Below are 223293 nucleotides of genomic sequence, written 5' to 3'. Positions count from 1 at the left end.
AGAATTACATTTGCTGCTATGGGCACGACACAACACAGCTGTAATAGCTATCTTAGTCAAATGATGATGAGGCATCATTTATCTGACAAACTGTGATATTGTCTCATTGCTATATTGGAAACAGATCAAACTCAGAGACTGTTACATATCTATGCTTCTGTTCATAAAGAATAGCAACAGTTTTTAACTGCATGTCTATCATCAGATGGGTTCAGCCAAGGACTATAACATCCATAATAAGTGATGTTTGTGTTATGTACTCAAAGGAACAGGACCACAGCATCATTTCAGTCACTCAAAAATAGGACCACAGTACATCTACATAGAAACTCCGGAAGCAACTGCACAGTGTGTAGTGGAGGGTACTCTGTATCATTACTTGTCATTTCTCCTCCAGTTCCACTCGCAAATAGTGAGCGAAAAACTACTGTCTAGTAGATTTGCTTGGCAGTCAGCTTCAAATGCTGGTTCTCTAAATTTTCTCAATAATGTTTCCCAAAAAGGACATGGCCTTCCCTCCAGGGGTTCCCATTTGAGTTCCTGAAGCATCTCTGTAACACTTATGTGATGTGTCCACAGAAGAAAACATGTGGGCATACTTAGATAATTATGCAATAAAATAGAAGAAATAGAAAACAAAGTCCACAAACTGGGACAATCTAGAATACACAAAAATTGAAGCTAACTTGAGACTAAGTAGACTGGAAAAGAAACAGTTGGAAGACTAGTGGCTGAAAATTACTGAGAGTGATGACTATGTTCCTTAGATTCCCAGCAACGGTGCAGAACGTAACAGTATAAACACCTAAAAAAAGTCTGGTCTTATAAAGTGCATCAATGTCGCTTACTGTTAGCATTGAAACACAGTGAGCTGCACAACTAACTACATTGAATTTTTTTATTTATTTTTATTTTCTTCTTTTGTGTTGAAATTTATTTTGTGTTCAGAAGTTTTTCTTATTTTGAGGCCAATGCTGACCAAAAAAGGAAGAACATTTAAAAGATCTTTTCAAAACTGGACAATTAAGTGCTAAGTTGGACAACTAAATAACACATCAAAAGCAGTTAGGTATGAAAATCATACCTAACACTTGGTTCAAGAATCATGAAAGAAGGTTGTATACATGGAAGAACCCTGGAGATACTCAAAGGTTTCAGATAGATTATATTGATGTCCAGAGTACTGACTTAAATGGTAAGCTCAGTTTGGCCAGTGAGAAAATGGGTCACATCAAGTCTGATTTAAATGTAAAAATAGATGCCCAGGGGGTTGAGGTTGGGCAAGCTATTGCTCAAGCAAATCTCAAGTTAGATGTAACTAATACCATGATAGAGCAACACATTTCTGACTCACATCAGGAAAAACTAGATTTGAATAATAAAATATCTAAATTTATCAGTGACAATAATAACTGTTTGAAGATGTATAATGTTATTGGATTGATAAAAAATCTGCTCACTGAGCTGCAGGAGAACACACATATGAAGGTACTGAAATTTGCAAGCTTTATCCCAAAAAGGCCTCAGGGAAAGGAAGAGGGGTAAATAAAAAGGACTGGTGATGTTTAGGAAATGGGGAGAGTTTGGAAAAGTCACCTATAACCCCCTGTCTGGGGAGGTTTACCAGAAGGAATTCGAGCATTAAAGTCCGCGTTATGTTAGGAGGCGACCCAATTTTCAGGCATTCTGCACATCCCCCCTCCACTAGCCACTGGCAGCCAATAATATTCATTCTCTTTTCAAGCGGCTAGCAGCAAGTTACAGCTAGACAGCGAGAAACTCACTTCTACATGCTGCACTGTTGCTGTACTTTGAGAAGGACGAATTATTCATTCAACTTTCAGATTCTTTTTGTATTCTTTTTTTTGTTTTCTTGTAGCAGTATAGGTGTGAGTGTGTATCTGTAAATGTTTAAGTGCAATTAAAAAAAAAAAAAAAGCCAGGTGATGGCAATAAATGTAAAGTGCTTCACAACCAGGCAAGGGAGATTATTTACCACATTTATAACTTTTTCAAATGTGAATTTGAAAGCCGGTCTCCTATTGTTGACATATGAAGACACAAGAACGGACTTCAGAACCATGTGGTGTCAGCAAGAGAATTATAAATGAAAGTGTCAGAGGTGTAGGAACCATAGAAAAAGTTGGTTTCATATCGCCTGGAAAGCATCAAAATCACAAGGAACCTGTAACACAAATGGGTGAATGGATGGTTTTAACAACGATGTTTTAAAGTGCTCCATGTGAATGATGAATGCCCGACATCACAAAAACGTGTTATGCACGATAAAATTAGCTTCAATGGTAAGCACTTTGTCAATGTAAAGAATTTAAAAAGATGTTGGTTCTTGATATGTTAAGAAGAGAGTTTTTAGTTCAAAGAAGTGACAAAGCAGCAGTGACTACCATTCGGAAATGAACACTGTCAGTTTCATGACGTGATTCACAATTCTTGTCATACCTTGCTTCAATGTTGGTCATTGCCAGTGATCATGCAACTGTTACAGAGAAAACATCAAGTATAAACACCAGAAAAGTGATATTTTTCCCTGGCTTAAAAATAAAAATATTAAGCACAGTATAAACCAGACTCTCGCTGATCTCCTGCAGCTTGTTAATTGATACAAGTCACATGACAGAAGGTACAAACTTGACTTCCTTGCATGTGAATGGGACCACATAATTTTGCGTTTACCCATGTGTCACTGCCAATGTAGCCCTAAGGAATTAATTTGGACAAAGGATAAGGCTATGTGGGAGGTAAAAAAAAAAAAAAAAAAAAATTAAAAAAAAAAAAAAAAAATTTAAGATAACATTCACTGAACTGCTTGTGTATGAGGCAGTAGACAACATCCCACCTGTAGTGTGGGCACAGTCTGTGCAGCATGCTGAAAAGCTTCAGAAAGAATAATTTGATGGGGAAGTGATGATGCAGACTATAACATTCAACATATTGCCCAAGGAGAAGTTAAGCTTCTCGTTGTATGCTCAAATAACAAGCAAGAATACAGCTGGATAAATCTGTCAAAAGTCCAATATTTCCACATGCAAACCCCTGTCATTTTCAATGCATGAACTGGATAAGGCCCAAGACTGACAGTAACTGTTACTTGTCAAGATATTGGTAATAGCACCTAGAATGAGCTATAATATAAATTTGTCATATGTATACACATATATTCCAGTGGATTACACTTATCATCTGCTGCATATATTGTCATAATATTTCATAGAACTCAACTGATGATGATGATAATTTTATATGTAGTACCTACCTTAGAAAGATCAGCCAATAAAATATTTGTGGACATTAATCACTGGTTCCTAGCCAATTCTTTGTCACTAAACTTTGAAAAAACACACTACATGCAGTTCAGAACTTGTAAGGGGTGTCCCACGAGTATATGTCTAACATACGATGACAAGAAGATAGAAGAAGTGGACAGTGTTAAATTCTTCGGATTACAGCTTGATAATAAATTCAACTGGGAGGAGCACACCACAGAACTGCTGAAGCATCTTAACAAATCTCTGTTTGCAATGCGAATTTTGTCAGACATAGGGGATATAAAAATGAAAAGGCTGGCGTACAATGCTTACTTTCATTCCATAATGTCATATGAGATTATTTTTTGGGGTAATTCATCAAGCCAAGCTAAAGTTTTCCGGGCACAAAAACGTGCAGTAAGAGTTATATGTGGTGTGAACTCAAGAACATCCTGCAGAAGCCTGTTTAGGGAACTAGGGATACTAACTACTGCTTCCCAATATATTTATTCCTTAATGAAATTTTTCATTAAAAATATATCACTTTTTCAAACCAACAGCTCAATTCATGGAATCATCCTTGTGAAGAATAATCTTCACAAGGATTTAAAGTCACTTAGTCTTGTACAAAAAGGTGTGCATTATTCAGGAACACACATTTTCAATAACTTGCCAGCATCCATAAAAAGCTTAACAACCAATGAAATTCAGTTTAAGAGAAGCCTAAAGGATTTATTGGTGGCCAACTCCTTCTACTCCATTGATGAGTTTCTCAGTAAAACCAACTGATTTGTATATAAGTACAATATAACTTCTGCACAATTTCAGTGCAGTAATGTGTTCATTGAAAATGTGTGTGTGTGTGTGTGTGTGTGTGTGTGTGTGTGTGTGTGTGTGTGTGTGTGTGTGTGTGTAAGTACAATCTAACTTCTGCACCATTTCAGTGCAGTAATGTGTTCATTGTAAATAAGTATTATGGTAGTTGTATTCCATGTTTGGCCGGCCGCGGTGGTCTCGCGGTTCTAGGCGCGCAGTCCGGAACTCTGCGGCTGCTACGGTCGCAGGTTTGAATCCTGCCTCGGGCGTGGATGTGTGTGATGTCCTTAGGTTTAAGTAGTTCTAAGTTCTAGGGGACTGATGACCACAGCTGTTAAGTCCCATAGTGCTCAGAGCCATTTGAACCATTCCATGTTTATTACCTTATAAATAAATAAAAAACTTTTTTATTTTAAATTCAGTGTATTGGTATTTGTAAAATGACTCTTTCATATAGTGTTCATTAAAAAATGATGATCATTCCACTTGGGACCTGTGGAATGGTACATTAGCTTATTTGTTTTAGTTGTAAATATTTGTCATGTATAGTTGTTCTTCTGACATGTTCCACATCCTGGGGGACCTCCTCACTACGAATCAATTGGAATGAAAGTAAATCTAAACCTAAATCTAAATCTATACCATTTACTATTAGGAATACTGATTAATTCTTATTTCAACCGTTGGCAGCAGCTTTTGTGCCCAACTTTTATATCAGTCTTTGCATTGTCAACAAGCATCATGGTTCTTTAGTTAATGATCTGATGTAAAGGTCTATACTACTCACTATAACGCTAGTTTCGCAACTAGAGCTCCAACAATAAAGTAACGAATATGAATTGTGAGGAACAAACATCTTATATGTACGATTGTTTTATTACATTTCCAAGCAAAACATTGTAACACTTCTTCAGTTGTAATAACTTCTTCTCTCATATGAAGCACTTAACTGTGAGCTATCTTACTCGATGCATCATCACATATATAGCACTTAGATCTTGAGCTATATATGGATTGTAATTATTCTTGGTTGTATATGTCTCCTCGACCTTGGTACTTTTGTTATATTTGATGTTAGGAAATTATAGTAGTAATTTATTTACTTTCACACATGAGCAATTAGTATTTTGTTCTGTACCAAACATATAGTTATAAGACTACTTATGATTGTAATTAACATCTAATTGTTTCCATATGCCACTTACATATTTGTTTTACTATATAGGTTTTAATAGTGAACACATATAAAGCTGTTTTTACTTGGTACCCAGCCATTCACTTATTTTATATGAAGCAACTAAAATTTGAGCAAACTTAGCTGGTATATCATTGTGAACACCTGGACCTTAAACTACATTTGGATTACATTCCTCTCTCTGATTTCAGATGTAGCCACATTTAATACCCATTGACACTTTGTGCTTAGGCTTAAGGCTACATATTAATTATTTAATACACATGGACGTTGCAATACCATTTGACATGCCTCTTATTCATGTTTTGTATGGTTGTATGTTTTGCTACTCACCAATAATAGGGGAGATGTTGGGTTGCAGACATGCATAACTAAAAGACTGCTACACGCGTGAGCTTTCAGCCAAAAGGGCTTCTTCTAAAGGAGATAATACATGAAAGCGCAACTCACACATACATGACCACTCTCTCTGGCCACTACGGCCAGTGTGTTGTTAACTTTAGAAAGAGGGCTTTGGCAAAAGCTTGCCTTCTTCTAATAATTTCCGGGTATGCAGCCGGATCCCGTCGACATTCTGCCACGATATTTCGGCCCAGAGACGTCCGGCCATCATCAGGTGAGTACACAACTACTGAAGAGCCCAGGTGCAGTCGCGGTATTTATGCCGAATCTCGCGACTGCACCTGGGCTCTTCAGTAGTTGTGTACTCACCTGATGATGTCCGGACGTCTCTGGGCCGAAATATCGTGGCAGAATGTCGACGGGATCCGGCTGCATATCCGGAAATTATTAGAAGAAGAAATACGCCGGGAAAATTTCAAAAGCTTGCCTGTTTAGTATTCTTTTTATATTAAAATATTACTGTCTCTGTAAGTATTTTTGTTTCTTACTGAACGGGAAAATTACACCCTTAAAACACTCTTAATGTTAGCTGATGCTTTTTGATTCTGTTGTTAGTTGCTAGATTCATATTATTATAAAATACAGCCGAGAACCACAGGTGGCACAAATACTTGATTTGGGCAATCACTGATCTAATGGCTCAACAGTACCACTTAGATTTTATCTGTCTATTCACTGGTTTGTAACTGAAGCCACATATATTGCTGGTTGTAACTAGCGCCAAGACTTGCTTTATACAATAATTTGTGGTAATGAATTTCATCAGTTCTTAGATTAACACGAATGTGTGAAACAAGTAAAAAGTCATCAAAAAATTGAAAGTGTTGTCCAGGTCCAAGGTAAACAAACTGTTTTCTGACATTCTATGACAAAACATGCATTTCTGAGAGATCGTCCTTTGTGCTCACCTGGAAAAAAGCAAAAATTGATGAACACGTTGAATTAAACCAAAAACGTCACAGCAGATATGTGGTTAAACCATAAGCATAAATGCAAATACCTGCTTAATGACATACTTTGTCACCTTTGCTGTTATTGTTTAATGCTTTTCTTACAAGCCACATTTCATAAGCTCACCACCATTTAAGTGTTATTTTACGCTTGATGTGAGAAACAGAGACTCAAGAAAATGAGTTTACTCCCCCAATCGAAGTTACAAGTTTATTAGAAGTTGACTCAGTGAATTTCTGTACACTGTGTAAAATGTAAATTTGAAAGAAAGTTCAGGTGCTACAGTTTCGTTTCATGCCCTCTATCACTGCTGCTAGTCTTTACAATCTACAATGTGTGATGCAAAGTATATACACGAGTACTGTATGCAATTGTTGGACCTGCATCATGTCAGATTTGAACACAAAAATCTTTAAAATGTGCTATGGCAAAACCCTTTTTCTATTTCTGTGCGACACCTCTGTCATAGCAATTCATCTGCAGGAAAAGTATATTTTAAGCACTTCGCAAAATGCTTCCACCCCTACCTGCAGTCCTGTTGATGATGGGCCACTCTCCTTCTCCACACATCAGTAAGTGAGCTTATTTTATGTGTATTATAGTGTTGTGGTGGTTGTGTGGGCTATTGGATTAACAAGTTGCTAGCCAATAAGAGTTCACTAGCCTGAAATGGATGACGTTTCCTTGATTATGACCGAGCATATTCTTTGAGACTCACTGTTTCAATTTAAACAGTTGACAGTTGATATTGTTGCTGAATACAATACATTGGAAACTCATGCAAAAAGATGAGGCTGAGTTATAAGTGGCACAAGAGAAGTTGGTAGGTGGGCCCCTTTGTCACGTATTGGCACGGTCTGGAACACTTCACGTTGACTCTCTTGGTTTTTCCATTATCACTGCAACCTAGTAGTGGTTGTATCAAACTGCGTGGTGAAGCTAACTATTGCAAGTTGTGCTGCCAACACCAATCATGGATTACGACACCTCCTCTCTCCACAGAGGCCTAAAATATTCCCTAAATTTCACTCCCACCTATAGTGTGAACCACCTGTCTTTTGAACCACTTGTTCAGTCAAATGAAATGTCAATACGAAGAAAATGAGATGAAGTCAAGCAAGACACAGAGTAAGAACTTAGAATCGAGGTAAACCTTACTAGCAAGAAATGTAAAAATCAGGGAATTTTTTGCATTGATCTTATGGATTTTTCACAGGAGCTATGGATTTTTGGTGTTGAATAGCAAAAAACATAAAATCGGAGAATGTAAAATCAAAGTTCTACTGCATTATTATTATTATTATTAGCTATGATTGTATGGTGTAGAATTGGGAAAAACATAAAATCGGAGAATTTAAAATCGAAGTTCCACTCTGTTATTTTATTATTGTATTTTTCTTTATATTACTATAGAGGCACAACTTTGTAAAATTTCATTGGTTAGTAGCACCATGTGGCAGTTAGTTTTTTCACGTAGCAATGAAGCTACATCTGTGGCCAGTTCTCTGACAGACTAATACAGGCACTTCCTTGATCCTGTAGTTGGCACTGCAAGTGATACGCTGTATTTACAGCCATCCATGAACTGTATAATAGTTATCAAGTCAATCACCTTGCATTTCAACAAAAGTGTGGTAGTGTGAGCAACACCTTTGGGATGTTTTGAAATGCCGACTTTGGGCGATGCCTCACCGATTGACGTCGATACCTCTACTCCATGATGAATGGGCTGCCATTCCCCAAGAAATCTTCCAGCTCCTGACTGAACGTACGCCTGCTAGAGTGGAAGCTGTCATCAAGACTAAGGGTGAGCAAACATCATTCTGAATGCCAGCATTACCGATGGAGGCCGCCATGAACTTGTAAGTCATTTCCAGCCAGATGTCTGGATACTTTTGATCATATAGTGTATATCTTTTGTGTACGGAGCATTGTTAACACAGCTTGTCACTCACTAAGCTTTTTGGTGATGTAGTTGAGCTGCAAACATTCTTATGCTATAATTTTGTAGTAACTAGAAATCTGAGATTATAAAATCTTAAAAAATGTTGATCCTTTGTTTATGAAAGTACTGGGATAATAAAAAAATAAATTCACTTGTGGATGGGAGATTTGCTTTAGGCTCTCCTGGATTCAAAAAAGTGTTTTCTTGCAAACTGAGTTGCTCAATATACGTACTGTTGTCACTGAGTTGTTGTTGTTGTTGTTATGGTCTTCAGTCCAAAGACTGGTTTGATGCAGCTCTCCATGTTACTCTATCATGTACAAGCCTCTTCATGTCCAAGTAACTATTGCAACGCGTATCCTTCTGAATCTGCTTAGTGGATTCATCTCTTGGTCTCCCACTGAGATTTCTACCCTCCACACTTCCCTCCAGTACTAAATTGGAGATCTCTTGATGCCTCAGAAAGTGTCCTACACACCGATCCCTTCTTCTAGTCAAGTTATGCCACAAACTCCTGTTCTCCCTAATTCTATTCAGTACCTCCTCATTAGTTACGTGATGTATCCATCTAATCATCAGCATTCTTCTGTAGCACCACATTTCAAAAGCTTCTATCCTCTTCTTGTCTAAACTGTTTATCATCCATGTTTCACAACCACACATGGCTACGCTCCATACAAATACATTCAGAAAAGACTTTCTGAAACTAAATCTATACTCGATATTAACAAAATCCTCTTCTTCAGAAATGCTTTCCTTGCCATAGCAAAACTCATCTACTACTTTAAGTGTCTCATTTCCTAATCTAATTCCCTCAGCATCACCCGATTTAATTCAACTACATTCCATTATCCTCATTTTGATTTTGTTGATGTTCATCTTATAGCCTCCTTTCAAAACACTGCCAATTCTGTTCAACTGCTCTTCCATGTCCTTAGCTGTCTCTGACAGAATTACAAATCCACTGGCGAACCTGAAAGTTTTTATTTCTTCTCCCTGGATTTTAATTCCTACTCCAAATTTTTCTTTGGTTTCCTTCAGTGCTTGTTCAATGTACAGAGTGAATAATATTGTGGATAGGCTACAACACTGTCTCACTCCCTTCTCTTCTATTGCTTCCCTTTCATGCCCCTCAACTCTTATAACTGCCTTCCGGTTTCTGTACAAGTTATACATAGCCTTTCACTCCCTGTATTTTACTCCTGCCACCTTCAGAGTTTGCAAGAGAGTATTCCAGTCAACATACTCAAAAGCTTTCTGTAACTCTACAAATGCTATAAACTTAGGTTTGCTTTTCCGTAACTTAGCTTCCAAGGTAAGTCATAGGGTCAGTACTGCCTTGCATGTTCCAACATTTCTATGGTATCCAAACTGATATTGTCCAAGATCGGCTTCTACCAGTTTTTCTATTCGTCTATAAAGAATTCGTGTTAGTATTTTGCAACCGTGAATTATTAAACTGATAGTTCAGAAGTTTTCACAACTGTCAGCACCTTCTTTCTTTTTTTAGAATTGGAATAAATATATTCTTCTTCAAGTCTGAGGGTATTTCGTCTGTCTCATACATCTTGCCCACTGGATGGAAGAGTTTAGTCATTGCTGGCTCTCCCAAGGCTATCAGTAGTTCTAATGGAATGTCGTCTACTCCTGGGGCCTTGTTTCAAATTAGGTCTTTCAGTGCTCTGTCAAATTCTTCATACAGTATCATATCTCCCATCTCATGTTCATCTACATCCTCCATTTCCATGATATTGCCCTCAAGTACATCACCCTTGTATAGACCCTCTGTATACTCCTTCCACCTTTCAGTTTTCCCTTGTTTGCTTAGGACTGTTTTACCATCTGAGCTCTTGATATTCATGCAGGTGGTTCCCTTTCTCCAAAAGTCTCTTTAATTTTTCTGTAGATGGCTTCTATCTTACCCCTAGTGATATATGCTTCTACATCCTTACATTTGTCCTCTAGTCATTCCCACTTAGCTGTTTTGCACTTCCTGTCAATCTCATTTTTGAGACATTTGTATTCCTTTTTGCCTGCTTCATTTACTGCATTTTTATAGTTTCTCCTTTCATCAATTAAATTCGATATTTGTGTTACCCACGGATTTCTATTAGCCCTCATCTTTTTATCTACTAGAATCCTCTGCTGCCTTCACTATTTCTTCTCTCAAAGCTACCCATTCTTCTTCTCTTCGCTCTTCTACTGTATTCTTTTTCCTTGTCCTTGTCAATTGTTCCCTAATACTCCCCCTGAAACATTCTACAATATCTAGTTCTTTCAGTTGTTCTACTGTATTCCTTTTCCCTGTTCTTGTCAATTGTTCCCTCACGCTTCCTCTGAAATCTCCACAATCTCTACTTCTTTCAGTTTATCCTGGACCCATCTCCTTAAACTCCTACATTTCTGCAGTTTCTTCAGTTGTAATCTACAGTTCATAACCAATAAATTGTGGTCAGAGTCCACATCTGCCCCTGGAAATGTCTTACAATTTAAAACCTGGTTCCAAAATCTCTCTCTTAGCTTTATATAATCAATCTGAAATTTTCCGGTGTCTCCAGGTCTCCTCCATTTATACAACCTTTTTCCATGATTCTTAAACCAAGTGTTAGCAATGATTAAGTTACACTCTGTGCAAAATTCTACCAAGCAGCTTCCTCTTTCATTTCTTGCCCCCAGTCCATATTCACCTACTACTTTTCCTTCTCTTCCTTTTCCTACTATCGAATTCCAGTCCCCCATGACCATTAAATTTTCGTCTCCCTTATCTATTTGAATAATTTCTATCTTATCATACATTTCTTCAATCTTTTCATCATCTGCGCAGCTAGTTGGCATATAAACTTGTACTACTGTGGTAGACATGGGCTTTGTGTCATTCTTGGCTACAGTAATGTGTTCACTATGCTGTTCACAGTAGCTTATCTGCATTCCTATTTTTTTACTCATTAGTAAACCTATTCCTCCATTACCCCTATTTGATTTTGTATTCATAACTCCGTATTCACCTGACCAGAAGTCTTGTTCCTCCTGCCACCGAACTTCACTAATTCCCACTATATCTAACTTAAACCTACCCATTTCCCTTTTTAAATTTTCTAACCTATCTGCCTAGTTAAGGGTATCTGACACTCCACACTGATACATAGAACGCTATGTAAGTATATTAAATTATAGTTTCCTTCAAATCCATGTTCCCTAGTATGTGTTTACAACAAAGATATGACTGTTACGGTTGTTAAATCATGTAAATGTGATAGCCTGTTCTCGGATGAAGGACTCTTTCGCAAATAAATGAGTACTCTGTAGGATCAAAATGACCTGAGATAATTTTCTTTTGCCTTTCTGAAATTTTCTACTGCAGTGAATTTTCTTTTATTGTGCACATGTTTGGAATAGTGTAATTGAACTCACTGATGGTATCATTGTTTCAAGTGAAACTGCCATTATTGTGCATCTGACCTCACGATTGTCAGTATTCTTCTGTTATTGTGAGCACCCTTTATGAGAGAGTGTTTTCTTCCTCAAGGTATAGTCTACAGATCTGATAAAATATCTATTCAATTGCATGAAAGTAAATGAAATTATTTATTGAATAATTTTTGTAAATCAATTTTGTCTTCTCTTAGTCGCAAGGAAGATGGTGAGGGTTTTATTTTTCCTTGATGCAAAATGCCTGAAAATTCTCACAGAACTACTTTTTGGTGATGATGATGAAGATGATGATGAATCTGTGAAATTATTCTCTGAGCTTGAATAATGAACATGATAAGGTTGAAGGAAGTAAATAGGATACTTATTCAGATATTACTGCCACATCCACTGTTGATATGGCCACTGTGAATAGTGGCTCCTTTTTTGTATATACAGTATACCAACAGTAAAACTAAGTGAAACAAGCAGCCATTTAGCCACAGGAGCCCAGCAGAGAAACAAGAAATAAAAAAATTAAAAAAGCTGGTGTCACTTGGTATTTACACATTAAGTATGAGATTATGAGGTGACTCTGTCAAAAGTTTTTTGTCCATGAATTTCTGGTTCTTACAGAAAAAAAAAAAAGATGTAAGCATATACCGCTACAGAATATCTGATGACTGACAAGTAGCTCACTCCATTTCAGGACTGTTAGTCATTTAAGCAGTATTTGCCAAAAAATTTAAGAAAATTTGGAATAAAAGGTGGTTGCCAGAGCAGAATGTAAAAATTTCTATTTGCACACATTTGAGCTGTATGGAGGAATTGTTTTGATGTTTGTGGGTTTGGTGGGGGTCAACTGTGACAAGTCAAAACTCTGCACTGACATCCAAACTGCCCAGCTACTCCATTGCACCCGCAATACTATAAGATGATATTAACTTGGGATAACCTAATAAAAGTTCTATATTCAGTTATTCAATGGCAATAGAAATCAACTACAATAAGATACTGATAAGTCTCTTATAATGATTACTAGGTAACCTAATAAAAGTTCTATATTCAGTTATTCAATGGCAATAGAAATCAACTACAATAAGATACTGATAAGTCTCTTATAATGATTACTAGGTAAGGTTGTACAAAGGAGCACTTAGAACACAGACAAAAGGTCAACCAGGCAACCGTCTATGTGTTTAGGGTAATATAGAAGCAAACTTGCCTCAAAGGAGTGTATAGAGGAGGGAGAAAGAGTGGGGTGAGGGAGGGAGAGAGAAAGGGGGTAGAGGGGGAGGGAGGGAGGGAGGGAGGGAGGGAGGGGGGACAGAGAGAGAGAGAGAGAGAGAGAGAGAGAGAGAGAGAGAGAGAGAGAGAGAGGTGTAAAAAACTGAAAACAGGATGATGTACCTCAGTGTATGTGGTATGGGAAGAATAGGATCAAAGGAACAAATGAGGAGGACCTAGACCTGTAATGAGGAAGTGGATAAGTATGTACAGGGTGTATCAGAAAGGTTGTGACAAAGTTCTAGGGCATGTGTGGCACTATGTAAGAATTGCGTAGCACCCATAACCACAAAATGTTGTCATGTGTCACTGGGTGGTGTTGTACGTGAAAGTACCGAACGATAACATGGGGATTTTCTCATTTGAGTGCTACCCAGCATACAAGGAGCATGGAACAGAACATGAATGGTGAGCTTGACCACGTGCTCTTAATGTATGGCATAGCTGTGTGCAGTGGATGAGATGCTCTATGCCTTTATCAAGAATGCTTCACAGACAGACATCAAGTCCACCACACTTTTCTTGCATGTCTGCTTCAAAAGCAGTGTCCACTCTCCTGCTCACTTTAATCAATTTTATACCTACCAACAACTACTTTACCTTTAAAGGGCAGACACACGAACACATTATGGACATCGCCATGGGAACCAGGGTGGCTTCTTCCTATGCCAATCTTTTGATGAGTCACTTGGAGGGGCATTTCCTAGAATCCATAAGCCTTTAGCCCCTGGTTTGGTTTAGATACACTGCTGACATCTTTGCCATATAGACTCATAGTGAGGCTGACCTCTTAAAATTCTTGGAATCTCTAAATGCGTTCCCCCAATATCATTTCACATGGTCTTATTCCAAATCCCATGCCACTTTCTCTGAAGCTGACTTATCCTCATCGAGGGTTAGGTACACAATTCTGTTCAAATTAAACTTACTAACAAACAACAGTACTTACATTTTGACAGTTGACATCCTTTCCATGTCAAACATTCCCTCCCATACAGCCTTGGCATCTGATGCAAACATATTTGTTCAGATGCACACTCTTTAAAGCAATACACCACCATTATCATCTAAGTCTTGACTGGACGTAATTACCCCAACAGCCTAGTTCAAAAGCAGATTTCCCAGCCATCACATCCAATCCTGATACTGCTGATCCCTACAAAAAATCACTTTGGGGGTACACCTCTTGTCACTTAGTATAATAAAGGTCTTCAATGCAGAAATCTGCTATTTTGATAAGGCTATTACTTCCTAAAATCATGCTCTGAAATGAGGTCCATTCTGTTTGACATTTTGCCCACCACACCTAGAGAGCCTTTTGTTGCCCTCCCAATCCCCATAATATCATTGTCAGGCCCTATGCTCCTTCTACCCTATGGCTCCTAATGCACTATGCATCCTCATCCTCAGACCATCACCTGTACCAGCCCTGTGACTGGAAAAACATATACTGTCAAAGGAAGAGCAACCTGTGAAATGACACAGGTCATGTACCAGCTCTTATGTAAACACTGTTTGGCCTTTTACATTGGCATGACTACCACCAAGTTATCAGTTTGGATGAATGGGCACAGACAGATGATGTATACTGGCAACATAAAATATTCTGTTGCAGAAATGTTCTACAACATGACAGCCATGACCTCAGTCCCTGTTTCACTACTAGTGCCATTCGGATTCTACCCTACACCAGGTGGGAATTGGCATTACAGCATATGCTCAGTTCTCACCACCCACCTGGCCTTAATTTACATTAATTTCTTTCATCTCAGCATTTCATCTCAATAACTAGTCCTTTCTTCATTCCCTTTTAGTTTTATGCATCCTTTATTTTCTGATCTGTCTATTTTTCCCTCCCCTCTCACCACGTTTACCACATATAATGCACTTAGCTTTCCAATCTTATTAACTTGTGCATAATGTTTTTTCAGTAATCCCTATCTTGCATACTACCATGCCTTCCATCTTTAAGCTTTCATGTTCTTAAAGTTCATCAAATGCAATCTCCAACAATTGGTTCTTCCTTCCCATCCTGTTCTATAAATCTTACATGACCTGGAGTTCTGGGTGCCTTTTTCAAACTCTCCCCATTTCCAACACCTCACCAGCCCTTTTCCGTCACTTCCCTTGCTCTCCTTTAACACTTCTGCCAGGAGGAACCATAGGCTCCAAAAGCTTTTAAATTTCAGTATGTTTATACATGTGCTCTCCTGCCACTGCTTGGGGAGTAGATTTTTTTTATCTACCAAATTACATTATATTTTGAAAAATTGATTATTTTGGTGAAACATGAATTTTGTTAGTAAGCTACCTTCCATTGAATTTTGCTAGTAAGCTATCTTCCGTAAACAATAGCTAGATTTTTGCTTTGACGCACAGGTGCCTTGTTAAAGTCAGAATATCCATCTTCCCTGAATACTGCCTGTAGGTGAGTAGGCTGTTTAGGCAAACTATCTGATTTGGAAAGAGTACGCAGTTGATGTACAAGTGTTTTAACCACACCCATGGTTTATAATGAATGACTGTAAATAGTAATGAGAGTGAGCAGGGGTATGATAAACTGAATGCTCTGCTCTAGAGCATCCAGGAGTGACAACCAACCATCCTTTTTCTGTTTCCACAGCAAACTGGATATTGTTATGAATGTAGATGAGATACTGTAAGAACTTCTTGAATTTCTATTCTCCATGGGCCCATACTACAACAGTGTCCTCAAGATCCCTGCAGAACACAGTTGGTGTAAGGACTAACCAAGTTCAGCGCTCTCTCTTCAAAGTCTTGCAGTACTTACAGAATTTCTGTGTAAATTCTAGAACCACTTGGCCTTCCTCCATCTCGAACCCACGATATTTTAAATAGAAGTGTGAGAGAGATGAATCTGACCTACTGTGCATTGCACGTTTGTGTGTGCAGGTCTAAAAACAGTCACGAGCAAATTGTGGACACGGCGGTCAACAAGTACCTGCTGTACTATCCATAGGGTTTCAGTGCATGTGTACAGAAGAACAAGCAGTGTTTATGTAGTATTCTCTGATTTTAGCGACTGTGATGATTGTTAAAGACAAATGAAGAAAGGAGGTTAGACTTTTAAGTAATTCATATGTTGGACTTGCTAGAAGCAAGACATGTTCATAAATTACGAGTGGTTCTTAAACCAACTCATTTATAAATGTAAGTAAACGTGTTTCTAAAGCTCGAAAAGCAAGTGAAATATAAGAACATGAAGATATTTATATGTGGAATGCGATAATGTTATTCTGCATAGTTAACTACACCGTTAATTGGTGAAAACAAAGTTTGTATATGTACTGCACACATTCTATTGTCTAAAGCATTAGAGCATGGCAACCAGTGAAAAGGAGTCGAAAAATAGGAATTTTGAGAAGAAATGAAAGAAAAAGATATGATGCATTGCTATAGCAACCAGATATACAAGACAAGAGAACTGTTTAGTGTAATTGGATTAAGTCCAAAAATCAAATGGAAAAATTTGTGGATGCAACAAAAGGAAAGATGTAAGAAAGCAATAACATTAAAAGACTGGAAAGAAGACCTCGACATATTAGACTAAGAAGAGATACGATGAAAATAATTCAACTAAGAAGCTCCAATGGGGGGGAGTATACAGCTCTCACACACATTGTGGCAATGCCAATGCTGACGTAACGACACCAGTTGTGGTTCACCGGTGCTAACCTGCTTCCACAGCTGCCTACCAATGCTGACGTTGACACCAACGTCTGATGCCGCCGGCTTGCTATTCACCGGTGCTGACTTGCCATCACATCCGCGTATGTACATTGTGAGAATTCTACGCTGGGTGAGCGCAAAATAGAACTTTAGTACCTTAGCAAGAAGTGATACAAACAGTAGAGTGACTTTATTGGTGTAGTTATTATACTCAGAGTTGAATTTTTTTTAAATGATTACTGGGTCTAAATATCATAAAAATATGGATCAGGAACAGTCAATTGAAGAAATATCAGAACCAGGCATGGCTATGAAAATTAGTAAACAAGGGCCAGACTGGTCTGAATTAGTAAACCTAATCAAAGCTTAAAATGCTAAATTAGATGCCCAGAGTGCAGCTTCAATGGCTCAAAATGAAATCTTAAGTAAAGTACTAGACTCAGTAAATTCTCAATTAAATTTGTTGAATGCCAAAGTAGAATCGCAAAGCAAAGAATTTGGTAGTCTATGTGAAAGCATGGGGGCTACGAAGACTGAATTTGACGACTTAAATAATAAAGTAAGGGATTTGAAATTAGATTTAAAGGATGAAGTAACTAACTCTTTAAACCTCCATGTAAATCAACTGTTCACTGACTTTAGTCAGAAACAGAATGATCTATTCCAGGATTTGATAAAAAAGTTAGAATTTTATACTGGAGGTGAATGTAACAATGTGGACTCTGAACTTAGTGGAAGGTTAGGATCATTTGAAAATGTGAGTAATGTTAAGTTTGATGCTGCAAAACAGAGACTGCACACTGTAAAAGGGAGCATCAATAAGAACAGCGAATTAATACCAATAATTCAATCGCAAATTACAGGTGTTAATACACGAGTAGAAAATGTAGAAAGAAGTTTCCACGAGAGAATAGCTAACTCTGATATAGTAAGTATAAGTAGACTGGATGGACAGGTAGAAGAAATTATAGATCAGAAAGTCACTGAGAGAATAACATCCGGGAATGTACCGCCTATGGCTTCTTCTGAACTTACTGATACCAGGAAGAGCATAGACGAACTCTGGAGAGAAGTCAAACTTATCCAGGAACAAGTAGAAAAATTTGCCTAATGTTGTGTTACCTAGTGAAGTGGTGATTGTTTTGCATTGGGAAAAATGTCCAAAGAAATGTAAAGAGAATTGTTCCATTAAGTTTCGGGTGTGCAGCCGCAAGAAATCTCCTTCTTCTTCTAATATTTCGGCTGTATAACGTTCAGCCATCTTCAGAGTAAGCCGCAAGACGTCTTGCGGCTCACTCTGAAGATGGCTGAATGTTATACAGCCGAAATATTAGAAGAAGAAGAAGGAGATTTCTTGCGGCTGCACACCCGAAACTTAATGGAACAGTCTTTGCGCCGCCAAAACCTGAAGATTCACAAACGTAAAGAGAAGTATTGCTCTGCTCTTGCTCAAGTGAAGCTAATATCGTATCCATGGGATCCGGGCAGAGTCACGTATCCCCTAGGGACGTTAACATGGTGTTTCTCCTGTAATAATTTTCATGCACCGAATTCCCCAAACTCTTAAACTATTCTGTCCTCCCACACTTAGAGGTACTGGCAAAAACCTTACCAGCTAGAATTTGTTATTACATCATTCAAAATTGCTCCTGGTAAGAGATTTACTTGTTCCAGTCATTTAGGCTACTAACAACCTCTAACTCCCTATGAATTTTTGATTGTGTCATCCTTGGCTGTGAGAGAAACATACCAGTGAGCATTTGTTACTACGTCGTGCAAAATTGCTCCTGGTAAGAGATTTTCTTCTTCCAGTCAGTTAGATGTCATGGCTTTGCTCGGCTGCAGCATGAGGCACAGAACTGCATACATGTTGTCTCCGATCTCAGTCATTTGGCACAGCCTTGGGACAGGATATATTAGGTGTCTGGTCAGTTCCTATCTCCCTCGGTCATGGGAATACTATTCTCATGCAGAATGTGATATAGTCAAGTCAGCTTTTGCCTTTTTGCTCTACACGAGGTTTCTGTCCTCGCTGAGCTGGCCTTAGGACAGCTACATTATTCTTCGACAGACGTACCGCCATAGTCGGTCCACAGTTCAAATTTATATTTCCTAATGAATATATGTCTTAATAAATGGAAGTGAATATTACGTTAGCAGAACATATAACATTGGATGAATAATTAAATAATGACACTATAGCGTATACTGTTCTATTTTGTATAGAATATTTTATACCTTTCATGAGTGATGTAGACAGGAGGGTTTGTATTGATTTTGGAAGGGGTGGGTAATGTAAATAAGGGCAGGATTTACACCCACATATAAATCACGGCTAACACAGAACACACATCACACCTTTCAAATAACCCTCACAAACAAGTGTGACTGATTCTTCACCATTTGCCATCTCCATAGGGTTGCTAAAATTGTCTTCAGGGACTTCAAGGGTGAAGGTGGGAATGTCTGTTCTGTAGGAGATGATTTAAAACCATACCTCCTATGGCTTCCCACTCAAGTACCACAGAGGTAGGGATCTTGGGGAAGGGGGGTGAGAAGGGTTTCCTGTCTTTGGGGCTGTCTCCTTTCTCTTCTTCGATCTTAGCAACCATTTCTATCTTTTCCTTTCTTACTTATATTTTGAGGACCTAACTATTTTTTCCCTCTTTCCATATTCATATACTTCTATCGCAGGAGTCCTTCCTAGTCTCCGTTGGTTTCCAATAACCTACAGCTTATTTTCGCATAAGAAGGCCAAAGAATCAGAACACACAAACACACTTATGCATACACACAGAGAATATATACAAAAGAACATTGAAGATCCCATATTGCATTCGTACATAAGTAGAGAAAAACTGTGATGATCTTACAACGAGTACACATACGCAGGAAGCATGAGTAATGAAGGAGAACACAAGCCAGATTGGAGTAAATTGTGATGCTTATTTAAGAAAAGTCAGGGTAGCGAATACTCAGATAAATAGTAAGATAGTGGGGCTCGAACAAAATAGATACACGCAGTATCTACCATGAGTTGAGTAATATGTGTAGACATAGTAACTACTAAGATTATAGAAGTTGAAAAGTAGAGGAGGACTCTAGGGTATTAAATGAGTAATAAGAAGTGAGAGAGAAGTGTAAAATAGATTTTTATTTTACCAGGAAATATTTAATTATAGTGTACATAAATATGTATACTAGGGCAATGAACCAGGAGGCCTACTCATAAAGGATAAGGGGGACGTACCTGGCATTTGCTAAAGCCGTCTGAACATGGACCGTGCTCTCAAACGTTAACGCTGAGCGTGCTAAGCTCAACATGCTGCTGAACGCTCATGAACGATGCGATTTGTGCATACGGTACATGGGCCCCAATGTGGTATACACAATCGCAATGCACTCAAACGGCAGTTGTGGGATGTTTCTAGTTCGTAAATCACACTTTTTACTCAACAGGCATGCATAAAATTCCCACATTAGCTCCATTAAAATGCACATTTCCTCCACTGTTCATATCCTAGTCACACTGTTCTATATATAAATATAATGGAAGGAAACATTCCACGTGGGAAAAATTATATATAAAAACAAAGATGAGGTGACTTACCGAACAAAAGCGCTGGCAGGTCGATAGACACACAAACAAACACAAACATACACACAAAATTCAAGCTTTCGCAACAAACTGTTGCCTCATCAGGAAAGAGGGAAGGAGAAGGGAAGACGAAAGGAAGTGGGTTTTAAGGGAGAGGGTAAGGAGTCATTCCAATCCCGGGAGCGGAAAGACTTACCTTAGGGGGAAAAAAGGACAGGTATACACTCGCACACACGCACATATCCATCCACACGTACAGACACAAGCAGACATATTTAAAGACAAAGAGTTTGGGCAGAGATATCAGTCGAGGCAGAAGTGTAGAGGCAAAGAAGTTGTTGAAAGACAGGTGAGGTATGAGTGGCGGCAACTTGAAATTAGCGGAGATTGAGGCCTGGCGGATGACGAGAAGAGAGGATATACTGAAGGGCAAGTTCCCATCTCCGGAGTTCGGATAGGTTGGTGTTGGTGGGAAGTATCCAGATAACCCGGACGGTGTAACACTGTGCCAAGATGTGCTGGCTGTGCACCAAGGCATGTTTAGCCACAGGGTGATCCTCATTACCAACAAACACTGTCTGCCTGTGTCCATTCATGCGAATGGACAGTTTGTTGCTGGTCATTCCCACATAGAATGCATCACAGTGTAGACAGGTCAGTTGGTAAATCACGTGGGTGCTTTCACACGTGGCTCTGCCTCTGATCGTGTACACCTTCCGGGTTACAGGACTGGAGTAGGTGGTGGTGGGAGGGTGCATGGGACAGGTTTTGCATCGGGGGCGGTTACAAGGATAGGAGCCAGAGGGTAGGGAAGGTGGTTTGGGGATTTCATAGGGATGAACTAACAGGTTACGAAGGTTAGGTGGACGGCGGAAAGACACTCTTGGCGGAGTGGGGAGGATTTCATGAAGGATGGATCTCATTTCAGGGCAGGATTTGAGGAAGTCGTATCCCTGCTGGAGAGCCACATTCAGAGTCTGGTCCAGTCCCGGAAAGTATCCTGTCACAAGTGGGGCACTTTTGTGGTTCTTCTGTGGGGGATTCTGGGTTTGAGGGGACGAGGAAGTGGCTCTGGTTATTTGCTTCTGTACCAGGTCGGGAGGGTAGTTGCGGGAGGCGAAAGCTGTTTTCAGGTTGTTGGTGTAATGATTCAGGGATTCCGGACTGGAGCAGATTCGTTTGCCACGAAGACCTAGGCTGTAGGGAAGGGACCGTTTGATGTGGAATGGGTGGCAGCTGTCATAATGGAGGTACTGTTGCTTGTTGGTGGGTTTGATGTGGACGGACGTGTGAAGTTGGCCATTGGACAGGTGGAGGTCAACGTCAAGGAAAGTGGCATGGGATTTGGAGTAGGACCAGGTGAAACTGATGGAACCAAAGGAGTTGAGGTTGGAGAGGAAATTCTGGAGTTGTTCTTCACTGTGAGTCCAGATCATGAAGATGTCATCAATAAATCTGTACCAAACTTTGGGTTGGCAGACTTGGGTAACCAAGAAGGCTTCCTCTAAGCGACCCATGAATAGGTTGGCGTACGAGGGGGCCATCCTGGTGCCCATGGCTGTTCCCGTTAATTGTTGGTATGTCTGGCCCTCAAAAGTGAAGAAGTTGTGGGTCAGGATGAAGCTGGCTAAGGTGATGAGGAAAGAGGTTTTAGGTAGGGTGGCAGGTGATCGGCGTGAAAGGAAATGCTCCATCACAGCGAGGCCCTGGACGTGCGGAATATTTGTGTATAAGGACGTGGCATCAATGGTTACAAGGATGGTTTCCGGGGGTAACAGATTGGGTAAGGATTCCAGGCGTTCAAGGAAGTGGTTGGTGTCCTTGATGAAGGATGGGAGACTGCATGTAATGGGTTGAAGGTGTTGATCTACATAGGCAGAGATACGTTCAGTGGGGGCTTGGTAACCAGCTACAATGGGGCGGCCGGGATGATTGGGTTTGTGGATTTTAGGAAGAAGGTAGAAGGTAGGGGTGCGGGGTGTCGGTGGGGTCAGGAGGTTGATGGAGTCAGGTGAAAGGTTTTGCAGGGGGCCTAAGGTTCTGTAACCTCAACCTCCTCTCATTGCACACAAACCCAGTCTCTCCCATCTACTCAATCTCCCACTTCCAGCTCCACTCCCTCCAAAACCTCAAAATTCCGATCAACACAATCTGGAACCACAACACCCTAATTCAGTAGTTAACCTTTCCTCCAAACCTCTCTCCCAATCCGAAACCTCTGTCCTATCCAAAGGCCTCACCTTCAGCCCCACTCCCAGATTCAACCAAACAGCCCTCGTCAAAGATTTACTGTCCTACACTCGTACTCTCTGCTGGAAGTATCACTTTGCCACGAAGAAAAATGATCCTAATCCTACTCCTAATGATCCGACTCCTCAAGACACCATCCAAATTGAACCCTGCCTGGAACAATTCCGTCCTCCGTCACAGCGGGACCCACCTCCTCTTCCTCAAAATCACCCTCTCCAAACCTTCCAGGAATTTCTGACTTCCAGCCTTGCATCTCAATCCTTCTTAAAAAACCTTAATCCTGCACCCAACATCACCACTGCTGAAGCCCAGGCTATCCGTGATCTGAAGGCTGACCGATCCATCGTCATTCTTCCGGCGGACAAGGGTTCCACGACCGTGGTACTTGATCGTCGGGAGTATGTGGCTGAGGGACTGCGTCAGCTTTCAGACAACACCACATACAAAGTTTGCCAAGGTAACCCCATTCCCGATGTCCAGGCGGAGCTTCCAGAACCTTAGGCCCCCTGCAAAACCTTTCACCTGACTCCATCAACCTCCTGACCCCACCGACACCCCGCACCCCTACCTTCTACCTTCTTCCTAAAATCCACAAACCCAATCATCCCGGCCGCCCCATTGTAGCTGGTTACCAAGCCCCCACTGAACGTATCTCTGCCTACGTAGATCAACACCTTCAACCCATTACATGCAGTCTCCCATCCTTCATCAAGGACACCAACCACTTCCTTGAACGCCTGGAATCCTTACCCAATCTGTTACCCCCGGAAACCATCCTTGTAACCATTGATGCCACGTCCTTATACACAAATATTCCGCACGTCCAGGGCCTCGCTGCGATGGAGCATTTCCTTTCACGCCGATCACCTGCCACCCTACCTAAAACCTCTTTCCTCATCACCTTAGCCAGCTTCATCCTGACCCACAACTTCTTCACTTTTGAGGGCCAGACATACCAACAATTAACGGGAACAGCCATGGGCACCAGGATGGCCCCCTCGTACGCCAACCTATTCATGGGTCGCTTAGAGGAAGCCTTCTTGGTTACCCAAGTCTGCCAACCCAAAGTTTGGTACAGATTTATTGATGACATCTTCATGATCTGGACTCACAGTGAAGAACAACTCCAGAATTTCCTCTCCAACCTCAACTCCTTTGGTTCCATCAGTTTCACCTGGTCCTACTCCAAATCCCATGCCACTTTCCTTGACGTTGACCTCCACCTGTCCAATGGCCAACTTCACACGTCCGTCCACATCAAACCCACCAACAAGCAACAGTACCTCCATTATGACAGCTGCCACCCATTCCACATCAAACGGTCCCTTCCCTACAGCCTAGGTCTTCGTGGCAAACGAATCTGCTCCAGTCCGGAATCCCTGAATCATTACACCAACAACCTGAAAACAGCTTTCGCCTCCCGCAACTACCCTCCCGACCTGGTACAGAAGCAAATAACCAGAGCCACTTCCTCGTCCCCTCAAACCCAGAATCCCCCACAGAAGAACCACAAAAGTGCCCCACTTGTGACAGGATACTTTCCGGGACTGGACCAGACTCTGAATGTGGCTCTCCAGCAGGGATACGACTTCCTCAAATCCTGCCCTGAAATGAGATCCATCCTTCATGAAATCCTCCCCACTCCGCCAAGAGTGTCTTTCCGCCGTCCACCTAACCTTCGTAACCTGTTAGTTCATCCCTATGAAATCCCCAAACCACCTTCCCTACCCTCTGGCTCCTATCCTTGTAACCGCCCCCGATGCAAAACCTGTCCCATGCACCCTCCCACCACCACCTACTCCAGTCCTGTAACCCGGAAGGTGTACACGATCAGAGGCAGAGCCACGTGTGAAAGCACCCACGTGATTTACCAACTGACCTGTCTACACTGTGATGCATTCTATGTGGGAATGACCAGCAACAAACTGTCCATTCGCATGAATGGACACAGGCAGACAGTGTTTGTTGGTAATGAGGATCACCCTGTGGCTAAACATGCCTTGGTGCACAGCCAGCACATCTTGGCACAGTGTTACACCGTCCGGGTTATCTGGATACTTCCCACCAACACCAACCTATCCGAACTCCGGAGATGGGAACTTGCCCTTCAGTATATCCTCTCTTCTCGTCATCCGCCAGGCCTCAATCTCCGCTAATTTCAAGTTGCCGCCACTCATACCTCACCTGTCTTTCAACAACTTCTTTGCCTCTACACTTCTGCCTCGACTGACATCTCTGCCCAAACTCTTTGTCTTTAAATATGTCTGCTTGTGTCTGTACGTGTGGATGGATATGTGCGTGTGTGCGAGTGTATACCTGTCCTTTTTTCCCCCTAAGGTAAGTCTTTCCGCTCCCGGGATTGGAATGACTCCTTACCCTCTCCCTTAAAACCCACTTCCTTTCGTCTTCCCTTCTCCTTCCTTCTTTCCTGATGAGGCAACAGTTTGTTGCGAAAGCTTGAATTTTGTGTGTATGTTTGTGTTTGTTTGTGTGTCTATCGACCTGCCAGCGCTTTTGTTCGGTAAGTCACCTCATCTTTGTTTTTATATATAATGTTCTATATATAATATACACAAATAAAAACTTCAGTATTGATGTACATGTTTTAAGACAAAAAGGGAGTACCAAGTTGAATCAATAAGGACACAGGCTTATAAAAGTTCCATTACAAATAGTGCGACACAAATTTGCAATAGTTCTCCACATCAGATAAACACTATTTTATCTTTCCCACATTTTAGTAAAACGCTAAGGTCATTCTTACTTGATCACTGTTCCTACCCAGTAGCAGAATCTTTACAACATGTAAATTACAAAACTCAAAAGAAAAAGGAACAAAATATCTTTATACAAGTAGCACAAGCTGTCCTGGAGATCAAGCCAATCAAACAAACTCACTCCTCAAAAAAGGTGAACTTATATTTACATAACATCAAACATTGTAGTATATACTTACATTAAACTAATAATAATGCATCAGAACATATTATACATGCAAATGTTAGGAAAATTATATTTAGACTTGGCGAGACGCAAACCATCATCAGATCACGTATCTGGTCATGAATCAACAACACTACTCACTATGATAAAGTGACAACAATTCATTTATGGCCAATTCTAAGATGTTGCCAGTTGCTCAATGATTTAACCGTAGCTATGTTACTAACTGAAATTTAATTATAACAAACTGTACCAAGAACAATGTGTTTTTGGTGGATCCTCAGTGTGTCACTATCTTCAAATGACGTACTCTAATAAAACGCAAGTTACAATAATTCTTTTGCCACGAATATGATGTCTCTCATTATTTTTATTGCAACAAATCATGCAGTTAATAATGGGTTTTCGAATGATTCTCAATTTGCTGGTGCTCAGAAACGATATAATTACATAAAGGCTTGAACTTAATGCCAATATGGCGCCTCACAGCTCAATGCTGAAGGGAGATGGCGTGCATTTGATGTAGGTGGAATAGTGCCATCTGATTGGTCAACACTGAGATGCATGCTCAGAATATCTGACATGCTTGATATTGCTCTGCATGTTCGGAAAGACTCTGGAACGTGCTATTCCACGCTATGACGTCAGAAACTCGGCACGCTCAACGCTCAACATTTGGATGCACGGCTTGTGTGCCGACGGCTTAAGGATATAGGGCACATCTACCTACACAGAGATAGGATGACATGTGGCCTGATGAATAGGAATGTTTTATAAAGGGGCGTACCTACCAGAACGGAAGGAGGAAGTAAACTCATAGGGTCAGCCCACATGTAAGGTATAGGTACTGATCCTAGGGGAAAAGGACAGTATCATGACAGAAGTCACACACTGAATAGGAATTATTCTGTTAAGTTTGAATTCTATATATCACTAGCATTATTATGTTTTATGTGAATGTACGAGTGTCGAAAAGAAAACTTTCAGTTGCCCAGAGTTCCTCCAGACTACAAACTACTATAAATAATACTAGTACGTACTAAGGAAAAAATAGTACAAGTAATTAGAATAAGGAATAAAGTACTCAAGTGTCATGAACACCTGGAGCTTACGATTGGAAACGAAAGGTTTAGTCCTCACGATTTCTAGATATAAGAAAATGAATTCCACCATTGATTGAAATGTTCATGTTTTATAATTAAAGTAAAATGAAAAAATAAGGAATAAGTAATTAATAAGAAAAAAGGTATTAACAGTTATGAAAAGAACAAGGTATACTATTGAAATATGAATTGCTATTATATGTGATATAAATTACATAACGATTGTATATAAAATATCGCATGTTCAACCTGATCGGGGGAATATGTAGTTCTTCGAGAATTTATGCGTAAATTCTAGAACCACTTGGTCTTCCTCTGTCTCGAACACATGATATTTTAAATAGAAGTGTGAGAGAGACGAATCCGACCTACTGTGCATTGCATGTTTGTGTGTGTGTGCAAGTCTAAAAACAGTCACAAGCAAATTGTGGACGCAGCGGCAGACAAGTACCTGCTGTACGATCCATAGAGTTTCAGTGTATGTGTAGAGAAGAACAAGGAGTGTTTATGTATTATTCTGTGATTTTAGTGACTGTGATGATTGTTAAAGACAAATGAAGAAATGAGGTTAGACTTTCAAGTAATTCATGTGTTGCACTTGCTAGAAGCAAGAGTTGTTCATAAACTACGTGGTTGTTAAACCAACACTATTGTAAATGTATTTAATCGAGTCTAATGCGAGACAAATCGGTTGACTTGCAAACTTTCAAACATTTATGTGAGAAATGGTGAATTTGTTCTTTGTGGATGTTGAAATATACCAAGACTAAACTAAAAGTATTCTACGAGTATCCACTTATTTCATGAGCAGAGAAAGGTAGGTAGGTAGGAAGAGGTAGAGGTAGAGAAAGAGAAAGAGAGAGAGAGAGAGAGAGAGAGAGAGTCAGATAAATTCCCTTAACCAGCCTTGTTTTTCGGAGAAGATGGTTTCGGAGGTCGACGTGGCCGACTATCCCGAAAGGAAGATCGGGTGTGCATACCAAGTAAGTCAACTGATGTGAAAGTGGTGTGAAGTTGGCAAATCAGCTCCACATCGATTCTTGTCGTCTAAAGCATTAGAGTCTTCCATAAAAAATTGGTCAAAATTGGATACCAATGGTGGTAAAATGTGTACACCATATGCACAACTTGGGTGGCTTATCAACAGAAATGGAACACTACCTCTAAGCAACTTGGATCACTTAGTTAGTTCTGCATGGTTTCACTTTTCACCAGAGTTCCACTACAAAAATCTCTGGTACTGATTAGCAATAAATCTCACCCAGACATCAATACTTTTTCATTCAACAGCCAACCATTTGACTGGTAGGTACATACTTGTAACATAGTGTTTGAAAGTACACAATGGCTGACTGCAAACCACAAACATGGTCACAATTTTAAAAAAAACGGAGCACAGATTTAACCAATCAGAAAGTTTCAATAATTCACTGATTCTACTGCATACTGAAAGATTTATTTTGGAATGGGTATGCCATTTCTCCATAAAAACCTTTCTTCATGGAGCTTTAAGGTTAGCGAGGTATGCAGAAGGGCTTCTGTGAAATTTGAAAGGTAGGCCATGGTCCTGGTAGAAATGAAACTGAGATAGCAGTTCATGAATCGTCTAGATAGCTTAGTCGAAGAAATCATTTCTTGCCGAAGGCTAAGTTCTAAGTCTGAGCCCTATTTCAGTGCAATGCTTTATTTTACAACAAAGTTTCAAAAGCGCAATTTTCCACTGCACAGTGGAAGACTCACTTTGGAATATGGAAGTTCTTTGTGAGAAAAATGGTATGTGTGGTGAGGTTAAAGAGCCTGTTTGGTGTTCTTGTCACATCCATACTCTCATGTCTCCTGACTGAGCCAGTTATAATTTGGTACCTCCAGCATTATTTCACCAGTTTTTGAGAACAGGACGTAAATAATAGTGACACTCATCAATAGTCGCTACTGTATTATCTTCTTCATATGATTTTTGAGACCTAAGCAACAGCTGCCCTTCATGTAGATTGGCAATGAGTGTGATATTCTATTGAACATATTTTTATCTTTAATGAATGCTGAAAACAGTGTTTGCTTACAGGTTACAGAAGAAGAGATAACTCAGACCATAGTTTTCAGGGTTTGAACCTTTTAAGCACTTTGAGACCAGCATAGCACTGAACTGCATCACACTACACCTTTGTAGTGTAATCTACACTACACATTGATATCATATGGCAGTGAAAAAGTGCAAAGGGCATGTTGTATGTATTTGTTGAGGAAACATACTGCTGAACAACGCTGGTGAAATTAAGAGATAAGTGACACAGTTATTCTGTGACTTTATGCAGAGTTATTCACAAGTTTGAGAAGACGAGTGCTATGGGACATACAGAAAATTGATATAGCATCTCTACATGTTTTGATTTGTAATACACTTGCAAAGTGCACACTACAGGGGAAGTATTTCACATCATGGCATATAATGAAGCGATCTGTGTGTTTCCTGCCCTTGAACTTGCTAAATGTGAGTCAACTGCACCGGTCAGCAATTATTCCACATCAAATATGAGGTAAAAGCTCCAACACACAAAACAATCCATAGGATCATCGGCAGAGAAGATGGAGTGTGTGGGAATCATTTTTCAGGAGCCTGGAGAACAACATGCGTGAGCAGAGAACAGCAGATATTGCAGTCAACTGTCTTGACGTATTCTATGCAAGTGTCTGCATGTAAAATCATACCTGCTGCAGCTGTTACATATGCTGGCTACTCGGGACAATGAGTATAATTCTAACTTTTGTAATGACTTGCAGCAGCTACTGGAAGAACACAGTTTTTTGCAGACCATGTTTATGTGTCAGGAAAGGTGAATCGTCATCACTAATGTGTCTGGGAATAGAAGATCCGGGTAAGATTGTGGAACCTATAAGTGATTCACCGAAAGTTCACAATATCTTTTGCACCATTTTTTCTTCAAAAGTTCATGGATGATGTTTCTTTGTGGAGAAAACTGACTTGTTTCATGTACCTGGATGCGCTGCAAGACAAGACCTATGTCACACTTACAGCAAGACAGTGGAGACTTCATTTTGCAACAAGACAATGTTCCAACAAACTTTCTATCAGTTATCCATGATTATACTAATGCCGAATTCCCCCTCAGCATTGGTTTGGACACACTTTCAATGTTAAATCTCCTCTTGTTCAGTAGCTTCCACGGTCACCTGACCTAACTTGATGTGATTTCTTATTACAGAGTTATGTCAAAGATGGTGTGTTCTTGCCTCCACTGCCACTTAATTTGGAAAAGTTGCCAGGAAGTATAATTGGTGCAGTTGCTGGTATTGACTGTGACTTGTTGGGATCTATATGGCAAGAGTTTGACTACATACTGATGCTTGCAGAGTTACAAACAGTACCCATATTGATCATCTGTAATGAGACTTAAAAACTTGGAGAGATGCTCTAGCCATTGATGTGTGTCTATTTTCCTGTATAGCTTGCAATTTTTGTGCAAGAACCCTGGAAGTAATTATGAATAACCTAGTACTTTTACTTAATAAATTTTTTGATGCGCTTACTTTTGTTATCAAACAAATAATTAACCTCTTATATTTGTGTATAGGATGGGTCACCTCTGGTAACACAATAAATATGCATATGGAAATTATTAATTGCTTTACGAGTTTGCTGTAATGTTTCCCATCCTCATTCAATAATGAAGATATCAAAGAAGGAATGTAGTGCTTTGATGGCAAGGTTTATATTTTATAGATCTATATTGATCACATTCAAAGGCATGAAATTTCATTTTGATTTTGTGGACTTTGGAGCAGGCCCCCAATGCTTGCTTCCTGTAAATGCAGGATTACAGTTTGAGCACCCCACATGTCAAGCAATTTTCATCAAAGGTACTGATATTGATTATCTTAGGCATCCTGTAACTGATTGTTGTGTCAACAATGTCTGATGACATTCTAGTCACATAACATAGTGAACTATTCCATTCATCATGGCCACAGCACTGCTCTACCCACAACTCGATGGCTATCTCTGATTTAATCACTAATGAGCATAAACTGCTACACAAAACTTACAAATTATTTGAAAAACCTCATAAATTTATTACATGGATCAGATAAATTTTTGCGGGACTGGCTGTAACTCCTTGTGTGTGATGTGGATCAGGCCCTGATGGAAGAGCATTTGTAATGACAATGAAATAACACAACCACAATAATAGGGTAATCAACATTTCCACTTCACACCCCTAGTTGGCAGAATCATAACAGACAATCAATGGCTTATCACTAAGCCATCCACATTTTAGAAACAATTCTTATGTAACTGCTGTGGCAACAACTATTGGTAATAAGCCTTGCTCAAGTACTGAGACCCATGAGGGATGTTCTGGTGTGGATATCTGATGCCCTGCGAATGAGGATGAAGGTAAAGTTTCACAAAAGCTTGGGTAATGATATACATTTTAAGTGGCTAATGTACTACAAACACAGTATTAATTGGACTCATGATAAATACACTATGTACTCAAGCAGTTCCTTGTTGGGACGCAGAAATAGGAATCTCTTAGTTTCCAACACAATAGCAGAGTATGGTGATACATTATCTAGTTACAAGTATCCTAACACCCCACGTAATGTAGAATTGAGGACTAGATATTACAAGGGGTGGACTGGTTAGTGTGAAAGCTGTGGAGTATTAGCAGTAACAGCAGAGTGAGTCAGTCAGTTTTCAGTGTCTTTGAATATGGGCTAGTCATTGGATGCAACCTGAGTAACAAATCCATCAGTGACATTCCAGACAGACTTCATTTACTAATGGACAAAAACAACAGTGCATTGAGGAGATCAGACACAGAAAATTGCATGAAATAGCGTTTCCTGATATGAGCAAGAGTACTAATATCAACATCATTTGTAATGAACTGTTTTTAGATGGAGAAAGCAAGACAAATGGTGTGTGTGTTTCATTAAAACCACTGATGTTATTTTATTTCAATAAAATGAAACACATTTTGTGACAAAAAATGTGTGTTTCTTTGGAGTTGCAACACACATTTAAAATACCTTCACTGTTTTCAGAAATAACCTCAGAAAAAGTAAGCCTCTTGAAAGTAGCTTATAAGGTGGGGAAGAATTGTGTAAACCAACACTGTAGGTGACCACCAATAAAGATACAGTTCTACTATGTTCATTATTGTCAGTTATTACCCAATGTGTTATATCTATTATCTTACAGGTAGTGTGTGATTTTTTTTTTCAAGAAATATATGAGTACATGATATACAAACTACCAGAGACTGATACAATTTTCTTCTTCTTACCATCCATACTTTCTAATATATGAAGTGCGAAAATGTACTACAACAAATAAAATGTCTATAAAATGCAACACTTACTTGCGGTGAGACAGTCACAATTCCTGAAATCCATTGTCCATGGCCTCTGGCCTACTGAGGAGCACCACAGTCCTGAGTCCATGGATAAACCGTGAAAATCTGCTGCATTACGCCACGCACAAACAGACCCGACCTATGCACGGATCGGTGAGACTAGATCCGATGGGCAGGGCCTGCACATTGGTGGGAATAGAATGGCTTCAGATCAGCAAGCCTGATCAATTACAGACACCCCCAGAAATGGCCTCCGGTTGTGGCCCATTGAAGAAACCCACTTGTGTGGCCACCAATTCACGAGCCACAGACAGCATGTTGTTGAAATGAGACCACGGTGATCAATCCATGCAACAGATAACTTGTTCAAATACTGTCAGAAACAATAATAATGAAGATAGGTACCAACTCACCATCAAGATGACTGCTAAGCCGCAGACAGGCATGTAGAATACATGATCACATTCTCACAACTAAATTTCCAGCCATAGCTTTTGTCAGAAAACAAGAGCACACACACAACTGCACAATCACTCACATGCAACTCTGGCTCCTGCGTCTACAGTCTCTGAGAATCAGACCAAAACAAACGACTCCTCGTGTCTCCCTGCCTCTCATCGGCTGTTGCTAGGCTAGCAGCAAGAAATGGTGGCAGGACTGACTGCAAGCTGAGGGGATTAGTAGGAAGGAAAGAAGCAGTAGAAATGATGGAGTAGGGAAACAGGGCGCATACTCAGCTGCACCCAACCAGTGACGATGCATGACAACTCAGTAAACAATGCATTTCATCTACTGAGACAAAAATGAGATTTTTCCAGTGTTTTTTTCCAAATTTCCCTGATGTTTTCCTGATTTCCCTGACGTGTTTGAAATTCCCTGATATTCTCTGATTTCCAGAATCTGTGGCAACCTTGCACTATCTTCTCTGGTTTTGGCTTTTGAGGAATAATGGGCTACCATTCCTCCACAGACATTAACATGCATCACTGAAAGTCATCATAAATGTGAAGGGTGGACATGTTGTTGTTGTTGTGGTCTTCAGTCCTGAGACTGGTTTGATGCAGCTCTCCATGCTACTCTATCCTGTGCAAGCTACTTCATCTCCCAGTACCTACTGCAGCCTACATCCTTCTGAATCTGCTTCGTGTATTCATCTCTTGGTCTCCCTCTATGATTTTTACCCTCCACACTGCCCTCCAATACTAAACTGGTGATCCCTCGATGTCTCAGAACATGTCCTACCAACCAATCCCTTCTTCTAGTCAAGTTGTGTCACAAGCTCCTCTTCTCCCCAATTCTATTCAATACCTCCTCATTAGTTATGTGATCTACCCATCTAATCTTCAGCATTCTTCTGTAGCACCACATTTCAAAAGCTTCTATTCTCTTCCTGACTAAACTACTTATCATCCACATTTCACTTCCATACATGGCTACACTCCATACCAATACTTTCAGAAACGACTTCCTGACATTTAAATCTATACTCAATGTTAACAAATTTTTCTTCTTCAGAAACGCTTTCCTTGCCATTACCATTCTACATTTTATATCCTCTCTACTTCGACCATCATCAATTATTTTGTTCCCCAAATAGCAAAACTCCTTTACTACTTTAAGTGTCTCATTTCCTAATCTAATTCCCTCAGCATCACCCAAGTTAATTCGACTACATTCCATTATCCTTGTTTTGCTTTTGTTGATGTTCATCTTATATCCTCCTTTCAAGACACTGTCCATTCCGTTCAGCTGCTCTTCCAAGTCCTTTGCTCTGTCTGACAGAATTACAATGTCATCGGCAAACCTCAAAGTTTTTATTTCTTCTTCATGGATTTTAATACCTACTCCGAACTTTTCTTTTGTTTCCTTTATTGCTAGCTCAATATACAGATTGAATAACATTGGGGGTAGGCTACAACCCTGTCTAACTCCCTTCCCAACCACTGCTTCCCTTTCATACCCCTCGACTCTTATAACTGCCATCTGCTTTCTCTCATATTAATGCCTGCCAATAAGTGTCTGTATACTTTTGATCAGACTGTGTATATGAGGTTGTCCAACTTAAGACCTATCTATATCTGACATTTTGTGTGCAATGAGTATTTTAGTCTGTTTAATATCACTGAAGGAGTGAATACAGAGGATATTATACAAAAACAGAAAACTGAATGGTGTTTTTGTTTCTCCAAAGCAAATATATTTTGGCACATTGTCATAATACACCACTTCAACGCCACACATTTAAACAGCACAGAACACTTATATCCATCCATCTATTTTATGTGTTTCTATTATAAGAAACAAATAAGGTTAACACAAAATGCATTTCTATAAGCGTATCATTAAAAAAATGTAAAATGTCAGTTATTTGACAGAAGCATAATTTCTTCGGTAGTCCTCTCGAGGATAGACATTATTCAGAGTTTACAGTTTTTGTTTCAGAAAATTCTGTACAAGTTTTAAAAAGAAGAAGAAACTAAGATAACTTCTCAATATAATGTAAAATCTCAAAAATTACTTCAATCATGATTAAAGCTATTATCATCCATTCGAGGCGAGTGTGGTGCTGGTCATTCAGATGGGAAGACAGTAGTTCAACCAGCTCAAAACAATGATTCAGCTTTTCATTCATAACCTATAAAAAAAAACACAAAAGTTTTCATCCATACGTAAAATAGCAGGACCTCTGCCGCAACAGTGATAAATTTTGTACCATAAATAAACTAAAAGAAATATCACATACACTGTACATAAAGAAGTAAAATGCTTGATTATTGCAAGAACAGAAAACACTTAAGCTCTGAGTCAGTATACATTACACTGTCAGGCCTAGAAAACTTGTACTAACACAGTGCCTTTTCCTTACAAACAGCCCCCACTACCTTCACTGACCTTCAGAATTCTTATCAGTAAGTGGATTCTCATCTTAAGAAAAATGTATTGTAAGAAAATAAATTTCTGATCATGGGAGTTTATCAACTACAACAGATCTTCCCTCATTTTTTGACGTGTTTAAAATTTACCAATTCAAATAACACAAGCACAGGATGATTGGAATCAAATACCTACGAGTGTTTTTTCCCCAAAATAAAACTGGTGAGAAATAAAGGTAATCAAAGCTGTGTTCAATGAATTCATCTCTTTGTGGCTTATAAGTTAAATAAGCAAATTTGTAATCTGAAAAGATTTTTCATACAGTTATTTCATGTTGCAAATAAAATGGATGACTGATACCAGAAACATATTTTCCACATGACTGATATAATAGATACTACTGTCTGTTTTATTTATTTACTCCATTATAGCCTGTTACCAATAATTTAAACACAGAACCTATTGATTCTTACATAAATTATGCAGTATACATTATTATCTCCTACACAATACTACCTCCCATCACCACAGCTGTTTCTACTATAAATAATAATAATAATAATAATAATAATAATAATAATAATAATCAGAGAACTATTTCTACTATAAATAAAAAACTACACTTACTACCAAATTTAACTATGCATACTACTTTTACAATAATGTCACTTCTTGTTTGTCACATTCCACAATGCACTTCATTGCTCCCTGATTCGTAAGCATGTTTCCTAGCTTATTGGGCACTGTGGGGAGCATTGTGGTTGTGTCTGTCTCTTCCATTGTTTGTTGGTTCCCTGTTTGCATAGGACAATTCCCCTCTTCCATACCACTCTATCATGATGCAATTCTCTACCATTTGTGAGAAGTAGAGATTCACAGTTTTATGAGCCTGTTCTATACATCTACCTTTCCTTCTCATCTACATCTACATTTGTACTCTGCAAGCCACTCAATGGTGTGTGGCGGAGGGCACTTTATGTAGCATTACCTCCCTTTCCTGTTCCAGTCGCATATGGTTCACAGGAAGAACGACTGCCGGAAAGCCTCCGTGCGTCCTCGAATCTCTCTAATTTTACATTCGTGATCTCTTCGGGAGGTATAAGTAGGGGGAAGCAATATATTCTATACCTCATCCAGAAATGCACCCTCTTGAAACTTGGACAGCAAGCTACACCGCGATGCAGAGTGCCTCTGTTGCAGAGTCTGCCACCTGAGTTTGCTAAACATTTCCGTAACACTATTACGCTTACCAAATAACCCTGTGACGAAACGCGCCGCTCTTCTTTGGATCTTCTCTATCTCCTCTGTCAACCCGACCTGGTACGGATACCACACTGATGAGCAATACTCAAGTATAGGTCGAACGAGTGTTTTGTAAGCCACCTCTTTTGTTGATGGATTACATTTTCTAAGGACTCTCCCAATGAATCTCAACCTGGCACCCGCCTTACCAACAATTAATTTTATATGATCATTCCACCTCAAATCGTTCCGTACGCATACTCCCACATATTTTACAGAAGTAACTGCTACCAGTGTTTGTTCTGCTATCATATAATCATACAATAAAGGCTCCTCCTTTCTATGTATTCACAATCCCTACACCAAGTGCCTATCCGCTGCAGATCTTTCTGCATTTTGCTGCAATTTTCTAATGCTGCAACTTCTCTGTATACTACAGCATCATCCATGAAAAGACGCATGGAACTACCGACACTATCTACTGGGTCATTTATATATATTGTGAAAAAGCAATGATCCCATAACACTCCCCTGTGGCAAGTCAAAGGTTACTTTAACGTCTGTAGTCGTCTCTCCATTGAGAACAACATGCTGTAGTTTGTTTGCTAAAAACTCTTCAATCCAGCCACACAGCTGGTCTGATATTCCGTAGGCTCTTATTTTGTTTATCAGGTGACAGTGAGGAACTGTATCGAACGCCTTCCAGAAGTCAAGGAAAATGGCATCTACCTGGGAGCCTGTATCTAATATTTTCTGGGTCTCACGAACAAAAAAAGTGAGTTGGGTCTCAAACGATCGCTGTTTCCGGAATCCATGTTGATTCCTACAGAGTAGATTCTGGGTTTCCAGAAATGACATGATAAGTGAGCAAAAAACATGTTCTAAAATTCCCGCTGGGTAGGTCTCCCATGTTCAATGTTTCTGGGTAATTTTTCCAAAATCTACCTCTTTCCCTAGACCTCTCCTGTCCTTTTCCTTCAGCCCTCTTCCTTCCCATTTTAACCCTTCTGCCTTAACAAGGAGCCAATGGCTCCAAAAGCTTCTCTAATTATAACCTCCTTTTATGTGTGTGTTCTGCCACTGCTTGGCGAGTAGATTTTTTTACCTATCCAATTACATTACATTGTCAAAAATTGATTTGTGTGTGCGTGCGTGTGTGTGTGTGTGTGTGTGTGTGTGTGTGTAATTTGCGAAACAGGCAAAAACGTGTTTCTGTCCCAGACATGTGGGCTGCCTTGCATAGCAGGAATGTTGTGTGGGTAGTATCGATATGCCTTGCAGTGGCTACATGTACAGAGAATGGGAGGGAGGGAGAGAGAGAGGGTGAGAGAGGGAGGGGGGGGGGGGACAGATGAGGGTGATAGAGAAAGGAGGAGGAGGAGGAGGAGGAGGAGGAGACAGACAGAGAGGCAGAAGGAGGTGATGGCCGGAGGCAGGAGGGCGATAGAAGGGATGGATAGTGAGAGGGGGAGGAGGCAATGGACAGAGAGGGAGTGGACTTGGATGAGAGCAACGATTGCGTTAAACCCAACTTGCTCTGCTCATAAACAAGGTCTACAAAGCACTATATACTGGCATCCCGGTAGACACTGTGTTCCTTGCATTCCAAAATGCCCCACAAAGCAGAAGAGACAGGGGCCCAGGTAGATGCCATGTTCCTTGCCTTCTGAAAGGCATTGAATACGGTTCCACTTTGCCACCTAATGAACAAAATATGAATGTACGGAATATCAGACCAGTTATTCGACCAGACTGCAGAGTTTCTAGCAAACAGAGCACAATATGCCATTCTACATGGAGAGAGATCTTCAGATGAAAAGGTACTTCGGGTGTGCTCCAAGAGAGTGTTAAAGGGCCTTCACTTTTCACAATTTATATAAATTAACTACAAGATAACATTGGCACTGCCATGAGGTTTTTCACAGATGATGCTGTTGTATATAGAGAAGTCACAGTGTTAGCAAATTGTAGCGAAATGCAGGAACACCTGCAGAGGACTAATGCTTGGTGTAGGGAGTAGCAAGTGACTGCCAACATAAGCAAAGGTAACATTGTGAAACCATAAACAGAAAGACACCTAACTGTATGATGACACAACTGACCAACATAAAATATTTACGAAGATGCATACAGAGTGATCTGAAGTGGAATGATCACAGAAATTAACCACGAGTAAGGCTGATTCCAGACAGATGCTTTAGAAGCAGTTTTAGGAAATGGAGTTCATCAACAAAGGAAGTTGCTTACAAAACACTTGTTTGACCAATATTTGAATACTGCGCATCAGTCTGGGATCCACATTAGATATGATTGATAGAGGAAATAGACAAGTTCCAAAGAGAAGCAGCACATTTCATTACAGTTTCATTTAGTAAGTGCAGATAAATGGACCAAAGATACATAAACCATGGCAATGATACGCAATAGTAGACACAGCATGACAGAAGTCCTCACAGTTGGGAATGCTTTGGACAGCTTCCAACTATGAAGCACTATCAACTACAAAATCAAACCAATATCCATCAACATAGCACCATCAACACTGAGGTGTTACCATAGAAACGTCACCATAGCACCAGCAAAATCAGTAAACAAATTTGGTTTGCATCCTACTTATTATCAGGGAAGAAGTACGGTGGGGCTAAGAGCCACCTAGCTCCCATAAGGATGGAGATGGCTGTGAAAAGGGTTGGTAACCTCTGATATCTAGGATGCCCTACATGACAGGCATGTTGTGTGGGTAGTCTAGAAATGCATTCCAGGAGGTGTACATGTGGATGGACATGGCTGAGTGGAGAGATAGTGGAGGTGGAGCTGGAAAATGAAAGGAGGGGTGAGGCGGACAGAGAAACGAGCATGGAGTTGGCGGGGGGGGGGGGGGAGGGGCATGGACATACTACGGTGGGAGTAGCACATGGACAGAGAAAGAGGGTAAAGAGGAACTGGATAAAGAGAGAGGGGGAGGAAGAGCTGGATAGACAAGAGTGGAATGACAGTGAGGTGGCAGGAGGAGTTGATGGCCAGACAGAGAGGGTGGAGGGGAGAGATAGAGAGGAGGAGGAGGACATGGTCAGAGAAAGTGGGAGGTGAAGCTGGTCAGTGAGAAGGAGAGGACACGGTGGACGACATGGTCAGAGACAGGTGGGAAGTGGAGGAGGGGTAAGAGGCAGGACAAAGGTGGACAGGGGTCGTGGACACATGGAAAAATTGAGATGGTCAGAAGGGAGTGCAAGATATGTGCTTTCTGCATCCATATTCGTGGACACACTGTGTGCAACATGAAAACCAGCACTATGAGGGTTAGAACCTCCTAGCTCCCATATGATCAGTGATACAGGCAAAAATGAGGGTTTATTGCTGACATGTAGGTTGCCTTGCATGACAAGAGAGTTGTGCAGGTAGTGTGGCATGCCTTACAGGGTCTACACATACGGATGACCACGGCTGAGGAGAGTGGAAGGGGGGCAGATGGATTGTGAAACAGGGTGGGGACAAGATGGACTGAGAAACGGGGAGGAGCAGGCAGATAGCCAGACAGAGAGCTGCAAGTAGGAAATGGAGATATAGGGAGAGGGAGGGAGTGTTGGTATGAGAGGCTGGGGAGAAGAATGGCAAAGAGAGGGAGGAGCACAAGGTCAGAGAGAAGGGGAAAGAGAAATTGGACAGAGAGAGTGGGAGCATAATATAGTGAAGGGGAAGGGGAGATGGATTAACATAAAGGGGAGAAGAGGAAATAGACAAAGAGGAGGAGGGAGGAGATGGATAGTGATGCGGGAGGACGAGTGAGCAGAGAATGCGGGGAGGAGATAGGCAGACAGAGAGGTAAGAATGGGAGATAAACACAGAGGGGGAAGTAGAAATGGACAGAGAGGTGAGGATGAAATGGCTATGGAGAGATGGATCGAGATAGACGAGATGCACACAGAGAGATGGGGAGGAGGACACAAGACAGAAAGACATGGGAGGAAAATGGACACTGAGAGGGTGGAGGAAATGGACAGGGAGAGGGGGAAGGAGGAGATATATGCAATATTTGTGTGTAGATGGACAGACAGAGAGGGAGCAGGAGAAGGTGGACGCAGGGGGAGAGGGGGGGGGGGAGGGAGAGGGAGAGAGAGAGAGAGAGAGAGAGAGAGGGGGGGGTGAGATACACAAACACTTGGTACACATATCACATATTATATGAACCATGGATACACGTACCATTGCAACGATACACCCCAATGGTCAATACAACATGACAAAAGTCTGAAAGCTGGGAATACTTTGGATGACTTTCAACTGTGAAGCACTAGATCTCACATTTTCAGTCTATGATCTCCCATAATCACTTTCTGCACTTTTTTAATAATTTCTGGGATAGTGACACATCTTGGCTGACCACTTCGTGGAGAATCATCTATATCATCCCAAACAAATTTAAACACATTAGTCCACTGGGCAACAGTTGAATACAGGAGCAGAGTCCTTCCCTGTGTTCTCAAAACTGGCATGAATTTTCTTTGCTTTAAAACTTCTCTCTACAAAGTACTCAATCAGTGCTCAAATCTCGATTTTTCCCACCTTCAGAAATCACTACACAGGAAACACAACACAGAGACATCTGCACCACAGATCTCTACCCAGAGCACTGACACATCACCTATTTACTCATAAATGATGACATATTATTAAAAGAGAAGCTCAATACACTAGCACAGGCTCCAATGGGCAATGAATCCACAACCTTCATTGTGGATGCACATTTATGTCCGACCTCTAACACGAATCCAAAATTAGCAAGCATGGAGGACATGGACAAGGACTGTGCATAGATGGTGCTAGGCGGCAATGTGGTTTGGCCAAGAGGCATACATAGACAGTCTGCACAACTGCGATAAGCACTGTGTCTGGGTGCCGCAGAGGTTAACACAACGGCCTAGTAATCAGGAGATCATGGGTTTGGGTATGAGTTTGGCACACATTTTCACTTGGCACCATTGACTCTGCATAAAGGACCAATGCACGTGACCACAGTAGAGCTCTCTTTCTCCCTCCTCCACCTTTTATTAGAACGAATGAGGGCTCAATGGGCATTTCTCTTATGCCTGCCTGACTTACAGATAAAGTTTGTGGGGATAGCAGTGTGTATTGTAGTGGCCCACTGTGATAAATACTGGGTACAAATACATTGCTATAGAGAGGTGAAGATGATGAGGAACCCAGTACATTGAGAGCAACAGAGTGAAACAGAAACACGTTCACCTGTGGCAGTTTCAGTACCAGAGGACAGCTGAAAATTGGCTGAGATGATGTTGTAAGATCACAAAGAAATATTTGTTAGAGAGGATAATATCACAATCTCGGCAATTAAATATGTCTATAACTGTGCATAGGACATGGCCAACAAACATCATACATATTGATACATAAATAACTAAACAAATTATGTAAGTATAGTTACACTTCTGACTACAATGTAATTTTGATACAATATGATTTCTTGTTCACTTGTTAACATACAAATGAATGATAGTCATGACACTGGATGAATCCAATGGTTACCGAAAATGTAATTATAACCTTTGTGCAAATTTTTAGCAATATAAATGGTAAGGGATATACTGAATTATAATCCCAATGCTGAAAAGGTTTTATGTGGGTTTCATAGATGCCACACGATGAACATATGATGGGGAGTTGGTGATACATACAACTCAGAAAAACAATAAGATAAATATTACATACATCATTTCTGCTGATTCGTTTTCCAGAAAATGTAACCTTTAGATGATTTATCACCTGGTGATCAGGGTGTGCACGTGCCAGTCATGTTGGAAAAACATACACAGTCCTTGCAGTCAAAGGACTCTCTAACAGCAATGCTGGAAGCTTGTTTTCAAGGAAGTATATGCAGTGGGACCCTGTAAGGTTATGCAGTAACACAACAGATCCAATCAACCAGCTGTTTATAATACCACACCACATTTTTACAGAGAATCATTCTTGGAACTGTGTCTCCACAAAGGCTTATGGCTTTTCATTGGGCAACCAATGCAAGTTACAAGAGTTATTGATACCAACAAAAGTGAAAGTGGATTTATCAGCGTTAAGGAAATTACTTGGCAAATTGCAATTATCCAACGACAAAATTCCAGTCGTCTAGCTTTCATCTTCTCCTCAAAGGTCTTGCATCCAGTGTAAATGATAAGGCAGAGGCAGTGCTTATTCAACGTTTTCCATATTCTTTTATGTAGAACACAGGTAGAAAATCTGTGTGTACTTGTTGAAGGACTATGTTCTACCCACTGAATAATGTCTTTTACATCATCCACAGTCTGTTCATTTGCACATTCATATGAAATATAACTGTGAGACAATGCACTTGGCTCACACAGTTTAGTGCAAACATGAGTACTCTGCAGTTAGAAAATTATCTACAGTATTCTCTACAAGCAGTAACAGTGTACAAAGATTTGTTAGCATATTTGTTTTTCTTTTTAAATATTTATTAAGTGTTCTTACTTTTCTGACATGTTCTACACCTATCAGGATCCCCTCTCTATGGATCCGTTGGAACAAAAAGTACATCTCATATAATCTGTTACCATGTCAGCATACTCTGCATTTGTAAATAGGTGCAGCACGCTAAAATAATACAGAAAAACTGCCCAACACATCACAATCACAACCACAGTTAACTAATTCAATTATGCAAACTCACGCAAAACTCCGCTTTTTTTTTCTTTTCTTTTTTTTCAGACAACTGATAAATAAATCCATAGGAATTGGAATACTAAGATACGAAATGTAACCAATAAAAACTGAAAACATATTACAGGGAATGTTTTATTTAAATTAGTCTACACTACCACCTCCTAAAATATTTACTATTCCTCCTGGAAAATAACAAAAATAGTTAATGGGGAACACTGTTTTCTTAATTTGGATGTTCAATTATGAAGCAATTTAAATATCAGAAGCCAGGTATGATTTTGTACTTTAAGATCTCAAGTTCAGTTAGCAGTATTACAAAGGGAATGCATCAATGTCTGCAGTTAAATGTTTCTCAAATGCTCAATGATGATCCACTGGCCAGTGAAGTTTTACAGTTAGTGGTCTGTTAGATGCTGTTTTATCTGTGGAAGGTTACGTGTCTAAATCCTTTCTTTTCTTTCTGTATTCATGTTCAACAATACAAAAATTCTAAATTGGGTACACAAGCACTTTCAGCTTCAGAAATCTGGAAATGGCTTACAGCCAACTCTCCATTGAACATAAGAAATAAAATCGAGGTCTACATTTCAATGCAAGTGCTAATTTCTTGCAATTCCTGAAACTAGGCTATAATGGCCTTTCTGTCTATAACTGATATGTACAGACCTGAAAAATTAGCATTAGCAATAAATATGAACACAGATGTGAATTCTGCCTTATAATGCCATTTTATATAATCAATGTTATTTCTACATCTACATCTACATCCATACTCCGAAAGCCACCTGACGGTGTGTGGCGGAGGGTACCCTGAGTACCTCTATCGGTTCTCCCTTCTATTCCAGTCTTGTATTGTTCGTGGAAAGAAGAACTGTCGGTATGCTTCTGTGTGGGCTCTAATCTCTCTGATTTTATCCTCATGGTCTCTTCGCGAGATATATGTAGGAGGAAGCAACATACTGCTTGACACTTCGGTGAAGGTATGTTCTCGAAACTTTAACAAAAGCCCGTACCGAGCTACTGAGCGTCTCTCCTGCAGAGTCTTCCACTGGAGTTTATATACCATCTCCGTAACGCTTTCGCGATTACTAAATGATCCTGTAACGAAGCGCGCTGCTCTCCGTTGGATCTTCTCTATCTCTTCTATCAACCCTATCTGGTATGGATCCCACACTGCTGGGCAGTATTCAAGCAGTGGCCGAACAAGCGTACTGTAACTTACTTCCTTTGTTTTCGGATTGCATTTCCTTAAGATTCTTCCAATGAATCTCAGTCTGGCATCTGCTTTACCGACGATCAACTTTATACGATCATTCCATTTTAAATCACTCCTAATGCGTGCTCCCAGATAATTTATGGAATTAACTGCTTCCAGTTGCTGACCTGCTATTTTGTAGCTAAATGATAAGGGATCTATCTTTCTATGTATTCGCAGCACATTACACTTGTTTACATTGAGATTCAATCGCCATTCGCTGCACCATGCGTCAATTCGCTGCAGATCCTCCTGCATTTCAGTATAATTTTCCATTGTTACAACCTCTCGATACACCACAGCATCATCTGCAAAAAGCCTCAGTGAACTTCTGATGTCATCCACAAGGTCATTTATTTATATTGTGAATAGCAACGGTCCTATGACACTCCCCTGCGGCACACCTGAAATCACTCTTACTTCGGAAGACTTCTTTCCATTGAGAATGACATGCTGCGTTCTGTTATCTAGGAACTCCTCAGTCCAATCACACAATTGGTCTGATAGTCCATATGCTCTTACTTTGTTCATTAAATGACTGTGGGGAACTGTATCGAACGCCTTGCGGAAGTCAAGAAACACAGCATCTACCTGTGAACCCGTGTCTATGGCCCTCTGAGTCTTGTTGACGAATAGCACGAGCTGGGTTTCACATAACCGTCTTTTTCGAAACCCATGCTGATTCCTACAGAGTAGATTTCTAGTCTCCAGAAAAGTCATTATACTCGAACATAATACGTGTTCCAAAATTCTACAACTGATCGGCATTAGAGATATAGGTCTATAGTTTGGCACATCGGTTCAACGTCCCTTCTTGAAAATGGGGATGACCTGTGCCCTTTTCCAATCCTTTGGAACGCTATGCTCTTCTAGAGACCTACGGTACACCGCTGCAAGAAGGGGGGCAAGTTCCTTCGCGTACTCTGTGTAAAATCGAACTGGTATCCAATCAGGTCCAGCGGCCTTTCCTCGTTTGAGCGATTTTAATTGTTTGTCTATCCCTCTGTCGTCTATTTCGATATCTACCATTTTGTCATATGTGCGACAATCTAGAGAAGGAACTACAGTGCAGTCTTCCTCTGTGAAAAAGCTTTGGAAAAAGACATTTAGTATTTCGGCCTTTAGTCTGTCATCCTCTGTTTCAGAACCATTTTGGTCACAGAGTGTCTGGACATTTTGTTTTGATCCACCTACCGCTTTGACATAAGACCAAAATTTCTTAGGATTTTCTGCCAAGTCAGTACATAGAACATTACTTTCGTATTCATTGAACGCCTCTCGCATAGCCCTCCTCACAGTACATTTCGCTTCACGTAATTTTTGTTTGTCTGCAAGGCTTTGGCTATGTTTATGTTTGCTGTGAAGTTCCCTTTGCTTCCGCAGCAGTTTTCTAACTCAGTGGTTGTACCACGGTGGCTCTTTTCCATCTCTTACGATCTTGCTTGGCACATACTCATCTAACGCATATTGTACGATGGTTTTGAACATTGTCCACTGATCCTCAACACATCTGTACTTGAGACAAAACTTTTGTGTTGAGCCGTCAGGTACTCTGTAATCTGCTTTTTGTCACTTTTGCTAATCAGAAAAATCTTCCTACCTTTTTTAATATTTCTATTTACAGCTGAAATCATCGATGCCGTAACCGCTTTATGATCGCTGATTCCCTGTTCTGCGTTAACTGTTTCAAATAGTTCGGGTCTGTTTGTCACCAGAAGGTCTAATATGTTATCGCCACGAGTCGGATCTCTGTTTAACTGCTCAAGGTAGTTATCAGATAAAGCACTTAAAAAAATTTCACTGGATTCTTTGTCCCCGCCACCCGTTGTGAACGTTTGAGTCTCCCAGTCTATATCCGGCAAATTAAAATCTCCACCCAGAACTATAACATGGTGGGGAAATCTACGCGAAATATTTTCCAAATTATCCTTCAGGTGCTCAGCCACAACAGCTGCTGAGCCTGGGGGCCTATAGAGACATCGAATTACCATGTCTGAGCCTGCTTTAACTGTGACCTTCACCCAAATCATTTCACATTTCGGATCTCCGTCAATTTTCTTCGATACTATTGCATTTCTTATCGCTATAAACACGCCTCCCCCTTCACTGTCCAGCCTGTGTCTGCGGTATACATTCCAATCTGAGTTTAGGATTTCATTACTGTTTACGTCTGGTTTCAGCCAACTTTCTGTCCCAAATTTCATAGCAAATTGCATCCTGAGGATCTAATTTATCTGAGCCGGACTAAAATAGCATTATTGAATGTCAAGAAAATGCATCTAAGCACAAATGCAATGACATTTCAGTGCACTCGTAAGTTACACTCTGGTCCCATGTCAAACAGTGGGTGGCTAAATTGTCTCTATAAGATACATGCCATGCATGGCAATGTAGAACTCGGCTGTGGGACTTAACATTTTAGAACAAAGAAACGTACATTTGTCTGCCTGCTGAAGGTGGTATTATGTGAAATTGACGACATCGTAATGTGGCAGTTTTAAGTGCAGGGTGTTCTGTATTATGGTTGTATAAATACCAGTAGAGGTAGGGTCTGAACTACATCGTTTATGATGTTGCTGCCAGCTTTAGCAAGCTATTCCGTGGTAGTCATTACCTGAACACTTTGAAGCACACCATGAACAAAGAGACCCTAATCCCTGTCTATCACGGGATTCAGGTATGAATCTCATGACACCAAAAGGGATCGGCAACCTGTGTGTCAATTCTGTTTTCGTTGAAACACAGAATGTGGGTGCAGGCTGGCTGACCTGTTTGTTCTCTCACTGCCTCTCACCTATTGGGAATATGAAGTTTCCATCTGTTTAGACTTATGGCTGCCTCCTATGTTGCAATGGCCACCCTATAGTGAACACAGAGAGTGTCTTCCTATAATGTGAGAGTAGAGTTACCTTTGGTTCTACTTCCACAGTAACTAAAATGTCAGTTCTACCTGTAGCATTGTCAAGTATGGGTCGCATGGCTGATGAAAGGACTCTGCAAGATGCTTATCATCGCTTATATGCTACACATTCAAAACTGGTATTCTACAGGTTTTGTAATTATCAAATAAGTGGGAAAAGAAAAGTGATGTTGAGAAACATCTCAAATCAGATTACCATTCTGTTCACCAGTGATAATATGCTGCTGCTTCTCAACAGAAACAGCCACTTGCTGAAAGCTTAAAGATAAGAACTAAATAACACTTAAGAAAACTGTTGCAGTTTTAGCAGGCGCAAATATTCTACTCAAAAAACTCTTATTATGGAGAACACAAACTATTTGTTCTCTTTTAGTATTATTATTATTATTATTTGCAAATATTCCAGTCCAGAAGCTCTTATGGAAAACACAAACTATTTATTCTCTTTTATTATTGTTATTATTATTATTTTATTTACAATAACTGCTTTTTTTATCTTTTCTTTTCCTTTTTTTTGACCAGTTTCATCTTAAGGCATATACTGAGACAAACTATAAAATTTATATGTTTAATCATAAAATTGTGCTCCACCAAAATAGATGCTTATTATGTCAAAAACAAATGCTAATTTTACCACAAATATATGCTGCACTTTCAGGTCCTTACAGTCATAGGCAATGATTAGCTCTTAACTTCTTTCAAACATCATCAAATGAAACTTTAAAATAAAAACTGTGTAACAATGAATACTTCCTCCAGTACAAAAATTAACAGGTATCCTCTTTTGACCTTACCCTGGTTCGCCTGCTGATACTGAAATATGAACACATCTGCTGGTAGAGTGCCTCCTGTGTTTCGCGGTCCCAATAAAAGTCAGGAGTGTCAAGTAAATCAGAGCTCAGGTTAATGAGATGGCGAAGTGCAAAAAGCTCTCCTGTCTTTCTCAGAACTTCCTTCCGTGACATTCGTATTTTTCTGCCTTGTTTCATGTCCTACAAAAACATGGCACATGGTAAAGTAGATAACCTGCTGGTAAACAATGAACAAGCCTTTTAAAACTAGGAGACAACCTTTGAAACAAGTTTGAGATAGACAAAAGTGTAACACTAAAGTGACAATTATATAGCTTATACGAATAAAGATTAAAAATTTGTTATTGATCTTCACATGCAATCGTAGTATGGAAAAATACTTCAGCACAATAGCACTTGTGGGAGGGAGGCCAGCAGCTACAAGAAAAATGCAGTTCAGGATACCAGGTCACAGGTCTTTTGAAACAAAGAACCAGCCTTAGCCAGATAATAGAAAATAAATGAAAAATGTGCAGGAAGCAGGGATTGCAGAAACAGGAAACATTATCACATGCTGATATGTGGCGGGGGGTGGGGGGAAGAAACAACCTGGCTAAAAACACAAGCTATAATATTAGTGATCACTTGGAATACAGAGTAGCCACTATGCACCCTGGCTTTTGTGGTCCTGTGACACAAGAGGTGGACAAATTTATTTGAATAATAAATACAGATAAAAATTATTACTCATTATTCACAAATAAAACATTAATTCATCATCTGTGAATAAAAAGCATTATGAATAACAGATAACTCTGAAATCCAGTGACTTTACTGCTCCAGTTCTGTGCCACTTATTTTAACAAATGAACTTTTTGCTTCTTTCACATTTCAGAAAAATTCCGAAACAGCTCATCATTAAGTTAACTTACTTTTTGAAGAACTGTCATTGAACTACACTAAAGAAAATATGTTCTATTCATGAAAAGAGGTTAGCTGTGTGTTATACTTCATGAAATTGTCTTTATTACAATTTCAAATAACAATATTCTTCAGCAAAACTTGAAAAATCAACAACTCTGCTCGTTTTTGGCAGTAATTTCTTTGCAATTTCATTTTTCCTTAACTTTCAAAATTACAATCAAAATAAGTTTTCTTTTTACGACGTAACAACTTCTGGAACTCATCAACTGAATTCTTTGACATTTCTTTGATTATTACATGGAAGTGCCAAAGAAACTGGTATAGGAACGCGTATTCAAATACAGAGATATGTAAACAGAAAGAATACGGCACAGCGGTCAGCAACACCCATATAAGACAACAAGCGTCTGGTGCAGTTGATACATCAGTTATTGCTGCTACGACAGCAGGTTACCAAGATTTAAGTGAGTTTGAATGTGGTGGTACAGCTGGTGCACAGGCGATGGGATACAGCATCTCCAAGGTAGGGATGAAGTCAGGATTTTCCCATACGACCATTTCATGAGTGTACTGGAATCTGACAAAATATCAAATCTCTGACATCGCTGCAGCAAGAAAAGATCCTGTAAGAACGGGACCAACGACGACTGAAGAGAATCATTCAACATTACAGAGGTGCAACCCTTTCCGCAAATTGCTGCAGATTTCAATGCTGAGGCATCAATCAGTATCAATGTGTGAACCACTCACAAAAAAACCACTGATACGGGCTTTTGGAGCCAAAGGCCCACTCATGTACCCTTGATTACTGCACAACACAAAGTTTTACGCCTTGCCTGGGCCTGTTTATACCAACATTGGACTGTTGACAATTGGAAACATGCTGCCTGGTCGCACGAGTCTCGTTTCAAATTGTATCAAGTGGATGGATGCGTATGGGTATGGAGACAACCTGATGAATCCATGGTCCCAGCATGTCAGCAGCTGATGGGGGCTCTGTAATGGTGTGGGACATGTGCAATTGGAATGATATGGGAACCCTGATACATCTAGATACGACTCTGACAGATGACAAGTACGTAAGCATCCTGTCTGATCACCTGCATCCATTCATGTCCATTGCGCATTCCGATGGACGTGGGCAATTCCAGCAGAACAATGCGACACCACACACGTTCAGATTGCTGCAGAGTGGCTCCAGGAACACTCTTCTGAGTTTAAACACTTCCGCTGGTCACCAAACACCCCAGTCATGGCCATTATTGACCACACCTGTGATGCCTTGCAACGTGCTGTTCAGAAGAGATCTCCACCCCCTCATGGTCTCACAGGTTTATGCACAGTCCTGCAGGATTCATGGTGTCAATACCCTCCAGCACTACTTCAGACTTTAGTCGAGGCCATGCCATGCTGTGTTGTGGCACTTCTGCATGCTCGTGGGAGCCCTACACAATATTAGACAGGAGTACCAGTTTCTTTCGCTCTTCAGTGTATATGTCCATAGATTGTTGCAAATCTCCACTGGTTCTGGACAGCAATACATATGGACTATTTGTTTCTAAATCGTGGATAAGACATTGGTGCAACAGTTACAGTTGGTACAGAATGAAGAAAAAAGTACATGGCCTGCTTCCGGGTGGTCTACTAAGTTGTTTTCAGCGTATGCATAATGTTCTGACGACCAACCCATCCATCTTCATTAGGTGCTGCAGCTGTTGCTGTTGCTGTTATGTGAACTCAATGCCTGGACTCCAACCAGTCTGTTGGGCTCACTCTGCTATTTATAGCAGAGTTCAATTTCCCAGTGCCCACTACAACCTTTGACGCTCTTTTGCTTTGCAGAGCTCGCACTGATATTCCCTGAAAAGCAAATCCTCTCAGCATTTTCCAGCTCTTGTGGATGTAATGGCTGGCAAGATCTTCATAAATTGAGTGCCGGTCCCCAAGTCTTGTTCAAATTGAAACCTCTGTCCCCATTTATTAGGTTTTCTGATATCTTTCTATTGACTGACTGTTTAATTATGCTGTCCCAGACAGTTGTCAAGAAATAGTAAACCGTAAATAGAGTAAAAGTCACAATAACCTGTGCACTTAAAATATGGCAACAGTGAAAACACTAGTCTTGAACAAAAGCAGTCTCGCTCATACAACACAGAACAAGTGATTACAGGCAAGTCTATATCCATGTGAGTGGCCTTTCCTGCCTCTTGTAGGCAGAGGCAGCAGCAGTACTGGATAATGAGCTGCAGCTTCTCTGAGTCATTATTGATACCCAATGCAGAAAAGGATACTAAATCCCTCCTAATTGAAATCAGCATGTATGGCTGATAATGGCTAGGTTTGTGCTGTTGCTGGTGTGAAAGGGTGTGAAGCTTGGCTGAGATCCCCACCCAGTAATTAAGCGGCATGGCCTTAACTGTACTCGCCAACTCAGATGGCCTTGCTTGGAACTGTGGGGGTGATGGAGTTGGGAATGGGTTGAAGACAGAATGCTATGCCAGCGCAACAGGGGCTAAAAGAGACTTGGGTAGTTGGAGTGGCTCTGTATCCACGGCTTCCATACAGTGGCCCCCTGTCTACACACTTCTGAGTGGGATAAAGGGGCAGAGGTTGTACCTGGGAGTGGGCAGTGTGGGGTTACAATTGGAGGCATGGTGGATGGTTGCCACGTTGTCAGGTCCTGAGGTGTAGATGACTGGAGGGCTGCTGATTGAAAATGCAGCCGCAGGTGGAGCTGGTTTTGACAACAGGTCTTGAGCTCATGACCAGCCAAAGTGTCAAACAGCTGATGCCTCCTCTGACCCAGAATGACCCCTTGGGTCTACCTGGGGTGAAGGCCAAATGTGTTCTCCCTCAGATCAGGCACCCTGTGTACAGATAGTCCCACACTTCATCTGGGCACACTGCATGGGGCGCGGAAAATCTAGCAGGGTTCAATGCCTATGCCAATGCTCTATTTCGACTGGACAGATATTTAATGCTGGGGTGAAAAAGCCGAACTTGTCTACCTGACAATATAAGCCATTTTACAACAACCACTTGGAAAGAGAGATATGGTTTCTGCGGCGATTTGTGTCATCACTCCTTTTATGGTGATATTGTCTAAATAGTTAACACAGTGTGGAATACCCTGGATCAATTGCTTTAAGTATTTTTTAAAAATATGGCAGGGGCACTAGCAACTGCAAATGGTAAATGATTATAATGGAAGAAGCTGAAGTCATCTAAGCTCGGCCAGTACAACACCTATAAAAGTAAATGGTAGCGGACAAGCACTACAAAATTTTGGTACTGCTGGTAGCTTCATAGAGAGATGAGAAGTAGCATTTTTGTGCAATCTAGCCACGGTTTGAAAATCTCTTTGTGTATATTGCAAAGAGAATCAAGGTCAGAAAATGGCACTGTTTTTGACACTAAATTTACTTGGTCCACAATTACAAAACTGTATCTTGTAATAGCATAGATGTAAGAGCATTAGACGATTTCACTACTAAGAATGTTAGTACACACTTTGTGTTTTTGTACTAAGCTGTAAGTGACAATTCTCTGAGGAGAGAAATTGTCTTTTTGGAGTAAAAAAATTACCCATCACTGAGCCCTTTGCAGAGAATGTGAGCTCAGCCACTAATATGTCTCACTGTTTAATGACATGGCATCTTCAGTGCCCAGCTGAAACTCCACAAACTGGCCAGAAATAGTAAGAGCCAATGTCAGCCTCTATGGCACTGCTGGAATTAACTTTTCGTCTGCCATAGTTACATGGTGTGGTGTACTGTTATTGGGCTGTGATGCTATGGGATGTTGACAAGCAGCTTATTGACACACGTCTGCCAAGTGCTCAAGTTTGCCACACGCCAACAGTGTGTGGTGTATGTGAGTAACAGTTTCTTGAATGCCATTTGCCGCAGTCAGGGTGTGGCTGGAGCATCACTGGCTTGCATGATGATTACTTTAGAATCAAGTGTGGAAGGCATTTTCGACCCATCCATTTATTATTAATAAAGGGGTTTTCTCGATACTGAAGAGGGCCCGTTAAGATTGATGTATGTAAGTCCCTCATGCGATGCTATCAATCAGGATGATTGTGAATCCAGGTGAGAATTAAGGGCATAAAGAGAAGTTGATAAATTGGAATCATCAGCTGACTGCTGCTCGTGACAGTGACTACCAACTTTTGACACTTCAATTTCATTAGTGAAAGTAAGCTGAGCTTGAGAAGCAAGTTGACAAAAGATTTAAGACTTGCACTAAGATTAGGATCAGATGTGGCTAATGCCTTAGCTGTGACTTCCCTGGAGTGGGGGAAAGGGGGAGGGGTGATAGGTGCACAGTCACATTATGAATCAATAATTCAAAAAGTTAACAATTTTGACAACTGATACTACTGTCGCTTGTGAGACCCTGCAAGTCAGTAGCCCATGCTGCCTAAGGCTTTCCACGTTGTTTATGAAACTGATTAAATAGTAGCCTAGCTGGCAAGGTCACACTGATGACCACAGCACACATTGTCCATTTAAAGACAAATCATTATAGTTGGAGAGTTGCAGCAGTTTTTTCACCACTGTTAGAAAACAAGAGTAAAAAACTTTGATGCTTCCCAGAAATGCTATAAGCAAGAGAGTGCAGTTCAATCAACAGTATAGCTCCCTCATCAAGGTAGGTGAACGGCAATGGGGTCACAGCCATGATCACCATTCGACGCTGTTACTGTTGTTGGGCACGGGCTGTAGGATAGCACCTTGTTGTTCTTGGCGCTGTTGATGTAGGTGCAGTGACAGCTGTCGTTACCAAAGTTTAAGAAACTTCAAGTCAATAATACCAGCTCTGGATGCAAATGAGTCACAAACTGCATACGGTAATCCTCGTCGCCACTTTTCTGTTCACTTCTGACAGGAAAGTGTAAACTGTTATCAGAGCAAGAGTCATCATAAGCTGCACACTGAATATATCCAAATAGCAAAAACCAGAGAGTCCAGAATAAAATCATAGTCACTGTAGGCGTATCAATATAATGACATACTGGGCACTGAACAATTACTGGCCAACCAGGTGACCTATATCAATGCAAGAGGCACAGTCCAGGTATGTTCCACATCTTGTGGCTGGAGGCAGTGGCTGTAATAGGGAGATGTAGCATCTCTGAATCATTACTGATACTCCTTGGAGGCAGGGATACTAAATTAGCCATTAGCAACCACTGATTTCTTACTTCGTTCACTCATATTACAACACTACAAACACAAACGGAGTGTGTAATATCAATGAGATGCCCATATCTGATAGCAATCCTGGTGCAATGGAGGAAGGTGGTGCAGATTAATTGGCTACATTCTCATTTTTTATTACTTATGGAAAATACTTCCGCATTTAGGCAGGGCGAAGGAGGAAGTACTGACAAGTGCAAAATCAGTCAAATTGTGCTGCATTGGTAATGTAAGTGCTAAGGCTGCCTGCCTACGAAGCATTTTTATGCTGCATTTATTACATTGTAAAGAAGCAAGTTAAGCTGTGCTCAACTCGAGGTTTGATTTTAACACTGCAGTGCTTTACTAAGCACAGTGGTGTGCCCTTGCATTCCTCCCACCTCTGAATCGATTTTGGGCAGTTACAGGGGGACCTACAGCCCAATATGTACTTGAAACACACCACAGAGACTTAGCATTTTTCTCACTGTTAGAAATGAAAGAAACAATAAGGATCAGAAAAAATCATAGGACTAAACGGGCATAGAAACCCAGACCATTAGCTTTGTGGTCTGGAATGTAACCCATTGAGCCACCAAGACACATTACTAGAAAAAACCTTAATAATATATTTATCAAATGGAAACTGAACTGATCCAAGGGAGCAAACACTAGTTACAGAATACTATACAAGAAGTAAACAAATAAAATATGGTGACATTTTACATTTGCTTATTAAGTTACGAATAAAAAATAGCAACAAATAGCTTATTCATGAGTACTTTTTTTCATGATCTATTTATTCAAATAATTATCTAGATGGAAATTTATTGAATAATGCCCATCTCAGTGTGGTGCCATGACTGGCCTTTGGTTAACTATGCTGTGAAGCTGGGCAGCTACCTGGGAATGGATGTGAAATCTCATGTTGGTGCTGTTCTGATGGGTGCTATTTAAGTAGACAATCTGCTTTTGCACACTACATGGAAAAAAGTCTTTGAACTGCCATTGAACACAATCTGTGTGACGTCAGGCAATGTATCTGAGGGTATATGAGTGTAGATGTAATGTGTAAGTATCATGATGAGTTTTTGTCAGTATGGGTCAAATGAGAGAAATGTGCGATTTCAAATGGGATATAACTGTATGAACAATAAAGTTTGATCAGAGAGTTTAGGCCTCCTATTGAATATGGGATCAGCTGACTGATATTGAGTCTTACACCTTTTTTGCAATATTCTCGAATTTTCAACAATTCTCCTGAATGGCAATATCTCTTAATGCAATGATAGTGCATGAAAGCAATTTTTCAGAGTTACTAACATTAAATATTACCACATATCACTTATATTTATTACGAACAGCAGCAGATTCTGAACTCTTTTGAGCAACCACTGCATTTAAACATATGCAGAATTACTGGTTTCCATAAGAAATTAAATCAGTTCAAGCACATATCTGTGATATCTTGTTATTTAACAACACTGTAGTATCGTATCAAAACTGTTCCAAAACTGTGCATCTCAAAGACAGGCTGACAATCTGTGTCATATTTATTTCAGCATACAACCATGTATTTCCTCTCACAAAGTCATTGCAGTCATCGTTCCACGTTGAAGACATGTATTGTCCCTTGATATAACTCACAACATGGAAAATAAAAATAATACCTCCACACAATATTTATATTTTCACATTTAACATCTTTGTTTATAACTTATAGTTGCAAGTATCATTTGTTGCTAAGAAGGTTTAGGGATACCATCACAATCTGTACTACTCTCATTCCAATTCATTCGTTTTTTCATGACAAATTATTTCAAAGTTATCATGCATTTGTAATACATAAATCTTAATTTCATAAGAAAGGAAAACACACTAAGAACATTAGTAATGAGGAAAGTAAAATAAGAAAACAGAGAGGGAGGGGATGTGATCAAAATACTCTTACCTCAGTTACAAATTCAATTGTGTCTACATAACGGGACAGTGAAGCTTCCCATATCCCTAATTTTACAGACAAAGCCATTGCATTGGAGAAAGTATATTTATCCAGATATGTTGTTTCTTTGGATGTCAGACACAGATTCCCGTTACTTAGTCTGCTGTGGCTGAAATATAAAAGAAGAAAGTAATTTTCCATTCATTGTTGTGGCGATATAATTAGTTCACAAATTCTGTATTAAAATTTTAAAGAATTCTTTTTCACATTTTAGCATACCACAAAACTACCTCACATTTTCAATAGCATGGAGGTTGTTAAAACCTTAGATACATTTCTTCCCCTAGAATGTGTGGTTTCACACATTGATCTGCCTTTTACGTTGTAGGATATTTACAGTGGTGGGCTAGAGTAAGTGTAGTGGGTGAATGGATAGAGCAGGTTTTAAACTGAAAATAATGCAATGGGTAGAAACTTTGGGGCGAGGATAATGTTCTGGAAATGGTATAAAGTTTAAAAAGTATGTTATGGAGCATGTAAAAGCACACAAGTTGTTTGTCAATTTATACGTGTTCATTATACAGCATGTTATATCTGAGTGAGCACAATGAAAACGCATGCATAGACGTAGAACTGTACGTCTTGGGAACACCTAGTAGCAGTTGATGTGGATGCTTTGCAGCATCATTCAAGGAACCCAAGTGCCTCCTACACGACATGGCTATTTAGATCTTCCCACCCGACATTAGTTACCCTAAACTCTGGAAATGGTAACTTCTCTTCAATATATTCTAGTATCTCGCCAACCTCCTATCTCTGTTTGTGTACAATTCCTCATCTAATTTTTTTATTATACATTTTATGTATTAATTTCCTCAGTTACATCCTTCATTACTTTTCATCTATAGCCTGCCCCTGAAACCCTGCCCATCAACCTTTTTTTCCCCCCAGTTTCTAATCGTACCACTTTTTAACTTTTCATTTCACTTTTTCTATTTCTGTCTATTTCTCATTCTGTCCTCAAGTCTTCTTCGGAGTGAACTGTCTCAGTACTTAACACTATACTAGCAGGGAGGATGGTAAAGTAACATGCAATAATTTTTTTCTCCCTTGGCATTGCAGCTGGAATGTTGAAGTTTCATGACAATAGAATCTGAAGTCTGTGCTACAGAAGATGTTTTGGTTTCATGTGCAGCTCTTCCGAGAGATGTGTGAACAGCGAAACTATCATCGACTTATGAAGGGCAGTAAGGCTTAGTTCGATATTTGTGGGCCAAAGGGCATAAACTGAGTGAAATTGACAGGGACGTGCACAAAGTGTATGGGAACGACTGTATGGACAATAGCAATATCTCCAGATGATATGCATTCTTCCGAGAGGGCTGTGTGAACCTTAGTGATTTGGTAGGCTCTGGGTGGCCACTAGCAGCTGCAACCCCATTGATTTCATAGCCATTGAGACAGCAATTTTGAATGAGTGGCATGTGCAACTGCAAGCCTCAGAACAGCAGTTCAACATTTCCTATGGTGTGATGCATGGTATTGTTTACGACATGCTGAAATTTTGTAAAGTTAGTGCTTGTTGGATACCTAAGAAACTGACAGACAACCACAAGGGCCAACAAATATGACAAGCTTGGACCACTTAACAAGTTATGCCATAGAAGGGCATGACTTTCTGAAAGGACCTTGCACCATCGGACTTTCATTTGTCTGATGTCTTGAAGAAATTCATGGCCGGCCAATGTTTTGTGACACATGCAGTAGCGAAATCAGCAGTCCGCAGATGGCTGAACCCCAACCAAATGGACTTCTATGAACAGGTGATATCGAAACTGGTACCATGATAGGAGAAATGTGTTGAGAACATAGGTAGAAAAGTAGATAAAAATGTTAATTCATTAATGATTTTTGTTGTTGTTGTTATCTACTAAACTTTTTGGTGATAAAATTGTTGTGCATTACTTTCCAGTCTTACCTCATATTTTTGACCCAACTAAAAATGGTAGGCTGATGGGATATGTCCTGAGGCATCAAGTAATTGTCAGTTTGGTAACAGAGGGAAGTGCGAGGGTTAAAAATTTTAGAGGGAGAGCGCAGCATGAATGCAGCAAGCAGGTTCAAACGAAAAGAACGAAGAGTAGGGTTTCATGTCCTGTCAACATCAAGGTCATTATGAGAGATGGAGCACAAACTTGGAATCTTTCAATGATAGGGAAGGAAATCGGCTGTGCCCTTTTCGAAGGAACCATCCTGGCGATTTAAGAAAATCGAGGAAAATCTAAATCTGGGTGGCCGGATGAGGATTTGAACTGTTGGTCTCCCAAATGCGCGTCCAGTGTACTAACCACTGTGCCACCTCAATGGTACAAATGGATGTAGGTTGGTGTAGTTATGCATGGGTGAAGAGACTTGGACAGAACAGACTATCATGGAGAGTTGCATCAAATCGATCTTTGAACAGAAGAGGACGACGACGACAACAACAACAACCACCTCTGACACTTTCCCCTTCATCTGTGGTTCTAGGTTTATATCTATACTCCGCAAGCCACCTTGCAGTGTGTGGAAGAGGGTACTTTCTGTACCACTGTCACACATGCCCTTTCCTAATCCAGTTGTGAACAGTTCACAGGAAGAATGACTGCCAGTAAGCCTCTTCATGGGTGCAAATCTCTCTCTAATTTTATCTTCATGATCTTTTTGTGAGATACAGTAGGATGAAGGAACACATTGGTTCACAAATCTAGGTACATACTTTCTCTGAACTTTAACAATAATTCACACCATGATGCAAAATCCCTCTCTCACTGTGTCTGCAACTGGTTGATCATCTCTGTGATGTTTTTGTGCTTACTAAATGATCCTATAATGGACCATTCCACTCTTCCTTGGATCTTTTCCATTTACTGTGTCAGTCTGATCTGCAGAGGATCCCATACTGATGAGCAATATTCATGTATTAATCGAACAAGTGTTTTGTAAGGTATTTCCTTTGTTGATGGACTACACTTCCTGAGGACTCTTCCAATGAACCATAGTCTGGCATCTGGCTTACTCACAGTTAATTTTATGTGGTAATTCCATTTCAAACCACTCCATACTCATACTCCTACATATTATATGGAAGAAACTGCTTCCAGTGATTGTTCTGCAATTGTGTGATCGTACAACAAAAGGTGTGTCTTTCCATCTACGTATTCTCAATATGTTACACTTGTTTATGTTGAGAATCAACTGCCGCACTCTGCACCAAGAATCGATCCTCTACAGGTATTCCCGCATGCTGCTACAATTTTATAGTGTCACAATTTCTCTGAATACAACAGTATCATCCGTAAAAAGCCTCATGGAACTTCTGACATTATCTGCTTGGTCATTCATATACAGGGCACTCTACAATTCCCCTTACAAACTTCTAGGACTTGCAGAATTGGAACGAATGTCCAGAAATGTACAATGTCCACACTACAACCATCTGAAAACAGGGTAACGTGACCACTTTTACAATTAATTTATATTAGGTGTGACCCAGTACTTCACTTGTTTTATAATTCCAGTCATGAATTACTAAAGAAACAAAAAGGAAACTTACTCAGTGTTCACAAACAATTCCAATTCAGCTGTGCAGCATCATCTTGGAACACCACAGTCACACCTGCTGATGGTGAAGGTACCTCTTTTTCAAAGCCATTGCATAATTGTGGTAAAAAGGATATGTGATGGAGTCAGGAGTTGTGGATAATTATCTTGATAAAGGTGATGAGCAGCTCTTTTATTACTGTGAGCTTTGCCACACAGAAGGATCATGTCAGTGAATTCTGCTAACATGTACTCAACCAAGTTGCTCTAACACACTTAGACACTTGAGTGAGGCTTGAATCAGGACAGAGAGGCAGGACAGACATCAAAATGAAATCAGCCAATCCGACATAAGCATCCCTCAACGCCCAACACCCCCCCCCCCCCTCCCCTCCCCGTTTTCAAATGGCTGTATCATGGAAACACCTTCATCTACATACATACTCCGCAAGCCACCATATGGTACGTGGCGGAGGGTACCCTGTACCATAACTAACCATTTCCTTTCCTGTTCCTCTCACAGATGGCGTGAGGGGGAAAAAAGACTATCCATATGCCTCCATATGAGTCCCAATTTCTCGTATCTTACCTTCATGATTCCTACATAAAATGTAAGATGGTGGCAGTGGGATCATTGTGCAGTCAGCTTCAAATGCCTGTTTTCTAAACTTTCTCAGTAGTGTTCTTAAAAACTAATGTCTTCTTCTCTTCACAGATTCCCACTTGAGCTCCTGAAGCATATCCTTAACACTAGTATGTTGATCGAACCCACTGAGTCGGTGACTCACCTCAGAAGATGTTGCCCGCAGTAGGCAACGAAACGTCAGAAAGGAGAAGTAGTTTTATATATGGACCACGGATATTCAGCCCAGAAGTTTTAATTAATGAAGACGCCGGCCGTGAAAGCTTACATGTTATGATTACCATGTTGAACGTTTTTCAGAAATCTAGAAATATGGAACCAGCCTGTTGCACTCCATCCATAGTCCGCAGTATATCATGTGAGAAAAGAGCAAGCTGGGTGTCACACGAGCGATGCTTTCTAAAGCTGTGGTGATTCTTGGACATGAGCTTTTCGGTATCTAGGAAATTTGTTATATTCAAACTCCAACTATGCTCTAGAATTCTGCAGCAAACCGATGTTAAGGATACTGCTCTGTAATTTTGCAAGTCCATTCTTCTACTTTTCTTATATACTGGAGTCACCTGTGCTTTTTTCCACTTGCACTGGTCAAGAGATTCGCGATAATTGCAAACTAAGTAAAGGGCCAATGATCTACATCTACATAGATACTCCGCAAACCACTGTACAGTGCATGGTGGAGGGTACCCTGTAGCACTACTTGTCATTTCCTTTCCTTTTTCACTCATAAATAGAGTGGGAAAAAATGACTGAATGCCTACATATGAGCCCTAATTCCTCGTATCTTATTTTTGTGGTCTTTATGTGCAATTTATGTTGGCAACCGTAGAATCACTTGGCAGTTAGCTTCAAATGGTGGTTCTCTGAATTTTGTAAATAGCGTTTCTTAAAAAGAACATCGCCTTCCCTCCAAGGATTCACATTTGAGTTCCTGAAGCATTTCCGTAACTCTCACGTATTTTTCAAACCTACCGGTAACAAATCTAGCAGCCTGCCTCTAAATTGCTTCACTGTATTCCTTCAATCTGGCCTGGTACGGATCCCAAACACTTGAGCAGTGCTCAAGAATAGGTTGCACCAGCATACTATATGCGGTCTCCTTTACAGGTGGGCCACTCTTTCCTAAAATTCTTCCAACAAACCAAAGTTGACAATCGCCTTCCCTACCACAGTTCTCACATGCTCATTCCACCTCATATCGCTTTGCAACATTATGTCCAGATATTTAAACAACTTCATGGTGCGAAGCAGGGCACTAGTAACTCTGTATCCAAATGTTACAGGTTTGATCTTCGTACTTATTCACATTAACTTACATTTTTCCCCATTTAGGGCTAGCTGCCATTCATCACACCAACTGGAATCTTTGTTTAAGTCGTACATTCCTACAGTGACTAAACTTTGACACCTTACCATACACCACAGCATCATCAGTAAAGAGCTGCAGATTGCTGCCCACCCTCTCAGCCAAATCATTTACGTATGTAGAGAACAGCGGTCCTATCACTCTTCCATGGGGCACTCGTGACTGTACCCTTGTCTCTGATGAACACTCACCGTTGAGGACAACTTACTGGTTTCTATTATTTAAGAAGTCTTCGAGCCACTCACATATCTGTGAACTTATTCCATATGCTCGTACAATCGTTAATAGCCTGCAATGGGGAACTGTGTAAAATCATTTCTGGGAATATGGAATCTGCATGTTGCCCTTCATCCATAGTTCCCAGTATATCATGTGAGAAAAGAGCAAGCTGAGTTTAGTACAAGCGATGTTTTCTAAATGCACATAAGCTTCTCAGTCTCAAGAAAGTTTATTATATTCAAACTGAGATGTATACTTGAACTATGATGTAGAGTACTCTTTCCAAAACCGAATTGGGATTCCGTCTGGGCCTGGCAACTTATTTGTTTTCAACTCTTTCAGTTCTTTCTCTATGCTTGGGATTCTTATTACTATGTCATCCATATGGGACTCTGAGCAATGGTCCAACAATGGTACATTTGTGCGATTTTTCTGCATGAACCATTTCTTAAACATGGGATTTATAATTTTAGCCTTCCTTTTGCTATTTTCTATCGCCAAACGAGACTAGTCAACAACTGAGTGAATGGAAGCCTTGGACTCGCTTAGTGATTTTGCATAGGACCAGAATTTTTTTCGGGTTCTCTGCCAGATCTTTAGCCAAGATATGATTGTGGCACCTGCTATACACCTCACACACAGATCTTTTCACAGGCATGCAAATCTCAAATAATCTTTCACTGTCGTCATTTGCTTGTCCTCTTTTGAACTGAGAGTGCAACAGCTTTTACTTCCTCAGCTTGGGTTCCAATTCAAAATATTGTCTTTTTAGTCCCCTCTACAAGTCCTAGAATTCGTAAGGGGAATTTTAGAGCATCCTGAACACTGTGAAAAGTAACTGTCCTATGACACTCACCTGGAGCACACCCAAAGTTCTTCGTCTCTCCATTCAGAACTTACATGCTGTATTCTGCTTGCTATAAACTCTATAATCCCATCACACAAATTGATATGTCTCTTACTTTGGTTATATCATACAAAACGTTTATCAGGTATACCATAAACAGTTTTATTTGTGACATAAGGAATAATTTCACGAATAATGTATTAACACAACTAACTAACTTCTCAAGAAAAAGATAACACAAAAAAACGTTCTTGACTGAGTGCATGTTCATATAAACTGAGTTACAGAAATAACAGTCACATATTGAAAACCTAAGAGTCTATATGAATGATCTTTATTATAATGGCATTAAGTCTGACACATTTTTCAGTGTGTAAGACATAGCAAAAACTGGATACCAAGTCCTCTCCACTGAGAGACATCGCTTTGACAAAGCTTCACTTCTTGCTGATGGTGAAGTGTAGAGGAGTTGATCATGTAGGCACATCTCCAGTCGAGGTATTCCCAATGCACTTTGCTGCGCTGGAACTGCACCCTTCCATCACAGTGCGGGCCTAAACAGTTGTCTCGACAAGTAACACTTCTGCTTGATTGGCTCAAACTTAGTTTCAGCATAAGTAGAAAATGGTTGGCCTTGTGCACTGTTCGGAGCTGTGTGTGCATCTTGAAGCCACTGCTCACTTGGCCACAGGTGTTGCCCTCTGTTGAGTTTCTAATAAGCTGGCTGGTTTGAATTTCTGCCTCCTACAGACTGGAGGTACCACCACTGTGATGTATGTTGTGTGGGTCGCTGTTGATGCCTGTTGCACTTGTCACTACAGCACATATGCTCACATTGTGTTCATTAAGTGTACTGTGGGAGTGTATTGAATGCCTTCTGGAAAGACATAGGAACACAGAACCTACCTGGTACCTGGACATTGCACCTACTGATTTCTAGGTCTCGTGGATAAACAGAGTGAACTGGGTTTCACAAAATCATTGTTATCAGAACCCAGCAGTAGAATCATTCTGCATTTTGCTACAAATTCAGCTTCCCTAACTTTCCACAACAGTGATTCACAAAAAGAACATTGTCTTTCCTCCAGGGATCCCCATTTGAGTCACGAAGCAACGCTGTAATACTCGCATGTTGATCGAACCTACTGCTAACAAACCTAGCAGCACACCTCTGAATTGATTCAATGTCTTCCTTTAATCCAACCATAGAAATCTCAACCACTCGAGCAGTGCTCCAGAATGAGTCAGACTAGCGTTCTCCATTCTCCATACTTTCCTACAATTCTCCCAATAAACTGAACACAACTGTTTGCCTTCTCTACTACTGTCCTTATGTGCTCATACCATTTCATATTGCTTGTTACGCTAAGATATTTAATCAATGTGACTGTGTAAAGCAGTACAATACTAATGCTGTATTTGAACATTATGGGATTGTTTTTCCTACACGGTCTATACACAGATAAAGAAAAAATTCCTGGATTTCCCAGTTAAAACTACATTTTCTCTTGGGTGAAATTCACTTTTTCTGTATTAAGTGACAGTATACTTTCCATATGAACTGTAACACTTATCAATCCTTTGAATGTTTATGGTTTTATATACCAGTGTACAATTCCCCAGAACTTTAGAAAACAAAACTCAGGGGAAAAAAACGTGTTTTGTAAAGATCTTTGATGTGCAGTAAGATGTGTGCTGCATATTTTTGTATGGCAGAAGTTTAAATTTGAATTCCACTAAACACCGCATGTTACTTTCTGCAGGATGAAATCGAGATCACGATGCACTTTTGTGGAGCTCATGTCATGTGCTCTCACCAGCTGATGACAGTGGATATTCAGAGCATAAGACACGTGGTGTCATCAGCCAATAGCAACATCACTGTTAAATAGCACGAACACACAAATAGGAAAAGTTAAATTAATATACATAGTGTTGCTACAAGAAAAGCAAAGCTTTCACATATAATACAGGTGTCTAAGATTAATAAGCTGCAAGAGAGGGTAACCTTTCACATGTAATTTTGATCTTTTTTTGCACGTGCTACACTATAAGATACATCACACAAATAGGACAGTAAAATTTTTAGTAACGATATAAATGTCTGATCTTCTGGGCTCGAAATTCTTCTAAATGGCTCATCATCAAAGAGTTGACTTTTAAATGAGAGTCAAATGCTCTCTGATTTAAGAAATTCATCGTACATTTTCGCACATAGTTCATCTTCAGCAAAAGGAAATTTACTTTGAAAGTAACACTTTTCAAACCACCATTCGCAATATTTTGCCGCAACCTGTTAGAAAGTGATTTGTTCTAGTGGTTGCCAGAGAGCGCCAGATAACAGGTGTCACAGTGCTTGTACAGGTACGATGACGTAGGAAGCCCATATGTTCGTACGTGTAAAACATTAAAAAATCTTACATTACATCATAAAAGATATAAGACATCAGAGGATACTTCAAGCGTGTCGGAATTTCATGGACCATACTAAAATGCATAATTCGGCTTAAAGTGCACATTCGTATGTTCAGATTCCCCATGAAGTATAGGCTACAACCTGACATTAAGCTTTTTAGTGTGGCTTTCAAGATGTAAATTTTCTTGGTGTACCAGTACTGCACTATGTCATGTTTGGTTCTTTATTATGGCATAATGCCATATGTACTAGACGATGAAAATGTACACTTGAAATGCAGCAAAGAGTTGAAACTGGCCGATAGTGTGGAATTAAACACTTCTTTTCAAATAAATTGACTGTCTCAGTGGACAAGATTAATAAAAGCCAAAATTCTGTAGCAAACTGACACAAGAAACTTCGTTGTTCTGCAAGGTGATTAATACTAATATTACATTTTAGCCTTCCATAATTATGTGACTGTATTTTAATTCACTTGATAGCTCCCGGTCACTCCATTCTGTTTTTATTTGACATGAGAGCAGGAAAGTAAGAGGAAACAGCAAAATCACTAAACGTAAACATGTGTCACGTGAAGACTACCCACCTCCTCACTACAACGCAGACTGGTCTACGCATCAGCCCTGGATTTACGATATTTCCGAACAGAGGCAATACTAGACTGTGCCGACGCCCCATGCTCAAAAATATGTTCATTTTGCAGCACACATCCTTCTGAAGAGTCTGATACATAAAACATATATGTTCGAGGAAATGTAAGACATGTTATTAGGTCATAGGTGTGCCAAAGTGCAGTGCCATGCTTCTTCACACAGCATTCTTCTATTGCACTTTACTGTATTTCGCTCTGTGGAATTCAAATGTGTATATTTTGTAATGGATGCCCTCAAACTATATTCAGGACAGTCGAAATTAAAATGACCTGTGGTGCCCATCCTGTTCCCAGTCGGCCGGTCTGGCATCCTACACTCTAAAAAAAAATTTGCAATTAATTCTGGATGGGATTATTTGTAACCAGAAGAACAAGAACTCTTCCAAAAATTTGCAATCTTTATTGCCTGTTATCTAATAACTTGCTGTATTGTGTGGCATAAAATTAAATATAGAATACATAAAATGATCAAAGGCATGAGGCAAGCAAGACAGTACACATTTCTTCAATCCTTAGGTCCTAGAAATTTTTTCTCTCTTATCTTGCCACAGATTTACATGGTGTGCATTCCTTTCTGCGAAGAACCTCATCAAAGTTTGTCAAACGTTTTGCAACACGAAAAATGAAAATGTCGCTGTCTAATACTGAAAAAGCTGTTAATACAAATAGTACCCAAGACTGGTGTGGTTTCTCAATCTGATTATGAATAGGTTGTTCTAATATTGCAGCAATTGTAGTATACATCAAATAAACAAGACTGTCTTGGCACAAATGGCCATTTTTATAACGCAACAGAATATAATTCACAAAGTACCAACATCAGCTCCTGCCCCAACAAAGCTAATGTAAACAGTTGTGACGTCACGATCATTGGAGGCAATTTGATCTTATGAAGCATTGCGTAGTCTTCCTAAAGCCTTCGACACATTTTGCTGTTGGTAGATACTTGTATGAGTACTGTGTTTTGTTGTTGTAAATGGCGCATTTGCTTTGCTACTTAAGTTTTATTTTTGTTTTTTCTCTCGTTCATGTTTTATTGCTGCAGTATTATTCTGCAGTAATGGGATCCAGTAATAATCCTCTGTTAGAGTACTGGTTCTTATCAGTCAAAATTACAAAACTTTAACTGAAAACTAAAACAATTAAAAATTCCCAGGTTTTTTCCAGCTTTCTCCCAGATAAAAAAATTCCCAGGTTTTTTCCAGTTTTCTCCCAGATAAAAAAATTCCTGGGTTTTTCCTGGATCTCCTGGTTGTCCCGGGTCGTATACACCCTGTCCTACTTATCTGCATTAACTCATATATTTTTACATTTACAGCAATCTGACATTCATTACACCAACTAGAAGTTCTGTCTGGCTATCTTGTATCCTCCTACTATAATTCAGTGATGACACTTTGCAACATTATTCTTCGATTAGTCACCTAATTTATAAAAAAAAAATTTTCCTTTAAAGTTTGTCGTAATACAATTGTGATATGCAAAACCTATGTGGAAAGTGTGGTACACATGATGTTAAGAGTGCTTTGCTAATGTATGTTTGTAACTTATATAAAGAAATTTGTGAAACGTATAATTTACTAGATAACATTTTGTCATGGATTAATGAAATCAAAATGTTCATGTACATAATTTTATATATTTGTGCAAGTTGTCATTTGTATAAAATGGTACATGCTTAGGGACAATGTGTAGGAGATGTATCATGTAAAGGCTGGAGTCCTTCTGTACTGTACAGAAGTTACTGTGGGAAGCATACCTGTAACTACCTGTAGAGCGAGTGGGAACAAGTTGACACATTCTGTAAGCAGCAGTGAAAGAGGCAACACTCGAGCAGGTGATGCCTTGCATGGGAATTCCTGGACAATAGGCTCAGATGATGACTGCTGAATTATTACAGCTTCAGTACAAGTTGTTGGGCTATGTTACAGATGTTAAAATGATGCCAAGAAGAATTAATTAGTCCATTCTTCAAGAAATTTGTATTCCGTACCATGAGTAGTGTAGCCACCATTACTAGCCGCAATCCCCAATGACCACAGCCAGCAGCTTATGAACTGTTAAATTAGAATTGTAGAAGTGTAAACAATTAATTCAAAATTAACTTTTTGAATAATTATTGAGTTAAACATGAAATTTGGTTCACCTTTTATTTTATTTCTAATCATTCACCCACATAGGGTCCTTTGTTGGTTTTTAGTTATTCCAAATAAACCTGTCATAAAAACATTTGAAGTGCTTTATTCAATATCTACAAGCACAATTTTCACCTTTGAATAAATGTCTGAAAATAACTGTTGTGTACTAACTTTTAAACGGCGGGTAAAAGTACTGTATGATTTACATACTAGAAATGAAGTGAAATTTTGCTTAAGTACTGAAGTAGATGTTTTCAGAAAAAAAATGAACAATTTTAATATTCATACTCTCTTTGTGGTAATAAGTAAGGAGAAAGTGAACAAATAAATTTTTCTAAAAGGCCAAACTTGTCATTCATTAATACTGAGGTTTTGCACGATTAAATTTTTAGTAAAGTAAAGATAAAATACTAAACAATGGAAAGTCCAGGATGGAATGTAACTATTACGAAAAGGAAAGTTGCTACTCACCATATAGCATAGATGCTGAGTCATGATAGGAACAACAAAAAGACTGTCACAAATAAAGACCCCCCCCCCCCTCCACACACACACACACACACACACACACACACACACACACACACACACACACACACACACACACACACACACACAGTCTCAGCCAACCAAAACCACACTGCGAGCAAAAGCATCAGTGCATGATGGGAGTGGCGACTGGGTCGGGATAAGGAAGAGGCTGGGGTGGGGAGGGGGAGGGATAGTATGGTGGGGATGGCGGACAGTGAAGTACTGCAGGTTAGATGAAGGGCAGGGGAGAGGTGGGGATGGAGGGAGTGGAGGGGGAGAGGTGGGGATGGAGGGAGTGGAGGGGGAGGGGAGTAGCAGAAAAGGGTAGAAACGAAAAGACTGGATGTGATGGTGGAATGATGGTTGTGGCCAGGAGGGTTACAGGAACGTAGGATGTTTAGCAGGGAAAGTTCCCATCTGTGCAATTCAGAAAAGCTGGTGTTGGTGGGAAGGATACATATGGCATAGGCTGTGAAGCAGTCACTGAAATGAAGGACATCATGTTTGGCAGGTTTGCCTGAACTGGAGTAGGAGGTGGTGGGAGGATGTATGGGACAGGTCTTGCATTTAGGTCTGTTACAGGGTTATGAAGCATGAGGTAAGGGGCTGGGAGCACGGGTTGTGCACGGGTGGACGAGTATATTGTGTAGGTTTGGTGGACGACAGAATACCACTATGGGAAGGATGGGAAGGACAGTGGGCAGGACCTCCTACTTCAGTCCTGTCACTAACATCACCTGTCCCATCAAAGGCAGGGCTACCTGTGAAACCAGTCATGTGATGTACAAGCTAAGCTCCAACCTCTGTGCTCCATTCTATGTGGGCATGACAACCAACAAGCTGTCTGTCCAAGAAACAAGTGGATCATCCTGTTGCTGGCAAGACATCCTTCATTTCAATGACTGCTTCACAGCCTATGCCATATGGATCCTTCTCATGAACATCAGCTTTTCTGAATTGCACAGGTGGGAACTTTCCCTGCAATATGCCCTACATTCCCGTAACCCTCTTGGCCTCAACCTTTGTTAGTCACTGTCATCACCATCCAGCCCCTTCGCTGTTCTCATTCCAGCACTAAGGCGACATTCCACCAAAACACCCAGTCTTTTTACTTCTCTCCTTTTCTGCTACTTCCCCCTCCCCCAACTCTCCAGTGCTCTCCATCTAACCTGCAGCACTTCACTGTCCGCTACCCCCACCATACTATCCCTCCCGACCCCAGCCTCCTCCTTACCCCCACCTAGTAGCCACTCCCATCATGCTTTGGTGCTGCTGCTCGCAGTGTTGTCTCAGTTCCCGGAGACTGCAGTCGTGTATGTGAGTTGTGTGCGTGCGTGCGTGTGTGTGTGTGTGTGTGTGTGTGTGTGTGTGTGTGTGTGTGTGTGAGAGAGAGAGAGAGAGAGAGAGAGAGAGAGAGAGCAGGCGCGCGCGCGCGCGCCATCTACTGTTGACGAAAGCCTCAATGGCCGAAAGCTTTATTTGTGACAGTCTTTTTGTTGTTCCTATCACGATTCAGCATCTCCACTATAAGGTGATTAGCAACTTTCCTTTTCATAATATTGAAAGATCAAATACTTTCAGATATAAATGAAATTCAGTAAAAGTACGAAGAGTTATAAAAAGAAAATTGCTTATGTGGCTCAGTAACAATCAAACAAGGTTGCATAAAAATACTGAATGACAATATAGAGTGACCACACCCTACCTTTGGCTTTTGCAATTAATTTGTTCAGAGAAAGGATCAAGTCTCTTAATAAATTTAAATGTGTGTATTACATTATTACAATATTTAAGTATTTAATTAGTTGGTTATGCAAAATGCAAACATGAAAGTCCCCCTGGGCCAAACTTTTTAGCACATAGTGATGTTTAAAAATGTGTGGCCTTTCTAATCAGAACTATATATGTATATGAAATTAATGGCTAAAAGATTCCTCTCTCTTCCTCAGAACCATATCCTGTGAAGTTATATTTATTTGTGAAATTATGTTAGGGAACAGCAGTAAAGTAGGCCAGATCTACTTCTTCTGCTTTACTGAAACTTAACCGTTCTTTGCCTAGACAGGCTGGCGACCACAAATCCGCCAGACGAACCACATAATGAACTTGCTACAGAAAGGTCCTAGATTCAGTATTGTTCTATTTTTACTGTGTGCCATTCTAACAGTTATAAAACTCTTAGGAAAAGGATCTAACAGACTGATTTCCATACTGATTAGTCATCACAGTTAAATCCTGTAAAAAGGATAATATTATACGACAGTTGTAGAAAGTAGGCACGTTTATAACATATATACTATATGAACAATTCCCCATGTAATAGTGTAATATGTGGCTTTTCCCATGACAGGGCTATTTGTTCTGTGTATAGTACCCATACACTGCAGCATCATCAGCAAACAGACCCAGACTGCTGCGCACCCTGTCCGTCAGATCATTTTTTTATATACAGAGGATAAAAGCGGTCCTATCACACTCTCCTTTGACGATGTGACTTCAGCTGTGTGCATGCTGGGTCCCACACTCTACTAGCGTGAAGCCACTGTCTCTGTTGATCAGGCCCCACACACACACACACACACACACACATCTTAATAGCCTCCATTACAAGACAGTACCAAAATGACAAGGTCTATCTCGGCACTCTGTTTCCTTATATTTCATTGAGTCCCCTGTAGCCAAGCAATGTTCTGGAATTGAAGATTTCATTTGTTGCTTAAATTCGGCGTGTATCCCATGCTCCTTTCACTTTTCTTCAACTGTCTGCACAGCAGTCTGCCCGATGTATGTCTTACCACGTTTGCACGGAATATGGTAGACACGTGTTTTATAGTGCCCCCAAGCCAAAACGTGCAAGATTAGTGCCCAGCATTCAGTGATCATTTCCTTCTGCCACTCCATCTGACATTGCATGCAGCCAGCTAGTGGGGGGAGGAACAGAGAGCGGGGTTTCATGTAGAGAAGGTGCTCATTCTACACGCATCACCTGAACCTGACAGCGAGGTGTGCTGTCAGAGTAGTGTGATACGTAAATGACTGCACCCAGCTGGACACTCAATAGCAATATAAACAGTTGATCCACCGGGAAAGCCTAAGATCACACAATATGTGAATTATTTGCAATAAACATTTATTGGATGTAGATGAGAATAATTTAGTTCCAATAATCCTAAGGGACTCTTCTTTTTCTTTTTGGTAAACTGATCACTTAGGATCAAGCTACAACTTGATTTCGTCACCTTCATCCATAGTTTCCTCAGTTTCCAATACACTTCATATGGTCACTCTGCTGTTGCTTGTGTTCCTCCATCCATTTTTTCCAGTTTTTGTGGTTCTTCTTTCAACTTGAAACACTTTCAAACTTCATATTCTGTTTCAAAATATAGCCTATTCTAACACACAGATTCTTTAATCCATGTTGTCGAGCTTTTCTTGTTCCAATCGTTTGGATAGTCTAGTTTTAACCATTCTTTACAGGCATTCAACAAATACCAGCCCCCTTTTCCTCGTGGTCTCTGGAGTCCTCTCCATATTCAGGTAGACTTATTCTTTGTGATTAAGTTGCCATCCAGTCACACTTAGAACTGCATGCAAGATTTTTCAGAGGAATCTCCTTTCCAGCATCTCAAACTTTCCTAGCTTGTAATACACCAAGAGGAATTCCCTGGTGTACACATCTTCCCTTTTGACCACAATATTATGAAGTCTTAGTTTGGCAGCCAGGAGATGTACCTTTTGTTGCAGAAGTTATTAGTCAGACCATTAGCTATTTTTGAGATTTGATCACCTACCGCAGTGTTTTCTAGTCCATTTTCTTGTATGGTCTCACTGAAGTACATAAATTTGTTTACCATCACATTCTAGCCTGTCTCTATAAGCCACATGGCTAAGCTTCCTTCAAATTTCTGGGTCTGTCTGTCCATTGTTTGTTCACTTCTGAGATGGTCTTGTTCTATTGGAGGCACTCGCCTCACAGCGGCAGCTAGATTTCTAAGAGGTGGCTGTGAGACAGTGCGATCGGTCGTACAGCTGATGGAGCAATCAACGCAAGCCACTCTGGTGGAGTGCCTCTGGCAGGACGAAAGTGGTAGTGTAGGTTAGGATGCAACCACCAGAACAGACAAGAGGTGGCCTCATCTTTTTTCAGAACAAGAAATCGACAGGTGTTGCATTTGGTTGAAGTGGATCATCATCCACCATGGTTTTATTCCACTGCTTAGTGACCTCCTTTAACTTCGGTTATTTGGTGGAGTGGCTGTGTTGCTGTGATCCTGGACACAAATTTTGATTCTAGTTACAAAATCTGACTGATGGCTTAGCTGTTTGTTTAAGTGAATCCCTGAAAGAATGAAATTGGATAGTCGCCTTGATGGCGAACATTTAAGCATCTTTCACCTCGATTGTTTATTTAGTGATGCAACAGTTAAGGTAAATTATTGTTACTTATACATTTGGCATTTTGAGGCCACAGTTCACTATGGAGGTGCACTGTTCCCAGGAGCTCAACTTGTTAAAGAAAGAGCAGATCCCCTACTAAGCTATCATCCGCTCTGAAGTTGCGTGGAAAGTGTTACGGATCTCGTTGCACAGATGAGGGCGGTGTTGGATGAGCCTCATGTTGACACCATGGAAACTGTTGGTGAGGCACTGCCACATTATACCACTGCATTGGCCCGTTTAGGGCAGAATACTGATTTTCTTGATGACACTACTCCTGCTTGTAAGCAACTTGCTCATCTCCAGGCACATCTACTGCATTGGGAAAATCAGGTTAGTGATCTTGGCCATCTCAAGCCTGATGCAGACCAAGTGTATGTTATTCAAGAACTGCAGGGTCAGGTTGCCAAATTGCTAGGTGTTATAAATCAGCTTGCTTTAGAAGATGTAGCAAGTTCAGGTAGGAACCAGGTTTCTGACACCAAGTTGGTTTAAATAATCCTGGTTAGGTGATTACTTCAACACAAGTGTTTTGCTATGAGTAATTTTAGGAAACTACCACACCTTATGGGAATTTTATTGAGGGAAATTGATAAATTGTCTGTTGAGTCTGTGAGTGACATCAAGATGGTTTCATGGCTGTCTGTTAAATTTGATCATCATACAGGGGCACTGAATTTTCCTCACAATCAGGTTCTTCAGTTATTGTACCCATCAACTAGTGGGACATTGAGTCATGTATTTGCTGATATTTTGCGCGAGGGAAAGGGATTGAAGGGATTACAACACCAGGTGATCAGATTCAAAATGTCAGAGTTACACTGTACACATTACTGGGGAGGGAGGGGGGGCAATCAAGTAATGAGCCCTTTAGTAAACATATTGAGTGGATTCAAATCACTGTTTTGGCCACAGAGTTGCAAGTTCCTGAGGGTCAAATTGTCGACAACATACTGAAACGGATGAGGCCTGAGGATCTATCTTGCACCGCCTTGCTAGTAAACCTCCCACCTCTGATCAATTAAGTGCTTTGGTTTTTAGCATAGAGGGACTTAGTTACACTGATAATCAGTGGGTTCAATCATCTTTTGGCGGTCTGGGAGCTAGTGGCTGTTCGGTGCAACCTAAATTTGACAGTCCCCTGTGACAATGATCTGAAGTATGTTTTTGCTGCTGACAGGTGGGACATTTTTGCTTTTGAGTGTCCATTTCAGCAGAAACGGGAGGTAGACAGTTGACAGTGTTGGAAGTCATGAAAGAAGTTTATACATCTCTTTTCTAAGCAATGACATCAAATTGGGGACGTATTGGGTGAGCCCTTACCCTTTGTGTGTGCTCAACTGAATCGTGAACCAGTTTGCACTCTTGATGCTTATGGAAGCTCAGTATCGCTGCTGGACTATCACTGGTACCTGGAGTATTGATCTTTATGTAAGTTTGCTCCCGTACAAACTTCTTCTCTAAAGTGTTGATCTGTCAGCGGCCATCGGCTGATTTTAGTCAGTAAGTTTGCATTTAGTTTGAGTATTGTGAAGTTTTCCTGGCCTGTTAAGTTATTAGTGGTTAAAACTTTGTCCGTTAATTTGATCCTACGCTGTGATTTTATATTCTGTACAGGGTTAATACTGGATGGTCAACAATGTGCTATTTATTTTAAATTTTGTCCTGGGGAGCGAATCTGTTTATGCTCATGTAATATCTCATTGCTGGCATGTTACATTTTGCCTGCTGCTCAGTGTTAAAAACTGAATCACTTGGAGCCACAACAAAGAGAACAACTGATTACAGGTTGGTGAACAAAATGGTTATCTAGGCATCTGTGCATTTACCTGATATTCATCATTGTTTCACATGGCTCTATGGAGCAAAGTATTTCACAGTGTTGGATTTGAGCTAAGCCTAATAGCAAATTTCACTGTCAGAGTTTCCAAGCACATTACTGCCTTCTGCACTGATTGGAATCTCTCTGAATTTAGGAGAGTTCCATCTGGTCTTCTTTATCTAGGTTACTGGATCGGGTGCTCGGCAACTTAAAATTCAGTTGTGTATACAACTATTTGAATGACGATGATTTCTACAGTTCCATGTTTGAGGAACACTTGTGGCATTTGGAACCAGTGTTAGAAAAGTTTAGGGAGGCAGGTTTGACGGCGAAACCTTCTAAGGTCACCTTGGCATGCCAGCAGCTTTTCTTTCTAGGCTATTTAGTCTCTGCTGAAGGGGTTAGGACAAATCAGGAGCATATGAAGGATGTGCGAAAACTCCCCACTCCTGTTAGCAAAAAGGGGGTCATCAGATTCACTGGGATGGCCAACTGTTTCTACAAATATGTGCGTAACTTTGCACAACTGGCCGCCCTCTTAATGAATTACGCAGAAAAGGAGTTAATTTCCGTTGGGACCAAACTCACCAGTCATCCTTCTAAGTTATTAAACAAGCTCTTAGTAGCCCACCCATCTTGGCTATCCCAAACTTTGGGCAGCCCTTTGTGGTTCAAACTGACACCTCTACTTGTGTAATAGTGGCAGTCCTCCTCCAAGAGCAGGAAGGGGAACAAAGACCGGTGGCCTATGCATCTAAAAGGTTATCTCCCATAGAACTTAAGTATTCTGTCTATGAATGGGAGGTGTTAGCGGAGCTTTTCGCTTTAGAAAAGTTTAGGTTCTACCTTGAGCACTGCGAATCCTTGCTTGAAACTGATAATCAAGATCTCAGTTGGGTGTTGGCATGCCCACGTAAGACGGGTCGTATAGCTCGCTGGGCCATCCAAATTTCAGCTTTCCAAGTCAAAGTAAAGCATATCCGTGGCACTGACAACCTGGTGGCTGATGCCTTGAGGTTGGGGTTCAGCAGTCGGAGAAGTACTCAGGTCCGGAGGATTGTGTAAGCAGGATACTATCCTAAGTCCCAGAATGTTTTTGGGTACCTCAGGCGAAGACAGGACAGTGATCCCAGGATTAAGGCCATTATGAATAAGGTATTGAATGGGGATCAGGTGGCTAGTCATTTCGTGCATAAAGGCCTGGTTTGCTGTCGTGGGTTGGACCCAGGTGGTTTCTGGATCTGTCTGCATAGTCAGCTTGTCCAGCCTACGTTCCAATACTTTCATCATACGGTGGTTGGAGGGCATCTAGGTATCCACAAAACTATCACTAATGTTAAACACCATGTGTCTTGCCCTTTCTTATACAAAGATGTGCGGCTGATGTTGATTGAGCGTGAAATCTGCAAAAGAACCAAATCAAATTCTAGCTCTGGTAATGATCTTCTACAATTCACTAGGGAAAATTATCCCACATACAAGTTGTTCATCAATTATACTGGTCCTTTTCCCTGCTTTTTTTGTAGTAACCAGTATGTACTCATGGTTGTGACGGTTCTCATGCTTCTGTTGGTTAATACCTAGTCATGGGGTTACGGCTCTTACTACTATTCAACATCTCTCAGGGATAATTTCCATCTTTGGCCTGCTGGTTTTTGGGTCCCTTTGAGATCGTCCAAGTACTTGATCTGGTCAACTTGTTTGTGTGCAGTCTTAAATCATGTATGCCGTACAGGGTTCATGTCTCTCAGGTTACGGAAAACTAACCTCCTCCCTCAACTCTCGACACGTCAGAAAGGGGAGGAGGTTTCTGTGGGTTTGGTGGAGGGAGTCCGAGCCGTGCAGCTCAGCTTCCTTCGAATTTTTGGCATCTGTCTGTCCTTTGTTTGATTCTGAGATGTACTGGTTCTGGTGGAGGTGATCACCGCACAGCGGCAGCTTGATTTCAGCAATGTTGGCTGCCAGAGATCAGCAGTACAGCCAATGGAATGATTGATACAGTGCAGTCAGGTGGAGTGGCTCTGGGTGGATGGAATTGGAAGCTTGAGTTAGGATCTGACCATCAGAATGGACGAGAGGAGGCCCCATCATTTTCCAGAACACGAGGCCCCCAAGTGTTGCATCCGGATTAAGTGGATCATCATCCACCCTGGTCGTTTTTCTACTGCTTAGTGACCTCCTTTAACTTCCGTTATTTGATGGAGTGGACCTTCTTTAACTTCTGTTATTTGGTGGACTGGATGTGTTGCTGTGATCCTGGACACAAATTTTTATTCTAGTTACAAACTCTGACTAATGACTTAGCTATTTGTTTAAGTGAATTAGTGAAGGAATGAGCCTTGGTGGCAGTTGTTTCATATTTATTCAATCAATCTGAAGGCTCACCTGGTGTTCTATTCTAGATACTTCCTGACATCTTTGGGGTAATAGGTGTGTGTAACTAATCCCACCTTTGAACTATGTAAGTTGCTGACTTCTCCGGAGTTGAGCTAATTTGCGCGGTTGTTTGATTTAACCTTTGCATCTGTCAGCCACCTCTTGAGTTGTTCTGTGTCTCCGTAACATTTCTCTTGTGTTTTGGTTCAATACGAACAAGTGGGTCTTGGTTTCTGCCCTCTGGTGTTTGAGCCCCTGGTAGCTCAGTGCTTCCATATTGACTGTGGGTTCACAAAGGCACTGTGCTATTTTGCACCGACCTATATTCTCCAAAACTGATTCTGGACAAGTGGTATGGACCCAACCATTAACACATGCTTTAGTGTGTTCTAGTTTTGTCGGCGTGGGAGGGCCATGCCTTGCAGAAGACAGCGTCGGTATGGCACGGTGGGATGCCTGGACCCGCAACAACTGAGAGATAATGGCTCTGCAAAAGACTCACAAAATCAAGAGTTATGTAAGGCAATTATGCATAATTGAAAGCTTGCCTTGAAGGTGTATCTTGGGGGTGTCTCTCAAATGGTGTTTTTTACTTAAATTGTTGATACCTTAAGAATTTTCCTAGAACTACTGAGATTTTAAAATTTTAAAACAATTACACATAATTGGCAGCTTTTGCCTTGAAAGTATATGTTGGGGATGTCTCTTAAATTGTTAATACCATTCATTTACGAATCGGGTAATTGTGAACCTTTCTTAAGCACTTGGGTTGGTCTGTAGTTTATGCTATGCGTTTCTTTTATTTATACTATATTTCTTAAAACACTGGCAATGTTCTCTTGCTGAAAATTTAGGCCATGTTTAAATAAGGTGTATAAACTAAAGGGTGAAAGATGTTTTCCCTGAACCTTGCCTAACCGTTCAATGTTCCCCTGGCCTGGTTTCTAAAACTGTTACTGCGTTTTGTTTGGCCATCCACTCTATTTCAAGGAACTTTGGTCCATATTTGTGATTCACATCAATCTGGTCTTTGCAACTGACAGATCCTTAGCCCCATTCTGCTGGGAACCCTTTCTAGGTGGTTGACCAGGATGTTCACTTACTCTGGACTATCCAAGGATATCATATCACGAAGTTCAATGCAACTGACTCTAATTCCTTCTGATTTTTTCCCCTCAGATGGTCATGTTCATTTCTTATTTTCAAGTTCTGATTTCCAAATTTTTACAATGTTTTCTAAAACACAGCTGGATAATAGTGGTGACAGTCCATCACCTTGTTTCACAACTGTCTTGATTTTGTAGGGCTGGGGCAGTTCCCCCATGAACTTCACCTTGAACGTCGTGCCTGTAAAAGGCTATTTTATTACGTTCACCCATTAGGGATTTGGGTTTGACCCCAAATTCCCTAATAATCCCATTCAGTCTCTCTCTGCTCACTGAGTCAAAAAACTTTATGAAGTCTATGAAAGACATCACAATTATCCTGGTACTCAAAATATTTTGTGACAGATAAGTGACTTCAAACCAATAATATTATGAAAAAGGTAAATTGCTACTCACCCTATGGGCGAGATGCTAAATTACAGATGGACACAATGAAAATACCGCTATACATCTTAGCTTTCAGACAAATGGCCTTCCAATATAGTAAACATGCACACATTCACAAAAGCACACCTCACACAGCTGAGGTCTGACTGTGGACAGCAACTGTGCTTGATGGGAACTGTGGTGGGGTAAGGAGGAGGCATGGGGTGGGAAGGGATAAAAAGGTTGAGGTGGGGCAAAACTGAAACACTGCTTCTGGGAGTGTGGACGGTAGTGATTGGTCATTTAGAACTTCAGCTCTGCCCATTTCAGTACTTCTGTTGTTAGCGAATCTTCTCCATTGACCATTTTAAAGTTTTTGATGTTTTCCCTAATGTCTTCCTCTGTTGGCATTATGTTATCCGTTGTACACTGGTGCCAGAAGTTCTAGTTTGGAAGCTGAAAGTGAGTTGTTGAGGTGGTTATGAAAATACGTAGCAGATATCCCACAGTTTTCTTGATTTATTTATTTGTAAATTATTTAACTAACCTGAAAAACCAATTATACTGGTCTAAAGATCAGTTCTTTAGGAAATTCATGGGATTTAAAGCACTGGTGTACAACTGATCCCTATGACTTGGAAGTAATACAAGCTAATTGTCTATGTTGTGCATTGACCGTACCAAGAACAGATTGTGAAACTGCAGATGCAGTAGTAGAGCAATTCTACAATGGCAATTATCAAGTTGCTAAACAGAGAAATTGAACCTCTTTACTCCCTTGAAACAGGAAAAGACAAGGTTCAAAACAGAAAAATCTAGTGTGCAGATGAAAATAGAGGTATAGCGATGAAACATGTGCACAAAATTGGACGTGCACATAATAGAATGGATCTGTCAAATAAGATACAAGTTGGTGTGTTTCGCAAAATCGTAATTGAAAAACAAACCATTACACCAACAGACAAATCTAAATAGACCAACATAAAATATAAAACAGTGCACACAGACTTTAAAAAAGTGCTGAAAATGATATTCTGGTATTTGGCGGTTCCACGCTTAAAAATTGTAGTAGCTACAAGTTACACAATCTATGTCTGCCCAGAGATAAGAACTCCCTGACTAAACAATCACTTGAAAAATGCTCTAGAATCAAAACAAAGCTGACAGATAGTGTTAGTTATAATGCTAAACCACAGTTTCTTTACCACATCAGGGCAAATTCACTTTAAAGCTGCAGTGAAGAAATTAACATTGAAACAAGAAACTTTATCCAAAAATCAGCACAGCCTTTTATATGCTCATGAATACCAATGAACCATCTACCTGAAGGAATGGTCACTGCCATACTATGGCCAAGAGCAGACTTGATTCCCCAGTGGCAGGAGATGCTGCTGAGCACGACATGTTGAACTTCAGTGGCTGCCCATCCCAGCTGGATCCTCCCCCATTTTATAACAGCTATTCTCGATTATATACGAGTACATGAGAACACCTTCCTCAACCCTGCTGTCCTTCTGGCCTCAATCTCTGCTAGCCACTATCCTACATATATCTACATTCCTGTCCCCAAGCCACCCACCTTTCTGATTCTACAATCACCCCCTCAACTCTGAAGTCTTTTTCTTCCTCTGCTGTGTTGTCTCCCCCCCCCCCCCCCACCCCGAAGTACATCCCTATAAGTCACTGTGCATCACAAGCAAATCCCCCTGCCTGTGCAACAGTGGGCTCACCTGTGCTTCATTCCTATGCAGTGGGCTTTCTGCATTTTTCTTCCAGCCACCACGAAATCTTCTCTCTTAAGCCTCCCCTTCATTTCCCACCTCCAGTCTCCCCTCACCCCCTCCACTTCGTACGACTCATCACCTCAGTCTAGCTGCAGCGCCAGTACAATGTAGTCAGCCATATCGATGCAGCAACACAGATGCTCGTGTGTGTATGTACAGGGTGTAAATAAAGTCCGAGAACACTTTCAATTATATATAGCACAAGAACCAAACATTGTACAGATATCAGACATATATCATTTTGAAGAGAAACCCTGGAAGTGGTCTTTTTTTTTCTTTTCTTTTCTTTCTTCACGTATACTGCCACAGTGTAGTTTGGTAATTTGTCGATAGCACTAGTTGTAAACACAGAGATGCCACATCGATGGATCGGTCATGCTACAGAAGGTGACAGCTGTTTCATGAAATGGCCTCCTCGATCACCAGATCTCTCTCTGTGTGGCTTTTTTCTGTGGAGACACATTAAAGATTTGGTGGGAAGTGACTGCCACAGTCAGACGATGCCATGCTGGGATGGCTGTGGCAGGAATTCGATTACTGTATTGGCGTCTGCCGGGTCACTTATGGTTTGCACATCGAATGTTTGTAAAAAAAAACTTTCACAGTTTCTCTTCAAAATGAAATATGTATGACATGTGTACAATGTTTAGTTCTTGTGCAATAAATAGCTGAAAGTGTTCCCGGACTTTATGTACACCCTGTATATTGATACCTGTGGAAAAAGGATGTGTCCAAATGTTTAGCAATACTCTCCATCCTTGTTTACGTGTGTATTGCATACTCAATGGCTAAACCATATGGCATGATGTTATCTTTACTCCTATCATTATTTATATTTCACCAATTACTTTCCAGCACCATATCTCTGTATAAGGTAACAAGTATGCTATTTTGTGCTTGCTCCAGTGACCAGTTTCTTGTCCTGGAGGTTCAATTTTTAATGAGATTACCTAAACTGGAGATGTGAGACTTGTCCTGCAAATATATTGAACACAGTGTTCAAATAGCTTATGGGAATCCAGCCAGTTGATATCATCGACAACTACCTATATTCAACCAGGTGCGCACCCTGTCCTTTTCAAGGCACAGCTACAGCAAGAAGTTAACTTGCCTGCCAAGAATTAGTTACACTTAAATAAGCTAATTTGATACCCTTGCATCTGAGACAGTGAGTGGATCAATTTAACTTAAAATGAACCTTTTCAATCACAGCAAAAAGTATTTTGATTTTTGATGTGTTGGTCAATTAGAAGAAGGCCCATTAAATTTTTTAATTTATTAGAAAGCTTACAATCTAGGGGATTATTTAAGACCAAAATCAGGTTCCCAGCAGGTTGGAGAAATGTTGATATAAGCATTTTTCCACATCATCACTGTTTTTCTGAAATCGAAAATTGACATACATTAATATTTTTTACAAATTTTCTTTGTAACTTTACTGCTTCAGTAATGGGATATCTGTTAACTAAATACCTTACTTAACTTCTGAAAAAAATTCCAAATCAAAAGTTTCATAATCACCTGAGTTACAGGCATTTATGTAGATAAGTACTATTTTGCACTGACATTCTTGCACAGCCCACTTATCAGAATATTACTACATTTGAAATTCGATATTAAATAAAAATGTAGTCTGAGACCAAAAAGATTTTGCACAAGTTCCTATGTTGTAAGTATAAACAAATGTGCAAAGTTGTGTAAAAATCTGAGATACAGGGTTACAAATTCTTGCATTATTGTGCGTTTTGATGCAGAATTTAAGAAAAAATCCATCTCTATTTATAATGTTATTTGCTTATTTAATTTCAACTGCTTCCTTAATAACACTATCCCATGAGCTGGAAGTTCATTCCAGAATCTCTGCGTTGTTACACGCCATAGGATGACCAGTGCCAAGATGAGGCTCTGCAATTACAGATTTGCTCAGCTGTCTTAAGTGTATGTGACATTTATGCTACATGCAATGGTACTCCGCAGTCCTGACAGTCTGACCAATATATGACATGCCATAAATGCAAGGAATACAACAAACACCCACCTAACGCAAATCAAGATCATCCTTTAAGGGGACATTGTATGTGAAATTCGTTGAAATTTGACATTTTCTGTTTTCTACTCCATAATGTACTTTGGACTTTCCTGAACGTTTTGGTATATAATACATTAAAATCAGACAATTGTGAGACCTTCAAGTAATACTTTGAATGATGACGTGTGACTGTCAAATTTCGCGGCTAAGCATATGCTGCCATAGTTGAGCAGTCATATTTTGGGAACTACAGAGTCTAGAAGGCTGTGAATTGTTTTGTTTTGTGCCTACTGCTGTGTCTCAGAAGTTGGGATTATGAATAAACAAATCAGTCCTTTGTTTCTGATACTAGTTTTCGTTGAAAGTAGTGTGATTATCGGCTATTTTTGTAGTAAGCTAACTTCTACTGCTTTTTATACATAAATAAAATGACTAAGCACAAAAGTAACTTCAAGAAATGCAAATTTGCGGGTAACAGATATGTGAGACCTACATTTTCTTCTGAAGTACTTGAAACCACGTGTGCTAGCAGTGAAGGAAACCATGATAACGTTTCTGAAGTGACCATGCCCCTTAGTGCATCGAAAAGGAAAGTGACTTTATAAACGGGTGACAGTGGTAAAAGTAATGACATCATGGACAACACCATTATTGATCTGCTAATCCTTGCACAAGTTCTTTCTGAAACTGTCTCTTGCTGTCTTTGTGGTGGTGAAGTTAAACTTTATGAGGATATTGGAGCTAGAATAGGTGTTGTGCATAAATTAATTATTAAATGTCAGAAGATCAAAAATGGAAAAGCATTTCATACTTCATCAAAGTGTTCAGGTAATGAATTGTATGTAACTAATGTCAGACTGTTCTATGACCTTAGATGCATTGCTAAAGGTCCAAGGGCTGGTAATGTTCTCTGCACTGTGCTGAATTTTCCAAAACCACCTTATAGGTATACAAAATATGTAACAGCAATTGGGGACTCTGTAAATGATGTGACTAAAGAATCAATGGTTGCTGCTACATCAGAAGCTGTTGAACAAAATGAGGGTGACACAGATATCAGCACTGCTGAGGACAGATCTTGGCAAAAGCATGGGTTTAGTTCTAAAAATGGTTTTACATCTGCAATAAGTATTGACACTGGAAAAGTTTTGGATTTTGAAGTTATCAGTAAGTACTGCCAAGGTTGACAGTGAACCAGAAGAACAGATTACTTCATAAACAGCAGTGTATAAAAAATTATGATGGCACAAGTGGAGGAACGGAGGCAAAAGGAGCAGTCAGAATTTTCCAGCATTCGCAGGAGGAGAGAGGTGTCAGATATGTGAATTACTTAGGTGATGGAGACAGCAAGGCTTTCATTGCAATACAAAACAGTAAGACATATGATGTTCCTACACAAAACTTGAGTGTGTAGGACATGTCAAGAAAAGGATGGGAACATGGCTGCGTAACCTAAAAACCAAACTGGTGAACACAATACTGTCTGGTGGCAAGACAATAAAATGTGCTGGAAGACTAACAGACAAAGTAATTGATGACTTACAGGAATACTATGGGAAGGCCATTAGAGATAACTGTGACAATTTAGAGAAGATGAAAACAGCTGTGTGGAGCACTTTCTTTCATCGAGTATCAACCAATGGAAAGCCATGTCATGCTTTGTGTCCACTTCCACCAAACACTTGGTGGAAATATAGGCAACCTGAATTTTCTGGCACCCTGCATGAATTTACACACAAACATTCTTTTACTTTGGCAGTAATGGAGGCAATCAAACCTATTTAAGGAGATGGGGCAAATCCTGAGCTACTAAATAAGTGTTTACATGGGAAGACCGAATGTGAAAGGGTCCTTCAATAATGTTGTGTGGTGCCGTGTGCCTAAAAATGTATTTGTTGGCCTCATGACTCTAAAGTTGGCAGTGTCTGATGCTGTAATAACTTTTAATGGTGGGAACTATGACAGACTTCAGGTTCTGGAGAAGTTAGGGGTAAGATCTGGACAGAACACAGCTAAAGGACTGTGTGAACTGGATGAGCTTCATGTACGTGAAGCAGAGTTAGCTGCTCAGCAAATGACAAAAGAAGCAAGAAAGAACAAGGGGAGACAAGCACTGGGCTGTTGCAGCACTGGAGAAGAGACATACAATGGGCCAGGGCAATTCTAGAGCATAAAAGACGCAGAAATGTAAGTCTGTATAAGAATTTGTAATAAAGTTTTAAACCTCAATATCTCTGAACCACATTTTTTTGCAATAAATGACCCATTCTCTAAAAAAGTACAGATGGTAGAGACATGAAATTTTCACAGCATGCGAAGTGTGAGATTCAACAGATATGGAACTAGAATAATTAAAATATCCGGGGTTGTTTTGTTTTATGTTCATTTATTTACAAAATTCTGTCAAGAAATTGAGTGTTTGAGAAAAGAAGAAGAGGGAAGATAACATGTCCCACAATAAAATTTTAGTAATAATTCTAGTTCAGTGTATCTAGAAAGGTGCATTCAATAATTATGGAAAATTGTAAGTAGGTGTCTTAAAATGTTTCCAAGATAATGGGTCACAAAATTCGATAATTTAACATTGACGGCATAGGACATTCAATGTTCCCTTAAGGAACCTAAAACCTAAAAGAACCCTTATCATAGATATTGGTTGAAAAACACATTTCACATCATATTTCTGCAAAATACGACAAATCCTGTTACAAATGCTTCCTATATAAGGCCAAAGGCGACAGACTTTGGAACCCCCTAGAGAGAGAGAGAGAGAGAGAGAGAGAGAGAGAGAGAGAGAGAGAGAGAGAGAGAGAGTTGTATTTCTGCAATTGCACTGCAAACCATGGTTCTAATTCCCTTGAACAACATTTTCTTGCTGCAGCTTTGCCTTGAAAATTACAAGATGTGCACCTGTCAAAATATCGGTGGTTGTCATCAACATCACCTGGCTGCTGCATTCCTGGTTGTTTGAACACTGGATCCTCTGGGAGGAACTCTGGTCTCACATGGTGAACATATTTTAGATTTCTTTCACTTCAGTGTTAGATTTTCCTTAAAATTTCTAGTATCCACCTAACAGTCCCAATAACTAACAGCCCAGAACCTTTCTGTGACTAACCAGGTATTGCAGAAAGAATCTCATTATTGATGACAATAGTTTTTACTGGTGTTCAGACTTCATACTGGCAACACTGATATGTAGTATGAATGCTAGAGTCCACGTTACCATTGTTCTACATATCAAGGCTTTCTGAAAACACTGATGTTGCTACAATGCTGTTCACCTACATCGTAGAGAGTTTTTATTGAATCCTACTACTATCATTTCAAAAAACCAGTGATGGTACTTCTTAGACTGATTAATCAAGTGCTGAGCATCATTGGCAGTCACATGAAGTAAGCAAGGTGGGTCCTTCTCAAGATGTGTGATTGACATATACGAGGGTTATCCAGAAAGTAACAGATGTACTGGTCTATAGTGTTGGTGAGTGGTACTACAGCTGCTATAACATTCCTACACTCAATACACTTCCAGCAGTGGCAACATGTGGCCTGTGTGTCTGCTACTTTGCTTTCTGTGACCTGTTAAAATGTGTACTACAATAGAAAATCCCACCACTTGTGAGGTGTGTCCTGTGATTGGTTTTCTTTTCGCAAGAAACTACAAACCAACTGAAATTTATCACAACCTTTGTGATGTGCATGGAAAAGGAATAAGGATTAAAAGCAGAATGTAGCACTGATGCATTGATGTTAAAAATGACAGTACCAATATTGTCACAGAAGAATCCGAGTAGCACCGTAGTGTAGTGGCTATGATAATAAACTATTGGGTCGTGAGTTCAAAACTCACCTGGACTGTACAATTTTAATTTCTACATTCGGTTCAAGTACATTCTAGAAGTATCCACAAATGTCAAGAGTCATTGTACTGGAATGTTCTGAAGCTGTACATATACTGTATGTGTTCTGGCCGGAGGCAGTTCACTCCGCTCTCTTGTATGTGCAAGTGCTGAGTGAAGTTAGTGTTCGTCATTCATTTAATTACACCTCCTTCTACGTGACATTATTCTGGTGGATGCACCAGGTATTGGAACTTGTGATAGTGCACATTATCAATGACACAGTGGCTCCCATCAGGCCATGACAAAGCCAACGTTTACTTGGAGAGAAACCCAAGTTTGAGCCATATTCAACAGATCGCAATCTATCAGAGACAGAAGAAGAAGAGGATGTTACGATGACAGCAACTACGTGCCACCACATGAGACATCCTTCCGGGTTCTCTGGTGACGATGGCCTGGATCTCATCAGGTGGCTGAAGGTATATGAGCGCATATCCAAATTTAACAAATGGGATGACGCCGTGTGTTTGGCTAACGTATTTTTCTACTTGAAGGGCACTGCCAAGCAATGGTATGAGTACAACGAGTGGAAGTTCACAAGCTGGGAAGTATTCCAGGTGGAACTGCGCAAGTATTTTGGTGACACACAACGAGAGAATTGCAAGGCTGAAGATAAACTAAAGTGCAAGGCACACTGTTCCGGAGAAACTTCAGCATCCTATATTCAGGACGTCTTAAAACTGTGTAAAATAGTGTATCCTAGAATGAAGGAGGAAGATAAGGTTGCACATCTCATGAAGGGTGTTGATGAGGATATGTATCAAGCCCTAATCCTGAAGGAGGTTTCGACAGCAAACGACTTCATAAAATGGTGCCAGTATATCGAGAAAATTCATCAAAAAAGAATTACACACAAGACGTTTGAACAGCTTCCAAACGTCATATCGATGTCTGTGATGGAGAAAGCAAGTGATTTCACAAGTGTTCTTCATCAGATAGTGAGACAGGAAGTTCAGAAGGCACTTGGATTGCACTACAAGCAAAAAACCAAGACACCTCAAGAGGTCATAAGGGAAGAAGTGGAACGAACATTGAACCCAATCTCTCGTCCTTCATTTCTCTTTAAAACAGTGAAAAATTCGAGACCCAGGTGGAGTTACATTCCTACAATGCTGCATGAGAAACCTGTTTGGGCATCAAAGAAGACTGATGTCTGGAGGACCCAGGATAACCAACCAGTATGTTTCCACTGTGGATGACTGGGACACGTGGTGCGCTATTGTCGAGAAAGGTGGCGGATATTTGATGATGCCCGCTCCAGAAGACAGCAGACCGATCTTAGCCGATGCAAACTCTGGAACAACGAAGATGAACAGGAAGATATGGGTGCAGGACAACGTAGGTCACCATCACCACAAGCTAACCACTGGAGAGGACGCGCCCCAACATGCCAATCAAGGTCTCCATCGCCGTTTAGAAGCTCCAGCCAATCACCTAGCTGCCGCAACCTGGAAAACTAAAGGGTGTGACCTTCCTTGGAGGTGAGGCCGTCGAAGAGAAAAATCCTCTGCCGTTGATCACTACAGAAATGATAGGAAACAACATCAATATCCTCATGGATGGCTGACCAGCCCAAGCTCTTGTGGACTCTAGAGCATCATATTCAGTCATTTTGGAGAAGTACATTGTCAGTTGCAGAAAACTGTATTTGTCGACAACAAAACATCTCTGCTGAAGGTGGCTAATGGGAAATATGTAAAACCTACAGGAAGATGTGTCATTCCTGTGGGTATAAGTGGCCATACACAACCCTTAGAATTCACTGTCTTACAAAAATGTAGTCATGACGTCATTCTCGGATGGGACTTTTTGAAAGCTTCTCAGGCAATTATAGATTGTGGTCGCTCAAAGATTATGCTAGACGAGATGAGACACTGTGGACAGGAAGATACGCATCCGAGTGTGTGGAGACTGTGTGTGCTGGATGAAGTGATCATTCCTGCAGTCAGCACTAGAAAGGTAACTGTCACATGTCATGCCATGCATCAACCCATGGATCTTATAGAGGAATGTAAGAGAAGCATACCACTGAAGAATAACTCGATCGTCCCAACCTCTGTAGTCTCGTTTAAGAATGGATTTGGTGAATTGTGGATAGTTAACTGTTGCTGAGAACCGCAGACCCTTCCAAGATGCATGTGCGTAGCAAACGCTGAGCCGTTAATTGAAGAACAGCTGAGCATCATACAAACCTCCCATGCCGAGTCCGTGGGCGAAATTAGCGCTACCCCTATGAGATGAGATCTTCTAGCTCCACTATCACCAGATCTCACTAAAGAACAACAGAAGAAACTACCTGCTATTCTTCAAGAGTTCTCTGACTGCTTCAATCCACAGGTGAAGAGCAAATTAGACAAATCGACGGTGAAGCACCGGATTAGCACTGGAGGCCATCAACCAATAAGCCAGAGAGCATACCATGTGTCAGCAATGTAACATCGAATAATTCGCGACGAGGTGGAGAAAATGATGAAGAATGACATCATTCAGCCTTTGCCAGAGCCCATGGTCATCACCAGTGGTCCTCGTCAGGAAGAAGGATGGCAGTTGGCGCTTTTGTGTTGATTACAGGAAGCTTAATAAGATAACTAAAAAGGATGTTTACCCTCTTCCACGAATTGACGATACACTAGATTGTCTGAAGGGGGCTAAGTTTTCCTCAACCATGGACATGTACTTGGAATACTGGCAAATCGAAGTAGATGAGGCTGATTGTGAGAAAACTGCATTCATCGCACCTGAAGGCCTGTATGAGTTTAAGGTAAATCCGTTTGGTTTGTGTAACACACCAGCAACTTTTGAACAGATGATGGATAATCTTCTAAGGCACCTGAAGTGGACGATGTGTCTTTGTTATTTAGATGGCTTTATAGTGTTCTCAGAGACATTTGATAAACACATAAAAAGACTGAGGGCCATTCTTAAGTGTCTCCAACAAGGCAGACTGAAACTTAATCCAAGAAAGTGTCTCTTTTGAGCAAATGAAATCAAAATACTTGGACACCTTGTGTCAAACGAAGGTGTGTGGCCAGACCCAGAAAAGATTAGATCTATAACATAATTTCCTATTCCTAAAAGTATTTGAGATGTGAGAAGCTTCCTCGGATTATGTTCTTATTACTGTCGTTTTATCAGAGACTTTTGTATCAAAGGCAGGCCACTCCAAGAGTTGTTAAACTCTGATGCCAAATTTATCTGGGGTGGTGCTCAACAAGATTTTTTCAATGTGCTGCAAAATGCTCTGACAACTGACACTGTACTTGGTCTGTATGATGTGAGAGCATCTACAGAACTACACACAGATGCCAGCGGGTATGGGATTGGTGCTGTTCTGGTGAAAATTTTGGATGGAAAAGAGAAGGTTATAGCCTATGCTTTTAGGACACTTACAAAAGCCGAGAGAAACTACTCAACTACAGAAAGAGAATGTCTTGCTGTGGTCTGGGCCATGTGCAAGTTTTGACAGTATCTCTATGGAAGGTCATTCACAGTTGTTACAGACCAGGTGGGCACTACATCTTCAAGAGTATGACATTACCATAGTTTACAAAAGTGGAAGAAAACGCCAAGATGCCGAATGTCTCTCAAGAAACCCTCTGCAAGACCATCAAGACTTTGATGAAGACAGTGTCTGTCTCGCTTCACTCCAGGATCTCTCTGCTGAGCAGAAGGACGCCAAGATATCTCAAATTATGCTTGCCTTAAATCAGTCAGAGGATGTGAAAGGACAATTTAAGGTAGTTAATGGATTACTTAGCAACAAAAACTTTGATCCATTTGGAAAGAGGTGGCTACGAGCGATTCCTGAACACATGCCCTTAGATGTTCTACACAAATTCGATGACACACCTGAGGCCGGACATTTAGGATTTATTAAGATATACGATAGAATCCACAAGAGATTTTTCTGGCCAGGTTTATTTAGGAGTGTCAATCACTATGTGTCGCACTGTCAAGAGTGCCAGAGGAGAAAGGCAGTTCCTCAGAAACCACCTGGCCGACTCATATCAATTCCACCAGCCAAAACGTCTTTCCAGCGTGTTGGGATTGACCTCCTCGGACGATTTCCAACGTCTGCTAGTGGCAATAGATGGATTATTGTTTGCAATGATTATCTGACACCCTATGCCATTACAAAAGCCATGAAGACAGCTGAAGCATTCGAGGTAGCCAAATTCATTGTGGAAGACATTGTATTAAAACACGGTGCCCCAAGGTCATTAATTACAGATCGAGGGAACGTTTTTCAATTGAACCTTGTGACAGAGATAAACCGTCGGTGCAACATTACTCATCACATGACGACTGCCTACTATCCACAAACTAACAGGCTTACTGAACGCCTTAATAAGACCTTGGCTGACATGCTATCAATGTTTGTCAATGTTGAGCAGAGCAACAGTGATGAGGTGCTACCTTTCGTGACATTTGCCTACAACAGTGCCAAACAAGACACCACAGGATTTACTCCATTTTTCCTGGTGCATGGGTGTGAGGCGAATACGACAATGGACACTGTGTTTCTGTTACATCCTGATGATGTGGATGACGACTAAATCAGCCAGGTGTTAACCATAGCTGAGGAAGCTTGGCAGTTAGCTCGACTCTGCATGCTGCAGGCTCAAGAAAACGATCGCCGAAAGTATGATGCAAGCCACCGCCCTGTTGTCTACCAGCCTGGTGACCTTGTCTGGATCTTCACTCCTGTTCGGAAGGTTGGTCTCTCTGAGATGCTCCTCAGGCACTACTTTGGGTCTTATAAAGTTGTAAGACAGTTGTCTGATGTTACTTATGAAGTTGAAGATTTCAACCCCGACACAAGACGACGAAAGGTCAGAGATACGGTCAACGTCCTTCGAATGAAGCCCTATAAGGATCCTGCAACCCAGAGTAAATTCAAAGCTCCAGCGACAGGCAACAAGTGGAAAGGTGACGAAGAGTGTAGCGGCAAAAGAAGTTCTAAGAAAATCACCGCCAGGGCGAGAATCAGTCACCGGGAGTCGGAGTATGCAGGACCAATGACTCGTTTCCAGACTAGGAGGATGTAACACTGAGATGCTGTTCTCTTAAGGAGGGAGCAATGTAGCAGAAGAATCTGAGTAGCATCATGGTGTAGTGGCTATGATAATAAACTGTTGCATGAAGGGTCATGAGTTCAAAACTCACCTGGACTGTACAATTTTAATTTCTACATTTGCTTTGAGTACATTCTAGAAGTATCCACAATGTCAAGAATCATTGTACTGGAATGTTCTGTAGCTGTATATACACTGTATGTGTTCTGGCTGGAAGCAGTTCGCTCCGCGCGCTTATATGTGCAAGAGCTGAATAAACCTCCATTAAGTGAAGTAATTGTTCGTCATTCATCTAATTACACCTTCTTCTAAGTGACAAAATTAACAATGAGGACCTCAATGGTAGACGTAGCCTTGTGACTGATGAACTGGTGATGAAAATAAACGACAAAAATTATGAACATCGTCGTTTCACAATTATGTAACTTTCAAAAGATTTTCCCCAAATTTTGTAGAATCTGATACATGAAACTGTGGTGGAGAAGTTTGGTTACCACAAATTTTCTGTTAGGTGGATTTCCAAAATCATAAAGAAAAAGCAGACTGACAGCAGTACCAACATTCCTCGAAGATTACAAGAAAAATGGTAACAAAGTTATTGATTGTACCGTAACTGGGAATGAGACTTGGGTGTAGCATGTCAATTATGAAACAAAAAGATAGTCAATGAACTGGGGACACACAAATTCTCCCAAGACACCAACTGTTTGCAAACCCTGCCAGCAAGAAAGATCATGGCTGCTGCGTTTTGGGACTTGGTGACTCTAAGTGAATGATTCTTGCTGATTTCTTTGAGCATGGCACAACAGCTAAATTAGAGAACTATTGTCAAACACTTACAAAGCTAAGATGGATGACGCAAAACAAGCATCTGGGAACACTTAGCGCAAGTTTGGTTTTTTCACGACAATACACTACCACACATGGCCAATTGTACTCAAGAGCTCCTACGTGGTTTGGGGTGAGAGGTGTTTTCTCATCCACCATACAATCTGGATTTGGTGCCAGTGATGCTTTGATACTGACGGCCAATTGTATGCTTGTATAAACCAGTGGTTGCAATCACAGGCGGCAGATATCTACAGAGACAGTACTGAGAAACTTGTGCCGTGGTATGATAAGTGCCTCAATTTGAATGGTGATTATGTAGAAAAATAGTTTAAGTGAACCTTTAAAATCTATATAATAAAATTTGATTTTTCCATATATATTTTTTTTTTTTTAAATTTTAAAACATCTGTTACTTTCTCGAAAGCCCTCATACATGGTGGAAATTATTGTTACTTAAGGCAGAATATCATATGTCTTTCGAAGGGGTGATGCCTTAGTTCATCCTGTTTTTATATTTAGTAGTTACATATCAATTTTCAATTACATAATTAAACATATCATTGCAGTGACGATAAACATGTGTAATTTAAAATATTTACTTTCTCTTCAATTACTCAACTGAAGGTGACATCAGCTTTTGTCACCTGCATCCCCATCTCTATATTACTTGCTACCCATGTGTATAATACAAAATTAGGTGTTTACGTGATACTGCATGTGCGACAATGGAGATAATAGGGCTAGAGCAACATTCCTATTATTCTTGCAACTATAATTTAGTATTATGACAGACTACATACCCTACATCAATGTAAGTGTATTCCATCAGTTCACTTTCCTGATTAACTAATCTTTCATCATAACTGTTCTCTTCATATGGCTTCACAAATGACAAAACATTTGTGCACTCTAATTCTGAAACATTCCAGAATACAGTTGTGCCTTCACGAAAGAAAAATATATCTCTTGGTTCGCTGCCAACTGTGTATCGAGCAGTAACTTGGAGTACATCAGGCTCTGTAACAACATGAATATTAATGATTACAGATGAATTCTACTTTTCTTTTCATTTTACAGTTTCTCTAAGTGATCTGTAGCATGTAAAAGTAAGAATATGAGTAAATAATTTAAACATGGGTTTTTTAGCAAGAACAAACACAATTTATGGTACATAGTACTTTCTGGAGCCAAAGTAGGATACAATGAAGTACACGTTGCACATAGCACTGAACAAATTAAATGAAAAAAAGTAATACAGGTTACTAAATAGGCCAAGCACTGATTGGCAATCACTTGAATAACACTGATTCTATGGTGCCTCACCAGAGCACGGCAGGGGGCCAACCCAGGTGGCCTCTTTAAGCAGGCCTGTGAACTGTGCGGATGCGTGGTCTCTGAAATTGCGCACATCACGAGTGAAGGTACATCATTCCTCCCTTCTAGGGGGTGGGAAAACAACATACATACACATATAAAAACATCAGGCACAGAAAAATGCAGGGTACCAAAAAAATCGAGGGTACTGAGAAAAAGCACTGGTATTGTCAGAAAAAAAAGGAAAATCATTGATCTCACAAGGCACTGAGACTACTAGTCACCGAAAACACCAAAGACAGTGCTGATATCCATTTCATCGCCTGACAATGGCGGCTACTGCAGCATGTGGTGGGCAGGCACCCTCTGATTCGTGAAAGACCATAGGGCAGGGCTGGGTACAGCGTCTTGATAGCAATATCCTCGCCGTGGTCAGCAAGCGGTGCTGCACGTGTCAGTGTGGACGTCGGAGATGGCTGCCACAGAGAACCCATGAAAGGAGGTGGCAGCAGCTGCAGCTTCAAGTGAAGTGGAGCCTGCATTAGAGGCTGCAGTCAACAACTGGGGACACAAGCAAAGACCACAGAGAGCAAGCCACCAGGCAGCGACCCACACTGTGGCGCGAACCAAACCATCGGTGACACAGGAACAGGCACTGGTGGTGGCGGGGGAGGCAGTGGGTCCTCCGGAACAGACCCCACTGTACGTGACTGCAGCTGGCAGCTGTTCGAAGTGACGGGACATCCGCCCATCAGGAATGCAGAATACACACAGGAACCTGTCCCCCCAAATCTTGATGATGGCTGGAACCCAGTTTGGGCAGCGGCCGAAATCACGAGCCCAGACAGGTGCAGCCAGTTGGAACCGTCACTGAGCTGGCAATGCCGGTGTCGGATCCAGCAGGTGAAGGAGAGTCAGTGGTTGGCATCCATGTTGCAGTTCTGCCAGACTCCTGTCGTCCACCAGAGTGAAATGGTACGAACTCAAAAAACGGTCTAAACCAATTTCACAGCACATTTGGATACATGCTTATGCATCTGAGTTTTAAATGACTGAACCAAACTTTCGGCTTCACCATTAGATTGAGGAAGAAATGATGGAACTGTGAGATGGTGAACACCACTAGCCTGATTGAAAGATGTAAATTGTTGAGAAACAAACTGGGGGTCGTTATTGATAACCACGGTATACGGAATTCCCTCAACTGCAAAATTCTTAGACAGGGCTGAAACAGTGGCCACAGCAGATGTGGACAGACAACACACCATGTCGGCAAACTAGGAAAAGGCATTTAGGAAGGACCCTGCAAAATCGACTCGTAGACGCTCCCATGGGTGCTGTAGCACCAGCCAGGGAGAAAGATGCACACAGAGCTGCCTGTTGGTAACACAATGAGTGCAAGTGGCAATAAGCCACTCAATCTGCCCATCTATGCCTGGCCGATACACATGCCGGCAGGCCAAAGCTTTGGTGTGAGAGGTCCCCCAATGACCAACATGCAGAAGCCACAGCACATTATGGCATAAGCAAGGAGGAATCATAACTCAGGGAGCAGCGCCCTCCGCAGCTAACAAAAGAAAACTGTCACACACAGAAAGGTGTTGCTGGAGGAAGAAGTAATTATGCATGGGATCTGAGGCATGGCCCATGGGGTTTTATGGCCATCCGTGCTGCACAAAAGAGAGGACCCAACTAAGTACAGGATCCGTAGCAATGGGCAATGATATCCTGGCACTAGTGATGGGAAAAAAATCGACTGTGTTCTGGTTCTCAATATCTAAACAGAAACAAAGTCTGGCCCGATCAGAAGGTGATATAAGGCTAGCAATGGATATGATAATGGGAGAGGAAGAGAGTCCACTGCTGCAAACAACGGGCTGCCTTGTCCACCACAAAAGTCGAAGGATTGAAAAGAGCAACCAACAGCTGTGATTCATGATTAAATGGAACTTAGAACCACACAATAAGAAGTGATATTTCTTGAGAGTGAACACATTCGCTAAAGCCTCCTTTTCAATTTGAGACTGCTGCTGCTGAGTGGGAGTTAAGTCTTAGAAGCGTAAGCAATGCGTTGTTCAGAGCCATCCACGTATTTGTGCACCAGTACCTCACCAAGACTGTACTGAGAGGCAGCTGTAGCCAACATGAGATGTTGACCTAGCTGAGAAGTTGCCAGACATGTGGCAGATTGAAGCTTCGATTTAAGCAACGCGAACCCTCGGTCACAAGCTGGGGACAAGAAAAAAAAAGCTGCATTTTTATGCAAAAATGCATGCAGGGGCTGAGCAACTGTGGATTCGTCTGGTAAAAACTTATAGTAGTAAACAAATTTACCTAGAAACACCTGCAGTTTCTTAATAAAGGTTGGCCATGGCCAAGCTGCAACAGCGTCAACATTGTGACGCAAAACGGCTTGACCCCCATGAGAAATCCTCAAAACTCAGGTACTCAACCAACAGCTGAAAAAATTGAGATTTGGCAAGATTGCACTTAAGACATGCAGAGTGCAAAACAGACAACAATGATCAGAGATTGCTAAGGTGCTCTTCATTGGAAAAACCTGAAACAATGATATCATTGAGCTAATTGATGCAGCGGGGCGCAGACGCTGCCAGTTGTGTAAAAAATGCCGAAAAATTGTGGACACGACAGTGATCCCAAAAGGCAAGCGTTAATATCGGTATAAGCCGAAACGTGTATTGACAACAAGAAGACACCTAGTAGCCTCATCCAAGGGGAGCTGGAGCTACTCTCCCAACAAGTCAATATTGCAAAAGTAATGGATGCCTGATAATTCAGCAAGCAACTCATCAGGGCAGGGCAAGGGGTCTATCACACACTGTGCAGTAATTGTGACACTGAAGTCACAGCAGACGCGAAGCTTACGCATTGGCTTCTTAATTATGACCAGTGGCATAGCCCATTCACCGGAAAAAATAGGCCAAATGACATCGAGTGACTTTAAATGGTCTAATGTGGCCTTCACATAGTCATGCAATGTGACAGGCACCAGGTGTGTCTGGAAAAAAAGAAAATGAGAGCCAGTGGACACTTTCATAGTAATGTGGGTCTGAAAACCGGTAGTACAACCAAGACCAGGGGAAAACAGCTACAAAAATTCAGAGCAGAGGGGCTCCAGTTGCTGATATGTAACTTGATTTGACATTAAATTTGCTTCATCTGCAATGGGGAAACTGAAAGTGTTAAATGCATCTAACCCGAACAGGTCTGAGGTATGGGAATGATACATACCAAGGAAGGTTGGAGGACAAAAAATACAGGAGCAAAGAACTGACCTAGGATTGGAATCTGCTTTTTACTGTACCTAACCAACTTCCCTTTTTTCCCCCTAAGGTAAGTCTTTCCGCTCCCGAGATTGGAATGACTCCTTACCCTCTACCTTAAAACCCACTTCCTTTCGTCTTTCCCTCTCCTTCCCTCTTTCCTGATGAGGCAACAGTTTGTTGTGAAAGCTTGAATTTTGTGTGTATGTATGTGTCTGTTTGTGTTTCTATCGACCTGCCAGCACTTTCGTATGGTAAGTCACATCATCTGGCTCCCACCCTTGTAACCGCCCCCGGTGTAAAACCTGTCCCATGCACCCTCCCACCACCACCTACTCCAGTCCTGTAACCCGGAAGGTGTACATGATCAAAGGCAGAGCCATGTGTGAAAGCACCCACGTGATTTACCAACTGACCTGCCTACACTGTGACGCATTCTGTGTGGAAATGACCAGCAACAAACTGTCCATTCGCATGAATGGACACAGGCAGACAGTGTTTGTTGGTAATGAGGATCACCCTGTGGCTAAACATGCCTTGGTGCTCGGCCAGCACATCTTGGCACAGTGTTACACCGTCCGGTTTATCTGGATACTTCCCACTAACACCAACCTATCCGAACTCCGGAGATGGGAACTTGCTCTTCAATATATCCTCTCTTCCCGTTATCCACCAGGCCTCAATCTCCGCTAATTTCAAGTTGCCGCCACTCATACCTCACCTGTCATTCAACAACATCTTTGCCTCTGCACTTCCGCCTCGACTGACATCTCTGCCCAAACTCTTTGTCTTTAAATATGTCTGCTTGTGTCTGTATATGTGTGGATAGATATGTAGGGGTGTGCGAGTGTATACCCGTCCTTTTTTCCCCTTACTGTAAGTCTTTCCGCTCCCGGGATTGGAATGACTCCTTACCCTCTCCCTTAAAACCCACATCCTTTCGTCTTTCCCTCTCCTTCCCTCTTTCCTGATGAGGCAACAGTTTGTTGCAAAAGCTTGAATTTTGTGTGTATGTTTGTGTTTGTTTGTGTGTCTATCGACGTGCCAGCGCTTTCGTTTGGTAAGTCACATCATCTTTGTTTTTAGATATACATATATATATATAAAAACAAAGATGATGTGACTTACCATACGAAAGCGCTGGCAGGTCGATAGAAACACAAACAGACACATACATACACACAAAATTCAAGCTTTCGCAACAAACTGTTGCCTCATCAGGAAAGAGGGAAGGAGAGGGAAAGACGAAAGGAACTGGGTTTTAAGGGAGAGGTGGTGGTTTTTTTTTTTTTTTTTTTTTTTTTTTAAGGGCGCACAACTTCAATGGTCATTAGCGCCCTGACTACGTTAAGAATGCACCGCGAGGCACAAGTTTAAAACAACAACTAAAAGGGAAAACACGATAAAAGACAGACTGACAGGCATAGGATTAAAAAATAGCATCATCAAATGTCCTTAGAGAGGTTTGTCAAATTGATAAAACGAAGAACGCGAGCAGCTGCTCGTGGGTCATCCGCTAAAATGGCATCTAGAGTACATGGCAGGCCAAGATCAAGACGCAGTGTGTTAAAATCCGGACAGGACATTAAAATGTGGCGGACCGTCAGCAATTGCCCACATGGGCAAAACGGCGCCGGCGCAGCCGTCAGCAGATGGCTATGGCTGAACCGGCAGTGTCCAATGCGTAACCGGGCCAAAACGACCTCCTCCCGCCGAGAAGGGCGGGAGGAGGACGTCCAAGCCGCGGGAAGAGGTTTCAAGGCCCGAAGCTTGTTGTCTGTAAGTGCAGCCCAATCGGCATGCCACAGCGATAAAATGCGCCGACAAATTACCCTGCTACAATCCGACGAAGGGACACAACAAGAAGCTGTCCGAGGCTGGAGGACCACAGCCTTGGCCGTGGCATCTGCAGCTTTGTTCCCAGGGATACCGACATGGCCAGGAACCCACATAAAGCTAACCGGAGAACCGACGTCCACCAGCTGCTGAAGAGAGCGTTGGATCCGGTGCACGAAAGGGTGAACCGGATACGGATCACTGAGGCTCTGGATGGCGCTCAGGGAATCGGAGCAGATGACATAAGCAGAATGTCGGTGGCGGCAGATGTAAAGAACAGCCTGGTAGAGGGCAAAGAGCTCAGCTGTGAAGACCGAACAATGGCCATGGAGCCGGTATTTGAAACTTTGTGCCCCGACAATAAAGGAACACCCGACCCCGTCATTGGTCTTTGAGCCATCTGTATAAATGAAGGTCATATTAATGAACTTTGAACGAAGTTCAACAAAACGGGAGTGGTAGACCGAACCGGGGGTAACCTCTTTTGGGAGCGAGCTGAGGTCAAGGTGAACGCGGACCTGAGCCTGGAGCCAAGGTGGCATGTGGCTCTCGCCCACTCGAAAGGTTGCAGGGAGTGAAAAATTAAGGTGTTGAAGGAGGCGACGAAAGCGAACTCCAGGGGGTAGCAGGGCAGAGACATACAACCCGTATTGACGGTCGAGAGAGTCGTCAAAAAAGGAACGATAAGACGGGTGGTCGGGCATTGACAGTAGCCGACACGCATACCGACAAAGCAGTATATCGCGCCGGTAGGTGAGTGGCAATTCGCCAGCGTCAGCATGAAGACTCTCTACGGGACTAGTACAAAACGCTCCGATCGCAAGTCGTAAACCCCGATGTTGTATGGAGTTGAGGCGGCGTAAGATGGATGGCCGTGCAGAGGAGTATACGATGCTCCCATAATCCAGCTTGGAGCAGACGATCGACCGATATAGACGAAGTAGGATGGTTCGATCCGCTCCCCACGACATACCACTGAGAAGACGGAGGACATTTAAAGAACAGGTACAACGGGCAGCCAAATATGACACATGTGGAGACCAGCTAAGTTTCCTGTCAAATGTAAGACCTAAAAATTTTGTTGTCTCCATGATTGGGAGAGCAACGGGACCGAGTCGTAAGGACGGTGGGAGAAACTCTTTGTAGCGCCAGAAGTTAATACAGACCGTCTTCTCGGCAGAAAAACGGAAGCCATTGGCGACACTCCAGGAGTAAAGACGGTCAAGAGAACGCTGAAGACAGCGCTCCAGGACACTTGTACACTGCGTGCTGCAATAGATGGTAAAATCGTCCACGAAAAGGGAGCCTGATACATCAGCTGGGAGGCAATCCATTATTGGATTTATCGCGATGGCGAAGAGAGCGACGCTCAAAACTGAGCCCTGTGGCACCCCATTCTCCTGGTGAAAGGTGTCTGACAGAACAGAACCCACACGTACCCTGAACTGTCGATCCATTAAAAAGGAACGAACAAAAAGAGGGAGGCGACCGCGAAGACCCCATGTATGCATGGTGCGGAGAATGCCCGCCCTCCAACAGGTGTCGTAAGCCTTCTCCAAATCAAAGAACACAGCCGCAGTCGGGCGCTTCCGCAAGAAGTTATTCATAATGAAGGTCGACAAGGTAACCAGATGGTCAACAGCAGAGCGGCGCCTACAAAATCCACATTGTACATTGGTAAGTAGGCGTCGAGACTCGAGTAGCCAAACCAAACGAGAGTTAACCATTCGCTCCATCACTTTACAGACACAGCTGGTAAGCGAGATGGGTCGATAACTGGAAGGCAAGTGCCTATCCTTCCCTGGTTTAGGAATCGGGACAACAATAGACTCGCTCCAGCATGCGGGAACATGTCCCTCAGTCCAGATGCGATTGTAAGTACAAAGAAGAAAACCTTTACCCGCAGGAGAAAGGTTCTTCAGCATCTCAATATGAATAGAATCAGGCCCTGGAGTGGAGGACCGTGACCGGGCAAGTGCGTGTTCGAGTTCCCGCATGGTGAATGGGGCATTATAACTTTCACGATTCGAGGAGCGGAAGTTAGGTGGCCTAGCCTCCTCTGCCTGTTTGCGGGGGAGGAAGGCAGGGTGGTAATGAGCGGAGCTCGAAACCTCTGCGAAAAAGCGGCCGAAGGCATTGGAGACACCCTCCGGGGCCACAAGGAAGTCATTCGCGACCATCAAGCCAGAAACTGGTGAGTGGACCTTAGTGCCAGATAGCCGGTGCAGACTACCCCAGACAACAGAAGAAGGAGTAAAACTGTTGAAGGTGCTTGTGAAAGCAGCCCAGCTGGCTTTCTTGCTTTCTTTAATAATACGACGACACTGTGCACGTAATCGTTTATAATTGATACAATTCGCCACTGTAGGGTGGCGTTTAAAGGTGCGTAAAGCACGTCGACGAGCACGTAAAGCGTCTCTACATGCTGTGGTCCACCAGGGGACCGGTACGCGATGTGGAGAAGAAGTAGGGTGAGGGATGGAATATTCAGCAGCAGTGAGAATGACTTCCGTGAGGTGGGCGACCTGACGATCGCAGCTTGTGAAGGTTTGATCCTGAAAGGTCGCCCTGGAAGAGAAGAGCCCCCAGTCTGCTTTGGAGATGTTCCAACTAGATGAGCACGGGGAGGGGGTATGCTGCAGGAGATGGATAACACACGGGAAGTGGTCGCTCGAATATGTATCAGAAAGTCCATACCACTCAAACCGGCGTGCAAGTTGGGTAGTACATATAGAGAGGTCTAAATGGGAATAGGTGTGAGATGTGTCCGAAAGAAAAGTAGGGGCGCCAGTATTGAGGCAGACAAGATTGAGCTGGTTGAAAAGGTCTGCTAACAGGGAGCCCCTCGGGCAGGATGCCGGAGAGCCCCAAAGGGGATGGTGGGCATTGAAGTCTCCAGTTAACAAAAATGGGGCAGGTAGCTGAGCAATAAGCTGCATCATGTCTGCCCTGGTAACGGCAGATGACGATGGAGTGTAGACGGTACAAATGGAAAATGTAAAAGTGGGGAGAGTAATGCGGATGGCAACAGCCTGCAGTCCGGTGTGCAATGTGATGGGATCGTAGTAAATATCATCCCGGACCAGCAACATAACCCCTCCATGAGCCGGAATACCTACCACAGGGGGTAGGTCAAAACGCACAGAGGTGTAGTGTGCCAAGGCAATTTGATCGCATGGGCGTAGCTTCATTTCCTGGAGGGCTACGACGAGCGGACGGTGCAAGCGGAGCAGCAACTTCAAGTCCTCTCGGTTGGAGCGAATGCTGCGAATGTTCCAGTGAATAAGTGCTATCATAAGAAGAAAAGGAAGATGAAAGAAGGGGTCACCTCGAAGGCCGCTGAGGACCTGGCTTCAAGCGAGCACTGCCGCCGCTATCAGTAGGCGGACAGTCATCGTCCATTGGGTCTATAGGTTCATCGGCCATCTTGGTAAGATGGCCGGGAGGGGGAGCTTCCTCCGCCGGTAAACGGCCAGATGTTCGGCTACCAGCGGTGCGGCCAGGCGAAACGGATGACGGCCTGGGGCGGCAACCGCTGGGTGGCGCAAGAGAAGAAATGCGCCGTGGCGGAGAAGGAGAACTGTGCTTCCTATGAGCCTTCTTGGAAGGTCGTTGGTGGAAGTACCGGTCGAAGGCTGGGAGGTCGAGGTACGTAGGAAGTCGGCACGGGACGGTTCCTTCTTGAAGGCCTGTGCATCTGACTTCTGGGTCTTCGTCTTAGCAGAAGCTGATGAAGGGGCTGGTGTCTGTGGGGTGATGGGAGGAAGAGGAGACGTCGACCGCGCGATCTTAGCACTGGCCGAACGGACGACCGTGGTGCTGAAGGTCAGATCGCATGTCTGGGTTGCCACCTCCCTGGTAGTCCGAGGAGAGGCGAGGACAGTACTGTATTTCCCCGCTGGGAGCAGCGTGGGCTTCCTACTAGCCAATAGCTTGCGAGCAGCCGAGGTGGACACTTTCTCTTTGACCCGAATTTCTTGGATACAGCGTTCGTTCTTATAGACAGGACAGTCGCGGGAGGATGCGGCATGGTCACACTGACAGTTCACACAACGAGGAGACGGAGGTGGACAGTCACCCTCATGGGCATCCCTGCCACAAGTGACACATTTAGCCGCATTGGAACAAGACTGTCGTGTGTGATTGAAACGCTGACACTGGTAGCAGCGCGTAGGTGTCGGGACATAGGGGCGAACAGAAATAACCTCGTAGCCCGCCTTGATGCGGATGGCAGCTTAACACTATCAAAGGTCAAGAAAAGTGTCCGGGTCGGTACAAGGTCATTGTTGACCTTTTTCATGACCCTATGGACAGCCGTCACGCCCTGCTCAGCGAGGAAAGATTGAATCTCCTCGTCAGTCAATCCGTCGAGGGATCTAGTATAGACTACACCACGAGACGAATTCAAAGTTCAGTGAGCCTCCACCCGGACAGGAAACGTGTACAGGAGTGTGGCCCGAAGCAGTTTTTGTGCCTGAAAGGCGCTCTCAGTTTCTAGTAATAAGGTACCGTTACACAACCTGGTACAAGATTTGACAGATCCGGCTATGGCATCCACGCCCTTCTGGATTACGAAAGGGTTGACAGAGGAAAAATCCTTTCCGTCCTCAGAGCGAGATACGACGAGGAACTGTGGGGCAGGCGGTAGTACTTTTGTCACTGGTGGCTGGTCAAGTTTCTGTGTTTGGGCAGAAGTCGAGAGAGATGGAGTGAAATCCATTGCGGAGGAATCCCCCATGATTGCCAGCGTCTCCGATGGCGCGCTCCTTCCTTGTGGGGACCCTCTCAGAGGGCACTCCCGCCTTAGGTGAATGTTTACACCTCAGGTCACACCTCCCGTGAAACAGACGGAGGGACCAATCGGCATGGTCAGAAGGTATCAGCTCAGGCAATCACCCCTCCCTGGGCCTGGCCTTTACCAGGGGGTACGTGCGTGCCTTACATGTCTACCCAGGGCGGGGAATTACGCGTTACCCCGTCACCGGCTACGCGTGCGAACGCGTGGGTCGGCCTTCAGGCGCGCACAGGGAGGAAGGAAGAAGAGGAAAAACAAGAGAGAGAGGGAGAGAGAGGACAGACTGTCTCAAACGCTGAGGCGGAGACCAGAGAAGGCAAGGAGAAGAAGGCAATGAGAAGGCAAGGAGAAGAAGACAAGGGAAAGAGTAAGGAAGACAGTGAGGTGGTAATGAGCAAAGAAAGGAACCAACCAAAGGAAGGAAGAAACGAGAAGTGAAAAAGCAAAATGACCGCAAATAGACGTCATGGAACCGTCTGTCTCCGGACGCAGGCGCTAACTACCCCCTTGAAGGGGAGGGACTCCTTTTAGTCGCCTCTTACGACAGGCAGGAATACCTCGGGCCTATTCTAATCCCCGGACCCGCAGGGGGGAAGGGAGAGGGTAAGGAGTTATTCCAATCCCGGGAGCGGAAAGACTTACCTTAGGGGGAAAAAAGGACGGGTATACACTCACACACACACACACACACACACACACACACACACACACACACATATCCATCCACACATATACATATACAGTTTGTGTCTGTATATGTGTGGATGGATATGTGTGTGTGTGTGTGTGTGTGTGTGTGTGTGTGTGTGTGTGTGTGTATACCCGTCCTTTTTTCCCCCTAAGGTAAGTCTTTCCGCTCCCGAGATTGGAATGACTCCTTACCCTCTCCCTTAAAACCCACTTCCTTTCGTCTTTCCCTCTCCTTCCCTCTTTCCTGATGAGGCAACAGTTTGTTGCGAAAGCTGGCATACTTAAAATTCATATTATTAACTGCACAACCGAATGCTAATTATTAAATTTATTTCTGGATTCATTTACAAAATAATGTTATATCTTGGCAATGATTCTTCTTTTGTCAAGAAAGTTCGTAAACTCTTTTGTTTTGTGAACTCTTTGGAATATTGTGAGTACCACAGAATTTAAGGGAGTAGTGGGAATGCCTCTGATGGAAGCAGACATAATCGTGTCAACAACAATGTGAATTTGTGTTCTGAAGTGGAAACTGTAAAGTTGGTATGATACTGAAAAATGTGACAAAAAATAAAATTAAGGTTAAAACAGGCAAATCTTAAAACATTGTTCAGATCAAGAGGAACCTACAAAATCAAAATTTCAGCCTCAAGAATGTACCCCTAGATGAGAGAACTGCAGCAAACAACAAGAGAAAATGAAGATAAGTAAAAAATTTTTCTCTTTTGTACCTTCAGTTCTCGAAGCTTTTGAAGAGACAGAAAAAGTTAATGTTGATGTGTGGGAGGGTTGAGTACAATCTCCTGTGTCCATTTGTATTTTCAACAGTTTACGAAAACACATGTAAGTCAATAAGAAATTTGTTTGGGGAGATGTGCACAGTAGAGATAGACTTTATGTCCATTGGTACTACTGTGTCTGCCACGTTTGAAGAGGAGTTACATACATCTGCAATGTTGCCTTTCTTTTGACACTTGTTGCAAAGGACCCAATGCTTAGAGCACGCAGCGTACTTGTGCTGGAGGAAGCAGTACAGGCAAGATGGAAGGGCGCACGTGGCCAGTGTTGTGACACAGCCTGTTGCTGCTGTGAGTAGCCAACACTGTTCCACAGGACGCTGAGTCAAAGGTTGCTACAACGGCTTTCCCTTCATCCTGAACACTTGCAACATTCCTGACAGGGGTTGACTGAGCAACTCCCGATGTCTCCCAGCATGCAGCAATCTGGTTGCCTGCACCTCGTGACACTTGAAAGAACTACCATATTGAGCACATCTGTAAGTGTCGGATTCTCGCAATGAAGTGCTTTTTTGTGGACTTCCCTATCTGGGACCAAATAAATAACAGCATCACGGACCACAGGATCAGTGTAGGATTTGAGATGGGTACCAGTGACAAATTTATGAGGATGGCTCAACTAATGTAATTCTGCAGCCCAGGCTTTATAATATCAACGGTAAAATTCTACAAGCGTTGCAGTGACATGTGTTCTGTCACAACAACAGGTCAAGAGAACCTTGCACATTTCATCAAAAGCTGGCTAGATCTTGCAAAGGCACAAGCTGCCACAACAACTGATGCAGGCATGGTGAAAGTCAAGAAAGAAAGAAAGTCCTACACAGGTTTGTATCGCCCACATGAAAAACCTGAAAATGTTGGTGTAACTGTGTCTCACTGGAGTCCCAATATAGCAATCTTCAGCTGATTCATCACATGCCGGAAAGGGCGACATTTGCACTGATGGAAGAGTAACCTGCCACAAACACGCAGATGCTACATGACAAGAGCGGTGGTGAGAGCCTGCTGTTGTTACACGAAAGCTTCTGCTGGGCAATGATACATTGGAGTATGTATTCAGGCAAGATGCTTGGTGGTTTTAGAATTGACACTAACAGACAGGGAAAATGTTACTCTCACTCGTTGCCAAGTTTGTTATGCCAAGAACAAACATGATTTTTGGAACATAGTGCTTTATAGAGTCAACGTAAGATACAATGTAGTACAGATTGTGTATAGAACTGAACACACTGAAAGGGCTGAGCACTCGTTTGCAATTACTTAAATAATACTGTTCCTTTGGCGGCTCACCAGAGCATACCATGAGTCCGACTGAGGCGGCCTCCATAATCAGGCCAGTGAGCTGTATGGACACGCAATCTCTGTAATCACATGCATCAGGAGTGAAGGAACATCAATACGATATTATTAAATTAATAATGAAAAGTGGAATGCCTGTAATCAAAAACAAAGCACCAAACGTTTGTCGAGTTACATAAAAGTACAATGATGAAGCATAATGAGGTAAGCAAAGGGACTCTCAATAGCTCAGTAGTAGAGCAACAAGAATATAAGAATTAAAGTTTTATGTCTCAGCATTATAACAATTGCCAGATATAAGACACTACTTATAATTGGGTAGATAGGAATAAGTTGTGCACTTTATGATGGAAACAACCCAGTTTTCACCTGAGATGAATCAGTGAAATCAGAAATTCTTGTTCCACTGAACAAGAATCTACTATCCTATTCATAGATCCAGAATCTCCAACTCTAAGCAGGGGGTATAAAAAATATTGTTAGCACAGTGCAAAGCTACTATAGCAGACACATGCATAGAAACCACAAGTTCAAAATACGGGTGAGAGAGAACTGCCAGTTAAAGCCAATATCGGTATTTTAATTCAGAATAACTGGTTGTTCTACATCTACACCTACATCCATACTCCGCAAGCCACCTGACGGTGTGTGGCAGAGGGTACCTTGAGTACATCTATCGGTTCTCCCTTCTATTCCAGTCTTGTATTGTTTGTGGAAAGAAGGATTGTCGGTATGCTTCTGTGTGGGCTCTAATCTCTCTGAATTTATCCTCAGGGTCTCTTCGCGAGATATACGTAGGAGGGAGCAATATACTGCTTGACTCCTCGGTGAAGGTATGTTCTCGAAACTTTAACAAAAGCTCGTACCGAGCTACTGAGCATCTCTCCTGCAGAGTCTTCCACTGGAGTTTATCTATCATCTCAGTAACACTTTCGCGATTACTAAATGATCCTGTAATGAAGCGCACTGCTCTCCGTTGGATGTTCTCTATCTCTTCTACCAACCCTGTCTGGTACGGATCCCACACTGCTGAGCAGTATTCAAGCAGTGGGCGAACAAGCATACTGTAACCTACTTCCTTTGTTTTCGGATTGCATTTCCTTAGGATTCTTTCAATGAATCTCAGTCTGGCATCTGCTTTACCGACGATCAACTTTATATGATCATTTCATTTTAAATCACTCCTAATGCGTACTCCCAGATAATTTATGGAATTAACTGCTTCCAGTTGCTGACCTGCTATTTTGTAGCTAAATGTTAAGGGATCTATCTTTCTATGTATTCGCAGCACATTACACTTGTCTACATTGAGATTCAATTGGCATTCCCTGCACCATGCGTAAATTCGCTGCAGATCCTCCTGCATTTCAGTACAATTTTCCATTGTTACAACCTCTCGATACACCACAGCATCATCTGCAAAAAGCCTCAGTGAACTTCCGATGTCATCCACAAGGTCATTTATGTATATTGTGAATAGCAACGGTCCTATGAGACTCCCCTGCGGCACACCTGAAATCACTCTTACTTCGGAGGACTTCTCTCCATTGAGAATGACATGATGCTTTCTGTTATCTAGGAACTCTTGTTGTTGTGGTCTTCAGTCCAGAGACTGGTTTGATGCATCTCTCCATGCCACTTTATCCTGTGCAAGCCTTCATCATCTCCAAGTAACTACTGCAACCCACATCTTTCTGAATCTCCTTATTGTATTCATCCTTAGGTCTCCCTATATGATTTTTACCCTCCACGCTTCCCTCTACTACTAAATTAGTGATCCCTTGATGGCTCAGAATGTGTCCTACCAACCAATCCCTTCTTCTAGTCACGTTGTACCACAAATTCCTCTGTTCCCCAATCCTTTCCAGTACCTCCTCATTAGTTACGAGATCTATCCATCTAATCTTCAGCATTCTTCTAAGCACCACATTTCAAAAGATTCTATTCTCTTCTTATCTAAACCATTCAGTGTCCATGTTTCACTTCCATACATGTCTACACTCCATACAAATACTTTCAGAAAATACTTCCTGACACTTAAATCTACACTCAATGTTAACAAATTCTCTTCTTCAGAAACACTTTCCTTTCCATAACCAGTCTACATATTATATCCTCTCTACTTTAACCATCATCAGTTATTTTTCTCACCAAATAGCAAATCTCATCTACTACTTTAAATGTCTCGATTTCTAATCTAATTTCTTCACCACCACCTGATTTAATTCGACTACATTCCATACTTTTGTTTATGTTCATCTTATATACTCCTTTCATGACATTGCCCATTCTGTTCAACTGTTCTTCCAAGTCCTTTGCTATTTCTGACAGAATTACAGTGTCATCTGCAAACCTCAAAGCTTTTATTTCTTCACTGTGTGTTTTAATTCCTGCTCGAAAATTTTCTTTTGTTTCCTTTACTGCTTCCTCAATATACAGACTGAACATCGGGTATAGGCAACAACCCTGTCTTACTTCCTTCCCAACCACTGCTTCTCTTTCACAACCCTGGACTCATGTAACTGCCATCTGGTTTTTGTACAAATTGTAAATAGTCTTTTGCTCCCTATATTTGACCCTTGCACCTTTAGAATTTGGAAGAGAGTATTCCAGTCAACATTGTCAAAAGCTTTCTCTAAGTACACAAATGCTATAAATGTAGGTTTGCCTTTCCTTAATCTATCTTCTAAGATAAGTCTAGGGTCTATTTGATCCAATATTTCTATGAAATCCAAATTTATCATCCCTGAGGTCGACTTCTACCAGTTTTTCCATTCTTGTGTAAAGTATTTGCGTTAGTATTTTGCAGCCGTGACTTATTAAACTGATAGTTTGGTACTTTTCACACATGTCAACACCTGGCCACAGCAGTCAATCATCCTGACTGTTGCCCCCTGCAACAACAGAAAAGGTTGCTGCCCCTCTTCAGGAACCACACATTTCTCTGGCCTCTCAGCAGATGCCCCTACGTTGTGTTCACCTACAGTATGGCTATCTGTATCGTTGAGGCACGCAAGCCTCCCCACCAACAGCAAGAGCCATGGTTTATGGTCCACTTGGTGGTGGTGGTGGTGGTGGTGGTGGGGGTGGTGGTGGTAGGGGTTTACTGCTACTTGTCAGGTCTTAGATATAACAGGTTTCTTTTGTTCTTTTCTAATTACCAGATTAACACTAGAAGAACAGTTCCAGTTGACATGACAGGTGAGCATTGTTTAACATTTAATAAATTGCGTACATTTCAATTAGGGGCCTTATTTTTCATCTTTTAATGTACCTTGGTGTTTTATAATTTCTGTGAAAGACAAACATCTATTACAAAAACTGAACAAATAATAAACATTTTTACCTTAAAGGACAGCAGCCAGTCATTCTGACTAGTGAGATATTTTTTACATTTCATGTCTGTAAAGGTGCAACAATGGATTTTTCCAATCTGTTAAGCTCATTCGCTTGCTCTCTTTACATTTCACTTGATTTAGTGGAAAAGTGGACATACTTTAGTTGCTGTTCTTTGTCAATATGCTGTTGTGTTCTGCAGAAGTTTAGAGTTCCTCCTCATCACCATGGCATACCAGTGTTTATGTCTGAATATAGAATTACTGAATTATGTGAGCAGTATACCAGGAAAAGATTCTGAAGGAGAAGATACTTTTGAATGTGATGAATTGGATGGTAAAGATTATAAAGATGACATGGAGTATCAGCTGCACGAAACAGAACAATGTGGATCACCATAGTCAGAAGATGAATATTCAGAAGCCATACAACAACATGCGAATAACCCAGTGCTTACACATTCGACTCCAGTGGCACCACAAATTCCTACTCGCAGCCGGGGAAAAAACAGGAAAAAATGACATCTATCTCAGCATCCAGATTTTGGAAGTGCAATGACTGCAGTTGACACAACAGTGTGGACTCTAACTGCAAGAGGTCATGGACCTGGAAGATCAGGACATCACAACACATTGTACAAACTTCTGGGCCACTGTGTAAGGCAGTTACTTGAGTGCATGACGAATGTTGATATGCAATAATATTCTACAGAACATAAAAACTTCACAAAAATTAGAGTCCAGGATGACACATGGGTACTTGATATTGCCCGATTACAAGCTGCCATAGCTATAATGTATGTACATGGATTGTATGGGGGAAAGAATTTCCCCTTGAAACTTCTGTGATCTCATGTGTGGGGGCATTTTTTTCTCTCACTATGGGAAGAAATAAGTTCATAGAAATCATGAGATTTTTAAGATTACATGACAAGCACACTCGTGCCAAAAGATGCAAGGCCGATGACTTTGCAGCAGTTACTCCAATCTGAAATTCATTAGTAGCTAACTTTATCCAGAACTATAAACCAGGTGCATTTATAATTGCAGATGAGCAGCTCTATCCAGGCAAAGCTTGGTGCTGCTATATACAATACATGAGTAATAAACCAGAAAAATTTGGTTTGAAGTTTTGGCCCACAGCAGCTGCCAGTAGCGAATATATTGTCAATGGATTTCCTTACTTGGATAAACAAAATGAAAGAACCACTAACATATCTGTTGCAGAGCATGTAATTACATGTTTCATGCAACCTTACAGTTCGAAAGGAAGAAATGTAAAATGTGACAATTTCTTTACAGCCAAACACCTTGCAGAGCAGCTGAAGTGGGAGAACACGACTGTGGTGGGTACACCAAAGAAAACCCACAGAGAAGTTCCTCCATTAGCGAAGTCTACTGCCAGATCTTTGTATGAAACTATTTCATACAAGTCTGGTGACACAAGAATTACTTCCTATCAGGGAACACCAAGAAAAATGTTCTTCTATTGAGTATAAAGCATCTAGTCAGTTGCAGTGGACGAACAAACACAGAAGAAACTCCCTGAAACAGCGAGCTTCTAAAATTCCACCAAATTTGGAGCTGATATCCTGGACCATATGTCTCATCTGTACACTGTCAATTTGGCTGCCGCACATGGCCTGTGCGCGTGTTTTTCAGTATCCTAGACCTTGCTGGAATAAATGCCTGGATCCTTTACAGAGAGAGAACAGGGCAAAAAGTTATTTCTTTTCAAATTAGCAGAAGAACTCTCCTCTGTATATGTACAATCAGGGAAAGGACCTGTTCGTAAATTCATTGCGACCACTGAAATATGTAAGATACTATTACGGAAGACTTGCCAGATAGGACAATGCAAAAGTTCGATTAAAAATCCATGTGAGCACTGCAAGAAATTCACATGTGGTCCATGTGCTGGAAGTGTTCAGTATGTGTGTGCAAAGTGTTTTGACAAATATGGTGGCTTTGAATGAAAAGATGTCACAGAGAGAAAAAAATGTTATTTTCTTGTTATTGCTACAGCAATTGTGTCCATTTTTCTTACTAAATATATGTTTATGAACTGTTTGGTGCTTTGACTGAGTACAAGTCATACAGATAAAAAATGTTACTGTATAATTATATGTTTATTTGCAATTGTAAGTTTAGTTAAAAATGATTTTGTATTTCAGATGATACAAACATTGCAATAAGCAGCAAGTCAAGTACAGATTTAGACTTGACTGATAATCAAATTTTCACTGACACTGATAAATGGTTTAAAGCTATTTCATTGTCATGAAACAATGAAATGACCCACCATATGCAGCTGAGAACCTGTAAGATATTTCCTTCCAGCATGTGTATAACATACGAAGACATGCAGACCGAAGATGTTGACAGTGTTAAATTTCTGGAATTACAACTCGATAATAAATTCAGTTGGGAAGGGCATATCACAGAATTACTGAAGCACCTAAACAAATCTGTAACTGCAGTGAGAATGGTGTCAGATGCAGGAGATATAAATATAAAAAACTTGCACACTTTGCTTACTTTCATTCTATTATGTCATACCTGTATGACATACCTCATCAAACTGAGCAAAAGTTTTTAGAGTGCAAAAGTGTGTAATAAAAATCATTTGTAGTGTAAATTCAAGAACATCGTGTAGAAACTATTAAAGGAACTTTGTAATCTAACCACTGCTTCTCAGTATATTTATTCCTTAATGAAATTTGTTGCAAGTAACACATCTCTATTTCCAACCACTAGCTCAATACCTAGTATCAATACCAGGAATAAGAACAATCTACATAAAGACCTAAAATCACTTATCTTGGTCCAAAAAGGGGTCCAATATTTAGGAATCCACATTTCAATAAATTGCCAGCAACCATTAAAAACTTGGTTTACGATTAAACACAGTTTAAACAGTTTGAAGGACTATTTGATATGCAACTGTACTCTATAGATGAATATCTTAACAGGGACTGTTAGACCAGCTTAAGTAAAAATGTCTGTTAAATTTCACTTTGACAGCACATTGTCACAACAGTTAAGATTAGGTATTTTGTGTATGATAAATTTATTAAAAGTGCATAACTATGTGTCATTCTGACAGTGTATTGAGTATGTAAATATTTGCAGTTCTTGCTTATTGTAATGTATTCATCTATTTTGACAATCTCCTGACAAATGATCAGGATAATGAGTATTATATTCAAATAATTATGTTTTTCATGTTATACTTTCTGACATGTTCCACATCCAAGAATCATCTCATTTTTGGGTCTATGGAACGAAAATTGAAGCTAATCTAATCTTACAATGTATCCTTTACTTCAATAAAGACATCATACCGAAGTAACATAAGAAGTAAAATTGAAAACAAAAAAGACAAACTTCACCGGCCAAAATGACCAGCAGCAGCCCTCTAGGTAGTTCGCTAATGCCGGTCCTCCTAAAGTTAAAAAATCCGGCATATCATATTGTCATAGCAGCAGTGCTACAATATCTGGTTTTTAAATAAACCTTTTTTAATATAAATATGTAATGTTTATTCATTAAATCTCCATTGACTCGAGAAATTGCGTTATTACAGAAAATGGGAAAAGTGATCAGTGATATTTTAACATATACTAACAATTGTAAAAGAGCAACAATGACATAGGAACTGGTACAGCACTACTGAACCAATAATGGACCTGTTGCTGTGGGGCATGGCCTATTAGGTGGTACACTGTACATGTAGTGTTCAAGTTTGCACTGTATGGTAGTTTCTGACGTCGTCAGACACCAATTGTATTTCAGAATGGTGCCATCCCTAGTTTGGAAGTATTGTATGATGTGTGACAGCAATGAAATACAATGCTCCATTTGCTTTAAAAGATTAAAAATGGGAGCAGGAACAACAAACTTGTGGCATCACAATGTTCCTTGGAAGAGAAGGTAAATTTAATTGATAAATCTACAATTAGGGACATAAGATGAACATCAACACAAGAAAAACAAGGATAATGGAATGTAGTTGAATTAAATCAGGTGACGCTGAGGGAATTAGACTAGGAAATGAGACACTTAAATTAGTAGATGAGTTTTGTTAGTTGGGCAGCAAAATAACTGATGATGGTCGAAGCAGAGAGGAAATAAAATGTAGACTCTTGATGGTTAGGAAAGCATTTCTGAAGAAGAGAAATTTGTTAACACTGAGTATAGATTTAAGTGTCAGGAAGTCTTTTCTGAAACTATATGTATGAAGTGTAGTGATGTATGGAAGTGAAACATCAACAAGAAACAGTTTAGACAAGAAGAGAACAGAAGCTTTTGAAATGTAGTGCTACAGAAAAATGCTGAAGATTAGATGGATAGATCAAGTAACTAACGAGGAAGTACTGAATAGACTTGGGGAGAAGAGGAATTTGTGGTACAACTTGACAAGAACAAGGAACTGGTTGTTAGGACACTTTCTGAGGCACCAAAGGATCATTGATTTAGTATTGGAGGGAAGCGTGTGGGGTAAAAATCGTAGAAGTAGACCAAGAGATGAATACAGTAAGCAGCTTCAGAAGGATATAGGTTGCAGTAGATATTCAGAGATGAAGAGGCTCGCACAGGATGGAGCAGCATGGACAGCTGCATCATACTAGTCTTTGGACTGAAGACCACAACAACAAAAACATCTAAAATTTTATTGACATGCTACTAACTTAGGATAATCTGAACTCTTATTATTGTGCATGCTACCATCCAAAATAGATATTGTGTAGGTTCGGTGGACACCAGAATACTGCTGTGGGAGGGATGGGAAGGATAATGTGTAGGATTCCACCACCCACTGAACCTACACAATATCTTCGTCCTTCCCTACTCAACCCTTACTCTCAATCCATTGCCTCATGGCTCGTATCACTGTAATAGACCTAGATGAAAGACCTGTCCCATACACCAACTCCCACCACCACTTATTGCAGTCTGGTCACAAACACCATCTATCCCATCCAAGGCAGAGCTACCTGTGAAATCCGTCATGTGATCTACAAGCTAAGCCGCCAGTGTGCTCCGTTCTACGTGGGCTTGAGAACCAATAAGCTTTCTGTCCACATGAATGGTCACTGACAAACTGTGGCCAACAAACAACCTTACCACCCAGCTGCTGAGCACGCTGCCCAACACAACGTTCTGCATTTCAATGACTGCTTCACAGCCTGTGCCATCTGGGTCCTTGCTACCAACACCACATTTTCTAAATTGTGCAGGTGGAGACTCCCTGCACTTTATCCTAATATCCCGTAACCCTTCTGGCCTCTATCTTTGTTAGTCACTGTCCTTTAGCCACCTATCCCTTTCCCTGTTCCCACTGCAGCACTACACAGCCTTCTATTGAACCAATACAGCCGGCCCCCCTCCCACCACCCCCGCCCCGCCCTGTCCTCCATCCAACTTCCCGAATGCACTTCGTTGCCCTACTATCTCCCCATCTCATCCCTGCATGCTCCCACAAGCAGCACTTTACTGCCCCCCACCCCTATTTTCTATTCCTCGCCCTCCGTGCCTCAGCCTCCTCTTCACCCCCAACCACCCAGACTGCTTCTCCCATCATGCGCTGCTGCTCGCAGTTCGGCCTTGGCAGCCAAAGGCAGTGGTCATGTGAGTATGAGTTGTGTTTGTGTGAATGTGTGTGTGTACATTGTCTAGTTCAGGAGGCGGCCATTTGGCTGAAAGCTAACTTTCAAATCATAGACCACAGCAATCAGTCATATTTTTCTTTCAGGTTTTATTAAGCGAATCTAGAGTTTGGCTAGTGCCTCTATTCTTTCAGGTTTTATTAGGCAGATCTACATTTTGGCTAGTGCCTAGCCATTATCAAAGCTAAAAATTACAATAAGAACATAGTCATCTGATAGTATAAAAAGTTAAAACTTGTGGCATAATGTATATGACTTATACATTATATTACATACCATTATTTCATGGTCTCTATGCATGTCCTTGCATGTCAGTTCCCGGATCTTCAGGCTTCCGTCACAGTTCGTTTGAGACTAGTGTATAACAAAGGTAGGTTTTGTGGAGAAAACATCGGTACCAAGGTGACAGAAGCCCGAACAATGTGGGACTGACATGCTAGGACATGCATTGGTACCATGAAATAGTGGAATGTAATATAATGTATAAGCCATTAAGATTAAGCCACGAGTTGTAACTTTTTATACGATCACCTGACTATGTACTTCTTGCATCTTTTAGCATTGATAATGGCTAGGCACTAGCCAAAATCTAGATTTTCCTATTAATACCTGAAACAAAAGGATGACTGACTGCTGTGCTTTATCATTTGAAAGTCACATCACAGTTGTTGAATGCACCCACATTACTAATGGAAGTTTAGCTTGATAAAAACTAACTGCTTAGTAGCCTTTTTGTTGTGCATCTGCGACTCACCACTTCCACAATATGGTGAGTAGCAGTCTATCCTTTCATAATATCAACATTATCAGATGCCTCAATAAAATGAATACAATTTACATTAAACAGGTTTCCCTAATGTACTCTCTCTGGTTTTTGATTACTTGCTAATCCGTTGTCAACCAGTCATTTTGATACCTCATTTGTTCTACACCTAATAAATTCTCAACCTTTAGTTTATGATTCTCACATAAACCTTGTATGTGGTGTTCAGTAAGCTAATTCCTCTAGTGTTCTTGTAATTATCCAGTCTTCTTTTTGAAATCGTGCTTGTGACCATGCTTTTGAAATAGCTCTATTTCTACATTAAATATTAAATAAATGTAGTAGTCTCTTATGTAGCAGAGTGCTTCCACAGTTTAGCACTTCAACATTTATGTTGGACGTCATTTATCTGAGCAATTTCTTGCTCCACAAGATATTGTTTGCCTCCTGTGAATATAACATTCTGTTATGCTTTTATACAGCTATCACAAGATTCCTGATGAACTAGTTTTGGTGCTCGATTAGCTGCATTTCTCTCATTTGTTAATTTGATGATTCTCTTTATGAGTATTATTTGAATAAAGACAGTAGTGTTGGTGGCAACTTTTATGTTGTAAGAGTGAGAGACAAAAGAAAGTGGGGACAGTACAAAAGATTCAATCAAAACAGAAATACTACAGACAGTGAATTTATAGTTCACTCTGATAGAGTGGCCAAATTAACAGTGTAACCCGTGTGTGTGTGTGTGTGTGTGTGTGCGCGCGTGCGCGCACGTGTGGATGCAGCACAGCACTTCACAAAACAGTGCTATGAATGGGAGCAGGAAATGGCCAACAAAAATCCTGAGTCTGATTGGCTGAAAGATCCAAATGTCAAATAAACTTGTGGAGTTATTTGGAGCCAGTGAAATGGAGGAATCCGGCAATAGTGCTAGCACAATTTGTCTGTCTTGCAGCACAACACCAAGAGTGCACAGATTCTTGCCACAGTCACAAGTGTGATGCAACAGATGCTCTGAGGACAGACAACAACATTTCTGTAGGAACATGTGTCTTGAAGAATGTTTAAAATTTTAGTGGATAAGGTTTTGTGATTTTGAAGATTAGCAATCTGAGATTGTTAGACCTTAAAGCAGGCTCAGTGCTTTATGGCGGAAGATTCATCCTGTTGCTGATGAGGTTAACAGAAACTAAGCACAAATTTGGATAGTGAGGAGGCAGATTGGCCATGCCCCTTTCAAATAACTCATCTTGACATTTCATGTTAATTGATTCACAGAAACTCTGGAAAAACTAAATTAGGTTGGCCAGATAGTGATACCAGGTCCACTTTTCAAGAATGCAAGTGCCTTCTGCTGACTACTGCCCCCTGCCACAATGCTATAAAAATGGCCACTATGATAGCTTTTGTAGGTCACACTGATAGTAAGCTACAGGATAGTTTTTTTATCACATGCTCTTCGTACTCAAGTTGTAAAATAGTTATCTGTATGAAAAAACCAGACAAGCGCGAGAAGTACTCGCCCTCTGCGGGTTCCACACAAACTTAATAATTCATCTACAGGTTTTGGTGAAAGAGTTTGCAAGTATCAAAATATGTGACATGAGTGACCCAATCTTTTGGTTGTGTTGACTTAGACACTTAAAGGGACTTTAGACCTTTATATTTGACATACATTTCAACTTGATATCTCTACCCACTCCTGAGAAAATGGGGTATTAAGAGATGGACATACATGTGGTCAACAAAGTGAACCTATAAGGGTTCTGTTTTTACCTTTTGAGGTACAGAACCCTAAAAAAGGAAGACTAAGATTTAATGTCAAATTGTCATTGCACATAACATGAGCTCTTGATCATACAACGTAAATTAGTAGGAACATTCTGGTAGAATGTAAGTAAATTAGGAGTAAAAGAGATCATTCACCAAAATAGCAGAAGCACTGGGTCAATGACAGGCACACACAAAAGAGAAAGAAAATTTACTAGCTTTTGGAATAAATCCTTTGTCAAGCTAGAGTACCAACTCTCTCTCTCTCTCTCTCTCTCTCTCTCTCTCTCTCTTTCTCTGCTGCAGAAGACAGGAGTCTGGGTGGCTGGAACAATTAACAATCAAGAGCCGTCATTACAAAAGCTTGATAAGAGACCATAACAGAGGAAAAGAGCAAATGTCATTAATCACATCGTTTGTGTAGTGATGTTGTCAGAAATTACTGTGGAATATGAACAGTAACAAGCTATGTGTCAACAGATGGTGTACATAGGTTTACTAAATGAGGGATCAACATATGGCCCATTTGTTTTGTAGCAGGAGTTGAAATAGTTGCACCAAACCCTTATGTGAAAACAACCACAGAAGGTGCTATGCATTTCACAAAATCCCAAGTTTGCAAAAAATTTGACATTACAAGAAAAATAATTTTGTGTGTACGATAGACTGCTGACTACTTTACTGTTCAGTAACTGTTGCAGAACTTTTCCTTGCAACCATAGCCAACCTTTTTGTACCAATATCAGATTTGTAGGCTTCACCAAATCACAACCAAACTATCATCGTCCAACCTAAACTAGATCTCAGGTAATGCTGGGATTAGTACCTAACTATAACTTTAATGCCAAAAAAGAAGAAAAAATATGGAAAAAGTGGCAGTGGAAATTTATGCTTACTTTCTACGACCCAACGTAGCCACTAATAATCTGCAGTGAATATATGGTCACAATTTTGTCCCCCCCCCCTCCGCCCCAAACTTCTCTTGCAGCCAGTAGTGCTCCTGTTCTAGACTTCAGAAATAACAACAACAACAATAAAAACAACAACAACAACAATAAAAATATCATAAAGATGACATATATATATATATATATATAACAAAAACGCTGGCAGGTCGATAGACACACAAACAAACACAAACATACACACAAAATTCAAGCTTTCGCAACAAATTGTTGCCTCATCAGGAAAGAGGGAAGGAGAGGGGAAGACGAAAGGAAGTGGGTTTTAAAGGAGAGGGTAAGGAGTCATTCCAATCCCGGGAGCGGAAAGACTTACCTTAGGGGGAAAAAAGGACAGGTATACACTCGCACACACGCACATATCCATCCACACATACAGACACAAGCAGACATATTTAAAGACAAAGAGTTTGGGCAGAGATGTCAGTCGAGGCAGAAGTGTAGAGGCAAAGAAGTTGTTGAAAGACAGGTGAGGTATGAGTGGCGGCAACTTGAAATTAGCGGAGATTGAGGCCTGGCGGATGACGAGAAGAGAGGATGTACTGAAGGGCAAGTTCCCATCTCCGGAGTTCGGATAGGTTGGTGTTGGTGGGAAGTATCCAGATAACCCGGACGGTGTAACACTGTGCCAAGATGTGCTGGCCGTGCACCAAGGCATGTTTAGCCACAGGGTGATCCTCATTACCAACAAACACTGTCTGCCTGTGTCCATTCATGCGAATGGACAGTTTGTTGCTGGTCATTCCCACATAGAATGCGTCACAGTGTAGGCAGGTCAGTTGGTAAATCACGTGGGTGCTTTCACACGTGGCTCTGCCTTTGATCGTGTACACCTTCCGGGTTACAGGACTGGAGTAGGTGGTGGTGGGAGGGTGCATGGGACAGGTTTTGCATCGGGGGCGGTTACAAGGATAGGAGCCAGAGGGTAGGGAAGGTGGTTTGGGGATTTCATAGGGATGAACTAACAGGTTACGAAGGTTAGGTGGACGGCGGAATGACACTCTTGGCGGAGTGGGGAGGATTTCATGAAGGATGGATCTCATTTCAGGGCAGGATTTGAGGAAGTCCTATCCCTGCTGGAGAGCCACATTCAGAGTCTGGTCCAGTCCCGGAAAGTATCCTGTCACAAGTGGGGCACTTTTGTGGTTCTTCTGTGGGGGATTCTGGGTTTGAGGGGACGAGGAAGTGGCTCTGGTTATTTGCTTCTGTACCAGGTCGGGAGGGTAGTTGCGGGATGCGAAAGCTGTTTTCAGGTTGTTGGTGTAATGATTCAGGGATTCCGGACTGGAGCAGATTCGTTTGCCACAAAGACCTAGGCTGTAGGGAAGGGACCGTTTGATGTGGAATGGGTGGCAGCTGTCATAATGGAGGTACTGTTGCTTGTTGGTGGGTTTGATGTGGACGGACGTGTGAAGTTGGCCATTGGACAGGTGGAGGTCAACGTCAAGGAAAGTGGCATGGGATTTGGAGTAGGACCAGGTGAAACTGATGGAACCAAAGGAGTTGAGGTTGGAGAGGAAATTCTGGAGTTCTTCTTCACTGTGAGTCCAGATCATGAAGATGTCGTCAATAAATCTGTACCAAACTTTGGGTTGGCAGACTTGGGTAACCAAGAAGGCTTCCTCTAAGCGACCCATGAATAGGTTGGCGTACGAGGGGGCCATCCTGGTACCCATGGCTGTTCCCTTTAATTGTTGGTATGTCTGGCCTTCAAAAGTGAAGAAGTTGTGGGTCAGGATGAAGCTGGCTAAGGTGATGAGGAAAGAGGTTTTAGGTAGGGTGGCAGGTGATCGGCGTGAAAGGAAATGCTCCATCGCAGCGAGGCCCTGGACATGCGGAATATTTGTGTATAAGGACGTGGCATCAATGGTTACAAGGATGGTTTCCGGGGGTAACAGATTGGGTAAGGATTCCAGGCGTTCAAGGAAGTGGTTGGTGTCCTTGATGAAGGATGGGAGACTGCATGTAATGGGTTGAAGGTGTTGATCTACGTAGGCAGAGATACGTTCTGTGGGGGCTTGGTAACCAGCTACAATGGGGCGGCCGGGATGATTGGGTTTGTGGATTTTAGGAAGAAGGTAGAAGGTCGGGGTGCGGGGTGTCGGTGGGGTCAGGAGGTTGATGGAGTCAGGTGAAAGGTTTTGCAGGGGGCCTAAGGTTCTGAGGATTCCTTGAAGCTCCGCCTGGACATCGGGAATGGGATTACCTTGGCTGAGGGACTGCGTCAGCTTTCAGACAACACCACATACAAAGTTGCCAAGGTAACCCCATTCCCGATGTCCAGGCGGAGCTTCAAGGAATCCTCAGAACCTTAGGCCCCCTGCAAAACCTTTCACCTGACTCCATCAACCTCCTGACCCCACCGACACCCCGCACCCCTACCTTCTACCTTCTTCCTAAAATCCACAAACCCAATCATCCCGGCCGCCCCATTGTAGCTGGTTACCAAGCCCCCACAGAACGTATCTCTGCCTACGTAGATCAACACCTTCAACCCATTACATGCAGTCTCCCATCCTTCATCAAGGACACCAACCACTTCCTTGAACGCCTGGAATCCTTACCCAATCTGTTACCCCCGGAAACCATCCTTGTAACCATTGATGCCACGTCCTTATACACAAATATTCCGCATGTCCAGGGCCTCGCTGCGATGGAGCATTTCCTTTCACGCCGATCACCTGCCACCCTACCTAAAACCTCTTTCCTCATCACCTTAGCCAGCTTCATCCTGACCCACAACTTCTTCACTTTTGAAGGCCAGACATACCAACAATTAAAGGGAACAGCCATGGGTACCAGGATGGCCCCCTCGTACGCCAACCTATTCATGGGTCGCTTAGAGGAAGCCTTCTTGGTTACCCAAGTCTGCCAACCCAAAGTTTGGTACAGATTTATTGACGACATCTTCATGATCTGGACTCACAGTGAAGAAGAACTCCAGAATTTCCTCTCCAACCTCAACTCCTTTGGTTCCATCAGTTTCACCTGGTCCTACTCCAAATCCCATGCCACTTTCCTTGACGTTGACCTCCACCTGTCCAATGGCCAACTTCACACGTCCGTCCACATCAAACCCACCAACAAGCAACAGTACCTCCATTATGACAGCTGCCACCCATTCCACATCAAACGGTCCCTTCCCTACAGCCTAGGTCTTCGTGGCAAACGAATCTGCTCCAGTCCGGAATCCCTGAATCATTACACCAACAACCTGAAAACAGCTTTCGCATCCCGCAACTACCCTCCCGACCTGGTACAGAAGCAAATAACCAGAGCCACTTCCTCGTCCCCTCAAACCCAGAATCCCCCACAGAAGAACCACAAAAGTGCCCCACTTGTGACAGGATACTTTCCGGGACTGGACCAGACTCTGAATGTGGCTCTCCAGCAGGGATAGGACTTCCTCAAATCCTGCCCTGAAATGAGATCCATCCTTCATGAAATCCTCCCCACTCCGCCAAGAGTGTCATTCCGCCGTCCACCTAACCTTCGTAACCTGTTAGTTCATCCCTATGAAATCCCCAAACCACCTTCCCTACCCTCTGGCTCCTATCCTTGTAACCGCCCCCGATGCAAAACCTGTCCCATGCACCCTCCCACCACCACCTACTCCAGTCCTGTAACCCGGAAGGTGTACACGATCAAAGGCAGAGCCACGTGTGAAAGCACCCACGTGATTTACCAACTGACCTGCCTACACTGTGACGCATTCTATGTGGGAATGACCAGCAACAAACTGTCCATTCGCATGAATGGACACAGGCAGACAGTGTTTGTTGGTAATGAGGATCACCCTGTGGCTAAACATGCCTTGGTGCACGGCCAGCACATCTTGGCACAGTGTTACACCGTCCGGGTTATCTGGATACTTCCCACCAACACCAACCTATCCGAACTCCGGAGATGGGAACTTGCCCTTCAGTACATCCTCTCTTCTCGTCATCCGCCAGGCCTCAATCTCCGCTAATTTCAAGTTGCCGCCACTCATACCTCACCTGTCTTTCAACAACTTCTTTGCCTCTACACTTCTGCCTCGACTGACATCTCTGCCCAAACTCTTTGTCTTTAAATATGTCTGCTTGTGTCTGTATGTGTGGATGGATATGTGCGTGTGTGCGAGTGTATACCTGTCCTTTTTTCCCCCTAAGGTAAGTCTTTCCGCTCCCGGGATTGGAATGACTCCTTACCCTCTCCTTTAAAACCCACTTCCTTTCGTCTTCCCCTCTCCTTCCCTCTTTCCTGATGAGGCAACAATTTGTTGCGAAAGCTTGAATTTTGTGTGTATGTTTGTGTTTGTTTGTGTGTCTATCGACCTGCCAGCGTTTTTGTTCGGTAAGTCACCTCATCTTTGTTTTTATATATAATTTTTCCCACGTGGAATGTTTTTTATATATATATATTGGGTATTCAAACATTAATTAGGAGTTAAATAAGCTGATACTAAAAAAGAGATAGATCGCTACTCACCATATAGCGGAGCTGTTGAGTTGCAGTAAGGCACAACAAAAGGAGTACTAAACAAATGGGCCTTCGGCCACAAGGCTTTCTTCTGAAATAGACAACATACACACCTTGGCAGCCAGGGACAGAGGTCGTGTAGTGTGAGCTGCGTTAGCATGAATGGCGTCTGTTGCCTATTACAGAAGAAGGCCTTCTGGCCGAAATCTCACATAGTAGTCTTTTTGTTGTGCCTGTCTGCTACTCAACAGCTCCACTATACGGTGAGAAGCAATCTATCCTTTTCGTAATATTGTCATTGTTCCATCCTAGATTAACCATTCCTTAGTTAAATAAGTCAGTAAAAATGAATAAAAAGTATGAAAGTGATATTAATAACGAAGCTGTGACTAAATTTAGAAAGGATAAAAGTACTACTTATCAAGCAGCAACACAGACTTAAATGTTCCTTCAAACGGAAAAAAAAGAAATGGATTGATATGAAACTAATGGGCTTAAATTGGAAAGTCACCCATGTTCCAGGTCAATGGAGAGAAAGCAGAACAGGAAAATCATTAATTGCACTGCTTTCCTTCTTTAGCTTGGGAGTTACTGACTTTTTCTGCAATTTCCCCCCATCTCTGCCACAAGAAGCAGTTTCTCCTTTCCAAAGCTAGCATTTACATGACTTTCTGTTAGTGACTAATGTTCATTATCACTGAGTAATCAGACTTTTTCATCTGTATTTTATTGCTTGTACAATGTGAGTTATACATGTAATTAAAGAAAACTACTTTTCTTATTAATTCTAATACATTACCTGCCTGATTAGTATCTGTACCATCCCCTAATGGTCGCACTTCATAGAGATCTTGCTGAATTAATCCCTCCCTGAGCTTCTCCAACTCATACTCCTCAGCTGTAGCATATGCAACAACATTCCAAAACTGAAAAATATTGTATTTCTAGTTAAGTATCATTATAGTACTTTACTATCAAACAATTTATTAGTGTGTGTGTTACTTTCATTCCACAAAACGATTACCTGGGAGCTAAAAACGTGAACTGTGAATAAATATCTGTTTATAACCAAACACTCCTGTGCAGACATGTTGATGTGATGTGTTATAGCTCATGTGTTACGCAAAACAGATTATAATGTAAGAGAAAGAAAGAAGGAACAGTAGAGCCTTACATCCAAAAAATGGAGTGATAATTAGTCACAGCCACAGGTAGCAGGTATGTTTAATAACTATTTCTTAAACGTAGCAAAAAATCCAAGGACACACTGTTCAAGAGAAAGCAGTATACTGAAAAAGCAACTCATGCAAAAATTCAATCACATGAGTGTCTGACCACCTTCTCCTACTGAAAATAAGAAAATTACACATTCTCTCAAGCCAACGGCACTGCCACAGTAGTGCCACCAGTTCCCGCCAGATCACTGAAGTGAAACACTATCAGGCTTGGCTAGCACTTGGATGAGTCACTGTTCAGGTCTGCTGAGTGCTGTTGGCAAGTGGGGTGCACTCAGCTCTTGTCAGGCAAATTAGGGAGCTACTTGATCAAGAAATAGTGGCACCACATACAAAAACTGACAATGGCTGAGAGAGCGGCATGCTGACCACATGCCTCTCCATATCCACATCGGTGACGCCTTAAGCGCTGAGGATGACACGGCAGCTGGTCAGTACTACTGAGTTTTCAAGGCCTGTTCAGAATTCTATCAAAAATAAAAACTTATCTGGGTCTGGTGGTGTTTCCAACTGAGTACTAAAGATTTGTTCCCATATAATAAGTGCTGTCTTTTCTGAGGTATGTAATGCCACAAACTCAGGGCATTTTCCCAGAGATAATGAAATATGGCATTGTTAAAATATCTCTATAAGAAAGGTGACAGGAGAGATAACTACTGCTCCATAACACAACTGCCATCATGAAATACAAAATTTCTGAGGTGATTTATTCTAGAATAGTGTGCCAACCAGAGCAACAACAACATCATCAGTAAATCACAATTTACCCACCCGGTTACCGTGCAGTCTACCACACTGCTTTCCAGGCGAGAGGGCGTGCCGGTCCCCAGCACAAATCTGCCCAGTGGATTAGTGTCGAGGTCCAGTGTGCCAGCCAGTCTGTGGACAGTTTTTAAGGCGTTTTTCCATCTGCCTCAGCATGTGGGCTGATTCCCCTTATTCCGCCTCAGTTACACTATGTCAGCGATTGCTGCGCAAACACTTTCTCCATGTATGCATCCACCATAATTACTCTACCACGCAAACTTTGGGGTTACACTCGTCTGGTGTGAGACGTTCCCTGGCGGGGGGGTTCCATTGGGTGCCGAACTGCACAATAACCCTGGGTCGGTGTGCGGCAAGTGGACCGCTGCACCCTGTTAAAAGGTTGTGAATTACCGAGGGCTCCAGCGGAGACGAGGCCTCTCTGTTGTTTCTAGGGCCCCGATTCCATACAAATCACAGTTTGGATGTCAGAAGAATTGCCCAACTGAGAATGTCATTTACACATTTATTAACCAAGTTTTACAAGAGATAAGTAACAAAATAGCACTGGTTGGTATTGTCTGTGACCTATCTAAGGCACTTATCTGTGTGAATCACAATATTCTCCCAGAATAATTGAGGTTTTATGGAACTAATGGTCACTTTTATAGAGCATTCTACCACAACAACCCACTTTCCAAAAACTGTACAGCTAAAAAACAACTATTGGTAGAGTTCTATTCTCTTTCTGCTTGTGCACATATCATGTTGCATACCATACATTACTTGGCCTACGTTACAGGATGTAGCGATATCCAGTCAGTTGACATGTTTAATTGTTTGAGTGTTCAAATTGTGATATAGGTTATGTTTTTAAAAGTTTTTCATGCATAGTGGTTTTTCTATATTGATCTGACAGTATGTGTTATGTGACTCAATCACATATTGAAACGGCAAGTTTGCTTTTGGGAGCATATCCCACTCTGCTATCATGATGACTATCACCAGGGCATTAATTACATCGACAGGTAGTCTCAACAAACAGCGAGGTTTTCATCTGATAAGGTCACAATTACATGTGGAACTTAATGAAACATGGAATATGGTTTGAAAAATATAGATAGGTGATTTACGACATACTTTTTCTGACTTACCGTAGTAAGCTTGTGGTCACTCGTCTGTGCACTTCTATACTCAACACAGGCATTAGCGAAAATTTTCTTTTTCTTTGGTGGGTATTGTTGAACTCATTTTAGAAGTTAAGGTGTTTTATATTGGTGTTTTTTGGTGCAGGGCTTCATGAAGCTCTCATCTGTGACACACTGATCTTCACAATGACAACAGAACTACGCTTAATTAAATCTTATCTGTAGAACTGACTTTGTTCATTGCTTTTGGTTCACTGTTGTCACCATCTTTTCAACACATAGAAACTATTCTCTGAGCCTTTCATTAAACACAATCACTATTAACGTATGGCCTGCTTTTAAGTATGGCAACTAAAGTGTAAGATGCTATACTTACACCAGAAAAACCACACTCCCTGCAATTTAGTGCATAGGAAGAACAGTAGATGATGATGATGATGATGATGATGATTGGTTTGTGGGATGCTCTACTGCACGGTTATCAGCACCCGGAGAAATACCCAACCTTTGCTCAGTCCAATCTTGCCACTTTCAAGAATGACGATGAAATGATGAGCACAACACAAACACCCAGCCATCTCGAGGCAGGTGAAAATCCCTGACCTTGCTGGTAATCGAACTCAGGACCACATGCTAGGGAAGCGAGAACACGACCGCAAGACCGCAAGCTGCGGACAAGAACAGTAGAGCCAACAATGGGGCATAAAGCTGGTGAAAACAGTTGCAAAAAAGGATACAACAAAGGCGTCTGATCCCACCCATCGGCTTTGACCTATGACGTAAGGGTGTTGTGTTGTGTGATGTCTGATGGCGCGGAGTTTAGTTTATAAGTGTGTTGTGTTTGTAGATTTCGTCTTTTTGCGGTTGGTGGTGTCCTCTGGTGGTGTATTGGGTTCATTTGGGTGTTGGTGCTTGAAGTGTGCATTTATCGGTTGTGACTGTTATAGAAGAACAGAAATTAGTTTCACTGAGATAAGAATTAAGTTTCCAATGTGTTTATGTTATTGCGGTGTCATTTGATGTTATTGGTTTGCTGTTTGTCACACGGTAAGTTGTTTAATTCAATTTGTGGCTTATTTTGTTGGGTGTGGATATGACTTCTAAGTTTAATAGTGTGTGTCTGCGGGCTGAAATGGGGGACGACATTTTGTGTCATTAAGTTTCTGTAACTTTTTGGCTTGTGACGGAGATAGTGAAATGAAGTGTATGAGCATAATATGCGAGTTGGGGATAAGTGTGTAGGGCCGGAACTTTTTTATAGTAAGTACTCGTTTTTTTGGGTCTACTGTTCGCATGTTATGATGTTCGGTGGGTTTTTATGTGTTGTTGGGTCGGTGTTATGTACTGCATGTGTTGGTGGTTGATGTTTTGGTATTGGCACTTGTGGTTGATTTATGTACCTTGGGGGAAATACTGGATTTCAATTTTTTTGGTATCGTCAGTTGTATTTGACCTGCATAGGTCATGGGAAGTGTTCGAGTCCAATGTGTCATAGCTGTGTGTTTTGGTGTCAGGAGTTGCTGTTGACCTATGTAGGTCAAGGGAAGTGTCCGATTCTAATGTGTCGTTGTGGCTGTTTTGGTATCGTGTGTTGCTGTTGACCTATTTAAGTAAAGGGAAGTGTCAGATTATAATTTTTGTTGTTTTAGGTGTTGGTTTTGTGGTATTGATAGTCGCGGTTTGATTATAATTTTTGAAGTAGTTGGTGATGGGAAGTGACCGATTCCTGTTGATATTGTAAGTGTAGTGGAACTTGGGAATTTTGTGGTGTTTTTAAGCCGTCGTTTTGTGTGATTTGGGATCGTGGTGTGTGTGTGTGTGTGTGTGTGTGTGTGTGTGTGTGTGTGTGTGTGTGTGTGATATCCTGAGGCTCAAAGGGGTTTTTCTTTAATTTCATGTAGAATATACTATTTTTGGGGCCAGATATGCCTAAAATACATATTAAAACAGGACTTTTTTTTGCAAGTTTACTTTTGCAGAATGGTTGGTACGGTATGCTGAACTTCGGGTCTTAAGCATTGCTTTTGTGAGTAGTCCAGTATACTGGACCGTGGGCCTCAGGAGGTTATATTTACTTTGTCCCCACCCAAATATCCCCAAAAAAATGGTTCAAATGGCTCTGAGCACTATGGGACTCAACTGCTGTGGTCATCAGTCCCCTAGAACTTAGAACTACTTAAACCTAACTAACCTAAGGACATCACACCCACCCATGCCCGAGGCAGGATTCGAACCTGCGATCGTAGCGGTCGCACGATTCCGGACTGCGCGCCTAGAACCGCGAGACCACCGCGGCCGGCCCAAATATCCCCAATTACTCGCGCTGGTCCCGTTAGTTTGATTATATTTTTGGAGCGAGATGTGTGTGTTGGTTTTATATGAATTTCGTGTTCGTTGTCGTTTATGTAATGACGTCATAGGCGCCATATTGGAAATGTTGAGAATTGAAACTTCCTGGCAGATTAAAACTGTGTGCCCGACCGAGACTCGAACTCGGTCCCGAGTTCGAGACTCGGTCGGGCACACAGTTTTAATCTGCCAGGAAGTTTCATATCAGCGCACACTCCAATGCAGAGTGAAAATCTCATGCTGAATGTTGACAATTGTCGTTTTGGCCAATTGGTGACGTCATGGGTCAAAGCAGACGGGTGAAATCTGACGCTTCTGTATTCCCGTCATTTCAATTGCTGAGTGCACATAGCATTTATTGTACAAAATCATATTTACCGAAGTACTCAAAATAGACTGGTACGTTTCGGCACAACTCAAGGTAATTTCCAAGACGGCTAGGTATCGAAGTTCCACCCTTACCGCCAAGCGATACTGTATACTAGTATAGTTGTATTATCTCATTTTGACCGACGTCTGAACATACACTACTATTCTGTCAGAAGACGGGGGCATTAATCTTTTTCACTGCTGTGCAATTAAAGTTGTCCTCTTACAAGATATCACTAAATCGTTCACCACCATAAGCCCATCACAATGGCAATAAGATCTACATGGGGACAAAGCAGACAATAAAAAAATGGCTCTGAGAACTAAGGGGCTTAACATCTGAGGTCTTCAGTCCCCTAGAACGTCGAACTACTTAAACCTAACTAACCTAAGGACATCACACACATCCAAGCCCGAGGCAGGATTCGAACCTGCGACCGTAGTGCCTAGAACCGCTCGGCCACTCCGGCCGGCAAAGCAGACAATACAGTAACAACAATGCAAACAGGAATTGTAAGAACTATCCACATTTATACTTTACCCCTGGCTTGCTGACACCTTTTTCCTCGACAGCTGTTCGCTTCTTACGCGGGACCAATTTCTTCGTTTGCAGCGCTGAGAAACTTTCGTGAATGCCTTGGGGATCGTGCATGGATTTCGTGGATTCAGATCGCATAAGTATGTCTTTAATTTTTTCCGGTGGCCGACACAACAGACGTAAGTTGCGGGAAAAAATTGCATAATTTTGAAAATTTGTCTGTCCAATGACGGAATGGACAGTAGTATTTTTCTTCGCTTCCGAAAAAAATCTGTTACATCTCAAAACATTACTGTATGGACAAAAAGCTATTCTCCCCCTTAAAACCAAATGCTGCAGCATTACTTTCATACTTCCTCTGATATTTACGTTTTTCAGTAGTTTCTAACCGAAACAAAAAGGGACACCACATGAGCGTCTTCCTAGCAATATACGACACTTCACCTGTGGGACAAACATAAGCATTAAGCAATGAAACTTTGCGGCAACAAAAACAAACACACACATTCTTATGTTCTTAAACATGTTCACCAACTGATGATATGCAAGGACAAGTATGCCAACTGAAGATTTGCAGTTTAAAACAACTATGCACCGGAAGTCGATCCCCCATTGCTACATACTATATGAGTGGAAAAATCCAGAGTCTAAAATTATTTTGTTGAAAATTTGGTACCGTGCCATTCGAGCTCTTTTTAGAATAGTAAGACAGGAACCCACCTTTATCTTGGTCGAGTGAAATATCTTTCCCCTTGTGGATTTTATTCCTCTTCGTTTTCTTTGTGCTCGATCGGCGAAATGTTTTTGTTTTGAAGATGTGTGTTGTGATGTCTAGTGTTACTCATTGACATCAACAGTGTTGTATAAATTATGAATTTCATCTTGTTAATGCATTTAGATATATTTATAAACCACATATCACGGTACCATGTGCTGATTAGAGTTAGATGTCTAGTGCGCACGTAACAAAGAGTACGCAGTTCTCATCAGCACAACGATACGCAATTCTCATCAGCACAACGACCTCATCGTTTCACCAGAATGGAAAACCATTCAGCAAAACCGAAGAAAACGAGTCAAATGACTGACGAGGAGAGGTTACAACTAGCAGAAAAGCTGGATAAAGAACTGGACGAGTATATTGCAGGATTAGAGAGACGTCCATATACCGAAGGATGGCCGGAAGACCGTTGGCGAGAGGTACAGTATACTTGTGTGACTGATGAAGACAGTACTATGTGTACTGTGCTGGTCTTATGGATGTTTTATAGCACTGATCAGTCTGTTTGTGTATATTGCACAAACTAGACAGTAAGTTATCGAAGACCATTGAAAACATCAGTATCCAGTCTGTTCAGCCATGCACTTCTGTGTAATACCCACAACAGATTAAAACTGATTTCGATTCTCGTTTTATTCGTATACTGTCAGTAGGGAATGAACTTCACAAGTAAGCATTACACATTCCGTTTGGGTAATTTCATGTGAAATCACCCAGTAGCCGTTGCCCATATGTCACAGATTTTTTCTGAAAATTTGGTGTAAGAATGTACATAATGAGTTTGGATTAAAATATTTTTTCTCGAATTTTTTTGACCAAAATTGTAATTAGGAGACCATTTTGAAATGTGGGCCCCTTCTACCAACTGGTGTTGAGAAACGAAATGCCTTGTAAGCTTGTAACCACTACAACTTTTTGATTTATGAATCAATTTCATTCAATTTGGTGTCACTGGAAAGCAAAAGAATAGAGCTAGGGCCTATAATATAAAAATTATTAAAGTGCTGTGACTAAGCAACAAAGGTTTGAAAATTTGTGATTAATGTAATTTCTCACAATTTTTTTAACAAATTTCAGGATTTTTTTTCCCAGCAAAATCATTAGTTTCACCATCTGAATTTTTGTTTCAAATAATTCCTACTGCCATACTTTTCAACATAAAAAAATTGGAAGGATGTTTGTCCTCTGTTGTAAGATCTTATACTTTTTCAGTAATGCTGTAATAATTAATTGCTTTAAATAGCTAATCAGGAATACATGAAAAAAAATGAAAAATTCAGTCTAGCAGCAACACTCACATGCAACACAGGCTGTGTGTGTTAGATTTTTGTGTGTCTGTGCACTTATATGTGTGAAGGACGTTTTTGTCTTGATTTTGTGCTTCTTACATAAGCAGCCATTCTGTCTGGTAATTAGAGAACAAGAAAAAGTTTCAAACCATCCAATTCTTTTCTGCAACATACACAGTTGATTAAAAATAACATCATCATCATCATTTAAGACTGATTATGCCTTTCAGCGTTCAGTCTGGAGCATAGTCCCCTTTATAAAATTCCTCCATGATCCCCTATTCCGTGCTAACATTGGTGCCTCTTCTGATGTTAAGTGTATTACTTCAAAATCATTCTTAACCGAAATCAGGTACCTTCTCCTTGGTCTGCCTCGACTCCTCCTACCCTCTACTGCTGAACCCATGAGTCTCTTGGGTAACCTTGCTTCTCCCATGCGTGTAACATGACCCCACCATCTAAGCCTGTTCGCCCTGACTGCTACATCTATAGAGTTCACTCCCAGTTTTTCTTTGATTTCCTCATTGTGGACACCCTCCTGCCATTGTTCCCATCTACTAGCACCTGCAATCATCCTAGCTACTTTCATATCCGTTACCTCAACCTTATTGATAAGGTAACCTGAATCCACCCAGCTTTCGCTCCCATACAACAAAGTTGGTTGAAAGATTGAATGGTGCACAGATAACTTAGTCTTGGTACTGACTTCCTTCTTGCAGAAGAGAGTAGATTGTAGCTGAGCACTCACTGCATTAGCTTTGCTACACCTCGCTTCCAATTCTTTCACTATGTTGCCATCCTGTGAGAATATGCATCCTAAGTACTTGAAACTGTCCACCTGTTTATATCTCTTTCCCACAGACATTACTTTCGTTTTGGAGATGCTAATCTTCATACCATAGTACTTACATTTCTGATCTAACTCTGAAATATTACTTTGCAAACTTTCAATCGAATCTGCCATCACAACTAAGTCATCCGCATATGCAAGACTGCTTATTTTGTGTTCACACATCTTAATCTCACTCAGCCAGTCTATTGTTTTCAACATATGATCCATATACACTCCTGGAAATGGAAAAAAGAACACATTGACACCAGTGTGTCAGACCCACCATACTTGCTCCAGACACTGCGAGAGGGCTGTACAAGCAATGATCACACGCACGGCACAGCGGACACACCAGGAACCGCGGTGTTGGCCATCGAATGGCGCTAGCTGCGCAGCATTTGTGCACCGCTACCGTCAGTGTCAGCCAGTTTGCCGTGGCATACGGAGCTCCATCGCAGTCTTTAACACTGGTAGCATGCCGCGACAGCGTGGACGTGAACCGTATGTGCAGTTGACGGACTTTGAGCGAGGGCGTATAGTGGCCATGCGGGAGGCCGGGTGGACGTACCGCCGAATTGCTCAACACATGGGGCGTGAGGTCTCCACAGTACATCGATGTTGTCGCCAGTGGTCGGCGGAAGGTGCACGTGCCCGTCGACCTGGGACCGGACCGCAGCGACGCACGGATGCACGCCAAGACCGTAGGATCCTACGCAGTGCCGTAGGGGACCGCACCGCCACTTCCCAGCAAATTAGGGACTCTGTTGCTCCTGGTGTATCGGCGAGGACCATTCACAACCGTCTCCATGAAGCTGGGCTACGGTCCCGCACACCGTTAGGCCGTCTTCCGCTCACGCCCCAACATCGTGCAGCCCGCCTCCAGTGGTGTCGCGACAGGCGTGAATGGAGGGACGAATGGAGACGCGTCGTCTTCAGCGATGAGAGTCGCTTCTGCCTTGGTGCCAATGATGGTCGTATGCGTGTTTGGCGCCGTGCAGGTGAGCGCCACAATCAGGACTGCATACGACCGAGGCACACAGGGCCAACACCCGGCAGCATGGTGTGGGGAGCGATCTCCTACACTGGCCGTACACCACTGGTGATCGTCGAGGGGACACTGAATAGTGCACGGTACATCCAAACCGTCATCGAACCCATCGTTCTACCATTCCTAGACCGGCAAGGGAACTTGCTGTTCCAACAGGACAATGCACGTCCGCATGTATCCCGTGCCACCCAACGTGCTCTAGGAGGTGTAAGTCAACTACCCTGGCCAGCAAGATCTCCGGATCTGTCCCCCATTGAGCATGTTTGGGACTGGATGAAGCGTCGTCTCACGCGGTCTGCACGTCCAGCACGAACGCTGGTCCAACTGAGGCGCCAGGTGGAAACGGCATGGCAAGCCGTTCCACAGGACTACATCCAGCATCTCTACGATCGTCTCCATGGGAGAATAGCAGCCTGCATTGCTGCGAAAGGTGGATATACACTGTACTAGTGCCGACATTGTGCATGCTCTGTTGCCTGTGTCTATGTGCCTGTGGTTCTGTCAGTGTGATCATGTGATGTATCTGACCCCAGGAATGTGTCAATAAAGTTTCCCCTTCCTGGGACAATGAATTCACGGTGTTCTTATTTCAATTTCCAGGAGTGTATAATATGAACAACAGTGGAGACAGGTTGCAGCCTTGTCTTACCCCTGAAACTACTCTGAACCATGAACTCAATTTACCGTCAACTCTAACTGCTGCCTGACTATCCATGTAAAGACCTTTAATTGCTTGCAAAAGTTTGCCTCCTATTCCATAATCTCATAGAACAGACAATAACTTCCTCCTAGGAACCCGGTCATATGCCTTTTCTAGATCTATAAAGCATAGATACAATTCCCTGTTCCATTCATAACACTTCTCCATTATTTGCCGTAAGCTAAAGATCTGGTCCTGACAACCTCTAAGAGGCCTAAACCCACACTGATTTTCATCCAATTGGTCCTCAACTAATACTCGCGCTTTCCTTTCAACAATACCTGTGAAGATTTTACCCACAACGCTGATTAAAGAGATACCTCTGTAGTTGTTACAATCTTTTCTGTTTCCATGTTTAAAGATTGGTGTGATTACTGCTTTTGTCCAGTCTGATGGAACCTGTCCCGACTCCCAGGCCATTTCAATTATCCTGTGTAGCCATTTAAGACCTGACATTCCACTGTATTTTATGAGTTCCGACTTAATTTCATCCACCCCAGCTGCTTTATTGCACAGCAATCTATTGACCATTTTCACCACTTCCTCAAATGTGATCCTATTTCCATCCTCATTCCTATCCCATTGTACATTGAAATCTGAAACATTACTGATCGTATTTTCACCTACATTGAGCAACTCTTCAAAATATTCCCTCCATCTGCCCAAGGAATCCACAGGATTCACAAGCAGTTTTCCTGACCTGTCCAAAATACTTGTCATTTCCTTCTTACCTCCCTTTCAAAGACTGCTAATTACACTCCAGAATGGTTTTCCAGCAGCTTGACCCAAAGTCTCCAACCTGTTTCCAAAGTCTTCCCAAGATTTCTTCTTGGATGCTGCAATTATCTGTTTGGCTTTGTTTATTTCTTCAACATAACTTTCACTGTCTACCTGAGTTCTAGTATGTAGCCATTTTTGATACGCCTTCTTTTTCCTTTTACAGGCTGCCTTGACTGTGTCGTTCCACCAAGCTGTTTGCTTCATCCTACCTTTGCACATTACTGTTCCAAGACATTCTTTAGCCACTTCTAGTACTGTGTCCCTGTACCTTGTCCATTCCTTTTCCAATGACTGTAATTGACTACATTCAACTAACTAGTGCCTTTCTGAGATCATTGTTATGTACTTGTACCTGATTTCCTTATCCTGAAGTTTCTCCACTCTTATCCTCCTACATATGGACCTGACCTCCTGCACTTTCGGTCTCACAATACCAATTTCGCTGCAGATTAAATAATGATCAGTATCATCAAAGAGTCCCCTGAATACACGTGTGTCCCTCACAGCCTTCCTGAATTCCTGATCTGTTATTATATAGTCAATGACAGATCTGGTTCCCCTGCCTTCACCGAGCGGGGTGGCGCAGTGGTTAGACACTGGACTCGCATTCGGGAGGACGACGGTTCAATCCCGCGTCCGGCCATCCTGATTTAGGTTTTCCGTGATTTCCCTAAGTCGCTCCAGGCAAATGCCGGGATGGTTCCTCTGAAAGGGCACGGCCGACTTCCTTCCCCATCCTTCCCTAATCCGATGAGACCGATGACCACGCTGTCTGGTCTCCTTCCCCAAAACCAACCATCCCCTGCCTTCCCAAGTATACCGGTGAATGTTCTTATGTTTAAAAAAGGAGTTTGTGATTACTAAGCCCATACTGGCACAGAAATCCAAGAGTTGTTTCCCGTTCCTGTTGGCCTCCATATCCTCTCCAAATTTACCCATAACCTTTTCATACCCTTCTGTTCGATTTCCAGTCCTGGCATTAAAATCACCCATGAGCAGAACACTGTCCTTGTCCTTTACTCTAACAACTACATCACTGAGTGCATCATAAAAACTATCCATCTTATCTTGATCTGTCCCTTCACAATGCGAATATACTGACACAATCCTAATTTTCTTGCTAGACACTGTCAAATCTATCCACATCAGTCGTTCGTTTACATACCTTATTGCAACTACGCTGAGTTCCATCTCTTTCCTGATTTAAAGCCCTACACCCCATTGTGCTATTCCTGCTTTGACTCCTGACAGGTAGACCTTGTATTCTCCCACTTCCTCTTCTTTCTCACACCTTACCCGAATGTCACTAACAGCTAAAACATCCTGCCCCATCTTACTTGCAGCCTCTGCCAGCTCTACCTTCTTCCCAGAGTAGCCCCCATTGATATTAATAGCTCCCCATCTCATTACCATTTGTTTGCCGAGTCGTATCTTAGGAGTCCCTGGTTTGTCAGTTAGAGGTGGGACTCCGTCACCTCCAAAGGTCCGAGGCATTTTGCTCTGATTGTTGCCAACATCGTATTTAAAGTACCGGGGAAGCAGGTTGCTAGCCTTACTTGCCCCGAGTCCCATTGAGTTTTACCCCTAACGGTTGAGGGACTAACTGGTGGATTTGGTAGTCTTTGCCATATGAGCACAAAGGTGACCACAACTCAGAATATGTCCGAGATGCTCAGCCTTATTCCAAAGTAACTGGTATCCCGACTGTCGGGACCACTTACATGGCCACTCATACGTTGCCCGTGGTTCATGAACTAGGACATGACTACAGGAACCCACACCATGAACCACTTGATGGAAAATGAACCACAATGTAAAACAAATATTCTTTAGGTTTTGTGTCATCAGTTGTGTGTTAGGAGAAAAGTAGTAGCAGTGAAGAGCTTGATTTAATAGATATGTCAAGCCTGGATCAAGCTGATATTGAATTATTGAAGCTAAGGAGCACCTGTGAAATATTGAGAGTGTTTGTTTTTCTCACAAAAGGCTCTATTTGGGAACATTTGAAAACAGACAAAGAATTTGCTGTGACCCTTTTAAGAAGCATTGTAAAAAGACTGCTAACAAGGGAACCTGCCCATCGCACCCCACTCAGATTTAGTTATAAGTTGGCACAGTGGATAGGCCTTGAAAAACTGAACACAGATCAATCAAGAAAACAGGAAGAAGTTGTGTGGAAGAATGAAAAAAAAAAAAAAACAAAAAAAAAAAAAATACAAACTGAGTAGTCCATGTGCAAGATAAGCAACGTCAAGGATAGTATGTGTTCAGGAGCGCCGTGGTCCCGTGGTTAGCGTGAGCAGCTGCGGAACGGAAGGTCCTTGGTTCAAGTCTTCCCTTGAGAGAAAAGTTTAATTTTTTATTTTCAGACAATTATTATCTGTCCGTTCGTTCATTGACGTCTCTGTTCACTGTAATAAGTTTAGTGTCTGTGTTTTGCGACCGCACCGCTAAACCGTGCGATTAGTAGACGAAAGGACGTGCCTATCGAATGGGAACTGAAAACGTTTGATCGCAAGGTCGTAGGTCAACCGATTCCTCCACAGGAAAACACGTCTGTTATATTCTATACGACACTGGTGACAGCATATGTTGTCAACCCGCCTAACTTGTACGCTTGGCGAATGGGTAAATAGATTCTTCTACCTTGCCCGATTTAGGTTTTCTTGTGGATGTGATAATCACTCCCAAAAAAGTGATCACATCGGATGGACAGATAATAATTGTCTGAAAATAAAAAATTAAAATTTTCACTCGAGGGAAGATTTGAACCACGGACCTCTCGTACTGCAGCTGCTCACGCTAACCACGGGACTACGGCGCACATGAGCTCATATTTCCTTTGATGTTGCATATCTTATGCATAGACTACTCAGTTTGTATATTTTGCTTATTTTTTTCATACTTCCACACAATTTCTTCCTGTTTTCTCGATTGATCTGTGTTCAGTTTTTCAAGGCTTATCCACTGTGCCAACTTATAACTAAATCTGAGGGGGGCTGCGATGGGGAGGTTCCCTTGTAAGAAATCTTTGAAACCAATTTCTTTAACCATGGAAAAGAAATATAGAACCTGTGGACTTATCCCAGGTATCAAGCTGTGCATAACATGTAGTAAGGACATTTTATCTCCTGTAGGGGATAACTTTCCAGGGATGGATGAATGTGAAGTTGAAGATCAAGAATATACACAAGATCCATCTAAAGCTCTTCAAAAACTTAATGAAAGTTGTGAATTACTTGAAATTTCACCATTTAAGGTTACCAAGAGAGCACAAGACAGGCATCCAGAATACATTCGATTCAAGTCTCGTCGCTTAGCTTTAAAATTCCAGCAAACAGCATCAGAAACGCTACATGTTCCAGTGAAAAATGTATCTGAAGAAACTGACAGTACTGAATGTACAGACTGTAATAGTTTAACGCAAAAACTTAAAAAGAAATTCAGCGAGAAGTTCTGTTAAAGAAAAACTACAAATACTTACCTTAGCACCAGCTTCATGGAGTAAAGAAAAAATTCCGAATGTTTTTTAACACAATACATGGTAAAGAAATCGAGGGGATTGCTAAAAGAAGATGGTATTTTGTCAAAAGGGAGTTATAAAGTGGGAAACAGAATAGGTAAGGATGTGTAAAAACGTGTCCAGAATTTTTACTGTGTAGTTGATATAAGTTGCATTTCTGCTAATAAAAAAGACTGTCTGTCTGCTCCTTCAGAAAATGGCAAAAGAGTGCATAAGACAAAAAGACTAATTTTACATAATCTGAAAGATGTATACTTAGCTTTCAGAGAAAAATAACCTGAAGATAAAATTGGTTTTACTAAATTTTGTGAACTTAGTCCAAAAGAATGCATTACTGTAAACAGTCGTGGAATGCATAACGTATCTGTATGCACATATCACAAAAACGTAAAGCTATTAATGCATGCTGCACATGTGAAAGAACCTTACACTGAAGTTCTACAGAAACTTGTGTGCAATCTGGAAAACGAGGAGTGCATGCTGCGTCACTGTTCTCAATGTTCTGACGAATATGAACTGCACAATTTTTTAATGGAGCTGGAGTCCTTACAAGATTGTGAAAATGTTATATTCAAACAATGGATGCAAACTTATCGATCTACACTGGAGACATTAATGGAGACGACTGATGAATTTGTTGAGTATCTCATGCAGAAACTTCAAAAGTTAACACAACATCATTATGTACCAACATCTCAGAGTCACAACTTCAAATGGAGCAAAGAAACCCTCCCTGATACTATGTGTATCATCATAGTGGATTTTGCAGAGAACTATACCTGTTTGCTTCAGGATGCTGCACAAGGATTTCACTGGCAGAACATTCAAGTCACCCTTCATCCTTTTGTGGTGTACTTTAAAAGAGATGATTGCAATAAGTAAATGTTATTTTGTTGTGTAAGTGACTGTCTGTAGCATCATACAATCACATTCTATGTTTTCCAGAAAACTGCTCTCACTTATGTATTGGAACAATTACCACACATCCAGCATGTTATGTACTTCAGTGATGGCAGTTCTGCAAAATATAAAAACTTTATGAACGTTTTAAATTTGTGCTATCTCAAGCAAGATCATGGAGTAATTGAAAAAAGGAATTTTTTTGCTCCAAGTCATGGCAAAAATGCACATGATGGAGTTGGTGGTACTATTAAATGTTTAACAACAAGAGCAAGTTTACAGCGTCCATAGGACAGTCACATTTTAAGTCCAAAAGATCTGTTTGCATTTGCCAAAACTCATGTTACAACAGAGGAGATAACAAAGTTCACAAACATGTTACAAAAACGATATGAGACTGGCTCTACCATTCCTGGGACAAGAGTGAATCATTTTTTCAAACCGCTGAATGAAAACAAGTTGCTGATAAAGCGTGTTTCATCATCTACTAAATTCATTCAAGTTCCTCTTGGAATTCGAAACACTGCCTCTAACACAATTAAAGAAGAAACATTTGTCGCAGCTATCTACGATAACCAGTGGTGGCTTGGAAAAATTCTAGAGATAAGTGAAGAACACAGAGATGCGAAAGTCAAGTTCATGAGTCCAAGTGGCCCTTCTTCAAGTTATTCATTGCCACTTCACACTGATGTTTGCTGGATACTGCTCTCACTTATGTATTGGAACAATTACCACACATCCAGCATGTTATGTACTTCAGTGATGGCAGTTCTGCAAAATATAAAAACTTTATGAACGTTTTAAATTTGTGCTATCTCAAGCAAGATCATGGAGTAATTGCAAAAAGGAATTTTTTTGCTCCAAGTCATGGCAAAAATGCACATGATGGAGTTGGTGGTACTATTAAATGTTTAACAACAAGAGCAAGTTTACAGCGTCCATAGGACAGTCACATTTTAAGTCCAAAAGATCTGTTTGCATTTGCCAAAACTCATGTTACAACAGAGGAGATAACAAAGTTCACAAACATGTTACAAAAACGATATGAGACTGGCTCTACCATTCCTGGGACAAGAGTGAATCATTTTTTCAAACCGCTGAATGAAAACAAGTTGCTGATAAAGCGTGTTTCATCATCTACTAAATTCATTCAAGTTCCTCTTGGAATTCGAAACACTGCCTCTAACACAATTAAAGAAGAAACATTTGTCGCAGCTATCTACGATAACCAGTGGTGGCTTGGAAAAATTCTAGAGATAAGTGAAGAACACAGAGATGCGAAAGTCAAGTTCATGAGTCCAAGTGGCCCTTCTTCAAGTTATTCATTGCCACTTCACACTGATGTTTGCTGGATACCTTATGAAAACATTGTAATGACTTTGGCTGCTCCTAGTTTAAGCACAAGTACTGGTTCTTTATATTCTTTTGAATCAGACATAATATTGTCCATTGAAAACTTGTTTGAAAGAATGAATGCTTTTTAGAATTTTATGAGAACTTATCATCATTTGTGACCACTAGGTAAGAGTCACAGAATGATATGTGTATATTATTATTTATGTTCTTTATGTTTTAAATGATTAAACAGAACAAACACCCTTCTGATCTTTTAAATGTTGAAATGTATGAGAATAGGAATTCTTTGAGACAAAATTTAAAATGGTGAAACTTATGTTTTTGATGAAAAAAAAAAAAAAAAAAAAAAAAAAAAAAAAAAAAAAAAAAAAAAAAAAAGAGAGAGAGAGAGAGAGAGAGACTTTAAATACAGATTTCCACATATTTATATGTACAGTTGGAGCATTTTTATAGTTTAGTGATATAGATGGTCCTTTTGTCTTTCTAATGACACCAAATTGAATAAAATTGATTTATAAACAAGAGAGTTATAGTAGTTAAAAACTTTCAATCTACCTTTTGTACTGACGCCAGATGGACAAAATGCTAGACACTTCAAAATGGCCCCCTGACTACAATTTTGATCTAAAAAAATTATTTTATCACTTTCTGTCTATGCACTTTCTTACACCAAATTTTCACAAATATCTGCAACATGATGGCAACGAGATTTCTTTATTTTGGGTGATTTTAAATGAAATGAGCCGTTTAGGACATTCATTCATTTTTATTGATAGGTACTAGTCATTTGGTCTGCTGAGATTGGTACTAGGATTTTTTTAGTTATTTATTTTAATTGCCCTATTATGATTGACTATATTTGGCCCCCCTACAGATGGGATAAAGGTAACCTTGATTTGGGTTCTGAGAGGTATCTTATTTGAGACTGGCAGAAGCCTAACACCCTTGTCATCTCTTTTAGCTGAGTAGTGGTATGGTTTTGCAGAATGGCACTCCTACCTTCATGCTATGCAGCTCTATGCTGTCTACATAAGTTGCTGTAAAATTTTTCTGACCAACACTTTATGAAATGCCAGACCAGTGGCCCTTGGTGGCCTGAGGTGTGTCACTTCTGTAATTTTGAATGAGGTTGCTTTCGTCCCTAGTTATTTTCATTTTGAATTATGCAAGAAATTTTGGTTTTCTAACACAGACATTTGATCACTCAAATAAATATTTAATTTGTATTAGTCATCGACAGATTCGGGAAGGAGTCAAGTTATATCAGTTGTTAACTGAAAAGTAGCTGGTGCCATAACAGCAGCAATAATAAAGTAGTTGTATTACATATTTGCATTGTATCAGTGGTCATTGTTGCCAGAAATTTCAGAATTCATGTATTTGCTATTTACCACAGGTATCACAAAATTGAAAGTAAATGTCGCAGAACTCGAAAACAGACACATGTCCATTTAGTTAGAGACCTTTTTTAAAATGTTGTTTCAATCATCATTCTGAAGACTAGTTTGATATAGTCACTAAATTGGCGATCCTTTGATGTCTCAGAATATGTCCTATCAACCAATTCCTTCTGTTAGTCAAGTTGTGCCACAGATTTCTTTTCTCCCCAAATCTGTTGAATGCCTCCTCATTAGTTGCATGATCTACCCATCTAATTTTTGGGATTCTTGTTTAGCACCACATTTTTGTTCTCTTCTAGTCTGAACTGTTTATTATCCATGTTTCATTTCAATACAAGGTTACATTCCTGGCAAATACCTTCAGAAAAGATTTCCTAACACTAAGATTTATTTTCATTGTTAACATATATCTCTTCATCAGAAATGCTTTTCTCACTATTGCTAGTCTACATTTTATATCCTCCCTACTTCAGCAGTCAGTTAATTTAACTTACTGTCCAAATAGTACAACTGAACTATTAGGCCTACTTTCAGTGTCTCATTTCCTAATCTAATTCCCTCAGCTTCGTGTCAGTTAATTCAACTACATTCCATTACCCTTGCTTTGCTTTGGTTAATGTTCACCTTATATCATCCTTTCAGGACACTATCCATTCCATTTCATTGCTCTTCTGAGTCCTTTGCTGTCTCTGACAGAATTACTACTTTCATGCCCTGATGCCTTCAAAATTTCAGAAGGAGTATTCTTGTCAACACTGTCAAAAACTTTCTATAAACATAGGGTTGCCTTTCTTAAAACCTATCTTCAGAAATAAGTCGTAGGGTCAATATTGCCTTGTGTGTTCCTACATTTCTCCTAAATCCAAATTGATCTTCCTTGAGGTTGGCTCCCACCAGTTTTCCATTCTTCTGTGAACTGTTAGTTCGGTAATATTCTTCTTGAATTCTGAGTATATTTCGCTTATCTTGCACACCAGGTGGAAATAGTTTTGTTATGACTGGCTCTCTGAAGAATATCAGTCACTCTGGTGGAATGATACACAATTCTTTTATTAAAAATAAATTTTTACTGTTTCAACCATTGCTTTAAACAAAACAAACCTATCGCATTTTTCCATGAACTGTAGAAGTAGGGCTAAAGGCAAGTCATGTTCAAATCGAAGAAAGAGATTTTTCACCAATGATGTTTACTTATGTAGATGCTGTTGGCAACAGGTGTTACAGCATAGTAACCTGCTTTTGCTCTACTGTAATATTATTTTTAAAATTCTTATATTGTGAAATACAACCTTTATGCTTAAATTCTTGTTCATATGTATGAAACCCATTTCTTGCTGAGGTAATTCAATCTGTGCACCTGAATGGACTAGATCCAGAGCACAAAACCACTTAGCTTATTTTAATTTAAAAAAAATCATCAGAAAGTTACTTTTGTGTTATCAGTGCAGATATTTACATGGCAGTGAAGCCAGTTGTATTCACCGTCTTGGCACATGGCAGTGAAGCCAGTTGTATTCATCTTCTTGGAAAGACTGTGATGCTTAACTATGCATCGCTATTACCCTGTGCTTTCATATCATAGCATTTTACTAATGTGATGAACACAGTGTCTCATTTATATGGTATCCTACAGACTAAAAAGTATCGTGGAAGAAATATAGGGATTATATGAGACAACCATGCCACACAATTGTTGTCTGTGCTGTTGCTAATAATTGTGTGTGACTTTTTCCAAATATCATTGCACACTATCAGTTAAAGTGCACTTAACAATGTTGGTGCCTCAACTGCTGTGTGCTCCTGGTGGCAGTTCATTTCCTTTGGTTGTAGCCTATCAGATAATTGTATAGAGTAGCTGAGGAGGAAAGCTGAATCTAATTACTTGTTTCGGTGGAAAATAGGCCTACAAATTGATGACCTTTTTTTGTCCACAAGTGTAACACAAAACTGGCATTTACTGATATGGCTGTTATGCATTATAAAGTTGGTAATTGGTTTATATGTATTTCTTGTATGGAATGTTTTTCAGAATATGGCTGGATTTCTTGGGGTGTTTCGTATTCTAATGTCATAGTTTGGATGTGAGTTGACGATGTCAATGAATGTGACTGGAAGAAAACTGGCTGTGGTAATGGTCTGATTTGTAGTGTTGCTCAAGATCTAGGTTAAGTTGAAGTCTAAAGTTTGGTTGTGAGTGACAAAGTTATTGAACATTAATTTAAGAAAGCTAGTTTAGATGATGGACTGATCTGTAGTGTAGCCCAAGGTATAGTTTAGGTCCAAATGTTGCAGTCTGATTGTGAGTTGGTGAAGCCAATGAATGTGAGTGTAAGAACTAGCTGACTATGGTAATGGACTTATCTGTATCATAGCATAATGATTGTTTCAACAACTTTGTGGGGTATTTTCAACATGTCCTCATTTCCGAGGTTGTAGTTATACTTAAACCTAAGCATAAAATTTAAATTTTATACAATATTCTGTTTTATATTACATCATTCCACACAATATATTCCACTATGCTGTCACATAATTTCAAAAACTCATCATGATGACTTTGAATGCTATCCTCTCATTGGTTCCACCATCTTGTCTAATCATCTGATTAATATTTTTTAAAAATGTTCAAATGTGTGTGAATTCCTAAGGGACCAAACTGCTGTGGTCATTGGTCCCTAGACTTACACACTACTTAAACTAACTTATGTTAAAAAATAAAAAAATAAAAAACACACACACACACACACACTCATGCAAACGCAACTCCCACACACATGACCACAGTCTCCAGCTGCTGATGCACCTGAACACAAAATGAATCAATATGGAGTAGCATTGACATGGAGTGGTACCATATGAGAGCAACAAGTGTGCACACAAGTGTACAGTTTGGTTGTGAGTGACAAAGTTATTGAATGTTAATGTAAGGAAGCTAGTTTAGGTGATGGACTGATCTGTAGTGTAGCCCAATGTATTGCTTAGGTCCAAATGTTGCAGTTTGAGTGTGAGATGGTGAAGCCAATGAATGTGATTGTAAGAAAGCTGACGGTGGTAATGGACTGATCTGTATCATAGCATAATGATTGTTTCAACAACTTTGTGGGGTATTTTCAACATGTCCTCATTTCCGAGGTTGTGGTTATACTTAAACCTAAGCATAAAATTTGAATTTTATATAGTATTCTGTTTTATATGACATCATTCCAAACAATGTATTCCACATTATGTACAATCCACAATCCACATTAATGTATATGTGTGGTAACACATTGGTGATACAGTGGATTTCTGGTCAAGACGAAATTTAGACAGCCTGTGTTGATGAGAAGAGTGACGTGTGTTGTTCTGGGACAGGAAGGGCAGTCTGCTTATTGTCTTCCTGCCCAGTTGATCATTACTGTGGAAAGTTGTGTAGGTTGAACCGGGCTATTCAAAATGAGACGTGGAATGCTCAGTGCAAGTGTTGTGCTCATCCATGGCACTGCTTGCCCATATATGGCTTGGTGCACATTGACTGCTCTGAAAGAGTTTGCCTGACATCTATTTGATCATCCACCATACAGTCCTGGTGTGTTTCCAGGGATTTCCATCTTTTCTTGAACCACAAGAAATTCCTATCCTCCAGTCATCATTTTTCACGACAACTAAGAATAACTGGTAAGAGTGTGGTGTCTTTAACCCTTGTATTCTTTGACAAAGCATGTACTAATTGGTCAGTATTATCCTCAAGTTTTCGTTATTTTTATGTGTCTTTTTGGTGGCTGGGGGATTGTCATGTTGTGCTGAGAATGCTGGAAGTAGCGAGCATATGGATTCAATAGTGGTATCAAGTTAGAAGTTGTTGCTGGCTTCATTAATGTCTGATCATGGAATTGGGGATACAGACTCATGGAAGTTAAGGTGGGAAGTGTTTAAGCTGTTTTATGAAGGTGTAAGTTATTTGACACATGCAGGTTAATTAGAAGATATAAATTTAAATGATCCTACATATTGAGCATAAGTAAATCTTTCAAGATTAGGTGCCAACTTAATACGTTTCACATGAATTGTATTTGTTAGTGTGGACGTTGGCACGTGAAGTAACTTCGAGGTTACAGACTGTCACACACAGATTCATTTCCAGGCGGCACATTTCTATGAGGTGTGAAAACAAAAGTTGATCCCAGGATGATGTGTCAGTTCATATAGTGATTATGTCAAAAATAGTCCAAACATTTCTCTATCTGTTGGCAGTAAAGTTTTTGATGTATGTAGGCAGATTGAAGTGACAAATGAATATGTACTAAGGGCAGGATTCAAAGTAGGGTCTCCTGCTCACTAGGCAGATGCGCCAATCACTATGCCACCATGGCACAGTGGCTTTGCACAATTGCATGCACTACCCTAGTACTCCTTAATCCACCACTTGGTATTCCCCCCCCCCCCCCAACCTCGAACAGCATTGCAGAGGTTCTCCAAGAGTACTGGAATAGCACCTCAGAGTTGAACAAAACGGGGAATCCTCCCTGAAACCCTGGTGGTGGTGGTGGTGGTTAGTGTTTAATGTCCCGTCGACATGAAACCCTGGTGTAGGTGCTTTAATCAAATGAAACTGTATGACTCCAGAGACCTTCTCAAGTCTCAGACATCTATGATGTATATATGCTGACTGAAGAGATGAATGGAATTTTCTTCCATTGCTGAGATTCGAACTCTGGTCTCCTGTTCACTAGGCAGATGCGCTAACCACTACACCATCGTGGCACAGTGGCTTTGCACAGCTGCACGGACTACGTTAGCATGCGTCCCTCAATCCAAATTCCCATTCATGTCTCAGCCCACTTCTTCCCTAAACTTCATTTCTTGCTTCAGTCTGCAGAGATGTTTGAGACATGAATAGGTTCTATTTGATTAAAGCACCTATGCCGGGGGTTGAGGCAGAATCCCCCATTCGTTCAATGTTGAAATGATATTCCAGTACAGTTGGAGAGATTCAGCAATGCTGTTTGAGTTTAGGGGAGGAGAATACTAAGTGGGCTGAGGCATGACTGAGAATTTAGTTTGCAGAGGGAGACATGCTAGGGTAGGCTGTACTGTTGCGCAAAGCCACCGTGTCAAGGTGGCATACTGGTTAGTGCATCTGCTTATGGAGCAGAGCAGGAGACCTGGGTTCGCATCCCAGCCTTGGTACAAACTTTCATTTGTCTCTTCAGTCTGAATATGTACATCATCGATGTTTTTGACGTGAAAAGGTCTCCGGAACCATATAATTTTATTTGAATAAAGATTTTCATGTAATTGGTGGTAGTTTTTTTTTTTTTAAGGGGAGCCACTTTCTGGATGATTCTTGAAATAGTGGTATTACATGATAAGGCAACAACTTCTGTATCAGTGTGTAGGATATTGTTGGCAGTGATGTTGAAGTGGGAGTTACAGTTTTGTGAAAATGAATAAAATAATCTACAGAATCGGTCTAGAACTATATGGGGATACTGAAATTGTGTACCAGAATTTAAACATCATTATAAATTGCAGTGTTCTCAATTATGAATTTGCCAGGCTAAGCACATGAGCATATTTCACATCTTTATTTTAATCCTGGAATTCCAGCTAACTTTATTCTGACATACAGTGGTATGTTTTGTTAAGACTTCACACCCTAACTTGTTTTTTGATTAGGAAAATTTTATTTTGATGGTCATGACTTACGATGTGAAAAAAAAAAAAAATCAGTTGTCTGTATCAGCCACACAACTGTGTGCTAACAGGGACAACCATTTTACTTTGTTTTATAATTTACAAACATAACTTCCTGCTACTAAGACTCATTTATGCATCCACTTCAGCAGTAGCGTAACATTTCATCATATTATTGGAATTCTAGTAGTTAGCACTTCTTGTGTAAACCAATATTAATAATCTTATTTTAGGAAATGGAGAAACATCCTTTCTTCATGACGAAACCACCAGAAGAAGGGCAGCCCTTGTCACCTCTTTTGGAAGGCATTCAGCAACTGAAGTATGATGAAAGCGAAAATACGCCAGAAGGTATCTAGAAATCCTGAATAAGATAATTACTGTAACTACATTATGACATGTAATTTCAGGTACCTATCATATCTTCTCTCATGTGGTTTTTCCCTTGTCTCTTGTTTATATCTATTCCGTAGGCAGAAACTTTTATTCCAGAGTCATTACTTTTGTAATTGTGTTTTCAGCTATGCCACATTGTGTCATTTAAATGAGTGCAGTGATTTTATCTCTTGTGAAGATATGTTGTTCTCGAAGATTAGTTGTTTGGAAATAGATACATTATTTGTGACTTGCTGGAATTAATTTTGCTGTCTCAGTGAACAGGTAAAGCTTGTGACTCTTTCATTTGATGTATTTGTATTTTTTCAGTATCAGTCCACAATTACTAATTACCCGATTTCTTAGTTTTCATCAACTCCATCTGTTGTCTGCTTTATTGCCTGTTATGTGCCAACACACTAAATCAGAAAATATGTACTGTAACAAAAGAACTCCAGTGAAAAAATGAGGCTGTCACCATTTCTCTGCAGCATGCAGTTTTAAACGATACGTCAAATGTGAAGCTTTTTGCAGGGTACAGTTACTAAATCAAGCAGCAGTTTAGGGAGAAGACCAAATAGTGTTTCTCAAAACACTAGTTAAATGACTTCATGTAAATGAGTTATGCCTAAACTTTGAGAAAAATAAATAAATTTAGTGAAAATTTCAAACATCTTTATTGTGTGACTCAATCAGCATATGAAATATAAGGAACTCATCAAAGATCTTAAAAGACAGTATTTGGCAACACTTGGAATATCATGTTAGTACTAGATTTGAAGATAATTAAAACAGTAAATTAATTTATTTGTTGTGAATAATAATAATCATCATCTGTTTATTAGTGTGGTGGCTTGGAACAGAAGAGTGAGCCATGGCTTCGAGAGAATCCGATGCTGATTGTAAGATTGACTGCCTTGCCAGATTTTATTACAAGAGATGACTTTTATATAAGAAAATTCTTCTTAGAGACTGGATACACAGGTGCACTGTAACAATAACATAAAGGCATGTCATAATGGAAAAAGTGCCGTGCAAGTGCACGTTGCACACTTTTATTGGTGGCCACAGTGAGAAAGATGCAGATGGCATTGAAAATTGTCTCCCTTGGGCTAAGAGAGTGCATGGATGATGACCAAAGATACCTGTTCGAACTTTACCTGAGGAACAGGACCTTTTGAAATTGTAGTATTCAGTATCGTGGGACCATTCCGTGTAACAGCTCAAAATAACAGATATGTTTTGTTATCATAGACCATTTCTCTCACTATCATATTATGATACCATTCGAAGATATGACCTCTGAGTCAGTTACAAAAGTGTTTGTTACTCATTTAGTAATACAGTTAGGGATCAACAGCCCATTATAATAGACCAAGGGACAAAATAAGTCGAGAACTATACCATTTCACCCTAGGGTTGAACACATTCGTAAAACTATAGCCAATATGTTGTCGTATTGTATGAACAGTTTGTATACAGACTGGGATCATATATTGTCATATGCAAGTTCGTCATACAATTCTAGGGTACATGAAACAATAGGTTTGTCTCCTTTTGAAGTTGTTTGTGGCCGAAAATATGTTCCCCATTTGAGACTGAGAAGTTGCCACTCAGAATAAATTTCAGCAAAGTGAAACATGTTGTTAAAATATTAAAGTTTATTTTGAAGAGAATTCACCAGAACAGTGCAGGCATGACATGGTTGCAACAGCTCCTTAGCTGAAAGAAACATGACAACTAAGAAATTTACATGCACCTGGGACGGATCATTCTAGGCATTGCATTTCATGTCATCTGTAAGTGTCGAATTACAGTTACCAGATCACAAAATTGTAGATTATTTTGACTGCTTACCCTAGTATAAAGGTAGCAATATACTATCTTCTGTAGTGGATCCAGCAAAATTCAGAAAGAACCAATCAGCACAGAAGCCAGTGCACAGTAAAACTGTTCCTCAACAACCAATGAGTTCTTGTTACTGCAGTTTATGTTCTGCCCCTCTGTACAGTTTACAGTCTAGGAATTAAGAACAAATCTTAAGTCTTAGCGAGAGGCACTCTCAGTATTTTCTGTCACTATATTGTTGAGCCATATTGTTGATTCTGTTGTATTTTTTCACCTCATTTGGGCCCCAATTAACAAGTAATTTTTATTAGTATTGAATATGTTTCATTGTTGTAAATTTGCCCATGTGTCTCATAGGTTTTTGAGCATGATAGTTCGATATTACTGCTGCGTGGACAGAACATCTCTCCCCACTGAGCTGCTTGTTATGAGCAATAGCCTGTTTATCACGGATAACTGGTCTTCTTCGAACAGTGCCAGCCACACAACTGACGCCTTATCTCCTCTGTGCACCACTGTGTGCTCTAATGTAGTTCTCTGCAGTTGTAACTTAGTTGTGTATGATCTGTGTGCTACTAATGTGTCACTACTTTCACATTTGTGTGTTACATTCTCCCTGTTGTCCCATAATTATCTTGTATGCCCTAAAAGCCTCATTTTGCTCTTTTACTTATTCCTCCATATTTTACTATCTACCTCTACTACTGACTGATTTTGTCTCACATTAGTATTATTTTACTTTGTTGAGACAGCTGTCACTACATAGTCTTCACCGTTGTCAGCGATGGCGAAGTTACATTCAGAGCTTACTAAATCTGAAAATGTGCTACAAAAGTGCAAGTCAGAAGCCACTGTAATGGAAAATGCTCATACATTGTTTGGAAAGTCTCGGCAGAAATAATATCACATTCTCCGCAAGACTGAACCAACTACTATTCAGCCGCCATTGAATAAGCACAACTTAACACTGTGCCACACATGATCTCCAAGTACCCATTGGCAACGGAATTCAGCTTCTATAGTTACACATGAGTGACACAATTAAGATTCTCTTGTGGATTCCATTTCTCCTTGGAACATGTTGAAAACAGTTTACTGTCTCATACACAACAAATTTGACTGGTCCCTCTCTAGTTGTTACCTCTTTATGAAATCATTTGCAGCATACTAAATCGCGATGTGGATGCCATTCAAAACCAACTTTAATGATATCCCATGTGTTACAAACCGTGTTTTACAGCATAAACTCCTTTCATGCCCAAGTGGAATATTAGTGTCGGCCATACAGTCTGCCCTACAACATAATCTCAGCTGAATTTTGATCCCTACCAAATCCTTGCTTTCTACTTGTATGAATATCTCAACACAACGATGGCCCCCCTCTTCAAATGATATATTCTCTCACTTCTAGTTTTATACCACTGTATTATAACTGCATTACTGTGAATTTGACTCAAGATTACTTCAAACTTATTCTCCTCATTGCTGGTATCTGTCTCCTGTGAATTGCTTCAATTGGAATGATATAGGTTTTACACATTCCTGCAGGTTTTACATCTTCCTTGTTCTCTGAAAATTACTTGCAAGTACATAGCTTGGTGAACAAAGGACCCAGCTTTGGCTGCTGCATAGTTGCAGAACTGCCAGTAAGTACTGATTCAACTACACCATTATCTCCTGTTTGTGTAATTCCTCTGTTATTAGCGGAAACTAAACACTGATGTGTTCCCAATTTATAATCGACTTGATGCATATTTTGTCTACCACATAAGAACCAGCTGGTTATACAGTGTCTCGTACCCCAATGTCTCGTACCCCATTCTAGTTTCACTTGTGTGTTACGGTTAGAATTTCTTCCCACATAGCCGGCCGAAGTGGCCGTGCGGTTAAAGGCGCTGCAGTCTGGAACCGCAGCACCGCTACGGTCGCAGGTTCGAATCCTGCCTCGGGCATGGATGTTTGTGATGTCCTTAGGTTAGTTAGGTTTAACTAGTTCTAAGTTCTAGGGGACTAATGACCTCAGCAGTTGAGTCCCATAGTGCTCAGAGCCATTTGAACCATTTTCTTCCCACATATATACTGAGTTTCAGCGGATAATTAACGCACTTCTATCCAAATCATCCCATTGCTATATTCTGGGACATGAACTTCAATTCTCTACACAGTTGAAAGAAACTTTGATTTCTACTATCAAACCATTCCTATTATTCATTGTGTAAATTTAAGTTCTCTCTCAATACAGATCCTATCGAATCAGTTCTTCTGGATACTAACAACATCAAATTACCCAAATACTTGGACCAGTTGATGGCACAGGAACAGAAACAAATCATTGAGCTGCCACCCGTATATGACAGGAGTCCAAAGCACAATATTTTACTTGACATAACTGTTCCCACAGTGGCTTCCTCTCTGCTTGCTATTCTGATACTGAGTGTGATTATATACCGCTGTTACACCCACAAGTAGTGTAGTAGAATACATACAGCCTCTCCAGCTGATCACTTGCCTAGTCCTAGTACCACTAGAGTATACCAACGTGAAGTACATTCATTTGATGTTGTTTTACTGTTGCCAGTTATTTTTACAATTTAGAATGAGATTTTTACTCTGCAGCGGAGTGTGCCCTGTTATGAAACTTCCTGGCAAATTAAAACTTTGTGCCGGACCGAGATTCGAACTCGGGACCTTTCCCTTTCAAGGGCAAGTGCTCTACCATTCTGTCTGCCTGTAGACACGTTCAGAGTACCAGGTAGAAGGATTGGTGGCGTGCGTAAACACGTTCAGAGCACATAAGGACAGGTACAAAGGTGCGCATGTTAACACGTCCAGAGCAGTTAAAGGGTTAATGTTGGGACACCTCCTAGCATCAAAGAATTGTCAACTTCATATTGATCATGGGAAGTCCAGGTAGGAAAATCAGCAGTATTGTGAGAAGGTTAGATTGCTACTCACCATAAAGGTGACACACACAGTAGCAGACAGGCAGAACGAAGAAACTGTTAAATAATTAGCTTTTGGGCAAAGCATTCTTCAGAAAAGGAAACACACACAGTCACAGGGGAGAAAAGAGCCCTATCTGATGGAGCATTCAGGGACTAGACTGTGGGAGGACAAAGCACAGTATTAGGAAGCTCTGGGAGAGGGGAGGGGGGTGGGGGAGAAAAGAAGATGGGCAGAGAAGGAGGAAAAGACCAGTGGGTTCACTGATAGAGAGCAGTGCACAATGATGGTGTGGGCCCATGAATTGGGAAAAGGTGTACAACAGAGGGGGTGGCAACTGTCGAGTGGAGGATGTGGGAACAGTAGGTTATCATAGGTTGAGGCTGGGATGATTTCAGAAGCCGATAATATATTGAAAGGAGAACTTCCATCTGTGCAATTCAGAAAAGATGGCAGTGGAGGGGAGGGTCCAGATGGCCTGCGTTGTGAAGCTGGCATTGAAATCAAGCATGTAACATTCAGCTGCATGTTGTGCCACAGGGTGGTCCCCTTCACTCTTGGTCACAGCTTGGCGGTGCCCATTCATCCTGGTGGACAGCCAGTTGATATTCATACCGAGATAAAAAGCTGTTGAATTCCAGCAGAGCTGGTATATGACATGGTTAATTTCACAGGTGGCCTGGCCTTGGATGGGGCGGGATAAGTCTGTGACAGAACTGGAATAGGAAGTACTGGATTGATGGATGGGGCTTTGATTATCTACCGTCGTGCCCCGAAGATCCTTCCCACCCCTCCTAAAGTGCTGTTCTTTCGCCTACCCATCTTCCACAACATCCTGGTCCGTCCCTACACCACTCTCAGTCCCAACCGCTTGCCACAGGAATCATATCCCTGTGGGAGACCCAGGTGCAAGATCTGCCATACCCACTCAGCCAGCATTATCATTTATGCAAAATTTTCCTTTTCCAAGCGGTAATATGAAGAGCCTCCCCCCATGAACCATGGACCTTGCCATTGGTGGGGAGGCTTGCGTGCCTCAGCGATACAGATAGCCGTACCGTAGGTGCAACCACAACGGAGGGGTATCTGTTGAGAGGCCAGACAAACGTGTGGTTCCTGAAGAGGGGCAGCAGCCTTTTCAGTAGTTGCAAGGGCAACAGTCTGGATGATTGACTGATCTGGCCTTGTAACAATAACCAAAACGGCCTTGCTGTGGTGGTACTGCGAACGGCTGAAAGCAAGGGGAAACTACGGCCGTAATTTTTCCCGAGGGCATGCAGCTTTACTGTATGATTAAATGATGATGGCGTCCTCTTGGGTAAAATATTCCGGAGGTAAAATAGTCCCCCATTTGGATCTGCAGGCGGGGACTACTCAAGAGGATGTCGTTATCAGGAGAAAGAAAACTGGCGTTCTACGGATCGGAGTGTGGAGTGTCAGATCACTTAATCAGGCAGGTAGGTTAGAAAATGTAAAAAGGGAAATGGATAGGTTAAAGTTAGATATAGTGGGAATTAGTGAAGTTCGGTGGCAGGAGGAACAAGACTTCTGGTCAGGTGGCTACAGGGCTATAAACACAAAATCAAATAGGGGTAATGCAGGAGTAGGTTTAATAATGAAAAGGAAAATAGGAATGCGGGTAAGCTACTACAAACAGCATAGTGAACGCATTATTGTGGCCAAGATAGATACGAAGCCCACACCTACTACAGTAGTACAAGTTTATATGCCAACTAGCTCTGCAGATGACGAAGAAATTGAAGAAATGTATGATGAGATAAAAGAAATTATTTAGATAGTGAAGGGTGACGAAAATTTAATAGTCATGGGTGACTGGAATTCGAGAGTAGGAAAAGGGAGAGAAGGAAACTTAGTGGGTGAATATGGATTGGGGGAGAGAAATGAAAGAGGAAGCCATCTGGTAGAATTTTGCACAGAGCATTACTTGATCATAGCTAACACTAGGTTTAAGAATCATGAAAGAAGGTTGTATACATGGAAGAACCCTGGAGATACTAAAAGGTATCAGATAGATTATATAGTGGTAAGACAGAGATTTAGGAACCAGGTTTTAAATTGTAAGACATTTCCAGGGGCAGATGTGGACTCTGACCACAATCTATTGGTTATGACCTGTAGATTACAACTGAAGAAACTGCAAAAAGGTGGGAACTTAAGGAGATGGGACCTGGATAAACTGAAAGAACCAGAGGTTGTTCAGAGTTTCAGGAAGAGCATAAGGGAACAATTGACAGGAATGGGGGAAAGAAATACAGTAGAAGAAGAATGGGTAGCTTTGAGGGATGAAGTAGTGAAGGCAGCAGAGGATCAAGTAGGTAAAAAGACGAGGGCTAGTAGAAATCCTTGGGTAACAGAAGAAATGTTGAATTTAATTTATGAAAGGAGAAAATATAAAAATGCAGTAAATGAAGCAGGCAAAAAGGAATACAAACGTCTCAAAAATGAGATCAACAGGAAGTGCAAAATGGCTAAGCAGGGATGGCTAGAGGACTAATGTAAGGATGTAGAGGCTTATCTCACTAGGGGTAAGATAGATACTGCCTACAGGAAAATTAAAGAGACCTTTGGAGATAAGAGAACCACTTGTATGAACATCAAGAGCTCAGATGGAAACCCAGTTCTAAGCAAAGAAGGGAAAGCAGAAAGGTGGAATGAATATATAGAGGGTCTATACAAGGGCGATGTACTTGAGGACAATATTATGGAAATGGAAGACGATGTAGATGAAGATGAAATGGGAGATACGATACTGCATGAAGAGTTTGACAGAGCACTGAAAGACGTGAGTCGAAACAAGGCCCCCGGAGTAGACAACATTCCATTGGAACTACTGACGGCCTTGGGAGAGCCAGTCCTGACAAAACTCTACCATCTGGTGAGCAAGATGTATGAAACAGGCGAAATACTCTCAGACTTAAAGAAGAATATAATAATTCCAATCCCAAAGAAAGCAGGTGTTGACAGATGTGAAAATTACCGAACAGTCAGTTTAATAAGCCACAGCTGCAAAATACTAACACGAATTCTTTGCAGACGAATGGAAAAACTAGTAGAAGCCGACCTCGGGGAAGATCAGTTTGGATTCCGTAGAAATACTGGAACATGTGAGGCAATACTGACCTTACGACTTATCTTAGAAGAAAGATTAAGGAAAGGCAAACCTACATTTCTAGCATTTGTAGACTTAGAGAAAGCTTTTGACAACGTTGACTGGAATACTCTCTTTCAGATTCTGAAGGTGGCAGGGGTAAAATACAGGGAGCAATAGGCTATTTACAATTTGTACAGAAACCAGATGGCAGTTATAAGAGTCGAGGGACATGAAAGGGAAGCAGTGGTTGGGGAGGGAGTAAGACAGGATTGTAGCCTCTCCCCGATGTTATTCAATCTGTATATTGAGCAAGCAGTAAAGGAAACAAAAGATAAATTCGGAGTAGGTATTAAAATCCATGGAGGAGAAATAAAAACTTTGAGGTTTGTCGATGACATTGTAATTCCGTCAGAGACAGCAAAGGACTTGGAAGAGCAGTTGAACGGAATGGATAGCGTCTTGAAAGGAGGTATAAGATGAACATCAACAAAAGCAAAACGAGGATAATGGAATGTAGTCGAATTAAGTCGGGTGATGCTGAGGGAATTAGATTAGGAAACGAGACACTTAAAGTAGTAAAGGAGTTTTGCTATTTGGGGAGCAAAATAACTGATGATTGTCGAAGTAGAGAGGATATAAAATGTAGACTGGCAATGGCAAGGAAAGCGTTTCTGAAGAAGAGAAATTTGTTAACATCGAGTATAGATTTAAGTGTCAGGAAGTCATTTCTAAAAGTATTTTTTGTATGGAGTGTAGCCATGTATGGAAATGAAACATGGACGATAAATAGTTTGGACAAGAAGAGAATAGAAGCTTTCGAAATGTGGTGCTACAGAAGAATGCTGAAGATTAGATGGGTAGATCACATAACTAATGAGGAAGTATTGAATAGGATTGGGGAGAAGAGAAGTTTGTGGCACAACGTGAGAAAAAGGGATCGGTTGGTAGCACATGTTCTGAGGCTTCAGGGATCACCAATTTAGTATTGGAGGGCAGTGTGGAGGGTAAAAATCGTAAAGGGAGACCAAGAGGTGAATACATTAAGCAGATTCAGAAGGATGTAGGTTGCAGTAGGTACTGGGAGATGAAGAAGCTTGCACAGGATAAAGTAGCATGGAGAGCTGCATCAAACCAGTCTCAGGACTGAAGACCACAACAACAACAACAATATGAAGAGCAAAAGTGAGCAGCTCAGTAGTATGCTTCATCAAGTTCATGTTTACATCAATATGTATACCTGGTAACCTATTTTATTTCAAGACTGTTTCTCTGTAATCTAACACTAACCAAAAAAATGTGTCCCTCTGACTCAGGTAATAACAGGGTTTTTGCATTGAGTGCTTCTGGCTACCCTTACAACTAATCTGACCTTCCCCCTATTATTCAGGTGCAGGCCATTATTTATATATCCCCGTCTCCCAATTGCAACAGCAAGTACAGTATAGATATGAGACTTTTTTTCCATCTAAAGAAATCCACTCTGTTCTGTATTTACACAGCTGACAGCTGTGTTAACTCAGGGTTAGTTAAGACACTGCAAAACCACCATAAATCTCATATGAATGTGTGCTGTTTACACCCCTGTTATCTCCAGGTCACTTAATACCGGAAGCTCCAGGTCAGGGCAGTATAAGGAAAAGATAGATTGGTACTCATCATAAAGATGACACATTAAGTTGCAAACAGACACAATGAAAAGACGCTTATACATTAGCTTTTGGCCCATGCCTTCATCAGAAAACGAAACACACATACACGTTCATTCTCACTAGCAAGCACATCTCACACACACACACACACACACACACATAGCTATCATCTCTGGCAGCTCAGACTGGAATTCCGGTCCAAGCTGCGATATGTAGGTCATGTGTGTGTGGGGGGTGTTACGCCGTCGGGTCTTTGGGATGTGGGCAGACGAATGGCGCACCCTGTCTGTACCCAACAAGCTGCGGCGTGTAAAGGAGGCCACGACCGTGTGGGGTTCCTCCATGCGGGCCTCTCGCAGGGATTCTGTGGTTCTCTGTAGGCTCCGCATTGGTCACTCTTGGCTGACGCATGGTCATCTGCTGCGTCGAGAGGACCCCCCTCATTGTCGCTGTGGTGCGATTATGACGGTGGCCCATATATTGTTGGACTGTCCTCTTTTAACCGCCCTCAGGCGAACTTTTAATCTCCAGGGTGCTTTATCATCTCTTTTAGGTGACAATGTCTCTATGGCAGATCGGGTTTTAAGTTTTATTTGTGCAAGCGGCTTTTATAGGTCCATTAAAATTTTTTTTTAATATCACCCTCTTTTGAGCTCTCTCTTTTAATTAGTTTTGTGTTGTGATTCGACTCCGCCCTAAACTTTTAGGCTGGAGGTTTTAACGTGTTGCAGAGTGGCTGGCTCATCCTATTATTTTGCTGGCTCATCCTATTATTTTCGTGATCAGCCAGCCACAGTCCTCTGCTGTGCAGTTTTAATTCCTTCTGCCTTTGTTCTCTATGTTGTTTTTGTTGCTGTGCTCTGTTTTCCGTGTTCTCTTACAATGGACTATGGGGCTTTTCTTCCCCCGGAATTTTTCTTTTCGTGCTTCGCCTGACTGGTGGATAGTTTCACTCTGCTCTGTGTTTTTATGAAACAAGGGACCGATGACCTTTGTAGTTTGGTCCCTTTAATCTTTAACCCAACCAACCAACCTTGCTTATGTCAATGATTTCTTTTGTGTGTGTGTGTGTGTGTGTGTGTGTGTGTGTGTGTGTGTGTGTCCTTTCCTGATAAAGAATTTGGCCAAACACTAATGTGTTAAGTTTGTTTTCATTGTGCCTGTCTACAACTAAACTTTTTTTCTTTATGATAAGGGCAATCTATCCTTTCTTTATATTATACACATTTATTGCTATAATCTAAGTTGCCAGCCAGGTTGTTTCGTGTTGCTCGTACTGTAAGTATATGATTTTCATGGAAATATGTTCATAAAGCCCTTATGTTCTGGCAAAGCTTGGTACTAGGTTTTATTATGCTTGTGATCTGATATACTATACGTAGCTTTTCCTGTAGCAATGGCATAAACCCTTCCTGTGCCTGCTACTTTGCAGTCTTTTCTTCCTAATTGACTTCTCTACCGACATAGCTATTAAGCTGTTGCTATGAGTCCAGCTGTGCTCTGCTGTGCTCAAACATTGGTGGAGGCTCTTTTTGTATTTCAAGTAACCAATTAAAATGATTGCTAACCCAGGGATTGAAAATGTGATTCCTGAGCTTCTCTGCTTTTGCTTATTACTTGTTGCCTTTCCCCAGGCCCCGTTATCTCATTCTCCCTTTAGTCTGTCTTATACAAAAATCACTATTTTTAATTCTACCTGAAGGGCACAAATCTTTCTTCCTTGTTCCATGACTCTCTTGTCTCAATGGCATAATCTACAACTTCGTGGGAGAGTCTCATCTGTTACCTTACTGGCCTCAGAGTCATCCCAATGAAACACCCACCAACAATCCTGACATGATTCTTCCAAACTCACTAACCTACAACAACATCCACATTTATCACACACACTGCTTCTACAGTAAAATGAAAAATGCTAACACACACCTAAACTTCAATAGGTAATTACTAGTGCACATATTTGTCTTCTGATGAATTGTGTCGTTAACTTCGAGGTGGCGTCCTTGAATTTACATGATTGAATTTTTCAATTGTGATTGTGATCATGATTTATTGGTCAACTCTGCTCTGTTATTTAAGCATGCCACACATATTTACAAGTTTTGAGTATGCTGGTATGAAATTTGTTTCAGACTTTATAATGAAAATGCTGCTGCTGCTTGTAGTAGAAATTATGGTAGCCACAGAGCACCTGATTCAAGAGCGTTTATTTGTGTTTTTACTCAACTGTGTGAGTCTGGCATAGTGCCCAGCTGTCATGTCTCATTCAGTTGTGCAGTTGAACTGTATGTGGATGATGTAGAAGACATTATTCAATTGGTAGAACATTGTCCTTCAACAAGCAAACACCGAATTTCCACATGTATTGATGTTCCACATACAAGAATTTGGTGGACATCATTTATGTATGGCACCTGTGCATATCATTTATTGCAGATTCAACAGCTTTGAGAAGGGTGATTAGAATTTTGTCAGCTAACTGCAAATCACCCAGTAACTCAATTAATTGCATTTATTGATGAAACCAATTTCACTCGTGGCTGCATCAGTAACTCTCATAACTCACATTGGTAGTCTAAGAAAACCCACAAGCCTTTATGAAGACAAATCTTCAGGAACACATCCCTGTAAATGTGTTCTGTGGTATGATAGACAGTTATTGGGCCTGTTGTGTTAATGCATTGTTTTACAGGACCCTTAGAAAATGGGGATTGGTGGAAGGAGTCCTTTGGTTTTCAGTTTTTTTGTATTCCCACCTGTTTTACACATTTTATACCCTCCAGTATTGATCCTTTTTCCTTCTGTCTTTGTCAACACAGAAAAGTTTCCCTATTTCTAGCCAGAACCCAGTTCCACATACTGTTCCTACGTTGTTGTTTAGCATCAAATCACCCTGATTGCAAATCCTTCTTCTACAATGACCTGTCTGTTGTCGTGGTCTGTACCAACTTAGTCTTCTAAAACCATATAAATCAGGTCCAAGCTTCCTTGCACTACCTCTTCTCCACCTGTAAAATCCTCCTGCTCTGTAATCCCCAATTCTTGCATCCCATCTCCCAGATTGAAAAGCTCGCTCTCAATGAACTGCAGAAGCCTGCACAACACCACATCAAAAAACTGTTCACTCTATTTGATTACTACTCTCCAGTACCACTGCAAAAGCCTCCATCAAACCTTTTCCACATACCCTCACAGCTGACAAATCCTGCCTTGCAGACACACTACAAACTCTCCAGGATTTCCTAACCTTGAATCTGGGCCCCGAATCTGTCCCCAAGTTTCTCAATATGAAAACTGATACCAACGATGTAATCCTACCAGTTGACAAAGGCTACACCAATGTGGTTAAGAACAGCAGGGATTACCTGTTGAAGAGACTCTGCCACCTGCCACCTACAAGTCCTGCCACAAAGACACCATTCCAGAAACCGAGGAGGATCTGCACTCCCTTCTCAAATCTCTAGATCCATCCCAAAACCTCTCCGCTGAACGCTGAATCTATCTTCCTTCTCACACCCACTACTCCTTGCACTCGTACCTTCTACTAACATCCTAAAGTACATAAATCCAACCACCAAGGACGTCCCATTGTGGCTAGTTACTACATCCTCACTGACAGACCAACCCAGTAGCCTATTATCATAATCTACCCTCCTATACAAAATACATTAACCACTTTCTCTACCGATTCTCCAAGTTCCTGTTTCTTTACCATCCAGTATCCTTCTGATCACTTATGTCGACACCACCTCCCTCTACACTAACATTTGCAATGCACATGGCCTTGCCGCTATTGAATGCCTTCTTTCCCAATGCCTGACCAACTCCAAACCAACAACCTTGTTCCTGGTTGTCATGACCCGCTGTAGCCTAATACACAAAAACGTCTTTGAAGGCATCACCTGCAAACAGCTCTGTGGTACAGCCATATGAGAACACACATGACACCATCCTATGCCAACCTATTTGTGTCTCAGAATTCCAAACCCCTCATCTGGTTCGAATTCATTGATAACATCCTCATACTCTTGGCTGATGGTAATGGTACCCTACCCACATTCCTCCATAACCTCAACACCTTCTTCCTCATTTGCTTCATCTGGTCCTTTTCAGCCCAACAAGCCAGCTTCCTCAATGTTGACCTCCACATCAAGGTCAGCTACATTAATACTTCATCCACATAATACCTACCAAGCACCAGCAATACCTGCACATCCACAGCTCCCCCTTTCCACACCAAGAAGTCCCTTCCATATAGCCTAGCCACCTGCAGTTGTTGCATCTCTAGTGACAAGCAGTCCTACACCAAATATGCCAAGCATCTCAATGAGGCCTTTGCAGACTGAAATTACCCTCCCCACCTTGTCTTTCCAGTCACCTACAATCCTTCACATACCTGTTCACTGGCCACAAAGAAGCACCCCCACACTCCCCCTTGTAACTCAGTATCCAGTATCACTGAGAATTGGGGCGACTGAAACGTGTTCTCCACCAGGGTTTCAACTACCTCTCATTGTGTATCCTCCCACTACCACCTACCCCTGCCCTGTCACATGCATCTCTTATCCCATCAAAGACAGGGCACCCTGTGGAAGCAGCCATGTAATCTATTGACTGTGCGGCATTGTGTGTGGGCCTCACCACTAACAAGCTGCCTGTCTGCATGAATGACACTGCCAAATTGTGGCCAAGAGACAGCTGGATCACCCATTAGCTGAGCATGCCATCCAGCATGATGTGCTTGACTTCAGCTAATGCTTCACAACCTGTGCCACTTTGATTCTTCTGATGAAAACCATTTTTATGAATTGCACACATGGCAACTCACCTTGCAAAATATACACTTTGAGCTCATCACTCCCCAGGCACCAACCTTTGGTAGTCTCAGCCCACCTGCCTATCCCTTTTCCTGTTCCCACACCAGCACTACATGTGTTCTATCCATCCAGCTCAGTCTTTCCCCCTTTCACTTACCTCTCCTTTCCCCTTGGTGCTGTCTTAGCCCCCCCCCCCCCCCTTTCACCTCCCATCATAGCTTTCCCATGCTGCACCTAGCATCCCACTGTCCTGTCCCCACCATGTCCCTGCACACTCCCACAGGCAGTGCTGACATCTCCCACCACTCTTACTGTGCTATCCCTCCCCCTATCCCTCCCCATCTCTACCCTATCTTTTCTGTACCCCTGCTACCCACTCCAGCATAGGTTACTGCTCACTTCAGACAAAGTTACAGTTGAGTCATAGTGTCCAGAGACAATGGTGGCTGTGTGTGTGTGTGTGTGTGTGTGTGTGTGTGTGTGTGTGTGTTTGTGTGTGCGCACGTGTGTTTATTCCACATCTGGCAAAAGACTTAAAGCATGTACAACAGTTTTGGTGCTAGCTAAAGGCATAAATCTCAATATCACCCTTGTTGTTATTCAGTAAGAGCTGTCTGTGTGCTGCCACCAAGTTGCACCACTGTTACAAACTGATTTAACTTGGATTTCAGTCTGAAGTTGAAGTTGCTTGTATTTTGTTTGAAAATTCATCATAGTATTTAATAAATTCTATTTCAGCTGGTCACAGTGAATGAATACTAGTTTAAAAATCCTATGTTGTTGGTTTCAGAAATTTTTTTTTTCACTTATTGCTTCTTTCAGCTCAGGAAATGATTTTTTTAATGTGAAATATGCCAAGTTGCTCTGTAGTTTGGAGCCTACATTGAACTGTAGGTCTGCTAAATCAGGATGAATAAGTCAGTTCAAAGGTCAAAGGAAGGCAATATCGTATCAGCTCCAATAGAATCATATCTACTAAAGCTCTGTTGTGTTCAAAACAATCTTCGGAGTGAAGGCAGTTTTATTTTACAATTTAATTTTATATGATTATTTTTGTTCAATTATTCTCTTAAATGACAGTTTGCTGATAAAAGGCAACCTTTATAAGCAGCTCAATAAATGAAAGAGTTGATAGGGTGGCTTACTTTAAGTGCTTGCTTTTATATTCTCTCCCTGATAATAATGATGGATTCCCATGTATTCGTATATTTCATTACTATATTCAAATGCTCAAAATTAGCACCACCTTTTGCAATATGTCAACTTGAATAGAACAATTTTGTTTTTGAAGTACATGCAATATGTAGTTACAAATGTTACCATACATCACATTAATAACTTCCTTAGTATCAGGTTGTTTATTGTGCGTGCAATGTGGAAGTTTCTCGTCAGACTAAGCGACAACACCAGTAGAATAATTCTGATGCAATTGACCAAGTCTGTAACCAGCAAATGTTTGTTTGCAATCATTGACATGGAACTGAGAAACATCACATGTTACTTTACATCTTTTTCCTTTTCTTTTAGACAGTAAACTTAAAATTACGTTTGTGGATTAAATTTTAATGTTATTCTATGCATCACTACAGCCCTCTCTCTTCCTTTTGTTTCATTCGCCATCCATAATAACACAGGTACTGCTCTATACCACATAAGCACTCTGTACAGTCATTTAAACAATACCTATACTCATAGTCTACAGATCAAAGGAAGGCACTGCCAGATCTTTTTGCCTTGGGATTTGTAAGGTGTCCACTTTGTCATAATGTTGACTGATGAGTAGGATTGTCAGTCACTGGAAAACACAAAGCCTTTCACTGACATATTCTCCAGTACAGCTTTCCAAGTCTGTAACATTAAAGTCACTGGCATTCATGAGATAAAATAAAAGTGCATTGCATTTAAGATGAAAATAAAGCATTTTTTTTATTGCTATTGATGTAGCTGTTCTTCCATTGCAGGATAAACAGTTTTCTTCCATTGATTGTTTTATTTTTTCATCATCCTCATTTGTCAGCCTTATGCTCCAGTATCACTAATAATTTTCTCATTACATAGCACTGTGTAGAAAATATAAATCTATCTGCTGTCTAAAGACTAATGTATGTAGTGATTTTCATTTCATTATTGTCTCTTTGATATGATGGTTATGACCATTACAGTTGTGAACATCATTATTGCTAAATATTAAGTGAGCAGTTTGTAGATCTACTTCATGATTACTAAAGTATTAAACTTTCTGTACTTTACAGAATTAGCAGCCACATACAAGGAAGATGGAAACTTTAACTTCAAGTGCAAAAAATATCGTGTTGCCATCATAAGTTATACAGAAGGTCTTCGCCAGAAATGCAGTGATGATTCATTGAATGCCCAGCTCTTCAACAATAGAGCAGCAGCACACTTTTTTCTGAAAAATTACAGGTATAATCAGGCAGTAGAAATTCGGAATGGAATAACAACGATATTAACAATATGAAATAGGATACATTGCTACTTACCACTTTAGAGGAGGCATTGAGGGGCAGACAGGCACATTTAAAAGTATGCTAAGCTGTCAGACAGAGTCCTCCTTCAGTTGTAGAAGAAAAACATGCACAAACACACACTCCCCACCCCCTGTGTTCCTGTTTTTATGCGTTTGGGCGCTGATGACCCCGCTGTTTAGCGCCCGTAAACCTCAAACACACACACACACACACACACACACACACACACACACACACACCCCCCTCCACCCACACCCATCCACATCCACCCACCCACCATTACACACACACACACAACATTCAGAATGTTGGTTATTTTTACAGTCTTCTACAGCTCTGATGGCTTGTGCAATAACTTTTCATGCATGTAACCTGTGACAAAGTCAGTCTTCATTTTTCCAGTCCACAAAGACAAGAGAGCACTTAGAAACTGTTTGACGAAAGATACAGGGTGCATGCTACCTGATGGTTTGAGTTATTGCGACTATCGTACTGTGAAGTAACTTGTAGCTGCACCCCTTGTTGATTGTTTGACTAGCTTCCTCTGACATCCATGAGTAATGCCTTACATATGTTGCAGAAAGTTCTTCACATTTTGTGACCCTTATTGTCACATTTTGTGGATGTTGAATATCTCTAAGTTTGGAAACCTACCAAATTAATGTCTTATTCAGGCCTTGTACTCCCTTTCCTGTATGTATTCAACAGACATTTATGTGAATTTTACTTGTTTAACCTCTGTGTCTCTGCTCTGATAGATTTCCTCCACTCTCTGGTGGTTCATTCAGTGCATCGATTCATTCTACTAAAGTCAACAAGTCATTTTTTCTCTACTGGAAACTTTGCTTTTGTGTCCGCAATTCCCATTAACATTTGTAAACTTCATGAAGAGTTTATTACAAATCTATCACAGTTGCAGTACATTTTTTTGGCGATGAGTTTCGACCCAACAGTTTCATTCTCAAGTCTGACCTACTGAGGCTGCACTGAAAGTGCCTGATCTTAATGACTATCATTTAAAATTGCCAAATACATGCATCACGCAGTGATGGTAGACAAATGTCACAATATACAGGGTGGTGCAGGGAAACGGGAAATTTCGAAATAACGTCATTTCCATGAATAAATTCATAAAACTAGTAATTTATTAACGAAAGTGAATGTATTCAGTATGCCATTATTCAGTATGTCTTTACAATCAAAATGTCCAAAAGTGTCTCTTTACTTTTTAAAGATGACATCAGAAAGATGTGCTCCCATTCGGCTTTCACACTCTTCACAGCCTGTTATGAAAACTCTGGAATGCGCGGTGTAGCAAATCTTGGGGAATGGCAGTGATTTTGTTTTCAATGTTCTCCTTCAGTTCATTCAGTTCATGGATTGTTGCAGGACGTGTACGGTACACCTTGCCTTTAAGATATCCCCACAGGAATAAGTCACACACACTAAGATCAGGGGATCTCGCAGGCCATGCAATGTCACCGTTACGTGAAATAATGCGTCTTCCAAACAATTGACGAACTGCTGCCATTGATTGTCGAGCAGTGTGTGACATGGTTCTGTCCTGCTGAAACCACATGTTTTCGACGTTAAGATTAAGCTCGTACAGTCTCAGTGTAAAGAATGTTTGAAGCATTTCAATATATTGAGTGGATGTTACTGTCACTGCACTACCATCCTCATGTTAAAAAAAATAAGGGCCGATAACACCATGACATGATACAGCACACCATATTGTGACCTTGGCGCTATGTAGTGGTCGCTGGTGAAACTCACAAGGATTGTCCTGTGCCCAATAATGAAAATTCTGTTTGTTCACGAATCCGTTCAGGTGGAAATGGGCTTCGTCTAATATCCGTAAGTTACCAAGGAAATTCGTGTCCTCGTTGATTTTAGCCAATATCTGGCTACTAAACTCCATATGTGACGCTGGGTCTCGTTCATGTAAGTGTTGCACAATCTGCAACTTATAGGGGTGGAAGTCTAATTCGTGCAGTATTCTTTGTAAGCTTCATCGCTTAATCCCCAGCGAAGATGTATGTTGTCGAACGGAGCGGCGAGGACTTCTCTCGATTGCAGCTCTAGCAGCTTCAATGTTCTCTGGGGTATGTACCGTTGGAATGCCACCTGGAGGTTTCTTTTTCAAGGCAGATCCTGTTTCTTCAAAATTACCCGCCCACGTTGTAATCGCATGCGCAGATGGGACACGTCCATGACGTCCAAGCTGGTAATGCTGTCGAAATGTTCTCTGCGCGGCAGTCGCACTATCACTATTTTTGTAAAATGCTCCCACAGCTACTGCACATTCCGCACCAGTCCAATTCTCCATGATTACTACATGGCAATGCGTTCACATCAATTGTGCAAAGTTTCGAACATCTGCCGGCGCTACAGTGCTGCCAACTGTAACATTCAAAATTTCCCGTTCCCCTGCGCCACCCTGTACATATGCTCAGTGTATAAGTCAAAGTCAGTTTGTTCTTTCTACTCAACACCAAGGTCATACAGAGCACAGCGTCTGTGTGTAAATCTACCACAAAATGTGTTGCAAAAATTAGGTATTGTTATAATTTTGTAATTTGTTCATAGAATAGTGCAGAATGACATAGATAGAAGAAATACAAAGTTTGAGCAAAACCCAGTAAATATTTTCCACAAAAATCACTTGCTTTATGTTAGTTTCAGATTTGGCAGGGAAAGTAAATACAAAGCTGATATTTTGAGAATACATATGTTTTGATGTAAAAATAGGATATAGAAGGTTTGGTAAAATTATCTTCATTACTTTACAAGAAATGTGAATTTTGAACGAAAGTACTTAGTAGATTATTGTGTTGTTAAATATAAGCCAGAGTATAGAAAGTGCAGAATTATATTCTATATAAGAAACTATTATTAATAAGACATGTAAATAAAATTAAAGTGCCAAGCACTTTAATGAAGTGCATTTCGATGTTATCCATAACTGGGAACACGAGCCATCAGATGGCTGTTTACAGACATTTTTGAGTGTTATCAAGGAACATTAAGACCACAAAATTATAAAACTGTTAGCAGTGAACTTTTGTAAAAACTGTAAAAATTGAAATGCATCATTTCTCGGTATAACATCGTTTGTGGGGTTCCCGTTGTATTCTAAATCTGTATGGCAAGTGAAGTATTAAAAATTTACCACTTTTAAGCAAGCAACAGTCAGTACTTTGAATTATTAGAACAATTAGATTCAGAATAGTAACTAACACGAAATAGAATTTAGAGGAGAATTGGTTAGAGTAGCAAAAATTGATGTGCTTTATAAAAGTATTTGTGTTTGAAGCAACAAATTTTTGAATATATGTTGTTATTGATTGCACTGATCTTTTAATTTTTCTTTGTGATTTCCTTACTCTTTTTTTGAAGTATTACTTAGATTATTTTTCAGTTTACAAGAGCTGAAATGTGGACATGTAGAATGTAGGTTGCGAGTATCAAGTTTTAGGCTACTTTCTATGTGCTCATCAAAGTAATTTACAAGGCCTTGTCGCATAGTAACAGTGACACTACAAATCTGCTGCCCCACATGTAATATATCTATTATACAAACAAAAGGTTACAAAAATGGAAACCATATTTGTATGCTGTTGATCGCTTTGTTACTGCCTAAGACAGAATTGTTTGAATTGCCTTTCATGCTAATTCCAAAGTAGAAGTCTATTTCAGTATAAGCCTTAGTTTCTCATTGTTATTTTCTATTCATTTGCTAAAATAATTGAACTTTGCTACTTTAATATAATGGTCATTTTCTGTCAATTTCACTCTAATGCAAACTGTTTCAAAATCAGTTTTGCACTGTGCTAATCTCTACATCTACATGGATCACACTTAAGTACCTTGCAGAGGGTTCATCAAACCACCCTCATAATCCTCTCTTATTTCAATCTCAAAGCGCGTGAAAAAAAACGAACACCTATATATTTCTGTCCAAGCTGTGATTTCCCTAATTTTATTATGATGATTAGGTTGGCGTCAATAAAATATTTTCACTTTCGGAGGAGAAAGTTAGTGATTGATATTTCATGAGAAGATTCCACCACAATGAAAAATGCCTTTGTTTTGATGATGTCGACCCCAAATCCTGTATCAGGTCAGTGACACTCTCTCCCCTATTTCAGAATAATACAAATTGTGCTGCTCTTTTGTGAACTTTCTCGATGTACTCCATTAATCCTATCTGGTAAGGATCCCACACCATGCAGCACTGCTACAAAAGAGGATAGACAAGTGTAATGTAGGCAGCCTCTTTAGATCCTTTGCATTTCGTAAGTGTTCTGGCAATAAATTGCAGTCTTTGGTTCGCTTTCCCCACAACATTTAATTGTTCATAATTGTTATTAGACCAGCAGGGGAAGCTCAGGAGAGCATTATTGCCATCCAAGAAATTCGATGGACAGGGAGTGGGGTATTGGAAATGTTCCATAGCTGTGATGATAACAGACATGAGTTTGGTACAGGTTTCCCTGTTCATAAAGTTCTGAAACATTTGGTGATGAATTTTACCCATTAATCCAAGGCTATCAGTAATTAGAATTAAAGGAAGATTCTTTAATTATAGTATAATTAATGTACATGCACCAACAGAAGAATCTATTGAAGACCTAAAATATGATTTCTATGATGCCCATGAAAAAGCTTATGATAAATGTCCAAGGAGTGACATCAAGACAGTGCTGGTTGATTTTAATGCATAACTTGGAAGAGAAGACATGTTCCAGCCCATAGTAAACATGGATCCACTAATGATAATGGAATAAGATTGATTCTCTTTGCAGCCTCCCGGAAGATGATAGTGGGATCTAACAGGTTTCTCCATAAGGAGATACACAAGGGCACATGGAGGTCACCTGATGGTAGAACCATTAATCAAATTGATCATTTACTGATAGACCAAGAGGCATAAATCTAACTTGTTGGATGTTCGAAACTTTTGTGGCCTTAACGTGGATTCAGATCATTTTCTTGTAATGGCCAAGATAAGAGCAAGGATATCAAATGCTGAGAAAGAAAGATATACTAGGAAAGAACAGTATAACATTGCAGCACTGCAATTAACAGAAACTTACGAATCATACTGTCAGAAAAGTTTCTCAGGCCCTGGAACAAGATCAAGAACAATGAACAATGCGAGACAGTAATGACATAGAACAAAAATGGTTGACTGTAAAAAGAGCTATAGACATTTCAGCTAAGGAAACACTAGAGATGGAGAGGAAATCAGTAAGGCCAACATGGTTTGATGAAGAGTGTGACTGAAGAAAAGAACACTGCATACCAAAAGACGTTACAGGCTAATTGCACAAGAAGCTTGTTGGAGGATTATCGAGAGAAAAGGAGGGGCAAAAAGATGACACATCCCCGAAAGAAAAGGGAATGGACTAAGGCTGAAATAGAATGTATGGAATTGTCCAAGAAGAAGAATGAAACAAGGAAGTTCTTTATAAAAGTAAACAACACTAGAAGACAATTTGCTCATGTAACCAGCTTGATTAGAGATGAAGAAGGAAACATAATAAATGAGAGTAAAATTTGCGCGGTTCCGGACTGAAGCGCCTAGAACCGTTTGGTCACCGCGGCTGGCACTCAGACCTCCTGGGAAAAAAAACAAGAAGAAAGGTGATTAGGGAAGCAGGTCTACAGACCAGGGGCACCATCTTTTACAAGTCAGTGCAGATTTTGGTGAGGAAGGTCAGCAATAGATTTTCAACCTGTATCAAATTTTGGAGAAAACTGTTGAGTATAGAAGTGGAACACATCACCTCTTTATTGACTTTAAGGCTGCATCAATAGAAACCAGTTGTTTCATGCCTTACAGGAGATGGTGATACATGGAAAATTCCTTAGAATGGTTAAAATGATGATGTCTGATGTAAGAAGCTACATTCGAGTTCGAGGAAATTACTCAGACCTCAAATGCTTCAAATGGCTCTGAGCACTATGGGACTTAACATCTGAGGTCATCAGTCCCCTAGAACTACTTAAACCTAACTAACCTAAGGACATCACACACATCCTTGCCCGAGGCAGGATTTGAACCTGCGACCTTAGCAGTTGCGCGGTTCCGGACTGAAGCGCCTAGAATCGTTTGGCCACCGCGGCTGGCACTCAGACCTCGTGGGAAAAAACAAGAAGAAAAGGTGATTAGGGAAGCAGGTCTACAGACCAGGGGCACCATCTTTTACAATTCAGTGCAGATTTTGGCATATGCAGAGGACATAGACATCATAGCACGGGCAGTACCAGTACTGGAAGAAGCTTTTACAGCCTTAAGTCAAGCAAGTAAGAAGATGGGTCTCATGATGAAGATAAAATTAAAAACATGGCCTGTGGGAAAGCATATCAACCCAATATGCCGTCAACTTTCACTGTGAGTGGATACACATTTGAAAGAGTAGATAGCTTCAGGTATCTTGGTTCCACAGTCATTTGCTTTAATGACATCTCAACTGAAATTAAAATTAGGCTGAAATCAGCAAATAAGGCATATTTCACCTTGAGTAATTTATTCCAGTCAAGACTCCTCAGCCGCCCAACGAAGTTCACGTTTATAAAACCCTTTTTAGACCAGTTCTCACTTATGCTTCAGAAACATGTCCCTTGACGGAAATGGATGCAAGGCTGCTCGCCGGATTTGAGAGGAAAGTTTTGAGGAGAATAATTGGCCCTGTGTATGAGAGAGAACACTGGAGGAAAAGGTACAATGGAGAATCGTACACTATATATGCCGATGCTCCTGTAACAAAAATCATACGACCAGGAAGGCTAAGATGGGTGGGTCATGTGGCAAGAATGGAGGAGTCTGAGGTGATAAAGAAGATTCTCTTTGGTAACCCAGGAGGACAAAGGGGGCGAGGTCGACCTCGAGCAAGATGGCTGGATGGAGTGGAAGAAGACCTATACAGAAGCTCGGTTGCAGAAACTGGAGGAGGGTAGCATGTGACCGTGATGGATGGCGGAAGCTCGTTGGGAAGGTCAAGGTCTTCCTGGACTGTAGCACCACAGAAGAAGAAGAAGAAGAAGAAGAAGAAGAAGAAGAAGAATTATAATTCCTGGGTTTTTAGTTGAATTTATGGCCTTTAGATTCGTCCGATTTATCGTGTAAATGAAGTTTATGGGTTCCTTTTAGCCTCATATGGATGACCTTACACTTCTCATTATTTAGGGTCAATTGCCAATTTTTGCGCCATACATATGACTTTTCTAAATGATTTTGCAATTTGTTTTGACCTTCTAATGACTTTACTAGACTTTACAGCAGAATCATCTGCAAACAACGTAAGCTGGTTGCTCAGATTGACTCCTAAATTTTTTATGTAGATAATGAACAGTGTAGGGTCTATAACACTACCTTGGAGAATGCCAGAAATCACTTCTGCTTTACTCGATGATTTTCTGTCAGTTACTATGAACTGTGACCTGTCTGACAGGAAATCACAGATCCAGTCACATAACTGAGACAATACTCCATAAGCACGCAGTTCTGGAAATCTAGAAATATGGAATTCATTTGAAATCCTTTGTCAGTAGCACTCACCAATTTGTGTGAGTAAAGAGGTATTTTGTTTCACTAGAATGATGTTTTCTAAATCCATGTCAATAGACCATTCTCTTCAAGGTAATTCATAATGTTCAAACACAGTTTATGTTCCAAAATGCTGGTCCATATTGACATTAATGAAATGGGCCTGTAATTTAGTGGATTACTCCTACTACCTTTCTTGAATATTGGTGGGACTTCTGCAATCTTCCAGTCTTTCGTCAAACGAATGGTTGTATATGATTGTTAAGTATGAAGCTATTGCATCAGTATACCCTGAAAAGAGCCTAAGTGGTATATAGTCTGGACCGGATGACTTCCTTTTAATAAGTGATTTAGGTTGCTTCACTACTCCAAGGATATCTACTTCTAAGTTACTCATGGTGGCAGCTGTTCTTGATTCAAATTGTGGAATATTTACTTCGTCTTCTTTGGTGAAGGTATTTCGGAAGGATGTGTTTAGTAACTCTGCTTTAGCAGCACTGTTGTCAATAGTATTTCCATTGCTATCGTGCAGAGAAGGCATTGATTGTTTCTTGCCGCTAGCATACTTTACATACAACTAGAATCTCTTTGGATTGTCTTCAAGTTTTGAGGCACAGTGTCATTATGGAAACTATTATAATCATCTTGCATTGAACTCCGCACAAAATTTTGAGCTTCTGTAAAAGATCGCCAATCTTGGAGATTTTGCATTCGTTTAAATTTGGCTTGCTTTTTTCATTGTCCTCTAATCTGAGAGAGCAAGTATGAGATGATCTCTGATGTAGACTACATTGCAAGTGTCTGTGTGTTCCTCCCTGACTTGTCAAAATAATTTGATGTAATCTGTTTAACATGTAAATGAGGTGCTGCAAATGATTAAATTCGCAGCTCTGACATTTTCCACTTTCTTTCTGGGTTTCTCTAATTCAAAGCAGATTGTATCATTTTTCATCAAGAGAACACATTGTTATTATTTAGCTAGCAAACATGTGTTAGTGACTAACCTGACTATAATGATCTTCAATTTTCCATAGTTTACGTAATAGCTGTTGCATTGCTCATTTGTGAGTTACAAGTCATTTGAGTGAAACTGCTTTTGTATCAAAGAAAGTATGTTAACTCAATACTGCCAAGTGCCTGTTTAATGAAATTCTTGTATCCTTGTTAGGAAGAGATGATTAAATTACAGCTCAAATTAAAAATGTCATTAATGTATTCTGGCCACTATACAAATCTGTTTCAGATCATGTCTGGCAGACTGTCGTGCAGCTCTGAAGGTTCAGCCAGGCTACCCAAAGGCACTGTCTCGTGCGGCTGAGTGCAGTTTTCGCCTATCATTGTTTGATGATTGTATTGCATTCTGTGATGAGATGCTAGCAACAAGTACAAGCAACAAGGAAGCTTTAGAATTGAGGGCGAAAGCTGTTGCAACAAAAGTAAGTTGTCACTTGTTTGATATATCTCAGTATAAAGCATTCTCTCTGAATTTCTGTTGCTATTGTAAAAATGCCAAACCCTGTCTGCAAGCAATTGTGAAACTGGACTTATTTATTTATTTCAGAAGCGAGCTGAAATGCAAGCTAGAAGACAAGCTGTTGCACGCAGAAAACAAGAAGCTGAAGAGAAGGAACTGGCAGCAGCCATTAAAGAACGAAATCTGAATATTGAAGGGCAAAGTGAGTTGCAATTATAATTCCTCTACTTTTCATTCACAGTGTATGTGTATCATAAGGATTTTATCTGTCTATTCACTTGACCTCCATCCTGTTTTCTAAAGTTGTGTGTCTGTGTGTGTTTTCTTATTTTTCTCATCGCCCCTATTTCCCTTATCCAGTTTATCTTTGCAGATTTACTGACTGCATGCATACTTCTCTGTCATTTACGTGGGAAGACCTCTTCTGCGTCAGATATATTCCCGTCTCAATTTTTCTGATTCAACTAGATCTTCCTGCAATCTTCCATACCAATTGTACTTTCAGATTTTCAGTTTTGGATTGTTGTTTTCCATTCTTTGAGCATATTCAGATCTACTCCTCTTGTCACAAAAGTGAACCTGCTCTGAATAATTAGCTCTTCATTATATATTCAGTTTTGTCTTTTCTGTCACCTGTTTTTATTTGTTTGATTGTGTCATAATTTCAGCCCCTGCATTGTGTGTTACAGTGGTAACTAATACCACAGCAATAGAAATTCCAGAATGGGAACAATAAACAAAAATAAGAAAAGGCAGTTGCAGTAACACACACAAATAAATACACCTAGAATAACCAAATTACTTGAATGAGAACACCAAACATAAGTTATATACGAAGACTGTGTACATAATTAGACCAAGTCCAAACAAATAGCATGCATCCCAAGAGTGGATTCAAGTATGGATATGAATGAACCATAACAGAATGAGGAAGATAGCCCTCTGCTCTGGGATTACAATAGGTAGGCTGCCAGTTGGATTCGTTAGGTGGAACTGTGCATGGGGTGTGCGTGCCAACCTCACTGCAATGTTGCATTGCTGTTTAATTGTGCTGCCTCCTGATGGCCAGATCTATGCTGTGAGGTGCAGGTGAGTTGAATCATAACAAGATGAGCCTTGTTATGGTCATGACCAGCATGGCGCCACTGCGGTAGATGTGGCAGGGTGACGATGATAGAATGCACCTTCACCCCACCTCCCTCCTTCCACACTACGTGGGATAGTGTGTGTCACCCAGAAACATGACGTCCATGGCTTCTGTGGAGAAGCCAGAAGTCTCCTGTCAGCTGGCACTGGAGAGTAGAGCTGGAAATGAACATGGGAATGACAGCTCCATCACACCAGCCACAGGGGGTCAGTGGTGCTGGAATGGTATCCGTGGGGGTATCCAGAGCCTCGGGGTCTAGGCAGGAAGTGCCTGGTAAGGCACCTGTTGACCTCAAGCACTCCCAGCTGCTGCTGAAGATCATTTCCACTCAGCCCCTGATGCTCACTCACAGGACTAGAAAAGATGTCGGAGGAGGGTCAGGTAGGAAAAATTGTGCTTGTTGTTGGAGGTGGATGCAGAAACAGAGAAGGGGGGGGGGGGGGGGGTCTGAGGATAGTGCAGAATGAGAGGATCTGGATAATGGGAAGGAGGGCTACCCAGGAGTTGTGTGCAAGGCAATGGAGGTTGGTGCCTCACCTTGTGGTGGGCAAAGTCGGTTGCAGTGGCAGGCGACCAGCCTGTCCTTAGTCAGCAATTTTGAAGACTCTTTGATCTCACTGGCTGCGAATGACTGCTGGGATCCAGCTGTCATGGTATCAAAAGCATGAGCCCAGACAAGGGTCTCTGGCATTTGTATTGTGGTGACAGAGGGGCTAAGGTGGGCATGGGGCAGGCAACAGAAGGTTGATGAATGTGCGAGGCTAGTGCCCCTGCAGCGGTTCAGCTGGACTCTTCTCACCCAGTGGCATGGACCTGCAAGAAGTGAAAAAACAGATGAGTGCTTCTTCAGCCAGGGTGCCCCTATGTATTTCTTCATCTGCACCTTGAAAGTGTGAATAAGGCGTCCCCATTAGCCTGAGAGTGGAACAGGGGTGCCTTGACATGGTGAAAACTGTGTTGTACACAGAGATCTCGAAATGTCTGTGAGCCATTTGTGGGTCATTGTCCACCACCAGGGTGTGGGGGAAGGCTTTGATACAGAAGTTCAGGTTTAGGGCACACATCATCAGTTTCGCCATCACTGAGTGGCAGTTCATGGTGTATGGAATCTGAGAGTAGGTATAATATGACCACCAGCTGGTAAGCATCCAGAAAGGGGCCTGCAAAATTGAGGTGGACTCGCTCCCATAGCTGTGAGGTTTTTGGCCATGGAGGGTAACACTACTGCTGGGTGGCTTGGTCATCTGCACATTTAGAACAAAGAGTAATTAAATGTTCAATCTCACGATTGATCCCTGCCCAGTAGACATCTGGGTGGGCCAACGTCTTCTTTTGTCTCCCAGTGACCATGATGCTGGAGACAAAGGATGTGTCACGCCTGAGGCATGCCACAGTGACCACATTCAATACAGCATGTTCTATGGATAACAAAATAACACCATCAGCGAAAGTCAGTCTAACACACAGTACAAAATAGTTATGAACGGGATACGAGCATACCACATAGACGATGCGGAAGCCAGTAAGTAGGAACCCACCCACCGACCATTGAGATTTATAATTTAGATAGAAACAAAAAGTAATTTAGATAGAAACAAAAAGCATCATCCTGGTCAAAGCTGGATTCGTGACCCGTAGAAAGGCAGGAGAGGGCATCAACATTCGAGTGCTGAGCCTTCGGGCTAAAGTGGATCGTGATGTGGTAACAGCTGAGGAACAGAGCTCACCTTTAAAGTCTGTGTGCCATCTTGTCCAGCAGATGTGCCACAGGGCTAAAGAGAGAAGCTAAAGGTTCATGGTTCTTGACGATGTGAAACTTGACGCTGTAAATAAACACAAAAAACTTCTTGATTGCGTAAATAATTGGCTTCTCAGAATTAATCAGCCAGGAAGTTTCAATTGCCTTCTCAGTTTGTCAGTAATTTTTCTGTTCAGAGTTGAACATCTTCAAGGCAAAAACAATGGACTATTCCAAACTGTCTGTACTATGATGAGACAGCATGGCTCCCACACTGTACTGTGATGTGTCAGTAGCCTCAAGAAGCTGGTACGTGTCCAGGCATGGGGTGGAACGCAGACCATCTTTTAACTTCTGGGATCCTTCTTCCCATTCACACATCCAAACAAATTATGCGCCTTTCGTGAGCAGGAGATTGAAAGGACATGCTACAGTAGCTGCTTGCAGCAAGAACTTGTGGTAGTATGCGACTTTACCTAAAAATGCCTGGAGCTCCTTTAGTTGGATGTGGGAGGGCCTCAGCAGCCACAATATGACTGTTGGCTGTACCCCTATGGTTAGAAATGATACATCTGAGGTATTCAGTAGAGGATTGGAAGAAATCGGAGTTATCAGAATTGCACTTGAAACCCTCATCACGTAAGCTGTAAAACGGAAGCTGAAGGTTGCAAAGATGGTCCTTGGTTGTGGGACCCAAGACAACTATGTCATCAAGATAGTTGATATAACAAGCAATTCATTGTGTGAGTTGCTCCAAATAACATTGAAAAAGCACTGAAGTGCTAGGAACTCCAAAAACCAACCAGTTGTACCAGTGGAGGCCATATAGCATATTTGAGAACAAGAAGCCGACATGACTCTTCTTCTAGTGGCAACTGTGAAAGTTCTTCAGACAAATTTAGTTTTGAAAAATACTTTCCCTGACAGTTTTATCATAAGTTCTTCAAGGGAGTGAATGAGCTATGTATTGAACACAGACTGTGATTTGACCACTCCCTTGAAATTGCCACAAAGACAGAACTTGCCTTTTGGTTTCTCAATAATCACTAACTTCATAGCCTATTTGCTGGACAACATGGGTTCCATGACTCCCAAGAATGTCAGCTTATCTACTTATTCTTTTACTTTATTACAAAGTGCCAGGGGCACAGGCCAGACATGAAAAAAAGGAGGTTGTGCAGTGGGTTTGAGAGTGATGTGCACCGCGTACACTGTGGTCATGCCAAGTCTTGGGGAAAAAAAGGACAAAAAATTCCTTGCAGAGGTCATCCAATTCTTAAGAGGGCAGGAGGTCTGACATTGAATTTACCGTATCAGTGACTGTGAAATGGAATGCCATGGAAGCATCTAAACCACAAAAAAGTTTCCATAAAGGCACTGTCCACCACAAGATATAACAAAGAGCGCACTGCTATCTTGTACGTCACCAAGCGAGGTGGTGCAGTGGTTAGCACACTGGACTCACATTCGAGGGGAAAACAGCTCAAACTCACATCCAGCCATCCTGATTTATGTTTACGTAATTTCTCTAAATTGATTCAGGCAAATGCCAGGATGGTTCCCTTGAAAGGGTATGGCCGACTTCCTTTCCCATCCTTCCCTAATCAAATGGGACCAATGACCTCGCTATTTGGTCCCCTCTTCCAAATCAACCAACCAACCTTGTATGTGATCTCTGCCATAAACTGCCCCAGAATGGGAAATTGTTACCAATTATAACTGGCAGGACAGTGGGAAGTAGGAGACAGCGGAGGGGTGCCGAGGTGTAGGCAAGTGTTCCAGTTCAGAAGTGATGCCACTCTGCCTATACCCATCTGTGGTTGAAGAGGTGTGCCGGTGATACTTACATTGATGAACAGTTTGTTAGAAACAATTGCAAAGTTGTCATACACATGGCTAATGATGCTAATGACCATAATTTTAGGGTTGGAAGTCACAGCCAGAGTTGACAGAGAGTTCCACACCATTGCTACATGTCATTCTTTCGACAATGATGGCAAGAAGTCCAATGGTGAGGGCAGGCTGGTCAGTTGTGTTGAACAAAACAAGCGGGGCGAGAGGACAAGGGCTTTCGGAAGTTTGTCCACCATAGCCAATTGCACGCGGAGCATGGCAGCTGGGAATTTTGTACGGCTGCAACTTCTGCTTCTGAAGGCATGCTGGAACATGAGTATCTGCTGTCATCTAAGTTGATAGCAGCCACATCAGCCCCAGAATCTAACTGATGGCCTGTGGACCAGGAAACTTCAACTGCTTGTGCTATCTAAGTACTTTTTTTTTTTTTTTTTTTTTTTTTTTTTTTTTTTTTTTTTTTTTTTTTTTTTTTTTGAGAAGGTGGACCTCTTTCATTTCTGTATGTGATCACAAAATTGTTAGTTCCTTAGGCTATCAGTTTCGGTCAATGATGACCATTCCTTAAAACAGTTCTGAAGCTGGTCATTGCTGATGAGACTGGGTAGTATAAGGACATAAAATTTTTTTATCAGAGACGGAAATAAGAGAAGTTTATTCTACACTTTCTGGATCACTGTTCTATTCACGATTGTGTCACAGCTTGTACAATCTAATTATAGTGTCTCGAACCATTGTGTCTGCGTAAGGTCTCAAACCATTGTGTCTGCATAAGATTCTTGGACAGTAATGAAATTATACTTGCGACTTAAGCTTTGCAACTTCACAGCCCATGCCTGATAAGATTGATGATGTTGTTTTCTACATTGATAAAACTCCACTCATGCAGAAATCACAAGAGTACAGGGCATGTCCAGAAAGTAAAGCGTCACAGTTTTTTTGTGATGTGACTACAAATTGCAGAGTGGTCAGACAGGATGGGTAGGGTGGGGGCCCTAAGCTTTCCACTGGTGGGTCACTTAGTTGCAACTGTGCTTTTGAATGGTTGGGGAAGCTTCTTCCTTGTACCTATATGTAGCAGTCGCGTCGAAATTATGATGAAGAAATCTTTAGAGCAACACTATGCAATGAAATTTTGAGTGAAGCTCAACAAAATGCCACTGGAAACTTTTGGAATGCTTAAAGAAGTCCTTGGGAGTGATTGCTGTTCCAGGTTTCAGTCGAATTGTTGACACCAGATGTTTAGAGAAAATCGGGATGAGGTCACTGACAATGCCCTTGTGGGGTGCACTTCAGCATTGCGAACAGACGACCACGTGACTTGTGTTCACCAGTTACTGAATACAGTCCGTTGAATGAGTGTTGGCTTGATGCCGGAAACTTTGGATCTGCTGAAACAATTGTTCATGAGATTGCACCAGAAGACTTAGCCATACGGAAGATCTGTGCAAAACTTGTGTCCAGACTTTTGACTGATGTGCAAAAGCAACACAGAGTGGAAGTGTTTGAAGAACTTAGTCATCACTGAATCACAGGGTCACCCATGTCTGAAAGGAGTTCTGTGCAGTGTAGAAATTGCACCACAATAATGCACCGGCTCACACCGCCTTTGTTGTCACAGTCTGCCTGACCCATATTTGTGTGACAATGGTGCCACAACTGCCATACAGTCCTGAAATGGCCCCCGCAGATTTCTATTTGTTTCCTCTGTTGAAAAGGGACCTCAAAGGAAAGCATCTTAATCGGTGAACAGTGTGCTACTTCGACAGCTTTCTTGAAGAGCTTCCTGGGGGTAGGGGGGGGGGGGGAGGAAGAAGGAGGCAAGTGACCCATTTCATCAAATTACACCCACACAGGATCATTAAATGAGGCTTAACTTGCACAACAAGTGGTATATTTGGGAAGAGATCCCTGACAGAAAGAGAACTTTAAGGGAGTCTAGAAGGCCACGGCGTGCTGCTGTAAGTGTTTCTCATTCAGTCACAGTCTTCAGCAGCTTTGTCATACACGAGAAAATGTGGCGGATAGGCCAGAAAATTTTGAGGCCGCATTAAAAGGCCTGTCAAAACACTCCAACATGGCTGCTGCTGCATTTCTAACTGCCTCTGGTTTTCCAGCTGTTGCTGCAGTGAATGCTGAAAAGCAACCTCCGGGGATGTGCCTGTCAACATTGCAACTATGTCGCCAATTGTTAAGTAACACAGTCAAACAAGTACACGTAGAATATCCAAGTCACTTTAATGAGAATACTGATTCTAAGTGTCACATAAAGCCTGTGTACATAGCTAGGCTGGTCCAAACAAGTAACAAATGTTCTGAGAGCAGAGTCAAGTGAGCATACAAATGAAGCATAATAAAATGAGGAAGAGAACCCTCCATAATAGATAGGTTACTGATCTGCTGTATGCGGGCTGCACTTGCCAATTTTGGTGTGATGATGCCATTGCTGTTTGACCATGCTGCTGGCTGGTAGCTGGACCTGTGTCGCCAGGTGCCAGTGCAAGCGAGTTGAATCAAAAAAAGATGAACCAGTCCCCCACATCTTGTTATGTTCACAGCCAGTGTGAGGCCAGTGTGGTAGATGTGGTAACATAGGGTTACCACAGTAGCTACTCACTTGTAACTGATAGATGTTTGGTTCATAAGCAGGATTGTTTTTCGTTTCCTACTTAATTTCTCAAATTTTTGCATGTTGTTTTGTTTATGTAAATTATTGGTTTCAATTAGTGGATTTCATTCTGTGTGTTAAAATATTAGAGTGTGAAAACATGACAAATTACTATTTGTATTTTTAGTGTGTTTGAAAAAGTGTTTGGCATGATAATGTCAGAATAACAATTTTGTTCAAAGAATAATGATATTATTATGCCAACATTATCACGGCAAACACTATTGGAACTTCGATTTTACATTCTCCGATTTTACATTTTTCTCAATTCTACACTGTAAATTCGTAGCCTCTTTGAAAAACCTGTAAGATCAATGCTAAAAATTCTAATTTCTTACTAAAAGTTTCACTTGACTTCATCCTGTTTTCTTCCCATCGACATTTGGTGTGTCTGAACAAGTAATAAGTGACAAAAAAGACAAATGTTTCACAGCAGGGGTGATGGCAGAGTAAAGGAAATATTTTAGGCTGTTGTGGAGAGGGGAGACATGAGAGAGGAAATGGTGATGTGATCCATGAGCGGTGTTGCCAGCACAACTTGCGACATTTAACTCCACCACACAGCTATGATACAACTACTGCTAGGTTGCAGCAGTAATGGAAAAACAAAACAGTTGACGTGAAGTGATCCAGACCAAGTCAATATGTGACGAAAGGGCCCATGCAGCATCTTTTCTTGTGCCATCCTTTTGCATGTATATCCAATGTATTCAACAACAGTATCAATTATCAACCTTTTAAATTCAAATACTGAGTCTCGAAGAATACGCTTGGTCACAATAGAGGAAACATTGCCCATTTCCAGCTAGTGAACTCTTATCGGCTGGCGACTTCTTAGTCACCCAATAGCTATTGCAGCCATCACACTACACTAATGCACATAAAATGAGCTTTCCTACAGGATGTGCGGAGAGGGGATATGGCCCTTCAGTGACCAGAGTGCAGGGAGGGGTGAAACCATTTTGTGAAGTGCTGAAAATACACTTTTCGTGCAGATGATGTGCTATGACAGAGATGTTATACAGAAAGAGAACAAAGGTTTGGCATAGCACATTTTACATACTTTCGTCTTCAGATCTGACACAATAAAATTGCAACAACTATATACACTACTCTCATATTAACTTTGCACCACACGCGCACACCACACACTGTAGATCATAAAGTCTGGCAGCAGTGATAGAGGGCATGAAGCAAAACTGTAGCACCTGAGTTTTCTTTCAAATTTACATTTGCTCAGTGTATATAAATCCACTGGGCTGACTTCTAATAAGGTTGTAACATCATTTGGGGAAGTAAACTCATTTTTCCACATGTCTGTCTCTCTCGTCAAACCTAAAATAACACATTAACAGTGTTGAGCACACAAAGTGCGGCTCATAAGAAAAGCATTAAACAATAATAGTAGTAGTAACAAAATTTGTCATTAAGCAGTTGTCTGCATTTATGTTGAAGGATTAACTACTTGGCTGCTGTGATGTTTTTGGTTTAATTCAACGTGTTGATCAATTTTTGTTTTTTCTGTGAGTGCACAAAGTAATGCATGTCTTGAATGAATAATTTGTGATTGTAGCATGTTGGAAAATAACTTGTTCGCCTTTTATCGAGATACTAATTCCAATTTTTTGATGAGTTCTTACTTGCTGTTACAACTGATTAAATCCGTTACCACAAATTATTGTATGAACATTGTATTGTACATTTAATTTCCTTCACTTCAACAGATTTTATACAAAGTATTGGAGAAGATTCTGATTTTTAATGACGTATGCCAAAACCATGTATTTTTTCTTTTTTTTTTTGGTGGGGGGGGGGGGGGTGTTAACATTTTCCATCATTCTGCTTTTTCCTAGATTTTGCATTTTTTAAGTCTGGACCTCACAAAAACATAAAATAGGTATTTCACTGTAGTAATCTGTCACCCCCTTCTCAGTTGCATACTCAGTTTAGGACTCAACTAATCTTGCTGGAAATTGAATTTCACTACCAGATCTTGTTCTTCTTCTTGGTTTTTCACCTTCTGTAGAGACAAACACCAGTGTTGAGTTGCTGAGGTTCTTTTGTATGAATAGTGTTTCTTTTGCTTTGTGAGAATATTGTATAGGCACAGATGATTCATGTACTGCTCCAGTTGTGACACAGATTGGGGTAACATTGAATCCCTTTTTGTGCTATACTCTTGAAAAAAATCACCTAGTATCCTGATTTCCGCTATTGTAGGATTAGTGTTTTCTGTAATTAAGTATCGAAGACCAAAAAGGATCATGGGTATTGCTTGAGTCCATTTAGCCGTTGCATGGACACGGATGGCTGGTTTAAGTGTCTGATGAAGGCTTTCAATTTTTCGATTTGATTGAGGATGGTATGCTGTAGTTTGGGTTTTATGACAACCACATATTTTTAATGGTGCTTGGAATAGCTCTGAGTTAAACTTTCTTTCACAATCGGTCACTATTTGGTATCATGTTCCAAATCTAGTGATCCAACAATTAAAAAAGTGCTCATGCCACTGCTTCCAGTTTTATATCTCGAAGAGATACTACTTCTGTCCAAATTGTAACTCTATCAGTGCATGTTAAACAATAAGTATATTCATCCAAAGGGGACACTGGTCATATCAGCTCAAGATGAATTATTTAGAATCATTAATCATTACAGGGAAACTGTCATAATTCCACAAGAACATGTCATGATGATTCATTTTGTGACAAGCAATACATGATTTAGCCCAATTTCTGACATTCTTTTTTGTATTGGTCTAGACAGACCTTGACTTGAATTTTTAGAGTTGTTTTAATGCTCAGATGACCCAAATTGTGATAGTGTTAGAAAATGGGATACATAATGCTCCAGGAATATAAGAGCAAATATATTGTGTTGACATATCACATGTTAATTGTTTTCCTCCATGTGCCAATTACTGTTCTAATTTAAGTGATATGTATGACAGCTGGACGGTAGTTGATAAAGCTCTTTGTCATCTTCTTGTGCCTGAGGTATATTTTCATAGTTAATTTGAACTAATAATTCAAGCCTTGATAAGCTATCAGCAGCAACATTTTCTTTACCTGATATGTGTCGCAGCTCTGTAGTAAACTGTGAAATATACTGGAGATAACGTAATTGGATGGGCATTGCTGTCTAATTGTTTTGCTTGAATGCCTATATTAGAGAAGCATGGTTGGTATAAATAATGAAGTCTCTTCCTGCTAACAGATATTTGAAATATCTGACAGTCGTGTATACACTAAGCATCTCTCTGTCAGACGTGGAATACTTCTTTTGTGCTGTTGTGAACCTTTTTGAAAAATAATCTAATTGGTCTTCACTGTCCATCTTGCCACTGTTGCAGTGCAGCACCTGCCACAAAATCTGATGTGTACAGAAACAATGCAAGTTGATTGTGCAACCAAGGAAACGTCAAAAGTGTAGCATTTGCAAGATCTTCCTTGCATTTTTAGGACTGCAATTGCTTCTTTTGTCCAGTCAATGCATCTTTTGTCATTTTTAGTTGTACCTTTCAAGTAATCATTCAGGAAAGCTTGATTTTCACCAGCATGTTTCAAACGCCGGCGATAAAAATTGATGATCCCTATGAATGCCCTAAGTTTGCAAACTGTTTCAGGTTGATTCTGATGCTATTAAAATATCCAAATATGGGAAACAGAAATGTGGTTCTCTTACAGCGTCATGTATAAACGTCAGAAATGTGCTAGGTGCATTACGAAGTCTGAAGGAAATATAATTAAACTCATAAAGACCAGAAGCTGTAATAATAGCTGACTTTGGTTTATCCTTTTCAGCTAATGGAATTTGATAATATCTTTTTGTTTTGAAGGATAAAGTTTATATCATCAACTCTTGGAATCGGATGTGGTCCAGGAGAGTCCTGTCATTCAGATGGTGATAATCTCCACAACTCACCACTGGCCATTTGGCTTCAAAATTAAGTGTAGTGGACTAGCCCATTGTAATTTCAACGGATGTAGAATACCAGTATCTAACAGAAACTGAAATTCCTTTTTAACAATTTGCAGTTTATATTCATCTAATCTATGAGCCTTACTGTATTCTGGTGGACCACTAGACTTAATAATGTAATGCTGAACTTCGTGCTTCAACACCTTTGGTACTATGGATGGTTTTGTTAGTTCAGGAAATTTCTCCAACAGGTTAAAAAACTGGCATGTTGCATAGAGTGAGCTTACTGAGTAGCATTCACATTTGGTTACTTCTGCTGAAATGTTTAATCTGGTAATGTTGTCTATCAACTTTTTATTTTTGAGATCAGTGAGTAAACCATAATGATGAAGATATTCACCCACAATATACCTCGTAATATGTCTGCTACAGTGAATGGCCATGCAAAATTGTGTTTGAGCCCTAAATCAGTGATTAACAGCATGGAACTGTAAGTTTTTATCTCTGAACCATTTGCAGCACAAAGACTGAAGTTGAACTTTCTTGTCTTTTAAAACTGGTATAACAGACAAATCTGTACTGCTATTTACCAGAAAATATCTTTCACTATTCCAGTCGTTAAGAAACAGTCAATATTGACAGCTTGAGTTGGTTATTGGCATAGAACACTCAGCCACTGTTTTATTTACTGTTTCTGATTTTCCTTGTTGGGCCACTGAGAAGGCTGAACATATTTTTCAGGTTTACAGCGTGTTCAAAATTTAAAATGATAATAGCAGTATTTTCCATTTTTTGTTGACTTTTGCTCTGCTTCTACTTCTTCCATGCGATCTGTGACTACTTGGTTTCCGAAGCTTTATTTATCTCATTTTCCAATTCTTCAATTCGTAACAGAAGCTCATGGACTGACATGGATGACAATGTTGACAGAATGGAGTAAACTGATGCAATTCGGATCTCTTCAACAGAGTGCATTTTGATCACACGATCTGCCATTTAAGCAATCTTGTCCACTGTTTCGTAGGATACAAGTAAAATACTTCAAATGCTACTAGGAAGTTTGTCAAGTCAAAGATTTTCAGGATCTTGTCCAACACATTATTACCAGCATAGCTAGCCTTTGTATCACCCATTTCTAAACCACTCAAAAGTTTTTTTATTTGATGCTCTTCACTTTCTTTAAATATAGTCAAAAGTCATTCTTTTGTGAGAGAATATTTCTTATCTTGTCATTTGTAATTAGATCACAGATATTTACAACAAATTATGGCTCTAGCTGAGTGAACAAATAGTTAAATTTAGTCACGTCAGGTAGCTATACCAGCAATCATAAATTGCACTTCAACTTGACAAAACCAGATGTCTAGCTTTTCTGTCCAAACAGTGATAGCTTGATCTTTACCTTACCAATTTCCAGTTTGCATTCAGAATTATTACCTTCAGGTCCATTTACCGTTGATGCTATGCATATGTCAGCGTCTCGCCAATCATGTCGGGGTCACCAATTGTTGCTCTTTACATTCATTAAGGACTCAGTTTAACTAGATTTTTCAATTTATTTTATTTTATTATTATGCCCACCAAAAAACTTCCATTACAATCACCAGGGAATAAAACCTTTCTGCTTTTTTTTTCTGGGCCTTAAGACAATTATAAGAATGATCACATCAATATGAAAAGGATGTCAGAAAGTGGGCTAAAACATGTATTGCTTGTCAGAAAATGAATTATCATAACATGTTCAAACGCCATTATAACAATTTCCCTGTATTGATGAATGCTTTAAAATAGTTCACCTTGGTCTGATAGGACCAGTGCCTCCTTTGAATGAATATACACATGCATTGATAGAGTTACAGATCGAACAGAAGTAGCACCTCTTAGAGACTTACAAGTGAAAGCAATAGCACAAGCACTTTTCAATTGTGCGACCGACCATGGAAGACATTTTAACTGAGATCTATTCCAAGTGCTATGAAAAATATGTGGTTCTAATCAAACCCAGACTACGATATATCATCCTCAATCAAACAGAAAAATTGAAAGATTTCATCGGTCACATAAAGCAGCCATTCATGCCCATGCAACTGCTAAATGGACTCTAGTAACACCTGTGATTCTTTTTGGTCTGCGGTGCTCAATTAGAGAAAACACTAATGCTACAATTGCGGAAATGGTTAATTGCTCGCCCATCAGGATACCAGGTGATATTTTTCAAGAGTGTGGCACAAAAAGGGATTCAGTCTTACCCCAATTTGTGTCACAACTGGTGCATTATATGAATTGTCTGAAACCTATACTGTTGTAACCTTTAATCACCAATAATTGCGTGGATATGTAAACACACTCACTTAGAAACAATAGCTCGTTACATGATAACAACTCAGTATCTCTTATTCGACTGCCGTGCTGTGACATGTGGCCGGCGCCGTTCGTAGCTAGGTGGCGCTCCCGCACTCAGCCGAGTTGCGGAGCGCCTCTATCGCCATTTGCGCGTACTGTCGTGGCGGCACTGTTAAATGTCATGACACTGTCAAATGTCGTGGCACTGTCAAAACACTTTTCCCCCCTTGAAAAAAAAACACTCACTTCCTTGGAGACATGGACAGTCCGGAGACATCCATGGCCTCTTGTGAGGCCCCGAGAAGATCCTGCGGAGAGACACGAGAGTATGGTCGAAAATGTCCAGGACGGAAGCTCGTGTGTGGAACGTGCCTCCTGGACGAGATGATGGGTGAAAACTCCGGAGCAGCATCCATAGGTGTCGTGGACCTGGGGGTGTGCTCCAGCGAGATGGGTCCCGGAGAAGGCGGCGTCGCGGCTGGAGCCGGTTCCAGCGTACTCGGAAGCGGTAGCGACGTCGGCTGCATCAACACGTATGGTAGATCGGCAGCAGCTCGGGCTGGTGGAGGCGAAGGAAGGGGCAGTGGCACCGGCGTGGCCACCACTCGTGGGCGCATCTGGTCATAATGGCGAACAACCATGCCGTCGTCCGTACGTATTTCACAAAGCCGGCGGCCGCGAAGAGCCTTGACCACCTCTGGAATCCATTTAGGGCGAGATCCATACCCTCGTGCCCACACGTCGGCACCCACTGAGTATTTTCCCGCGCTAGGGGACACAGCACAAGGCCTGACAGGGTGAAGCAGGTGCAGTAGAGTGCGTGGTTGGCGGCCATGCAAGAGTTCAGCAGGGCTGCGATCACCCAGAGGCGTGAAGCAATAAGAACTCAGAAGTTGCAGCAGAGCGTCATCTGTGGAAAAATCACTAAGGAATTTTTTCATCTGGCTTTTGAAAGTGCGGACAAGGCGCTCGACCTCCCCATTCGATTGCGGATGGAAGGGCGGTGCTGTAATATGATGAATCCCTTGTCCAGTACAAAAATCACGGAAGGCCTGCAAAGAGAACTGAGGGCCATTGTCCGTGACGATCATGGACGGAAGACCTTCTAGCGCAAAGATTTTGGACAAAGCCAGCGTCGTCGCCGCAGTGGTGGGTGACGGACATCAAACAACAAACGGAAACTTCGAGAAGGCGTCAATCAACAGTAGCCAATAAGTACCGAGGAAGGGGTCGGCAAATTCAGCATTCACCCGTTCCCATGGCTGCGCTGGATCAGACCACGGAGAGGGCATTGTACGAGGTGCAGCGAGTTGTTGAGCACACTGACCACACGCAGCAACCATGTGGGCGATGTCCGAATCAATACTGGGCCAATAAACGTGCCTGCGGGCCAGGGACTTAGTCCGAGAAATATCCCAATGGCCTTCATGCAACAGTTTGAGAACATCTTTGCGAAGAGAGGCTGGCACCACGACCCGTGGAGAGGCGCCATCCATGGCCAGAAGAACAACACCATCACGAACAGACAGACGAAGGCGCAAGGCATGGTAGTTGCGAAGGGGATCCGATGCCCAGCCCTTGGTCCTGCCGGCCAACCTCGTTGAACAAAACCGATCACCTGACACAGGACCGGGTCCCGCGCAGTAGCCGACGTGACCTGCGAACCTGTAAGTGGAAAACCCTCGACCACATGACGTTCTTCCTCATCAATGTGGAAACAGAGTAGTTCATCACAATCGAAAACCGGCTCGGCGTCCATCGGCAATCGCGACAATGCGTCAGCGTTGGCGTGCTGGGCCGTGGGGCGATAGTGAATCTCATAGTGAAAAGGAGACAAGTATAAGGCCCAACGTTGCAGGCAGTGAGCTGCCTTATCCGGAAGTGACGCTGATGGGCTGAACAGAGAGACCAGCGGCTTGTGGTCGGTGATGAGGTGAAACTTAGAACCATACAAAAAAACGCTGAACTTTTTTAGGGCATAAATGATAGCGAGCGCCTCCTTTTCGATTTGAGAGTAACGCCGTTGCGCTTCGTTGAGGATCGTGGAAGCATAGGCAATGGGTCGTTCCAACCCATCCTCATACCGATGGGCGAGAACAGCCCCTAGGCCATACTGTGATGCGTCAGTCGCCAGAACCAAGTGCTGACCCAGACGGAATGTGGCAAGACAAGGCGCCGACTGCAAATGAGCCTTCAGGCGGACAAAAGCCTGCTCACACTCGTCGGACCAACAGAAAGAAACGTTTTTGCGTAACAGTTGATGCAGAGGATGAGCTACCGCCGCCATGGATGGAATGAATTTGTGATAATAAGCAATCTTGCCTAGAAACGCCTGAAGTTCTTTGACCGTAGACGGCCGGGGTAGAGCGTTAATGGCCGCAACATGCTGACGTAGAGGACGTATACCCCCACGGGACAAGTGGAAACCAAGATACACAATGGAGGGTTGGAAGAACTGCGACTTGTCCAGATTGCACCTCAACCCAGCCGAATGCAAAACCCGAAATAGTGAACGCAAATTGCGAAGGTGCTCCTCAGTGGAGGCCCCCGTGACAATAATGTCATCCAGATAGTTTATGCAGCCGGGAACAGAAGCCGTGAGCTGTTTCAAAAACCACTGAAAAATGCCCGGCGCGCTAGCGACACCAAATGGTAACCGCTGGTACTGATACAACCCACAAGGAGTGTTGATGACGAGAAATTCCTTGGAAGAAGCATCCAACGGCAACTGATGGTACGCCTCCGATAAGTCAAGTTTGGAAAAGAAGTGGCCCGCAGCGAGCTTGGTAAATAACTCCTCAGGACGGGGAAGAGGATAAGTGTCAATGAGGCTCTGAGCGTTGACAGTGGCTTTAAAATCACCACACAATCGCAGACTCCCGTTTGTCTTAGAAACCACCACGATTGGCGATGCCCATTCGCTGGAGGTAACAGGAAGGAGAATCCCTGAAGCTGTTAACCTGTCTATCTCAGCCTTGACAGGTGCACGCAACGCCACCGGAATAGGGCGTGCCCGGAAAAACTTAGGGCGAGCTGTAGGTTTAAGAGTAATGTGGGCTTCAAAATCCTTGGCACGACCCAGACCAACAGAGAACACGGACGAAAATTCAGAACACCCATCCAGCTGTTGATACGGAATATCCTCAGATATGAGGTGCACATCATCATCAACGGAGAACCCGAACAACTGGAAAGCATCATAGCCGAACAGGTTTTCAGTGCCCGCATGATCCACCACATAAAACGTGAGGGGCCTAACAACAGACTTGTAGGCAGTGGAAGCATCAAACTGGCCAATGATAGGAATTTTCTGTTTATTATAAGTTCTCAGATTTCGCGTAACTGGAGACAAGGGAGGGGAGCCCAACTCCAAATACGTGCGGGAATTAATGAGAGTTACTGCAGAGCCAGTGTCCACTTGTATGCGAATGTCTTTATCCAGAACACGAACAGTAACAAACAACTTATTTGTTTGAGAAAGCACACAGTTAACATCCATGTCCGATGCCTCGTCCTCGTCGACGGGAACTTTAGGGGACTGACACACAGAAGCAATGTGGCCTTTTTTCCTACATGAATTACACGTGGCCCAACGTTTTGGACACGCGGCCCTGTCATTCTGTACGAAACAACGTGGACAAGAAGGAAGTGCGGAACGAACCTGCTTCTGTGGTTGCTGTTTTCGCTGCGAGCTTTGCGGCCCAACGCGACATTGTTGACGCGAGTGAACCGCCGCCACATCGTCGTTCTCCTGTGAAACAGGCAAATTGTCCATGTCGAAAGTTGACTGTACAGCGCCTACATCACACCGGGCGTCTATTTGCGCGCCAGCAGAGTGAGACTTTTCAGAGGATTGAGTGATTCTTAGAACTTCCGACAACGACGGGTTTGGCAGTTGTAAGGCATGTTGCCGAACTTCTTTATCAGGAGCAAGCCGTAGAATAGCATCCCTAACCATTGAATCAGCATAAGACTCATGATGAGTGTCTGTGACAAACTGACATTTCCTACTCAGACCATGTAGTTCCGCCGCCCAAGCCCGGTAAGATTGATGGGGCTGTTTATGACACCGGTAGAACGCCACGCGGGCGGCAACGACGTGGGTGTTTTTTCGGTAATAGTTAGACAATAAGCCACACATTTCTTGGAAGGACAGAGAGGCAGGTTCCTGCAGAGGGGCTAACTGAGATAGCAGCTGATAGATCCGTGGGGAAATCCAAGATAGAAATAACGACTTACACATAGGAGTGTCGACAACGCCGAAAGCCAAGAAGTGTTGCCGCAAACGCTTCTCATAATCCTCCCAATCTTCAGCGGCCTCGTCATACGGAGGGAATGGAGGCGGAGAAGAGGAAGACAGATGATGAGTAAGCGACGTCAACAACGCCTGAATAGCAGCCGTCAGTTGTGTTTGTTGTTCAATGTGCGCTTGCATAAGCTGTTCCATGTCTGCCCCGTCACGAACACACAAATCCACAACGCAGTGAAAATATCCGACCTCGTCGCCAAAAAGTGTTGTAACCTTTAATCACCAATAATTGTGTGGATATTTAAACACACTCAATTAGAAACAATAGCTCATTACATGATAACAACTCAGTATCTCTTATTCGACTGCTGTGCCGTGACATGCGGCCGGCGCCGTTCGTAGCTAGGTGGCGCTCCTGCGCTCAGCCGAGTTGCGGAGCGCCTCTATCGCCGTTTGCGCGTTCTGTCGTGGCGGCACTGTTAAATGTCGTGGCACTGTCACAACATATACAATATCCCCACAAAGCAAAAGAAACACCATTCAAACACAAGGACCTCAGAGACTCCATATGAAAGCCCAAATGAAGTGATTGAAAGCAACCCAAAATTTTTTGAAGACCAGATAAAGAATATTTCCATTGATCGATTAGAAGCTGTCTAAGTGATGAATGAGAATAATAAACACCCTGAACACAATTCAGTGAAAAACCAAGTAGAACACCAAGATCTGGTTGTGGAATTCGATCTTGATCAAGATTAGTCGAAGTCCTAAACTGACTATGCTACTGAGAAGGGGTGATGTGGGAACATGACAAATTACTATTTGTATTTTAATGTATTTGAAATATGTCTGCAATGATAATGTTGGCATAATAATATTTTTATTATTTTTTGGAATAAAACAAAAAAAGAAGTTTGTTATACCATGGTGATTGTAATTAAATTTACTTGGTTTGTGCAATAAGAAAATAAATTAAATTGAAAAGTCTGATTAAATTGAGTCCTTAATGAATGTAAAGACCAAAAAGAGCTATGTTTCAGAAATGTTTCAAGTTATGTAAGGAAATGTGAGGAAATTGATGCAGCTGTAATAGATGGACAACAATCTTCCGACCAGACACTTATTTATTTATTTATTTATTTTGTAAGGCAATTCTTATCTTTGTTTATTTATGTATGACATTTAAAGAACATACACTGGCAAATTTTAATACAAATATTCCTTTGCACACACAGGTGGTCCTGAGATTAAACTGAAACTGCTTCAGCCAATAAGTCCACATGGGGTACAGAAACGTGTGCATCTAAGTGAAGGCCGGCTGGTCTGGCCTGTTATTCTACTTTATCCTGAATATGAGACATCAGATTACATTCAGGAGTTTCCTGAAGACTGTAGGTAAGACTGTCAGCCAATTTCCTCCCATCAAAGTAAATGCAGCAAATTAAATATTAACTTCAATGAAATAATAATAATAATAATAAGGTGCAATTCAGTTGTAAACATCAATAGAAAACGTGGGTTCTAGTCAGCCACAGTCATAAAATAGGCCAAATGGAAAGGCATTCTGGTTCCTAATATGAAATTATCAGCATTTTTATTGAAAATTGTCTTCCTATTAGCTACTAAAAATTGTGTTTTACCAGCACGAAACATGGAGATTGCCAAGATAGGGTGTCTTGTGTGACTCATTGATACAGATAGCCATATTGTGCAACTTCAGTGGAAGGGTACAGGATAAATTCAAGGGATCAGGAATATATAAACTTGAATGTCAAAGTTGTGATGCAGTATATGTGGGCATGACATACAGGAATTTTAAAACACAGTACAAAGAACGTATCAGGTGTTGGAAGTACGAAACAAACCATACCACATTTGCAGAACATTTAAAACACCATAACCATCATCCTACAAACATGGGACAAGAAATGAAAACAATGAGAATAAACAACCATCACAAATACCATACACAAATGCAAGAAAATTTCCACATTTAGAAAATGATTGCTGAAAACAAACTTGATAAATGAGCAAACACACATCAGTACAGGCTCCCTACTACACTTGATAAAAGAAATGATTAGATAGAATCGTCCCTCTCTCACAAGCAGCTGGAAACAAAATAGCTTACCAAAATAAACATTATTTCATGCACATGCACATACAAACAGATCACAGGTACTTCAAAAATTACAATCAAAAGTTGGCAATAACATTCAATCTTTGGCAATAACATCGAACAATCGGCAACACAAACCTAAACATTGCACCAAACCAAGTATTCAGTTCCTAGTGCTGTGAAATGTGGAAAAAAAACCCAAGTGACAATTATAAGAAGAGGAATGGTAGCAAAAATGGAACAGAAACGTAATATGTAAAAAATTGTCCATGCGACCTGCAAGTCAAATTTAAAGTATTACTACATCATAGCAAAGACCAACCACCAGAACTGTTTATAACCTATAGGTATATTGCCCCAAAATGTAAACTAAATAGTAAAATATTTACATATTCCAGGCCACTGAATAAAGGCGAAACACGTATGGCACAAAAATTGTGTTTCATTCAGTTGTAGTCAGACGGTCCAAAAAGTAAAAATTATCTATATACTCTAATATTATATAAGACTGAGGAAGACAGGACTACAAAAGTTGAAGAGTACAGGAGTTTGTCTATGCTATTATGAACAGCATAGTGAGAATTTTACAGTAGCCAAGAAAGACATGAAGCTAACTTCACTATAGTAATACAAGTTTATATGCCAACTAGCTCTGCAGATGATGAAGAGATCGAAAGAATGTATGATAAGATTTTATTTATATACTCGAGTCAGAAGCCACACAAAACTTTTACATTACATGACTGTACAATGTATAATTTGCATAATTTACAGTTTATAGTGAAACCTCTAGTTTACATTTTCAAAATTGAGGAAAATGTTAACCCCCCTCTAAAATACGAGCAAAAACATATATACTTGGCATACACGATTAAAAATTGCAATCATTTCCAATGTGTTGTATAAAATCTGCGACATATAATTGGTAAAGAAAATGTTGTTGCTGATAGCTTATCAAAGCTTTAATAATTAGTTCCAATTAATTATGAAGTATAGCTCAGGCACAAGAAGATGATGAGGAGCTTCATCAACAACTGTCCAGCTGTCGTGTATATCACTGAAATTAAAACATCACTTGACACATGGAGGAAAACAATTGTGATATGGTATGTCAACACAATGTATGGTTTGTTTACTGGCTGTCATGCATCGTCGCTGATTGGGCTCAGCTGAGTGTGTGCGCCGCTTCCCTACTCCCTCATTCTTACTGCTTGTGCCCTTCCTACCACATCCCTCAGTTTGCAGTCTGTGCTGCCACCACTTCTTGCTGCTAGCCTAGCAGTGCCGACGAGAGGCAGGGAAGTGTGAGGAGTGGTTTGTTTGAATCTGATTCTCAGAGATCATTGACACGGCCGCTGGAGACTGCGGTCAAGTGTGTGTTAGATGTGTCAGAGTGATTGTGTGAATGTGAATGTGCTCTCATTTTCTGGCAAAGGCTGTAGCCGAAAATTTAGTTGTAAGAATGACATTGTCTTTTCAGCATGCCTGTCTGCGGCTCAGTAATCATCTTTACAGTGAGTTGCTACCTACCCTCATTAGCATTGATTCTCAAAGTATTTGCACAAGATATCTGTTGCATGGATTGATCACTGCAGTCTTGTTTCATCAATAAGGTGCCTGTTACACGTGAATAGCTGGCCACACGAGTGAATTTCCATGATGGGCCAAAATCGCAGGCCATTTATGTGGGTCTCTCTGACATATCAGGTGTGCTGATCTGAAGCCCACCATTTCCCACTAATGTACATGTCCTGCCCTTCGGATCTGGTCTCATTGATCTGCCCACAGGCTAGGTCTGTTTGTGTGGCATGATGTGGCGGATACTTGCGGTTTATCCATGGACCCAGGACAGAGATGGTCCTTGGCAGGTCAGAGGCCTTAGGTGATGTATTTCAGGGGTTGTGACTGTCTCACCGCAAGTAACATTGTACAGTGCGGCGTTTTATAGACATTGTATTAACTATAGTACATTTGGGCACTTTGAATTAGTTTATATATTAGAAAGTATGGATGATAAGAAAAAGGAAGTTGTGGCAGTCGCTGGCAGTTTGTACACTACGTTCTCATATTTCTCGAAAGAAAAAATCTCAATACCTGTAAAATAATACACATAACACAGTGGGTAATAACCAACAATAACAGACATAGTAGAACCAATATTTTATCAGCTGTCACTATAGCGTTGGTTTACACAATTCTTCCCTACCTTGTTAATTTCATTCAAGAGGCCTACTTTTTTCTGAGTTTATTTCTGAAATCAATGAAGGTATTTTAAATCTGTTTTGTGACTCCAAGGAAATGCATATTTTTGTCACCAAATGTATTTCGTTTTATTAAAATAAAATAACAACAGTGGTCTTAATGAAACACACATACCATTTAGCTTGCTTTCTCCATCTAAAAACAGGTCATTACAAAAAATGTTGATGTTAGTACTTACGATTTTTGCTCACAAGAGGGTTGGGGGGGGGGGGGGGGGGGGAGGTTACAGAAGTCTTTACTTACCATTGAGATCTCAAATTCTAAAACTTGTCTCGAAATTAGGGAAATATATAGGAATTTCACTTGGGGAAACTTGTGGCAACACTGCTGCAGCATTTAGATGTCCTATTTTCCAACACTGTCACAATTTGGGTCATCTGGGCTTTAAGACAACACTAAAAATGATTATGTCTAGGCATGTTGGGGCCAATATGAGAAAGAATGTCAGAAATCGGGCTTAAACATGTATTACTTGTCAGAAAAATGAATTATCACGACATGTTCAAGTGCCATTATGACAGTTTCCCTGTAATTATGAACACTTCAACACCATACCAAATAGTGACCAACCGCGGAAGACAGTTTAACTCAGAGCTGTTCCAAGCACTATCAAAAATATGTGGTTGTCATCAAACCCAAACTACAGCATATCATCCTCAATCAAATAGAAAAATTGAAAGATTTCATCAGACACTTAAACCAGCCATCTGTGTCCCTGCAACGGCTGAATGGACTCAAGCAATACCCATGATCCTTTTTGGTCTTCGGTGCTCAATTACAGAAAACACTAATCCTATAATTGTGGTAATTTTTTATAGCTGCCCATCAGGACACCAGGAGATTTTTTTTTCAGGAGTATGGCACAAAAAGGGATTCAGTCTTACCCCAATTTATGTCACAACTGAAGCAGTACATGAATCATCTGTACCTGTACAGTGTCCCCACAGAGCAAAAGAAACACCACTCACACAAAAGGACCTCAGCAACTCAACACCCACTCAACATAGGTGTTTGTCTCTACAGAAGGTGAAAAACCAAGAACAACAAGATCTGGTAGTGAAATTTGATTTCCAGCAAAATTAGTTGAAGTCCTAAACTGACCGTGCAACTGAGAAGGGGGTGATGTGGGAACATGACAGATTACTACAGTGAAATCCCTATGTGATGTTTTTGTTGGTCGAGACTTAAAAAAACACAAAATTGAGGAAAATGCAGAATCAAGGAAAATGTTAACCTCCCCCCCCTCCACCAAAAATATGAACAAAAACACAACGGTCGCAGGTTTGAATCATGCCTCGGGCATGGATGTGTGTGATGTCCTTAGGTTAGTTAGGTTTAAGTAGTTCTAAGTTCTAGGGGACTGATGACCTAAGATGTTAAGTCCCATAGTGCTCATAGCCATTTTTTGAAAAACACATGTACTTGGCATGTGTGATTAAAAATCACAATCCTCTCCAATTCTTTTTATAAAATCTGTCTAAGTGAAGGAAATTAAATGTACAATAAAGTGTTTATACAATAACTTGTGGTAATGGATTTCATCAGTTATTTAAAAAAAATCGCAGATGTATAACAGCAAGCAAAAACTAAAAAAAAATTGAAATTAATATCTGGATTCAAGATAATTGAGCTATTTTCTGACATTCTATGATCACAAATTGTACATTCAAAACACGTGTTTTTGAGATCTCATCCTTCTTGTTTGCCCAGAAAAAAACAAAAATTGATGAATATGTTGAACAAACCAAAAATAGCTAAGTGTTTAAATCTTGATCATAAATGCAGACATCTGTTTAATGACAAATTTTCTTATCCTTGCTGTTAGTGTTTAATGCTTTTCTTATGAGCCACACTTTGTATGCCCACCACTGTTAAAGTGTTATTTTAGGCTTGATGAGAGAAACAGACATGCGGAAAAACGAGTTTACTTCCCCAACCTTATTAGAAGTCAGCTCAGTGGATTTCTGTACACTGTGTGAAATGTAAATTTTAAAGAACACTCAGGTGCTACAGTTTTTCTTCATGCCCTCTATCACTGCTTCCAGTCTATATGATCTACAATGTGTGATGTGAGTGGTGCAAAGTACAGGGTGACAGTTATTGAACCACATAAAAAAAATACAAATTAGCTACAACACTTTATTCACACTTTATTCAATATGTAATCAACCCTACAGATATTCGGATTTAAGTCATAACATGTTCGATATGCCTGCCACCAGTTGTGGTGATGTGGCACAAATGCATAGCGAAAGTGCTGGCAGGTCGATAGACACACAAACAAACACAAACATACACACAAAATTCGAGCTTTCGCAACCTAAGGTTGCTTCATCAGGAAAGAGGGAAGGAGAGGGAAAGATGAAAGGATGTGGGTTTTAAGGGAGAGGGTAAGGAGTCATTCCAATCCCGGAAGTGGAAAGACTTACCTTAGGGGGAAAAAAGGACAGGTATACACTCGCACACACACACACACACACACACACACACACACACACACACACACACTCATATATTCATCCGCCCATACACAGACACAAGCAGACATTTGTAAAGGCAAAGAGTTTGGGCAGAGATGTCAGTCGAGGCGGAAGTACAGAGGCAAAGATGTTGTTGAAAGACAGGTGAGGTATGAGCAGCGGCAAATTGAAATTAGCGGAGATTGAGGCCTGGCGGATAACGAGAAGAGAGGATATATTGAAGGGCAAGTTCCCATCTCTGGAGTTCTGATGGGTTGGTGTTAGTGGGAAGTATCCAGATAACCCGGACGGTGTAACACTGTGCCAAGATGTGCTGGCCGTGCACCAAGGCATGTTTAGCCACAGGCTGATCCTCATTACCAACAAACACTGTCTGCCTGTGTCCATTCATGCGAATGGACAGTTTGTTGCTGGTCACTCCCACATAGAAAGCTTCACAGTGTAGGCAGGTCAGTTGGTAAATCACGTGGGTGCTTTCACACGTGGCTCTGCCTTTGATCGTGTACACCTTCCGGGTTACAGGACTGGAGTAGTTGGTGGTGGGAGGGTGCATGGGACAGGTTTTACACCGGGGGCGGTTACAAGGGTAGGAGCCAGAGGGTAGGGAAGGTGGTTTGGGGATTTCATAGGGATGAACTAAGAGGTTACGAAGGTTAGGTGGACGGCAGAAAGACACTTGGTGGAGTGGGGAGGATTTCATGAAGGATGGATCTCATTTCAGGGCAGGATTTGAGGAAGTCGTATCCCTGCTGGAGAGCCACATTCAGAGTCTGATCCAGTCCCGGAAACTATCCTGTCACAAGTGGGGCACTTTTGGGGTTCTTCTATGGGAGGTTCTGGGTTTGAGGAGATGAGGAAGTGGCTCTGGTTATTTGCTTCTGTACCAGGTCGGGAGGGTAGTTGCGGGATGCGAAAGCTGTTTTCAGGTTGGTTCAGGGATTCCGGACTGGAGCAGATTCGTTTGCCACGAAGACCTAGGCTGTAGGGAAGGGACCGTTTGATGTGGAATGGGTGGCAGCTGTCATAATGGAGGTACTGTTGCTTGTTGGTGGGTTTGATGTGGACGGACATGTGAAGCTGGCCATTGGACAGGTGGAGGTGTGTGTGTGCGAGTGTTACCTGTCCTTTTTTCCCCCTAAGGTAAGTCTTTCCGCTCCCGGGATTGGAATGACTCCTTACCCTCTCCCTTAAAACCCACATCCTTTCGTCTTTCCCTCTCCTTCCCTCTTTCCTGATGAAGCAACCATTTGTTGCGAAAGCTTGAATTTTGTTAATATGAGATTAGTGTATATAGTTGTTGCAATTTTATTGTGTCAGATTTGGAGACGAAAGTATGTAAAATGTGCTATGCAAAACCTTTGTTCTCTTTCTGTATAACATCTCTGTCATAGCACGTCATCTGCACGAACAGTGTATTTTCAACACTTCACAAAATGCTTTCACCCCTACCTGCAATCTGGTCATTGAAGGCCCACACGCCTTCTCCACACTTCCTGTAAGTAAGCCCATTTTAAGTATGTTTGTGTGTTGTGGTGGCTATTGGGTGACTTAACAAGTTGCCAGCCATTAAGAGTTCACTAGCCAGAAATGGGTGATGTTTCCTCTATTGTGACTGAGCATATTCTTCGAGACTCAGTATTTGAATTTAAAAGGTTGACAATTTATATTGTTGCTGAATACATCAGAAATACATGCAAAAGGATGAGACTAATGACTCGGTCTGAATCACTTCAGGTCAACTGTCTTGTTTTTTCCATTACCGCTGCAACCTAGCAATAGTTGTATCATAATTGTGTGGTGAAGCTAAATGTTGCAAGTTGTGTTGGCAACCCTGCACCTGAATTATGTCAGCATTTCCTCTCTCATGTCTCCCCTCTTCGCAACGGCCTAAAATATTCCCTTAACTCTGCCACTACCCGTGTTGCGAACCATTTCTTTTTGCCATTTATAACTTGTTCAGGCACATCAAATGTCAATAGGAAGAAAGTGGGTGAAGTAAAGTGAGACAACAAGTAGGAACTTAGAATTGAGGTAAACCTTACTAGTAAGAAATGTAAAAATTGGAAAATTTTTGGCATTGATCTTATGGGTTTTTCAAGGGGTTTTGAATTTATGCTGTAGAATTGAGAAAAATGTGAAATCGGAGAACATAAAACCTTAGTTCCAGTGTATTATGCAATAAAGGAAAATATTCAGATAGTTAAGGGAATCAAAAATTAATTGTAATGTGTGATTTGAAATTGGTGATAGGAAAAGGGGGGCAAGAAGGAATCATAGGATTGGCTGTCTCTTTGCTACTCCATTGGGCATGGGCGTCCACAAATGTCCCTTCATCTCACCCAAAGGCATGCATAGGTTGTGTAGACAGCCCAATTTAATGTGTGATCTGCTTCGTCAACTCCGAGCTTGGTCATTGGACTATAATCGCGTACGCTGTGCCCTGGTTGCAAGACTGCAGGCACCTTATCCATTTGTCCACCTTGTGCCAGTGCTTGCCCAACTGCTATTGGATGGGCATGTGAGCTGGAACAATCTGTCAAAGGAGAACATGGCTAGAAGCAAAGGAATGAAAGCGGAAGCAAAGCAACACAGCCAGGTTAGGACTCACTTTAATAACAGAAGCTAAGCTAGAACAAGAAGCCTCCTGGTAGAATTCTGTACAGAACATAATTTAATCATCAAAAACACTTCGGTTAAGAATTGTGAAAGAAGAATAAATATGTGGAAAAAACCTGGGGACATTGGAAGGTTTCAGATTGATTATATAACGGTAAGCCAGAGACAGATTTTAAACTGCAAAACATTCCTAGGGGAAGATGTGGACTCTGATCACACTTTATTAGTTATGAACCACAAATTAAAACAGAAGAAATGTCAAAAAGGTAGGAAATTAAGGAAATAGGACCTGGATAAATGGAGACTACCAGAGGTAGTTCAGAGTTTCAGAGGGAACATGAAACAACAATTAATGGAAACAGGACAAAGAAATTCATTGGAACATGAATGAATGGCCTGGAAAGATGAAATACAGAAGGCAGCAGTGGATCACATAAGTGAAAAGACAAGACCTAGTAGAAATCCTTGGATAGCACAGGAGATGTTGGATTCGATTGATACATAGAGAAAACATAAAAATGTAGCAAATGAAGCAGGTGAAATGAGATTAACACAAAGTGCAAAATGGGAATGACTAGAAGATCAAGGCAAGACTGTCAGAGTATGCATAACAAGGGGAAAGATAATTCCCCCTATAAGGAAATTGAAGAGACCTTTGGAGAAACAAGAAGCAGCTCTATACATTCCCAGCACTCAGATGGGAAGCCAGTACTAAGCAAAGAAGGGAAGGCTGAAAGGTGAAAGGAAAATATATAGAGAGTCTGCAGTGCAGAGTTATAAAAAGAGAAGAGGAAGTAGGTGAAAATGAGTTGGGGATGTAACGCTATGAGAAGAAATCAACACTGAAAGTCATACGTGGAAACAAAGTCCCTAAAAGAGTCTACATTCACACTGAATTATTGCAACTCCTGGGAGAGCCAGCCATGACAAAATTTTTGTGCCTGATGTTCAGGATATATGAAACAGGCAGAATACCTTCATGAGACATGCAAAATACCCTCATACTTCAGGAAGAATCTAATATTTTCAGTTCCAAAGAAGGTAGGTGCTGACAGTGTGATTACATATATGAAATAGAGAATGGAGAAAGAAAGGGAAGGAGTGGGGGGAATTTGTGACTTCAGCTGCAGAAGGCACTGTGGTAATGCAGTGGGGAAAATTGAAAATTTGTGCTGCACATGGGACTTGAACCTGGATTTACCGTGCTCATGAGCAGTTGACTTAACTGCTTCAGCCATACAGACACAGTCCCAGACCAACTCAAATTTCCAACTTATCACACGTTCCTATGCAGTGCCCCTTATCTGTTTACCTCCTAATCACAAATTGTTAATTCCTGTAGGAATTCAGACAATATTAACGCATTTGCACTGAAACAAATGTCAAGGAGCCATCACACTCTTACAGAAATGAATATATTTGAGAGGTATCTGTTCTGTCGGGCTTGTCCAACAGAGCAGACACCACTTAAATATATACAGGTGTGAATACTACTGAATCACCAATTTAACATGTCATGGTTGCAAAATGTTGACACAAATTATTTACAGAGAAGTATTCAGCTGAAAGCTGACTTCAGTGATGATCATTTCAGATCCTGGTGAAATGTAGAGTCGCAAGAAGCAATGCTGACCCTACAACTTAACCTGAAAGATGGGTTAAAGACAGGTAAACCTCGTAGGTTTAGAGAAAGCTTTTGACACTGTTGACTGGATTTTGAAAGTAGCAGGGATTACAACTTGTACAAAAATCAGACTGCAGTTGTAAGAGTTGGAATGACATGAAAAAGAAGCTGTAACTGAGAATGGAGTGAGGCAGGTTTTTTGTGTATCCCAATGTTACTCAGTTATCACATCAAACAAACTGTGAAAGAAACCAAGGAGAAATTTGCAAAAGGAATTGATGTACAGGGTGGAGTTCAATGGACTGGATAGTGTTTTGAAAAGAGGTTATATGATGAACTTCAGCAAAAGTAAAACAAGGATGATGGACTCTAGGGAAATGAAATCAGGTAATGCTGAGCGATTTACATTAGGAAAAGTGATAAAGTTAAGTTATTGGTGTAAAAGTAATAAGTGATTTTTGCTGTTTGGGCAGCAAAATAACTGATGATGGCCAAAACAGAGGGGATATAAAGTGCAGACTGGCAACAGCAAGAAAAGCATTTATGGGAAAGAGGAATTTGTTAACTTGTATTATAAATTTAAGTATTAGAAAGACATTTCTGAAAATATTTGTGTGGAGTGTAGCGTTGTATGGATGTGAAACATGAATGATAAACAGTTCATACAAGAAGAGAATAGTACCTTCTGAAAGGTGATGTCACAGAAGAATGTTTCGGAGTAGATCGAATAACAAATAAGGAGGTACTGAATCAAATTGGAGAAAAGAGAAATTTATGGTACAACTTGACTAAAAGAAGGGATCAGTTGAGAGGACACATCCTGAGGCATCAATGAATTGTAAATTTGGTAGTGGAAGGAAGAGGAAGAGAGAGAGAGAGAGAGAGTGGAAGGGGGCGAGGGGTAAAACTGTAGAAGAGGACCAAGGCTTGAATATAGCAAACAGCTTCAAATGGATGTAGGTTGTTGTAGTTATGCAGAGATGAAGAGGCTTGCACAGTTTAAACTAGCATGGACAGCTGTATAAACCACTTTTTGGACTGAAGAGCATAACAACAACAGAAACAGTGTGAATTATTAGAAACTCAGAACTTTGGCACCAGAATCTACAGCTGCAAAAGCCGTCTGTATGTTGTTAGAATTTTCTATGCTCTTGCTAACTCTCATATACCTATCCTTAGATAGTAACCCCCAGTTCCAAACCTTCAGATTCTTTTGGAAGATGTTGCACTGATCATAGCCTAGCTACTGTCATTATGTTTGTGTGTCAACACAGTTTCCTTAGAAATTTATATTTTTAATACATAATATATGACAGAACAGCATATAATTTTATGGCTCATTTATGCTAATACATTTACTGAACTATTTCAAATGCCTTGTGCTCTGTTCATTAAGCTTTGCATGGGATATGTATATTTAGTACGCCATATTAATGTTATAGGTTTGAAGACCAACTGACAACAATATTTGAAACACCTCCCGAATGGGACAAAGAAGGGAAGTACCGACCTGAAAATCTTCGACTGTGGTATGAGGACCGAGAGGAAAAAGTAAAATTTCCTGTAAACAAGGAAAATACACTGGGTGAAACACTTTCAGACAAGCGGTAAGTGTGTGCAGCTCAGTGTAATAGGTGCACGATTGCCTATAAATATTTGATGTTAAATATTGTGTTTTTGACACTGTCTTGAAAAGGATAGATTGCTACTCACCATGTAGAGTAGGTGCACATGTGCAGAAAGGCACAACAAAAAGACTATGTGACATGTGAGCTGTAGCCCTAAAGGCCATCTGCCCCCCCCCCCCCCCCCCACACACACACACACAAGCACAACTCACACACACATGACCACTGTTTCTGGCCACCAAGGCTACACTCGTCAACAGGAAAACACTATCAGGTCAAAGAGAAAAATTAATAAAAAGACGATGATGTGGGATGCAGGTCAGTGAACAGATGTGTACGAAGAGGGGGGACAGCAGGTGTGCCTGGATTACACAAGGTTAGTCTGTATATAGTGGAATAAGAGGAGAGAAAGGGGGGGTGGGGGGGGGGGTGGTTGATAGGCTGAAGTTCAACAAGTTCGTGTGGCATAGGAACATACAGTAAATAATGTGTGAAAATACAAGAGAGTGAGACAGGATGAGTGATTAGTTTGAAGGTCTGGATTAGACAAGGTTAGTCTGTATATAGTGGAAAAGAGGAGAGAAAGGGGGGGGGGGGAGGTTGATAGGCTGAAGTTCAACAAGTTCGTGTGGCATAGGAACATACATTAAATAATGTGTGAAAATACAAGAGAGTGAGACAGGAAGAGTGATTAGTTTGAAGGTCTAAGATCAATTATATCAATAGTAGTAATGTGGGACACGAGATGCAGCATAAACAGTTAGCGCAGTCATGTTGCGATGTGTTGTTTGTGGATGAGATGGTTGATACAGTGTGGCTCGTAAGTCAGAGCGTCTGCAGTCTGGAAGGTGAAAGATAAAACACAGAAAAGAAGAGAAAGGAACAGTGGTCGTGTGTGTGAGTTGTGCTTGTGTGAATATATATACATGTTTAGCATGTATGTTGGGTAGCAATCCATGATTTTCATAATATTGTCATTATTTCATTCTGGATTTTCCATTGTTTAATGTTGTGATTTTATTTTTCTAGAATAATAATTCGCAATGGAACACCAGTCTTTTGTGTTGAAGTTGTCGGAAAGGACAGAAAATAAGTTTCATATGTACGTGTGTGTCAGCACCAAGGCAGTAAGTATGCAAAACAAAAAGAGGAAGGGGGCATATTTTCTCCATGTGCCACCTAATGTGCATTATAGTCTCACAAACCTTGTAGACATTGATTGTGTGTTTATTTGTCTACTAGTTGATTAATGCTAAAAGACCAGTAGAAAATTACTGGAGTATAGCTTTGTGCCAGTGCCAGTATCTGTCTCATCTGCTACTACTACTGATTAACTGCTTTATATTTATGCATTGTCAACATTTTAAAAGTTGTGATGATCTTTAAGACACAAATCCTAGTGGCCAGTTGTTAGGACGTAGAAACTTTTTATTTGTTTTAGACTCGTATATGTGTTGGACTAAGTGTTTTGTGATATGTAAAGCCTTTCACTGAGTTATACATGCACACATGTACTGTAAAGAGAGAAAGACTGCTTTCTGTAGATGGAGGGAGAGAAGAAACCAGGTGCCAAATGATAATGTGAAGTACAAATTAATCTTCCGTCAGAAAGAAATCTTAGAACACCAGAAATTAAATGTTGACGACTAATAGGTTGATGGCTGCCCGTAGTAGGGCACAAGTAAATTTAAATTACAAGAAATTGTAAACTATAAAACAGAAATACAGTGTATTATTTCCAGATGGATTGTTCATTTCGGTGGTATTGGGCCACTGTGAAAAATGTTTGTAATGTTTCTGTTTCTGTTATACATACTAGCTCTTAGATCTGATTCTGCTTAAATTTGAAACATACTATTTGCAGAATATGTTGGTATATGGGGGAAAATCCTAGATAGTTAAGATAGCCAAGTAGCAGGTATTATTTATGAAACAATGCCATGAATTAGAATATTTTGTGTTTATTTAATATGTGGATGATCACTGTGTTGAGGATAAGCACATATAAAAAAGTGGGGTTTTTTGCTCAAATTATAAATGTGCGAGAGAGATGCATGTGCATACTGTGTCAAAGAATAAAAGTTTGTAATATTGGCTACAGTCATCACTTTTTTTGCCTCATATAATTTGTCACCATGTCCCATTACAGTTTAATGACCATCTTTCAATCTTATGAGAGCTTCAGACCAAGCTGGCCCGCTTCATTCATATGGTTTTGCAAAATCACTTCCAGTGTGTTCTAGAATGACCAGCTTCCTCTCTATCATCATCTATCAGAGCTAGTGCTCCAACTATGATGGTCTTGATGTTACTGAGACATTACACTCTTAAGCTTCCTTTCTTCTTATGTTTTATTTTACTTTCTGTTCTGTGATGTCTTCAAGCAGCATCTGTTGTAATATTATGTTTCTGCAAATAATAAAGTCCTATGTATGTACATATACATCCCCATTGACTAGATTTCCAAATCCAATTTCTAACAAAATGGAAAACTTGCATCTGTACCAGGATATGAGTGAAACAATAGCCCTTCAGCAAATCTTCTGCTGTTTGACATTCATCAAAATAGAAAGTTAAGGTCCCTGTATCCTATCATTTTTTATCTTAATGTAATTATTGATGTACATTGAGTTTTATTGCAGGTGAAACCATTTGGAAAGAAATTAGCAAAACTGATTGACAGTCTCTGAAGACATATCCTCATGCAGTATCCTCTTTTAGTTTAGTTCTAACTTTTTTAGTTATCTGTTTTCTAGTTATCTGTCTGCAGTATACATGATGAATAACAAGTAAAAAGAAAATATTATTCATCACTGAATACTGCTGGCCCATGTAAAATTTGGAGTTGTTAAGCAGTCCTGGAGTTAATTCTTTTCTCCTCAGCAGTAATCCACTGCTTATGATGTCTGTGGGAAGTATAAAACTGAAAACTGTATACAGCCAATTATGGTATGTGTATAGACAATTTTTAGTATCAATATAAAAGTATATTTACACAAGACGAAAAATTGAATGTGCTATATCATAGCAATGTTGTACTACAAGGAGCATTTTACCATTGGATATGAGAAAAGCACTCGAACAAGCTTCACACTTTGTAAATTATGCTTCTAGAAAAGTGATTAGAAAGAAAAATAAGAATTAACTCTTGAGTGGGCACGACATTTTTTATAATAGGAGCGTACGTGTGGTGTACTTTGTACACATGTAAAGAGGAGCTGTCTTTATGTTACCAAGGTAAATACATATGGGCAAAATTAGTTTGGTCTTAGTTTAATCAAACAGTGATAAAATAAACTTACATTATATGAGCTGAATCATTGTTTAACTAAATGATAATGAAATAAACTTTCATTATATCACTCAGCTGCCATATACAGGTGTTACCCCATTGTAATGACCCACTCGACGCAATAAACAGCATAGTTGCATCAGATTCCAGCCAACTGCCTATTCGATTGCTAATCATGTCGTAGACAAGTGCCTCATTGTGGGATTCTGCTGCTAGCTCAGAGTCTGGATAATTTTCTTGCATGGATCATAAATATTTTCTCACCTAGCTCCCTGTTTATTTTATATTACTGCCACTCTTTTGGACATAAGAAGTGCAACTTATCACTATGTTAGCTGAAGCAATAATGAAGGAATATATATCTGCTCTCAATTGTAAAACCAACAGTGGAATGGTGCAAGACAGTGTTATCTGAGGTTTGCACATACAGGTGTGCCCACTCGATGGTTAACGATATTTTTGGACTTTCCACCATTTAAATCCAACTGTGTCATAATAGCATTTTATGTTTGAGTACACCACTTCTGCAACAGTTCTGCCTATTATAAGGTGACTTCTTGACAGAAGCTTGATTTGGTATAATTACTATTTACATAAAACTATTTCTGATAGTCTACATGATTAGCGCAGTACCAGTGTCTTATTTTTTCTTGTAAAAAATTGTATACCTTCCTGTGTCAGCTGCAGCAAAATAATCCCAATTATAAAAAAATTTCTCAGTTGTTGCCACTTCTTAGGTGTTGCAGAACACCAAGTGAACAGTTATTTGGGATATTGTTTTGTTATAGATTCATTGGAAAATTACAAGAAAATTTCTGCAAAGATTTTTTAAATATGTTATTTCATAAGTCTTTCAAGTAACATTGGAAATGTGAATCCTTTTAAAAAATCATAAATGCATTTGTAGTTACGAAGACACACTATATTAATCAAGTTAACAGATTTATTGAAAATGAATGTTGAAGCATACAGACAGAAGGAGAGCCAAAATCAGTATTAGGAGATAATGTCTTGGCACTAAAATCTGACATGTTCACTTGATTGCATTATCTGTTTAGCCCTTGTGTTTCACTGAATGAAGAAGTACTTGTTGTCTTGTTGTTGGTAAGGTGATGATTGTGCTGCTCTGAAATCCTGATGCTATGAAGAACTATTGTCCAACTATATGGGGTGACTTGTGTGAATAAATATTAAAATACTGTCATTGGAAGTCTTAAGGGTGCCGAACTCAGAACAGTATTAATAAAAGGTTACTGAAATGCAAGATTTTTTGTGCTCAGATTTTGGCATTTTCTTCACGACCAGTAAATTGAAATTAGCATAGGCATAAGCAAGTTACTTAATCTGTCGGGCATAGACTCATATAACAGCACAGATATTTTCACTGCATTTAAAACTGCTGCTCTTTTCCCTGTAACTGTTTGTGTGTGTGTGTGTGTGTGTGTGTGCGTGCGTGCGTGCGTGCGTGTGTGTGTGTGAGAGAGAGAGTGAGTGAGTGATTGAGAAAGAGAGAGAGAGAGCAGTAACTCTAAATCTTGTAAAATTTTGTATGGCATTGTGTGGGTCTCTGTGCCACCCATGAATTAATTGCTTGTTTGTAATGTGCCCTTGTTTTTGTTTACTGTCTCTGTCCTGTAATTTCCATTATCGTAATGTTTATGAGTGATGTTATTTACAACTGCTTTGTTTGTTGTTGATGACCAATGCTTTGTGCATATGCTGTTGTAGAGCAGGGTGTCTGGTTACCGTTAACAGATTTTCTGACATTCGAACAGTATACTATTATCCATCAGTGATGTTTTAAAAAAGGCTCAATTCCATCAGTATATTTGTGTCAATCATGGTAAATCATTTTTTTTATTTTTTTCTGCTATGGATTCTATTACATCAATGTATCCCATATACCCTTATAGTGACATGTAAAATAGTGTGTCATATGCTGTGCTGGAATATGTTAGAGGAGCATTTCTTTTATTAAATGTACTTTTGGATTGATGTTAAATGTTATAAATAATAGAAGAAAAGAAAGTAGTTACTTGGTACTGCAATGGTAGTATGTGTTAGTTTTTATGCTTTTTCTGTCTACATATTACTCCTCTGAAATTAGCATTTGCCATATGTGGAACATTTTAGTGACAGCAATATTTCTTCTAAATATATTTTGGTGTATGTGCATCCTACGAAAAATTATGAGAAAATTAGGCTCATGGCGTGGAGTATTTCGTTTTCTTGTGATTGTGTTTCACATTTACACCAAAATTCACAGTGTCTCCCCATACTCATATTCCTCTTTCTCCTTCTCTTGGTCAGTGTGAAAGAGAAAAACCAGATTCATTCCAGTTTAGAAAGTGATAATTTATTGGCTCCAATACTGATACATTTGCAAAACCTGTCTGTAGTAATATTTTTTCTGACAATAATAGTATATGGTGGGATATAAATTTAATTTCATTTAGTGATTGTACATAAGGCTTGTGATTGCCACATTTCAGTCCATAAAATAATGGTCTTTCAGCTCCTTTATCTCAGCAGTTGATTGTGTCGAATCACATCTGTGACTGAGGTACAAAATATATTTCCCTAAATGTGCTGCATTTATAGTTTGTTGAGTAGGACTCATATTCAAGCCTGTTTGCAATAAATTAAAAAGTGTGATACTAATTTGTATTCACTCTGCGTTAGTTTGTATTTTACAGTCATGTCGTTTGGCTTTTTTTATATTCTATAATTTCAGAGAAATGCCGTGTAAATTTTTAATTTCTATGACTTGTGTTTTTTATCTCAGCCTTCTCTCAGTTAACAGTGTTACAAATCATTAAATATAGGGCAAAACTTTTCCTGTTGGAATACCATTTATTGAAGCACAGTTACATACTGTAAATTAATCTAATTTTATGACTCATGTTATATTGTGAGATGTCTATTTTTGTTCATTTTACAGAAATTTGTTATTGATGTATTTTGTGTATGTATGACTATTAAAAATGTTCTGTGTTTTGTACTATGACTTTTTGATAACCCTACCACTGGTTTAAAATGCAAGGTTCTGTTTTCATCACAGTCGTTGTAGTGTGGAGCTTTCACAATACTATCTTTATGATACACATTTTACATTTGTGCTGTGGACATTGGATCTGATTCACGACTAAATTATTGGCCAATCTGAATGATTTGCAGCTGCAGCAAAGAAGATTAAAATTACAGCAACCATCCATTTTATGAAATGCTTAGATTTATGTATTGGTTATTGTCCAACTTAAAGATAAATACTTCTTGTGCCCAGCTTGATTTATCTAATGTCTTTGCAATCTGATGTGCAGCATTCAGGTGGAGAACCAATATGGGTTATTGTATCATACTGTAAGACACAAACAGCAGCACTGCCACAATGAACCTAAGTTTATTCTTCTTCCACACACAAGTGAACAACAGTTGAAAGCATGGAAACAATCTAAGTACTTATATAAACAGTTGTTGACAATAAGCATGAAAACAATATGAGGATCATTGGCAGAATATTTGAATAGTAGCATGCCGATGGCCTGGTACTTCAGCACATATCCAAGTATCACAAACAGATACTTTGCAAGTATGACAATATTGTTATCATGTACCAAACTTAAATACAGTATAACCTGCTTTTACATTCCTGGAATCAACGTTTTCCCAAGTTACAACATATTTTATCCCTCCTCTCAAATTACCTATGTCCATAATGTTAATTTGCACCCAATTTTGTGTCAACATATTTGTAATTTTCCTGTAATGTACACATTATGAATCAATGTTTGTGGAGGGAAAAAAAACTGATGTAACTGATATAATGATGCTGGCATGGTGTTGGCCTTCAAGTAGTGCTTACAAACGTTATGCTGTTAAGTTTCTTGATGCCAGGGTGCTCTGTTCAGTATACATGAATCGGTAAAAGTCTGAACAGTTCGTTATCTCCTGCCACTGTCAAGCTCTACTCAGTGTGGTGGCTGATGGGAATAACAAGGTCCATTAGAATAAAGGTATCATGACTAATCACAACTGTTTTCAAACTGTCTTTAGTGCACATGTGAAACTTCATGATCATATTAATATTTTGTGTGTTTCACTGTTTGGCCACTTGTGGTACTAGTTGACACCATTGTATTCTTTGCATTGGACAGATGTTTCTGGCTTAAACAATGAAACACTGCACCAGTCACATATTTTTTCATGCTTGGCAATATGTGTTTGGAGAAATTATTACCAGTGTGAAGTGCAAATGTTTACTTAAGTATTTTTTGTGATTTTTCACACACAAACAGTTCCTGCGTAACAGTACCTTATAACCTCAAAAAGGTGACCACAGCACAAGAGATGCAGAACAACAAATATGCAAACATCACACAAAAGGCTTATGTAAATATTTACACTTGATAATGAGAATAAATTCCGAGGCATGTTCCCTTTTTAAAAGCAGTTGATTTATCCACTACTGGCTTGCTAGGCCTATCGCAGCTTCACCAGAGCCCCGTTAGCCGTCACGTTTCAGGGTTCCCATAGGGCCTTCTCAGCTACCGTAGCGGTCCTGGGGCACACGAAGTCCCCGCTGTACATCGCCCCTAAAGGCAATCCCCTACTTTGTACTTCAAGAAAGGGGATAAAAGGAGATGTGAGAACTACAGAGGAATCACCCTGCTATGCCACTGTGGAAAAATCTATGAAAAGATGCTGGAGAAGAGAATAAGAAGCAGTATTGAAAGTAGACTGCAAGAGGAGCAGTACGATTTCAGACCGGGAAGATCAACAACGGACCTCATATTTGCGGTAAGGCAACTGCAGGAAAGGCACTATGAGTACGGGAAGGACTTAATCATGGCCTTTTTGGATATTGAGAAGGCGTATGACAGTATCTGTAGGGACAAGCTCTGGGATGTGCTGAACGCAAAAGGGATAGATGAAGAGATAACACGAAAAGTCAGAAAAATGTATGAGGGAAGTGAGAGTTGTGTGAAAGTGGGGAGGGAACGTACTGCATGGTTCAAGCTGGAAAATGGGCTGCGACAGGGAAGTGCACTTTCGCCTTTATTGTTTATTATTGTTATGGATGAAATCCTACAGCAAGTATCAGATGCAATTGGAGATCATAAAATGAAAGCAGTGCTCTTTGCCGATGACCTGATGTTATGGGGAAATTGCGTGAAGGAGGTGCAAGAGCAGTTAGATGCATGGGAGGCAACGGCAGCACAATATGGAATGCATTTCTCTGCAAAGAAAAGTTAAATAATCGTCACAACAAGGAAGAAGAATAGGCCAAATGTGGATATAACTTGTGGAGGGGAAAAACTACAAGTGGTAGAGAACTTCAAGTACCTTGGAAGCGTGATTGAAAGTAAGGGGGGAAATGCAATGGAAATAAATGAAAGGTGCAGAAAAGCAGGGCAGTTCTACAAATGCATTAGGGGGCTTATTTGGAGCAAGGAGGTGCCACAGAAATCCAAGGGAATTATATACCGAACCTACTTTGTCCCCATATTGACATACGGAAGTGAGACATGGGTAATGCACAAAAGCGACAAAAGTAGAATACAGGCTAGTGAAATGAAGTTCCAGAGGAGCAGGTTGGGTGTAACAAGACGAGACAGATTGCGAAATTTGTATGTGAGGGAAAGACTAAAGGAGGAACCAGTACAGGACAGGATAGAAAAATCAAGACTGCAGTGGTATGGACACATGAAGAGAATGGATGAGGGAAGAATTCCAAAGAGGATGTTTGATCTGCAACTGGAGGGGAAGAGGCCCAGAGGAAGACCAAGAGATAGATGGGTGAAGGGAGTAAAGGAATGTGTGATGAGAAGAGGAGAGAACTGGACGAAGGTGGAAGAGGGGGAATTGTGGAAAGACAGAACACGATGGAGAGGCTTGTGTTCCCGACAGACCCAGCCAGTGGTTGGAAACTGTCCAAGATGATGATGATGAATGAGAATAAATTCTTGAAACGCTTTGTGCCAAGTGTGAGAAAGTATGTAACTGGTACAGTGTGTCATTATTTAGATAATGAACACCACAGTTACAGGCTTTCCAAAAATGTCAATTATGATGATTAAAATTAAGTCAAACATTTCTACTTCCCAGATATTACCAATTCCAGTTACATCAGTGGCTGAACATAGTACAAAATTCAGATAACATTTTGATAATAAACGATGCCTTGATGAGTATTTTGATGCCTATTATATACATAATATATAAGCTGTGAAAATGAATTCTATATATAGCTTTCAATCCTTAAAAAGTTACCCACATTTTACATTTTCCCACATCTTACACAATTGAAAAGTGGAAATTGAGGTTCCACTGTATATGTTTTTCCAATGCTATAGAAATCCTGTCCCTCCAGCTTGTGGCGTGTCTTCAGTTCAGTTATTCATTAGTGTCATTTCACTGCTTTTGTGAGTCCATTATCCCAAAACTTCATTTGCTGTTACAGAGATGAGGCACCAACAACATAGGAGAAAAAGTGAAGGGGGGAGGAGGGTGTCACTCATCTTGTAACTCTTTAACTTTTCTGTTAAAATTTAATAACCAGCATCCTCCTGGAAGATATAAGCAAATATACAGAACGTGATGAAAATATATAAATTCTAGTTTGTCTCAGTAAGGCATAACTGGTGGATCAAAATATCTTTCTTGTAGATCAATTGAAATTGAATGTATTGTTTTAAAAATGGGTCTTCACTGATTATCATATGGTCTTTTCTGTGATTCTGTGACTGTGTACAAAAAAATTGTAATGTATTGCCAAACTTTACAAAAGAAACAGTTTCCAATGTTTACTTACACATATTGTATTATTGAAACAGTGGAAACTCCAGGTAGGAATATCAGCAGTGTAGGAAAAGACAGATTGCTACTTACCATAAAGAAGACACATTAAGTTATAGACAGGCACAAGTAAAAGGGTGAGATGCTTGAGTTTGTATTCATGTGTGCGTGGTGTGTGCTTGCTTGTGTGTGAATGGTGTGTGCCTCTCTTTTACTGATGAAGGCTGTGGCCGAAAGCTTTATGTACATGTCTTTTGATTGTGCCTGTCTGCGACTTAACGTGTCTTCTTTGTGGTCAGTAGCAATCTGCCTTTTCCTGCATTGGATTTTGCTATTGATGAGGTAAAGAAGTCAAGATGTTACATAGAATTTATATTATTAGATATTGCCAAAACATATACGAGGTGCGACAATAAAGTAATGAGACTGATGTGAAAAAAAATGTTGCTTATCGTTTTAGTCAAGTTTAGTGTTGTCTCCTTCAAAGTAGTTCCCTTCTGATTGCACACACTTTTTCCAGCACTTCTGCCATTAATGGCAACAATCCTGGAACTCATCTCCTGTAATATCCTCCAAGACCCTTGTCACAGCTTTTTGGACATCTTGTGTTGTTTGAAAATGGTGTCCCTTGACCGCCATTTTGACTCTTGGAAATAGAAAAAAGTCACACGGAGCAATATCTGGTGAATAAGGTGGATGTGGTAGCACTGAAATTTGTTTTGAGGTTAAAAATTGCTGTACTGACAAAGCAGTATGGGATGGCGCATTATCGTGATGCAGAATCCAATTATCAGCAATGTTGGCATGGACACGAAGAACTCTTCTAAAATTTCTTTGTAATAATATTGGTTAACTGTTTGTCCAGGAGGCACCCACTTTTTGTGAACAATTCCTTTGGAATCAAAGAAGCACACAAACATGCATTTCACTTTGACTTTGACATGCAAGCTTTTTTTGGTCTGGGCAATCCCTTTGAGCACCATTGTGAACTTTGGCATTTTGTCTCTGGATTGTACTGAATAAAACAGCTTTCATCACCAGTGATAACACTGCTCAACAGTTCTGGATTGATTTCCGTTTGCTGTAACAGATCAGCTGCCACATTTTTCTGTGTTTTTCGCTGTTGTGGCGTGAGATTTTTGGGGACCATTTTTGCACAAATCTTTCTCATACCAAGATCTTCAGTTATTATTAGATGAACCATTTCTCAATTGATGTTCAGTTCTTCTGCAATCATTTTCATGGATAATCTTCGATCAGATCGTACGAGTTCACACACCCTGGCCAAGTTGACATCCGTCCGTGAGGTTGATGGTTGTCCACTATGGTCTTCATCTTCAACATTTGTTCTGTCTTTCCTAAACATTTTATTCCAACGAAAAGCTTGAGCTCTTGACATAACCTCCTCTCTCTCTCTCTCTCTCTCTCTCTCTCTCTCTCTCTCTCTCTCTCTCTCTCACACACACACACACACACACACACACACACACACACACACCTGTGCACTTACATTGTGCCGGCTGGACACACGCTGCTGAGATTGCAGTCTACCAGATGGACTGAGGTGGGGTTGTGTCGGGTGGGATGGGTTGGAGGGGAAGAGAGATGGAAAGTAGGAGGACAGGGTTGGAGACGAAGTAGCTAGTGGCTTGGAGAGAGGCAGCAGACATACGGGCTCAGGGCTCGGAATGCAGGAGGGAGGGGATGGAAGGTGCAGGAGTTAAGGCATGTGGCACCTGGTTACTGGAGCTTGTGTGGTGTGATGCAGGATGGAGATGATCATGAGGTGTGGTTTTGTGTGTGTGTGTGTGTGTGTGTGTGTGTGTGTGTGTGTGTGTGTGTGGTCGGGGGGGGGGAGGGGGGGGGGGTGCAATGAGTTACCATAGATTAAGGCCAGGAGCATTACTTGAGTAAAGGATTTGTTGCAAGGAAAATTCCCATCTATGTAGATCAGAAAAACTACCGCTGGTAGGAAGGATCCAGATGGCATGTTTTGTGAATCTGTCATGGAACTTGAGCATTTTGTGCTCAGCAGCATGTTGTGCAATTGGATGATCACCTTTGTTCTTGGCCACAGTTTGACAATGGCAACACACTCTGGCAGAAAGTTAGCTAAGTTGGTTAATTATCATATCTGTAGCAACAGAGCTGGTATATAAAATGCTGCTTTTGCAGGTGGTCCTGCCTCTGATGGTGTAGGATAAGCCTGTGACAGAACTGGAGTGGGATGTGCCTGATGGGTAAGGATATGATCTCTGTGCCAAGGGTGTGAGAGTGGTATAGGGATGGACCAGGACGTGTTGAGTTGGGTAGGTGACTGAACACCACTTTAGGAGAGGTGGGTAGGATGTCCCTCATTTTGGGCACAATGGGAAATATCAAAGCTTTGGCTAAGAATAAGGTTCATTTGCTCCTATCTGGGATGACGTGGCTGACAAGGGTGGGGCTTGTTTTAGCTGATTTTTGAGGTTGGTGGGAAGACTAGATCTGTATACAAACTAGGCCTGTTGTGTAGTGCCCGTCTGTGAAGGCCTTTGTGATGCTTTCAGTGTGCTGGGCATTGGAATTCTCATCAGTGCAGATACGCTGGTCATAGTTGACCTGGTTGTACGGGAATGATTTTTTGGAGTGTAAGGAATGGCAGGTGTCAACCTGCATATACTGTTGGAAGTTAGTAGATTTAATTTGGATAGAGATGTGGATGAAGCCATCAGAGAGGTGGATGTCAACATCCAAGAATGTGGTACATTGGTTTGAGGAGGACAAGCCGAACAGGTGTGAGAGATGATTTTGATGTGGAGGAATGAGGATAGGATGTCTTGGTCCTGAATCCAGAATTATGAAGATACCATCAATAAACCTAAAACAGACAAGGGGTTGCGGGTGCCCATAGCTGTGCTGCGAATTTGTTTACATGCCTTCTCCCCAAAGGAAAAGTGGCTGTATCTGAGGGGTAGTTGGTAAGGTGTATGAGGACTGAGGTAGTGGGTTTGGAGTTGGAAGAACATCAAGAGAGATAGCGTTTGACAGTGGCGAGGCCATGGGCATGAGGTATGTGGGTGTACTGTGGGGTGGCATCAACAGCAGCGAGCAGGGATGGGGTCAGGATGGTGGAGAGTCAATGAAGGAAGTGTGTGGTATCTTTCGATGTGAGAGCCTAGGCATCAGACAATTGATTTGAAATGTTGGTTGACAAGAGCAGAAATTATTTCAGTTGGAGTAAGATAAGGCTTCCAGGATTGTTGGGTGTGTCGTTTGTGGGAAATGTAAAGAAAGTGATTGTGGAGGGGCTAGGGGATGTTCATTGGTGTGAGGAGGGTGATAGGCTCGAGAGAATTCTAGGATGAGTCTAAGGATTTCAATAAGGACTGGAGGTTATGTTGGACTTACGGGATAGAATCACTATGGCGGAGCTTGTACATGGAGGAGTCAGTTGGCGAAAGGCTTCTTCCTGGCAGTCACTGTGATTCATCACAACAATGGTGTAATTGTTTTCAGTTAGGATGATTAAACTGAGGGCCTTTTATCTGTGGAAAGGTTTGTGTTCTTAGGAAGGGTCTTGGGGTAACGCTAAGATGGAGGTAACGAATTCATGGAAGGTGATCAGGAGGCAGTCGGGTGGGATAGGAGGGGTGGGACTTGGTGGGGTGTCAGTATGTACTGGGAGAGGCAAGGTTCAATGTCGGATTAAGGTATGTCCACATGATGCCTCTTTCTTTGTGTACAATCCCAGACACATGGGAATAAAAGCGCTTGCAAAAAAATTTGTGGATATTCTCATGTTCACTCATTGCATAAGTGGCCTGCTATGGATTCTCATCTTTGCTTGGAAGTTTGTGCTGTGTTTATTGTGGTGAAAAGGCAACAGAAAAAGAAAACACAAAGGTGACTGTGGGTAAAACAGGAACAAACAATACAAAGTGACAACAACATTTTGTTTGCGAATTTCACAGGGATATCACATCTAGATGCTAGAGTGTCTGCTTGGGAAACAGCAGCAATAAGGGTGACAATAACGTTTCATTAGCTAGTAATCAGCAACCGATAGATCAGACTCAACTATTTATTTCTCATTTCAAAACAAAACATTTTAGTGATTATTCCTAAAACTGCACTAATTAAGGGAGGTTTGAACTGTAAATCATTATGTGAAGGCTAATTAAATTTCAACATCTCATTTATATTTTATAAAAGATTTGTTTATACATCTTTAACGTCACAACATGAATATTTATTTGTTCACAGCTTTCATGTACACTTCTTAAAAATTTGGGGGCTGCTGTTTGCTATTTTCCTACTTGAAAATTATGTTATCTTATTCCTTGCAGTAATATGATCAGAGAAATTTTATCTAATGCTTGATGTTCAGGCATCAAATCCCATATGTTTATTCAAATTATCTTTAGAAGAGGCATTCTATTTGACTTCTCTTTGTTGCAATCATCTATAAATTTCGGTGCTTTCTGTGGAGTCAACATACATTAAGGATGGAGAAACAGAAAATGGTTGGATAGAGGATTTTCTTTTGTGTATGTCTATCAGTGATTCAATGCTTGGGCTATTCGGTAAGTGATCTTCTTTACTTTGGAATTACTTGTATAAAATCACATTTTCATTTGTTAGGGGAGAAGAGAACTCACATTGTGGTATATTTGACCCTGAATCTTGAATGTTGTCGCAGACCCAGTTCATTCTACAAGAGCTCATGCCCCAAACGAGTAAGTTTATAGCAGGAATTCTATCTCATTTATTGTGGAGGAAACACTTGGTTTCTGAAGTATTCCCTGACATGTAACAGAGTAATACCGCAGGTGGATGTGAGAGTGACAGTAGATGGGGTTTCTCACTGGAGCAACACATACCCTAAGCTCCATCTTTGTATTTTTTAGCAAGGCAGTACTTAGGTACTTGATCCACTCCACCAACTGTTATGTGTCTATGGTTTCTGTACTTTGTGTTTGGGTTGTAATTTAACCGTTCTAGAAATATACATACATAAAATAAAAACTGATGCAGTTTTCAATTCTCATTGCTTGTTAGATTAATGATGTGAGGGTGAAAAGCAAGACTAGTCCAGTGCTTCCTTATAAATTACATTTTTTATTTATCCCTAGGAGCTCGAACGAAGAGATGACTTGGGGAGCCTACTCTGAATCACGTTATGTAGAGTTGTCCATGAGAAAAAGAATTTCTAGGGTAATCCCACATCATTTAATTGAGTGTCCTTGGGCCATCTTAATTGTAATAGCAAAAGGAAGTCTAACCGAACATTATTATATTTTGAAAGTGAAGGGTACATAGCAAAGCAGTGGTATTTGTTGAATGAGTAATTCTTCACTTGTCACTTTTCCTGTTAGTACAGAAGCTTCTATGATCTTATTTTCAACTGAAGACAATGTGGTAGCATTCAAAGAGTTTCTGTGGGAGAATTGACTGCGTCTTCTATATTCATCACTGTGCCAGTCGATTTACATTCAGTAATTGGACCTGGTGTCATATCTTTAGAGCCATTTTCAGATTCAAGAATGGCTCTTTCACTCAACCATTCAAGACTGGTATTTTTTTTGGCAATATATGGATGAGTGTTGGTGATCAATTCTTGAACCATTGCAAAACAATAAAAAAAATTCCTCTAAAAGAGTAATTTCACCTTTTGAACAACAATAATTGATAGTCATATTGAGAAAAATGACTGTCACTGGCAGCTGTCTGTTTCTCCACTGGTTTACACTATGTGACTCCAGAGATGACATTAAATGTGTGACATGATCTTTGGCCCCAAAACACAATGACAAAATTATTGGCTCACTGCAGCGTTCATTCTCACAAACTGGTTGACACGTTGGATAACACAGATAAGAGAAAGGGTAACACTTCGTAGTTTTTAAGTGTTCTAAGTGAACTATAGGAAAGAAATACAAGGTCATTTTTGAACATTATTTTTCTCACCACTGCCCTATGGGGTGGTAGTAGTATATTAGCTCCACAGTATTTTTATACAAATAATGAAAATACAAAATTTGTTTGAAATTGCTCCAGAAGTTCCCAGGTTATGCTTCTATGCCATCTCCTATTCACCCCCACAACTATTGGAAGTATTTGGTTTTTTATCCCCACATTGCTTCTTTCCAAATAGTAAATGCTACATGCACCAAGCTTGGATGAAATTGGTCCAGTGATTTAGGAGGAGACGTGGAATGTATGTATGTATGTATGTACTTACAATTGATTTTTACAATTATATAGATTGTTCTACTAAGAAATTATTCTGTGTAGTAGAAGAAATAGAAATAAAAAGTAAACATTAAAATCGCAATTTATTTAAATTGTGCTGGTTGTAGATGGATGGTCCCAGTAGAAGAGTGAAAATAATTTTCATTTGGGCTATTACTGTACTTTTCTTTTTTGTCAAGTACAATCACTGAAGTTCTGACATGGTGCCAGAATTCTGAAGTAGAATGAGTTGGCATCTAGTAAGTCCTATAGGATCTGCTGAAATCATACTTTGTTACTGTTGCCAACAACTTACAGAAAATATTTTTCAAATAATGGATATATTTCTGTACCAAAGAAAATTGTTATTCCTAGTATGAATTCTGTGAACAAAACTATATGTTTATAAGAGAGAGAGAGAGAGTCTGTTTATGGTACATTTAAATGCTGAATAAATATGCTGAGAAGCAGTAGTTAGTGTACACAATTTCCCTAAGAAAATTCAACACGGCATTTTTAAATCCATACCATAAATAAATTGTATTACACTCTTTTTGGACTATGGAAATTTTAACGTAGGTTGATGTATATCCCCAAATATTATAACATAATTATGATATAATAGAATGAAAGTATGCAAAGTTTGTCAGCTTTCTTAGTTTTGCATCAGTTTTCTTTATTTTTTATGCTATACATGATTGACAGTATCCCATGGCAGGTTATTATTTGTTTGGTTGTTCGAGCCGGTCTGTGATATTGTACAAAATCCATCCCCATCTTAATTGGCCCATAGTGCCAATAGTAACAATGTCTATGCCTAGAAATTGTAGGGATAGCAGAGGGATTTACCACTGACATATGCAAACCCCCCCACAATGGGTCAAGAGGCATATTGGCATGAGGAGGGGTGGAGTACTCAGATGGGCCTCCTGGTGGGTCCAGTGGCTTCTTGACATTTGAAAGGACAATGTGCTCAGCTGTGCATTGGGCTCAGCCTACCCCTGTCTCAGAGAATGCCACAAGTTGAGAATAAAGGATGGCACTGATTGCACCTACATTGGCATCTGTGTATGAGTTATAGCTGTTCAAGAAAATGGATGAAGGTGGTATCTGTGTGTGCAGTGAGGCAAGAGAAGGTACTGTGATCTATGCCAAACAGCTGGGTAAGGTATGCATGCTTGTTTGTGACTGGTAGCCTGAGCTGGCACTGGTGAGACATTAGATGTGGCAGCAGCTGACTGCAATGTTGTACAAGCTGTTCCTCACTGGCTGTGGCATCAAACAGTAGTCACATGCTGTGATCAACAAAAACACCTTGAGTCCACACTGGGGTCTGCCAAAAGATGCAAGCTCAGACCAGAGAGCCTACACTGTAATATGGTTTTACACTGTGGCTCTATTCACACTTATAGGCACAAAAGAATGAAGATGGTATGTGGTGCATCCGTGCAATATTTTGCCTAGGCTACTGCCATTGACCATTGTGAACCATCATGTAGCCTGGAAGCTGGTGAGTGCATCCTCGCATGGAGTCATTAGAAAATGTTTCCTCATCTGTGACTTGAATGTCTTGTCCAGTTGCTCTGCCTCTGACTATGATACTGTGTGAAAGGGGCCTAGGTACTTAATGCTAGGGTGGAGGAAACTGCATTTGTCCAGCTGGCAGTGCAGATCACTTGATTTCAATCTCTTGAATAGGGCTTGCAGATTTATTAGGTGTTACTCCTGTTGTGTCAGTGATGACCAGGTAGTTTGCACACTGAGGCATGCCCTAGATGAGCAGCTGTAAATATTGTTGAAATATGGTGTGTATGCTAACTGCACTAATGGAAACCAGTTATACTGATATCATCCAATTGGGGAGTTACGCACCAATGCCTCCATTGATTTTATGGCTGCTAAATAAATTTTAGAGAGAAATCGATCCCCTGTGAATGTAGCCAAAAGTTGTTCTGCTCATGGAATGTGTAAACATCTATATTAGATTGACTGTTAATGATTGCCTTGAAATTGCCACAGATACGTAGGGAACAATTTGGTTTTCTTAATGATGACCATTAGGGTCATTCATTGACTAGTGGAAATGGGCAAGATAAGCCTGACGCCTTCCAAATGTTTAAGCTAGTTTTTAACTACATCACACATTGTGAATGGTATCAGGTGAGCACAACAACAATGGGATTTTGCTCCTGACT

General features: G+C 40.9%; 2 protein-coding genes across 2 annotated transcripts; one reads left to right on the top strand and one right to left on the bottom strand.

Moving 5' to 3' along the window:
- Positions 1–34427: 34427 nt before the first annotated feature.
- On the bottom strand, positions 34428–130106 carry LOC126418662 (required for meiotic nuclear division protein 1 homolog). Its single transcript, XM_050085546.1, has 6 exons — positions 129609–130106; positions 124022–124148; positions 93048–93264; positions 56072–56231; positions 48017–48214; positions 34428–34870 (listed from the first exon to the last, which is right to left on the bottom strand). The coding sequence occupies exons 1-6, from the start codon at positions 129954–129956 to the stop codon at positions 34712–34714; spliced, it is 1209 nt and encodes a 402-aa protein (XP_049941503.1). The 5' UTR covers positions 129957–130106; the 3' UTR covers positions 34428–34711.
- A 298-nt stretch (positions 130107–130404) lies between these two features.
- Positions 130405–211037, top strand: LOC126418643 (DNA polymerase interacting tetratricopeptide repeat-containing, protein of 47 kDa). Its single transcript, XM_050085503.1, has 8 exons — positions 130405–130805; positions 148124–148241; positions 164887–165058; positions 173922–174114; positions 174240–174354; positions 193305–193464; positions 204613–204777; positions 205828–211037. The coding sequence occupies exons 1-8, from the start codon at positions 130647–130649 to the stop codon at positions 205889–205891; spliced, it is 1146 nt and encodes a 381-aa protein (XP_049941460.1). The 5' UTR covers positions 130405–130646; the 3' UTR covers positions 205892–211037.
- The last annotated feature ends 12256 nt before the right edge of the window (positions 211038–223293 follow it).

This window comes from Schistocerca serialis, chromosome 9 (genome assembly GCF_023864345.2).
Source record: "Schistocerca serialis cubense isolate TAMUIC-IGC-003099 chromosome 9, iqSchSeri2.2, whole genome shotgun sequence".
In the NCBI taxonomy this organism is placed as follows: domain Eukaryota; kingdom Metazoa; phylum Arthropoda; class Insecta; order Orthoptera; family Acrididae; genus Schistocerca; species Schistocerca serialis.
Note: the sequence above shows the minus strand (reverse complement) of the source record. Positions and strands in the feature narration are given on the sequence as shown.

What these genes read in the sequence shown, in the direction of transcription:
- LOC126418662 (XM_050085546.1), bottom strand. Translation starts at nt 129,956, where the DNA reads ATGAAAGTAATGCTGCAGCATTTGGTTTTAAGGGGGAGAATAGCTTTT. An exon ending in TACACTTACATTGATGTAGG is followed by an intron (nt 56,232 to 93,047) that starts GTATGTAGTCTG and finishes TTTATATTTCAG; the next exon opens with CCACAGCAGACTAAGTAACG. An exon ending in GTATCAGCAGGCGAACCAGG is followed by an intron (nt 34,871 to 48,016) that starts GTAAGGTCAAAA and finishes TTTTTTTTATAG; the next exon opens with GTTATGAATGAAAAGCTGAA.
- LOC126418643 (XM_050085503.1), top strand. Translation starts at nt 130,647, where the DNA reads ATGGAAAACCATTCAGCAAAACCGAAGAAAACGAGTCAAATGACTGAC. An exon ending in TTTTTTCTGAAAAATTACAG is followed by an intron (nt 165,059 to 173,921) that starts GTATAATCAGGC and finishes AATCTGTTTCAG; the next exon opens with ATCATGTCTGGCAGACTGTC. An exon ending in GAAACACTTTCAGACAAGCG is followed by an intron (nt 204,778 to 205,827) that starts GTAAGTGTGTGC and finishes TTATTTTTCTAG; the next exon opens with AATAATAATTCGCAATGGAA.